This window comes from Rhinatrema bivittatum, chromosome 13, assembly GCF_901001135.1.
Source record: "Rhinatrema bivittatum chromosome 13, aRhiBiv1.1, whole genome shotgun sequence".
Lineage (NCBI taxonomy): Eukaryota > Metazoa > Chordata > Amphibia > Gymnophiona > Rhinatrematidae > Rhinatrema > Rhinatrema bivittatum.
The window spans coordinates 24,237,146-24,494,823 of record NC_042627.1 but is presented as its reverse complement, the minus strand read 5'-3'; the positions used below and the strand labels follow the sequence as shown (position 1 = coordinate 24,494,823).

Genomic DNA, 257,678 nt, shown 5'->3' with positions numbered 1-257,678 from the left:
GCCCCGCCCCTCCTTCCCAGAGCTGCCACCGGCATGCCGGCCTGGCCTCCGGTGGCAGCGGCGGCATCCCTCCCCCCTTCAGCCGCTGCCGGCCTGGCCTCCGGTGGTTGGCAGCCCGCGGCTGCAACCCTCCTCTTTTCTGCCACCGCCGGCCTGGGTCGGCAGCCGCGGCAGGGGCAGGCAGGGATGGGCGGATGCCACAGTGGCGTTCTGAGAGGAGCAGTTTTTGCCGCCTGAAAATTCTGCTGCCTGAAGCGGCCGCCTCACCCTGCCTCATTATAGAACCACCCCTGGAAGCGCTTTGAGAAGCTGGAGGCTGCGCCATTAAGTTTCTCACTGATGCCAAGTACCTGCAGAGCTTGTTAGCTTTTCCACCTCCTGGTCAGCTTCTCCTTGGCCCCATCTGGTTGGTTCTCCACCTGAAGTTCAGGACAAGGTGTGCTGCCCAACGATAGCCCACCAGAGCCAGCCTGTCGAAGTCCCTCTGGACTGCTCTCCTGTCCAAGTGTAAGGACCACCATCTCCAGCGCGTCCTGATCAGACTTAGGGGTACAGAACAGTGGGGTAAGATGCCTGGGAGTAGGTAGGACAGGGGTGAAAAGTCCAGTGGGGGACTAGAGTAGTGGGGAGCAAAGAGTGAGGCATGCGGGGTCAGGGGAGAAAGAGTCAAATGGTAGCAGTGGAAAGGAGGGTTTAAGGAGAGTAAAAAAGATAAGCATGAGATAAGCAATGAAATAATAAACAAACCTGACTTGCTGCCTGCTATTAGGTTTGTCACCTCAGCTGGAGAACACTGGCCAGAACTAGGAAATCAGAAGGTCTGAACAGAGCGTGGAAGGATCGTATCATGCTGCTGTTACTCGTCCCTCAGAGGGTGGGAAATAATCGGGTGACAGGTAGGTACTACTGAATGTACAGACAGCATGAGCAGCACGAAGACCAGGGGGCAAGTCTAAATCATCGACCCTTAGAGCTCAATGTAATAAGATGTAAGTAAAAAAATGTGCGCTGAATGCCAGGGCATGTTTGCTTTATGCACCTGCTAAAAACAATTACTTGCTTCCGACGCAGGAAGCTACTAGTACGAGAGTTTTGAAAACGCATGTAAACCTAGAAATGTGCACAAAAAATATTAATGGAGCCCAGAAATCACATTTAATGTGCACAAACATTGATCTAGGAGCACATACCAGGGGCGTAGCCAGAACTGAATTTTTGGGGGTTAACATGAGTCCTAGGCACTGCCAGTTCCGCAACCGCTTCCCTATCACTTATCTCACCTTATGTGGGTCTTCACAGCAGTGGCTACAAAATTCTTTTAATTTCTGGCAACACTCTATCTGCTGTCTCCTCACCCTTTCCCTGCCTCATTTATACCAACTGGTATTCTCCATCTGTGGTTAATGCAGCCGATTTATACAAGGGTTAATCTCTCAGGCTGCTGAAGAGCAATTATGTAACTCGACTTCCATCTAGTCCAGCATTCCTTACCTCTTAAGGGGCTGAGAGGAGGGAGGATAATTACCTGCCAGAGTAAACACAACTTTGATAGCCTCAAACCTTTACATGTCTAGCTCAAGGACAGTAGGGTTTCCTTGTTCAAGTTAGCCCATCTAAAGGCACAGGGGATCATGGTCTGGTATTGAGTTCAATGCCTCCAGGCTCTCTAACTGCTGCATTGTTAAGGGGCTGACTCGAATGGGACCTGATTCTGCTGCTAGAGGTGAAGTCCAGAGTTAAAAGTGAGGGGGCATGGGCCCTCAAGGTCATCCTGTGGCTTTGCTACTGCTAAAAACCATGCTTTATGTGCATAAAACATGATATAGGAGTATATAAACCATATTTTATGAGCATTAAACAACTGAAAAGACATGCTAGACATATGTAAAGTTAAAAAAGTGCTTCTTTTGGGGCACTTATTAGAACAATTGTCACCATTTATTGCATGTGCAGTTGCCTATTACAATGTAAGCTTTTTGAGGAAGGTACGTACAGTAGCACAGTTGTCACCATTGTGCAGTGCTCGTTGTATGTGCATCTTGGTATATAAGACCTGAGAAAAGCTGGCAGCAGAACTGTTGGCCAAGCAGGAGCCGCATGATAAAGGGCTGGCAGGCCTTACGCACTTAACAAATACGCAGAAGCATGTGTGCGTAGATTTAGGAGCATGTTTGGAGGCATTTTTAGCCAGATAAGTGCTGCTGAATATCCAGCTAAAAATAAATGGTTATCTTCACCGCTTTGAAAATCCACCCTCATGTGTCTTTCTGCAAAGGGCCTGAGGAGAGATCCTGGAGTATCACCCTTCCCTGAGCTGGGAACCTTTTCCAGCCCTGCTCACTATTACGCAGAGTATGAAGCAGGGACAATTGATGACCATGCTTTGAAGGGGTAATGTCAAAAGCATTAATGCATTGTAAAACATGACTTGATACACGTAAATGGGCTTTTTGAAAATTATCTGCAGGGGCGGTACATGTAACAGTATGTGTGGAAGTGATTTCGTGCGCACTTTTCCACATTCTGCAAAGAGATATTCCCAGGGGGTGGAGTTGGAGAAGAGAAATAATTTACACACGTAGTGCATATGTGTCCATGTGAACATCTACACTTGCTCCCTAGCAAACGTAAATGTGTGCACCATTGCCATGCAAAGGTACCCACAGTCCAGCTAATTTTCAAGATGACCTATGCGCCTGTCTGCTTTTAAAATTTGGGCTGAAGTCCACGTGTGCCCAGATTGGGCTCTTAGTGATCAAAGCATAACAGAAATGCTTCACCTGACCACAGCAACGCACTGCAAGCGGGGGGACAGAGCACTCTCCTTCTGCAACAGGTCCTCCTTTGTTCTGTAGTTGCTTCCAGCCTGTTCCACTCTTCATCTGCTCAGCTTGTTCCTTCCTTCATCTGCCCAGCCTGCTCCAGCCCTATCCATCCCTCTTCCTCTTTCTCAGACTGATATATGGTTCTGACCCTTGCCTGGACACTCGATACACCTGACTGCCTCCTGACTATGACCTTAGCCTGGCCTTGGACCAAGTCCCTTGTCTTCAGCAGAGACCCTCGTCTAAGTCCTGCCAGCCCCAGCACCCAAAGGCTCAACCTAAGGGGAAGATGTGCTAGTAAAGATGAAGCTCCAGACCGGTCTCTGCTTCGCCTGGATCCACCTGCTGGTGATGAGAACCTGCATGGCTCCTCCCTGCAGGTAGAGCCAATCTCAGTTCAAGGGTCCACAGTTACAACAGTTTGCTGAGGCTCTGGACTAGGCGGACTTGACCTCGTTCCAAGCCATCCTGGTATAGCTCACAGGCTGCAGGATAAACAGGGTGCCTTGGAGCTGTGGCCATGGTTCGCCTCTCTACCCGCCTGGACGCCTTGACTTCACCATCTGCACCTCTACCACTTGTACTGGTGCCATCACCACCACCAGAGCCCAGTTGGCCTCTGTCTCAGCTGCCAGCCCTGCCCCAATATGCAGGAGATCCCAATCGGTGTCAAGGATTTCACAATCAGTGCAGAATGCACTTCCAGCTGCAGGCTCTTCTTTTCCCTGACGACCAAGCCAAGACAACCTATCTTCTCTCTCTGCTGGATGGGGCTGTGCTAGCTTGGGCCTCTCCTCTCTGGGAGCGAGGGGACTCCATCCTACTTAACTACCAATGGTTCCTAGAACATTTCCGTTACATCTTCGAGGAGCCAGGTCAAGCAGCTTCAGATCTACTTCATCTTCACCAGGGCTCCCGCACCTTAGGTGAGAAAGCCGTTGAGTTCATAACCCTGGCCTCCAAACTTAATTGGTGAGAGGAAAGCTTGGTTGCCATCTTACTGGAAGGCCTCTTAGGTAAAATTAATAATGAGCCCGGGAGATCCCCACCTCGTTGGAGGCTCTCATTGCCCTAACTGGCAAGATAATCCGATGCCTGCAGGAAAGGGTCCGTGAGCTCCATCCAGCATGCAGAAGCGTCACCTTGGCACTATGGTTCCAATGCCTACTTTCACACATTACCGCCGTGCCCTCAGCCTCTCCAGCATTGGAAGAACTGATGCAATTGGGCTGCTGCTGCTTTGCCTCCAAAGAGAGGCTCTGTTGTAGGCAACAGGGCCTCTGCCTCTACTGCGTGGCTCGGGGTCATCTCCTGAGAGGCTGGGAAACACCTAGGGTCACTTGAGGAAATAACCCTAGGCCTCACTGTCCATGCTCCCCAACTTCTATTGCTGGTTTCTCTGGAACTGGGCCCAACTTGCTTCTCCATCCAGGCCTTCGTTGATTCTGGGACTGGGGGTAACTTCATTCTGCAGGACCTGCTCCACCAGCTACAAATACCCACTGTGCAGATGTCTCCTGCACTTATAATATCCTTGGTCTATGGGGACCCACTTCTGGGACAGGTTACCCAGACCACCATGCCTTTGACCTTATGCACGGGTCTCTTACACACATAAAAAAAATCAGTCTCCACATCATTCCCAGAGCTGTTAATCCCTTGATATTAGGTCTGCCATGGCTCCAACATCAACCTCAGTTTGATTGGTCCACCTTGGTGCTTGCCTGCTGGGGGCATGGATGCACAGACTCCTGCTTAGTATCTGTGGGATTGTCTTACTCAGTGACCATGGCTTCTGCATTTCCGGGACTTCCACCTTAATATGCAGAATACAAAGATGTCTTCTCTAAGAAGAGTGCTGAGACCCTGGCACCTCATTGTCCATATGACTGTGGCATGAAGTTTTTTCCCAGAGCTATACCCCGGCAAGGCCAGGTCTACCCTCTGTCTCTGCCCGAGACATTTGCCATGACATAAGATGTACACATGCCTAATGGGCATAGGAAGAAGCAGGAGGCAATGGCGTTCGGCATCCTCCCTGATGCGAGAGGGGTTGGTGGTGTCCAGGTGCCAGGAGTATCTTAGCGGATTCATGATATGTCTTGGAGCTTCCAGGATGTCCTTGGTCTGAAAAGAATGGGAGAGGGCATCTGCTTGTTGATGCAAGAAAATCTGTCCCGAGGTTTCATCCTGCCATTCTCTTCCCTGGCAGAGCTGGTTTCTTTTTTGCTGCAAAGAAAAATGGATCTCTCAGACTGTGCATAAATTACTGGGGTCTGAATGCTATTACCAAAAAGGACAGATACTCCCTGCCATTAATAACTGAACTCTTTGACCAACTGCAGGGTGCCATGATATTTACGAAACTGGACCTCTGGGGTGCGTACAAACTCATTCGCATCAAAGATCGGGATGAAGGAAGACTGCCTTTAACACACATGATGGGTACTATGAGTATTTGGTAATGCCCTTCGGGCTTTGAAATGCCCCTTCAGTCTTTCAGAAAATGGTCAATGAGATCTTCTGTGACCTGCTGTACACTTGCATGGTTGAATATCTGGACAACATACTGATTTTTTTCCCAGACTGTGAGCTCCCATTGTAGAGATGTTCGGACCATTCTTCAGCACCTCTGGGAAAATAACCTGTACACAAAATTGGAGAAATGTCTCATGAGCAAGAGGAACCCTTCCTCGGATATATAGTATCTCAAGACAGATTCCAGATGGACTTGACCAAGGTAAAAGCCGTCTTAGAGTGGCCTCATCTGTTTGGACTTCAAGCCTTGCAGAGGTTCCTAGGGTTTGCAAATTATTACTACCAGTTTATCCCTAGTTACTTCTCCTTGGTAGCCACCCTTACCACCTTTACCCACAATGGTGCCAACACTAAGGGTTGGCCACAAGAGGCTACCAAGACGTTTCAAAGACTAAAGGACGCGTCTTGCCACAGACTCTGTCTACGCCACCCGGACCGAAAATGGCCCTATTCTGGACGTAGATGTCTCTACTCTTGGGGGTAGGGACTGTCCTTAGCCAACACAGCTCTGAAGGTGCTCTTTGTCTATATTCTTTCTTCTCCATGAAATTCTCCTCAGCCAAGCACAACTACAGTATTGGAGATCGGGAACTCTTGACTGTCAAGTCAGCCCTAGAAGAATGGCATTTTTCTTGAGGGGGCTTAACACCATATCACCATATAAACGGACCACAAGAACCTTGAATATCTACATCAATCTTATCAGCTCAACCTGAGACAGGCTTGCTGGTCCTTGTTCTTTGCTCGTTTCAATTTTGAATTGCAATTCTGCCCTGTGCTAAAAAATCAACGAGCAGATGCCCTCTCCCATTCTTTTCAGACCAAGGACATCCTGGAAGCTCCAAGACATATCATCGATCCGCTAAGATACTCCTGGCCACAGTAGTTCTCATGCCTCCAGGAAACACAGTAGTACCTTCCAGATTGCATAAAAAAGTGTTAAAATGGGCCCATGATTCCCGTGTAGCAGGACACCCTGGATGGGTATGAAATCTCAAATTGCTTCAATGGCACTGCTGGTGGCCCCAAGTGAAGCAGGATGTTAAGGCCTACGTCAACTCATGTCCCACTTGGCATAGCAAAGAAACTTGCATGACCAATCCTAGGGCCTGTTACAAACATTGTCAACCCCCAAGGAACCCTGGACTCACTTGTCCACTGATTTTATTGTGGACCTCCCTCTCTCTAACAGCACCACTGTGGTATGGTTGTTAATTGAACATTTCTCCAAAATGGCGCACTTTGTCCCATTGCTCAGGCTTCCTTCAGCACCAGAATTGGCACGTCTCTTTACCCACTACATCTTCCACTTGCATGGCTTACCGCAACATATCTTATCAAATAGAGGGGGTTCAGTTTACCGACTGGTACTGGTGTTCCCTCTGCAAGAAATTTAGAATCACTCTTGACTACACAACTGCCTATCACCCACAGATCAATGGACAAGCAAAATGTACTAACCGGACCTTAAAACATTTCTTTTTTCCTACATTAATGAGCGTCAGGACAACTGAGCTGCTCTCCTGTCCTGGGCCGAATTTTCTCACAACAATCACATTAATGCAGCCACCAGCTCTTCCCCTTTCTGAATTGTTTATGGAAAACAATCCTGTCTACCACTGACTGTGACAGTTCCTTCACTCACAACTGATCTTTCAGCCCAAGAGTTACATGATCTGTATGATCAAGTCAATCAGCTAACTGAAAGGGCCACTACACAACCAAAGAGAACTGCCGAAGTTCGATGGAAGTCTGCTCTCCAGTTCAAGACAGTTGATAAAGTTTGGCTATGTACCAGACATTTAAGCCTGTGGCTTCCTTCCTTACAATTAGCTCGCACGTCATAGGTCTGTTCCTGGTGACACAACAAATTGGTCCTGTCACCTTCCAGTTGAATCTACCACCTACCTTAAAAATTCAAGTGTTCCACATTTCATTACTCAAACCACTAGTACCTTCCTGGCCCTCCAGAGCGCTGCCTGAACCCCAAGAGATTGTCTCTGAGGAAGACCAGCTAGATGAAGTCTAAGAGATCCTGAACTCCCACCAAAGAGTCAAAAAAATGGAGTACCTGATATCCTGGAAGAACTACGCCCAAAGGAAAATTCATAGGAGCCATCACCCACCATACAGGATCCCAATCTACTGAAGAACTTCCACCAGCTGTACCCAATGAAGCCCAAACCCAAAGCCTCAGGGAGGGGGCTTAAGAGGGAGGCATACTGTTATGTTTGATGGCTTGTGAAGACAGCCGATGAACCGTCACTCTCACATTCGCGGCTGGCATATTCTGGCCAGCCGCCGCTGCCCCCAATGCATCTGGACACCATCAACCCCTCTTGCATCAGGGAGGATGCGAACGCCATTGGCTCCTGCCTCTTCCTACGCCCATTAGGCATGCGTGCACCCTATGTCAGGCTTCTTAAAGGGACCACAAGAGGAAAGTTGCCATGTCCCCTACTGATGATGTCATTCTCATTACCCATAAAAGGGCAGCTCCCAGATGCACTCTGCCTCAGCAACAAGTCCTCCTACATTTGCAGTGTGCACTGCTTCTAGCCTGCTCTAGTCCTATCTGTCCCCCTTCCTCTCCCGCAGATGAATATACAGCTCTGACCTTTTTCTGGACTCTTGATACGCCTGATTGCTGTCTGCCTACAACCTTAGCCTGGCCTTGGACTACTTCCCTTGTCTTCAGCAGAGACCCTCGCCTAAGTCCTGCTGGCCCTGGCACCCAAAGGCTCAACCCAAGGGGAACGTGGGCTGGTAAAGGTGAAGCTCCAGACCAGTCTCTGCTTCGCCTGGATTCACCTGCTGGCGGTGAGAACCTGCAGGGCTCCTCTCTGCAGGCAGAGGCAATCTCATCCCAGTCCAAGGGTTCACAGATACAACATTGTGATATGGAACCAACACAATAATTATCCAGAGATGTGGTCCATGAGCTTTCAGGACAACATAAACCCTTTTTCAGCTGTGGTCATGGCATTTCATATGTAACAAGGTCTTTGGAGAATTCTGGTGTTGGTCCAATAAATGGTATCACAGTGTACAAAGAATCTGTTCTCCAGGACTAATACGACTCCTAGACCTCTGTACTGGGCAGAAGAGTGGGAAAGCTCTGGATAAAATCAGCCCCTCTAGGATCATGTGTCTTGATTTTGATTAATTTCCTGTTCGGTATATGTTATCACAGCCATAAGTGCATGATATCCAGGTGTTATTAGTATTATAACATGTGTATAGCATCACCCGTCATTCAATCTGCAGCTTCTGGACTATTAGTAGCCAAAATCAAATGACTGTTTGTTAGAGCTGGCAGACTTTCTCTTCTTATGACTTTAAAAATAAGAATAGTCATCTATTAACAAGCACCATTTTCCCTTAATATTTGCATTGAAAAGGTCACCAGCTTTTATGTTGCATTCAGTCAGCCTTTCAGTAACTGACCATTGTATATCTCTGGACATCCTGCTCTGAGAACACGCTGTTTCCTCTCGGTTCCTCCCAGAGTCCATCTCCTCCCAGCTCCTCAAGTTGTCTTCTGTCATCATCATCATCATCATCATTATCACCATCTCTCTCTGCTTCTCCAGTCACAGAGTCTATTTCCCACTCAGATACAGCTGTGCTGGGCGGGCTGGGATCACTCCACTGTGGGACCATGCAGAGAATACATATATTTGCTAAGTAAGAACTATTATGTGCATCTATATTACATCTAGTAACCAGACAAAATCAATATCTCATGTGCTTTATAATCAGAGCATTTCAGAAACAACTATCCATTCAATTTCTTCCAGAGTGGATCATTTTGCAACTGGCTTTATTATTACTGTATTGCATGGCAAGTTGCAAAGGAGGAAAACATTATTATTATCAGTCAATAGTGATTAACTAATCCAAGGCACAGGGTTTTAAAATAACTTGGTTAAGGGCACAGCCAGTGGCAGAGCTGAGATTAGAACCCAAGAGTCCTGGATCATAATTACATGCTCTGAGCATTAATTTATACTTGTTTAAAAAGTAATTTGTAATTGCTTTCAGGAGTGGTTTCAGCATCAGACTAGGGTTGCCAACTGGCTCCAGATTTTCAGGGCAAGTTGATCCAGTCCTGGTTTTACCCCACTGCATGCAGGAACTTGTAGTTTTGCTTTTCTTAGGGCATGCATAGGGAAATCAAAACTACAAACCCCTGCATGCAAAGGGGTAAAACCAGGACTGGATCAGCCTGTCCTGAAAAAACTGGAGCCAGTTGGCAACTCTAAGGGGTAGATTTTCAAAGGGTTACGCGCGTAAGATATGCACGTAACCCCCGAAAAGCTACCCCAAGCTGCCCCAGCACGTCGAGCCTATCTTGCATAAGCTCGGCGGTGCACGCAAGCCCTGGGATGCGCGTATGTCCCGGGGCTTGCATGTTATAAAATCGGGCGCAGATTTGTTTGCGCCGGGTTGCGCGAATGCGCAGGTTTTAAAATCTGCCCCTAAGTCAGACACCTAATTAACTGACATTTTTCCACAGAATACCAGTAATTCCCTTCTGTCAACACCATCTCCATGCTAAAGGAACACCAGATGACTTGGCAAAATTTGGAGAAAGGTAAAGCATTGAGAGTTAATAGCTGAGGGGATGGGTGGACGATATTCATATATTTTTCAAAGGGCAAAGAGATATTGGTGAACTCCGGAGTTACCTGTGTGGCTGCCTCTCTCCTGAGTTCCTCCTTCTTTCTCAGGATTTCTTCCAGCTCAGAGATGTAGGAAGCCTGCCTCCTCCTCTCAGCTTCCTGCAGAGACCTCTGCATTTCACAGTCCTGTTGGAAACTGGTCAGGCGATTCTGTACAAGCAAAAAAAGCAGTGAAGAACACAGTGCCAGGCCATGCTTTTCTCCGACCTTCACCTACCTTAACATACCTGCTGACTCTTTATCTAGAACATCCCATGCCTGGAGGAGGGTCCAGTGGACATGGTGATGGGTCTGCATTGGCCTTTCACCTCTCGAGTGTTAGGTTCAAAACTCAAAATCACACCACACCATATTCAATTGCAGAAACCAATCCAGGGGCAGTGGAATAACCTTTAGGTTAGGGGAGGGGGTAAAAAAAATACAACTTCTAGTACTGTTCCACTCCCAAGCTACTGATGCTATATGGGGGCAAAAGTTGGTCCAGCCATGGCTATAAAGCAATCATTGTACCCACAGCTCTTATGCACAGCATGGCACTCACACCAGGCATTTTCCTGTTCAAATGACTTTTATGGAAATGTTTTTGACCAATGTTACATCCAGAAAATAGCTCCATTTTAAGCAGAGACTGAACAATTTTTCAATTGCAAAGGTTGTGATTCAGGGAGGGGAGTGGCCTGACATAGCCGGGTGTGGTTGAGAGCTGCCTGGTTAGCTGCTGTGCCTCTAATCTCAATGCTGGGGCAGGGTGTGCAGCTGGATCTTCTCCTGCAGGACAGGGGGAAACATCTCCACAAAACATTTTATACACAGTGAGAAGCGCCATCCGCAGCACTTCTTAAAAGTCCCTCATATCTGCCGTCTGCTCAGAAAGATGCCAAAGGCACAGCACACTAAACTCACAGGGAACCACTTTAAAGAGAAGATCCAGATTCCCTGAGGGTGATCTTGCAAATCCTGATCCCGAGATAATCCAAAGAGTGAGCCTAGAAAGTTCTGGAAGCCCCAGAAGAGTACTGGTAGTACCTTGGCACTTTCTAGCTGGACTAGGAGGTGCTGACTCTCCAGCCCCTTCATCTCATTCTGCTTCAGCAGCTCTTTCAGCTTCTTGTCTTTACACTCCAGATCTGCAAGGATAAAGAATGGCAATGTGTACACATTTTTTAAATATTGTGTTGAATATCTAATAGTCAATACAGCGTGTGCGTAATGCATTTTATACAGTTTTTTTTTAATCGGCATAACCAAATCTAAAAAAGAAGGAGCAATGCCTGCAGTATCACATAACTTGCGACACAGTGTCTGACGTGATGTCTACAAAATTAAATATGCAGCCACTTCTGGTGTGTAATGCAACTGCTTGTGAGCCTGCATACTGCACTGGATTGGAAAAGGGACAAGAAAGATTCAGGAAAACAGAAATAAGACAGGAAGCGCGTGGCGGTCGCGTGACCTGCTCTGGATTATTATGGAGCTGAGATTTCAGGGACGGGGTGTTTTAGGAGGCAGAGTCTCAGAGGAAGCATTAAAGAAGCGCAGCGGCTCAACAAACGCGAAGACTTAGATACGAAACTGTCTTGACTCACATGAAGCCTGACAGGCCCAAGCCTTAGCTGAGACAGGAAACCTCCATCCAGCTTGGCACAAGTGAGCCTGACGGGCTGGCAGTCTGTTCTCATCCTGGTTCATTACAACCTGGGCGCTTCAGAACTACCTTCCTTACCTTGCTGGGCCTTCAGGAGTTTCTGGGTGAGCTGCTTGATATCCGTTTTAGCCTGCTCTATGGCTTTCTCCAGTTTTTTGCGGCTCCTGCAGAACATCATCACAAAGTGCTTTTCAGCCTCGGTTCAATACAAGCAGAGGCTTTATCAGGTGGCAGGGAAATCCGAATGTCTCTGCCTGTGCGTGCGCGTCCGTCCCTTCGTAACTTCGCAACCGCTGAACCGAGCTGCACCACACTTTGCGTGGAAGTAGGGTCTTGGGGATGTTTGACTTTTCCAATTTTTTAAAGCTAGTGAGTGATTTTTTTTTTTGGTGGGGGGCAGGGGTACAGAAGCGAGGGTAAAGCTGGCACTTTTCCTGTAAGAAATGCATGGGGGGTATGGTGGTCCTCTGGCACATCACACTTTCCACTGGGTTTCCTCTCCTGTTGCCTCCTTATAGCATCCGTGCACATACCACCCGAATATCCGGCTTACAGTGACATTACACCGAGGGGGGGGGTCTTCAGTGCACGGATAGTCAGAAAGTTGTGTTAAAAGGGCTGGGCACAGAAGAAAAGATCATCATAACAACATAGGCAGAGAGAAACACATCCACTCATTATTTATTAGTATCTATGCGTTGCTGGGCCACGCTTCTTCGGTTTTATTTTTCAATTAAAATTTTGATAATTCACTTATTCCAGCAGTGCTAGCAAATATTTTTTAAACTGATTCAGGTGATGGAAAACTCTACAGACAAGGCACTTTCCCCACAGGAGAGATTTAGCAGATAGTGATAATCCAGTTCATTAAAATTTGGAGGGGAAAATATGTACAAATTCCCCTGAGAGGAAGCAAATCATTCAGATCCTCACTTCCTAGTCTAGAGAAGCAGCGGTGCTTGCCTTCTCTGCAAAGGGAAAGGTTCAGTCAATGCTTTCACTTTCTAAGGGCCGCTGTCACTGCTGCTCCCTCTAGTGGTCAGAGTTTGTGGTGCGCCACTCCTGACATAGGAAGTCCCATCCCCTTCAGGTCAGTACAGGGTCAAAGGCACCCCCCAATTAGTTCATGCAACATACTTACGTACTTGTCATCCAAAGACTTTCTGTTAAAAAAAAAAAAACCAGTAAAATATAAATTAGCATCACTGACATAACTTCCAGAATTAAGTTATTATGTAAGAGTTAGAGCCTTTTCCTTTATGCACACTTGTTAGACAGCTAAAGCTTACTCAAGGCACACTCAGTAACGTGAAGCAGTTTTGGGTTGGTATTGGACAGTATTCCTGCATATCCTCTAGTTATGGGGGATGTTCAGCACCTGAGAGTCCTCCCCCCTGCATCTTAGTCCACAGCAAAATCAGCAGATTTCAAACAAAATGCTTGGAAATCTCCTATCAAGAAACCATGACTGTCTTTACCTGTTTGGTCCTTTCCCTCGGAGAAATCAGTGTACACAAATTTATTTCATCCATAATCACTGTGGATATTCTGAAAATCTGACTGATTATGGGGTCAATAATATAGGGTGGGAAATCACTAAGCACTTTTCCAGGCCATGACTCAGGAAAAATGAAGGCGTGGCATCTCTGCACAGGCTGACGACTGTCCGTTGTCTTCGTATCAGGGCAAAAAGGTGCTGTGGTAGACTTTGAGCCAGGGTCTGGTGCTCTGCACGAGGAGCCGCAGAGTAGCTTAAGCAGAGGGAGTAGGCTCAAACAGCTTTTACCCTGGTACAAGGCCCTGCCTATAAGGATTGGTCTTCACTGGTTCAAAAAGGATTGCTGGGAGCCACCACTGCGTTCTGGCAACTTGATGGCTGGAGCTCTGAGCTGAGCTTGATCTGAAGGGCCCCATGAGTGCTCAAACCTGTATATCTGTGTACTTATTCTTGTAAGCCGAAACGTACTGTGGAAGTCTTTTTTAAAGTATTGCAAGGTTCATTTTACTGTGACAAGTACACAGAAGATCGATGTAACTGGATAAAGGGCCACAGACTGGATCTTGGACTGTGTTTGTGTTATCCCTACGCTGTATAGTCTTAGCCTGCAGAAACTTAAGTCAGGTTGCTCTTCTGGTTCTACTTAAATGGCACTGAATAAACCCATACCTGTACTTTACAAACTGGAGTTGACTCCTAATCTGCAGGGAAGACCTCAGCCTGACCACTTGATGAGCATACATACATATCCAGCGAGCTAGTGACTACTGACTGAACATTAAGAAAGTAGATCGACGTGGGCAATGAAAACGAGTTACAGCCTCTCTCTGAGACAAAACACTGCACCTTTTTCCAGCAGTGCTGGGGGCCAGAGCCTTGCTCACGTAGCTGATTATCTCCTTGTTCAGCTCCACCAGACGGGACATTGCTGCCTCTGCAGAGATCAAGGCTGCTTTCACCTATCAGGGATGATCAGACCCATAAATAAAATATATATTTAAAAAAAAAAAGTTAGTCACATGACAATGCACAGGAAGAAAGATTAACCCTAGAAAAGTGCAGGCAGATGCATGAGCAACAGTGCAGGGTGAAGGGAAGAGAAAATGGGAGAAAGAATGGGAGAAAGAAAGACTATCAGGGTGCGGCTTACTAAATCTTTGTGAAAAGCCTCCACGAGGTTAGGGTACCTGGTCAGCCACATCATCCATATCCACGTGGAAGTCCTCCGTCTGGATGAAGCTCTCCTCCTCCAGCTTTGCATGGTAGGTGAAAAACTGAAGGAAAAAACGCCCACAGATTGCACAATGAACCTTTAATGAGAACTAATTATGGGCCAGGCCTGGCCATGGTCTTCGGTTTCAGTGGCTGGTGAGTGCCCCATTGCTCTGGTTTGGGCGGGACTTTCTAGACAGTTTTGAGACAATTTCCGTTTCCTTTAATCCCACGCTCTCTGGTACCCCCAGGGATCTATCAGTAGAGACAGCCCCCCCAGAACCTCATCAGGAGACAGTCCTGCCCTCCACCCAGCTCAGAAGTGCCCCCTTATTGGAACGAAAGTCTCTGGCTGCGGGGGACAGTGACAGCCATGGAAGTGCCCTCGATGGAAAACATGAGGGTAACGCGAGCTCTTCCACACAGTGGTCAAAGGCTTCCAAAAAGCCAAAGTCTTTGTACAAATCACAACAGCACGTTAAGGGACCAATTTATCCAAATGCAATAATGCGCATTGGTCGCACACTAAGCCTGCATTGAGATTGATGGGGCCAATTCACTCACAAAACACATTAAATGCATTTAAATAAGAACAACGGTCTTGTCCTATATTTTTGTTAATGCTCCGATTTCAGAACAGTAGTAAAACCTCATAGAGATTCATTTTCAAAAAGCCCGCATAGTTGTAATGAATGTGAGTGCTTCCAGTGTGTGTGTTTATGGTGTGAAAATTAGCATAAAATGCCTACGTACTCTGCCCCTGCTATTTTGTGCGGGTGGCAGAGAGAGGGATGGATAGTGTGTGTCCTTTTGAAGATGCCATCCACGTGCCAGTTTCCTCCCCTGCTCTAAACATGCCCAATCCAGGAACGCTTTCTTGTCAACCGGTCAAAAGTGTACGCACGCTGAAACACTGCACGTGCTTTTACCCAGGCTACAGAGGGCGATCTAGTTGTGTTAATTCATTTTACCATGGCTAGATTGCTCTGAGAATTGCCCTTCCAGAGGGCACATCCTTCTGAAAAAGCTCTGATAACAGAAGGAATCCTAACGGGGCACAGCTTACAAGATACCTGCAGGTAAATGTTATTGCTTACTTTCCAGTAGCTTTATATGAAGACCTCAGGGTGATCAGACTTTGCTTGGCAGGAGAGGTACACTGTGTGTGTGTGTGTGTGTGTGTGCGTATGTGTGTATGTGTATACTGTACCGTAAGTGCCATCATCCACATGGAGAAGAGGATAGGGACAAGTCACAGTCCCCACTGAAAATGACTGGGGCATGATCAACTTTTCAAAGGGCCAAAAAAAAGAAATCCCAACCCTAAATAAACTTAATTAATAAATACATTCTCTGTAGGATGTACTTCAGGGAACAAGATGCCCATCTTCTGGGGAGAGTTGTGGGTGCATGGAGAAGAATCAAGCAGCAGAGCATGAGTGGAAGGGAACTGCTAACGTAGGATTTGTGACCACAAAGGGGCAGACTGGGCGGAGCAAGTGGCTCCTTTCTGACGATATTGTCTATGTTTCTATGAAAATTAAATGTGGAGAAAATGCACTGAAGACTGCCATCAAATGCCATATGAGCCAAAGCTTGTGTTCCCCTGCTCCAAGTACACCCAAGCAAATTTAAAAATGCAATGCCCTGACCTCCTGCAGCTGAGAAAGGAGGGACTTTCGCTGCCCACAGGTCTCCTGGTACCCCACAATGAACACGGTCAGCTGCTGCTGGTACTGCTTCTTCTTGACCTTATCACTCAAGATGGAGTTCAGCTGGTCCTGGAGAGGAGTGAGAAGAGGAGAGATTTCAGGATGCACAGTCCTGGGGGTCTAACAACAAAATGAGATCTCAGGCTAACCAACTTGCCAAGGCCTATATGTTCCACTGGAATCCTCTACAACTACTCTGTGATTCCTGTCACCAAAGGACCACCAAAGGCTGAAGGCAAAGGGAGAACTTCGAGGTCTGCTGACTTCATTTAAGAAGAAAATCAGAAATGAATCCTTCAAAGTAGAGAAATGTTTCCAGCAAGTTTGAAGGCGGTTGGATGTAGCCATTAAGAGCTTGATGCCAATAAAGGGTTTCCCTATTTTGTATCTATGGGGAAAAAATCTTTTTAGTACATCAGTCCCTATATTAGACAAAGATCTATAATATGGTCTCCTTGTGGTACCATATATGTACTGCTCCGCCAATGACCCAGAACTGGTGGAATAACCTCCTCTGGGAGTGAGAAGGTCTGCACAATCCATTGGCTTCTTTTTAATCAGGGACAATTACCTTTCCCAATTTTTTCTTGCACTTTTGTAATAGGTCTCATTATAGTAATATATATATTGAATGTCACATGTATCGTAATGCCGCAATGAGCTACCATGGAACTGTGGCTAATGAAAAATAAATTTAAATTTAAAACATAGCAATATAGTAAATGATGGCAGAAAAAGATCAACTGCTCCATCCAACCTCCCCAGTTATTCCTGTCCTTGTTGCTAAGGGTCTCTCCCAGCTGCCAGCCACAGAGTGTGACCACCTGTAAGATATCTCTCCTTATCCAAGACAGTTTTTGTCATCTTCCTACATTGTACTGCACCTCCTTGAGCAGCTGAGCTTGCAAGATCTAGTTTACAACCAGAGCTTAAGAAATGCCACGCTGGGTCAGACCAAGCTCCATCGAGCCCAGCATTCTGTCTCTGACAGTGGCCGGTCCGGGTCGCAAGTACCCGGCAGATCCTCTAAAATACATCTATTTCCCGTCACTCACTCCCAGGGATAGCAGGAGCTTTTGTAATCTACTGACTAATAATGTTTTATGGACTTTCCCCCCAGGAACGTCTGCAAACCTCTTTTAAACACAGCAATGCTAGTCACCTTGACTGCGTCCTCTGGCAACTGATTCCACAGCTTGATTGTGCTGAGTAAAAAAGAACTTTCTACAATTTGTTCTAAATCTGCAGGCGGTTAGTTTCATGGTGTGTCCTCTTGTTTTATTTGAAAGGCTAAATATTCATCCTTTATTTACCCCCTCATTCATAACTTTATTCATTTCTGTGATGTGCCCTATCAACTGTCTTTGTTTCCAAGATGAAAAGCCCTAATATAGAAACATGATGGCAGAAAAAGAATGGTTGGCCCATCTAGCCTGCCCATCCACCCAATTCATTTAGCTTTATAATTTCCGTCGCTCCCTCAGAAATCCCTTGTATTTATCCCATGCTTTCTTGAAGTCAGATAACTGTTTTTGCTCCCCCACCTCCTCTGGGAGGCCGTTTCATGCATCCACAACCTTCTCTGTAAAGAAATATTTCCTAAGATTACTCCTGAGTCTACCCACTTTCAACCTCATCTCATGAACCCCTTGTTCTAGAGCTTCCTTTCCATTAAAAAAGACTCACTTTCTGAACTGAGAAGTATACGAACATGGAGAAGGAAATCCCCAGAAGCCTCTGCGTGTCTTTGGCCTGCCTGGGCTGAATGGACTCTGAGTGACTTACAGAATGTCCCTGGATATCTGTGGAGGCAGACAAGCTGGCACCAGACAGGTGATGTCTATTCATAGAGTCACCACAGGGGAGCTTCAGGCACTATTCTCAGGAGTTTGTAAATCCACACAGTTACAGACGTGTTGATTGTCTTGACCAGTAAGAGTTTACCAGAACAAAGAAAGTCATGGGAAATGGGCTACACATCCTGGGAAGCCAATCAGGGTAGTTAGCGATGATTTAATCATGCAGTTGACATCACAACTTATGTAAATGATCCTTTGGGCAGTCATGCAAGTCTCTGGAACCTTCTACCCTGTATTGAATGTTATCTATAAAGCAAGGATCACTTTCTGTATACGAGGAGATGCTGGTCAGATTGTAAGACGAAGGGCACCCAGTACCCAGCATCTCCCGAGAACACTTATATTGACTAATAAAAATACATTATACTTTTTACTGAGTCTAAGTGTTCTTGTGTCCCTGGCCATAAGCATAGAGTAAGCTTTAACATTTTTGGCACTCTGAACAAGGGACTTGATAGCTGTGGCTATCTATGAAATTTTGAAAAATTTTTTCCTTACATGTGGCTATCTATTGTGGGGTCTTGCATCTGATTCTGCAGGCAGGCTCAGATCCAACACTAATACTCGGACCAATCTTGTCCGAAGGCTGTACCCAGATAAAGATTTCTGGATGAAGTTTTGTAGTTTTGTTTATTGCATAGTGATACCTAGGAACAGAGGTTTCTGGGAAATCTTTTGAGATATTTATATGTCTCTTTCATATCTCCCTTATCTTGCCTTTCTTCTATAGTGAACATGTTTAGATCTTTAAGTCTATCCCCGTATGCTGAAGGAGCGGTCTCCAGAACTGTACATATTATTCCAAATGAGGTCTCACCAGGGGCAATATCACCTCCCTTTTTCTGCTGATCATTCTTCTTCCTTTGCAGCCAAGCATCTTTCTGGCTTTTGCTATTATTTTATCCATCTTAAGATCATCAGATACAATCACCCCCAGATCCTGCCCTTGCTTTGTGCTTAGAATTTCACCTCCAATTCTATACCTCTCCCTTGGGATTTTGCATCCTAAGTGCATTACTCTGCACTTTTCAGCATTAAATCTTAGCTTCCAGCTAAGATGCTTTGCTAGATCCCTCCTCATGTTTTCCACATGAGGAGGGATCCCTGAGGCACCCCACTAGTAACATCCCCCTCCTCAGAGAAAACTCCATTTACCACTCCCCCTTGTCAACTACTACGCTGCCAGTTTCTAACCCAGTCAGTCACTCTAGGTTCCATACCAAGGGCACTGAAGTTATTTAGAATTGTTCTATGAGGAATCATGTCAAAGGCCTTTCTGAAATCCAGGTACACTGCCAGGATGTCCCAATCAACATCAGATTAAAATCTCCTGTGAATACCCTCCATTAAATCTCTATCCATCTCCTCTGTCTGTGATGGAGGTCTGTATATTACACCAATATAAATAGATGTTCCATTCCCTCTTTCCAGATTAACCCACAGTGCCACCTCCTTACCTCATAAGCCCATCAATGCTTTGCTTTAATATAGTTTTTTTTCTATATAATGCCACACCTCCTCACTTCCTTCCTATCTGGTCCTTTCTGAATAGATTGTAACCTGGTATAACTACATCCCAGGCATGGTTTTCCATGTAGCCTCTCATCATAAGGGAGCTCTTCCTTTCCTTGTATCTTTTTTTGTTGCTCTCCTCTAAAACCTTTTTGAGTTCCATGTGGCTTTTTGGAGATGGGGCAACCAGAACTGCACATAGTAAAGATGCAGTTGCACCATGGCGCAATACAGAGGCAATATGATATTTTCCATATTTTATAAAGGACCAAAATTTGCACGTATTTTCACTTTTGCATGTACATATATGTGTAAAAAAGGGGTGCTCTAGGGTTCAACAGTTAATTCGCAAAAGTGGCTATTTTAAAAATACGTGCATATATTTTCTAACTTACTCGTGCATTTTTACACCTGCTAATTATCTGGCCCAAGTGATATTAAACATGTTGATTCTATACCATTAGCTTGGTAGGAGGTCTGTGTGAACTGAGCGGAGTTCAGACTGAAGAATCAGGAGGGCCTTGATGATCTGGAGAAGGATGGGCAAACTGGTGGACTAATTATTTAAACTGGTCATTTCACTCATGGACATATATTTTAAGATATACCGATTTATACATGTAAATCCTGACTCATGCGAGCAAGTTGTACTTTATTTTCACATGTAAAATATATGCACAAATATTTTTAAAATGGGTGGGCAAAGTATGCACATTCAACACACTGAAATATGTGGTTTCAGTACATTGCATGTGTTTGCACGTTGGCCTACATACACATGCATATTGTAGGGTAGAAATAAGTGTATTTTGTAAACTGCTACATATATCTAGCGTAGATCTATGTGCAGCCATATACACGTGTATTGCAGCTGCGCAGCGTTGTTTGAAAGTTATCCTCACATAATTCTGCATTGTGTACCTGTAGTTGGGATTATTTTTCCCTCTGTATATCACTTTGCACTTTTCCACATTAAATTTGATCTGCTATTCAATTGCCCCAGTTTCCCAATCTCACAAGGTCCTTCTGCAGTTCCTCACAATCTGCTGCTGTTTTAACAGCTTTAACTAATTTTGTGTCATCCTCAGATTTGAACACCTCACTCATCATTCCCTTTTCCAGATCATTTATGAATATGTTAAATAGCCCAGGTCCCAGTACTGATCCCTGTGGTACTGCACTAATGACCTTTCTGCTTTTGAAAAACTGACCATGTAGTCCTACCCTCTGTTTCCTCTCTTTTAACTAGTTACCAATCCACAATAAGATACTGCCTTCTATCCCATGACTTTTTAATTTCCTGAAGGGTCTCTCATGGGGGACTTTGTTAAATGCTTTCTAAAAATCTAAACACACTATATGAACCAGCTCACCTTTATTTATGTTTATTTGCATCTTTAAAAAATATTCTAAAAGCTTGGTTATTCAAGATTTCCCTTTGCTAAAACTATGTTGACTCTTTCCCATTAAGTCAAATCTATCAATATGGTCAGTGTTTTGTTTTTTTAAGAACAGCTTCTACCATTTTTCCCGGCACCGACGTCAAACTCAGTGGTCTATAGTTCTCAAGATCATCTCTGGAGCTCTTTTCAGTCTTAAGATATTGTGGCTGTTTTAAAAGATAGGTTACAGATTACCAGTAAGTTCTTTTATGACTCTAAGGTGGATGCCATCCAGTCCTGGTGATTTTTTATTCTTTAGATTGTCAATTTGATGTATTACATCCTTAATTATCACAGAGATTTCTTTTAACTGCTCAGAATCATCACCTTTGAAGAATGTTTCCAGTGTGAATATGTTCCCAACATTCTCTTCAGAAAAGAATTAGGCAAAGAATTCATTCAGCTTTTCTGCTGTTTCTGTGTCCTCCCTGAGCACCCCTTTTACCCCTTGGTCATCTAGCAGCCCAACTGACTCCCTCCCAAGCATTTTGCTTTGAATACACTTGAACAATGTTTTTAGTTTTTGCCTCTCTGGCAAGCTTCTTCTCAAATTCTTTCTTAGCCTGTCCTATTACATCTAACTTGCCAGTGCTTTACTATTTTCTTCATTTTGGTTCTTCTTTCCATTTTTTCAACAATACCATTTTAGCTTTAACTGCCTCTTTCACTTCACCATTAAACCATGCTGGCAGTCATTTGGTCTCCCTTTGACCTTTTTTAATGTATGAAATACATTTTATCTGGGTTTCCAAGATGGTATTTTTAAACAAAGTCCAAGCCTCCTGCAAATTTTTAATGTTTGCAACATGCCCTTTTAGTATTTTTTCTAATTAATTTCCTCGTTCTGGGGGAGTGCTGTGTGAGATCGAGTGCACTAAGTCTACCATCTTCAGTAAGCGCTGCCTGCCCAACTTAGCTGGGAAGACCTTCAGGTAGTGTTCCTTCCCCCTACTGACGTTGACGGTGACATCAGCAAGAGGAGCCAGGAAGCTCTTGCTCAGCTTCTGGTGTGGTTCGTGGCCCTATGGACAGCCATTTACAGAGACTGGGTGAGTTGCCACAGAGTGACTGTGATGGGGAATCTTTATCTGGGGCTTCCCTTAGTCCTGACATTAGCCGACCTCCCCATCCCCCCCAACAGGTGTGGCTTTCAGTGAGGAGAGCTCCTTTTATGACTACACTCCCCAGGAGGAAACAGGAAGGTCACAAGATTTGGGAAGAGCTAATGTGGGGGTCATGTCGTCTACAGATGCCTTACTGACCCCTGTTGTGATGCCCTCTTTGTCTAATCAGGCTCAATTGCCATCGATTATTCCCCCCCAAAGAGGTTGGAATAGGGGATATCCTGAGCCAATTAATGTGACATTAGACGTTTGGAGGTTGATAGTCAAACTAGATAACATCTTGACTCGAACAGACTCAAAGTTCTGTAAATTTACTACAGAACCCAGACCTATCTTGGAAGCACATGAAAAGCATGTGAAAGATCTTAAAAACTCTGTAACTGTCCTTAATTCACAAGTTTCCTCAATACAGAATACCGGATTGGCTCATATAAAGGACAGTTTAAGTTTACACAGCAATTTGGAGTCTACAGAGAATCAATTTAGGGCTAAGAATTTGCAATTTATGAAATTTCCTTATACAAGGTTATTGTCACCAACTGAACTACTTAAAAGATATCTTTCAGAGATCTTGGCTTTTGATATAGAAAAAATACTAGCTATTTCTAAAATATATTATGTGTCTAGACAAAGGAATATGGGTAATGATGTAGGTAATCTAGTTTCTCCTGTAGATAGCCCTGGAGTCTCTTCATTCTTAGAGGCTTCTATTCATATTATACCTACTAGGGCTACCATGGTTGTGTCATTCTGTGCTCAACAAGATAGGGATAGCATTTTCTCTAAGTATTTGAAAAATAGGGATTTTTCCCTTTCTGATCAAAAGATTTTGATATTTCCTGATGTTTCCTGAGCTACCCAGGTTTGTAGGAGATTTTTCTGTCTTTGAAAAATAAGGTCCTGTCCTTAGAGGCCTCTTTTTTCTTACAATTTCCTTGTAAATGTTTAATTACCTATCAGACTAATATGTTTGTTTTTTATGATACTTTACATCTGGAGACCTTCATAATTAATAAGAATGCAGAGCTGAGATTAGAGTCGTAACTGGTATGGGAGGATTAATAGGCTCAATAGGTAATTAATAGGCTCATAGGGGTATACTCCCCCTATGTTACTTGTATCATACTATGTCTTGTAGTATATTTCTGCTGTTGTTGCTTTGTGTATTATTTGTACAAGACTAGTTTTCCTTGTGTTTCAAAGTAAATAAATGAAAACTTAATAAAGTTATAATTCTAAACAAAATAACGTCCTCATTCTATTAGTTGCCCTTTTTAAAGTTATATGCTATTGCTGTAGTTTTACTTAATGTCCTCCCTCCAGTGATTATGTCAAATTTGATTGCATTATGATCGCTATTGCTTGGTGCAGGCCTTCTTTTTTTTCAGGGGGTATTTGTCAGTACTGAATACCAGCACCTTGTTCTTCCATCTGCTTGATTTATCCTGTAGACCCTTACCCCCCCCCCCCCCCACCCCAAAACCCAGCATGTATCTCTGCATTGAGTACCACCACCTTTTTTTTTTTTCCAGAAAAATAGCACTAGCTTAGCAGCCCCATCATAATTCTCCTTGCACCAGGTCATATGTTCCACTGAAGACTTGCTCTAAAGTAGTGTCCCCTCTTCTCAGTTCTAGGACCAGACGCTAGAACCTGTCCCCTCCTATTTCCTACCACAAGGTCTGACAATAATCCAATTAGTCACCAACACCAGCATGGCTGTTATCCAAACATCCAGCCCCCTAAGTTCCCAAAGCCTTTCCAAACAGCTCCCCATTACCACCAATTCACCACATTGATCTGGTCAACACAGGGAGTACATATCCTGCCAGAGAGACCTGGTTACATGAGGGCCTGCGTGTCGTCCAGGACTTCTAGTTTTTACTGTACTTGCAGCCTGCCAGACAGACCCAGCTGCAGGACCGTTGCCAGGCTAAATGATATCCCAGGCGGTCAGAGAGGATCCCCCCCCTCTGATTCTGCAGCCAACTGGCCAGTCCCTTTCCAATGATGAGGATGCAAGGGGGCTTACTTCCATGGTGGTTGTAGTAATAGCAGGAGCAGCACCCCCACAGCCTGGCATCCCATGCCCATCTTGCTCACCCCTTCCGGAAGCCTTGCCCACCTGCTAAATTCTGTCATCACAGCCTGCCAGACAGATGCCACTGTGTGAGTGACTGTGATTCTGCTAGGATTTCTAGTTATTACTGTACTTGTAGTCTGCTGCACAGACTCAAATGCTAATTAATTGTTGTGCGCTGTCCTTACTTTTTGGCAACTTAGGATTCTCACCACTTATCCCAACATGACTGTCATGAGAACTGGAGATTGTGCTAAGATCAACCAAATGCATTCCACTTTCTTAGAGGTGATAATGACAGCCTGGTGTTTCTTTGTGGCCCAGTTCTGAACTTTTTTTGTTTGTTTTTTTTAATCACAAACTGAACTGCTCCAAAACAAAATTTACTTTTCAGAAAAGATCAAAACTTTAATTTCTTCACTTTATATTTTTTTATTTCACGTTTTCACCCTTACCCTTTGACCTCCCAAACTGTATGCCCGGGTGGCCAGGGAACTGTTGGAAAGCCTTCACTGAGGCACCCCCCCAGTGCCACTCAATGACCCTCAGGGACTGCACGCGGGCTTAGCCAGTCCCAGTACATAAGGTGATCTAAACCCAGATCCTCTACACTGAAGCTCTGTGACCTCGGTCATAGGGTTGGATCCTATTTTCTTCAGTTTAAGTCATTCAAAATCAACACACAGTTATGTTTGTGTCAAGCCTCCATCAGGGTGCAAAACTATTTTTAAAGTTTTTTTTCCTGGGCATCACCATATTATCTTTCTTCTGTGGAACCAGGTGCTACTCCAGCTCCTTCCTGGGCTCAGCTTATGAGAAAGGTACTTGATGGCACAGTTGACCCCATGGAAGCCGATTATAATGTTGAGATCAGTGCACTAACCAGCAGTTCTGCACTTCAGTTCGTTATCCCGTTATCAGATGGAGGGACAGAAATGGAATGAGATGAGCTGGGAATTTTCATTCTTTTGCCAGTAACTTCCTCCAGCTCTTTTGGACCTTTGGCTCAATAAGAACCAGCCTCTATGGGGCTGTGCTGCTGTGAACCTTCATTCACAGTTACCCAGAGCTTTTTGCCCATTTTAATCCCCTCCCATCTAGCTCATAGCAACAGTCCCCTGGCAGACAGGCACAAACCACAGTACTGTCTGCAACCTGGCACAGTGGCACCCATAGCCCATCTGTAGGTGTTGCTGTGGCACTGAGGCCTCCACAGCATCCCCAACCCTAGCCAGCCCAAGGAGCAGGCTTGGGAATTGCAGCTACAGGGCAGTGCCCAATGCTGGTGTTGAGTCTTCAGACTGGCCCTGAATTCTAGATTTTTCATATGTACCTTGAGTTGGAAAGACTCTACTCAACTCACCACATCATCTACTATCTCCATGCCTGGTTGCTGCCCTTCCATCAACAGGCTAGTCTGTTCAAAGGCCTGGATCATCTGATAATAAAGCACACAAAGTCAACCAAATGATAGCTGTGAAAAGATCCCTGAAGAAATGCGTAAATGGGAGGACCCAATCCAGAGGTAGACAGTGTCATTTAAGGTCACAAGCCACTATGAGATATTAGATTACCACTTTGCCTGCTTTGTGGTGTGATGGCCATTGTACAGTGCATGAATTCACATCACCCAGCACTGTTCAGACATAGGGAGGATAATTCCCAAAGCTATATCTATGGGTAAATCAGTGCCCTACCTGTGGAAATGGTCTTTTACTTGCCTGGCCAATGTGTGGGTTAACTTATATGTGTAGGTTTACCTGCAATGTGTAGAGGCACTTCTGAGGCGGGATTGGGTAGGGATTTGCACTTGCACACTTTTGTATTTTCATAAATACATGTATACGTTTTCCCAAAATGCAGACACATTAGCAAGTGTAATTTGTATGGGTAGAGTTGGTGAGATTGTTTTCTAAAGAAAAGTACACGGGCACTTTCCCTTTGATAACTGACTTCAGTTTTATACGAGCTGTTACAAAATTACCCCCATAGTGGGATATGATGTTCTTTGATTTCGGGCACTTCTGACCCCTCCTTACAGCTTAGGCACCCGTGGGCCTATCTGGGTGTGGGGGTAATTCTAGACTTATTCTCACAAGGTACTGGTTCATTCTGAAACAGATGCTAAAGCAAGAATGACGACTCGTCCACATGGAAATGACACCCTTCGTTTAGAACAGGCAGTGCTTTTCCATCCAGAGAAACCCGAACTCACATGATGTGGGTTGGACTGAAGGGAGAGCAAATGTCCACCATGCTCAGTAGAGATGTGTCAACATTTTCATACCTAAAAGCAGGGTATGAAAACTAGAGGATTTATCCCTTGTGAACCATTTGTGGAAAACACTCGTCCCAAACTCATAGTAACAAGTTATAAATTAACATATGATTCTGAGTTATTTTTCCCCAAGAATTCACCATAATTCTCAGCTTTCCCATTTTTTCATTAAAAATAGCTTGAACCAGATTTTGACTGTTTGCACCAAAGACGTTGCATAAATCATTAAATGCTAGGAAGAAGGCATTCACGAAACAGCAAATACCAAAATCTCATAATATATTTATACAGTAACACAATAAATGATGGCAGATAAAGACCAAATGATTCTCATTCCAAGAAATGCTTACTCAATGCTCAGCTTTCTTCCATTACCTCTGGTGATCCAGCAGAAAGCAAATTAGAAAGCCACATATACAGAAAGAATCGCATGTACCCTCCTAGTATTTGCCTTGTAATGACAAGGCATCCGTTCTATTACTCATGAAAAGTAATGCTTTGGCTGCTGCACGTTATAAAAAAGCACAGTACAGTAACATTAGCTTGCTTCCCAATCTAGAGAGAAGCAAAAATTGCAGTCCAGTTGTATTCTGGGTAATTTTACATAAATACTTTTGTTCCAGATAGAATTTTCTTTTTGTTTGCTTGTTTTGACTTACCTGGTCGACCCTTTTGCTGATTTTATCCAGTTCCTCCTTGGTCTGTGCAGCCCTCCGCGCCATCCTGGAGTGCTTGTTGGCTGCAATCACTGCTAGTGCAGGTTCGTCCCCACGATGGCTGCTGTCTAGATTGGTCTCCATAGCCAACTGCTTGTCCAGGAAGATGGCTGGTCAATCAGTGAGAGTCCAACCGTCTTCGAACGCACTGGAATCCAGAAGAAGGTAAGAAAGAAAGTCCCAAAATACAATTCACATCTGTAACCAGTACTGAAACACAATAGAAAAAAATAATACATTCCTGAAACCAAATCTGATGATCAGCTTAAATCCACGGATTGCCACTTTTTCCTGCTTTGACTATACCCTGAGAATTATTAATCTCTTTTTCCACCAGATTCTTGCCCAGTTTTCTTTTAAAGTTAATTTAGTGCTGTAGCCATGACTGCTTCTGTTGGCAAAATTCTCCATTCCCTGGTTAAAGACTCCCTTCTGATGGCAGTAACAACTATTTCCCCTCAACTGGAGAGGATGCCTACTTGTTTTAATTGTTGCTCTTGGGATAAAAAGGATGCCTATGAGATCCCTATAGGGTTCAGAGTGTTATCAAATTCTTAGTGACCCATGCGCATTATCGTACACTTGTCCAAATCAAATCCTCTCTGCCAGTTTGCCTATATCCTTCTGTAAAAAGCCACTGAGTCCTGTATTGAAAAAGCGAAACTTGATCAAGGTCTTATTCAACTACTGTACAAAGATCCTGTGACCATACATCTGAATGGGCACTATTTTAATATTTGATCCAGTACTTCATAAATGAAAAGCGCTTGATTATTCCCGGATCTTCTGCTCAGCTCTAGCTTAGAAAAGGGATAAAAAGCAAAAAGGTAAATGTAATTGCCTCTAAAACTGATTCCACCAAAGTCATTCCTCTGCCATCTGGAGGAAACCCAAACCGTGGGCAGTAGGCACTCCCAGGCTTTCTTGGCTCCATCAGACAGGAGACCCACACCCCTCAGACCACTGCTTAGCCATCGTGCACCCTGTGGCGCGCACACTGCTTACAGGGGGCTATGCAGAGACGAACAAACTGCCAGCTGCCGTCTTACCTCTCTTTCTCTCCCTGCACAGTCGGTCACGGAAGAAAGGTGCAGGACAATACAGCTGGGGAGCTTTTCCAGGCTACTGCCTGCAATGATGGTTACTATCAACAGGTGTTTAGTAACTGAGCTGCTTTGTAACTCTTTCTCTTCCTCACTGGTAAGGACACTCCTTAAAAGCTCAAGCTAAGGAAACTCTAAACCAGGTCTTCCCAAACGTTTAGCCAAAATGAACCCCATTTTGGCACTTGAAAATTCACAGGACCTTAGAGATTGATCACAACAAATTAGCAGGGGTGCGCCCCCTTTAAACTACTCTCATCTTCCCTGCACTCCAGCTGACTCCCTCCTTCAACTCCCACCCCATCCAGAGAACCTCCTTCTCTTACTCTACTCCCCTCCTCTCAGCCTCCATCCCTTCTGCTGATTCCCTCTTACATCACCCATTCCTCTCACCTCCCCAGCCCAGCCCTTTCCCTCTCCTCCCCTGTCCGCAGCTCTCTTCACATCCTCCCAGCTCATCTCCTCCTTACCCTCAGTTGGTCATTCCCTCCCTCTGTTGTGTCCGTCGGTTCCCGACGCCCTCTCTCCGCCCTCCTTACCTCTTTGGCCCCTCCCTCTTCTCCCGCGGGAAGATTGGCTGCCGCGGCGTCCTTCTGCCGAAGTCCTCCGGTGTCCCCGGACCGGCTAGACGCTACAACCCGCCATGTTTCCTGGAGGCCTAGGGGCACGCGCGCGGCCCCGACTGAAGTACCGGCAATGGCGCGAACCTCAGGGCATGAACCCTGAGATGACGTCACCCGCGACGGATATATAAGGTCTTAGAATTTGCTAACAGATCGAGTTAGCAAGGGTTACTCTACCTAAGCTACTCTGCCTCCTCGGACTTACCAGGGGTATCCGCTCCTCTGGGGCCTCGCTCTCTCCTTTGTTTTTCAGGTGACGGTCTGGAACCGGTACTCGCTCCTCGAGGGCCCTCGTTCCCAGACTTGCTCCAAATTCTCTTCTGCCTGGAAATCATCACTGCCAACTACATCAGTGAGTTACCATCGCTCTCTCAGAGCTTTCCCTGGAACCAGATACTCGCTCCTCGAGGGCCTACTTCATTCCAGCTTCTGGGCTTCTATGAGACAGTGTGTGAGTGTTACCATCAGGTTCGGTACATGAACTCTGCATTCCCTGCCTACTCACTCACTATATTTCAGTTTCTCTACAGCTCAGCCATCCAGGGATCGCTATTCCAGTATCTGAGGGACTACAGCCCAGCCGGGCATTCCAGCTCACTACTGCCACCTCTGGTGGTTCAGTATACTGTCTAATAAAAGAACTAGTGTGTGTCTGTCTCCATACTCTGAGCCTGACCGGTGGTTCCTCTCGGGATCTTCCCCCGGGGGCGTGGTCATCTGCCACTGGTCCAAGGATCCATCCACAACTCTCCTAAATAACAACAGATTGCTAACTCCTATCACCCTCTCACCCCATTCCCTCTCCACTCTCACCCTCCATCCCCTCTGTCTCATCTCCTACAACCCAACTCTCCCACCCCCAGCAGATCCCCTTTCACCTTCCGTATTCAATCTTCTGTCATTCCTCCTTTCTCACACGCCATAGCCAATCCCTTTCCACCTGAGCCAGCCTTTAAACCCTTCCATCAAACATCCCCGCCTCCAAACAGCCCCCTGACCAAGCTCAGCAGCAACATTTTCCTTTGGTTAACTGGGCCAAAGGTAGCTGACAATTGGTGGGAAGAGAGGGCAGGGAGGTGACAGAGGCAATATTTTTCTCTTGGATAGGTTAAGTGGTGATTGAGGAGAAAGGAGCAGTGGCAATCTCCACCAGCCCATGCACAATCAACCCTTCCCTCTCCTAAGTTGTCCCAAGCCTGACGGTGATCTGCAAGCAGCAGCAGCATAAAGTCAGCACAGAGTCTGTGAGCCAGTGGAAGTTTACAGGACATGCAGTGGCCCCAGTGTCTCCTTGCACAAGGCTTCCTGTTACCACAGAAACTCATGCAAGGGCAGGGCTTCTGCAAGGCCTGTGAGTGCATAGTGGCTCCCAGGCCCCACGCTAACTTCCACTACTAATGCTGCTGCTACTTCTGGTGCATGAAGAGCGCAACCATTTGAGGCACTTGACCTATTTTGGGTCCTGACCCACAATTTGGGAAGCCCTATTGTAAATTTTAGCTTGTTTGGACTAACTACTATCTATGCAGGGCTGGATATCCCATTAGGCAAAGTAGGCAGCTTCCCGAAGTGTCTGGAGGGTAGGTCTGAGGTGAGGGTATCAGGTTGGTGCTCAGAACTCTAAAAGGGGATTGCTGAGAACAAAATAATTGATGGATACTTGGCTGTGCTGCTGGATCTGGTGAGTTTCATGATGCTTGATGTGACGTGACGTATTGGATACTTGGAACTAAATGTGAGTGCTGAGCGTACTTTGCTTGACCCTATGCATGACTACCTGAATTGGATGACCTTGGAATTGGATGAGGTTGTATCTGTTTGCGGATTGATATGAAGCTACCTGCAACTGGTACTGAACTTTTCTCTTGTAACACATAGGGGATCTGGCATTTGAGATGATGACACCCTGTGGTGAAGTGAACCTGCATATCTGTGTTGTTATCCCTGTGCTTAAATGATCTTAAGTTTAAAACCTAAAGGACTGGGATTTCAGTGCCCTCCGGCTACGCGCCTGGCACACAGGGAATGCAGATGGCTTCTTTCAGGCTCCCCTGTTTCTGGGAACTTACAGAGGGAGGCAGTGCTCCAGATGTGGCACTGATAGAAGACGAACTGTACAGAGACACATGTGCCCACAATTCACTGCTAACAGAGGCGGGGGCTGGAGGTGTTTCCGGGGCACTGTTAAACTTTGTGTGCATGCTGCTGAATACTGGGCAGAGCAAGTTGTGTACGGAAACGGATTTTCTACTTTCTGAAACTGATTTAGAACCGAAATACCATGGTATGGTCAGGGGAATCTGTTCTCTTTTCTGTAATGATGTTTTGTTACATGAATTTTCTGTGTACTATATGCTGGTTGTATAAATATATAAAGCTACAAAAAATGATATGTATGGGCGTCTGGTCAGAAAAATACCTGCCCTAAAGTTAGCCGGATAAAGTTCTGGGCATAACCTTATACAGAAATATTCAGTGGCAGACTTACGCGCACATTTCCCACCAAATATTCAAATGCAGTTCCATGCATAACTTGGGTCCCAACCCCAGCTGTTGCTTTTGATTTTTCAGAGTAACTTTTATCTGGCTAAACACTTACCGGGCTAACTCAAATATATCAAATAATCAAAAGCTGCGGGATTTTTGAAGCCTGCAGTTTCTTCAGCTAAGTCCCAGCAAAATCTTTCAATATGGACCTCTGTAAGTTTATGTGGGTAATGATGCCTGGGTCTAAATGAAAAGTGATCTCTCTGAACGTGAGTGGGATAAATCACACAATTAAAAAGCACATTTTCAATTATGTGTAAGAATCCTTATGAAGTGCTATTACAAAACATGCATCTTTCTTAGAAGAAATCTCTATATTTCAGAGGGGATGACCAAGGCCACATTCAGGGGTGTGCGAACTATATGGCCATGTAGAGCATGGAGATTTTAGAGGCGCTGTCAACCACAGGACTCCTGGAGGTGGGGAACCCCAACCACAGACGTCCGAGCACCACTGCTTTAGGGGCTCTGTGCAGCTTTAAGGGATCCTGTGAACTGCAGTGCTCCAGAGAGGGTAATTTTCACACTGTTTGTATAGGGTGCTGATGGCCATGGGGGTAAATCAAGGAATGTGCCTTTTCGGCAGTAGTGGATAAGAAAAAATTAAATGGCTGTTTTGTTTAAAATATCCTCAAGCCTTAAACTGATTTCTCACATATCAGATACTGAAAGGAAGTGGGTGTTGCATCTCAGGGCACAGAAAAAATACTTTTTATAAGTATATTTGCCCCAATAGTGATTCCCTGGAATTCATTCAAAGTTTTGCAATTCATATGTCCTCTTCAGTGGATTTACCTGCTATTATAAGAGAGGACTTCATCTAACCATTAGATCTGGTGTTAGACAGGTATGCTAAATAAAAAAAAGGTTAACACACACATTTCTAAAGGTAAGTAAATCACTGATGAGGGAGAGGAATATTTTATATGAGTTGAATCTGACTTTGTGTTATAAGTTATGTCATGAGGTGACATTTTGTTATGGGCTATACTGTAAATTTGGTGTTTTATCAAGAAGTGTTTATTAGCTTTTATTTATGCACTGTATTATTTTACTTTATGTTTTTATATTTTATTTTTTGATACTTAGACTGGATCTTATTTGTATGGGATTGTATTTTATTGACTTTTGATTTCTAAATTTATGTATATTGCTTTGGTTTACAATCTTGTATGAAACACAATTCATTAAGTAATAAATTGAAATTGAGAAGAAGGGAAGGCTTTTAGACCTTTGAGAATCTTACCTCCTACATATAGAGATTTTATGTTTTTCTCCTTTCCTTATCAAACATATATTACAACATGCTTACCCCTTCACTAGTGCAGGCAGAGATCTCTGAACATACTGGAATTTTTTTCCCAATCCAATTTGGCATTTTAACTCTAGGCTTCTGGAGGATCTGGGTTGGTAGATAAAGTTGATATGGCAATGGTGGAATATTTTCGCTTGGGGGTAAATTCGGAACAGTGCACATAAATTTAAAGCCAATTACCCATGGACTTGACGCCGATTTCCAAAGGGCAAGTATGCACGTACGTTCCTTTTAGAAAATGATCCCACTTCAGCTACCCGCACACATTTACACCTGTTAATTATTTGGGGGGAAAAACCATATGCATGCACTTCTGAAAATGCAAACGTATGCATGCAAATACAGACCTCCCTGACCCCAGGACACCTCTGCTCAGGGCGAACACAGGCCATACGAGAGGAAGTTTACCTGTATATGGGTGAGCAAGTCTACAAAAGCCCCATTTCCATAGCCTCAGCACTGTTTTACCTGCAGAAATGGTTTTGAAAATTTCCTTCCCAAGGATTTGTGTGAGGTTTTTCCCACCGTTAAATGGAGCACTTTTGAAGCAACCCTTACGGGGGAGTGGCTATAAACTTTAGTGTTGGAAAGAATAAGCTAAGGAAGCAGGAACTCCATGATTTGGAAAGTGAATGTTACACCCACCAGCTGCGGCCATCCGCGGCCAGCACAGCTCACCCCGTGTCTTAGTTTGTTCCTTGCACTGCGGCCGCGCTCCACCGAGCCTCCGAGACTCCATGTGGCGTCCTCCGGGATGCCGCCAACCAGCGTTCCGACTTGGGCCCTCCCTAGGAGCGCCGCCAGCCCTCCTTTTAAAGGGCCTATGGCGGGAACTTCAGGGCCGTCCCCGGCTGATGACATCAGACCCCCGGAATATTTTACGGACGGTCTCTCTCCTCCACTGGCCGACTTGGCAACGAGTCTCTTGGTTCCTACTTTGGTGCTTCGGCCTTAGCACACCGGACCTGTTGTTCCTGCTCTATGGGTTCCTGCCTTGCTTCCCGCTCTATGGAATTCGGCTTCTACACCACGCTCCTCAGGGTCTGCCTCAGCGCTTCTACATCACGGGATCCTGCTACTGTGCTGCCGCTCCTCAGGGTCTGCCTCAGTGCTTCTACACCACGGGACCCTGTCTCTGCGCTCCCACTCCTCAGGGTCTGCCTCAGCGCTTCTACATCACGGGATCCTGCTACTGTGCTGCCGCTCCTCAGGGTCTGCCTCAGTGCTTCTACACCACGGGACCCTGTCTCTGCGCTCCCACTCCTTGGGGCCTGCCTCAGTGCTTCTACACCACGGGACCCTGTCTCTGTGTTCCCGCTCCTCGGGGTCTGCCTCAGTGCTTCTACACCACGGGACCCTGTCTCTGTGTTCCCGCTCCTCGGGGTCTACCTCAGCTCTTCTACCTCACGGGATCCTGCTACGGTGCTGCCGCTTCTTGGGGCCTGCCTCAGTGCTTCTACACCACGGGACCCTGTCTCTGCGCTCCCGCTCCTCGGGGTCTACCTCAGCGCTTCTACATCACGGGATCCTGCTACTGTGCTGCCGCTCCTCAGGGTCTGCCTCAGTGCTTCTACACCACGGGACCCTGTCTCTGCGCTCCCACTCCTTGGGGCCTGCCTCAGTGCTTCTACACCACGGGACCCTGTCTCTGTGTTCCCGCTCCTCGGGGTCTGCCTCAGTGCTTCTACACCACGGGACCCTGTCTCTGTGTTCCTGCTCCTCGGAGTCTACCTCAGCTCTTCTACCTCACAGGATCCTGCTACGGTGCTGCCGCTTCTTGGGGCCTGCCTCAGCGCTTCTACACCACGGGACCCTGTCTCTGCGCTCCCGCTCCTCAGGGCCTGCCTCAGCGCTTCCACATCATGGGACCCTGCCTCTGCGCTCCCGTTCCTCGGGGTCTGCCTCAGCGCTTCTTCATCGCAAGATCCTGCTACAGCGTCTCCGCTCCACAGAACCTGTTTCAGCGCTCGGGTCCACAGGTTCCTGCTCCTGCACTCCTGTTCCACGGGTCCTGTCCCACGTGATCCTGCTGTAGTGCCCCAGGGAACTGCTGCAGCACCTCTTTTCTCGGCGCCTGCTCCTCTTTCTCCTTGAGGGCCCCACGACCTCGGACTGGACTCTCCTCGCTTCTTGTCGCCTGCCCTCAACCTCGGACTGGACCTGACCTCCCTGATTCTCCCTGTCTTCATCCGGCTGACTCTCCGGGACCAGCCCCGCAGAGGCCCATGTATGACCAGCTGGCCCTGGCACCCAAGGGTTCAACCTGCGGGGAACGTGGGCTGGTACTGGTGAAGTTCCTGTTAGCCTCTGCTCCCGGCCAGCCTCGCCTCCCGACGGTGGGGACCTGCGGGGCTCAACCCCGCAGGTAGCACCAACCTCACCTTGGGTCAAGGGTCCACATTTCCTAAGAGTGAAATCAAACACATAGAAAACCAAGACATCACCAGAAAAGATATTATATTGTTGCAACTTCGGAAGCTGAAATCCAAATATATCTTCTGTAGTCAAAAAGCAGACATGTCAGTCTAATTATAGAAAGCTAGGTCTTATGCAGAGAGTAATAAAAGCGGTCAAAGTGCAATATTTAAAAGCAAAAAGGAATAAGGACAGAATTCAAACTGTACAATCAACACAAAATAAGTTAATTTATGAGCATAATAAGATTGCCTAACAATTTATGGGCTATTCCAATCTGTCTTGAACTGACTATGCGTAATAATGAGCATATTATTATTTATTATTTAAATATATGACTCATCTTTTCTCTGTGCACAGGCAAGGATCAAATAGATTTTAAAATCAAAACTGTGGAAAAAATAAATATCATATAATATAAAACATACAATGAAATAATGAATAGCATATAAATATCACAATTATAGTAAGAAATAAAGCATAACAAAAAGAAAAATTTAAATAACTGTAAATGACCAAAAAAAACTACTTACAAAGGCATCCCTAAAAGATACTAATCACAATAAATAAAAACTGTGGGAGAAGAGCCATGCCTTAAATGCCTGAACCCTTGCTAATCACCAGATAGGTGAGTCTCTCACACAGCAGTCACAGGGCAGAGCTCGCTTGCAAGTCCGAACCAGCTTCGCTGGAGATGGCGATGGGACACACAAAACAAGCTGCCTGTACTAATCTTAAAGCTCCAGCTGGCACATACAAAATTAAATGGTCTGTCAAACATCTCGGTCTTTAAACTATGCCTGATTGCGCACAGGGAGCCAATGTAATCTTTAAGAACTGGAATAATGTGGTCAGTAAATTAAATATCTAGTGGAAAGGCAAGAGAAATCCAAATAAATAAATAAAAGGCAGGCAGCAGCATTTTGCATCCATTAAAGTTTATTAATATATATATATTTTTTTTTTAAATAAACCCCCAAACAAAGAATTACAGTAGTTGCGTGAAGATTTGATGACTGCATGAATTATAGTTGCTCAATCTGTAGTCTCAATGAAGGGGCATAGTTGATGTACACATTGAAGTTGTACAAATAAACTCCCTGTCGTGACTGAGATTGGGGCCTCCATCTGTAGACTTGAAGCCTAATCTACATACGATATATTTACAGGGAAGAATCACACCCTTAAGCAACAGAAGGATGTTCAAACTTTTAGGTCTTGTTCTACCTACTGAAAGGATTTTTGCTTTTGGTAGGTTAACCTTTAATTCAGGGGGTTCCCAAACTTTTCAAGAGAAGGGCCATGCAGGACATTTCAAATAACCGAGATGGCCCGAGGGGGTCCATGGCAGGTTCTCCTCCGAGGAGAAGGGAGGGAGCCCCCTTGGGTTTCTTTGCTGAGAAGGGGTTGGGGAGAAATCAAGTCTGGCTATTCTGGTGGTTTGGCATGATGGGGAAAGGGGAAGACGGCAGTAGGGTTCCAGGGATGTGACAGATAGTCAGTAATGATATTTCTAGATTTCTCCAAAATTGGCAACCCTTCCCCATCCCTACCAAACCTGCCCCAATATCTGCATGCCTTGGGAAGTGGGGGCAGGAAGGGTAGAGGGTGGGATGAGATGTTTGTGTGTGTGGTGCACTCTCTCTCACTCACTTACCCTGCCTTGCACTCTTGCTCCCTGTCTACTTCCTATTTCTTCTTCATTACTTTCCCCCCACCCCTTCTCTCACCAGATTTGTAGTACAAGTAAAACAATACACTATAGAGAGAGACACTCAGACTTTTTATTTTCTTGATTTATATGCTGTCTTTTGACACCTCATTCAGGTACTGTAGGTATTTCCCTATCTCCAGAGGACTTACAATCTGAGAGAGAGAAACACACTAACTCTCTCTCTCCTGTCCTCCCCCATCTCAGGGCCCTCCTCCAATCCTTCTCCAGCCTAAAAATGCCCAAAACGAAATTTGCGAAAAAATCACAATTTGCGTTATGGGCATATCGCACAGCTTAAAGCTAATGAAAAAGGTGTAGTTATTTTTGGCATTAAAACTGCGATATGGCACGAAGCCAGCCCACTTTTCCAAACATCCCGCCCCCAACTCCTCCCCTTTTAAAAATTAGCATCACACCATGCATTATGATGCTTTTCGCATGCATTAAGGCATTTTTCGCATGCAAAAATGCCTTAACGCATGCAAAAAGCACCATAACTCGAGTTGGAAAATAACCCCCTAAGTTTGAATCTGAGGCAATGAAGGGAAAAGTGACTACAGTGGAAGATTACCCTTGGACCGAAGTGAAGTTGGCGTTACCCAAAGAGAGGGGACCTGCAGGTCCTCACCATCGGCGGGCAGAGCTGGCTGGAGCAGAGGCTCAACAGGAATTTCACTAATACCTGCCCTTGTTCCCTTTAGGTTGAGCCCTTGGGTGCCGGCTGGACTTAGGTGTGGACCTCTGGGAAAAGATGAATCTGTCGTAGAAGGTGTTGTAGGCCAGCAGGAATGAAACGGAGTCAGTCTAAGCAGACTGCCCCTGACCTCAGCAGACTGGAGCAGGCTGAGGTCAGGGGCAGGCGGAGTTTGTGCATTGTTGAGGTGTGGGTCGAGTTCTGGGCAAGCAGAGTTCACGCAAGATGATGAGCAGGCAGTAGTCACAAGGCAGAGGAAGGCAAGCAGTGTTGAGAAGCAGTCCAAAATCAAGCCAGGAAATCAATTGAAGACAAAGCCAAGAATTCAAAGCAAAATCAATCCAAGGGGATGAGGCAAGGCGAACAACAGGACGGGACACTGAGGGCAGAGTAGGGACAACAAGACAGGAACTCAGGAGAAATCCAGACCGAAGAAGGACCAGGAACAAACACAGGAACTACAGACACAGAGTGGAGCCAAGAACACGAAGACTAGATGTAGGATCAAGGTCAGCAACAGGAACCAGGAATGCAGAGGCAAACATCTATTCCGAGGAGTTTGACCTATTGCTGAGGCATCTGAGGCAGGTCAGAGCAGGACTTAAATAGGGGAAAGTCTGTGATATCATCTGAGTGCGCTGTGGGCCCTTTAAATTTGCCTGAACTGCATGCATGCACTCCTAAGGATGCCCCGCTCAGCTGAGCAGCATCCCTAGCACGGAGTATCAGGCCTGCGGGGCAGCCTCCTGTGCCTTCGCTTGGGACCCAGCATGGCGTCAGTGGGCCAGACCCATAACCGGTCAAACACAACTTATTTGGCCAAGGTCACAAGGCGTGGCAGTGGGATTTGAACGCTGGCTGCCCTGGTTTGCAGCCCACTGCTCTAACCACTAGGTTCCTCCTCCACTACTTAATAGCTGGGTAATAATAATGATGTCTTCCCTCTGCATCTCCATGCCCCCTCCTCAGCTTTCCCTGGCAGCCCAATAGCTTGATACCGCCAAAGCCTTCCTCCCCATGACCTGTTCCAACTTCCAAGGTGGCCAAAAACACCTTATAGCTGTGCCTCAGGCTCTTTCCCTGTCTTTGGCTCAAGTGGCTCCACCTGCACAAGCAGCGTTAATAGCAGCCACTCAGTGATGGCCTTGCGTTGGCACGCCCTACCCACACCACTCTAGTGTGCTGCACTTCTGACTCCAACTATCCGAACTGGTGAGAGTGGTGGTCCTGTTGCCAACATTGCAGACCAAATCAAGTTCCTTCCGTCATCATTGCTGTTGGCCGTATCAAGCTCCTTCTGCTGTTGCGGCTGGGGGGTTTGAACTCCAGCCAAGGACCGCTTCCAAGCCTTGGGCCAAAGTTTGGGGAGCCCTGCTTTAATTTAGTAGTTTGCATCCAATTACTGATTTAATCTCGTAACAGCCTCATTGTGATTTGAACCCAGAAAGATATGTAATTGGATGCATAAGAGTGACAGTATACATCGAACGGCTGTATAACATTCCAGCAAAAGGTGCATATAAACACTGGAGAGTAACATGGAAGAAGAGAGGCTTGTGGGACCCCCACCTGCTAGAGGCCAAGAAAAAGAAAACAAGTCCCATTGCTGCATTCTGAGATCTGCCAGTTAAAACAGAGTGGGACCACTGTGGGACAGACCTTTCAGTGCAAAATGTTATGACCTATTGCATCAATAGCTGCTTTTAGGTCCAGAAGAATGAGCAGCAAGTCTTGTCCTTTTTTTCTCTCTCAGTAAAGATCATCAGTTAATGATAGTAAAACTCTTTCCATCCATAAACAGGCCAGAGGCCTGACCAAAAGGAGGTCATGCATTTCTTAATACACTGGCTCCGCTCCAGTTACATCTGCAGGGAAAAAATAAATTAGAATATAAAATTACAGAGAAAGAAATTCAGGAAGCCATGATATCTGACTCCTAATAAGTCACCAGGACTGGATAGTGATGGTTTTACAAAGGACATTTATTTTAAGAACATACGAAATGCTTTGCTGAGTCAGACATAGGGTCCATCGAGCCCAGCATCCTGTCTGACAGTGGCCAATCCGGTTATCTGATTTAGCGAGATAAGTAGCATTTTAAGGTTCATCCGGCTAAGTAGACCTTTTCTTTTTTAGACTTATCCAGCTATCTTACACAGCCAGATAAGTTTGAAAAGCACTATGCGACGGACATATAGCACTTTTCAGACTTATCCAGCTTGCCCACTACTTAGCTGAATAAATCAGAACTTATCTGGATAACTGCCGCTACTTATCGGAATAAGTCCGAACTTACACGGCTCACGGGTTTAAGATATGCAAGTTTATGTGTATAGGTATACATATTTTATAACTTACAGATATTGTTTGTGTGCATGTTATAAAACCCTGTAGCAACTTTGCACACACCAATATACATGCATATATGGGGATATATGAGCAGCTTTGAAAGTTATCATCTTTGCATGCACACTAAGTTTTAATGCTGTTCATGATTGTCTCCCATACCTTTATCACCATCTGTAAACACAAACCCCACCCCCAGGCCCCAATTTAACCTGTATTTACATCTTTCAAACCAGGCACTGAGGTTGTAATTCAGGTTACTATTTACTTGTATATTCATGCAACATCATCCTGAATGTACAAGTAAATTGTATATTCTTATTGAACTGACAATATATTTGTGATTAGGTCTCAAAAGCTAATCACAAATATATTGTCAGTTTAATAATAAGACATCACCTACAAATTGTTTGTTGACCTTTACTTCTATTGAATTTCCAAAGCATGAATTTGAGATTATGTGAAAACTCAGGCAGCAGATTCAAGGAATGCGATTTTACTACCATTCATACAGGCTGAAGTGTTGTCTCCTACACAGAACACTTGAGGCCAGTTAACAGAGCTGTACAGCATTGAAAGCAGCTCTACTTTAAGTCTAAAGAAACCAACTAAATGCTTCCTTTGTCATGGGTCAGTTGGACTTCACTACTTTCTGCTCCCAGTATGGAGTCTAATCAAAAGCCTGTGTTTCCTGCCTAGACCCTAGCTTTGAACCTGTTTTTCACAATAGTTTCAGAAGCCAGCAGCATCAATGGCTCTGTTTCAAAAGGGAAATGATTAATTCTGTTTTTTTTATTTGTTTCTTTAGAACGGTTGAGTCTCTTTGTAAGATTTGCTTGTGTCTCTTGTAGCCCAAGAAACAGAAGCTAAAACAAACAGGAACCTGAAGTTAAGGAAGTAAGTTGTAAAGCAGGTGACTATTTCACCTTATAGGTGTAAAAGAAAATTAACTTGCCCGAGTCAGTGCCTGTAGGTTAGTGGCGGCCAGGTACCATCCAAAAGGGCCACAGGGGCATCAGTGCCAGATTGTTGGGACAGCATTACTAATACTGAAAGCTGTGTAGATTACAAAGCAGTGGTAAGACAAGGGGGCTGGGAGGAAAAGGCAAGACAACACCATGTTTTCCATCTACCACTAAGCCACTGCATGCAAAAGTCTCTGTTGGAAGTCCCAGCCATCACACAACAGCAATACGCATTGGCCATTGATTGCAGGGTTCCAGGTCACCCAGCTGAGGACTGTTGCCACACTGACTGGGCTAAGTGAAGGCTCATTGCACTGGCTCTCAGTCCCCATGCTGACTGAGCTACAAGCCCAAAGGATCAGCGTCCAGGGAGCAGTGTGTTGGATCACATATGGGAATTCGTGGGCTCGGCTATCCAGGAGATAAGATCAGTTTTTAAAACTAAAACATGGGGGAAAACCCAACAGTTCCACAACAGGGAGAACCTTCAAAAGGATGCTGGCAATCTTGAAAAAAAATTTTTTTTCCTGTTATTTCCCCTTAAAAAGATAATTATCAAGGAACAGAAACCCTCCATTTGATTGATATTAATGGTTTAATTTCCAAATGTATAACTGTGGAAATTCAATGATTTTTTCTTTTTATAAATAACCATGTATTCTGTATACAAATAATATGATTGTGTCTATTATTTGAAAAGTTATAAATAAAGAATTAAAAAAATAAAAAAAGGATGCTGGCAAACCAAGTTAGAATTTCCTGATAGAGAGGGAGTTGTAGAAGTTGACACCCCCCAATATATTTAAATACAGAGCACACAGATAAAAATAACTCCTGACTGTATCACCTGATTATAAGTAGGTTGTGGGTACTTATAAAAATACAAATAAAACTACTTTAATATATATGTGTGCAGATACCAGAAGTCTGACAAATAAGACTGAAGAGTTAGAATTGACAGTGCTAAAGGAAGGCAGACATAATACGTATCTCAGAGACCTGATGAAAAGAGGATAACCAAAAGAACACTGTGATACCAGGGTACAAATTATATGAACATGATAGGGCAAATAACATTGGTGGAAGGGTGGCACTATATATTAAACATGGCATAGAGTCAAACAGGATAAAAGTTTTGCAGGAAACAAACTGCAATCTGGAATCCTTATGGATACAAAATTCCAAGAGCAAAGGGACCACTATAGCAGTGGGGATATTTTTATGTCCACCTGGCCAGGATGAGGAAACAAGACTGCAAAATGCTACTAGAGATTAGATTGGTTAGTAAAATGGGCAAAACAATAATAATTTTAATTAACAGAGTATTGATTAAATGTCACCTCAGGACACGCAAGGGAGATAAAATTCCTAGATGCCATCAATGACTGCTTCATGCATGCAGCAGTTGGTCATGGAACCGATAACAACTATATTAGATCTAGTTCTCAATGAAACATAGGACCTGGTGCAAGAGATAAAGGTGATGCATCCACTTGGCAAAAGTGATCATATATATATATATATCTATATATATATAGATATATATAGAGAGAGAGAGAGCGAGAGAGAGAGGCTTATATTGTCAGTCGTTTCGGTCACACTGTCATATCTGTCTGTAGCCAGAACAGTGGAAAGTGCAATGTGTAAGGACAATATACTCTGTCTGCAAAGCACTGTCGCGAACACAGACAAAGGCACACACAAAAGCAGACACACACACACAGGCACATGTGCTTACACTCATAGATGCCAAAAGGGCATCATTCAAAATATGGAAAGCAAACCCAAATAAGGAAAATAGAGAAGTGCATAAGCACTGGCAAGCTGGATGTAAAAAAAATAATTAAGCAGGCTAAGAGAGAATTTGAAAAGAAGCTTGCCATAGAGCTAAAGACAAGTATACAACTTTTTCAAGTACATTAAAATAAAAAAAGCCTATAAGGGATTCTGTTGGGCCACTACATGACCAAGGGGTAAAATGATGGTTTGATAAGATCTAGCAAATCACTGGGACCAGATGGCATTCACACGAGTTCTGAAAGAACTAAAAATAAAATAATTGTGATAGCAATTTTTTTAAAAGGGCCCCACCAGAACTTGCCAACCTCCTGGGAGTAAATCTCTACAGAAAACTACATATTCCTCTTTTTTTTTTTAAACCTACTTTCCAGACTGCAGGTTTTGCACCTCTACCATCTGCTAGAAACAGAGAAATACTAAGGGACTGCAGGTGCCTCACCAGATCATATGGCAATGTCAACAAAACTTTCTGTCTCCATTTGTTGGAAGGGAGGCAAAACCCAAGAGTCTAGACTGATCTGGGTTTGTACAGGGAAACAAGTTATTAGCCAGGCAGACTTGGAAAGCCAGCACGTATGCCTGGGAGTGAGATATAAGAAATAGATTAACTACTGGGGATTGGCCAGGACCGGGCCTGGCCACTGTCCGAGACAGGATGCTGAGCTCAATGGACCTTGCTCTGTCCAGCATGGCAATTATGTTATATGTGCAGGCTGATTGCGAATCAAATGAGAAAAAAACCCCAAACCAGATGTGGATAAGGTGCAATACCCTTCACGTGTTCAAACGTCTATGGCTGGCGGCTGGGATTGATCCTTGGAAGCATACACCATAACAGAGGCAGATTGGACTGGCCAATTTGCCTTTATCTGTGAACATTTACTGTTACTATGTTTCATTTTTTCATGTCATACACTTTCATACAAGTTTGTTTTATACATTGTCAAAACACAAAGCATTTAATAGACGTATGTGCTAAATCTCAATAAAGAAACTAATTTACGGTCGCTGCAGGAGCCCCTCACACGCGATAGGTTCTACACATTACAGTCACATTCTTCCACTAGCATTTCACTACAAACTGCTGCTGTACTCTAAATCCCTATTCTAAATAAACCTCCCATTGTCAATTCTTTTTGCAGGAAGCACCACTGATGCCATTATTTTCTTATGGGGATTCTCCACTCTTTTTGCCACAAAATGATCCATTTCTGATAGAATCATTTTTCATTCCACATTAGCCTCGCAGTTTTGAGAAGCCTGGTTACGGACATCATGACACTTAATCGCACGTACATCAGTTCACACGCCATTCTTAAGAGCTGTTGATGTTGTAGCCTGTGCTAGGCAATAAGCTTGCTTCTATATTAAGGACATGAATACCAGTCCTAACAATATTATTTACCTATCAGATATAACAGCAATCATTTCCATACACTTACATAAATTAGATCCCAGTGAAGTAGGGATGGTCTTTGCACACACAAAATGGATTTTTTTCAGAGATATTTGTAACATATCCAAAGAAAAACCACTTCCCTGAATCCTGGGAACTCTATAGACTTTTAGCTGTGTGCATTCCGTCAGCCGTTCAGGAACTTAACCAGTACATTTAGTTGACAGCTGGCGTTTCCATGCAGCTTTCATTTCTAGTAAGATGTTATTTAGATTCTCAAGTACAGTCGGTATGTGCATTTCATAAAGTCAGGGTAGATACGTGGGTAAAATTACTACAATTCCTCTGCCATTTTGGATGTATTTATTACCATTTCTAGAACCTTCTATCACAAAAATATTCCTCATTACATTCAGTCCTTTCTAATGTTGAGCATGCCCAGCCCTATGACGACTTAGTCTGGTTTTGCTTTTCATACTTGGGGCTGCTGCTGCCTTCATTAGAAGCCTTAGGGGTGTTATCAATTAGGACTGACTTGCATTAGAAAACAGAATGCTCCCAACCAGACAATTCTTGGCCAGATTCAGCGGCAATTAACTGCCAGTAAAAGTCTGCCAAATCCTACTGCTGGTTTTTGAATTCCACTAACAGTCAATTACCCTTGCCATATCATAAAATAGCTTCAACTTTGGTAAGTGCCTACTTGGAATGGACAATTATTTCAATACCGTCTACCCCCCCCCAGTGCAGTACTGTGGCTTCAAATGGGCCACAGCTAGTGTCTAGTTTCATAATGTAGGATCAGAAACTGCATCAGATGCACTGCTCTCCAGGCACAAGTTAGGAACACTGTAGAGGTGTCAGCTTTTGACATCATGTAAGCATTGATAACCTTGAACTGGGAACAGAAAAAAAAAATGGAATCTCACTTTAAGGCCAACATTACATAATCCAATGAGCTTTCATCAACGTTGCCAGAAACTTTGGGACCAGTACACAATGAGCAGTTTATTATAGGGGCTCTGACGGCAAGTTTCTAGCCACACACAAAAAAGGTGCAGGTATCAGCAATCAAACATCCTGCACTTTGTCCTGGGTGACCAGGCTGCAACATCTGCAGGCAGTACGCAATATGCAGCTAGAAATAAAAAAAGGCAGCATGTCTTTTTGTCTCCTTAAGTTTATTGAAGCATGGTACAGAGATGACTTTAAACAGCTCCTCTGGGTGTTTTAAAGTTCATTCCCACAGTTGGTTGGGTGACCTGCAGGTTGGACAGACTGCCAAAGTCCTGAAATGCCACACACACACACACACACAAAAAAAAAGAAGGGGTTAAATCAGTGAGGTTACACACATCAGTTTGTCATCAATCAAGTCTGATAAAATGGCAATAGCCAACTCAGAATAGTACTTATAAATCCAAGTCATTCAGGATGGGTGCTAATTAAGCTTCTATTTCTTTTAAAGGAATATTTGGGGTCCTCCCATGGCTCAGACTGTAGTCCTAAGTACAGAAGAGCAGCAGACTTAAGTCATCAAAGATGCATCCAACACCACTGCTACGGCAGCCCCCGTCTGTGAAAGAGCAGCACTGAGAAAAGGTCTCGAAGGAGCCTTTCTTCCGGCACTGGAGCCAACAAGAGTACAAATGCAACCCAGGCATGTTGCTACAGACATTTAAATGAAGGGAGAAGGAAGGATATGCCACATTTATTTTCAAATTTAGTTGTGAAAGGTGAGTCTGAGACACCCATTTTCTATTTTAAGCATATTTTGGATCCTATTAATCCTGTTTGACTCTGAAAAGTCTATGGAGTGAAAACCAGAAGCTAAGTCTCACTGCTATAAATGTTAGGTGGGTTCAAAATAACCCTTTTGGGGCAGTATGTAGGGGTTCTTGGTAGCTGAAAAGCCACGTCTGAATTCCTACACCAGGCACTACTGGCTACGCTGCCTGTAAGAGCAAAGCAGCATCAGCAGTGGCAGGAACACCACAAGGCACTGATATTTTTCTAGTTGCCACAAGGTGGTGCAATTTAGCAACATTCTATTTTGCTACTGATAAGAAAGCCAGTGTCTTGGACTTTTATTGGTTGGACAGTACAAATTCCAGAGTGACCCAACCCAGAATTTGACAGAAATCTCAGTCTTGGCTGGTACTGCAGAAGAACCAGATCTGTGCCAAGCCCTTGCCTGACAGCCTCTCCTGAATCTCCCCAGGCATTACAAAAGTACAGTGAAAATTGTCCATTTAGCATTAACTGTATGAATCAGTTATTTTAGCTGTTGCTGTTTGGAAATTAAGTGTTTTCTTTTCACTGTTCTTCCTATTTTTTAATAAACTTTAGTTTGTTAGCTCTGCCTTGTGACCGACAGTCCCAACATTTTTTGTATTTGGTCTGTAGGTGCATGTCTAGGAACTGTATGGCCTTTAGTTTATGTGGGAATCTCAGCATCCCCAGAAACTATCAGAGGTTAAATTTCAAGCAGGGTATTTGCCCAGAGGCATGCCGGAACACAGCTGGTGGGTGGGAGACTGACAATGTAATGGCATATGTGCTGGCGGGCCTGAACAGTGCTTCGAAGAACCCTCCAAGTGTCAACAGGGTCAATCCTGAGTGGGTATTAAGGGTAATATTAAGACATTATGTGACATACATCATCTAACTTCTAGCCACCAAATGTAGAAAGATTGTAACAGAATGCTGAAGGATCAAAGGACAAAAAACGTCTGGGGGGAAAAAAAAAAAAAAAGTAAAAAGTACAAACCACATTCCCCCAGCTGTCTAGAGTAATTTCCACTTTCTCAGCCTTGGAATGAATTTTTTGGGGGTTATTTTATGCATGCTATGGCAACCCCCCTCCCCCACACAAATTCGGAGGGGAAAAAGACAAAAGTTCAGAAGCCTGAAAACTACAAAATTTGCAGCTTTTCCAGTAAGTGTGCTCCTCATCAAATGAAGAGCTGAAAAACCATTAATGCGGGCTTAGAACACCCAGGATAGGTCTCAGGACCAATGATACTACACTTACCAGCAGTTTCAGCATCTCCTTGGTGTCTGGGTCAACTTCAATGATCTCCTGGTCCAGAGCAGAGACCTGCATACAAAGAAAAGGGAGTGAAAAAAAAGCAAATCTTTCTCTATCTAGGTGCCTGAGCCCAAGGAGGTAGAGCTGCAGTTGGAGCACCACTGCTGTGGATCCACATCACGGAACAGACTTGGGAGGGGGGGGGGGGGGGGGCAGTGTGAAATACTGGAGGCAAGAGTAAAGAAAATCAAAATAAAAATGAACAAATGTGTAAGAAAAATAAAATCAGAAAGATCTAAATAATTCTCCCGCACCTCAACCCTAGATGTTCTAAACAAACAATTTTCCACCCATCTAGATATTTCACAAAACTCGGTGAAAGCAGCTTGTAAATGCCATGCATTAGCCTAAAAAAATATTCAAATAAAATTAAGTCTCGCTCGGTCAACGGCAGAACTCAAGGCACTGGAAGATAAACCTATAATTGATCTTCCACCATGACATACTGCAGGATGCTTAGAAAATTGGGCTCTTTGTTAATTATGAATGGTTCGATGGTAGAACGGGAGAAACCTTTATTAACTCCCCCCCCCCCCTCAAAAAAAAACAACTCACTGTCCACCAGATTGACATGTTTGAAAGCTACAGGGTTTGGCAGTGATGGAGGCTGGACTCTGCAAACACGGGAAAAGCTTTCAAAGCCTTCTCTCCCTGCAGTATCAATGACCAAGCCACAGGCAGGACTATGATCACTTTCGAATGCAGGGTCATCTGTTAAAATAGTAACTTAATAGTAATCACAGTAAATTGTCCCAAAGACAAGTAGGAATATGCTTGTTATGGCGGTTACTACCCCGAATCAATTAAGCATGATACTTCACTTGGAATACATATCCAGCGCAGCTCACTGCTGCTTCGACAGGGGGGAATGAAGTAAAGAGGATTTATATTCAGACAACCAACAAGGACTGAATTGCAAAGGCAGGGTAAACAAACGTGGGAGTAGCTTGCTTATTATGGCGGTTACTACCCCAAACCAATTAGCTAGATACTTCACTTAGATGCAGCTCCAGCACTGCTGTCAGCATCGACGGTGGGGGTAGAAGGGAATTGGAACCAAAAAGTTGCCAATAAGGGCCCTGACCTCAGCGGTCAGAGTAACAAATAAGTATGAAAAAAATAGGTGTGAAAGCTTGCTGGGCAGACTGGATGGGCCGTTTGGTCTTCTTCTGCTGTCACTTCTATATGTACATAGCAGGCAAATCCCTTTGGCACTCTTTTCTCTTCAAACAATTTTATAGAATTTCAGTACAAATATACAAGCAAACTGCTTTACAATAAATATGAAAATACTTGCAGAAAACAAAAAGTATATATTCTCTAAGCCCACAATGATGGAGAGATTGCATCAGAAAAGCAGAAAAAGCACATAAGAAATAAGAAAAAAAGCATTAACTGAAAGTGAACCAAAATGATCCTAAATGGCTAACACAGCCAATATCAGACATATTCTGGAGTAGAGGCAGGCAAATCAGCAAATCCCACCATCCAGAAAAAAAAGTTTCAGCAGACTGAATTCAGAAAGAACATCTTAATCATACATTTAGCAAGATTTCTAAGAAAAATATCCTGCCCGCCACACATTTGAAGGAAGGATTTTCTTCTTGTGTTTTGTTTAGAGATCAGAAATATCCAAACCTTCTGATCTGTAAAGAAAGCCCCTCCATTACTAAAGAATCATCTCATAATAAGATTATCATCATCTCAGAAGCACATGAGATCAGCAACGTAGCACAATCCTTTCCATCCTCACTTGACTGTTCTAGAAAATCGGTCACATTCAAACTTCCAGAGGAAACAGAAGTATCCAAAACAGTCTCTTCTTTTTGTCTTAAATGGCAAGTAAAATGGTTAGATACTCTAGAAAAACAGAAAACCGAGATTTCAGCTCCTTAATCTTCATATCGTGGCCAGAAACAGAATTTTCAAATGCAGAGATTTGCCATTTAACAGTTTCCAGGGACCATTCAAAACCCTCCACCTTTTCATTCACAGTTAATGCAAGCTTTATAGTCCAAGCAAACATCCTCCGGAGATATCTGAAGGTTTCACCAAGGCTGATATCCACAAGCGTTGGGAGTCTTCATGGAAGGACAGACATTTCTTCCCATCCTTCTAGCAGAAGTGGTGCTATCCTCCCACGGGACCTCACCAGTGCCCCTTCTTCTGGGGAAACCGCAGGCTTCACTATATAGCTCCTTCGGGGCACAGACATCTACCCCATGCACCACGGTGCCAAGTGCTCCACACAGTGCCCTACCGCTTCCAAAACATCTGGCGCCAAGGGAAATATGCAGCTCTCGGGACTTAGGAGTAACTTCAGCCTCTGGCCAGTCTGGAAAAGTCTCTCCTCCATTATCAGCAACAAGGGAACTGCCCAGGACTGCAAGCTCCAAAACTCCACCTGAAAGTTGTGGGATAGTTCTCCGAGCAGGAGGCCTCTTAAAATCGGCCCTTCCTTTTCATCATGATACAAAGGTCAAAGAACAGAAACGCCATCAAAATTTTAGGAGAGTACCACCTGATGAGTATCTCTCTCAAGTCAGCCCCATCTTGGATCCCTTGGCATCTCTTTTCTACCTCAACAGTACGTGCAGGCCTGAGAACATCCTGGCAGCGGGTTGCTTAAAACTCGGGCCCTGGCATGCAACAGAAGAGATGCTGAAGTGGCGACCAGTGGCAGAGCCCGGCCTGTGCGGACCGAATGGCTGTTGTCGGCGTGCCAAGGACAAGAGGCTGGCCGAGAAGGGAAAGGAAGAAGACTGCTTGAAAGCAGGGTCAGGAAGGAAATGGTGGGAGAGCAAAGGAAATCAATAAGTTAAATGAAAAGAAAGAAATGGAGTAAAGGAAAAAAAAAAAAGACAAAGTCAAGAGCACAATAGCAAAAAGTAACATTTCCCTGGCTTCTAAAATGTTTTAGCTGGTACCTAAGTTTTTTTTTTAAATATTTTTCCACCTCTGGGTCAGGATAATTCTGAGGTCAGGGCTTCATAAACGTTCACTGTACTTTAAGCTTAGAGAGGGTGCGTTTATAACCATGCAGGTTGGGGTAACGCCTGAGGAGACCTTTCATGCGCAGACTTTACCCCGAATTTTCAAAGCAAACTTATAAGATAAGGCAGCTTTGAAAATGCGCACACAACTGGTGTGATACCTGCACAAGCTCACCCACACACTTTTTTTTTCTTTTAATTTAAAAAGTACACGCTTAAGTTCTAACTCTGTCCTCCCACAATACCTCTCTCCAGTTTGCGTAGAAGTGCTCCAGTATCCAGTCGGGTGTATTCTTTCATGCTCACCGAGCCCTGGGCTATTTTAGCACACCCATTTATCCACAGAAAACAAAGAGGTCGATTTTAAAAGCATTGCTCGCGCAAAAACGCCCATACGTACATGTATACAGGCTGCACGCAAGCAACGCCGATTTTTAACACTGCGATTTACGCACATTTATACCCGTGCCAAAAATAAGGGGGTGGAAAAAGGCATTCTGGGACGGGGCCCATGCTTACACATGTAACTCCTATTTTAAAACTTGACGCCGCAATGTATCTTTAATGCTGCTCTTAAGATTAGGAGCACACTTACGCGCGGCAGGCGTATTTTAAATCATATGCACACTAGTTCGTACATGATTTAAAATTCCAGCATATATGGGTGCACGCGCACTAATTGGCTTATAAGATTTTATGAGTGTAAATGGTTTTGAAATGTCAGCCCCAAACGCCCAGCAGAGAAATCACAGGCAGTCACCTCTGGGACGTAGTTATCCCGTCTCTCTCTCTCCTCCTCCTGCAGTTTGATGGAGATGCCTCTGACTGGGCCCCTCTGGATACGTTTCATCAGATGGGTGACATAGCTGTACGAGACACAAACAGCTTACACTATAATAGTTATCTTCATGTCCGGCACAAATTACCTTCTCCTAATTTACTAAAATCCCATAAAATGCTATGCTCGTCAACAGCTCTAAAGTTACAGTCTCTTGCTTTTCGCAATTACACGGCAAATGGGACCTTCAGAAGTTTTTAATGAAACAAGAGTGAAGAGAAAGTCTTCCATTTCTCAGTGTTTGAAAGTTACAGGGTTTGGCAAGGACGGAGACTGGACCCTGCAAACACGGGAAACACTTCCAAAGTTTTTTCTCCCTGCAGTATCAATGACCAGGCCACGGGCAGAACCATGATCACTTTCGAATGCAGGTTCAGGAGGAGCCCAGTCTATAGCAACACACTTGTGTACTTCTGCTCGGCTTTCCATATTCACCAGTAAAACCAGTTCTTTTATGATTGGAAGCTGCTTGTTTTCCTTCTGAACAGAAGACATTAAATTTATCCTTATATCTAGGCACTATGTTAGGCTGCTCAGCACTGCAGCAACACACAGAATTAAACATGATAGCTAGGAAGCTCTTGATTTTCCCTGCAATATATTCTAATTGGTGTCACACATTCTATACTACCCCTTTAAACCCAGAGAGGGCCAGAGAAGGCCCAACACTGGGCCAACCAGTGCCCCAGGCAGTCTGGAGAGCAGAGTGGGTCATGGGTCCCCTCCGATGAAGCAGCTACAATCTAGTGGTCACATAAGGGCTGAGGAGAGCTCCTGCTGTTGCAGCTGCAGTATGTAGCATTGATGCACCATCCCCGATACAGCACAATGGCACTCCCTGAGCCTGGTGCCTTGGGTAGTCACCCACCTCATCTGCCTCTGCTGACGGCTCTGGGGCCAGATGTACTAAACAGTTTTCCCAGAGACACAAAAATCAGAAAAAAAAACCCCTAAACACTTTAGTACACAGGCCCCGTAGTGTTTTTGACCAACATGCAGGCTCCTCCTACCCCCAGTGGAGCCTGTGCTGTTACAGCATTACAGGCACTGAAGGCAAGTGCTGAATTGTGCTCTTGGGAAGCTACTGTTTCAGGAGTGCAATAAGCTGCTTTAATGCAAACAGTGTGTGTTACTCTGTTTACAAAATGTACCAAAAAGTCATTTCACAAGTGTTTCAACTGGGTTGCAGCAAGTGAAATCTATGCAGTGTGAGCTAATCACATACAAGCAGACATTACTCAAGTTGAAAGACTTTACATTTATTGATGAGACTAATACCTGTAATGAGAAGCAAAGCTAGAGTGACTGAATTTTATCACTAGAATTCCAGAGATAAATTGCTACTTTACTACAGCAAATATTTCTGGCAGACAGAAAAGCTAAACTAGACAGAAAATAAAACTTTCGTGGATTAGCAAAACACAAGTGTACTCAGTTTCCCGATAACAGCTTCAAAGGGTTACTGAGGTTAAAGTGTTCTAGTTGGAATATAATGTAAACTCTTTGGCTTTAAATTCTGAATGGGGAAAAAAAAAGAGGCTGATAGTCACCATTAATTCCTTGCTTCGCAGTTTTTGGTCTTATGGCTATACTAAGGTCCTTACAAAGGCTATGCCTGGCCAGCTGGTGGTGCAGTGGCAGGTGCTGGGCCTGGTTCAATTCCCAAATCAGATCTTCTGTACCCTGGAGCAGCCAGAGATGCTGTGGATGCAGCATTCACAGGCATGAGATGGGGACAAGGTTCCCAGCCTCAGGACCGTTGCTATAAAGACCAGATTAAAAACAGTGTCTATTTAAATGGAGGGGGAAAAAAAATAAAAAACACTGGACAGTTGTGAATGAAGGCTCATGGCATCAGGATCCCAGCCCCGTTTCCCAGTGAGTTGAGACAGGATGAACTGCTGGGCCAAAAACACTATTGAAGGCAAACCAGCTCCAACAATGACAAGCAGCAAAACTGTGTGGCACCTTTCTCTCTCTCAAAGGGAGATGGATGATTTCATAACTGCTTGCTGGGAACCTCTGAAAGCCATGGCTATACAAATAACACAACTTTTATCAGTGATGCACACAAGAGTTGATGTAATAAGCCGTGCTGACCCTAACTCCTATTTTAGCACGGGTTTTCGGCACCGACCTAACCCCAGCATGTAATGGGGAAAACCCATGCTAAAACAGGAGTTAAAAGCTACTGCAAGGTTAGTGCGCCTCATGATAATTGTAGAGTAATAAGCTTTTTAGCTATTAACCTGCAATGAAAGGAGGCATACTAGTGGGGAGACTATGATGTAAAAAATTTGCTAGGCAAAGTTAATTCCTGGTCAGAGGCAGGAGTTAAACTTCCCACAGTAAAGAGGAGGGCATAAAACCCCACTCGGGCTGGTGGAATCCTCCCTTCTCTCCCAAACAGGCTAAACCTCCTCTCTCTAACATTAAAAAATTAGTCAGGCTGGCGCAGAACTCCTCCAACCTCCCCCTCCCCAAATCCATCTAAACTGCCTGGAGCCCTCCAAACTTCTTCTAGCTGGAGAAGACCTCACCCCCTACAGCAGAGCTGCTCCTTCACTGTCAGCTGTCAGTGAAAGGACCAATCCCCTTTCAGAAGGCTTTCCTTTCAGAATTCTGAGAGAGGATTGGTCCTTTCATTGACAGCTGACAGTGAAAGGACCAATCCCCTTTCAGAAGGCTTTCCTTTCAGAATTCTGAGAGAGGATTGGTCCTTTCATTGACAGCTGGACAGTGGAGGGAACAATCAGACGCCAGTGAGGGAGCAGCTATGCCGAAGATGGCAAACTCTGGGGTAGGGGAATTTGGAGGGTTCCAGGCAGTTTAGATGGTTAGGAGGGGGTTCAGGAGAATTATGCTCTGGCCCAGCTACATTTTTTGGGGGGTTTTTAAGTTGAGAGGGAGGGGTTGGAGGATTTGCCTGGCCAGCCCGACCTGCACCGGCCACACTGGGCCAAAAGTAGGAGGAAGGCAGAGACGTTACAAATTGGAGTTTGGGATTTTTTTTTTGCCAGGGTTTTGAAGTAATAACGTGCAAAAATGACCATTGGGAAAGGAAGTTTAGCATTTTTTTTAAACTCCTGGACTATTTGCATGTCAGATTCCTGCATCCCCTAGGGATCACTTACTTCAACACATGCATTAAGTAAAACCTGCACTAAAATATAACTCCCATAAACAGGAAATTATTATTTTTTTTATTTAATAGCTTTTTTTTAATTTAATAGCTTTTTTATACCTATATTTGTGGGTACATCATAACGGTTTACATATAACTGAAGGAAAATACAAAAAACAGGGAAGGGGGAGAGGGAGAGGGAGCAGCGAGGAAAATAATAAGAAAAGGTGATAGAAGGATGAAGAAGGACAGGAAAAACTAATATAGGAACAGTACCTAGGAGTAAAACAAAGTAAAAAATTACATGAAATAGCCAGTAAGCACAATATACAATCTTGCAAAATATACAATAAAAAACATGGCAAGGGGACTTGTAAGAGGAAGGGGGGGAGGTAAGGAAAGGGTTACAGGGGCAGAGCAAAGACGAATAAGAACAGGCAGGGAAGGAAAAGTATGGAAGGAAGTACAAAAGACAGGGACAGGGAGGGAGGAACATGGGGGGGGGGGGGGGGGGGGGGGGGGGGGGGAGAAAAGCGAGGAACTACTTTGAAGCTGGAGGAGCGAAAGAAAAGAAGACAGAGGAGAAACTGAAGAAGGAGAAGTACCTTGCGGACAAAAAATATGACATGGTACAGAAACTTGCGAATAACCAATATAAACACTGACATGGTACAGGAACTAGCAAATAAACAATAATCAATCTTGAAAACAATGAGATATAGTATGGCAGATAAACTAGCGAATAAACTAATGAGAATCAGCCAATGCCCATTGGCCTAACAGGTGCATCAGTCTAAGTCTTCCTTACCCAGCAATCTTGTTCCGCAGTTTCTTACTGGGAATGATGGCAATTTCCTCACACACTCGCTTGTTGGTGTGGAAGTCATTGCCTAGCCGGGTATAATACTTCTCGATGATGACCCGCGCGGCCTTTTTCACAGTCTTTGTCCTTACACGGCCCTAAAAATGGCAGAAAGAAAGAAATAGGAGTATCCAGAACTCAAATGTCTGACAAAGGTATCACAAGTGCAACAGAAAAAAAAAGTAAACACTAAATTCCAAAGACATTTTCTATAATGGGTACAACTGGCAAAAGCATGTTTTCCATATAAAACAATTCTAACAACCTATTTAACAGATTCTCTTACACAAAAGTTACATACTTTAAACACATACAAATCACCCCACTTCTTATACATCTCACAATTTAGCAATTAAAAATCCTCCACGCTGTATATCTCCTCCTCTAGAAAACCCCATACCACCACTCAAAAAAAAATAAATCCAAAGGTTTTTCTTTAGGTAGACAGAGACAACTGCAGAACAACCCAAAGCCAAGTCTGAAAGAGAGACGACTCCAGGAAGGCCTTTCTAGCTCTGACAGGTCTCTAACATCTCATCAATGCTCATTATCTAATCTGTTTGCTTCACTTCTTAAAATGCTATACCTTCTGTAGCATTAAATAAAAAAAAAAAAACCCAACAGTGGACTTTCTAGGAATGTAAGTTTTAGGTTGATTTTATTCTTGTTTGATTTTTATATCGCACCTTTCAGGCATTTCTACATGGATTACATTCAGATACTAGAGATATTTTTCTTACAAATTTTTACTACCTATTTATCATGAGTCAGTAAAAACCACACTATTGTCAGAACAGTGGCTCCTGAGGATCTTGGTAGACAGAGATCAGTCTCCAGAATCCTCAAGAAATGCCACTCTGACAAGACGTAAAAGGTAGGAAAAAAAATGCCACAACCTAGATAATGCACTTTTATTATGAACCCAACATATTTAACTTTGACAGTAACAGAGAAATGCATCCATCAAAATTTAATTCAGACTAAGTATTCCTATAACAGAGGATAGTTTTATTTTCAAACAACAACAAAATTCCACTTAGTCTAGTTCAAGTTACCTATACTAGCAAACAAACAACTTCGGGCACCTACAGTCTCAACATCCACAGGACTCTTTCTACAAACAAAAACACCGGAAAGTTTGCTGACAGAAAACTACCCTCGCCTCCCACACCTGGCTCAGGGATACCCTAAAACTGCAGAGCTGACTCCCGAGGCCTGCCTTTGGACAGCATGGGAATGAACTAGACTGCACCGAGGAAATAAACAAACAATCCTGAGCAGGACAGGGCCCATCCGGAATTTGATATGGAGGTGAGCACAACCCCCCCCCCCCCCCCATGCCTTGCAACAGAGTAAACGGGCCCTCCCTACCCAAAACGAGACCGAATTTCACACACGAGGAGCTCAGCCCCTGTGCAAACGACGCCGGCCTGAAATAACCTTTTACGGGCGGCCCAAGACCTCCAGTCTCCCCCGCCTCTCCGAGGATCCAGCGCCCCAGGCCGCTTCCCTCCATCTCTCTCCCGCAGCCCAGCCTTAACTAAATAACGCCGTAACCTGACCCTCCCGCACCCCCCACATGCGGCCGAGGAGCGCCCTCGGGGTGATAGCGAAATCGGAGACCGAGCGCCGCGTCGACACCAGCGATAACTAAACAGGATGGCACCAGATTAGAGGGAGGAGAAAACCAAGCAGGAAACCCACCATGTTGGACAAGGCTGTTAGAAGAGGGCAAAGGATTCTGGGAGAGGCGATATAAAGCTGCGTCCGGAGTGGCGCTGGCGGCGAGCAGAACGAGAGCTGGTGCAGTCCTTTCCAACAAGGACATCTAGTGGCTGGGAGGGCGAATGCTTTTTCTTAAACGCATAGATATGACTGTAGTTACGATCCATCTACTCTGCCCAAATTAATAGCTGGTGCAGTCTTATAGAGACGCCAGCTGCTCTCTAGTTTCTCTTTCACTTGCAAAAAGGATTAAAAATTTAAACCCAAACAAAAATTAGAAGGCTAAAAAAAACTGTCAACACGTGAGAACTTAATTCCAATTGCAATTTTAGTTTAACTTTATACAAGAAGCAAAAAAAAGATTTTTCATATCAACCTGTTATCACCATAAAAGTGGACGAATCATGATCAGTTAGCTTGTCTTATTAGTGTGTGTGTGTGTGGGGGGGGGTTGTCTTAGAAAGGTGGCCATACACAGATACAGAGCCATCCTGGAAAGGGAGCAGAGAGGAGGAAGAATGGATTGAAAATGGGGATGACTGCCAGAAGCTCTATCTTTTGGGGTGGGCACCCTACCTCTGTGGTAACCCTGCTCCCTGCAGCCATCTGCAGAACTTGGTCACAGTGCAATTTTCCTCCAATGGGCCTGAGGCATAAGAAAACAGTTCTGGCACCTGCTTATGTTTCTGCTGCTGTTGTCATGGCATAGGAAAAGCAGGTGGGGAGAGAGGGTAGAAAGCACCCATGGGGGAGATGGGAGGTAGAAAACAGCATCTCCTCCAGTATTCACCCTCTCTTCACCTGCTCTGACACTTAAATTCTGAATCCCAGGAGCACAGAGACCTCCGGGCCTGCTGCTGTCTACTTCAGCAAGTTCAGCCCCTCCCCTCCTCTCCTAAGGCAAAGTTACTGACAGGAGACAGGCTGGATTAGGAAGCAGAGAGCTGTTCCTCGTTGTGCAAGATTCAGTGCACTGGCCAATGAAATTGGGACATGAGCCATATGTACCCATCCTGCCGCTGTGGAAACACAAGGCTCATGCTATAACTGTCATTCAGCAGAGAGCAGCCTTCTGCTTCCTCCCCTTCCAGGCAGCTGCAGGGAACAGGAGGAGAGGGAATGAGGGTAGGGGGACAGAGCAGAGAAAACAACTACACAGCACCTTCATCTATCCCCTCTCTTCCTGTCATTTCCTGGGGGCTGATGCAAAGAAATAAAGGTGCTGGCACTCAGAACCAACCAAAATAAAGGCCCTGCTTATAATCACAATAAAATCAATTTTGAAAAAGAGGAGGGGGAAACTATAAAAAAAAAAGTGACTAGGGTACTGACAATATCATTCATGATTAATTCACAATTTAATTCATTTATAGGGTAACTAGAGACCCAGTGTGGGATTCAGTCCTCCAGTGCTGTCTCCCCCCCCGCCTCTGTCAAGCCAAGTGCTCTCTCCCTTTGCATTGTGATGTCCCAATGCGGATGTGGTATTATGACAGGTGCTGAGGGAATACAAAGGACTCAGCAACCTGGATCCTGCAACATTGCAGAGGAGGATGGGGAGCAGGGAACATCTTAGGTGGCTGTAAGACTGCAGGACATGAAGGAAGAGAAGGTCAGGCAGGAGGAAGGGGAAAAGGCCAGGCAGAAAGGCTAAGGATGGAAGATGGGAGGGTAAATATCAAGCAGAAAGGAGGGAGAAAGGCCAGGTAGGAGGAAGCACTGAAGATGGAAAGAAAAAGACCAGGCATGAGGGGAGAAGGCGAGGAAGGGGAAAGGACAGGGAGGAGGAGGAGAGCAAGGACTGGTGATGGAGGGGGAAAAAGTGAGGCAGGAAGGAGGGTAGAAGGTCCCATGAGATGGTTGGCTGAGAAACATTAGGCGGAAAGGAGGGGGGTAGCAGGGTGACAGCAAAATTAAAACTAAACTGAAAATTCTCAAGCCTTTCGGACATCTCCATTGCTTTTTCTTCTCTCTCGTCTCCTGTTCCGGCATCTCCAAATCTTCCCCTGCTAACCTGAACCTTCAATTGCTTCCCCTCGTGTTCTCCATTTCTTATCTGGTTTACCCCCTTCACCAGAAATCTCCTTTTTACACAATTATCCACATCCCTTCTTCTCTTCTCGCCTCCCCTTCTGTCTCTCCCTCCCAGCCTCAGCACCAAATGGAATGTAAATGCCTCCATTTCAGCCAGACCAGCCTGTATCTTCCTGAATGTATGATCGCTCTTCTAACGGCTGAACTCGCTCCATGTCACACGTGACAGCATGGTTTGTATTTTTTTTTTTTTGTCTTTCTGTCCTCTGTGATAAATGCTTGTTCATTTGGGAGATCAGCATTCCTATACATGAAAAGATATTGATGATACCAGACCAAATCAGATTAATATATGAAACAAAAATTCATAGTTTAGGTGTTCTCTGTGTTTTGAGACACATGCTTATAAGGTTACAACTCCTTTGAAACCACCCATAATCCATTGTAAAATAATCTAATCTTCCTCCCAAGAGTAATGGAACACAGGTTAGTTCATTAATTCTAGCAGCCAGCAAGAGTAACAAGTTAATATCCAGGCTTAGAAAAAAATTGTAATGTTCTTAAATGATTTTGAAACTTGTACAGTATTTATTTATTTTATTTATTTATTTATTCGTTTTTATATACCGAAGTTTAGCTAGAGGCCTTCACTCCGGTTTACATTTGAAACAACGAGTTACATGTGTAGTATTAGCATTCTTTTTATCCTTGAAATAAAACTTCATATCTAATGTTTCATAATAAAAGCAGGAAATGGTTCTTAAACTTTAACAATGTTGTCACAAATGTAGATGTAAAAGAAAGCTTCTATTGTAATTTCTGTATCAGCTGGTGAGAACATCTGTGGTGCAGAGTTAATCGAAAGTAGCTGCTGTTCAAATTAACTTTTTTTTTTGTAGTACACGGTATCTCTCTTTTTTTTTTTTCCATAGAGCAGTAGTACTCAAACTGTCCTTAAGTCCTCTCCCCCCTCAGGTTATCAGGATATCGCGAATGAAGATGCACAAGATAATTACATGCACATACACTTCATACATATTCATTCGCGATAGCCTGAAAACCCAATGGGCTAGGCAGAGAATAGGGATGGGAGGCAAGGACTAGTTTGATCATCGCAGGCATAGATTGCACTGATGGGCTGGTATGAGACTCGGAAGCATCCCCTTCACACTGTCCACCTGAGCTGGAGACAAGCATTCCAAGGGAGCATGCCATACTTACACAGCCACTAGAGGAGGGCAGTGAATTTGGGCGTCTACCTATGTGATAGCCCTCTTTATTCAGATTGGATTTCCCGACGTGTCCCCAAGAAGCACACTGAAGAATCAGTCAGAGATCGCAGCTAGGTCCTGTGAAAAAGGTAAGTTACAATCTTCAGAACCTACCTGAAACTTGAGGAATCCTCAGAAACTTGTGGAACACTTTTAATGCTATCAGTAAGCTGAAACATTACATATTTCAGGGACTTCTCAACAGAATTTGCAGGCTGAGCATCGTGTAGAGATGCATGTCATTTGTGACCAACATGAGACTCATGTGACCTCCATGCATGGTGCCCACAATGCAATGCAGGGCACCTGTAAGGGGCACGGAATGATAGGCATACTTGAAAGCCAATGGCGATCTGGTGGCACATTCGCCAACCATATAAGCAGCGAGTTCCAGACTGGGTGCTCCCGTAAAGCTGGCAAGCTATCAGAAAGCAAAAAAAAGCAAAGTACACTAACAATGAAAAGATATTTTACTCTCACCTCAGTATCTCCGTTCTAAGCAAAACATTTAAGAAAGAGATGAATTCTTGTACATGCTGTTTATGATGTGCTGCGAATGACATCCTTTATGGTGAAATAAAATGTTTTGCACTGATCAGAGGGAGAGACAGCATTAGAAAGCATTTCTTAGATCATACAGATATGATGCCGTACTTCTATTTATTTACCGAGGTCAAGGAATCGGTCATTAATTCTACAATGTTTCTTTTTTTCCATATAGAGTTCTAGAGCAACAAGCTCCACCCAAGAAGCAGAAAAAGGTAAGGAATCCTTTCCCATATTTAAACTAAAATTTTTAGAACCATTTTAGAGAAAACCCTTTACATTAGAATTTTATAATCTGCATCCATTAAGGCCAACGTCAGTCCTCAAGAGCCTCAAAACAAGCCTGGTTTTCAGGATAGCCACAATGAATATGCATCAGATAAACTTGTATGCACTTCCTCCGTAGCATGCACATTTTCTCTCATGCACATTTGTTGTGGATATCTTGAAAACCTGACTGCTCTACAGTGAACGGCGCAACAGGAAATTAAAATAGTTAAGAAAAGGTCACTTATTGTCATGTCTGTACTTCAAGATCTAATTCATAATTTTATGTCTTCTTGGGTAAGTAAGTCTGGGCTTTTCCTACTCTCCTGGGGGGGGAAGAGTCCAGGCTCCTCCACTCTGCCTGGTTATTAAACTAGGGTTTGATTTAGTCTTCCTGGGTGGGTATCAAAATTCCTGGGGCTGAGATTCAGGTTTCTTAGAGAGACTCACTTGCTGAGGGTTTTGTGGTCTTCTCTGAGACTAGAGCTAAGATTCAGGCTGTCCCCAGAGTCCCTAAGGGAGATATAAGAGCTCTCAGAAACCCCTAATGAGATATGAAGGCTCTGACCAGACTCTTGGATGGAGAGACTTGTACTGTTCTCAAATTCATTAGCTGAGGTGCTTGTGCTCCTCTTGGATGCTCGCGAGGGTGTCCATGCTCCTCTCTGATATCTGAGTTGGAAAACTTGTGCTAATTTTAGATGCCTTAGTCGAGAGATTCAAGCTCCTTTCATTTACCTTGCTTGACAGATCAATGACCCTTTCATGCTCATTTATGAAGATATCAGGACTGGTCACAGTTTCTTTAGGTAAGGGCAGTAAATTATTTTCGGAATTTCTATTAGTTTTCTTAAAGCCTGAGATCTTTTTCTTTTGAGGCAGAATTTCTCTTATAACACTTCCTGGGGATGATGTCACATCTCTCTCATCTATTCCAGTGGCAGAAGCTTCTGTACTCTTGGTTGGTAGTCTGGAGGATGATACAATATTTCTGGTCGAATCACTTGATGCAATCCCATTAGTGTTTGCTGATCTTGTGGGTAAAGTTGCAGAAGACTTTGCAGATCCATCAAATGAGATCACATCACTCCTCGCCAGCTCTTTGGAGGATAGAACATTACTCATGACTTGGAGCTGTGAGGAAGTCCTGATGCTCTTGGTTGGCCTTCTTGAGTAGTTCATGCTGTTTGCACCAAACCCTGTGGAGAAGATCACATTAATTCTTTCATCCAGGATCTTTAGTCATTCTGTGCTTACCTCTAGGGTCACCCTCTAAGAAAATTTGATCTTGATGGAACTGTTAGACAATGTTGGGATATCTGTTACCTAAAAATGGGGACCATAGAGAATATCTTCTATACCAAGCTTTGAATAAGGCCATCAGGTATGAAGAAGAGTCAGCAGGTAAGGTAAGGTAAGGATAATCAGTGCCAATTTTCTTCTTGGTCACCGACCCAGAAACCTTTATGAATGATTGCATAGGCCAGCATTTTTCAAATGTAGGGTCATGCCCCTTTCAACCCCTGCAGTTCTACAAAGATAGTCTGGACCTGTGGCATGCCAAAGCCATGAGCCACAGCTGAACATCTCCATTTTCACACCCTGGCAGCAGCGACTTTGATCAGGGAAACACCCGTGGACTTGACTTGGCTCTGCAGGGCTCGCCAAATTTCAACAGGCAGAACCTGTTCTTGCACCCTTCTGTGAAAAGCATGAGTGAAGAAGAGCAAGGAGACCATCAGAGAGACTAAAAGGTGAATGGAGAGAGAGAGAGGGTGGAGTGAGAAGGGGGTAGTGCTAAAAGTGAACATGAAGTGAGAAAATAAGCAAATGGAGTGGTGGGGAAGACAGCAGGAGCAATGGGAAACTGGAGAAGTAAGAGAGTGAGCAGTGGGGGCTGAGAGGATGAGAATAAGCAATTGAGGCTGAGGAGGTAAGACTGAGCCAAAGGGGTTGGGCAGTGTGTTGGGGGGAGGAGGAGAAAGCACTGTGAGCAAGAGAATTTGTCAAAAGCATGAATCTGATAGGAGGGCAGCACTTTCATCTTTTGATCCAGATTGGCAGGAGACCAGGAACACCGGCCTACCCATCACACATTGTGTAAGTGAAGCAACCTGATCTCTCTAACCATATTTATGATATGTGTATACTTTATATTTTTAGTTACTTGTAAACCATTTAAAATTAGGCAGGGATGTTGTTACTTGATGGGAGATGGTTGTGAAAACTCAAAGCAGAAAATATTGTTTGGGCCACATGTTTTGACTTCTACCGGGTCCAGAGAAAATAATTTTGAAAACCATTAGCTTAGCCTCCCCAGGCCTCATATGTTCTGCTAATAAACAGTGGCAAATCCACCTTTCGAGATTACAAAAAAAAAAAGTCCTCAGATTACATATGAAGGGGCAGTAAGAAAAAGTCTTCAGCCACTGTCAACCAAGAACCTGGACCTGACCCCACCCCCTTTTTTTTTAAAGAAAATTACCACCGAGGAGAACTGATATTAACATTACTCACTTTGATATCCCTCAGATGAGGTCCCATGGCTCAGGCCATTCCTCATGGATGAGAACTCATTGTCTGTGGATTCTTTTCTGTCCTCCGGGATCTTCATTTTGTTACTTGCCTGGACAGAAAATAAAATATATCAGCAAGGCGACTACACTAGAACCACCTCCACAGCTAATCAGGACATCTGCCACCCAAAAAGAAACTCCTTAAGAATGAAGTTTCCTTTTAACTAATTTTAATGCTCATTGCGGGGGGGGGGGGGGGGGTTGGGGGTTAAGTGGATGAACTGCACATGGCATCAGTTGGAGCAATTTGGTGCTCACAAAGCTTGACATAAGACAGTTAAAAAAAAAAAAAAAAAAAAAAAAGAAGGGCTTTAAAATGAAGCCCACTTTCTCTCCCAATGCAGTAAACTAATGGCTTGTAAATAGACTGATTTAAAAAAATATAAAATACTAAACTAAAGGTGCACACTTAACGAGAGTAAAGTTAAAAAGTGCACCAACTTGACTATCGTTTAACTTCACTGGACAGAGGCGGAAGTTAAATTTAATTCACACATCTAACCATTGAATTAAAAAAATTGGAGGCACTGATCCAGTCCGGCATCCCTGAGCCAGAGATCATCTGTCTGGGACAAGAAAGCCGCCAAACCCCCACCTATTCATTAACTTACCATCCCACCCACCCTACAGGCCACCCTATACTCATCTTTACTGTGGAATGGGTCCTCTTGTCTTATCCACCTGCCATGTTTTAAATGGCAGGTGTGGAGGTCCCAAACCTGAGGTTTGGGTGGGTGTTTTCTTTAACTTGCATTTACTTCATATAGAAGTAAATGGAACTTCAAACTATGGCTCTGAAAAGCAGGAGAATAAGATTCTAGTGATTTACTGCTCTCCTTACTTTGTGAAACTCAGTGCCCCGTGGATAGCGAGCAATGTTCTTCTGGATCTGCTCCACCTTCTCCCAGGCTGGCTCCCATCTTTCCCTTCTGTACTCGGAGTCACTCTTTACAATCCGTCCCAGGAGTTTTTGGTTCTCCTTTGAGATCTGTGCTAGGTCACGCCGGCGTTTGTCACCATTCAGGCTGGTGTGAGGGAGAAAGTCGACAGGAATCACCAGTATTGTGTCTCTGTTTACTTTTGGGGATGCTAATTTGCAATAAGGAACTAATCTAATTCAGAATTTCAAGTGTGAAATTTCCAGGATCACACCAATGGTCCCCCCAAACAATTTTCCTGATTTTACTAGGGCTCTGAGGTCATATTTCCAGACGTATTCTCATTTCTGTGCTAGTGGGAAAGAACGTTTGAAAATAGGACACCAAATTTTGAACATTTTTATATGCACCAATGTAATGCGAAACTTGCCTGTTAAGAGCAGAGAGAGAATTCTAGACAGCAGGAGGTCCTTATTCAGAGACATTTAGCTGGATAACTCACAAATTATCCAGCTAAATGCAGACTTTTGAATATTTCCCCCACTTATTCAGCTAAAAATTAGCCAGATAACTTGAGAGTATTCTGGGGGCATTTTGAGGAGAAGTTAAATTTGCTGGTTAAGTTAGATGGCTAACTCTGATATTCAGCAAATTCTGGTCATGCGTAGAGCTGTCTTAAAAACTTAGCTGGATAAACTTTATCTGGCTACATTCAGTAGTGCGCCTTCACTACTGAATATTGCTCCAAAGTTAGCTGGATACGTTTATTTGGCTAACTTTGCAATCTGTCCAAAATCTGAACATGGACCTCTAGGTATATTGCATTAACTTTATGCACACACTGTGGGCCGGATTTTAAATGCCCTGCGCGCGTAAATCCAGCCGGATTTATGCGCGCAGGGCCCTCGCGCGCCTATTTTGCATAGGCCACCGGCGCGCGCACAGCCCCGGGACACGCGTAAGTCCCATGGAGGGGGCGTGTCCAGGGCGGGACCGGGGTCAGGGGGCGGTTCGGGGTGGGACCGGGGGCGTGGCGCTTGCCCGGGGGCGTGGTCGAGGCCTCCGAACCAGCCCCCGGGTCGGGTGATGGCTCGCCAGCCGCCCGCTGGCGCTCGCAGATTTACGCCTGCTTGTCCCAAACCAAACTGATTCCATTCTGGCTTCAAGTACAAAAAAAATGTTAGGAGTTTAGCACTGATTTTCAGAAGTAGGTACCTAATTTATTGGCCTAAATCTAGGCAAATAAATGGCAGTCCTAAGTTTAGGTGCCTAATTATTAGCCACCTAAATTTATATGAATATTTATCTGAAAGGAACCTAATTTAGAGGCCTAAATTTAGGAGCTCAGCTTTTTTTTAATATCTGCCCCATATAGTTTTGCATCCGCAAAAGCCCTAAAGCTAATGGGAGCAGAGCTACCGGGAAGAAGGGGATGCAACCAGTGCTAAGCACCTCTCCTAAAAGCATGGCTGTCTTTCTATTCCAACCATGCAGGTAGGCAACAGGATTACAGTTGTCTTCTGACCTGGGCTTTTTCATCTCCCACTGCTGATAGTTTGCATAGTTAAGAGGAGTGAATCTTTATGCAATGAATTTTTAAAAATCTGCCACAGGACACTAGGGGCTCTGATCATAGGGATGGGGTAATATTGGAAAGGATTGGGGAGGATATTATGTACCACACACACACACACACAGTGGGTGATGTGAGACTATTGTTTGGTATATTGACACTTCATTTCTTTTTCTGTAGCTACTAACGATAGTTTAAAGTTATAGAATATGTAGCATCATGATTGTATCTCAATCTGTCTTCCTGCGCAGTGATATGAGGAGAAACCTAGTTGCATGGCTGCGTTTGTGCTTAGCTGTACCTGCGCTCACTGTAGGTGTTCCAGTTGTCCACTCGTCCTTTGGACCTCATGATGTCTGTCAGTTTGGAGGCGAGAATCTGGTTATCCCGCTCCATGGCCACGCAGCGCTCCTTCTGTAACTGTAGGAGAGAAAATTCTATGAGGTGAATTTTAAAAGCCGGGCGCGTGCCAAAAATCGGGAGATGTGTGCGCAGACCTAGGACACACGCTTGCTCGTCCACCCAATTTTAAAAGCCACTTACATGTGCGCACCTCTCCTGCTCTGCGAGTATCTCATTTGGAATGAAAAAGGGGCGTGGGCATTCGGGGGCAGAGCCAAGAGATGTGCCCGCAAGTACTTGTATGCCTGAGCGTGTGCCCAGGTCTAGTGCCACGCAAGTTCACTTCTGCTATGGAGGAGGTGCAAGTTAAAAAAAAAAAAAAAAAAAAGCATCCCTGAAGGGTTTAAGGCATCTGGGGGGAGTGCAGGCTAAAGAACCAGGGAGCTTTGGAGGACCTAACTGGTGATGGCATGAATGCACGCCTGCTACAAAATTCTCCCAGTGTGCGGCTAAATCCTGACTTTGCATGGCTGTGTGTGCCCACTTGCAAAATTAAGAACACACATGTGCACCTAGCCTATTTTATAAAATGTTATACTGTATGTGCGCTTAAGCTATAAAATTGCCAGGTCTCTGGCTGCATGCCAACAGACACGTGTACACGTGCCTGTGTGACAGTTATCGTCAGCAGAGTTCCCCCTCCCTCCCCTTTTTAAATTTTCTTCTCCAGTCAAGCTCAACCAAAAACCTCCTCTGGCACTGGGAGCAGATGAGCAGGGCTTGCATTGCTGGCCCCGAGGCCTGATAACGGATCCATTGACGGGACGCTGCACCATCCAGCCCGACCATCTGCTGGAGGCAGAAAATACTGGATTCCAGCTGCTTGGCACCACACTTAAGTAGTGGCTATGATATCAGAGGGAAAACACTGCCTTCATCTGCTGCTAGGGGGAAAACAACCCCCTTGTTAAGGGCTGGACTGGTGTAGCAGGACAAGGCGGAAATCATTAAAGTGAACGTGGGAAATCTGCTTATCCCTGGGGTAAGCAGAATGGAATCTGTCAACCTTTTGGGATCCTGTCAGGTACTTGTGACCTGGATTAGCTGCTGCTGGAAACAGCTACTGGACTTGATGGACCTTTAGTCTGACCCAGTATGGCAAATCTTATGTTCTTATGAATGTAGGAAATGTACTCTTCTCAGTCGCAGTAGTTTATGTACTATTTGTAGGATGAATATTTTAAAGCAGGACTTTCTAAACAGTTTCCAGTCTAACATTTTATAAGGATCCCATGTCAGAAATGGAATACAACCATAGGTATGGAAACTGAAAAGGGTGCCCAAGTGGGGGGAAATAGATTTCCATAATCTGAATCTTTTGGAAATTAACTTTGCTTTAATTCAGCCCAAGACTTATTTTTAGTGCAGTCTATATTAACCCTTGTTTTTTTCTCAACACCCCACAATCTTCTTGAGCAACTGTTGTGTAAACTTCAAAGCTCTCCAGAACAGTACTGTCCAAACATCTAACCTGGTATGGACAATGGACAGACTTGAGTCTGTCAAGGTAGTGTATCTTGAGGCATGGTTGAAGTAAAGCATCAAACCGATACTCTCTAGTGGCCTTATCCAAGCTATAGAGGAATGGCCCTTGAGACTCAACTCCTCTAGTACTTTCCTGGGACTTGCCAAAGCAGCCCCAAAACACAGACTGTGCCTTCACAGGGAGAGCCTTTGCATCTTCTACATTTGAGAAAAGGGCCATTTTTAGACTAGCATGAGTAGTACAACTGCATTGGGTCCAATGGCAGTTGCATCTGCAAAAGCTAATGGGAGCAGAGCGACCGGGAAGAAGGGGATGCAACTAGTGCTAAGCACCTCTCCTAAAAGCATGGCTGTCTTTCTATTCCAACCATGCAGGTAGGCAACAGGATCACAGTAGTCTTCTGACCTGCTTTTCCATCTCCCACTGCTGATTGGGTGAATAGAATACAGAGTAACCTAGTGGTTACAGCAGCAGGGCAGCTAGGATACAAAGCCTGCTACTGCTCCTTGTGAATTTGGGCAAGTCATTTAACTTTCCATTGTACTTTAATGCATTTTGATTTTTATTTTTTTAAATAGCAAACCCCCTTGTAAAAATCTTCACACTTTGTACATTTTTCACATTCTGATTTACTACAGCTTTTCTCTGTCTATAGGAAAGAAAAATGCTTAATAAATGATGCCCTTAGATTGTAAGCTTTCTGGGGACAGGAAAAAGCCTATTGTTCCCGAATGTAACTCATTTTGAGCTACCAATGTAACAGCATGAGCTAAATCAAAAAATAAGAATGAACCAATAAATCTCAGGATATCTGCTGCTGCCAAGAGGTGACATGAGAAAAAGCGTGGCAGGGGGAAGAGGAAGGAGGAGTTGAGAGTAAGGGGTGGGGAAGGGGAAAGGTGGGAGAAGGTGTGTGAGAAGTGAGAGCAAGGAAGTGGGAGTATGGGGATGTGAGAGATAATAGGAGGGAGGGACATTCTAGGTGTGGTCATGAAATGTAGGGCTATGCTTCAGCCTTAAGATGCCTCCAACTGAGCACTGTCGAAAAAGTTGTGTGACCAGCTGATTCCATGGACACATGGATACAGATGCTACTACCCAGCATTGGAAAGCTGCTATAGGTCACAGTAGGAAAATGAAGGACTTCCTATTTTTAATTTTTATGAATACGTTATTTTTCTTAATGTAAAAACGTTCATGCTACAAGTATTCTGACAGCCAGTTATAGGATTTTATGCTGGTGTTTTATCAATTATTTCTCCCATATTTACCTTGCATACTGCTCTCTTTTTCCATAATTTGCTCTAATTAGGGAATAGAAGCACTCCCTTCCCACTAGCACTTCCTGCTAGAGGGGCCCAAATAATTACTCTGTGCTTCACAAAATATCTAGGATTTGGCCAAAAATTAAGATGGACCACAAGCGGATTATGATACATTACAGGAGGACCTTGCAAGATGGCAGATGAAATTTAATGTGGACAAGTGCAAGGTGTTGCATATAGGGAAAAATAACCCTTGCTGTAGTTACACGATGTTAGGTTCCATATTAGGAGCTACCACCCAGGATAAAGATCTAGGCATCATAGTGGATAATACTTTAAAATCGTTGGCTCAGTGTGCTGCAGCAGTCAAAAAAGCAAATAGAATGTTAAGAATTATTAGGAAGGGAATGGTTAATAAAATGGAAAATGTCATAATGCCTCTATATCACTCCATGGTGAGACCGCACCTGGAATACTGTGTACAATTCTGATTGCTGCATCTCAAAAAAGATATAGTTGCGATGGAGAAGGTACGGAGAAGGGCAACCAAAATGATAAAGGGGATGGAACAGCTCCCCTATGAGGAAAGGCTGAAGAGGTTAGGGCTGTTCAGCTTGGAGAAGAGACTGCTGAGGGGGGATATGAGAGAGGTCTTTAAGATCTTGAGAGGTCTTGAACGGGTAGATGTGAATCAGTTATTTACACTTTCGAATAATAGAAGGACTAGGGGGCATTCCATGAAGTTAGCAAGTAGCACATTTAAGACTAATCGGAGAAAATTCTTTTTCACTCAATGCACAATAAAGCTCTGGAATTTGTTGCCAGAGGATGTGGTTAGTGCAGTTATTGTAGCTGGGTTCAAAAAAGGTTTGGATAAGTTCTTGGAGAAGTCCATTAACGGCTATTAATCAAATTTACTTAGGGAATAGCCACTGCTATTCATTGCATCAGTGGCATGGGATCTTCTTAGTGTTTGGGTAATTGCCAGGTTCTTGTGGCCTGGTTTGGCCTCTGTTGGAAACAGGATGCTGGGCTTGATGGACCCTTGGTCTGACCCAGCATGGCAATTTCTTATGTTCTTATATGAATTTTTGTATCCATTATTTTTTAAATTTGGAACCACACTCTGTGGTACTCCACAGCACCACCATGAATTTCATAACGCTCAGGTTCCAAAGCCAGATCTTCAGCCTTAGCAATGGCATCTACATTAGTCTAATTTTATTTTACTTCACACTGTCTGCAGCCTGTTCAGTAAATATATTTACCTCAAAGTATTAAGAGAAAACCTTTATGTGGGTATAGATATGTAGAAAATTATTTTAGGGAGTTATTTATAGTTTTCTGGAAGAGCACTGTAGCGAAGATAGGGTTAATAGTGGATCAATGCAAACACTAATAAAGGTGTGTGTGTGTGTGTGTGTAGCTTAAGTATAGGGATTGTTAAGGCATGAACATATAGCATAATGTTTTTTTTCTTTTCTCTTCCTCACTAACAGGAGAAAGGAACACAGCTCAGTAACAGATAAGAGAAAGGAACACAGTGTCAGGTAAAGTGAAGACCAGTGCTTAGAATCAGACAGTACCAGGATCTCTAATAAGCTATTGCTTAATGAGCTATAGCTTGCCATAAATCTTGTCAAATTTTGAGTGCAAATTAAACCAATTGCACTTACAAAAAACCTGGATTAAAGCCGGAGAATGAAAGTATAAGAGAAACTGCAATTGACAATATTCTTTAGATGATCCATGGAGTAGCAGTGCCAGCTACTTTGTGGGCCTGTGTCCCTCAATCTTTTCCCAGATTCAGTGACTCACATCATTGGGAGACTTGTGAGGGAGGTATCTTATCTCCCTATCTTCTTTGTGTGGATCTTTATCTTTTATTATTGTAATGCTATTTGCTTTTCACTGATTCATGTAATATTGCTGTGATGGTGTGATATTTGGCTTTGCTGATTATACTATTTGTTTTACCATATTTAGTAAACTCAGATTTGCTTTTATAAAAGATTGTGTGTGTTCTATGGCATAATATAACACCAAGACATTTCCTTCACATATTTCAACGGAATCAGAGTTTTGAAACCAAATCCCATTGCTTAATTATATTATACACGCATTAATATATTATACACGCATTAATACCGGATGGTATATTTTATTTAAATGAAAAACTCTGAAAAAATACAAAAAAGAAAAAATAACCTGATCAAGGGTGGACTTAAGACCTATGATTAAAGATGATCCCCTAAGCGGCTTTACAAAGAGCAGAAATGCCCAAAGAGACAGCGGGATGTTATGAAGGTCTATAAAATGTGTGTATAATATATTTAGCAATGGGATTCAGTTTCAAAACTCTGATTCCGTTGAAATATGTGAAGAAAATGTTTTGTTGACGTTAATTCTTATAATACTTTACAATACTTGTTAATATAAAAAATAAGAGTAATATACAATATAATATAACACAATTCAGGCAACCACTTAAAGGGTGCTCAGGCAAAAATGAAGTTACCCCATAGAGACCATCTGATTTGAAGATGTGAGAATGTTTGTACCTGAATCTTTTTTAGGTTGACCTGGAGGTGACTGTGAGGCATGGGTCCTTTAGTGTCCACTATAGGAGTAGCTGTTGCTACCTGCAAGCAGGAAACAAATACATAAGCAAAACTAAGACTACTGCATATTCTGGTTATAAAGTGATAAAATATATGCATTATTTAATGCATTTTAAATTGTAATTTACTTTGAGCACTTCATTTGGATGGAGATGAAAAACAAACCCAAAATAAATAAATATGACTACTTCTGGAAAGGAAATAGTTGTATTTAACATATACAAAGGGCTCAGCATAATTAGCAGTAATTGCCAAATTTCCTGGGAAATTTAGGAGTTTAAAACAAATACATATCACTTAACATGACTAAGGGCCTTATCTTCTAAGGCTATCTCAGGCTTGTGCTAACAGCACAAGCCTGCGATAGCTAGCGAAGGTAGCGCATGCCTGCGCTACCTACATCGGGGCGGAGTTGGACCCGGAAGAGGAGGAGTCGGGGCGTCACCGGGGCTGACTCTGCGAGGACGGAGCGGACAGCGAAAAGGTAAGGGCCTTTTCGCTGCCTATTTCTTGTCCAATAGCTACACCTTCTATGGTGTAGTTATTGGGTGTGATGCCGGCAGCGATCGCACCTCAGAGGTGCGATCGCTGCCGGCTAGCACAGGACCGCCCCCCCGTTTCGGCCCCCCGCCCCTCATTACCGCTTTTTTCTAAAGTACCGCAGGCCTGCAATACTTTAGAAAATGAGGCTCTTAGTTTGTGTGTTTTCACATTTTATTGTAGAATTCTTGACATTTTAACACCACTTTTTATTAACAAGGGAAGGTGTGACCTGAGGTTGCCATATCAAACAGTCTTGTGTACTCGACCTCATGGGTTTGGAAGCCAGCTCTACCATTACCAGTGTAGCTTTGGGTAAATTACTGTCTCATGTATTTCAATTTGTAAAACTGCATGTATTATATTATGTTAGCTTTATTTATATGCTGCCCTTATGCAGGGCACCTCTCAACAAAACATACATAGTAGTACCAGAATAGATACAGCATAATAAAATAAAAGGAACATAAACCAATACAATGGAAAAAAAACAAAAAAAAAAAAAATATTGGAACAAATTAACAACTACTTCATAAAATACACAAACAAAATACAAGTAGAGATTCAGGAAAAAAATCAGAATAAAACAGGTAAGCTAAAATGGAAGATAAAAATATCCCTTAATAATAGAATACCTCTTTAAAGAAGCTTTTAAAAACCTTTCTTTTTGAAGTCTTCAAACAAGTTACAGACCTCAGCCACTCAGCTAAGCTATTCCAAAGCTCTGGGCTCACAATTGAAAAGGGTTGCATCTCTAGTAGCTAAGGATAGCATTCTTTTCTCAGCCTTTGTGAAGTTAGTACATACAATCCTGATGCCAAAAAATTAGCTATGAGGATCTCCATCCCAGAGGTAACTGAAGTGCACCACCTGTCAAGCACAGACAGATCGGACTTTGTGAGGAATCTTCTGTCCTGTGCTCCTCTAATCTTCATTTAGTAGGTCTGGGCTGAGTAATTCCCCATACTGTACCTTCCACTTGTGTTCTTGATATTCTGCTCTGTCCCATTTCTCTTGCAGGTACTTGTTGGTCGTTGGTAAGATGGGTTGGTACGCTCGGTGCATGCTGTTAGATAACTGGAAATAGAGTTTAGATAGTACCCAAGTTTAGCAGAGGAGAAAAGAGTGGGAGCAAAAACAAGAGATGAAACTGATGCTCTGTTGCCAGAGACAGTATGTAAACTGAAGCTGATTTTTTTTCCATCAGGGATCTTAATCTCCTACCTCTTTTCAACTCATTAAAAAATAAAGTGAAACAGTAGAGGGTTTCTTCATTGACACTGGCTACTGTTAGTTGCTGCTGCCTGGTAATTAACAGCTAGCTTTGAGAGTGCTAATATTCATAAATGTCTTGAGAAAGCTGAGCATATGTGTTCCCACAGGGAGAGAGATATTCATTGTCATCCTTTGTGGATTTAGCTCAGAATACAAACTTCATGACATGGTACTGGCAAAAGTGCAGGTACTTGAAGAAAGGGTTGGGAACCCTTGTATTAGTACATAATTAGAAGTAAAGATAATGAATTAGAAAATCACTTGTAATCATGATGAATCACTTATGTCTGGGAACATATTGTAACAAATCTCACCCTGCTAAGATTAAAACCAGAAAATCTCCCGTTTTGAAAACAATATTCCTGATTGTGTGCTCTGTGCCCAACATACACAAAGCAATTAATAAAAGCAATTAATAAAGTTAATCTTTATTAATTGCTGTGGATGTAGTCTCATGTCACAAAATGGGACAACGAGGAAGCCAACAACAACAGCTTCTTCAATAGTGGATAAAGCCATAGAAACACGAATAAAGAAAACATTTAGCACTTGGAGAGAAGTGGATTACAGGACTTGAGACAACATTGTTTTTATAAAGGAAATTAGGGATGTGAATCGTTTTTTGACGATTTAAAATATCGTCCGATATATTTTAAATCGTCAAAAATCGTTAGAGGCGATATTTAATAGGAATTCCCCCGATTTATCGTCAAAAATTGTAAATCGGGGGAAGAGGGAGGGGAAGGGGGAGGGCGGGAAAACCGGCACACTAAAACAACCCTAAATCCCACCCCGACCCTTTAAAATAAATCCCCCACCCTCCCGAACCCCCCTTCAAATGCCTTAAATTACCTGGGGTCCAGTGGGGGGGGGGGGTGTCTCGGTGTGATCTTTTACTCTCGGGCCTCCGGTGCGTTGTAGAAATTTTGTTTTTTGTCCCCCGACGTCAGGAGCGTAGGAGATTGCTCCCGGACCCCCGCTGGACCCCCAGGGACTTTTGGCCAGCTTGGGGGGGCCTCCTGACCCCCACAAGCTGGCCAAAAGTCCCTGGGGGTCCAGCGGGGGTCCGGGAGCGATCTCCTACGCTCCTGACGTCGTTTTGCCGTACAAAATGGCGCCGGCCATACGCTGGCCGGCGCCATTTTGTACGGCAAAACGATTTGAGTGCAGGAGGTTGCTCCCAGACCCCCGCTGGACTTTTGGCAAGTCTTGTGGGGGTCAGGAGGCCCCCCCAAGCTGGCCAAAAGTCCCCGGGGGGTCCAGCGGGGGTCCGGGAGCGATCTCCTATGCTCCTGACGTCGGGGGACAAAGGTAGCCGGCGCAAAGGTAGCGCCGGCGCCATTTCTACAATGCACCAGAGGCCCGAGAGTAAAAGATCACACCGGGACCCCCCCCTCTGGACCCCAGGTAATTTAAGGCATTTTGGGGGTGTTCGGGAGGGTGGGGGATTTATTTTAAAGGGTCGGGGTGGGTTTTAGGGATGTTTTAGTGTGCCGGTTTTCCCGCCCTCCCCCGATTTACGATTTTCACGATATTTAAAAAAACAAAACCGCGACGATCCGATTCCCTCCCCCCCCCCAGCCGAAATCGATCGTTAAGACGATCGATCACACGATTCACATCTCTAAAGGAAATGTCCTGTCCAACAACTTGATTGTGTTCTTTACCAGGATGATGAAAGTAGCGGATCAAGGATGTAGATGTTGCCTAGCTAGACAAGTTTTGATACTGTTCCACCTCAAAGAGGCTGATGCAGCATCGGCGCATGTTAAATGGGTGTTCATGATTGAGCGCCCACTCCCTTAAGGCGCACCAATCCACCTCTCCCGGGTGCCTGATTTAATATTTAAATTGGGTGCTGTGGTAAAAAGGAGGCGCTAGGGGAAGTTGTACAGTCCAGTGCCTCCTCCACAGCGGGCACCTAAGAGAGGTGGCTGTCAGCTGGTAAGGAAAACGGATGCGCAATTTTATGAGCATCCATTTTCCTAACCTGTGTATTACCACAGGTTAGGAAAATAGATGCTCGTTAATTGAGAATCCCTTTCCCTAACCTGATTGCTGGCAAACTTCTTTTTTTTTTTTTTATTATTCTATTTCAGTTCCTCTGACTTAATATCGCAATGATATTGTCAGAGGAACTGGAAAAAGGAACAGAAAAGCAGCATTTTCTGCTTTTGTTATTTTTTTTTAGGCTCCTCAAGAATTGACACCTGCTCTGGGCAGGCGTTAAGTTTTGCAGATTGAAATGTGCATGTTGGGCACACTTTTTTTTTTACATCAGGGGAAATAGGTAATAACCTCATCAACATGAATTTACTTGTGATGAACGCTATTACCTACACACTCAATTGGATATGCGTTTTGGACACGCTAACCCCCATTTTGCATTGAGGGTTATGGACTTGCAGCCAATCATGTGTGGAGCTGTGTGCTGTAGCCGGTGCATAGTATTGCATCGACCTGAAAGATTGGTAAGCAAATTAGATTGTATAGGAGGACAGAAAGCTGTGACCTGGTGCAATAAACAATTAGCCACAATAATCAGGAGCAAAGGAACTGTTCAGACAGATCTAGATGTAATAGTTTTAGATGACCTGAAGGTTGCCTGTCACTGTAATAAAGCATTGGGGCATAAGCACAGGTATTATCAATAGTAAAAGAGAAGGTGACTTTGTCTTTGTATCAGCCACTAGCGAGGCTCTATCCTGAATACTGTGGAGGCCATACCCTCATAAGGACATTGAGAGGATGGAAGCAGTTCAGAAAAGGGTTACTAAAATGATACAGGGTCTGCAACACACACTCTACACAGAGGCTTAAGACACTGAAAATGTATTTGCTAGGGTAAAGCTGAGATATGATGCAAACTTTCATATGTTTATCAGCCTTCAGTAGAGTATAGGAAATTGTCATACATAGAAATATCCAAGGATAAAAAGGTCATGATATGTAAGTTGGAAGGAATGCAGATCAGGAAATACTTCTTTACCGAGTGGGTGGTGGATCCCTGGAATGCTCCAGAACTTAGCACCTATCTTTTCAGCCTGTTTTAAAAATTTGAAATGCACTAGTTTAAATCTGTCACTGCTTAGAGGAGCTGTCCAGACCATGGTGCTGAATAGCTGGTTCAGTTGTGATAACAAAAGTGTATTTTTGAGTGGTAATAGTTTGGTAAAACCACTCCTATCATTCCATCGAAATGTGTTTTAATGAACCCCTTAAGTTTACTGTTTTTTTTCCGCTTTTACACAGCAAATAACATGCTTAAACCTATTACAGAGTGTGAATTGGGTAGTTCCCAACTCTGCTATATAGAGAGAAAAGCAGATTGCATGGCCTGCTTTACACAGACCATGTGCCCTTTACACATTGGATTAAGAGATCAGATTTAGGTTATCAGATTTTGGAGTATCTAGGAAAATCTATTGCTGGTTCCAATCATCCCTGAAGAATTGCTTTCAGCAATTGACACTTGATAGTAGTTTTTCTTCATGGTTAACATGCCACAGGGTTTTGCATTGTCAGCCATTCTTTAATATTTATATGAGACATACAGTATGTCACTTGTTAGCTAACATGGATCTCAACCATAAGTTATATGCTGATATTCAATTTGAATTCCCTATGGGTGATTCAAATGAACATGCAATGTTAAAAATAAAAACAAAAGAGGAGAAGGAGAGCGGAACAGCTTGTTTGGGGGCAGAAGAGACGCCAGCCTTACCTGAACTTATTTCAATTCTTTGATTCCGGGAGGGTAAGAGACTCGGAGCCCTACCGAACACCAATTTCTTTGGTCTGACGTCATCAGCGGGGGACTATAAGATCGCCCCACTCACGGCGCGCAGTCGACGTGGCGCGTGTCGCCCAAGCCGCGCGCACCTGAGGGGCACGCGGCTTTGCCCCAGAAAGCTGGAATTTGGAACTTTAAGTAAGTAAAATTTATATTAGAATTATTTAAGCTCTCCTTCTCCTTCACTTGGAAACAGTATCCAACTGGGAACTTTTGAAGGAATTGAAAAGGTCTCTCTGCTTACGCTATTACTTGAAAGTAATTAATGCCTCATACCAAGAGGAAAGAAAGATTGAGGGAGATGGCAGCACCTACTCCCCCGATATCCCCGACTCAAGGGAAAATTGAGAGCTTTTTCAAAATTGCTCCTGGAGTAGCTCCTGAGGCAAGCGCTGCATGTCAACCAGAGGAGCCTGGGGATGACATGCTTGCTTCACCAATATCATTAAGCCCAGGAGCTCCGATAACTCCATCCCCACCCTGTCAGGAATTACAACAAGAGACCAGTACTCCATCTGTCTCACCCATACAGGGGGGTTTGAATGGGCAACTCAGCTTACACTCGGGTGTATTGGAAGCTGAGTTGAAAGACTCTACTATATTATCCCCTATAAAGAAGTTAGAGAAACCTTCTGTTATAACTCTGGACTCAGTCTGGACTGCAATTGTGACTCTTGAAAGTGCTATTTCAAAATTGACGAATATTACTTTGCAGATGAATAATCGAATTGTAATTAATGAAGAAGTAGCTAAGAAGCATGATGAGAAACTGTTAGAGATGGAACAGAAAGTAATTCAGATACAAAAAATTCAAACAAATTTGATTCAGGGGGATAAGGTACAAAATAGAAATTTAGAAAAACTGGAGAATGAGGTGAGGTACTTAAATTTAAGGGTGATTAATTTTTCCTTGAATAGATTTACAACGCTGCATGATCAGTTTAAAAAATACATGTTTGATATATTAAAAATACCTAAAGATGCCTCTCCCCCTATCTCAAAGATTTACTTTACAAAGTCAACTAATTTATTAGAGGGACAAACATCTCTGATAGATGTATCTAACCTGCTGGAGACTTCAACTGATGAAGTTATAGAGAAAAAAGCAACTGTTCTCGTCAAATTTGTTTTCCCCTCAGATAGGGATACAGTCTTGAGACTGTTTCTTAGAAATAGAATGAAAAATTTCTTGAATATCAAATTTGGATTTTTCCAGATGTTACTAGGGTAACTCAGGTAAGACGGAAGCAGTTCCTTGAAATGAAAGCCCAGGCTGATCAATTGGGAGCCCAAATGTTGATAAGATATCCGTGTAAGTGTTTAATTCGTCATGAAAATAATACTTATATATATTTTGAACCAGAAGATTTGAAAACCTTTTTGGATGCAAAAAAGATGATGGGGAATAAGTAGAGAGTTTTGAGTTATCAATATAGAAAGTAGGAGGCAATACCTTCAATTATACTTGGAAAAATTTCCTAGATTGCTCTTTTCTAAGATTGGTTGGATATCTGTTAGATTTTCTTTGAATGTAGGATATCTGCTGTTGTAAAAACAATATATGATAGAGAATGTATAATCAATATGGTACACGACAGTAGATATCCGAATTTGTTAGTGGCAGTATATGTCATGATATTGTATAAATTAATAAAAAATAAATAAATAAATAAATAAATTAAAAAAAAACAATAGCTAAAAATATTGGGACTTGGTTATTGGAAAATAATCTGGCATTGAACATCAATAAAGATAGAAGTCTTCTTGATAGATGTTTGAAAATAATCTTCCTGAGACAATTTAAATTGAAGGTCATAGATTTCTTATTACTACCCCATTATGAGACTTGCGTGGAATTTTCTATTCATCATCTTTCAAGCCACATCCAGAATATATATATATATTTTTTAAATAAACTACATAGCATGCACATTTAAGACTATCTATAATGGATTTTTAGACTGTAATTCAAGCAAACATGTTAAATGACCTGGATTATTTATTTATGAACATTTGATACTCCACTTTGTGCCAGGTTTGGTCTCAAAGTGGATTACAGAAATTAAGAAAAACAGATAACATGTTTAATGATTACATTTATTAATCACTCAAAATAAAATTTCAAAATATTACATTTCACACCACCACCTTAATAACAATCATTTGCTTAAGCTCAGCCAACACACAGCATAAGCAACTCATAGCAACCAAAATGCACCCTGCTCCTAGAGAAAAGCCTGCCTAAAGAGGAACATTTTCAATAATCCTCTAAATGTCTTTAAGCACTCACTTAAATGTAAATCTACTGGAAAAGAATTCTACAAAGTGGGGCTGCCACAGCAAAGGCATACTCTCTAGTTAGAGAGAGAGGCGAGCACATTTGGCAGAGTGAAGCATGTCTCTTTGTACCAACCTTCATGCTTATTAAGATCCTATCAGTTTCAAAAGTGTTAGATCATGGACAAGATCCTGAATTGATTAAACACTGTCATGCCCAATTTTATACGCTTCTCACTGGCGCAAAGGAAGCCAATGTAGGTCCATAAGTGTTGAAGTAATATGTTCATTGCACTTCGTTCCAGTAAGAAGACGTGCAGTGGCATTCAATAGTAATGAATGTGGTTGTATAGAAGTATCTGGAAGTCCATGATAGACTATTCCAATACTCAATGGGCTAGATTTTAAAAGCCCTGCGCGCGTAAATCCTCCCGGATTTACGCTCGCAGGGCACTTGCGAGCCGGCGTGCGCAAAGCCCCGGGACACGCGCAAGTCCTGTGGCTTCGTAAAAGGGGCGGGAGGGGGCATGTCCAGGGTCAGGGGGCAGGCCAGGAGGGTGGTCCCGAGTCCCCCGGCACCGCGGCCTATGCCGGGGATGCAAAGCGGCACGCACAAGTTACGCCGGCTTCAAGCAGGCATAACTTGCCCAACAAAGGGGGGTGTGTGTGTGTGTGTGTGAGGGGGGGGGGGGGGCGCGGAGGGAACGGAGGCAGGCTGCGCGGCTCAGTGCGCGCAGGCTGCCAATTTTGCGCAGCCTTGCGCACACCGACCCTGGCTTTTATAAGATACGCGCGGCTATGCGCGAATCTTATAAAATCCAGCATACTTTTGTTCGCGCCGGTTGTGCGCACTTTTTAAAGATCTACCTCTATGTGGGGAAAAATAGAAATCAGCTTGATGTAAGAGATGCTTTAAACTGCTCACTCCTTAGAAAAGCCCATTTTGATAACGGCGTTAATATGCAGAGAAATGAAAAAAATTGGAGTTTAACCAGATCCCAGACTTTTAATGCAGTCATTAATGGAAAAAGACCTTTTGTTGATAACAATTGAGGCCTTTTGACTGATTGAACAAGGACTCTGAATAAGCAGAAATGTAGTTTTGGACATATTGAAAGCTAACTTTTGATGAAGCCATTGTGTGATGGGTGAAAAGCAGATCTGAAGTTGTCCAATAGTATCCTGCCATGTTGCCTGAAAGTGGATAAAAAATTATACGTCAGCAAAAATTTCATAACCATTGCAAAGGCTTGCAGATGTGAGAGGAATGCCAGTTTTGATAGATGACCATCGTGGATATTCATTTTTAATCTTGAACTGCTGTGTAGATTGCAAAAAGAGGAGGTAAACAGTTTAAAATTAGATCTGCTATGCCACATTCTTGCAGTCAGTGGAGAAGAATCATCTGTCAAACACCGATGAAATGTCAAGTGACAACAATATAGCACTGAATATTATCTAAACCTCTTTTGATGGTCAGTTAATGAAAGTAAAAGTTCAGTACTCAGAGCATCTAAAACCAAATTGGTGTGGGTCAACAACTTCTCTGCTTTTAGTGGAAATTGGTTATTGTAATTCAGTTCTGCTAGGCCTTTCTGCTTCCACATTGTAAGCCCTGCAAATCACCCACAATGCAGCATGCATGCATCATGGTTGGTGCTACTAGAGCACAGCCCATCATCTCAATTTTAGAATCAGTACATTATCTTTCAGTGGTATAACGTGAAAATTGTGTTAATTTTTTTTTTGTTTTAAGTACTTCATTCTTTGGTCCCTATTTGTATGAGTGTCTTTGAAAGTTTATATTCCTGCACATTTCAAATAGATAGTGCCTGTATATTTCTCTCCCCCCCCCTCCCCAAGATCTTAATACAGTAGCACTTGCATGAGACTAAATAGTGAATGTTTGGTGGAAGGAGCAATGACCCTTCCTGCTGTTATTCAGTCTGAGATGTACATAAAGTCATTTAGGAAAAAGATTAAAAAAAAAAAATACCCCCCCCCCCCCCAAAACACCTTAAATTTAAACAAGGTTTTTGGTGGGGAGTACACAGAACTACCTAGGAAAAAAAAACCCCAACTAGCATCCCCTTCTCAAAAAGGCTTTGATGGTGGGGTGGCAGCTTTCATAGACTGCACTCCCAGTACAGTGTGGAAATATAATGAAAACATTCCAAATGTGTGTGTTAGTTTGTATTATGTTTTACTAAGAACATCTGATAGGCAAGTTATAAAATAAAGCAGCAAATTTTAAGAACAGACCCTTTCCTTACAATTCTGGATTCTCCAAAATGGTCTTCCTCACACTGTCCATAGAGGAAGAGTGTTCGCCTGGATCCATTGGCATGTCTTGTACTATAGAGTTAGACCTAACTGGTATGGCCATGTTCCTCCTTATTCATACCCATGTGGCCCTGGCAGAAAAAGGCTGCTGGATCTGCATGGGCAGGAAGGAGTATCTGCCCACAGGCAGAAAAGGAGGAGTATGATAAGGCAACTGCAGATCCCCTCATACGACAGCACAAGAAGAGCAGCTGAGGGCCTATAGAGACACGAGAGCAAGCCTGCGTGGGAGTGAAACAGCATGAGAGTGGAGGCCCACCGCATTTGAAGGGGGGGGGGGGGAAGGGAAGACAGAACAAAATGGAAGGAAATACTATAAAAGGAATTGGGAACAAACAGTTAGGGAACATCTTATTTTTCTAATGTGGTGGTCCTAAGCTTTTTTTTTTCTTCAAAACAGTAAAAAAAAAAAAAAAAAGTTTAGTTTTTAGTGATTAGTCTGTTACTTTGGGAATGTATATTACATATTGGAGAAATTACTTACTTGATAATTTCATTTTCCTTAGTGTCAACAGATGGACTCAGGACCAATGGGTATAGTGTACTCCTGATAGCAGTTGGAGACGGATCAGATTTCAATCTGACGTCACCACCAGTACATATACCCCCTGCATGAAGTGCAGCTTTTTAGTATTCTCCAAAAAAGCATTGTGGATATGCGTGACTGACTAATTTGACTTGAATAACTTCATAACTTGGTTAAACTTTATAACTTGATCTGGTTGAATTGGCTATAGCTGGAGACCGCCAGTGCCCTCAACCGGAAAGCGTCGACACCTGGTAGGATGGGTGTCTAAAGTGAAGGAAAATATGGCTTACCCTTATATCATTCGAAATTCCATGAGTAACAGCAGCCAAGGGTGGGATGCCGAGTCTGTCTACACTAAGGAAAACGAAGTTAGCAGGTAAGTAATTTCTCCATCAACCTCATCCTTAACACCAACAAAACCAAAATCCTCCTAATAGCCCCAGACAACTGCATTCCACTTAACCCCCCCCCCCCCAATTTCTTCTCAACTCCCCATCACATCTATCGCCCACACAACGCATGTAAGAGACCTTGGTGTGCTACTAGACAACCAACTCAACCTAAGCAAATTCGTAAACACCACCAAGGAATGCTTCTTTAAATTGCAAGTATTAAAAAAATTAAAATCACTACTGCACTTCCGAGATTTCCACCTGGTACTACAATCTATCATCCTCCCGAAACTGGATTACTGCAACTCACTCCTTCTGGGCCTACCCACCAGCACAATCAAACCACTTCAGATGGTCCAGAACGCGACGGCCAGGATCCTCACAAACACCAATAAAAGGGAACACATCACCCCTATCCTACAGAACCTTCACTGGCTGCCAATTAAATTCAGGATACTCTTTAAAGCCCTCATGATGATCCATAAGGCCTTACACAACATCTCCCCCCCTCAACCTAACCTTCCAACTTCAGCAGCACACTACCATGAGACCCATAAGAAGATCGTACAAGGATATGCTACAAACCCAGCCGGCCAAAACCTCACTTAGGAAACGCACCCTTTCCACAGCTGGTCCCTCACTTTGGAACTCGCTCCCTCCGGACCTCCGCTAAGAACCCTGCCTTTTGGTATTCAAAAAGAAGCTAAAGACTTGGCTATTTAGCCAAGCGTTCCCCGAGAGCTAAGAGCAGATGAATCAAGCTTTACAGACGCTGGTCCACCAATCTCACTGTAAATATGTTTTGAATTTGTATATGTTTTGAATTGTACTTTATTTTGCTAATCATGTTTTGAATTGCATTCCACTGGTTCTCTGTAAGTTTCAGTTTCAACCTTGTTCTAATGTATCCGCCCCCAAGGCGACAGTTCAGTTCTCTGTAAACCGGTGCGATATGTATTCTATACAGAAACATCGGTATATAAAAAAAAAAATGTAGCAGATGGACTCAGGACCAATGGGATGTATAAAAGCTACTCCCGAACCGGGTGGGAGGCTGCCCGTGACCCACTTCGTATTGCTCTTGCAAAGGCCGTGTCCTCCCGAGCCTGAACATCCAGGCGGTAGAACCTGGAGAAGGTGTGGATAGAGGACCATGTCGCCGCCCTGCAAATCTTGGCAGGTGACAACATTCTGGTTTCTGCCCAGGACACTGCCTGGGCTCTAGTAGAATGGGCCTTGACTTGTAGAGGCAGCGGCTTGCCTGCTTCTATGTAGACTTCCTTGATCCAGCAAGCTATGGTTGCCCGCGAGGCCACTTCCCCTTGTCTCTTCATGCTGTGAAGAACGAATAGGTGGTCCGTTCTTTGTATGGGTTCCGACGTTTCCAGGTATCTGGATAGGAGTCTGCCGATGTTGAGGTGGTGAAGACTACGAGCTTCTTCCGAATTCTTAAACTCATCCGGCGATGGTAGCGAGATGGTTTGGTTAAGATGGAAGTGTGACACCACTTTGGGAAGGAACCGTGCGTAGCTGAATGGTTCCTGGGGTGAGCCTGAGGAACGGCTCACGGCAGGACAGTGCTTGTAGTTCTGAAATGCGGCAGGCTGAACAAACTGCCAGCAGGAATGCCGTCTTCAAAGTTAATAGTCGGAGAGACAGTCTGCAGAGGGGCCTGAAGGAGGCTCCTGCTAGAAAATCCAGGACCAGGTTGAAATTCCAAAGAGGTACCGGCTACTTTAGGGGTGGGCAGATGTGTTTGAGCGTGGTATGATGTCGTGGTCTTCGCACCAGGCTTCAAATACTCTCCAAATCCTTATGTACATTAAAGATGTGGAGAACTTGCGTGCTCAGAGTAGGGTGTCGACTACAACCCCCCCCCCCCCTCGAGTATCCGCTCTCTCAGGCAAGCCCTCTCAATAGCCAGGCCATAAGAGAGAATAGAGTTGGATCCTCGTGGAGGATCAGCCCTTGTTGAAGTAGGTTTCTGTGTGGAGGCGGCGGCGGCAGCGGCAGCAGGGGGGTCCCTGCCAGTAGTATTCTCATGTCTGCATACCACGGTCTTCTTGGCCAGTCCAGGGCCACCAGAAGTACGTCCCCTGTGTAGCTGTATCTTGTGAATGATTGCGCCCAATAGGGGCCACAGCGGGAAGGTGTATAATAGAGTCCCCTGTGGCCAGGTCTGTACCAGGGCATCAATCCCCTACTGTCTTGGGTGGAAGTAAATCTCCAGGAGATCTCGGCCGTTCACATTGCCAGGAAAGACAACATCACGGCAGACTACCTCAGCAGAGAAAGTCTAGACCCAGGAGAATGGAAGCTGTCGACTGCTGCATTCCAAATGATAGTGATAGCTGAAATACCTGGGTACTTGGACCTTCCCGTAAACCAGTCCAATGCCCATGTCTGGTGTTCTCCATGGTTCACTTTCATTTGGATTGCTGCGGTTGACAGCTTCCATTCTCCTGGGTCTAAACTTTCTCTGCTGAGGTAGTCCACTGTGATGTTGTCTTTCCCGGCAATGTGGATGGCTGAGATCTCCTGGAGATTTACTTCCGCCCACGACATTAGGGGGTCTATTTCCAGAGATACCTGTTGGCTTCTGGTTCCCCCCTGAAGGTTGATGTAAGCCACTATTGTGGCATTGTCTGACATTACTCTGACCGCTTTGTCCCAAAGTCTGAATGAACCGTAGGCAGGCTAGTCTGACCTCCCGCGCTTCTAGGTGGTTGATGTTCCATGGCCCTTGGGCGGTTAGCTCCTCGCAGTGTGCTCCCCATCCTCATAGGCTGGCGTATGTGGTGAGCAGGGTCCAGGTTGGTGAAGATAGTCTTGTGTCCTGGCTCAGGTGGCTGAGCTGCAGCCACCATCGTAGGTGGGTCTGAACTCTGCCCAGGAGTGGTAGATGTGCGGCGTAGTTCTGAGACAGTGGATTTCATCGTGATAGAAGTGAGTGCTGTAGGGGTCTCATGTGAGACCACGCCCATGGCACTACTTCCAGTGTGGATGCCATCAGATCAAGGACTTGCAGGTAATCCCATGCTGTGGGGCAAGGTTTGCTCAGCAGGATTTGTAACTGGTTCCTCAGTTTTGATCACCTTATGGGAGTCAGGCTGACCTTGTCTTTGGTGTCGAATCGGACTCCTAGGTATTCTAGAGACTGTGAAGGCTGCAGACAACTTTTGTTTGTGTTGACCACCCATCCGAGACTCTCCAGTAGAGTTTTAACACTGTTGGTTGCTCGGTGACTTTCCTCTGGAGATTTAGCCCTGATCAGCCAATCATCTAGGTAAGGGTGTACGAGGATTCCTTCCTTCTTCAGTGCTGCCGCCACCACCACTATGATCTTGGTGAACATCTGGGGTGCTGTGGCTAACCTGAAGGGTAGTGCCCGGAACAGGTAGTGACGGTCCTGGATTTTGAAGTGTAGGAAGCGCTGATGTTCCTGATGGATCGGGATGTGTAGGTAGGCTTCCGAAAGATCCAGGGATGTGAGAAACTCTCCCGGTTTTAAATCGCCCTTATTACAGAGCATAGGGTTTCCATGCAGAAGCGGGGAATCCTCAGGTGGCGGTTGACAGACGAAGTCCAGGATGGGCCTGAACATCCCCTCTTTCTTGAGGATGATAAAATAAATGGAATAATGCCCAGTATTTATTTCTTGTGGGGGTATTGGGGTTATGGCCTCAAGGGCCAGTAGTCTGGACAGTGTAGCTTCCACCACCCTCTTGAAGGGGTCATGGCAGGGGGATTCCACGAACTTGTCCAGAGAGGTTCGTAGGAAATCCAGGTAATACCCCTCTCAAGTGATGGTTAGGACCCACTTGTCTGAAGTTCGAGCCATCTGTGGTAGAATAGGGCTAGTCTGCCCCCTATGACTTCTTCCCTTGGATGGGTCGGCTGAATCTCATTGTGGGATGCGGCTGGGGCCTGGACCTGAGCTGGTTCCCCTTTTGTTGTGCTTGTTCCGAAAGGACTGGCTCCTGCCTGTAAGGTGGGGCGCTTGATAATTATGTCTGTATGTGTTGAAGCACTGTGAACCTCTGCCCCAGGAGGACCGGGGGAAGGGTCGCTAGTTTTTCTTATTCCTGTCCTCCTGTAGTCGCGGCAATGGGGACTTGCCCCATTTGTTAGCCAGATTCTCTAGTTTGCTGCCGAACAGGAGGGATCCTTTGAAGGGCATCCTTGTGAGTCACGTTTTGGCAGATGCGTTGGCCGACCAGCTTTGGAGCCAGAGTTGCCTCCTGGCTGCCACAGCTGATGACACTCCTCCGGCAGCTGTGTGCACCAGATCGGAAGCAGCATCCGCAAGGAATGATACTGCTGGTTCCATGGCTTCCCCAGGGTTGTTGCTCCTGGTCTGTGATAGACAGGCATGTGTCACCACAGTGCAGCAGGCCACTATTTGTAGGGACATAGTGGAGACGTCAAAGGACTGTTTAAGGATGGATTCCAGACATCAGTCATGAGCATCTTTGAGCGCTGCACCTCCCTCCACTGGGATAGTAGTGTGCTTCGAGACCATGCAGACCATGGCATCCACTTTTGGGCATGTCAGAAGGTCTTTGGCTGCCGGGTCCAGGGGTACATGGCTGCCATAGCTCGTCCCCCTTTGAATGTGGACTCTGGAGCACTCCATTCCAGGTCAGTTAGCTGCTGGATGGCTTGTAACAAAGGGAAATGGCAAGAGGTCTGGCGGAGTCCCTCTAGCAGGGGATTTGTATTAGGCTCCCCCAAAGCACTTGTGCCCGGCGTAGCAAGCTCCTTCAGGTTGTGGGTGACCAGGTCTGGGAGCTCATCCTTGGTGAAGAAGTGTCTCATGGTTCGGTGAGACTCTGTTCCCGGGGGGCAGTTCCCCCTCTTCTAGGGGCTCTGGTTACTCTTCAGAGTTGTCTGTGTCCCTGTAGGTGGGGCTTCTGGGCGGTGGAAACATTTGTCTGGGCCTAGAGGGGCTAGGGGCATAAAGGTCTTCTGGTGGAGGCTCCGTCTACATGTGAACGAAGGTGTGTAAGCCTTTGAAGAATTCCACCCATGAGATAGACGCTGGGTCCAAGCTAGGGAGTGCTGTGTCCCTGGGGGTCCCCGTTTGAGGGGGTGTCCTGCTGGAATTTGCTAGGTCCGGGGTACTCATTGAGGTGCTAGTACTCGGCCCTGGGTGGGACTGGATCTCCAAGGGCCTCCTCGCACAGGGCGTTGGCCTCTTCATTTTGTGCGGCTCTGATGTGGCATGCTGGGCAGAGGCCTTGAGCCTTGATCTCAGTTTCCGGTGGTGCCATGGATATAGGCGCGTAAATCCTTATGCGCTCCGGTGCGTCTAATATGTGCGTGCAGGCAGGTGTGCGCCCAGCGCGCATATATCTTATGCGCACAGCCCTTGTGTGTGTAACTTTATGTGCACATGTATTTTGTGCACCTAGCTAGCCTTGTGCGCCCAGATTGAGACGGTGGACAGAGCGGCGAATAGGGCCAAAATGGCGACAGCGACCAGCGCGGAGGGTCTCCACATGGGAGGAACCCTTGGATCTAACTGGGGCCTGGCCCTGCTAGGGCAGATCAACCCTGCAACACTGGTCCCAGCCGGCAACCTGTGAGACTCCTCGAACCTCTGAGTCTATGAAGATTTCTACCTTACCTTTGGTGCTTCCCGGTTTCATCCCGGGCAGTCTCCGGCTGTGGGGGGAGAGGGTAAATACATTCACTGCCGCACTCGAGGATGCACCCACTGCCTCTCAGCCGCGCCCAAGATCAGGGGCTAGGTCCCCACCACGGATCAGCCACCAAACCGAGGCTTACCTCCGGACCACGGAAATCACCTCGAACTCAACTGGGGGAGGGACCAGAGGGTATCACCGCAGGAGTAGAAGTAGATTTTCTTCTGAATTTGGGTTTTCTCTGTTGAATTTGTTCTAACACTATGAGAGCGTGCAGGTAGTCCCTAACTGCTATGGAGACGGAAAATACTGAAGAGCTGCACTTCCTGCAGGGGTATATGTACTAGGGCTGAAGTCAGATTGAAATCTGATCCGTCTCCAGCTGCTATCAGGAGTACACTATACCCACTGGTCCTGAGTCCATCTGCTACATACTAGGAAATTGTATTTTGTTCTTTCTTCCGTATTCCTCTAGTCAGGATCTGGTTTCTTGGGGTATTTTAATTTTGTGTGCATGTTTATTTCTAATGTGTAGTCTTATTCTGGATTAGGTAAGGGTCCATCTGTATTCCTTACATTTAACTGGAGGTGCAGTATTTCTGCTGGCATGTAGTTTCTGTATGATGTAGCAGTCTAGCTTGTTCTGTTAATCGCAATAGGTAGGATAGTAGTTTTCTAGAGCATGGTATATTTGCATTACTGCAGTATCATAGATAAGGCTGCTGCTGGGTGAGAAGTAACACCAACCCCTACAAGAGAGAACACCTAGAACTTTGCCAGACCATCTCAGTACTCAATTTGGTAGTGAAGGGTTTGCCGTTAAGGAGACAAGTATGAGGGTGGAAGAGAACTGAGTGAGTGTGCAGAGTGAAAGGAACGAGAATAAGAAAGAATATGCAAGGGTGGGTACATGTGTATGAGAGTTTGCATGCATGTGTGCTGCTACAACTGTTCTCTCTAAGGAGTGGATTGCTACAAGTATAAAACTGATAGGCTTTTTGCAAAGTAAGTAGTTCACTTCTCACAGGGTAATGTAACAAAAAATTGTTGATCACAAGCAAAAAACATTTGCACACAGCAACCCAAGCCTTAGCAGGAACAGTAGATAGAACTGGTAGAAAGATGCACAATTTTCAGTTTGCTGGTCATTAAACTTGGGTACTGGAAATAAGCTGGCCAATATTTTCTAGTGCATAAAGCTTCTGGTGCATGATACTTAAGAATCTGCCTCTAGAAGGTCAGAGCATGATGCTTGAGCTACTGCTACAAAGTTTTGCATGAATGGACAATACCTACATCAGATATATTAAAGCAATACATTCTACACTAGCTCAGCAAGCTATGCTAATTGAAGAAACAGTATTAGCTCACCTTTGCTGTAATAAGTCAAGCCAGTAGCCCTAGTGGTCCTCAAGAAAGATTTTCAGATATAGATAAAAGGTCTTTTATTGAGCCAATGTGAAATGTCCATGGGACCATTTTCCTATCATTGTTGTAAACATGGCAGCTATTAAAATTTCCTCCTCCCTAGTCCTTTAGTGTGGTCTTAAAATTTTTGCTTTAAACAAAAAAGCCTGATTTTGATAAGGTTTACCATAAAATTTAACCACAAGGAAAAGTTTAATCTAAATTTAGTTGTAGAGAAGTTACACAAATGCAGTGATTGTCAGCAAATATTTTAAGTGACCAAATAATTCTTGCAATAGTAATTTTAAAGACAAGGTAGGAAGCAAGTTTGTCAGCAAGAATGCTATTAGGTCACTTTTTCGACAGAATGAATACATCTTAAAAGGACTCTTTTCCCCTTTACTCAAATAAAGCTGCACTTTAAATTATTGCATTCACTCATAAGCCTGCTGGTACAAGGCTGGTCAGTTTAAAAAAGTTCTAAACATTCTTAGCTCCCAAGTAATGAATTTATACTGCAATTTCTACCAAGAGAAGATTTCATATAAAAAGACTGGATCACAGATTGAGCTGCCAGGCAACAGTGTAAAATAGTTGTTAAAAGAGGCATGAAAAAGTTGTCTATTAGCACAAGAGCAGCACAGTACTGCTGTCCCATTATTGCTACTTGTGCAAAATCACTTTACCCTCCATTGCAAAATTAGATTGTAAAACCCTCTGAAGATTGGGAAATATCTATAGTATCTGAATGTAATCCCACTTCAAAGCAGATTAAAAAAAAAAAAAAAGGATGGATAACCAAGCCCCAACAACTGCAATTCAGAACAGGACAAGACAGGCTTCATGGCTCACATGGTTTTTTGCCATTTTTCATCTTTGTCGAGTTGGTGATATTGTTCTTTTACCTCTTTCAGTTGCTCCAAAGCCACAGCACAGTACTTAAAGGCTTATACTGTTTTTCCTGTTAAATTTTTGGCAGTGTAATACTTCAACCTGTACTTTCCTCATTCAGTTAGCAGAGATTACACCATCACTCCCAACTATTCCCCACAATTCCTTGGGTGACCTTGCTCACGTCCAACATCGTAAGTGCTAGCATGCGCTGGCTGCTGTTATGAAAACAAGGCTGAACTATACAATTGGATTGGCAAAGCGTGTGTGCAGGAGCGCTCCCCTCCCCCACCACAAGCTTTTACCTGTGTTTTCTTACAGCTGGGCTTTTTTTTTCCTTTTTAAACTCTTGCATCTGAAAGAAAATTATTTTCGTTTTCCCACAAAAGGGTCCTGTTGTGCTGTCTGTCCATTTTACTTTTTTCAGGCATTTCCAAGAGCTTCCTACAGCCAGAGCAAGACTGAGCTAGTCATGGCATACTGCTCAGAGGTTTCACCCAGCTCTGCTAGTTCAAGTGCACACAAGAGACGAGGTGCCAGATCGAGGGGGTCAGATCAAGGATATATTGAGAGCCCAGCATCCTGATAGTGGCTAATCTAGATCTCTAATAAGTATCCAGCAGATGCCAAAATGTTGCCCACTCCCAAGGATAAGCAATGGCTTGCCAAATCTACCAGGCAAATAAATTGTTTATGAACTTTTCTTCCAGGACTTCAACCAATTTAAGTTCAGCTATGCTAGATTTTGTGACTACGTGCCATAGATTAATTGTGCATAGAGTGGAAAAAATATTTCCAATTTGTTTTACTTCTGCTACCCATTAGTGCTAGCGCTAGGAGCCACTCCAGGAAACAAAAAGTTCCCTTTAACTATTCTACCCCACACACGATTTTATAAATCCGCATCATATCCTTTAACCTTCTTTCATAAGGGAGCAGTTCCATTCCTTTTGTTTTTGCTGCCTCTGTACTTTTTGTAGCTCTTTTTTGAAATGGGTACAACCAGATTCCTGCTTGTCCTTTGTTTTGCAGGTTTCTACATGCACTATAAATTTAATAAAAAAAGTTAGCATTTCCCTATAAATGTTTAGGGAACAAGAGGAGCTATATCTTTTTCACTCCTGAGCAGTTACAAAGTTTTCTGGAACAACTTCATCTCCAGTGTCTAACAGTTAAAAAAGGGAAAATATGGATGCAGGTTCTATACTTTCAACCTTTTGATTGTAAAAATTGTAGTAGTCTCCCATGTTTTCCATATCCTGCATATTCCTCTCATTGACATGAATGGTTTAGATAATATTCCTTATTTTCAACAGTGGTTTAACTATTATGTTTAAATGTAAATTACTGGTTATCAAACCATGTATTCATTTCTTTGTAAATCATATGATGTGTGATTAGAAAATTATAAAGTTTAAAAAAAAAAAAAGAGTTAGCATTTTGGTCTAGTGCCAGTTTTCTGAAGTACCCAAAATCTTGTTGCACGCTCTTCACTCCTTCCTTGGGTCCTACCTGTAAGGGCAGATTCCTTAAAAAAACCCAATGTTTAAGCCCAACTAAGGTTTGAGTAATGCATCAAATTTTCAGCAACTGATGTTGAAGTCACATGTTCTATTATCTTCCTGCAGAATGGAAAATCTGGAACCCTTCTTTCATTGCAATCCATAAATAGCAAGCTCATTTGATGCAAAGTTAAAAACTTTAAGTTTAAGATCAATTGATCTCATTCTCTGGAAAGAGTCAAGATGTGCAATGAAATAGGAACTTCTAATATAAAATGAGTCACTTAAGAGTTTTTTTTTCTCTCCCCACCTCCACACAATTTAGCAGTTTGTATGTGTTTGTTTGCTGAGATCTTGACTATCCATCCTGATAGCTCATGAATTTGTCTTGCAACCATGGGACAATCAATTATTCATACTAAAACATTCATATGAATGTGTCTATTGCCTGAGGAAGCCTGCATCCCCCTCTTCTCTGAAACTTAAGTAGTCAGAGAAATTTTAGTAGTCTTCCTCCTAAACACATTTTTGTGTGCATTGCAGTGTTATAGTCAAGACTGGTCTTGAGGGAACTTGGCACAGGGAAAAACCATTTGCTATTCTACACCAGAATATTTTTGGGCAATGTCATCTGTATATGGGCCTCTGGGCTTTTTCCATGAAAGGATCTGGCTGAAGTCTGAGATTTAGTGAGGTGCTACACACCTGCCAACATGTTACCAAAAACAGATCCTAGGGCACATGGTAGCCAACATCAGTCCTCAAAAGCAAAAGAGGTCTCATTGTCAGGCTTTCCACAATATGCAAATATATATTGCATATTCACTATGGACAGCCTGAATACCAGACCTGTTTTTGGCTCTCAAGACCTGAACTGGCCACCCCAGGGGAAGGGTCCCCTAACATGCCAGAAAAGGAAAATGAGTTCTTACCTGTTAGGTGGAGAGACTAAAACTGAAAGGATATCCTATGAGGACAGAGCCTATCCTGTAACCCTTCAGTATAACCATTGTCAAAGCAGAAAAATAGAACCCAAATAGGATCAAGCAAGTAACCATAAAGCTCAATAGAGCAACTGTAGAACAATGTAATAAACATGGTATGCCTATACACTCTTGCATATACTTGGTATTCAAACGACCAAGGCTTCCGGTGTAATTGCTCAGTATTCTTGCACAAAAATGTACTAGAATCTGCAAGCCTGCAAGAAACAAGCTTTGAGAGGACATAAGACAGGGAAGGGCATCTGGACTGATGCGTGGTACTACAGGAATGAAAATTAACAGGTAAGAACTAATTTCTCTTTCCCTGTACGTACCTGGATCAGTCCAGACTGTGGGATGTACCAAAGCTTCCCTAAACCTGGTGGGACCGAGACAGTCCCGCTCGAAGCACAAAGGAACAGAAAACCGGAGCGTGCACATCCAGATGGTAGTGTCTAGCAAAAGTATGGAAGGACGTCCAAGTGGTGGCCCTGCAAATTTCCTGCAGAGAAACAGGTTGACTCTCCACCCAAGAAGTAGCCTGAGAGTGCAGAGAATGAGCCTTCAGGCCCTCGGGAACCGGTCAACCTCGGCAAAGATAGGCCAAAGAGATCGCTTCTTTCAACCACTGCTCAATAGTGGTCTTAGAAGCCAGCTTACCCCAGTTGGGACCACACCAAAGGACAAAGATGGTCCGAAACATGAAAGTCGTTGGTAACCTGGAGATAGCAAAGCAGGAACCGTTTGACATCTAGTTGACTGAGATTGCCCCCAGGCATACCCGCAATCTCCTCTGGGGAAAACGCAGGGAGTTCTACCGACTGGTTGACGTGGAAGGTGGAAACAACTTTTGGCAAGAAAGAAGGAACTGTCTTGAGAGAGACCCCTGAATTGGAAAAACACAAGGGCCCCCCCGACAGGACAACACCTGAATCTCGGAGATCTGCCGAGCGGAGGAGATAGAGACCAGAGACAGTTTTTAGCGTGAGGTCCTTTAGCGTAGCGTGATGAAGAGGTTCGAATGGAGCCGCGCAGAGAGCCCGAAGGACCAGATTAAGACTCCACGATGGGCACGTGGCACGAGAAGGGATGGGTGGAGATGTTAACCCCCCTCAGAAACCGAATCACGTCCGGATGGCCCGCTAGGGAATGACCTTCCACCCGACCCAGGAGAGAGCAGAGTGCAGAGACCTGTATGCGCAGAGAACTGAAGGAGAGGCCCTTCTGAAGAAAAGAAAGAACCACGGAGACCGGGGCGGAGTGCGCTGGGATACCCGACTCCACACAAACTCAAAAACTTTCCAGATGGGTATGTAGGCCAGGGAAGTCAGTTTCCGGGCCCATAGCAAGGTGGAGATGACCTCCTCCTTAACCCTTACGCCTCAGGCGTTGCTGTTCAAAAGGCAGGCCGCTAGACAGAAGCGATCAGCCTGGTCCAAAAATACAGGCCCTTGAAGTAGACGAGGTAGAGGAGCAAGACGCAGGGGTCTGACCGTCGCCAGGTTGATGAGATCTGCGAACCACGGTTCCCTGGTGGAGTTAGATTCTGAGAACTTTTCCCACCAGGAGCCACGGGGGGGGGGGGGGGAGAACATGTACAGGAGGACATCCACTGGCCAAGGAAGAGCCGGAGCATCCATAACCTCTGAGCCATGCTCCCTCCAGCAGCTGAAGAACCGATGGGCCTTGGAATTGTGCAGGGTTGCCTTGAGGTCTAGGTGGGGGGGACCCCACCTGTCCACTATCAGAGCCATGGCCCTATCAGAGAGTTCCCACTCCCCCGGATCGAGCGATTGACGGCTGAGGAAATCGGCTTGGACATTTTCCTTGCCTGCGATGTGGTAGGCCGCCAGGCACTGCAGATGCTGTTCTGGCCACTGTGGTAGAGTTGGACAGGTCTCTTACCGCCTTGCTGCAGAGCAGGGGGGGGGGGGGGGGAGGAACTCCTGAAGGGCCAGGCGTACCGCCAGGGTCTCTAACCGATTGATGTGCCAGCAAGACTTGAGTCTGTGACCAGGTTCCCTGGAAGAGACAAACCGCACTCCAGCCCGACAGACTGGTGTCCGTGGTTACTATTGTCCACTGTGGCACTTGGAGAGGCATCCCCTGGAGGAGATGAGGGAGCGACAGCCACCACTGCAAGTCGTCGACTGTAGAGTCCAATAACGGAAGGACCATGTGAAACTGTTAGACACCGGCTGCCAGCAGGATAGCAAAGCTTTCTGTAACGGACGCATATGAGCAAAAGCCCAGGGGACGAGGTTGATGGTGGAAGCCATGGATCCCAAAACCTGCAGGTAGTCCCAGGCCGTCGGGGAAGGTAGAGCAATCAGATTCTGGATCTGCTTGATCAGCTTGAGAGCGTGCACACGCGGTAAGAAAACCTTGCCTACTCGGGTGTCTAAGTGGGCTCCCAGGAACTCTAACTACTGGGAGGGCTGAAGGTTGCTCTTGGAGAAATTCACTATCCACCCGAGGGAAGTGAAGAGAATACGCGATTCACCGCCTGTTGACAGGAAGCTGCCGACTTGGCCCTGAGCTGCCAGTTGTCCAGATAGGGATGGACAAGGATTCCTTCCTGGCACAGAGCCGCCGGCAACCATCACCATGACCTTGGTGAAGGTGCAAGGCGTGGTCATGAGACTGAAGGTTAGCACCCAAAACTGGAAGTCCTGGTTGAGAACATGGAAGCGAAGATACTTCTGGTAGTCGCGGTAAATCGGAATATGGAAGTATGCCTCTGTGAGATCAAGAGAAGCGAGAAATTCTCCAGGGCGAACCGCCAAGACCGCTCGCAGGGTTTCCATGTAGAAATGAGGAATTTTGAGGGTGCGATTGTCCCTCTTGAGGTCCAGTATCTGGCAATAGGACCAGTCCTCCTTGGGGACAACGAAGTAAATTGAATACTGGCCAGCGCCAAGCTCCCTCTCCGGGACCGGAACCACCGCGCCCAGATCCAGGAGTCTGGTGAGGGTTTGTTCCACTGCATCCCTCTTGGACTGCCTGCATGGAGAGAAGAGAAAAAGATCCGGAAGGTCGTGAACAATCTTGAAGGCATACCCGTCTGATAATGTCGAGGACCCACTGATCAGACGTGATTGACCCATTCCTCGTAAAACAGGGAGAGGCGGCCACCGAGGTAGGGGACCAAGGAATGAGTCAGCTGAACTTCATTGTGTGGCAGGCTTGGGGGTGGAGCGTGCAGGCTGGCTCTCACGAAAGAGCTGAGACCAAGACTGAGCTCGAGAAGAAAAACCCGAGGAACCACCCCGCCTGCGGAGTATAATGACACTGACCCCGGAAGCGAGAACGGGAGGGTGTGTAAGACCGGGTAGGTTTAGGACAGTCCTCCGGGAGTTTATGGACCTTGTTGTCCACCAAGGAGTCCATAAGCTTCTCAAGGTCCTCAAAGAGCATCTTACCTTTGAACGGCAACATGCCTAAGTGGGCTTTGGAAGACTGATCGGCCAACCAATTGTGTAGCCAGAGGAGCCTCCGGGCAGACACCGCTGAAGCCATGCCGGAGGAAGACTATCCCTGGGCTAAATTTGCTTGTCCTGCCGAGGAGGGACCTTCCTCACCCGGCAGGCAAGCAGAGCAGAGGCCCCATCATGAAAACCACGAAGAGGGCTGCCCACAAGAGAGGCAGGCTGCCTGCCGCGGCATAGCAGAACTGCTACTGAAGAAAAAAAAAAAAGGTTTGATTGACAGCCTGCAGGCCCGGAGTGAAGCAGGAGGGAAACCTGCTGACTCCTGCCTGTCTGGCTGCCGGTTCAAGGCCTGCTAAGACCAGAAAAGAAAAAAAAAAATACTGGTCTACTGCTGCAAATAAGTTAGAGGTAGGCGGATACCTGTAACTTATATTCAAACTTTAATTTTTTTTTTACTGAGCACAGCAGTCTTGTTCTAAACCCTCTCGGCAGCCAGCTTGGGGGCGGGGGGGGGGGGGGGGGGGGGGGGGGGGGGGGGAAACGAGACCCGGAGAGACTGTCCCCATACCTGGAAGCGGATATGGGCTCAGGCTATGCAGCGCACAAAGGCAAAGCCCTGCTGAGCCCAGCAAGAGCTGGGAGACTGATCCATCTCCCTCACAGAAGAAAGAAAAAAGTTACTAAGGGCAGAAAGTTTTTTGTTTTTTTTTAAATAGGAAAAGACAACTACAAATAAGTACTTGCTTGAGCCTAAGGAAAAGAAGAAGGAAAGGTTGACTAGCCTAAAGCAGAGAACCGAAGGGTGAGCTGCTGCACCTGTTGGAGACAGAAATACTGAAGGGTTACAGGATAGGCTCTGTCCTCATATAGGATATCCTTTCAGTTTTAGTCTGTCTCCACCTGCTGGAAAGGAGGCTCAACCCACAGTCTGGACTGATCTGGGTACGTACAGGGAAAGTGGGGGCCATCTCTGGAAAGCATAGAAAACACCACCATATAAAATGCACAAGGCTAGGACATGTGTTGTATTACTCTAGATATGCGCTTCCCCCAACCTGTGGAAATCTAAAGAATTACTGTACTTCAGCTGGCTAGGATACAGCAATCTACAAAGTTACCCAAAAAGGCCTGAACCAAAAGATGAACTAGTTAGAATCACTGAAGCGGCAATGAAAGATGGTCTTAAGATCCAGACGAGCAAGCATTTAAGCCATGTGTCCCCAGTAAGTCTTAAATGAGGACAGAAGAGTGGTCATTCTCCTCAGGATGCATCATGCAGGTAGTGCAAAGGCTGTGTCCCCTCACCCCCAAGGAGTCAAATGACTGAAATAGATCCTTGATGCACATGAGCTGCTCCTTACAAAGCCCAAAATCTTGTGTTCTGCCATGACAGCACATTCTGGGTATATGATTACTCCCCCACCCCCAATATCAGTTTCATTATAAGGACAGACACACAACAGGTAGTGATACTGCTTCAACATTTTTTTTTATTATGTGCCAAAAAAATATATTGTACACCACAGCTTACTCCACATCTGTAGGTAAGTGCAGTCGTCTTGCCTGCATACTACAATGAGGTAGAGACTTCACACAGCTTCACAAAAAAAGAAACCCACAAGAGCAGCTGGGATACATAACAAGGCATTTCAGCTCAGCAGGAAGAAAAAAAAAAAAGGTTTAACAAGACACTGGCTCTTTGGCACACAGCTTCCAATTGGGGGGAAAAAAGGATAAAACATCAAGGTTTGAAATGCCAGCAGCATCTGACTGCTGCATTACAGGCTGCATTGTTTGACAAAAAAATAATAGGTTAATTAGTCCTCTGCAGGAGCAAGGACTCCCTTCAGCCTTCAATCTACCCCTAGCAAAGGGCAGAAGCCCTTTTTTTTCAACTTAGATTATTCAAAAAAAATAGAGTTTAAGTCTTGTGACTGTGATTAAAAACCTCAACCCCTTCCCCCCCATAAGTGCAAATTAAAAAAGTGCAACAAAAACTTTAAAACTATGTACAGCAGCTCCAATGTCGTTTATCCGGTCCAGTTTCAAATCCAAAAATCCTGTTCTCTGGTTGCAAAGATCTCGATTTCACAACTTTTTTTTTTTCTCTTTCTAAACCAGCAGCCCCCAGACACAAAATAAGTTGCAATAATGTTAAAAGCTGCCAGGAAATAAAGGGAAAGTCTGTTTTTTTTCCAAATGACTTAAAAACCATCTTAAGAGTGTAAAAAAGGAACTGGTAAAAACCTTACGAGCGTAAAATGTGTGAACTATGATTTGGTTTAAATGAAGAGCAAAGTCTCCCTTTTAGTTGTTACAGTAAAAAACACCAGCTGAACACTCAGTTTATGCCGTTCAGATGGGGGTTAAATAAATTTGAAAGGCACTGTATGGCAAGTGCAAAAAATGGTGTCAATGAAACCTGCTGCATTATTACCATTTGAATTGCAAGGAATGTAAAAAAGCGCCTTATAATAAATAAAAGGAAAGAAAATACCTTAGGTGAAGGACTCAATACCAACACCTGCAGAACACATGGCCCTTTCTTTTTGCTTCTCCTCAGCAAAAAAAGCCACAAAAAAACAAAACAGATTCAGGGACCAAAGTCTGGGAACTGCAAGAACTGTTCTGGGGAGGGTCCCCCCTCAAAACCCCCCCCTCCAACAAAATTCACTGTGCATTAGTGCGAAACCCCCCTCCCCCATAACACAGACCAGCAAGTGCAAAAGGTGAACTTTTTTTTTTTTTTTTTTTGAAACAATTTCCTTAGTCCTTATGCGCGCTTCCAGTCTGGGCACTGCACTGCCGAGCGTGCCCACTTCTCCCCTGTTTGGCAGGTTAAATAAAAGCTTCTCCCTGCAGACTGCTGCGGCCGCTGCATCTTTTAGCTGGAGTCCCGGCTCTTCTGGTTGCGCATGAGCGGGCGGTGATGACGCAGGATCTCCATGGAGTGCTGCCAGTGCCAGCAGGAGCGACAGAAGTATTTGAAGCATACCTGGGGAAGGTGGGAGTGAAGAGGTGTTAGAAATAGAGCGACATGTCACAAACAAAAAAAAAAAAACAAAAAAAAACTCTAGCAGCCATGGCGTGCAGGGACGGGACAGCTTGCAGTCATTAAGAAGGCGTTATCAAAACGAAATTCAGTCACACTGTGCCTCTAACGTGCTTCACAGCAATAAAAAAAAAGTGGAAGCTTTTAAAAATCTGGATTGCAGCCACAATTTCTAGGAGCCTCAGCAAAAATAAGCTTAATTTTGATTTTTCTTTGTCTTACTCTGTTTTGAAAAAATGTTCTCTTCATTTTAGTTTTGTACTTAAGAAGCTAGAGGATAAGGAAAGATATTTGGAAAAAAACCTCTCCACATCAACTGTGTGAAGCATGCGGCAGCTCCAGGTGCCAATTTTTAGGTTCCAGGGAATTTTATACAACTGAGCAGGTATTCTGTATTTTGAGAATATTAGCATAAACATGTATCCTCAATACTTTCAAGAGTTCCCCTTTCTTATCCCAGTATCTTTGGCATACTGTGCAAACAGTTCTATACATGTCAACAAAAACACACATGTGCAACCGCACTTTTAAACAAGACACCCATGCAGGAACATGACGTAAAGCACTAGCATAGTCATTCACAAAAATGAAAGGAAAGCGGGGTAGTGAAACAGAAGTTTATGTTGAATATATGGCATCCTACCTCACACAAGGCTATGCTTCAGTAGCTAAAGCATAGCCTAACGTTAGTTCCCTTTTGCTAAATATTAGCCTTTCCTGGGCTCTTGAGGCAGACTTGTGTCTGGTGGCATTATAAACATGGAGAGGGAGTCTGCCTTCACTGCCTCATTGCAACTTAACATTCTGCAACACCTCCAATCACTTTAAAAACCCTTTTTTGGACCCCAAAGTAAAATATGAGCACAGCAAGCAGGGCAGCCCTGTGACACTGGAGTTCCAGTGAATCAGAGCTACCTGCAGCACTCTTCTGGAAACAGTTTAAATTGGACTGAACGTTACAAATTTTGGAAACAAATGAGACTTCTAGGCTGTTTTTGTCTCCTTACCAAATAGATTGAGCATCTCTTCCTACTTACACCATTTGTTCTACCCTTCTGCCTCCCAACGCTGGGAATAGCTCTGTTCTGGGTAACAGGAGACGTTTAGTTTTATCCGTTAATTTCCTTTTGTTGAGTTGTGTCAGACCAGTCCAGACTCCTAGGTTTATTCCCCACCCATACCAGCAGATGAGGCAGAGAACCAAATCAACTGTTCAGCAATACGCTGCTCATAACCTGGTGCAATAACCAGTCAGTAATCTCAGAGCCAAGTGGTAAGAGGAAACCTTGAAAACTAGCAAAAATAGGTTAAAAGCAGCTCTCAAATAGGAAGACTGAGGAAAGTATCACTTGGAGCCCCCACTAAAAAGGCAATTGGATGAGGCTCAGCTCAAGAAGTTACTTAATTTCCTTTCCATTAGTCCTGCTATACCAGCCCAGTCCTATACAGGTGTGTTCTCCCCAACCAGCAGATGGAGGCAGAGAACAGATTTCTTCCTATGACATCTACTACTTGGGAGTGATGCAGAACAGCAGGAATTTGGTATACCCTTGTTAAAGCAATGGATTAGACCCCCTCAACTGAGCCACAAGATAAATCTCCAAATTGAACCTGAGAAGAAATGCCCCCCCCCCCCCGCAACTTTCAACCTAATTGAGTAGAAGGAAAAAACAGTAAAAACCAAAGCAGGTAGCAGACAGAAGAAAACCTAGTCCCAGAAATGAGAAGGCCTTGCTTCCCAGGAGGGTTCTGGCATAGCAAAAACCAATGGAAAGGACATTAACAGGTAAGAAACTTTCTCCTTCCACTTTGTCCTGCTACACCAGTCCAGTCCTATACAGCTGGGAAGTTCCAAAGCCCTACCTATTTGGGTGGGAAGAAGTAAAGGCCACCTTGAGTACCTCTGCTCCAAATGCAGAGTCCTCTCTGACTAGAACATCCAGCTGGTAATGCTTCATAAAGTATGCAAAGTCAACCATGTGGCTGGCTTACAAATGTCTGCAGATAAGAGCACTTACACCTCTGCCCAAGAGGATGACTGCACTCTGGCTTGCTGGATAAAAGACTACTATTGTCTTGGCATATATCCTGAGAGATAGAATACCTCCAGAGTAGGTTTGAGTAAAATTCCAAAGTAGCTTTAGATGCTGCCTCACCTTTACACACTCTCAAAAAGGACAAATTGTTTATCTGACTTGCAAAAGGCATGCATCACCTCCAGATACCCAATAATCTCTGAACATCCAAACACCGAAAAGACTGAATCGCCCATAAACATGTGAAAAAAAAGCTGACAGACGCTGCCTGAATTTGGAAGGTGTAACTGATCTTAAGAAAAGGTACCGACAGAAAGAGACAACATCTGCAGAAAGGAGTCACAATATGCCAGTAACTCAAAAATAAGCCTAGATGGCAACCAAAACGGCTGCCTTCAAAGACAGATCCTTCAAGGATGCCCGTTTCAGTGGTTCAAGACAGGGCAGGGCCCTGACCACCAAGTTAAGGTCCCAGGAAGGTACAAGTGAGCGAAAGCGAGGTCTTACTCTTGACACCTAAGAAACCATCCAGGTGAGCTGCTATAGCCATGACCCCCCAGCTTTCCTCAGAAACATGAAACAGCTGTCACTTCAGGCCAGACCCTTATCTAGCCCCCCTCTTGGGGGGGGATAACAGCTAAAATAGAAGGAACTGTGGCCCACCAGCAGAACTTGGGCATTTTGAGAGTCTTAAGTCTAACACACATGCTAGACACAAATGTAGGTAAAAGTGGTGTAAGATTCTTGCCTTTATAACAGGATGGAAACTGAGGAAGAATCATTTCTTGCTCAAGAGCCAGGCTGTAAGAAAAATGGAGCCAGGTCATCAATAACTGGTTCTTGAATCAGACCATGAGTCACTGGGAGATACAAGGGATAGTCCATCTGATCACCAACCGCAATGCTGCAACTCTACTGAGACAGAGGGACCCTGCGTGGATGTGTGGTATAGGACATGTTCAGTATGCCAAGTCAAAGTTCTAGAAACTTTGCTATAAAAAAGTTTTCTTGTGTCAGGGCTCCATTTGATGTTACCCATGTGTGAGGATTATCATCCTGCTTATCCCCTGAGAAATTGAATGCAGTGTTGTAACTTCAACAGGGTTTCATGGACCACCATTTGTTTGGCTAGAGGGGATCAAGGGGAGACCATGAAAAGATTGCATATGGGCTGCTGTAGATCCAGAGCTTACCTGGAGTGATTTCTAGCAAACACTGATCTGAAGTTATGCAAATCTACTCCCCATAAAACCCCAGTCTGTTCCTTCCTGGTACAGGAGTGCACAAACAAAGCCTGGGGTTGATCTTAGGATTGAAGTGGCAATCCCTCCAGCAATCATGGGCCACTGAACATCCAAGGGTGGTTTAGGAAGAGGGCAGAAAGGCTAAGATGAGAAGAACTGTACCCTCAAGATGGCCACCATTCCCAAAATTACATCCATCTCTGGACTGGCCTGGGCTCATCCTGTCACCAACAGTGGGGAACCAAAAATTCCCCGCACCTTCAACTCAAGGTTTTGGAATATTTAAATAATTAACTGTCCCAACTCCAAATATTCTGTTATAAATATTTTATTAATTTGTATCTTTTACTTTGAATCCAAAGGATTAAAATTTAAGTTAGTTAAGGAAAAGGTGGAATGTTTCATAAAGTTTCATAACATTACTACCATGTAATGTATCAGATTGTTTAATCATGAACTCTCCACCTCCACCTTATTTGTTATGTTTTTTGTGCACATATGTGGACGATGACACTCATCTAAGATAAGTCTTGTTTCTTTTCATTTATGAAGATTGTGATATAAAATATTGACATTTAGTTTAAACAAGCCGGTTCAATTCAGTGAACAGATTACAGTGAATTTGAGCAACAGTTATAAAATTGGAATTTAAAATATTCAAAGGTATTTAATTTTAATTCACATATGCACACAAAAACACAAAAATAAGGATGAGGTGGAGAGTTCATTATTAAACAATCTGATACATTACATGGTATTAATGTTATGAAACATTCCACCTTTTCCTTAAACATTAACTTTTAAATTTTAATCCTTTGGATTCAAAGTAATAAAATAGAAAAATCTTCATTGATTGAATTAAGATACCAACAGTGGGGAGGCATCAGAACTGCACTACTTGATCACACATGGGTCTACAGGAGTTGGGTGTGCCATGCTGCCACTGGCCTCTGTAGCCTTCATATCTCCTTTGCTTTGGCATACTTGAAACCACACACTACACTGCCAGCAAGAGAATCTGCCGATAGCTGCATTCAGATTTTTTTTTTTAAACACACTGTTCTAAGCCTTTAACTGGAGTAACTGTCTCCAAACAGGTTGATTTTGCACATACCTTGCCAGGAATGAGCTTCACTCAAACCAGGATTATGTGGAACATTATCTCAAATTCCCTGCTAGTGCCCTTCATAATACACACATTGTGTCAAAGAACTTCCTTCTGGCGTTCATAAGGTGTTACACAGGATTTTTTCTCTTTTTTTTTTTTAAGACACTTCCAAATGCATCTAATCAGGCTAGTTGCCCCAAATACAATTAAGACTATTTCTGTATCTTTGTGCAACATTTTCTTGGTCTCCAATTGCACCATGTGATACTTGATCTTTTCTCCATACAATCCACAAAATAGCCAGTTGGTATAGCAATGCTGTTGTCCTATCACAATAACCGTTTGTCAATCTTTATCATTGGAATGATAATGTATCAGGTGATCATTTTTCGTTCTTTACAATTCTCTCAAGATCATGTTACCAGTGCTTTTCTGGTACAGTGATATTTACACAATTTCCAGTGGATGAGAAGTGCCACCTTATGTCTTGCTGAATAGAGGTCTGACATGCAGCCACAAGGTATGTACGTTTCTAATTCTGTTTTACAAAATCTGCACTTTTCTACACTGGTTACAAGCTACTTTGTAATTCACTATCCTATGCTGTAGTTATCACTCATTTTCAGGTCTAACCTAGTCTCTCAACCATTCCCGAGTGATGCTGATCTATGTGAGGTTTCTACAATAAACCTATTTCCCACAGGCTGGCAGTCTGATCCTCTGGCTTCTCACCAGATGGTCAGAGCACATGGACACCTCTTCCAATCTGTGTTCCAAGGGGAGAGAAGATCAACTAAAGCGCCATCACCCATTTAGGCCAGAGCTCAACTGACTGCCACTCATGAGCTTTACATACAAAACTGCACCAGGTCACATTGCTACCATCTACAGGAGGCAGAGAATTACTGGCCGATTTGGTTAATGCAACAGGTATGTCAGTGAATAGTTTTGGTTCTTTGCCTCTATCTGCTGGCAGGGAGGGGGGGGGGGGGGGAAGAGGAGAATAAACCCAGGAATCAGGACTGGTCTTGCTGGATAAGAAAGGACATCCCTAGTACCAAAGACAGTATAATTGTTGACCAGTCTTGGGGGCAAAGGATGTTTGGGGTAAGAATATCCAGCTTTCCACATTCTGGGAATTATTGGGACAACCATCTAGCCCATAAAGCAGTGCCTCCCAACCCTCTCCTGGAGCTACATCTAGCAAGTCAAGTTTTCAGGATATCCATAACAAAAGTGTGCACGAGAGATTTGCATACACTGGAGACCCAGGGAATGCAAATATCATGCATATTTGCTGTAGCTATCCTGAAAACCTATAACTGGTCATGTGTGCCTCCAGGAGAGGCCCGAGAAGCTGCAAAAAGACTAGTCCAGTGTATGCCTTGGCATCCCCCCTGCTATTTCTGAAGTGTCCTGAACTGGGTGGGATCACTTGACCTGAATATGCCTGGTGGTCGTTTATTAAGTTACCGGGACAGGTTTTTAGGACCTTTTGGGCTAGAAATGGTTCTGTTTACCTGGTCTCTGCAGAAGAAAGGACCTGGCTGAGCACTGCACACCTGGCAAACAGAATCTTCCAGGTATGGATCGATCTGAACCTGTGACAGTAGAGAATGATTACTAAGATAAGATGCAAAGATTCTTTCAACGCATAACATTTGTAAGAATCACTGCTCCAATACTTAAAGGTTTAGCCACCAATAATTTGAACTGTTGCTGCTATAAAATGGATATGCTTGGTACCCAAACAAACAGTTTTAAGTGCAGTTGACTCTGGGACAGAAGTCAGACTATATCTTCACATATGTTTCTAAGAGAGATGTGGACTGGAGGGTATTACTCTTCAACTGCAGTGTGCATGTAAGGCATACCAAAATTAGAGCAAATCATTAATTTAAATTATCTATATATAAAAAAAAAACCCAACAACTTTATCACCATCCTTAGTTTTCCCTAGGTCTTAGGTGTGGAATGGAGCCTCAGAGACTTTAGCACCTTCCTCAATTTTTTGGAAACTGGAGAAGCCTCACTGGTGGCAGCAGGAGGGAACATTATTCCCTTTCTGCTACTCATCCCTACAATGTTGCCATGATCCCCTCATTCACCTTCCCTATGCCTGATTTAAAAAAAAAAAAAAAAAAAAAAAAAAGAAAAATAATCGTAGCCTTGCAGCATGGGATGCTTCCTCCCACCCGGCTGCCAGCAGCTGAATGACTTCATCAGGTGCCGACAGCCGAGGAAGCAGCCGCCTGTGCTGCAAGACTGCAATCTTCTGAATGTTTGAAACATGGAGGGTGAGTGAGGAAACTGCACCAGTGCCAGCAGGGAGGAAGTCATGCACTGGGCTGCCTGTGGTGGGTGAGAAGGTAGGGGGTGGGTGGGGAGAACAAGACTGCTGGGGACCAACTTCTGGGGGCTGATAAGCAAGACTGCAGGGGGATGGGTATATGAGAGCCAGAGAGCCTGTGTGAGGAAAGATTATGTATGTGAGAGCCCCTGTATATGTGTGAGAGAGCGTGATGAGCATGATAACATGAGAGAGATTGAGGATAAAGTTTGAGTGGCCCCCTTCTAATCCATGACAATTTCTGGGTGACTGGAAATAAAAAATCCCAGATATGGAGTGGCAGATTTTTTTTTTTTTAATTCTTATATTTCAAAACAGCAGACATATCTAACAAAACTATTTGTGTTTTGGGACATTATAAACATTTTCATGAGATTTTAAGTTACTGGATGTTCTCATTAGCTGTTTTGAAATATTTTAGTATGATTTTTACTATAATTGATGTTTTAATTTTCTTGATCTTATTGGTCTATGTGACCAAGATTAGGGATTCTGTTAGTATAGGGTTCTATACTTGCTTTAAAACCTGTTGTAATATTTGCAATGCTGCTCTTTCCTGGGTAGGGTTGTTTGAGGCTTGGGAATTAGTGTTTTGATATAACAGGTTTGTTTCTTGGGGTAAAAAAAAAACTTTGCTTGGCAAGCTGTGATAGTACTTATAGCTCCAGCAAAAGCTATCCAAAAATACTGTACATGAGCTGAAAATGTAGGATCCATCTTTAGATGTGAATGTCTGATCTGTCATCTGCAGAAGGGGCCTATGTAATTAAAAAAAAAAAAGTTTGTACACTATTTTTAGCTCCATGTTCAGTAATATGTTACTAATTACCCTGCATTTATTTGTAATTTATGACAAATTATACTTAGTATATATTTCTGTATTTAAATGGCACACTATTTGTCTGCAAGTAGATTTTTAAGTTTTAAAATTATATATGCGGGGGTGCTGAAGGAAGTATCTACTCTGGGTGTCAAGAACTTTGGGAATGTCACTGCCACCCTGCCCCCTTCAGAACCAAACGGACCTCCCCATCTCTACTCCATGCTCTCACCCCTCCTTTTCCTTCAGTCTCCCTGCTCCTCCCACCCCCCCCCTCCCAAGAAAAATGACAAAGGTTCAGCAGCCCCAATACAACACCATATGTGGGTGCTGCCAAGCTCTCTGTTTTTCTTGAGAGGGATTATACAACATAACCCTCACTTCTCATGAGAACAACTGGGTTCTCCTTAGTCTGGGAGGAAATGCATGCCTTTTCCAGTGCTCCACTGCATGCAGAGTCTGGCTTCTTGAGGTTATGGTTCTATTTTTTTTTGTTTTTAATTTGCAATTGCTTATTTTGTATTAGACAACTATCATTCTGAGTGTGTAACTAAGGGGGAACTTATGTAGTTTCTGTATGGGGATATGTAAGGTCTTGTTCGCTGTTTCCCCAACAGGAGTTCTACTGGTGCTCTAGGGGCTGGTGTAATATTTGCAGTGCTGCCAGGTCACAGGCAGAGTCGTTGCTTTTGGGAGTTTTGAGAGTTAGGTAGCAAACCTGCTGTACTACAGCAGCACTCCCCACCCCTCAGATTTTGTATTATTTCACAATGTGCTTGGTAATTGAGGACATTTTGTTGCTTAGACAAGCATTTTTTTCTATGGTGGAGTGTAGGAGAAGACCTCCTACTCTGCCCCCATTGTTAAAAGGTGCTGGTCTGATGAGAGTCACTTAGAACTGACATTTCTATTAGTAATGCTGTTTTTCTCATTTTCTCTCTCAATTGTGTCTGGTCTAGTAGCCAGCATTTAATTGGTCTGGTAATGAGTAATTACTCTGATTAATACAAAGAATATATGTAAAACAGAATAATTAACAGCAAATGTAAACTAAAAGCTTGCAGGGGAATGTGGGTGGAACTTGGGGAGGAGTTTGGTTGGTCCTGTCCTAGGTTTGTTCCAGTTTTATAATTTTCACACTCCTGGAACAAAATAAGCAGCTATGCCTACTACCTATATTTTAAGAGGTCTTGAGTCTGTGCTTTGGTTCAGACTTAGATTTTATCAATGTAATGCATACATGGGTGTTATGAGGCATGGCATACACCATTCTCTTCCTAATAATTCCTAACACTGTTTGCTTTTTTGACCACCACAGCACACTGAGCCAACATTGCAATGTATTCTTTCGTGGGTGGTAGCTCCTAATGTGGAACCTAACATTGTGTAACTACAGTATGGGTTATTTTTCTCTATATGCAACACCTTGCACTTGTCCAAGTTGAAATTTCATCTGCCATTTGGATGCTCAATCTTCCAGTCTCATAAGGTCTTCCTGCAATTTATCACAATCCGCTTTTGATTTAACTACTCTGAATAATTTTGCATCTGCAAATTTGATTACCTCACTCATTCCTTTCCAGATCATTTTTAATATATTGAAACGCACAGGTCCGAGTACAGATCCCTGAGGCACTCCACAATTTACCTCTCCACTGTTTGACTTTTAACCACTTTGCAATCCACAAAAGGATCTCCTCCTATCCCATGATTTTAGTTCTCTTAAAAGCCTCTCATGAGTGACTGTCAAATGCCTTCTGAAAATCCAAATACACATCTACTGGTTCACCTTTGCCCACGTTTATTCACCCCTTCATAAAAATGTAGGAGATTTGTGAGGCAAGACAAAAGATAACGTTTGATATGTGTGATTTTTTTTTACATACATAATTTTATGTAGAAAAACTTTAGGCTTTGTTAAAAATAAAAATCTAAGTTTTATTATTTTGGGTACAAAATGGTTCATTAGTGTTTTTTTGTTAATTGATAATTTATTGAACACTTTAGTTTTTGCCTCTCAGGCCAAGGCAAAAAAAAAAAAGTTTCTACATTAATGTTTCTCGATGCTGACATGTAACTGAGGGTTTTTTTTCCTACAGAAGAACTTTTATTTGGATAAATTTATATGAAATTTAGTATAAATAATTTCAGTACAAAAATAAAGATAAATAAAAATACTTATGATATATTCCTTTTTTGTATACATCATATAGCAACTTGTTAGAACAAAATATATGAATTGCAACTAGAAAGCAGAGGAAAGCACTTCTAAGTGAACCTTTACGTGTTCTGTAAAAAGCAGGGACACTGCAATACGTTACTGCTGCATCAGACCCTGAAGCACTTACTTTCAAGAACTGAGCTGGAACAATCCTGCTCTACAGAGCAGGGCCCACATGGATCCTTTGATGTCTTGCTAAAAATGACACCCTCTCACTCACCCTCCCCCCCCCCAACCCCATGCCCTTACCTTCTTGGTAAACTTGGCAGTTTTTATTTCCACAAAGGCTGCACCAACTGCCTTCAGGTAACTGCGCTGGTTATTGAACGTAACCCTCCCAGAGCCTGCAAGTTTAAAAAAGAAAAACAAATTACATACAAACAGTGCACAACACTCAGCATCCTTTCAGAATACTTTAAAATAGCAGTATTGTACACTTGCTCAATTATAGCCAAAAGATCACTCAACAGTAAGTTTTGTAATATGAGTGAACACCTACAAGGCTGGCTAACAGACAAAGCTTGTAATCATGCCTTGATATCTTGTTTTCCTGATTAGTTAAGGAGCAGTCATTCTTCTAGCACAGCTGTAGCCAGAAAGGAATACCTAAATTTAAGGGACATTTCAGAAAAGAATAAACCTGCAGGAGCAGATAAGAATCTAGGTGTGCTTGGAGGCACTGCTTTATGGCAGTTTTTTTGTTTTATAAAAATGGGCTTTTTACTTCTCAGCTAAAGTTAAGATCCCCAAAGTATTTAAAGCTTCATAAGAGCAGAAAGGTAGATATAAATCAGGTGCTGTGAATCCTATACTGACATACTGATACAAGTAAGAATGTGCCATCAGCTAAGAAGGAGGTATGCTATGATTATAGGTGGTGTACCTATATAAAAAATGAAGCTTGGCCCAGTACAGACTAAGTATGATTGAGCAATGGGCTGCAAACCAAGGACGCCATGGTTCAAATCCCACTGCCACTCCTTGGGAGCTTGAGTAAGTTATTTCACCATCCATTGCCTCAGGTACAAACTTAAAATTGAAAACTCTGGGGACAGGGAAATGCCTGAAGCTAAACTGCTTACCTGCAACATGTGCTCTCAATAGAAAGGTGAAATCAACTTAGAAGGGAAGTGGGTGGGATTGTGTGGCTGAAGTTCAGCTTGCTCTTGCTATAAAGCCTGAAGAGACTCATGCAGCTGCACAAGAGAGTCGGTCCACACAAGTAGGTGGTGTCATGTGACATGTTGAGAAGCTCTCTAAAGCTCGATTTAGCATGCTATCTGCAGAGAACACCTGTTACAGGTAAGCAATTTAGCTTTCTGTGGACAAGCAGGATAAGCTCAGTCACACAAAAGTTGTGCTGCAAATGATTAGTTTCGTTGCAATGATCCATTAACATTGGACTGCAGAAGAGGGTTGATCTGGAGGAATTAGGACCAATTTATAGGCTAGAAACTAGATAAGCATTTCATCTAAACTGAAGATTTAGTCCTGCTTGATTGTAGTACAAAAAGTTCTTAAACCCAAAAAAACCAAAGACAAACCCTGTATTAAGAAAAAAAAAAAAACAAAAACTTCTGAAGACCATGACCTGTCTTTTGCAGACAGAAAAGCTCTTCTGCAGTCCAATGTAGAAAGAGCCTGCTAACCCTTATGGGGGTGTGGGTCTTGGAAACAATGTTGCTAACTATTTTAAAAGAAATGGAGTGACCTCTCTGAGAAATCTAGTTTTCATAGCTAACTGAATGTAAAAATGAGTATGGCGATTTGTGCTTGTAAAGCAACTACTTTGAGCAGATAAAGAAACCCAGAGACATTTCCATGAAAGAATTCACTTCTGTTGCTGCCAAGGGCTCAATCAGTGGCTTCATAAGCTGAGCGAAGAATACATGGAGATCAAGGTACAAGAGATCTTGAGGTTTCAGAGGAGACCTTTCATAATTTGGCAACCGTAGTCTGGTGGAAAATAGTAACTCCTTCCCAAGGCAAACTCCCACTCCACTTAGATTTAATTTGGAAAGGCCTAGTAGATATTGCTTATCAACATCCAAGCTATCATCCAAAGTGAAGGCTGGCATGTACTAGACTTCCATTAAATTGCATGAGGGAGGGAACATCTGAAACCTTTTAGTGGTTAAATAGCTAGGCATTTGAGCCAGGGAACTTCAAGTTGATATCAAAATAGTTTGTCTGCCCTCTCTTCAGTTTTTGAACAGTTCTTGATACGAGTTAAATTTAAGACTATGCAGAGACTGCCTAGATACATGAATAAAGTCTCACATTAGTAATTAGAGAAGAACTGAAGACCAATACATCTTTCCAAGATTCAGACAAGGTAACACTGCTGCCAGATCATTTTGATCTTAAAAACTGCAGTGGCTGTTCACTCCTTAGTTTATAGAATACTGGAGGTGATACCCCCCCCCCCCCCCCCCATTATTGAGCAATATTTATCTATTGAGCAGGAGGAAGTTACTGAACAGGAGCCATCTGATTCTGGGAACAGAACTGGCATTTTAAGAGGCAAGGACTTCTTAGCAGAGGTTTTATTAGAGCATTTCCATTTTTTTTTTTAAGATTACTTGACACTGAAGAAAAAAAATCCATTAGCATCAAGAAGATTTGAGCGCCAATGAGGCACTGCTGCCTATTCAAGGTAATGGTGCTTGCTTACTGTCTTGTGCCAAAGAGACAGTACCAACTTCCACCCCATGTGCCTCAAGAGGTCTCACTGTTTTTTTTTAATTAAAGAGTGCAGCTTGCTTCCCTCTTTACTGGCGTGGGAATGGTGCTGTGTCTAGACTGTGCCAAGTCATGACTCAGAGCAAAGATTGCACTCATCTTAGGTAAAATGCCCTCTGCAGATGTAGATCCTTCTCACTGAAGGAAGTAGATAGTGATTCTGAAGACTCAGCAGGTATGAGTTTTGGATCTTATGACCCCTTAGGGGGGGTGTGTGTGCACATGCACAAGACATGCAAGTGCAATGGGCCCATAGCATCTGGCATAGTGATTAGGAAGTCTTAAGATATCTTAGGGTTCTACCCAGGACATCTCGGTGCCTGGTTTTGAATGCAACTTTTGTAAGATACTTAAGCAATGTAACAATTCTGAAAGGTTAAAAAAAGACTAGCTAAAAAGTTAAAAAAAAAAAAAAAAAGGAAAAATAGGTGAATGGCTGACAAAAATACAAGGTAGTTGCACATACATTTGCAAGAGTGGAAAGAAAAGATTGTGTTGTAGTCAGCTGCACTGGAAGGTCCTGCTCATGCTCAGAGAAATCCAAGTCTGCTCAGAGCTTTTTTGTGTCCACAGTCTGATATTCACTCATTTTTGTGGCTGAGCTTATCCTGCTTGTCCACAGAGAACAGACTGATCACTATTGATCAGAGCAAACCAGACTTCAGTCAGCAATCTTGGGGAAGGGAAGGTGGGGCAAAAAGCTAACTGAGCACACTGTCCCCCCTCCAAAAAAGATACATTGGAAGGACCCCCCCCCCAAATAATAAGCACAGAAGGGAAAGAAAAAAACAAGTTTAATTTGGAAACCACATCTAGTAATGCTGCTTTAAGTCACCATACCTCCAAATGGGAGTTCTGGTCTGCTTTACTTACCAATTGGATACTTGTGCTTGTCTGTGTCAATGCCGGCATAGACCACACCACCAAATAGGTCATTCATAATGGATGCCAGGGCCTCAGCATTCAGCATCCCATGTAGTGCCCCCACAAACACAGTCTTGCTCGGGTCAAGTCTCTGAGATGGGCTTCTCACAAAGTTGCTGTCTGCCAGAACCCAGGGAATCACCTGTACCTGGGGATACAGACACAGGCGAGTCAGTCTTGGTGCAAAGTATGCACGGCTAGAGGACTATCTGAGAGGGTAACATGTAGTTGAACAAAACAGGGTTAGTGGTTAAGGCCGGTTATGTGACATCTGGAGAATAAGGTAGTCTTTTATGGACAATTCTTTTGAGCTTTATTGCCAGCTCCATATGGAAAATATGTAGGTGTTAAAATCCTGAAATATGGCAACCAGGATATGCAAATCTGTGTGCTTTTTGGCCAGAAGACTAAAGGAAAATTAGTTCTTACCTGATAATTTTCGTTCCTGTAGTACCACGGATCAGTCCAGACCATGGGTTAAGCCCCCATTCCAGCAGGTGGAGACAGACCAAAGTTCTAAGGGTAGCCCATAAGGACGGAACCCACCCTGGAACCCTCAGTATAACCATTGTCAAAGCAGAAAGTACAAGATCAAGCAAGTAACAGGATAACTAGTAATTTAATTTAAACCAACAAAACAGAAACAATTGAATGAACTGTGTAACTAAACGCTCTTGTATATCTACCCCGATCATCGTAGTGATGCTTCCAGTGCCTATCAGTAAATTCCAGGAAGATGCAGGGATCAAAAAAATCATATAGGAAGGAAAAATTCCAAAAATGACAGGAAGAAAATTAGAGTGGACAGAAGAATGGGTGGGCATCTGGACTGATCCGTGGTACTACAGGAATGAAAATTCAGGTAAGAACTCATTTTCCTTTCCCTGTATGTACCCGGATCAGTCCAGACCATGGGATGTGCCAAAGCTTCCCTACAAAGGGTGGGACCCAAACAGTCCCGCTCGAAGCACTTGCCGACCAAAGGAACCAAAAACTGGAGCCTGAACACAGAGACGGTAGTGACGAGCAAAGGTATGAAGGGATTTCCATGTAGCCGCCCTACATATCTGTGGAGACGCCGAAAGAGACTCCGCCCAAGAAGTCGCTTGAGAACGTAAAGAGCTTTTAGGCCCTCAGGAACTGTTCAGCCCTTGCAAATGTAGGCCGAAGAAATCGCCTCCTTCAACCAGCGAGCAATCGTAGCCTTAGAAGCTTGCTTCCCTGTTGGGTCCACTCCACAGGACAAAAAGATGATCGGAAACCCGAAAATCATTAGTTACCTCAAGATAATGCAATAAGACTTGTTTGACAGAGACTATGAAGATCACTATTACCAGACGCCCCAATATCCTCTGGCGAAAAAGGAGGAAGTTCCATGGACTGGTTAACATGAAGACAAGACAACCTTAGGTAAGAAAGAAGGGATGTCTTGAGAAGGACGCCTGAGTCCGAGAAACGCAAGAAAGTCTCTACAGGAAAGCTTGAAGCTCAGATACCCTCCTGGCGGAGCAAATAGCAGCCAAGACGACAGTCTTGAGAGTGGCTCGAATGGAGCCGAACAAAGAGCTCGAAGAACAAATAGACCAGACAGGCGGTTTCAAGTGTTTAGCGCCCCTAAGAAAATGAACATCCGGATGAGAGGAGACTGCCCGACCTTTGATGGTGCCCAGGAGGGAACCAAGAGCCGAAACCTGAACTCTAAGGGAGCTAACCGAAAGACCCTTGGAGAGACCACGCTGAAGAAAAGTGAGAATCACCGCAACCGAAGGCGAACGTGCCAAAACACCCAACTCCTCGCAGACGTTTTCAAACACCTTCCAGACTCTGACGTCGGTAAGAGATGTTGACTGTTTGCGAGCCCTGAGGAGTGTGGCAATACCTTCATCCCTATATCCTCTGCGTCTCAAACGTCTCCGTTCAAAAGCCATGCTGCTAGACAGAAGCGATCTGCCTGATCGAAAAATACGGGACCCTGCCGCAGAAGATGGGACAGGTGACCGAGACGAAGAGGTCCGTCCGCAGTGAGATTCCCCAGATCTGAGAACCATGGCCATTGGGGCCATTCGGGGGCCACGAGAATGACCGGTCCGTGATAAAGTTCTATCCTCCGTAGAACCTTCCCCACTAGTGGCCAAGGTGGGAACACGTAGAGAAGTATGGAGGGCCAGCGCATCCACCCCTTCTGAACAATGCTCCCTCCACCGGATGAAGAACCGTGAAGCCTTGGCGTTGGAAAGCGTCGCCATGAGGTCCAGGTGAGGGGGACCCCACCTGTGCACGATTAGGTCCATCACCTCGTCTGACAACTCCCACTCGCCGGGGTCGAAATGCTGTCAACTGAGAAAGTCGGCTTGAATATTCTCCTTGCCGCCAGGCAATCCAAGTGCCTCTCTGCCCAGAGAAAAAGCTTGCTGGCCTCTAACGCCATTAGACGACTTCGAGTCCCCCCCCACCCTGTCGATTTATGTAAGCCACTGTGGTGGAGTTCTGATAGAACCTGGACAGCTTTGTGTCGAATCAGAGGAAGAAATAATTTGAGAGCCAGGCAAACTGCTCGGGCTTCTAAAAGATTGGTGTGCCACAGAGACTGGGAGAGGGAGCAGAAACCTTGAGTCGTTTGAGATTGGCCCCCCAACCGGAGAGGCTGGCATCTGTCGTCACAATGACCCAAGAGGGAGTCAGAAGAGGCATCCCCTTGAGAAGGTGTGCCGGGGAGAACCACCATTGTATACTGGCAATGGTAGAGTCAGAGAGGGAGAATCTCTTGGTACAGTTTGGACATCTGTTTCCAATGGGATAACAATGCTTTCTGTAAAGTATGCATGTGAGCAAACGCCAAGGGGACAAGATCAATTGTGGAAGCCATGGTCCCTAAAACTTGCAGGTAATCCGACACCGTGGGAAGTGGCAGAGAGACGAAAGTGTTCAACTGATTGATCAGGTTGAGAGTCCGCGAGTCCGAAAGAAAAACTCCCGACCCAAGTATTGAAGGGGGCTCCCAGGAATTCCAGCTCTTGTGAGGGCCGAAGACTGCTTTTGGAGTAGTTTATTATCCAGCCGAGGGATGCGAGTAGGGCTAAAACTGTTTATCGTGAACGTGCAGAGGGCAGTGGACTTGCCCCTCACCAACCAATCGTTTAGATAAGGATGGACTAAGATTCCTTCTTGTCGGAGAGCTGCAACGACTACCATGATCTTTGTGAAGGTGCAGGGAGCGGTGGCGAGACCGAAGGAAAGTGCCCGAAACTGGAAGTGCTGGTCTAGGATCTGGAAGCAAAGGAATCTGATGTTCCCGGATTGGGATGTGAATCTAAGCCTCTGTCAGATTGAGGGAAGCGAGGAACTCCCCAGGACGGACTGCCGCAATCACCGCATGCAGGGTTTCCATCTTGAAATGGGGAATCTTGTGGGCCCGATTGACCCTTTTGAGATCCAGGATGGGGTGAAAAGAATCGTCCTTTGGGAACAATGAAGTAAATTGATTACTGGCCGGTGCCCTGTTCTTGCAGTGGTACCGGAAGGATCGCCCCCAACTCCTGAAGTCTCAAGAGGGTGTGACAGACCGCAGGCCACTTGGAACGGGCACAAGGGGACATGCTATATAGATCCTGCAGGTCCCTGGCAAACTAACACGTAGCCGTGTTCTATCACCTCGAGGACCCAGAGATCGGAAGTGATTTTGGCCCACTCCTTGAGAAACAGAGAAAGATGCCCACCTAAGTTTTGTTCGGAGGAATGGACCGGCCGAATCTCATTGGGGAGCTGACTTAGTGGTCTTGTGTTGCTGATGGCCATCCTGGAAACCTCGAAAGGAATGGGACCAAGACTGGGACCTGGACACCCCCCCCCCCCCCGGGGAAGGAGCCACGAGACCTATTGCTGTAACAGCGGTTTCCCCTGATACGAGTGCGAGTCGGGAAGAAAGACCAACTGTTTGGGACTGTCCTCTGGTAGCTTGTGGTCCTTGTTCTCACCCAAGGATTTGATAAGCTTCTCTAGGTCCTCACCAAAAAGCAACTTGCCCTTGAAAGGAAGAGTGCCCAACTGAGCTTTCAAAGAAGCATCAGCTGACCAATTACGTAGCCAGAGAAGACGTCTGGCCGAGACCGCAGAAACCATAGCCTTCGCTTGGACACAAAGCAAGTCAGAGGGCATCCGCACCATAGGCTATAGCGCCCTCCAAACGCTCAGCTTGCTCTGCCTCTGCAAACGGGAAGTCCTGGGTGCTGAGTAACTGTTGCATCCACCTAAGGCTTGCCCGCTGCATGAGACTGCTGCAAATAGTCACCTGGACTCAGAGTGCTAAAACCTAAAAAATGTGTTTCAAATAAAATTCAAGCTTACGGTCTTGCACATCCTGTAATGCAGTAGCGCCCAGGGATGGTGGTACGTTTCATCTCTGCAGTGACAGAAGAATCTACTTTAGGAATCTTTAACATGTCCAGACAGTCCTCAGGTAACTGGTATAGCTTATCCATGGCCCTACCAACTCGAAGCCCCGCCTCTGGGGATTCCCATTCCCTGAGAAGCAGGCAGTGCACTGGATGAAACTGGAAAGTACGCGGTAATGCCCTGAGCCCGCCAGGACCGGGTCCGCGTTTGGTGTCAATCGCTGCCACCACAGAATCATCTGGTGGGGCATCAATTCCCAATTCTTGGAGAACGAAAGGAATAAGGGGCTCCAGTTCCTCCTGCTGAAATAAGCACAGGTCACAGGGGTTGTCTCCCTCCAGCGGGGGGGCTTGGGGGGCACTCGGGACCACACGAACCCAAACCGGGCCCGGAACCACATCAGGTGACGGCACAGGCAAAGGAGGAGGGTTCGAAGGAAGGGGGGAGGTCTACCTCCCTCTGTAAGCTGGCCAAGATTCATGCAATAAAAAGGACAAATTCTGATGAAAAACGGGTCCGGGTCCGGGTCAAACCCCCCCCCCCCCCCCAGAGCGAACTGAGCTCAAATCGGGGGGGGGGGGGGGGGGGGGGAATTGGTCCCCAGCTCCTGGAGAAGCAGGAAGTGTTTCATCAGAAACCCCCAAAATGACTGCCGCTGACGCGCGTTCCCGAGACGGGTCGGCTTAGAAACATGACGGGGAGCCCTTCCCCGAGGGCTAAAAGCTGGCAGTCCGGAAGAGGAGCCTTCACCCCCCCGAAATACACCTGGAGCATATCCCTTCATGGAGAGTCGGGAGGCAGACTCTCCACAAGCTAAATAAAAAAGGTGGCCGCGGCATTGAGCAGGAAAACTGCTGTAAAGCTAATTGAAAACAGCTGAGCAGGAGGAGATGGGCGGGAGATTGAACCCTGCTCCCTCCTCACAAAATCAAACTGCTGCCTTTTTTTTTTTTTAATTTAAACAAAGACAAGTAAAAAATATATTCTGTGAAAGCTTGGGAAAACAAAAACAGTTTATTCACATTAATAATTCATTGCATTCACAGAGGCAGGGGTATAATCATCCGCCCTGAAGCTCCACCGATGTATGGGCATCTCGGGGCATGGCAGCAGATACAAAACGTGGGGAGAGGGACTGGCACCACCAGTATCACCCACACTAGGTCACTGGGAAGGGAACCTAGGCTGACAAATCAAGGGGCAAAGCCCCCCTAGGAACTCCAAGAGCGAGGGAGACAGAACTGTCTGCCCTGACAGAAAAAAAATCTCATTATTTTAAATTTAAAAAGTAAGAAGTAAATTAAAAAAAAAAAAAAAAAAAAGTACCTGTGTGAGCTTGCCCCAGAGAAAGAAGAGGAAAGAAAACAGAGGGCAAGCTAAACAGGGAACCAAAGTGAGAGCTGTTCCACCTGCTGGAGACAGACAAATACTGAGGGTTCCAGGGTGGGTTCCGTCCTTATATGGGCATGCCCCAGAACTCTGGTCTGTCTCCACCTGCTGAACGGGGGCTTAACCCATGGTCTGGACTGATTCGGCTACGTACAGGGAACACAAATACTCTTACTATCCTTATTAGATCTGCTGTGGGTACAAAAGAACTGACTTGGGATAATTTATGGTGAGCATATGCAGGCAACAGAGTTCATTTTTATAGCATTTGTATGGCAGATGCTCAACAGAAAGTTGGAAAAAAGTATTTTAAAAAATCTACACTTGAACAGAATTATTTTTGTCTGCAATAAGGGAACTGCTGCAGTAGGTGTTTGGTCCATGACTTTGGGTATCCATGGTTACTTAAAATTGGTTTTGAATTCTCACCAAAAATGTATAATCATCTCAACTGAGGATATTTTAAGAGCAATCCTGCTGTGGAAATAGGGGACAGACCATAGGAAGCTGCCCATTAGCTCCCATGCCATGACAGATAAGCACTGCCTCAAGGTTTGCTTCAAAAAGGGAAGCCAGGAAGAAGTTATCTACAAAAGCATGATCCAATAATTCATGAACAGAAAACAAACAAAAAAAAAGTATCTTAGGGCCAGAGTTTATTTGCAAGTTTCTGAAGTCTTCAGTAAACAATTAAAATGGCACCTATGGGCCCAGTTGATTTCTGTCCAGTCACAAGGAGGGATCTCTGCCTGATAGCACTAACTTTAACCTCCCTTGCAGTTGCTGTAGCAGCACCATGGAGAGTCCTGGTGCCCATTTCATGGCCCTGACTACGCTACACCTGCCCAAGAAATGCCAGCCGCATGGGGCAAGGAGTAATCCAGAGAACCTTTACAATTGTACCAATGAATTTCACCAGCTCTGTTTAATCTGCTCCCTGCAGCTATGCACAGCTGACACTGCCTAAATGACTTATTTATTTAATGGCTTTTATATACAGATGAACGTTGGGAACATCTCTTGTACTTTAAGAGAGTCTCCTGCTGCAGCAGTAAGCACAACCCTTTCTTGGCAACAAGAAGATTGAGGGAAGCAGAAGTGGGCAGTACAAGTGCGAAGACTCAAAACAGAAGTCAATCTGAAGGCTACTGAATGCTGCTGGTCTAATTCATGCCCCCAGAAGGCAGTGCTGGAAGGAGTGAATTAGAAGCAAGTGCCTGTTCAACGACTGGGAAAGGGGGCAATGGCAGGTGCTTAAGTAGCATACAAGGGATTTAAAAAAAAAAAAAAGATGTCTGACAAGGCACAACACGCGTCAAGCGGACGATTTAGGATTTTTCACAAAACTGGCCGCTAAGCAGACTGACCTCTTTGCAGCGCATCCGGCGACTCGACATCTTGAAGTAGTGTTCACTCAGGCCATCTTGGCTCAGCAAGTCTTGAGTGCAAGCCTGGAGAAGAGCACGTACAGACTTCTCTGTTTCAAACACCAGATAGACATATCCTGTTGGGGAAGGAAAAGAAAGTGACGCCACAGAAAAGGAAGAACTGCACATAGCACCAGCCTACCAGCAAGGGGAACTAGGACTTTGTCTGGGCTAACAATATCCCAAACTGCATTAGGACTTCAGGACTAGTGGTCTTTTCTTCTACAATCACACCACAAACCCTAGTGTGAAAATGATTTAAATTAAAAAAAAGAGAAAAAAAAGAAGAGCCAGCCATATGGAGCTCACACCTTCCCCCCAGTCACCAAAAGTTGGACAAGACTGCTTCGGAGAGCTACAGGGCACCCCTGGCAAGCATGGCAACATGATCTGTCACTGCATCACAATGGCGATGCTATTTTAAAAGAAGAAAAGGAAATAGATGACAGATCTATAACATGTTAAGCTTGGGTGTTTTTCACCTCAAGTTAGCATGACCACTACAAGCTTGCAACTGCTCCCCCTTGCAGCTTTTAACTTATATTGTGACATTTTGTCAATCTAAATGCTTACTGCAAGGGAAAAAGCTTATTGCTTCAGCTCAAGTTATCAGAACAAACCCAGCTTAATAAAATCTGATTTAGTGTTTTCACATTTTGAAGCCTTGCGATAAGTCAACTGAAGTTATACGAAAAATCCGCCTAGAAAGCAAAGCATGCCAGAGATTGCAATAGAAAAATTAAAGTTTAAAAAAATGTGAGTTACCCTTTACCAGTGCTGTATGCCATCAAGTTAAACCACCATAGGAAGTGCACCTCTCCCACATCCCTCAGTGCTGTAAATCAAGAAAAATTCCTACCATGTCTGCATTACCTTTCGGCATATTACCTTTGGGAGGACAGCGAGGGTGTTTACCATCCTTACCCGGCCACTCTACACTAAGTGAGCCAAACACACGGAATGTGTTGATCAGTCCAGCTACAGAAGGGGGAAAACCAAACACAAACAAAAAAAAAAATGTTCAGAACAGAGAAGCATCTTTTGTAAGATTCATCCAAGAGTTTGGAACACTCCAAAAGTGAGATTTAACTAAAATGTTAATCCGTAAAGGTACAACTTGCAGAGAATCCAGGCAATCTACTATCTTAGTAGAGCATGGTAAAATTTACACTGCTAATTTCCATTCGAGTCTAGACAAACAGGTTATGCTCCCTTACAAGTAGACTAGGCAAAGAGCGACTACCTTGCTGATGTCACTGTGTAGGATCTCATGTTGAAAACCTGCTGGTATGTATCTAAGTTATAAAAATGCCTCCCCCGGCACTTAGAGAAATAATCCCCCAGAACTTTGAAGACCACCTAACAAAGAAGCCAAACATGACTGAAATGCAGACTAAACTTATGGCTTTAGCCAATAACCCCACTTAATAGAGAAGATATAGGAGGAACAGGAGTAAACCAACTGGCAACCTGGGAGTGTCTTAGAATGGTCTGGCTGGACTAAAGGGAAAAAAAAAACAAGTTAGTAAGTAGAATCCACCTTATCCAGAGAAATGGGATGTGCCAAAACCATCCCTAAGAATGGATAGGATACTGCTAGCCCTGCTCTCAAAGTGCCTGGTCCTGGAGTTCCACAAACAAGTCTGGTTTTCAGGATATCCTGGTGAATATGCATGAGATGTTTGGGGTAGGCAGTGCTGGTCTATAAAATCCAAACAGTAATGCAAGGAAGCCCAAATAGCTGCTCTGCAAATTGTTATAGGTGAAAGCTGAAAAGACACCCAGAAAGCATTCTTAAGCCCTGTTCAGATAAGCACTAGGACCCCTAGGGAGTGGTAATCCAGGGAAGGTACACTGAACAGAGTTCCTTAACAGCTACCTATCAATGCCACTCCATTTTTTTCACCCACTAAAAAAAGTGAACTGTACCATTTCCTGAAGCATTCGTCACCTTCAAATAGCTCAGAATAACTGCTTTCATCCAGTCCATGAATTTCTTTAAACTATGCCACTGAAGAATTTTTCCTGAAAGCTGGCAGAATATCTTGTCTATCCAGAATTGCAAAAACTACCTTAGGAAGAAAAGGAACCATGCTGATAGAGGGAGCTGATTTTGAAGTTTTCATGGTGGGGGTGTCAAGAGGGCCTAGAGTTCTCAAAATCCTTCTTGCCAAACTTTCACCAGAGATGCTGGTCTTCAACGTGAGATCCTTCAGACATACCACCCTGAAAAGTAGTCACTGTCCAGGCTTCTAGAACCAAATGACTTCTAGGCCAGCATGTTTGACACCTTTCCATGAACTAAGACACATCCAGACAAGCTACTTGATATAAATCTGAAAACAAAACAAAAAACAAACTGTAGCAGGCAATTGGATCTGGGCCCACAAAAAAAAAAAAGTTGTCACAGATGCCTTCTACAGACCACTATTAGAGCACAGATCCTCAAGAATTCAAGACACCCCCACAAACCAGACACATGTATCTCTTGTGAGACCTAAGTGTGGTTACCACCTTGTCAAGACTGACCTATTAATGGCCAAGCAGCAAAACAATGACGAAAAATTGAGTTGGGTCTTCTAAAGCCTCTGGTGCTGCATTAGTGGTTCTCCCTTTAGGATCGTAATGAAATCTGCAAACCAAGGCCACCTGGGCCAGTCCAAAGCCACTAACACTGTTTCTCACTCGCTCTTTTGTGACATCTGAACCATTGAGTGTCCACAGAGGAAATGCATATAGGAAGTGACCTTGTACTAGTCAGGGATGTGACAAGGCCTCTAGACACCAGTTCCTCAGCTGCAGAAGAGTGGGGTATCCGTCTACCTTAGCCTTTGTTACTATTAGATCCATAACCAGCATTCCCCACCAGTCAGAAGGCAGCCTGAGAAAGCTCCCATTCCTCTGTGTTAGATATTAGGTATCAAGAAGTCTGCCTGAATGTTTTCCCATTCCTGCAATACAGGTAGCCAAAAGCACCTGCAAGCACTCTTCTGTCCCGAAATTGAGAAGATGTTTCCTCGGCCACCTGAACTCCTGGCAATTTACATGGTGCTACTACTGTTGCACTGTCTGAATGAATCCAGATAGTATGTCCCTGGATGATCAAGAAACCCTGATCTCCAAATGATTTATGGACCAACTGGTCTCCAGATGACTCAAGTTCCCTGAACTATCCAATCCTGGGAGTGTATGCCAATCACAGAGGCTAGCACTGGTGGTCACTTATCTATGATAGGGTCTCTAGATCTACCCTGCATCCAGAATCTTAACCACCAGATGAGGAGGTACCAGGTAATACTTGTGACTGAGGCACTCACCAGAATAGGCAAGATTTATGTAGAGGCTACATACATATGCACTCTTACCCAGTTAACCAGACCAGGGGCACTGCAAATGAACCTAAGAAAAACCAGATGCAGATGGTATTTTCAAGTATCCCTGATGCAGATAATCTTGGAAAACTGAGCCAGTATGGGTTTGAAAGACATTTAATTGCTTTGCTTGTCACACAGATTTCAGTAAAGTTACAATCTATTATGCACTAAAGACATGCCATATATGCATTCAGTGCTTTGACTGTCACCTTCATAGCATTTACTTGTGTTGTCAGCTGTACTTTGAAAGGATTAGTCAATATATCTGCTCCAGGTAATGATTTTCTGAAACCCAAGAGGGATATATAGTCTTCCTCAAACCTGGCAACGGAGGTTAACTCTCCCTATATAGGGTCCCATGACAATCTGCCAGTATGTGTCTCCAGCAGATGGTAGGTTAGCTTAATGCATACTTTTGGAATCCTGTCTTGGCCTGTAAAGGCATGAAATTTGTACCAAAGATAGCATGTACCATTATAGGCAGACTAAATATTTAACAAAAAGTTGTTTCCTTCATGCATAGAAACTGAGCTGATCAGCTACTTTAAACCCTGCTGAGCTTCAGAGCTGTACTCTACCCAGATGTAGAACAGATCTCAAACATTGGACTTTGAATGTCTCATGATTACAGTATTTTGGTTTTCACTTGCTATCACTAGAAAGAACTGTGACCAATGATTATACTTTGAGATGTCCAGTTATCCCCATGTTAAACCATGTTACTTGATCCAAGTTTGCTCATCCTTGTTTTAATGTAATGCATTCTTTTGCACAGGTTTTTTGTTATAATGTAAACCGAAGTGATTTGTAACATGTTACAAGAATATCGGTATATAAGAGTCCTAAATAAATCAATCCACATAAGTCTGTATATTGTGGAACCTGGTATATAAAGCAAGAAATATATCAATTGCAAAATCTCAGGTTGTGTTAGTATATTGGTATAGCCACCCTATTATAGGGGCAACATCAGCAAACTAGTTGGTCTCTGCTGGTAAGCAACAGCTTGAGTATCTGGACTGGTCTGGGAGGACTAAAAGGAAGAGTCAATATACTCTACACAGCAGCGGTTCTCAACCTGTGGGTCGCGACCCCGGCGGGGGTCGAACGACCAAAACGCAGGGGTCGCCTAAAGCAGGTCCCCAACCACTGGTCCGCGGACCAGTACCGGGCCGTTGGGGTTTTTTGCCGGTCCGTGGCGCCGTGGCTGCTGCGGGGAGGCGGGGCGCAGGGCCGGCGGAAGCACTAGGCGAACTAGGCGGTCGCCTAGGGCGCCAGCTTCCCGGGGGCGGCACTGCCCCGGTAAAATTGAGAGAGCCGCGCTTTCAAGCATGTGAGTCCTTTGCTGTCAGCCCGGGCGGAACGCGGCAGGACAGCTGGAGTCAGCGGCACCGGGCGTGCTCTCTTCTTCCCGCCCCCCCCCCCCGCGGTCCGGAAGAGGAAGTGGTGAGCATCGGGTGCCTGCGCGGGAAGAAGAGACCACGCCAGTGTGGTCTCTTCTTCCGCGCAAGCACCCGATGCTCACCACTTCCTCTTCCGGGCCGGGGGGGGGGGGAGAAGAGAGCACACTGGGCACGACTGGAGTCAGCCGGGTGCCTGCGCGAGAGTCATCGGGTGCCTGCCTCAGCGGCACCGGCGTGCTCTCTTCTTCCCGCGGCCCGGAAGAGGAAGTGGAGAGCATCGGGTGCCTGCGCGGGAAGAAGAGGCCACGCTAGTGTCCGACGGGAAGAAGACTGCAGCGCGGCTCGGAGGAAAATGGAGTTTCAACCGCGGCCGATGGGACTCCGCCTCCGCGAGGGCTGAAAATGAAGAGGTTAGCGTTGGGAGGAGGCTGCTGCCGCCACGAGTTCCCGGGGTGGGGGAGAGAGATAGTGAATGAGCGAGCAAGCATGTGTTTGAGATCCTGTGTGTGTGAGTGAGAGATTGCATGTATGTGAATGATTGAGAGCCTGTGTATGTGAAAGAGAGTATGTCTGTGATTGAGAGCCTGTATATGTGAAAGAGTATGTCTGTGATTGAGAGCCTGCCTGTGAGAGAGAGAGCATGAATGTAAGTTTACCATTGGGAACCTGTATGTGTAAGTTTGTGTGAAAGAGTGTGTGTATGATTGAGATCCTTTGTGTGTGAGAGAAATCATGTGTATGTATGATTAAGAGCCTGTGTGTATAAGTAAGAGAGAGATCATGTGTGTCTGTGTCTGATTGACAGCTGGTTTAGGTGATGGAGCATGTGAGTATGTGATTGACAGCCTGTGTTTAAATGAGAGAGAGATCATGTGTGTCTGTGTGATTGAGAGCTGATTTAGGTGAGGGAGCATGTGAGTATGTGATTGAGAGCCTGTGTGTAAATGAGAGAAAGAGAGGACATGTTTGTAAGCATGTGAATGAGAGTCTGTGTGAGAGAAAAAGACAGCATGTATTTATGTGATTGAAAGCCTGTGTGTGTGTAAGCGTGAAAAGATAGACAGCATGTGTGTAAATGTGTAATTAAGAGCCTATATAAGTGAGAGAGAAAAAACATGTGTATATGTGAGTACTGAGAGCATGTGTGTATAGGTGTGTCTTTGAGAGCCAGTGTGAGAGAGAGCGCTGGAATATGACAGAGGAGAAAGTTCCAAGCAAACCACCCCACCTCCTGCTAATTCAGAACAATCTCAGGACACCTGGATATCAAAATGTTCCCAGGTATGCAGAGCAAAAAAATTTTTGTATCCTTATTATTTTTCATTACTGGGTCTTTGTGTCTGCTATTTTTAAATATTTTGTTGGTATCTGGAAATGTTTTATATGAGTTTTTAATTATTGGATATTCCACTCATCAGCTGTTTCGAAATATGTTCTTTTTGTTAGTACAGTTTTACTGCTGATGATTTTATATTTCTTGATTTGTTTTATAAGGATGGGTGATGTTTCTTTTTTCCTTTGTTACACTGCATACAGAGACTCTGGCTTGTTGCAGTTTCCAATTCAGTTTTTTCTGCATGCTTCTTGTTATGCGTTTTGGTCTCTTTATTCTATGTTAGGTGAGGGACAGCACGTGATTCAGGTGAGGTTTTCTGCTGGCGTGTTGTTTCTGTGTAGGACTCTATAGCAGCCTGACTTGGTCCGTTTTCCTAATAGGAGATGTATTGGTGTCTTAAGGCCTGGTGTAATATTTTCAGAGACTTATTGTACTTTAAAAGTGTGATCTTACATAAAATGCACACATTTACTTGTATTTAGTTTTAAACATATTGTATGGCTCTCATGGAATTACATTTTAAAATATGTGGCGTTTATGGCTCTCAGCCAAAAAGGTTCCTGACCCCTGGTATAGAGCTTAGCCACTACTGCTGCTTCTGGTGTGTACTACAGCCTGCATGGAAGAAGAGTAAGAGAGCTGCTGGAGGGGGTAAGTAAAGATGGCTTTTTAAGTTCATTTTTCTTGATTGACTGCCATTTTAATTTAATATTATGTGATGTGTCTGCTTTTTTTGTTTGAGCAACAAGTATAGCTTTGGTTTATGTTTATTTTATATATTTGTATTTATTTATTTATAAAAGAGTTTCTATACCGTCGATAAGAAAATCATCTCAATGGTTTACATGGCATAAAAATGTCAAATAAGTGTTCTGTTATAAATACAGACTTCGTTATTTTCATTAATGCACAATGTAAGTTAATTGTGTGTGGAGGCAGGGGGGCGGCATAGCTGACGTTTCGCCTAGGGCGCCTAATACCCTTGCACCGGCCCTGGCGGGGCGAAGCTGGCGACCTGCCTTCTCCAACCCAAAAGGGAAGAGACATGGCCCAAAAAGCTAGCGCGTCGCAGTGATGTATGTTGCTGGAGCCACGCAGGCAGGAAGGAGGTGTATCAGCCACTGCAGGTGCTCCTCCTACTTCCTTCCTGCCCGCCCTGCCCCGGAAGACAAATGTTGCCGGAGCCGCACGGGGAGGAAGGAGGAGGCACGTCAGCCGCGTGGGTAGAAGAGGCGCTTCAGCCACATGCAGAAGAGGAGCAGCGGGGCCGGGAAGACTAGGGCCACTGCAGAGCCCATCCTGTGGCAACCCGTAAAGAAGAGGCCCAGAGGTGAGAGAGAGGTGTGTGCGAGTATGAGATGAGTTGAGAGACTGTGTGTGTTTGCAGAGACAGCATGTGAGAGCCTCTGTGTGTGTGAAGAGACAGCATGTAAGAGTGAGAGCCTGTGCTTGAGCAAGGCAGCATGTGGGGGTGTGAGAGAGCCTGTGTGTGAGACTTAGACAGCCTGTGCCAGTGAGAGCCTGTGTATGTGTGTGTGAGAGAGAAATGCATGTGAGAATGAGAACCTGACTGTGTGTTTGAGGGAAGAAGACAGGTGGAGAGAAAAGAAATAGAAAAAAAGGCAATATAAAAGGAAATGGCAAAAAATTAGAAAGGGAAGCAGATGTAAAAAAAAAAAAAAAATTACTTTTTACTGATTGGTACATGTAATCTTTGGAATGTGCAAGAGTAGCACTTTCTCTATGGCGGATCTCACAATGTAAGAGATCAACATGGAGGAAGTGGAAACCCACGGGGCCTGCACAGAGGAGGCAGCAGAATGGGCTTCAGTGCCAATAGCAGCAATCAGTGCCTCCCCAATAGCCACGTGGCAGCAGTGGCAGTAATTAGATTAATTGTTTGACTCAGCTGGAGGTGACAAAGTATGAAGTGGGATGTGAAATCAGCTTGATCTGGTGGAGAATTAGGATTGCTGTTACACATGAACTGTATTTGGCAAACATAAAGGGAGCCAGGATAATCAATTGATGCCTGCAGCTGAGGACTGATTCATTATGACTCATGTAGAAATTAGTGCATTTTCCAGATTAGTCTGCATAACACAATTCTCAACATTCAGCATTATTTCTGCTGCATAGAGTTTTATCTGAGAGGCTCTGAGGTTGTGAGGGAGCCAGTAAGAGTTAGAGCATGAGTGTGTATGAGAAAATCCAGGGGAGTAAGAGTGTGGGGGGGGGGGGGGAAGAGAGTGTATCAGTGTCTGTGAGAGTGAGAGGTTATGGTGGGTATAAGAGCATGAATGTGTAAGTATGTGACAGTGTATGTGTAAGAGAGAATGGACATGTGAGTGTATGTGTGAGAGGATAACCTCCTAATCCTCGACAATATCAGGGTGACTGGAAATCAAGAGCTCCCATGTATGGACAGCAGGGGCTTTTTAAAATCCTTATTAGTTTTAATTATTGTGTGTTATTTGATATATGTGCTGTTTTGAAATATTATTGGTGTTTGGGAAATTATAAAAATGTATATGATTTTAATAGAAATTCTATTTATCAGTAATTTTAAAATATTCTTTTATTAGTATGGTTTTACTATTATAACTGATGCTTTATGTTTCTTAATTTTATTGTTTTATGAGGAATGGTGGTTCTGTTTATAAATGTCATAATAAATAAGTATGCACTAAAATCCAACCCCATCCATAACCCCGCCCCCATATGACCAAAGCCCCACCCTCACCCCGCCCTCACGGGGCGAGGGGTCACCGCAACATGGGGAACTGTATTTCGGGGTCACGGCATTAGAAAGGTTGAGAACCACTGCTCTACAGCAACCTAAAAACTAGTGTCTTGGCATGTTTGGGAGGCCAAAGCTAATAAGAAGTGGAGACTGAGTGGTATGCAAATAGGTATGAACCACAAAAGATAGTATAGTGCTATAAGAGTTCATGGAATCTTATCTTGAACTCAATAATTGAGACTTAAATAGATGAAGGATATGTTGATTTAATTCTTAAAGGTTGCTTGCAGACAAATCTTTCAGTCCCCCGTCACGGACAGTGTTTCGCCACAAGGGCTGCGTGGGGGAAGGACAAAAAGCCCAAGAGGGAGGCCTACATCCCACAAAGGCCCAAGTTTGGACCAGACGAGCCAAGTAGAGCTTGTACAACAATTTTAATTTTTTTTAAATTTAAGTGGATCCTTGCTGTGCAATGTGTGAAGAAAATGTAGTCTGGTCAACATCTGAGGCACTTACAGGATACAGTGATAGGCCAATCTCAACTGTAGATACCTGAATGTAACAACTTTAGCTACCAATAAGAGGGCATGAGCCAAATAAGACTAAAAATCGCTGACTAAGGATCCACAATGTAACCACCTTCCATGCAAGTTCTAGTAAAAATGTTTGGTTTGAAAGTCTTGGGGAAAAAAAGAGCAGACATCCATAATTTACATTTGTTATGACCTGCTTATTGTAGCTAAATATTTCTGAGCTTTATCGCCACACAGAAAACCAACACACAATATATGTTAAACATTAATGTACAGTATTTAGCCAAAGGCTAGCCGAAATAAATGGCACTTCAACTTCATGTGAAATATAAGCCTCTCCCCCTTCAGAATGGACAGTAGTTTGGTCAAAAGAATGTACAATTTCTCCCCATACACACTTTTGCACTGAAATTTATACCTAGTGTAGTTTATCTATTACACTGCACGGCCCCAAGAAGGGACTGTTAGACCTAAAAGCCTACATCCTTTAATATCTGTAGCCTTGCAAATATACTTTCTAACTCAGTGTTTCCCAACCCTCTCCTGGAGGCACACCTAGCAGGTCAGGTTTTCAGGATTGCCGCAATAAATATGCATGAGATTGATTTGCATACCCTGGGTCTCCAATGTATGCAAATCTCTCTCATGCATATTCATTATGGATATTCTGAAAACCTGACTGGTTAGGTGTGCCTCCAGGAGAGGGTTGGGAAACACTGTTCTAACTCATGAGTTTTGGTGCATTCTACATGCATATTCCAATCTTTCTGAACCCCTGTCCCCAAACATTTTGGATTAACAAAAAAAACCAACCACACAAGTATTTAATATGAATACTTTCACTTCCCTGCTGTGCCAAAAGCTGCCTTGGAAACAGCCAGTTATAAAGTGAGGCATTTCAATCAGTCAATCCAAGTACATATAGATAGTGCTTTACAACCTCTAAGGAAGAATTTCTCTTTCATTGTTTGGGAGCCTGCTAGCAAGTACACTACAGCATAACTTCCATCTCCAAGACAGCCAATCGGGAATGTGAGGTTTTGAGATGCTCTCCATGGGCCAAGGGTACTTTCCATGCAGGAATAAGTTTCATGGGACAACCCCTACTGTCCAAACCTGGTTAGCTTTTCAGCTTGGTTGAGTTACTGGATTGAAGAGACTTCAAGATTTAGATCCTTAGGAGGAGCATTTGGTTCACCTCTTAGCAGTGATGTAACTTAACAGGCCAAAAATGTTTGGTTTTGCTCCCTTCCTCCCCACCCCATTTTTGCTGCTTACAGCCCCCCCTTCCTCCCCCCAATACATACTTACTTTCTGTAATGTCCCAAGGAACGCCTCCCAGGAACACCTTGCAAGAGTAGACTGGATTTTTGTAGTTGCGTGGAGGAAGCTGCCCACTCCAGGTGCAAGTTGCCTCATTCACAGCTTAAGAAATTACAACACTAGATTAGCAGTTGCAAATGCAAGCGTAGAACCAATGTTTTCAGCCCAAGTATGCACATTCTTTCTAAAGGAGTACTGCCAAGCATTACCTCCTGTAAGTAAATGCCAAAGACCAGTACAGAGTTCCTCCTGGTTATTATACAAAGCCATCTCTCAAAGTGACCAGTTGTAAAGTTATGGTGTCAGCCATAACATTGTTTTCAGTACATGCATTCCTAGTTTCCACTGCTTTTACCAATGGTTTTCCAACTGTCTCCTGGAGGCACACCTAATCAGGTTTTTAGGATATCCATAATGTAAATGCATGAGAGTTTGTCATATCTTGGGTCTCCAATATATGCAATCTATTGTGGCAATACTGAAGACTTGACTAGCTAGGTGTGCCTGCAGGAGATGGTTGGGAAACAGTGGCCTATACAAATAGGAAAGAAAAAACATGCAAATTACGTAATTAAGCCAGGGGGGGGGGGGGGGGGGAGAGTCTTCACTTGATTTCAGGTACAAGTCATTAGTTTTATGTATTCCACAGACACTAAGGCAGTATTAAACTATTAGTGTAACAGATTTTTCAAACAGTTCCCAAACCCTTCAACTTAATTATTATTCAGATATAAAGGACAGCTATGACAAGAACCTAAAAAAAAAAAAAAAAGGTTTATATTGGACAGTGTTATAGATGTACCTGCAGCTTGTCTATGAAGCCTAGCTTCTCGTTCAATGCTAAACGGATCTTCTGGTGAATCCAGCAGGTCCCAGGAAGGCCACACTGATGCTCCAGGCCACCGTTTTGACACATTGACAGGTGAGGGAGTTGCTGCAGCAAGTGCAGACTGATCTTGGTCCAGTCGTGATCCGACACCCATCTTTAAGGCGTCCCGTGATCCACTGCCACCAAGTGGCAGGAAAGGCAAAGGAGGGGAGATACGCAAGCTTGACTGCAGGGATTTAAAAAAAAAAAAAAAAAGTCACAACTTGCTAAAACTAAATCTATTATAAAAAGTTCCTTAATGAATGTGATCACCTATTAGACCTAATCATGTTCATTGGATGTTTGCATAGCCAAGATTCCAGCAAATGGCTGTTCAGAGAAAATTAGCCCATGTTAAATATCAGCTATTCCTTCTGCATAGGTTATCATGCTCTGTGATTTGATGTTATATTAGACTTGTTTAATCTTACATTCAGGGAGGACACTGCTCAGCTATTAAAGAGATCTTTACCATTTTGTACCAAACATATTTGAAATGCAGCAGCTTGGCTAAATGGACAAGCCTGGTTTGTTGGAAGATGGTGCTTTTTTTTTGTTTTTTTAATTCTTTATTTATAACTTTATGTTTCAAAATAAAGTACATACATGTATATAATTCCCAAAATTCTTTTGAGACATTTTTTTAGGAAACATGTTTCATACAATGTAAATCCCAACAAATTTTACATAATAGAACATAATCAGTTTAACTAGAATCCAATTACTAAACTATTTGAGGAGCTAAACCAAGCAAGACTTATACAACAAAATCAAAAAGATTAATTTCCATAACACAGAAGTTCCAAAACTAAATATATTATCCCAAACTTATTCTTGGTTCTGGGCTCCCCCTTCCTTATGGTTTTTATGCACCTCCAGATAGAGAGAGAATATTGAAATTATTTATGATCAGGTCCTCTTTATATTTAGGACAAAAGGTTTGGTGTTATCCTGACGTCTCTAAAGAGACGCAGTTGAGGAGAAAAAGGTTTATCACTGGCGAATATGGCTAGAACATTTGGTATCCAGGTTATAATTAGATTACCATGTAAATGTATTATGTGGGTAAAAGGAGTTAAATATATATATTATGAACCAGAGCACTTAGAAAAGTTTCTGGAGGAGCATAAAAACCATAAGGAAGAAGGGGGAGCCCAGAACCAGGAAGATTGTGCATTTTAGGGTAGGGCTTCCCCAACCAGTGTGCCTTCAGACCTGATCATGTCTTGTGTGCTATGGAGGAAGGGGGCATGCCCAGTAGGGGCCAGTCAAAGTTCTGGAAACTGAGAAGTGTTCAGTGATTAGGCTCCATCCTGTGATGTCACCCATATGTGAGGGCTAACATCCTACTTGTCCTGTGAGAAACTAGTGTTACAAAGTCTAAGCTGTTTGGCATGTTTGGGCACAGGATCAGAACCACCTCCATCTGCTGGAGACAAAATACTGAGGCAAATAGTGGATTAGACACCAGATGTTGTCCGAAAATTCTTTATTTGAATGGAGACACAAAATTCATACTTTTGCCCGACTCAGGCCGAGTTTCGCCCCACCGGGGCTGCCTCAGGGGTGTGAAAAACGTCAAACTCTGCTCAGCAGCAGAGACCGGGAGTGAAGTGCTGTTTGCAGAAGCATTGCTGACAGTAATTGACTGTACATCGGATGAGAAATACACTACTGAGATTTTTTCATAACTGGAGTGTTGAAGCCCCTGAGGCAGCGGTTTTTGAACCGTGAAAACTCGGCCTGAGTCGGGCGATTTTTGAACACGTCTCTGCTTAATAAACATTTGGAAAAAGATCAGGCATCTATTGTTTGTGTTTATCCTTACGGCTATCATAGATCGCCTACCTAAACGCCTACCTCTGCTCATTGCATCCTGCAATGAGCAGAGTTTGACGTTTTTCACACCCCTGAGGCAGCCCCGGTGGGGCGAAACTCGGCCTGAGTCGGGCAAAAGTATGAATTTTGTGTCTCCATTCAAATAAAGAATTTTCGGACAACATCTGGTGTCTAATCCACTATTTGCCTACACGGCGTTCTTAGATCACCTACCCTCTTGCTTCAGACAAAATACTGAGGAGCAGCAGGTGGCACACCAGGTTAAGAGGCAGTGCCTTTCAAACTGTCTCCATCTGCTGGAAGGGAGGCAAAACCCAGCTGTCTGGACTGATCTGGGTACATAAAGGGAAACTCGTTTTACATAGTCTAAGCTATTTGGCATGTTCAGGCACCAGACCGTGCATGTAGGTCAAATATGTACACTGTATACCGAACACATGGAAAAGATCAATTTTTTAGATCATACCAGATGCACTGCCTTTTCCGACTGCAGCTAGAGTCAGGTCAAAATATGGAAGTTAAAGTTCATAATAAAGAGGTAATTAACTTAAGTACAGGTCTGTTTCAATACAGATCCGACAGCCAAGCTAGAGTTATGCTTAAAACTTTACTTACTATTAAGTCAGAGAGTTGATCAGATCCAGAGCTGAATCCACTAGTGTCCGAGTCGGAGGGACTGCTTGATCGGGAATCCAGGATTGAGCGGCTGTCCAGGCGGGAACTCCTCAGCAGTGGTGGGGGAAATTTTTCCACCAAGTCAGAGCCAATGGGGTCCAGAGGAAGGAAACCCAACGGTGGTTTTCCAAGAACGTTTCCTAAGGGGCTATTGAGCATACTGAGAACTAGAGACAAGGTTTAAAGGAAGAAAAAAAAAAAAAAGTCCAGGCATTCATTTGAGCCTTCAGTACTTCAATTCTTATAGTAACTAACATAACCAAGAAATTGCATCGAAAACATCCAAAACTCATCCCTCTGCAGAAATCAAAAGCTAAGTTTCTATGCAGATTTCAATAGAACTGAATCTAGACTGAACTACATTTGTTAAAATAAGAGATAAAATCTAAGACTTTTTTTTTTTTTTTTTAAAGTGCAACTATTAGCAAACATAGGGGTGTGGGCCAATCAGATGACCTTTAGCATTCATGATTGCTAGAATATGTAGCAAGCACTTGCTATTTCTTGGTTTTCTGCATTCCCAATGACAGTAAGTATGATCAAACCAACTTTTGCGATGCTAAACAATTCTAGACTGGGAGAGGAATTTGATAACATTTGAAATGAATGCACATTCTCTGTAAAATAAGGAAAAAAAAAAAAAAGAGTGTTTCTGGCACATTTCAAATAAGCCAAATTTCTAAAATAAAACCCTACACCTCACAAGTTAGTCTGTCAATAATAGTGCACAAATTTAAATGAAAAAATGCAAACTAAAGCCTGAATAAAAATACTGCCCCTCTTCCTAGAAAAGCTCCTCCCTGCTTTGCACAACCCTAGAATTTGAATGATCAGTCTACCCCTTGGGAACAATTTCTGTTTTAACATTAAGTTGCAGGTGGCCATGTAGGTCCATCCCCAGTTTCCTATGGACACTTCTGCAGACATGCAAAGCACATACTGCCAAACCCATAAGAAAAAGTTAAAGTTTAATCAGTTGAGTTTTAACATAAAATGAATGATCAAAGTTGCATTTACAGACCTCAGCAAGTGAGTTTAAACAGACGTTCGTATTCTGGACAGCAGGGAGTTAGAAATAGGTAAATCAGAGAGCATTTATGGAGTCCAGCATTTGAGCTTTTAACTAATTGAGTCAGAACACATCCTGCAGCATTCTAGTAGCACCTCACTGAACAGACTCACCTTAAAACATGATGGCACTGTATGTGATGTTAGATATGCTTCAAGGGTAACTGCAGTTACTGTGGCACAAACTGTACTTTTATTCTATAGTGGTTACCCTTTCACAACATGAAAGCAAGGGATATTTAATGAACCCCTGACAAACTGCACATTTGGAACAAAAAAGGGCTAGGCAATCTGTGACTTGATCTTAATATATATGTACACCACTGACTCAAACACTTGTTCTGTAATTTAATCTTTATGGCAGTCTGTTTCTTGCAAGTTTTACATAGATTCCACCTCATCCTGGTGATCCAACTACTGCAGCTTGTTAGAAGCTGGTGCATCAGAATCTAGCCAAAATATGCAACTTGGTAAAGTGAACAAAAACCAGGAAAGGTCTTTAACTGAAATATTTCAAGATAAATCAGTCTAGTAAATAAGGATGGTATGGAGTTAATGGTCAGGACCAAAGAAACAGAAGCCTGCAGACAGTTAGGAAACTTATAAATTAGATCAAGATTATAAAAAAAAAAAATGTAATTCAAGCTGAAACTGCATCAAGAGGGTCTATAGCCAAGGGTAATCCCTCAAAGTCTTCTAAAAAAAAAATCCCATTTTTCTACTTTTTATTTGATCCTCAAGCTGCTGTCTCTCCTCAGGTCTGTCCAATGGCTCTATTCTGGAGCTGTACCCAGGTGTGTTGATATACTATTGCAACCTATAGCATGCTGAATTACAGACTGCTCATTTAAGTTTATTAATCGATCCCTGAAGTTAAACTGAACAGGAATGGATTATGTTCAATATTACAGCTTTGTATGATTCCATAAGAAGCCATAATCATTGCTGGACAGCAATTTATATGCTACCAGATGGACAAAGTAAGTATCATTCATTAAATATGAATTTTTTAAACTGATAGGACGACTGATGTTATGCCGGTGCCCTCTATAAAGCTTATTGATACACAGGCAGTGGTTTACAATAAATAAAATATAGCATAATTCATACAATTACAATTTAAGGATAAAATCAAAATAACCATAACATGTTTTGAAGCAGTGTACACACTGCAGTTTTAGACCAGCAATTAAGGTTTAGAGCAGCGGTTCCCAACCCTGTTCTGGGACCCTTCAGCCAGTCAGGTTTTCAGGATATCCACAATGAATATGCATGACAGAAAATTTGCATGTTATGGAGTTGTCACGCATATTCATTATGGATATCCTAAAAACCAACTGGCTGGAGGGTCCCCAGGACAGGGTTGGGAACCACTGGTTTAGAGTGATATGAAATATTTGGAGAGTTTCAATGTAGCTCAGTTTTGACTGGCAAAATATACAAGAACAAAACATTTTACCCTGTAAGTGGGACTACAGCAAGGTGCACTTCCAATACAGAAAATCCAGAATATAATAATTACAATCTAGAGCAGGTCCACTGATTGAGAGCTTAAGCTAAGTTTTCATCCTTCATTATGAAGAAATATTCTGGTAGGTCAGTTTATGTTTAGGAAAATTACACCAAGTGGGAGAATACAAAACCTTCAGATGTGTACATTTTTATATAAAGATTCTGCTACAAATAGTGAAGAAAGCTTTTACATGAACACTGTATGCTAATCAGGATAATTTACATCAAGTAAATAAAACAGAACTGGAAAAATTAGTATGTGTGCTACCCTTACCCACACAAAAATACTAATATAACTAACCAATGATGTAACTCAAAGTCCAATTTAGTTTGCCATGTTTTACATTTCAAAGTGAGTAGGAATCTTCACCAGAATCTAGTAATTACCAACTCTTCAGTCTTGTAAAACAGTTTACCTGTAACAGGTATGCCAAGGACAGCAGGAAGTCAGCCCTCAGCCATGGATGACTGATGGCTTCCAGCAAGGAAAGCAGATTGCAGAGTTTCTAGGTAGCTTGAGCATACCCCACTGGGCACATACAGCATGCTATCCGCCAAAAAATATAACAAGTCCTCCTTCAGTATCTCCCATGAACACCAAGTGAAGTAATCTAAATTGTTTAGAAAAGGACCATATTGGGCAACCCAGTGTTTGTGCCCTGTATTTTAACCACAGGTCCTGATCCTCTTAAAAAAAAAAAAAAAAAGTGCTTTTATAGCATTCAATTCTTTTCTAATTCATCTGACTCGGGTCAGCTTATTCTAAAGATCATGAAGACTGTAGAGCAGCTTTCTCAAACAGTTAACATCAAGGCATTGGTGAACAAGGATATTTATTTATTTTTAGATATATATATATATATATATATATATATACATATACACACACACACACACATATATATGTTTTCCCATACTCCATATCCTTGTTCACCAATGCCTGCATATATTGGCTGAAACAGAACTGATAGGATGCTATGTGGGCACAGAGTACAGCTTCCTGAAAAGCTTTCAAGGAAAAATCTTTTCAAGGGAACCAAGGAATGGGTTATACACCTCTTAGCTTTGAGAGCCAGTGTGACTGGTCTGGCAGGTGCTGCATCTCAAATCCTGGAGCCTAAATCACAACCACCTCACTGGAGCCAGAGGCCTTTCCCACATCCTCATCTGCACTTCCTGAAAAGTCAGAGGCAGGACCTGCCATGATATCTTTAGGGGCTCCACAAATTGGACAATGTCCAACATTTTTATTCTAGACTCCTCCTGCAGCATAAATGGAATGTTATCTTCCATTCTCTGAACAAAGCCAGAGAGGATTCTTCTGAAGCAACCTTCTGGGAGAAGGGACTAGGAGCAAGTTACCATTTGAGCAGCAACATTTATTCCCTTCTGGGAACTAGCATTTGTGACATTCTGCCAGGCACCAGCAGGAATTCCCATATCAGCTGAACATTCGTCTGCAGGGGCACCAATGCCCTGCCATCTTCCCATCCAAGGTCCCCTGGATTTTCTTATCCTGCTCAAGAACTACAGATGCTCACATGATCAGGGAGGCCACATCTTCCTGATACCAGATTGTTGGTGGCAGATACCTGAACACCTTTTGGGACCGATTAGATTTCTGGAATTGCACTGTGGATAAGCCCTTCCACACAGGAATCCCTTGGAGACTTAAAGGCTACTGCCCCCCACCACTGCGCATCAATGGAGACAAATGCCAATAGACTGCAGAGCTCTGCAATGCCAGAACCAGAGGTCGAACCCTTCACTTTTCAGGTGGAAGGAGTGTAATGGTCTGTCCCTCTGGTTCTGCCTGGTGCTTGATTCCGAGATGGCACAATACCCTGTTTCAGTCCTGGGTCCTTTGGCCCATCGGTATCTGCCTTGAAGTTAGATTTATAAATCCTGAAATGTTTTTCCATGAGTTAAAGCTGGGAATGATGCTCTTTAGTGGGTCTAATACCCAGAGGTCTCCCCTCTGCACGGCTATCAGCCTCCAAGCAAAGACATGAGGATCCTTGGGACAAGAACCTCACATGGAGGGCACTTGTCAAAGCTGCTGGACCTCTTTAGGAGCAAATACAATACAGTGAAAAACTAAGAAAATAAAGAAAAAAAGTGGACTTGTTTCTAGGCACCGGCATCTATGTAAGGAGGTAACAAGACTGAAAAAACCTTCCAAGGTGACAAAACAAGGCTATGGGGCCCGGTAAAGGACAATTCTTGCATTTTCAGGAAGCAGGTGTTACCTAAAAGGCAAGAAAGCCTGCAGCTTATGGGCTGTTGAGGAGAGAGACCGAGGATATCCTCATATGGACATGCTGCACATGCCTAGTAAGGCATGCTCAAAGTTTCTAGAAATTTTGAAATCAGAAGTTCTATGCTAGGCTCCATCTGATGTCACCTGTGTGAGAGGACTGCCATCCTGCTTGTTCTCAGAATAGGAGTGACCCAGGTTATTATAAATGAGAATAAGTGTTGACCTTTCAATAGATTTAGCGAATGTTAATTCATCCCTGCTGTAATACAGAAAGATATGCAATTCAATGCCCTTTTCTTTTTACATAAAGACAAAAGCTGAAAACAAACATGGATTGAGCCTTGTTGCATAAGAACAAGCAAAGAAATTATGCATCAATTTTTAAACACTGGCAGGGGCATCCTGCTTGAGTATTTATAGTAGAGAGTTGTACAGGAGGAAATATTTCAAATTGATATGCAAGGAGCCATGTGTTTTTTTGGTGGCAGACATTACAGCCACATGGCTTCCATCAGCAATTAGAATAGCAAGTGTTAGAGGAATATAAATTTCTGACAATCCCAAATCCCTAGAGGGCCTGAACACAATGCATGCTGGTTCCCTATTGGTGGGAAAGGATCACATGATTAAATAAGTACATCAGCTCACAGTTATGAATATTTACAAGGCATGCAGAAGGTACAAGTCTAGTAAGGAAAAATGGTGTATTTGAATTTAACACATACTTGAGTAGTATATAATTTTAACTCTTACTAGACGTTGTAGCCATTTACAAAAAAAGATACTTAAATGCAAGTTTTCAGTTTTGACCAACTGTATTCGGTTTGGCCATATGCCAGTTAAGTTAGTCTGAGTGTATGTCAACTCAAGATTCCTCCTTGAGAAAGTAGACTGCAGCAAAATAGTGGGCCATGTCAGAGAAATACATGTTTATAGCAGCAGCAATAGCTGAGTAAAGGAATAATTTAAGTTAGAAATGCCTCTCCCAAATTAAGTACCAGAGAAAGGCATTTTCATGATTATAGCATAAGCAGAGACAAAAAGAGTCCAAATAAATTCATCCCTATCAGTGATACAAAGTTAGTGATTATAGTGGAAAGGTAGACAAGATAGTGTATTAAAGCTACTGAATGTTACTGTACACACTTTTTTTTTTAACTAAGCAATGATTTCATAAAGCTAGTTCTTGAAATGAGAAACATGGGCTTTAAGAAGTTAACATATGTAATAACCTACATAACTTACTATTTCACATGTATAAGGTTTTATTTACCAAGGACCTTTCTTTGACGTTTATAGGCTTTTCCGGAAAAGAGGGGAGATAGGGGGGAATGGCCCACATGATCTTGCTTAGAAATGTTACATAGGAATGTAAGCTGTACCTCTTAGGAAACTAAGAACCACATCCTTCATTACAGATTACTAGCCACTGTATTATCACATTGAGCTACTCTGCAGCAGGCGGTTCAACTCAATCTCAACTAGCTGAGGATTTTCAGGCTAGTTTCAAACAAATGGCTGCAGGCCCATGGGGGGCTTTCCAGCATCTTCGCCCCTAGAAAAAAAGACAAGTGGGCAATGCACAGGAACTGGGCTTGAACCCACATATCCATACTGCAGTCATGGCTGCATGTTCACTCCACTCACAAGGAAGAATGAAGACAGGATCTACCACCAACTTTGAAATCACACTAGAGGAGAAAAGCTGTAGTAGTTACTCCAACCTCCCAGGATTGCTGTTGGGAAGACCAAAGCTGCCACTGAAACCACTGATCAAAGGGATGGTGCAGGTAACTGTTCCCTTCTGGGATGTAGTAAGATACTGTGCAAGGGGAATGGGCTGAGGGCAGGATGTTGGGAGAGGTCAAGAGATTAAATATTTAAATGAGCCACAGCAATTTTTTTTTTTTTTACTTTCCTGGTTTCTGGCCACCAAAATAAAACTCCCAATATTTATCCAGAAAAAAAAAAGCTCTCTCCACCGATTTTCTATTTTTGTAACATTGAAACTCCCAGAGAAAAAAATTGAAGGTCCCTAATCACAGGTCATGTTATTGGTAAAGGTTTCAAATAGCAACAAATCATTGCATCGGCCATGTTAGCAAGTGTATGAAGAAATCAGAGTCACTTAAAACAGGAGCAAGAAGTATCCAAAAATACCTTATTGGAGGTGAAGAACTAGCAGTCAAAATAGGAAGGACCACTGTGTCTGATGACCTTAAGGTAACTAGTCCATTTAAAATTAGTTGGGAAAGCAGACTGTATTATCCGAATAAATCACAATAGTTTATAACGCAATAGAGAAAAAGATTCAAAAGCAGCAGAATTATTTTTTGTGCAGAACCTCCATCATAAGACCTGGTCCCTACTTAAGCTATTCTGGCACTTATGGCTCAAACTCCTTCCCCCCTTTTAATTTTACCCCCCCCCCCCCCCAGCTTCCACTCAGGTCAATCCCTCAATTTGCTTTCCTTCTCCCCCTTCCCTTCCTCCAGACAACCCTCAGCCTGCTCTCTGGCCCACCCCCAGATTGACAGCAATTCTCTCCAATTCACTCCTCATCCCCCAGCAAGATCCACTTCAGGCTTGATTCTCTCCCCAGCAAGATACCCAGCTTTCTCTGTATTTATTTTATTTATTATTTTTTGTATACTGTCATTCGATGTAGCCATCACAGTTAAACCACAAGACATGCAATTTCTAGTACAAATAAAACAGTGCATAGTAAAAATAAAATAAGATAGCATTCATGTGCCTCAGGGATCTGTATTTGGACCCTTACTTTTCAATTATTTATAAATGATCTGGAAAGAAATGAGTGAGAATCAAATTTGCAGATACAAAATTGTTCAGAGTAGTTAAATCACAAGCAGATTGTGATAAATTGCAGGAAGACCTTGTGAGACTGGAAAATTGGGCATTGAAATGGCAGATTAAATTTAATGTGGATAAGTGCAAGATGATACATATTGGGAAAAATAACCCATGCTATAATTACATAATGTTGGGTTCCATATTAGGAGCTACCACCCAAGAAAGATCTAGGCGTCATAGTGGATAACACATTGAAATCGTCAGCTCAGTGTGCTGCAGCAGTCAAAAAAGTAAACAGAATGTTGGGAATTATTAGAAAGGGAATGGTGAATAAAACAGAAAATGTCATAATGCCTCTGTATCGCTCCATGGTGAGACTGCACCTTGAATACCGTGTACAATTCTGATCGCTGCATTAAAAAAAAAAAAAGAAGATAGTTTGATGGAGAAGGGCGACCAAAATAAGGGGAAATGGAACAGCTCCCCTATGAGGAAAGACTAAAAAGAGGTTAGGACTTTTCGGCTTGGAGAAGAGACAACTGAGGGGGAATATGATAGAGGTGTTTAAAATCATGAGGTCTAGAACAGGTGGATGTGAATCTGTTATTTACTCTTTCAGATAAAGACTAGGGGGCACTCCATGAAGTCAGCATGTGGCACATTTTTTTTTTTTTTTTTTTTTAATTATATTTTATTACACTTTTCAAATTTTACAACAACAAATATATTCTTTGCCATCTTGCAATATGAGTGCTAATACAATAAGGAAACATCTCAATGTGCATACATTGAAACTAGAATTCTCTATACAAAAAGAAAAACCCTCTATCTTTAAGCACTGATTCATTATAGAGGTAATAATAGGGGGGGGGGGGGGGGAGTAACAGAAATCACTGAGGAGTTCTCATATAAGAAATACAACAAATAATAATCATTCGAGTGGCAGCTTCTTAAATATTAATCCGTCATGATGTTACTACTGTTACTGGGTTTCTAGCACTTAAGAAATCTCTAAGTTGAGGTATATCAAAGAAAATATATGTAGAGCCATGCCAACCTACAACACATTTACAGGGATATTTTACAATGAAGCTTGCACCCAAGGCCAAAACCTCAGGCTTCATCTGAAGAAAAGCCTTGCGGCGTAATTGTGTGGCTTTGGCAAGGTCTGGAAATATCCTTACCAGGCCACCACAAAAAGAAACTCTCAAGTTCTTGTAATAGGTGCGCATGATCAAATTTATATCTTCTTCAGAAAATAGAGTTACAAGAAGTGTCTCTCTCCTCGTTACCTCCACTTCCGAAGCTTCCAAGTATTGTGTCAGGTTTGCTAAGTTATCCAAAATATTATTTCTGGTATTATCCTGTTTTTGAGACAGATGTATCACTTTTTTTATTACAGGAATCTTCTCCTGAGGGATTTTCAGGAAATCTCCCAGGTATTTCTTAAGAGTTACTAGACATAGTTTGTCTTTAACCACTGGGAAATTAAGTATCCGTATATTCAGATGTCTGATAGAGTTTTCTAATGACTCCATTTTACGTAATGTAGCTAGTCTTTCTCTTGAAAAGGCAGCAGTTACCTCTTTCAGTTCTTTAACCTCCGTTTCTACTTTTTGGATAACAGTTCCTTGTTCTTGTAAAATTTGCTGGTGGTCATGTGCTACTAAATCAAGTTTGGCTGAAACTCCCTGTAACTTTAGAGACTGCTCTTGTAGCTTAAAATCCATTCCAGCTATAAGCTCCCAAATGGAGTCTAGGGTTACAATTGCTGGTTTTTCAATCCTACATGCTTTCAGACTCACCCCGCTAGCTCCTAGGGTCGTATCAGTCCTCACCACTGCGTCATCCACGCCTTCTCTCCTTCCTTCTCCTCCATTCTGGCTTTTAGGGGTAGAAGTCGTCGCATCCCATGGAATCACACCTTCGGCTCCCCCCGACTGGGTCGCTTCACCCGCATTTCTTCGGGGCTCTCCAGTAGCTCCCGGGGATTCCGGGGAGGAAGCTTGCAGCAATTGTTTCGACGTCGGCGGGCTCAATGATATTTCTCCCGGCGAAAATGGCTCTCCTCCAGTCACTCCGCCAGCGGGAGTTGCAGCCCGTCCTGTTGAAGTAGCGAACTCTCTGATTAATCTCTGGTCCGAAGGTAGAGTGGATTCGGTGGGGTATACTCGCACTCTACCTTTCCTTTTGTGGGGCATAATTCGAGGTAAAACCAAAGTTTCAACAGAAGAAAATCTGGAATCAGCCGGAGCCTCAGAGAGACGCTGCCACTCGATCGGCCATCTTCAGCATGTGGCACATTTAAAACTAATTGGAGAAAGTTCTTTTTCACTCAACCTACAATTAAACTCTGGAATTTATTGCCAGGGGATGTGGTTAGTGTAGCTGGGTTTAAAAAAGGATTGGATAAGTTCTTGGAGGAGAAGTCTATTGCCTGCTATTAAGTTGACTTAGAAAAATAGCCACTGCTATTACTAGTAACATGGAATAGACTTAGTTTTTGGGTACTTGCCAGGTTCTTATGGCCTGGATTGGCCACTGTTGGAAACAGGATGCTGGGCTTGATGGACCCTTGGTCTGACCCAGCATGTTCTTACAATTAAACACAAGGAAAAAATAAATATTAAGAACATAGAAAAAAAAATCTTATGTTACTGCAGGGTAGGTAGAGGGTGCAAGGATTATTACAAACCTTGGTATGCCTTAGCAAATAGCCAGGTGTTTAGCTTCTTAAATTTTTTAGACTATTGTAGTCTTAATTTGGTGGGAAGTGCATTCCGTGCAATTTTGCTTGCCAGTCCAAAGTTATGTTTGCAAACTTGTGCGAGTTGTGCAGAACGTACTGATGGAATTGTTAATAGGCCTTTATTGGCTGATCATAAGTTTTGTTGGGGAACATGAAGTTTAATTGCACAAGGCTTGAAATCCCTGCCACAGCTCTACTCCCCAGCACGATTCCCCTTTAGTTTTCTGTCTGACCTGCCCTCTCCCCCTTCCTTTTAAGCAAGACCTTCCTGCTCTCTACCATCTCAAGCATTCTACCTTTAGGTCCAGCTCAACCACACCCCACTGCTTACTCCCTCTGTTCAGGCAGTGGAGACCAAGGTTGACACTGCAGGCTCATCTCTTCTGGCCTGTATATGCCAGTGAAGATGCCCTCTTCCCATCCATGTAGGAGCCATGGTAGACTGGCCTCCCTCTGACAGGCATGAGACTGCAATATCCTTTCCTCTTCCAGCCCACACATGCTGCTGCTTCATAGTCCTCTGCATTTATTCTGCAGAATTGTGCACAGAACACGTGCCTTGGGGGAATGCTGAACAAAGGTCTGTGCTGTACAAGTCCCAGGAGTAATAGCATAAATAGGTACCTAAATGTGTTACTGAAGGAATTTGCTATTACCACCCCCCAAATGCAGGGAAATACTGAAAGCTTGCGTTAAGCCAGTGTAAGAAAACTCCAGTAAGAGGTAGAATAAAGTTTCCAGGGCTTGTGTTATTCTGTGGCAGAAGTTGGGAGTTCTGGTGCCAGGACGAATGGATTTATGCACAGAATGTTGTGCAATTTTAATGTACATTTTCAGATTAATATGCTTTTTTTTTTTTAACTGTGCATTTGCTTACTACACTGGGAAGTATCTTTAGTATGTTACAACTGTGCACTGAAATTTGTTGCATAATTTACATCAGTCCCACTAGCAGAAAAGTGTATTACCACCTCTACATGTCTATAGCAAGTTTTGTTCCAGACAGTATGCTCTTGAAGTAAAATTTTCAAAAATTACAACTCATTTTTTCTCTGCATTTTTTTTGTAAATTAAAATGCTGAACGATTCTGCTTTGATAAGTTTTCAATCCCTTCAGGCTAGTACTTGGTAGAAGCATCTTTTGCTGCAATTCAGCTTTAAGTTTCTACCAGCTTTGCACACTGTTTAGGAGTTATTTGTCCATTCTTCCTGGCAGATTTGCTCCAGGATGTTTAGATGATGCTTGTGGACTGCAATTTTCAAATAGTGTCAGATTAGATTGAATTGAGATCTGGGCTTTGATTTAGCCATTATAGAACATTTGTTGTTCAAATACTCCTGTGTAGCTTTGGCCTTGTGCTTGGGATCATTCTCCCACAGTTTATTTATTTATAGCAGGTTATCTTGCAGAATCTCCCTGTATTTTGCACCATCCAGTCTCAAGTTTAACAAGATGCCCAGTCCCTGGTGATGAAGAACATCCCTACAACATGTTGCCACCCCCATACTTTACTGCTGGGATGGAGTTTCCCCAAGGAATGGGTAGTGTTAGGGATGTGCCACATGCAGTATTTTGAGTTTTGGCCAAAAAGCTCCATTTGTGTCACAAAACTTTATCCCATGTTTTAGCTGGGTCACTGATGCTTTCTGGCAAACTCCAGGCATGCTTTGATATGGTTTTTCTTCAGTATGGCTTCTTTCTAGCCACTATCCCATGAGGGCCAGTTGTATACAGAGCTCTTGATATGGCCGACTAGTGTACCTCCATTCCAGTCTCAGCCACTGAACTCTGTAGCTCCTTCAAAGTAGTTGTTGGCCCCTCTGTGGCTTCCCTCATGTCTCGAGTTTTAAGGGACAGCCTTGTCTAGGCAGTGTCTGGGTAGTATGATGCGGCTTCCATTTCCTTACAATGGATCTGACAGTTCTCACTGGGATATCCAAGCACTTGGATATTTTGTGCATTTTATAACTTTTAAACTATTTTACAGAGGCTTGTACATAAGCCAATGCCAGTGTTACCATAGGCAACATTTTACAGCACATCTGTGGGCACAGGATGAACAGCAAAAGAAACAAAACCTCACAACCAGTTTGCATAATTGTGTGCCCCCCCCCCCATCCCTATAAGCCCAAATTCATAGATTTAACATTTTCAATAAGGCACCCATATGCTATCATAGATAGGACTTGAGAAAAGGTTAATTTTCTCAAACCACCACTGTCATGCATCTGCTTATGCCAATGCAAGATAAGCAGCTCCAACTCCCTGTGAGAAGCTATCAACCTGGCCACATGAATTAAAATCAATAAAAAAAAAATCTTGTTCCCACTAGGGCCACATCAGTCCAAAGCCCAAGGCAGTACACAACTGATATACCAGAATGTCCACAATACTTTACTCCATCCTCTAGAACATAAGAAAATGCCATACTGGGTCAGACCAAGGGTCCATCAAGCCCAGCATCCTGTTTCCAACTAGGACATGGCTCCACCATACAAGTATAAGACCCCTTCTACCCACATCCCTTCCAACAGAAGATATAGAATGTTTCTGATGGGGAGACCAAGATGGCTGCCGACCAAAGAGTATGCACAGACGCTCTGAATTCCTCAACTCTTGCTTCCTACAACAAAATGCCACATACCAAAAGGAAAGCTAAGCTCCGGCAAATACCGGCATCTTCACCCGTATCAGAATTACAGCAACCACGGATAGAGTCGTTTTTTGCGTCACCCTTACTCCAAGCACTGGAGGGTGAAGCCGCTTCAGCTACCGGCATGGAGCGAATTTCGGAGCGACTGGCAGAAGAGACATCGTTGAGCCCTGGTGCGCAGACTGTTCGTTCCAGAGCCACCATTCAAGACTTTGGAGGAGGATTCTGATTTGTTGGTATCGCCATTTTTACTGTCTGGAGGTAATGCTGGAGAAAAGAACAGAGGCCCCGAGAAGGGATGCCATTTTGACGCTGCCTTCGGAGAGTCCCTTTATACGGGACTCCATGGCAGAAACCCCCATGGAACTAGGAGCAAAGGAATACAAGGTATGCCCAATGCCTCAGCCATTGTTAAATAAATTGTCTGTGATAACATTAGACTCTACATGGAATGCCCTGTTTTCTTTAGAGAAAGCTATATTATCCCTAACGCAAATAATGAAGGACACTAATGTTAAGATGCAAGCTATGGAATCTCAAGTGGCTAATTTAGATGCTAAAATTAATGTTTTGGAAACCAGAGTTTCTACTGTAGAAATTGCTCAGAGTAATTTGATACAATTAGATAATCCATGTAAAGAAATTGGAAGATTTGGAGAACTCCTTAAGGATTTTGAATCTAAGTTTTGAATTTCCCTTACTTGCATTTGGTATCTCTTTAGGAGTTCTCATTCAAGTTCTTAAAATGCCAGATAAAGCATTACAAAAATTTATCTGCCTTCATTTAAGGATGAAATACCTGGGAATCCTCCTCAAGACGTGTATTTAAATATCACATACTTGTGATCTGGTGTAATAAAGCTGCACCTGTACTGATTCCAACAAGTTGTTTGGCTGTACATGGTTTGTTCCTTATTGGGAGAGGGTATGCATGGTCCTATGGAAATGGATACCCATATTGTGCTCATTTTGCATTTAAAAATTAGTTTCGTTTTAGTGCAGCAGACCTAGTGTGCTTATTGACAAATCCAACCCTGATTGCTTCATGTTAGGGCCCTGGCTCTCCTGCAGCTATGGGAAAGGCTGCAAATTCTAGCCCTTTGCATGGAATTCTCTACAGATGTGCCAGGGGACACTAGGTGCTAGAACCTTGTAAATAGGTAGTGGCTGCTACACTTTTCCTACCCTTACTCTTAACACCTGCACCAATCCCAGTTTCCTTAAAATCAGAGTAAAGCAGCAGAAATACAAAGCCTCAGGCTGCTTCCTATTCATGTGCAAGCCTAGGAACAGAGCTGGTATGGGGAGTGGCATGAGAAAAAAAAATCTTCTGGAAGACTGGTATGAGCAAGTTTGTCTTCTCCCATAATCCAGAACTCCCCTATTACCCCCCCTCCCCCCAATAAGATCCCTTCTCTATCTCCTTCAGAGATCCTCCCCCTAGCCTGTGAGGTACAGGATAATGAGATCAGGGGGATGTATATGGAAAGGTTGCAAGTGATCATCTCTTCTAATACCTGGCTTCCTTTCTTAGGGCTCCATTTTCTACCTCTCCTGTATGAGATCTCTTGTTTGTCCTCTTGAGATCCTTTAGCCCCTCAGCACTCACTAAAATTCCTTTTCATCTAATTAAAAAGAGGGCCATAAATTGGATACAGGTGTCAGGGGGGGGGGGGGGGGGGAACGACACACCCCATACTATTTGGACTCTTCCATTCTTTGATTGTAAAAGATGCAAAGATATACAATCACAATTGCCACAACCGAGATATGCTGCAGGAAACTGGCTACACTGCCTAAAAAACCTAGAATGTGAATCCCCTGGAGTAGGGGACCTACCTATTGTACTTCACCTTGATCTTGTGGCTGAAAAGGAAATTAGAGCTCAAATACTATCTTGAGACCAAGTGTCAAAAAAGGGTTGTACAAATGGTATTTTTCCTTGGACTGTGAAACCCCTAGAATAATCTTGTTCTACCTCAGAGGAACATTCCCCCAGAAGAAATGAGTGTATTGCACATGGCTGTGGAGAGCTGGATATGGAACCCCACTGCTTGCACTGTAAGGATTGTTGCAGTGCATCTGCAGGGAACATTCTGACCAGCCAACTGTTTGCAAGGTCAATGTTCAATACAGGACTGCATTTTTACATGTGTTGGAACAAGCTTAACCCTAGCAACTCTTCAAAAAAAGAAAAACAAAAATGTTTGGTGCAACACTATACATCTCCAACAGTTTTTGCTATTCTATGGTTATGAGCTACACTAGCCCTGATACAACCAAAGCTAGAGGCAAAAAAGGCAAAGAGCATTAACTAAACCAGTGACTAGTAGCAAATGAAAATAATATTTAAAGTTCTTAAAAAAAATTGCACCTCTGTCCCTGTAAATATGGGCAGGCAATTTTCAATGGACTGGGTAGTGTCTTTAGCCCACATATATTTCACCAAGTTTCAAAGGATAAAACCTGTGCACATGCACAAAACGTGTATCTGCATGCCTTGCATCTGTCTGCATGGGTGGCCGAGCAAAGGCACAATATATTTAGCATTTCTATATTGCACAGAGATCCACTTGTTCAGGGTGCAAACACCACTCAAATACAAAACATGATGCAACAAAACTTGCACTAAATTAAAATAGGTACATTTAAATAAGACAAGCCCACTATCAAGGCAGATTAGTGAAACGCAGATCTTCATAAAAACATAGGCATTATGTTCTTCCTGAAGAGACTTTAGTCTTAGTCCATATTTTAGGCAATGCTCTAACTTACCACTGTACATAATTGTATCACCAATAAACTACAATCAGAATCTCAACAAAAAAACTTGACAGTTCAACCAATAAATATGGGTGATCACTGTATAATAAAAAGCCAAGGACCACAATTTTAAACTGTGTTCACTTGAAAGGGAGCAAATGAAAGTTATACAAAATAGATATGTTCATTGTTTTACATCTGTCAAATCCTTGCTGTAGAGCTCTGATAGGAAGACCAAAATACAAGTTACAATAGTCCATTTGCCCAAAATGTACTGATTGCAATACAGACCTGAATAATTTCTTGGTCAGATGTTTCAATAGCAATATTTTGAAGCCTACAAAACCCCATATTCAGTACCTGCTTGTATTTGAAATAAAGAAAAGTGTTACAGTTCTGTTCTAGAAAAAAAAAGCACATCCCCCCTCCCTAGTAGTGACAAGTGCTATTTAAAGCTACACAAAAGGACTTTGGTTTAAGTTCTGGGTCAGGCAGGATGTGGCAGTAATGTTCATGTGCACAGGAGTTACATTTAGCTAGCAAAAAAAGGGAAAGGCAACGGAGCCAGGTTCTTTTAGCAGAAAGAAGGGACTGAATGTTCTCTGCAGCAGCACCAAATTTATAGAACTCCCTCCCACAAGAGCTGCATCTGAAAACCTGCACAAAAAAAAAAAAATCACTTAAGTTAATGTTTAATGTTAAGACCCTATTTTGCTTAGGCAGGCTCTCACAAGATCCAGTGACACTGTATAGACTTATATTTACCTTTCAATATGTTATGAGTGTAAATTATGTAATATTTGTTTGTTCTTCTGTTCACCACCTAGGTATAGGATATATAAGTTTTAATACAAAAAAAAAAAATCAAGGGATATTAAAGCAAGCTCAGCTGTTTTGGAACTATCGCTCTAACGTCAGAAGAAATGTATTAACTAAATGAACTTAAGTAGTAAGTTATTTGCCAACCTTTATTTCTGTGCATTCGCGTGAACACAGCCAGCTACCATCTCCTGGTCAACTAATCTTTGAAGCCTGGAGAAGGGCAGGTATTTTATTTACAATTCGTTGGAAGTTCCAGGTCAGTTTTTCCCTACCCATTGACTTAAGATTGAGATACTGTTTTAAGGAAACCAGGGTTCAAATCCCACTGCTGCTCCTTGTGACCTTTAGCAAGTCGATTCACCCTCCATTGTCTCAAGTACAAATGAAGACTGGGAGCCCTCTGGGGACAGGGAAATACCTGCAGTACCTGAAAAGCAGAATATAAATAAAATCAAAACCGTATCTTGCATCTAGCAGGATAAAGCAGAGTTGCTTATCCGCAATAGGTGTTCTCCAAGGACAGCAGGATGTTAGTCCTAACATAGGTGACATCAGATGGAGCCCAGCACGGGAAGCTGACTGACATTGAGCATGCCCAGCCTGTTGCTATACATGTGTCCACGCTTGTCCCTCTTCAGTCTTCGAGTTCGCAAAAATAAAATGTCAAACCAAAAAACCCAACTCCGCAGGGAGGCAGGTGGGTTTCGTGAGGACTAACATCCTGCTGTCCTTGGAGAATACCCGTTACAGGTAAGCAACTCTTTCTCCAAGGACAAGCTAGATGTAATCCTCACATGGATGAATATGTAGCTACAGGCTGCTCCTAACATATACAGCCTTTAAACAGGTGCAAGTGTGCACAGAGTTGCCAAAGCCTGTACCCAAAGAAAGAGCCCAAGGTAGAAGAGTTGGGTTTTTAAGGCTGAAACATTATGGAGGACCAACAGACCAAAATGAATGTCGTGTCATCCATCTTTGTCCAGACAATGAGAGGCAAATGTGTGGTGTGAACTCCCCCAAGTCGCTGCCTTTCATATCTGGTGCACTGGTACCACATGCAAGTGAGCCACTGAAAAACTGACATGGCTTGGACTGAATGAGCCTTGATGTGGCCCCTCTAGTTGCAAATCCCACTTGTGTAGCAGAAAGAAATAAGTCTGCTAACCAATGAGAAAAGTGTTTGGACACCGTGACCCCCAATCTGTTCCTATCAAAGGAGACAGTTGAGTGGATTTGCAGTGAGGTGCTGTTTGTTCCAGATAAAAAGCCAGGGCCCTCTTACAATCCAGAATGTGCAGGGCATGCTCACCCTGGTGAGCATGTGGTCTTGGAAAAAGGTAGGGAAGACAATGGTTGAAATGGAATTCCGTGACCATCTTTAGGAGGAACTTCAAGTGTTTATGCAAGACCTTGACAATTTTTTTTATAAAGGGGAATAAGACACTAAAGCCTGAAACTCACTGACCCTACATGCTGAAGTAACTGCTATCAAGGTTGTGACCTTTCAGGATAGGTTCTTCAAATCGCAAGATCCCAGGGGCTCAAACTGTGCTCTCATGAGATGGGCAAAGACCACATTGAGGTCCCAGGAGACCACTGGGGGCCACAGAAGCTTAAGCTGCAATAAACCCTGCATGTGGATGGGTGGAAATGGAGGCCCCATACATCCCCTGATATTCCCCAATGGCACCAAGATGAACCCTCACCAAAGTGGTCTTCAAGCCAGCCTCAGAAAGGTGCAATAGGTAGTCCAAAAGCTTTGGTGTGGGACATGAAAATGGGTTCAAACCATGCCCATCACACCAAACCAAGAACTTAAGACCTCCTTGTGGATGGTCTCCTGGACTCTTAACAGAACCAGAGACATGCTGTCTGAAAGGCCCAGGATATGTACAGTCACCTGGTCAACATCCAAGTCGGGAGGGATAACACTGAGGTTGGAGTGGTGCAGCCTGCCCTGATCCTGAGTGTTCAGGTCTGGGGCAGGCCACTTCCCACAGAAGTGGGAACCAAATCTGGCACAGCCAAAAGAGGATCAATCAGGATCATGGAGATTCAGTCCTGTTGGAGTTTTTGAAGTGGCAGACCAGTGGCAGGGGAGGGTAAGCATACAGGAGGCCAGTGCCCCAATGCCCGTGAAAAGGCATCTGACACTGATCCCTGCCTGCTCAGACCAGGGAGCAGAGCCAATCCACTTTCCTATTCTCTGGGGAAGCAAACAGATCTGGGGTTCCCCACAGGCAAGAGAAGCCTGTTTGTAACCTCCAGACCCAAGGACCATTTGTAGGCTCAGGAGGCCTGACTCAACAAGTCTGCTAGGTTTTGTCTGTCCCTGGGAGGTACACAGCTCAGAGAAAGATACACCTCTTGAATGGCCCAGGACCAAACCTGCATGGCCTCTTGGCAGAGGTACAATCCCATCCCCCCTTGCTTATTTAAATGTCACACCACCACTTGATTGTCTGAACTAGGACTACTTTGTTGGTTAAGTGCTCCCGGAATGCCCATAGGGCGTAACAGATCATCCACAGCTCCAGGAAGTTTGTCTGGAAACACTACTCTGCATGGACCAATGGCCTTGGGTATTGAGGTCTGCAACATGGGTTCCCCAACCTGTGAGACATCTGTGGTGAGGATGATCTGGGGCTGAGGTACCCAGAAAGGCATCACTTTCTCCAGCTTGGGTAGGTTCTCCCACAACACAAGAGATCGCCAAAGCAGAGTGGTGACTAAGATGAGAGCTCGAAGATCCTGGGTGCCTTGGCACCACTGTGAGAGCAATGTCCACTGCACCTTGCACATGTGTAGTCGTGCAAATGGTGTGGCTTGAACTGTCACTGCCATGTGCCTCTAAAGGGGCAGAAACTGGTGCTGAAATGTGAAGGCAGGAGAAAAAATTACCCTCACTAGGGAAATGAGGTTATCGCTCTGTCCCATGGCAGGAAGGCCTTCCTCTGGCCCAAACTGAACCTTAGCTAGAGATGGGATTTATAGTAATTTGTTAGAAATCCCAGGTCCTCCAGAACATGTATGGTTGCCTGTTGGGAACTTAAAGCCCCCATGGAGTCACTCTTGATGAGCCAATCGTCAAGGCAGGGGAAAGCTGTGTACCCCCTTGCTTTCTGAGGTAAGCCTCCACCACCACCAGGCATTTTGTGAAGACATGGCGTGCCTACACCAGGCTGAAAGGCAGCACCCAATGCTGATAGATTCAATGTAGAAGGGGAGCACTAAGATACTTCAGACCTGCAGGAGAAATAGGAATATAAGCATATGCATCCGAGAGAGGAGTAGAGCCAGTCCCCAGCTCTGAGAAGAGGGATCCAAGTTCCCAAAGAGACCAACAAATTTTTATCTGACAAGAAAACTGTTTAATGCCCTCAGATCTAGAATGGGGTGAAGTCCTCTGGTTTTCTTGGGAATCAGGAAATACCTGGAGTAGAACCAGTAGCCCTGTTGGCCTGGTGGTACTGATTCAACTGTGTGAGCCATTAAGAGGGTAGAGAGCTCTACTCGTAGTTGTTGCTGGTTCTCTGAACATCTGAGGACACAGGAGAATGAGGAGTCCATTGGAAATGTAGCCTGTACCTCCTGCTACATGGAGAAGACCCACTGGTCTGAGGTGACTGAAATCCACTGGTCAGGAAAGAGCTGCATGTGGCCCCACTAGGAGCCACATGCAGCTCTTTCCTGACCTTGAGCCAGGTCTTTCCTGACCTTGAGCCAGGGCACCAACCCCCACTAGGGGTGGGGGTTGGTGCCCTGGCTCAAGCCCCCTTGCCACCAGTCAAAATCCCATGGCAGGGGCCAGTCAAGGAGCATGTGGCTGCCATGCCCTTTGTCTAGCTGTGGCCTTGCTCAGGATGCTGACAGATTATGCTTTCATGACGGGTAGAAAGGGCACCTTGTGAATTGCTTGGGAGGCTTCTTGCCTGAGGGCTGGGTGTCCAGAGTTGCTGGCTGAAGGGTTTTGTGAATCCTTCAGCTGTGCTACTGCCTCCTTAAATCTGGTCCCTGAAGAGATTGTCCCCTGTATAGGGGAGGTCTGCCAGATAAGCTGGAACTTTGGGACAGAGGTCAGAAGCACAAAGCCAGGCCATGTGACTAGCCCCAATGCAACCCTCATTGTGGTTTCAAACACATCATATGGACTGTCACACTCCAGGCCCTGTTGAACAACCTTCTGGAAATAGTCCTGAAACTGTTTTGAAGGTGTTCCAAAATGTTGGATCTATTTCTAGAGGCTTCTAGAGTATTGGCCCATATAAAAGTTGGCAGCCAGGATTGCCTGCTACCAACATTGAGTCCTGGAATATCCACAGCCCTGTGCTCACAAACCAGGGGAGCCAAAGCATGAGTCTTTGCCTTCAAGGCAGATTCCACCAACCTCCAACTGGTGTGGGAGTTGCTGTGTTCAAGACCTGTAGTGGGCTGGACAAGAGAGAGTGATCTTCCCTGAGCCAGACAAGCTCCTTAGAAGTATCATGTACTGGCACAGCCACCAATTCTTTTAGGAGCATCAATAAGTTATAGGATCTTTAACACTTCATGCCTAGAATCCTGCTCTCAAGAGATGTAAAGAGACTCCACCATGGCTTTTACAAAGCCAAACATCAGATCTTCTGGTGGAGAGGGTTCAGAAGGCAAGTCCTCTGATTCATCTGTGGAGGAAAATGCCTCTCCCTCCCAGGGATTGTAGGGGGGGGAATCCTCACTTGGGAAGCCCAGAGACACTTGAGGTGGAGCCCCCACAGACCTTAAAAACTTTGGTGGGACTGAAGTAGTATTTAATATTTTCAGAATTGATCTTGCAGATGGTTTTAGTAGTACTAATTTCTATAGCACTATATATTTAAGGTAGATAAGGTTTTCAGATACTAGTATCTGGGTTGGGGAGGGGCAGGGAAGTAGGTTGCTTCTAATTTTGTATTCTCTAGCAGAAGGTGTCTAAGAGCATGAGGTGTAGTGAGATACTTCGAACCTGAACTCCTATGGAAAAAAAAAAAAAGGTAGTCTCAAGCATCTGATACAAATGAAAGCCATATACACACACACACCAGGATGAAGGAATTAATCATGAGCGCTCCTTAGCGCACCCCAATATTACAATTGGTATCAAGGCAGTGGCCAAAGCAAGAGGAGTTCTAGGGTGCATGGGGAGATAGCCAGCAGAAAATAAGTGAATCTGCCTCTGTGCAGTCAGACCTCATCTTTCATACTATTTAATTTTGGAGGCTGTCCTTCCAAGTCTAGAAGCAATCCAAAGAGGCTATCACAAATGCAGTTTGCATCAAAGCTCTATAGAGAAGGACATGAATGTGCATAACTCAGAGGGCAGCAATGAATACACATTCAAATGCCTCAAGGGTATAAAAATGCACAGGTAGTAAACAGAGCACAAAATTCTAGAACAAGTCATGGGGGTTCAGAGGACAGACAGGAGTAGCAGTTAGGGGAAGAAAAACAAGTTAAGCATACAAGCTACTGCAAACAGACGGGAAAGTCTGAAATAAAGTAGTGTAACAAAGTAATTTGGACTAGATGGGTCCAACTGTCCTTGCTATCATTCTGATTTCCTGAAACTCACACGAAGGTGAATGTATAATACAAAGCAGCAGTAAGTAGTACAAATGCAGGAAGTCTAGAATGTTAGATCTTTTGGCAAGTAAATGTGGGAGAGATCTTAGATTAACATGTTTCACAACCTCCATCTCTTAGAACCTGCTTCAACTCATGTAAGAAAGGAGGGTTTCCGAGTAGTAGCATAATGGAAGCAGGTTTTGAAAACCTGGTTTAATTCTTAACCCTCCACCCCGGACTATCCATGGCAGGGAGCCCACAGACTGCAGATGGCTTTGTAATCTGTATTCTGGATCCATCCCGTAGGTACCACTTAATGATAAAAAAAAGAGAACTGTACCCCAAGCTCCCTCCCCACTCTCAGGGACCACTGGAGTAGTCCGTCTGGGCTACGATTCTTACGCCCGTTGAACAGTACCAGAACAAGGCTAGCTCAAAAGTTGAAGCCCTACATACAGCCACTCCTAGTACTGTCAATTCCTTCTGATCCCCCTTACCAGGTCCATTTGGGAGCAGTTTTCACACAGCTGAAGAGCACTAGGGAGAACAATGTGGTGGGTACAAGCTTGCAACTCAAAGGGAAAAAACAATTTGCACCCATGGGAGAAAACCTAACTGAAGAGTGCTATAAAACAGACACCTGCAGAGCAGCATGTTAACCCAGAGTTTCAATTATGCAAAAAGCACAGCAGAATTAGTATAGTTCTATACATGTATAGGACACGACTTCATTCTTAACTCAGATACCACCTTTTTGTTTTGACAATTCAAAAGAGGCAGTTTTAAAGTGAAGATAAAACTAATATTTACTTCTTGCAATACTGCTTGTGCTATAAAAAACCCCAAAAAACCACATCCAGCCATTCCAAGGAATTTGAGGTTTAAAAACCCAATTTGAGTGTGACATCTTGCAGCTGCCATGAGGAAAGCCTTCCTTGTACATCTAGTTTACTGTGCACGTGGGCAATGCAGCATATGACAATGCTACCAGGGCTGGATTTATATCATGTGCCCATAAGCAGGGACTGGGGGGGGGGGGGGGGGGGGGGGGAGGGGGGGAGGGGAATGACATGACATGAGCATCTTGAGTAACAGCTCTAAGATGTTTGGAATTGCCAACTCTGAGGCCTCTGTGCCTTCCCCTACTTACCTGAGCTCTCCCTAGCATTGGCAGCAGGGAGAACAGAACAGCAAGAGCAAATAAGCCAGCCTAGTGTGTAAGCCTAGCCTCACAGGTCCTGCACTGTTGTCCCCTCCTACAGGTTTCCTATTTGAGAAAGAAAACCATGTGATGAGCAGAGCTTATGAGTGCACTGCTCAGAGCTGGATTCACTTACATGCTGCCAAGGGTCCCTCTGAAATTTTAGTTCTATGTGGGAAATTTGGAGCCTGCCAGAAGGGTTTTGTGGGGGGGGTTAACTGCTAATGGAAGCAGACTACACCTCTAGGCACATACTGACTCCAGATAACTAAACCTGGACTACCATGCAAAAAAAACCCAAAAAAAACTCCCACTATCAGGATTCTTACTATTGATCCAGATCACATTTTGAAGAGTACATCAAGAAACAATATAAAATGAAGTTGTGTTGTAGGCCTATGCCACTGGGTATACTTGGGGTTGCCAAATGGCTCCAGGTTTTCAGGACAGGTTGACCCAGTCCTGGTTTTACCCCACTGCATGCTGAAACTTATTCTAATTTCCCTATTGCATTCCCTAAGGGAATGAAGACTATTAAGTACCTGAATGCAGAGACGTAAAACCAGGACTGGATCAATCTGTCCTGAAAACCTGGAGCCAGTTGCCAACCCTGGGCATATTAGTTTTGCAATAGAAAAGAAAAGTGGACAAGGACAGCCTATTTGTTTAATATCCTTTTAAATAACAGTTACACATTCACTGCAGGATCCAAGCTGACTCATGACCCATCATACAATTCCTGTCTGCTGAATAGTCAGACCATAATAATGTGGAACATGACACAGGAGAAATTCGAGTTTCAGCATGCTCCATATAGTTTAGTAGTATGGATCTTGCTGCAGTTTAGATGTTAGCAGGAGTTAGTCCCATCTTGGCTGCTACTTAGTGGGAGTTAAGAGTAACCTAATGGTTAGAGCAATGGGCAGTACAGACAGACAGTATTCAAATCCTATTTCTCCCACAGACACGCCTTGTGACCTTGAGCAAGTCACCATCTTCCACTGCCCCATTACCATTTATAAGCTCTTTTAAGCAGGGACTTCTACCTAAGCAATGCTTTAAAAAAAAAAAAATGCAGCCACCTGCTGGCCAGATACAGAACACAGCTACCACACTTCAGATAGAGCAGGCTATGCATTTTGAAATTAAATCTGAACTAGTCTCTGAAAGGAACCTTGTTCTGTATCCCAGGGAAGGACTTGCCATAACAGCTAGGGTTAGATAAGGTTATCTGTTGACTTGAGAATCAAGTAGTTAAATCCCAGAAGCCTGTAAATGGAAGTTCATGAGGGCCAGTGCTGAAGGAAAAAAAAAAAAATTGTAAACTGTAATTTCTCAAAGTAGCTTAATGCAGCATGGAGCCTTTGGATCCTTAATTTGCAAAAAAAAAAAAAAAAAAAAAAAAAATTTAAAAGAAAATTGAGATCACTTACCTTAAAGAGGTAAAAAATCTAAGGGCTGTGTACCACAATCGCAGCTTTTGACTAGTAAATCAAAGACTCCTCCCTGCTGTAGTGCTGTAATGCAGTCTTTTTATTCCTGCTTGCTCTTACAGCAAGCACCCGGCAACAGTCTTCAGAATCTGTACCGGATTTAAAGCTCTCGCAAAGTGGCTAACAGCTTTCTCTGTCTGCGGCAGACGTGCCCATCACGTTGGATGCAGCCAGCATCTATTTTAGGACAGGTTTTTTTTTTTTTTTTTTTAAACTTTCTGCCCCTTCACTCTGCCGGCTCCCCTGTGGATTTTTTTTTTTTTTTGCAGAGTCACTGCTGGAAACTTCCGATTGCCAGCAGCACAGCGAAGCTCTGCTCAGAAACCAAGGATCCGGATATGCTCATCCGTTAACCCTGCCTGTGTTGACAGTTTGTAACCACTACCAAATGCCTCTGCAGTCTGGGTTAAAGTGGCAAGTAAGAGGCAGCTGGCAACAGGTTAAGTGGTAGGTACAAAAGGCAGCAGTAACATTCAAGAAGTTTCTGCTAATAAGACCATTATCAGACTGATTTAGCATAGGAAATTTTGATCTTTTCTTTTAAAGGAGACATGTGGATATGAATTGGTGAACTACCGTACAAAGCTGGTATAGCAAGATTCACTCTGGTTTTATAATATGCCCTAAGAACAGTACAGTAAAATAAATCAATGTAAGACGGACTTGTGCCTAACTAATGGTCTCCCAATCAAATCAGCGGAACCCCTAACATTACACTCCTAGTTTCATGGCACAAACTTTAAGTCTATTTCCTAGAATATTTGCTATGTTGTAAATTGCAGGAAAAAAAAAAAAGCAGGTAGCAGAAGCAGCAGTTTTGCTTAAAGTTTTCAATAGTGTTGAAATTTCCAAAAGTTCAGATGGGTGTCAAAATTAAGGGCAGAATTACCAAGTTTATAGAACATACACCTGAATATCTCTTGGCTAGAAGGAAGTTTGCTGTGGAGCATTTTATAAAAAAAAAAAAAAAGATACCTTTCTGTGTATTCTGGGCTAAGCCCCTATTGTACCTTGAATTTAGCCTAGAACATGATTACAATGCAAAAATCATAGAACACTATGATATGAACTCTATTACATCCATAGACGGGGACAGTCAATAGTCTTGCTATTGAGTTCTCCAATACCTTGAGTCAATTTGCTTGGCAAAGCCAAAGAGAAAATTGTATCTATTGCTCATGCCTCCATTATGGCCTACAGTTCTAAAAAAAAAAAAAAAAAAAAAAAAAAATGAATAAAAGCTCATGGAATATAGTTTAAGTGGTAGAAGCAGCTATGTGGAAATGCAGGCTTCAGTTGAAACCTTATCAAGGAGAATTCCAAAAAAACTGTTTCCCCTCTCCCCCCCCAAAAGTCAATTAGCTTAAAAAGGGATACAGTTAAATGAGAACTTGGGTTAGTCAAATTAACACCATCTAGCTAGAAATTGCTGCTACTAGGCAAAGACTTCAACTATTTACTTAGTCCAAGGCTCTAAGCCAGGGGTGCCAACACCAGTTCTTGAGCGCAACAGGCCTGGTTTTCAGGATATCCACAATGAATATGCGTGAAAAATTTGTATACAATGGAGGGAGGGCATGCAAACCTCTCGTGTTCAGGATCTGGAGGAGACTGGTAACCAATGTACAATGAAAATCTTTATATCCCAAAATTAGCCTTGCAGTTGTATTTAGAATCTGTTGTAGATTATGGTTTTCAAAAAGTGCAACCTACAAACTGCAGCTTCTACTGTTGACATCACCAGTACATGGAAAATTTTGCTATCCAACAAGTTTAAGCTTAAAATGGAATGTAATTTGAATCAAGTTTCTGGGTGACCACAGATGTGAAAGTCTAAATGAGGGTCTATACCACCATTACCCAGACTTTACATAAGAATCTGCCACAATACCTTTTTGATCAGAAAGTCAAGATTGGTTTACCCTGAACCACTGATCCAAAAAGGTTCAGTCTTTAAAAAAGGTCCATTGCAGTATCTCTTGGATCCATTAGAGGTTAAGATCTACTGCATTTTTATATGTTCAAAGGAATAGACCTGAAGATAAAGAAAGTGAATTCAAATTCAGCAGGGGTGTACAGGTTTATATATATTACATGACCAGGGCAAAAAAGTCACCCCCCCTCTGCAGGATACCATAGTCTTGTGGATTGGAGAGCCATCTCCTACAATTCAGAATGCAACAGCAATTCAGAGCCAGTGGCTGAGGCCTCCTGACACCATAGCCCTGGCATTTGAGGATCTCATGGCTAACTGCTGAAAGCAGCTGAAATATCTAGAAGATCAGAGACTACTACTTTCTCAGATAGTCTACCACAGAGGTCAGTCCATACTGAAGCTTCTACAAAGCCTGGATGAATGAGTCTAGGCAGGTAGTCCCAATAAAAATTAAGCTGTGTCGATACTGCTATTGACAAAAATAGGTCAGACCAGCCAATAAGTTGCCAACAATTTGAGTTGAAAGGCTTTCAGTAGTGGCTTAATGATTGTAATGGGCAAACAAGTACCTGGTTTGGCCTGCCCAATGTAGGCTCCAGGTTGGGCCACATGCAACCTTGTATAGTTAGTGGCTGGGAAGGGAATATGGGAGAATTGTGAAGGTTTTCTTCCTTCTGAATGGAACTTTCAAAATATGCAGTGGTGCAGTTATAGCTCTACTGGGAAGGAAAGCATCAGATAAGTAGTAATTTCTCCTTTTCTTTAGTTTACAAAGGTGAATCCAAAACTAGTGGGTTATGCATCTTTACCAGATTAGATTGAGCAAAGCTGACAGTATACAACCCTGCAGTGTCATCAGCCCACCAGTATTCTCTGCAAAAAAAAAAAAAAAAAGTCAACTGTTGACAAGACTTAACAGATAACCAGCAGGAAGACACCAAGCTTCGAGTCTAACACTAATCCAAGGACAGGATTAATACTTACGAGTGCTCCCTGGAACACAGGACCACCATAGCACAACCATTTGTCAGCCAAGGGTGGGAAGTTAATTTCCTTAATACAGACAGGGGAATCAGGTAAGTAGTTTTAGTATACAGATAGGCGACACTAAAGCCAGTGGGATGTACTAAAGCTACTCTTGAACAGGGTAGGGGGCTGCCCACAGTCTAGCCAAAAACCACACAAGTAAAGGCTGCATCCTCCTGGGCCTACACTGGGTGCAGCAAGTGCCTGAAACTGAGTGTGGCATCCCACAACTACAAACAGCAGGAAGCACGGATGCTCTAGTCTGATGGGAATGTGAAGATATGCCTTTGACAGATCCAAGAGGGTCAGGAATTTGACTGCACAGCCAATATCCAGCACAGTGTTTCCATGCAAAAATACTTCACTCACAGATGACTGTTTATGCTTTTGATGTCCAGGATGGGATTAAAGGAGCCCTCCTTTGGCACAAAGAAATAAAAGGAATATCACCCTGTATTTTGAGACAGGCACCACAGCCTTCAGACTGAGGAGCCTTGTCAATCTCCACTGCTTGCTGCATCTGCCAAGTGGCAGGGAGCAGCATGAACACATCCCGATGAATACTGCAGAAATCCATTGCTTATTAAGCCTTGCATCAGTTCCAGGACCCAATGATCCAATGTGATTGACCCTGATGGAAGAGAGACAACCCCCTCAACTCCTGTTCCTGGGACGGGTTGGCAAACTTTCATTGGGAATGTCAACCACCCAAGCCTGTGCCTTGTTTGGGCTGTCTGGGACAAAAGAACTAAAACCCACTGAAGAGTTGATTCCTCTAAAAGGTCACTTCTCTATAGGGTTGAAGACACCAGGATTCTCTAGCATGACCTCTCGCAAGGGAGCACTGCACCTGTCTTATCTTCTGGCAAATGAGGAACTGAAGAGTCTCCTCACTTACTGGCAAGTGAGTTGGAGAAACAGGCCAAACAAGAGCGATCCATGAAAAGCCAATTTGGTGAGATTAGCCTTGGAGGTCACATCAGCTGACCAATTTCTCAACCATAACTGGTGCCTGGACACCACAAATCAGAGCCACCGCCTCTGACCAGAGTATGGACCAAATCACAACCCACATCAGCCAAAAGGCAGTAGCTGGTTCCATAACTAACCTGGGATTTACTCCAAAGTCAACCTCCTGGGAGAGACGCAAACAAGAGCAAGCCACCAAGGAACAAGAAGCAATTGCAAGGACGTTGAGACTACCCTTAAGCAGGTGTTTGAAGCTATGGCAATCATGAACATCCTTCAAGGCTGCTCCTCCCTTCCTCAGGAATAGTGGTCCGCTTGGAGACTGCACAAACCAGTGCATCTACCTTTGGAAAAAAAACATAAGTGCTCTCATCACTGGGTCCAGGCCTTCCAAAATAGACCCCCTTTGAAATTAGCCTCTAGGGCACCCCACTCAAGATCAATCTAATGGCTTCCACCACAGGAAAATAAGAGGCTTTACACAAGGAAACGAAAATGGGATTTTTCTTCGGCTCAGAAATCTGATAATCCCCAGGAACTCCAAGCATAGTCAAGGTCTGGGAAATCAAGGCTGGCAGTTCATCTGTGAAAGAATTGCAACAGATCTATACAGTTCCAATCCAGGGGGGGGGGGGGGGAATTTCCCCATCCGAGAGGCAGGATCAGTGTCATCCATGGCTTCCAGATCGCCAGCCGGGGGTGGTTACTCCAGTGTGGAGCCGAAAAGACCAGGCAAGGTTCCAACCTGTGCCTCTGCTCCAGGAGCATGGGACAGAACAGGACTGCACCTGAAGAAATTGTAATCCCTGGAAAAAAAAAAATTCTAGCCATGAAGAAAAAAACAAAACAAAAACTAGAAGCATCCAGACCGGGAGGTATCTGAAGTTCTCACTGAGCTACCATCCTCTGCTGAGAAGCCAGTTAGGGGGGGGGAGGCCCTCCTGAGACATCTTTACACAGACCCACCTCCAACTGGGAAGAACCAGGCTTAGCAAAAAGCCAAGGAAAATGAGTTATCCTCAGCCTTCAAACAGTACTGGCACAATTCAGTGGGCACTCCTGAATATGACAAGCAGTCCAAAAGAGATGCTTAGGCACAGGTGCCATAATTACCAACAAGGCACTGAGTGGTGGCTGGAGGCATGCATCTACCTGGTGTCACACACATGCTTAATTATGTGCCCAAGAGGTTATGCATCCAATATTTATGCATGTACACCTAGGTGCTCACACAGATGAGCAATGGGAAAGCACAATGCTAGAATTGTGGTGACAAATGCATGGCCACTAGGCAGTATTTAATGTGGACTGAGGATAAGACTTTACTATGCTCCCAAAAACTGGGTGAACAAACAAGCCTGAAGGCAGCCTAATAAAGCATGAGAAAAGCAGTTGCTGTCTACCACAGTGTGCAGCAAAAGCCTTGGGAGTGCAGCCTAGCCTAGCTAGCTGCTCAACCCGCCACAGAGCAGAACCAATGTCTGAACAGAGTGCAGAGCATGGAGACAGGAGGGAGGAGGAAGCCGTGCAAGTAAAACCTCCTGCTAAGTTGTTTTTTTTTTTAAACTTAGCAGAGCTCAGTCTTACCTGGTTGATCAGAGACTGTATCAGGCTGCAGGGGAAGAGGACATTTGCCATCACTGCCAAGCTCTGCTTCTAGTGCCTGCTGCCTTTCATCTGCTTGAGCAGCTAAGCCCATCCTGGAAGACCAGATATTGGACCAAGGCACACCAGAGGGACCATGGAAATCATCAAGAAATCTTAACTGGGGAGAGACTATTTGGTATCACCGCAGGAAAGCAGGGCAGTAATCCATAAAATTGAAGCTAGTCCCTGTGGGGAAATGCACATCCACCATCTGCTGGAGACAGAATACTGGCAGGCTGAGGTCACTGAAGAGGTATATAGATAAGTCAACTTGCTATGTCTCCATCTGCTGGTAGGAGTGCATAATCCACTTGTTCTGGATTCATCTGACTGGAAGCTAAGAAACATGATTCTTTAGGGGCCAATTCTAAGTTGAGAAGTGCATTTGATCTCCAGGATCTACTAGATTTAATGGAAAGCTGGAACAATTACTGAAATTGTATTTGCAATATATTCCATCAGACCTTAGAGCACAGTGTGCAAACCAAACAAAGAGTATAATAATTGAGATTAAGATGATCAAGCCAGATTTTTAAATAGACTTAAGGTCCAGAGGTAGAGAATTCTTCAAGTGGTATGCAGAAGACTCAATGTCAGTAGTCAGATGTAGCTGGGGTGAATATTTACTGCTGCAAATTTGACCAGACCTCTGTGGTAGGAGTTTGTTTTGAGGGTACAGACTACAAAAAAAAAAAAAAAAAAGCTGAAAGCCACTTACTTCAATCTGATGGCACTCACCTGTGAAATAAGCTCATGCTACCATTTCAGCTGTGGTTCTAAAAGCAGATCTGGCATTACAAAGCAACAGTATTTATAAATCCAATCCACAGTAATCTTATGAGCTCCAACAGTATTAATAGCAATCCAAATTACAACCCTTGATGTACATTCTTGGAAGAGCCTGACCAGTTTATAAAATGTATTTTTTTTAATACATGTATAGCTGTGTACCGAGTTCCTACTTTCATGAGCTGACTGGTAGACAAAGTTTAATAAAGTCCAGAAAAGGCCAAAAAAGGTTCTAGCATAAGGGCTCTGATTTCCTTTCAGTACCCAGTCTGCAAAAATAGTTACCAGCAGTCCCTAGAAGGCAAGTCTAGAATGGACCCCTCAGGCGGCCAATTCTGATTACTGCATCTTAGGGGCATTTATTGAGTTCAGCCAAAAGAAAAAAAAAATAGATAGCTTAACTGAGGTAGGAGCTTATTTGATGCAACAGCCGTTTCGAGTTATAAGACTGCTAAGGAACACACCTTCAGAGACAAGAAAGCACAAAGCTTAGACAAGGACCCCAAAAACAAACAAAAGGCACCTGGCACGGTTTTGCAGTGGTTATATTTGTAGGTGCTGCACGTCCACAAAAAGCAAATGTTGCTTACCTGATGTAACAGGTGTTCTCACAGGACAGCAGGATGTTAGTCCTCACAAATGGGTGACATCGAGGATGGAGCCCACCACGGAAAACTTCTGTCAAAGTTTAAACAGAACTTTGACTGGCCCCTACTGGGCATGCCCAGCAAGGCACTGACCCCGCAGCCAGCAGGGGTCTCCCTTCAGTCTGATTTTCAAAGCTACAGGCAGTGCCTAGAAAGTAAAAACAAAACGAACCCAACACCGCGGGGTGGCGGGCGGGTTTCGTGAGGACTAACATCCTGCTGTCCTGTGAGAACACCTGTTACATCAGGTAAGCAACATTTGCTTTCTCACAGGACAAGCAGGATGGTTGTCCTCACAAATGGGTGAGTACCGAGCTGAGGATGTCCTGACTTGCACCAAATGCACCCAACGACGTGCAACAGGCAGTACAAGTGGGGTGGAATTTGGGAAAGGGCATCCGCACCCTACCGGGAAGGTGGAAGGGTGTTGGTACATCAGGTTGGAAAAAGGTTACGCAAGACAGATTGGCCGAAGATGGAGTCCTGTCTTCCAGCTTTGTCCAAACAATAGTGGGCTGCAAAGGTATGGAGAGAACTCCAGGTTGCAGCCCTGCAGATGTCAGGAAGCGGCACCGATCGAAGGTGTGCCACTGACGTAGCCATGGCCCTCACAGAGTGTGCTTTGACACGGTCTTGGAAAGGAATGCCAGCCTGCTCATAGCAGAAAGAAATGCAGTCCGCCAACCAGGAGGAAAGAGCCTGCTTACCCACAGGTTGTCCTAACTTGTTAGGATGGAAAGAGACGAATAATTGAGTGCTCTTCCTGTGAGAAACTGTACGGTCTAGGTAAAAGGCTAGAGCTCGTTTACAGTCTAGGGTATGCAGGGTCTGTTCTCCAGAGTTGGAGTGGGGCCTGGGAAAAAAGATAGGTAGTATGATGGATTGATTGATATGAAACTCAGAAACTACCTTAGGTAAAAATTTAGGGTGAGTGCGGAGTACCGCCCGGTCCTGCAGGAGTTTAGTGTAAGGCGGATAGGTAACTAGGGCCTGTAATTCACTAACCCTGCGAGCTGAAGTGATAGCCAAAAGGAATAACACTTTCCATGTGAGATACTTTAACTCACAGGAGTGCAGAGGTTCGAAAGGAGGTTTCATTAGACGACCAAGAACCAGATTAAGGTCCCAGGATGGGGCCGGAGGCCGTAAGGGTGGCTTCAGATGGAGCAAGCCTTTAAGAAAACGTGTTACTAGGGGTTGTACTGAAATAGGGACACCCTGTACACCTTTATGGAAGGCGGCTACCGCACTGACATGCATCCTAATGGAAGAGGTTTTAAGACCTGATTCAGAGAGATGCCATAAATAGTCCAAGAATTTGGAAATTGGACAGGAAAGGGGATCAAGGGACTGAGAAGTGCACCATGATGTGTACCTTTTCCATTTGTATGAGTAAGACTTTCTTGTGGAAGGCTTTCGTGAAGCTATCAGGACTCGAGAAACGGAATCTGAAAGGTTGAAAGGCTGAAGGACTAACCTTTCAACATCCATGCCGTCAGGGACAAGGCTTGGAGGTTGGGATGGAGGAGGCATCCGTCGTTTTGAGTGAGCAGATGCGGGTCCTTTCCCAGAGGAATGTGCCTGCGGATGGAGAGATCCTGGAGTATTGGAAACCATACTTGGCGTGGCCAGTAAGGTGCTATCAGGATCATGGTTCCTCCGTCCTGGCGTAGCTTCACGAGAGTCTTTGACACAAGAGGAAGTGGGGGGAATGCGTAGAGCAGACCGGTTGTCCACTTGAGGGAGAATGCATCCCTCGGCCGAGAGTTCTGGCTCCGAATGAGAGAGCAGTAATCGTCCACTTTGTGGTTCTGAGGGGACGCAAAGAGGTCTATGCGGGGAGAACCCCACTTGTGAAACAGAGAGGTCGCTATCAGAGGATCGAGTGACCACTCGTGCGGTCGGAAGACACGGCTCAGCCGGTCTGCCAATACATTGTCTACTCCCGGCAGGTAAGTGGCCCTGAGGTACATAGAGTGGGAGAGGGCTTCCGCCCAGATCTGCGCAGCTTCCTGACACAGAAGGAAGGAGCCTGTGCCTCCCTGCTTGTTTATGTACCACATGGCCACTTGGTTGTCCGTCTGGATTAAGATTATCTGATGAAAGAGATGATCTTTGAAAGTGCGGAGCGCATAGCGGATTGCTCGAAGTTCCAGGAAATTGATCTGGTGTTCGGCTTCCTCGTTTGACCATAACCCTTGGGTTTGAAAATTGTCCACATGGGCCCCCCAACCGATGTGGGAAGCGTCGGTGGTTAGGATAACTTGCGGATCCGGTGGAAGAAAGGGTAAGCCCTGAAGGAGGTTGACCTGAGTCGTCCACCAAGTTAAGGATAGGCGCAGCGCTTGTGTGACTGTGATTATGGAGGACAGAGGCTGAAAAGCTTGAATCCATTGTTGTCGTAGAGTCCATTGTGTTACCCTCATGGCTAGTCTGGTCATGGGAGTGACTTGAACCGAGGATGCCATGTGTCCTAGGAGAACTAGGAATTGGCGAGCTGTGGCAGTGTCTTGAGACTGGAGCTGGTGAGCTAGGGACATGAGAGTTTGGACCCGTTGTAGCGGAAGGTAGGCCTTTGCCTGTAAGGTGTCCAAGTCTGCCCCAATGAAAGATAAGGTTTGAGATGGGACGAAGCAAGATTTCTCGTAATTGACAAGAAACCCTAAGGAAAGGAGTGTGTTGATTGTCAATTGTAGGGAGGACCGGGCAATCTGAGGGGTGGAGGCCCTGATCAGCCAGTCGTCCAGATAGGGGTATACGTGGACACCTTCCTTCCTGAGGAATGCTGCTACAACTACGAGGCATTTGGTGAAGACCCGTGGAGCAGATGCCAGACCGAAAGGCAGTACTCGGTATTGATAATGGTCGCGGCCTACGAGAAACCGCAGATATTTGCGATGGGATTGTGTTATCGCAATATGGGTATAAGCTTCCTTGAGGTCGAGGGAGCATAGCCAATCCCCTTTCTGCAGCAGAGGGAGTAACGTGCCCAGGGTTACCATCTTGAATTTTTCTTTTTGAAGGTACTTGTTGAGGGCTCGAAGGTCTAAAATTGGACGTAGCCCTCCTGATTTCTTTGGAATTAGGAAGTATCTGGAATAGAATCCCTTGCCTCGTTGAGAGGGAGGAACGAGTTCTATAGCATTTGATTGCAGAAGAAGAGAAACTTCCTGTTGTAATTGAGCCAAATGGCTGGATAGACTCCACGCTTGAAGCGGCGGGGAGTCTGCCGGAAGAGTTATGAAATTGAGGTGGTAACCCTGTGCGATAATCGCCAGCACCCACTGGTCTGAGGTAATCCGTATCCAATGCTGTAGAAAGTGGCACAGACGACCCCCTACAGGGATGTGGGGGAGTGGGATATGGCATGTGCTCCGAGTCGGGAAGTCAAAGGCCTGCCGCAGGCCCGGGGGGTGGGGCTACAGCAGGTCTTTGTTTCCGAGGTTGGCGTGGCTGAGGTCTGGTGGAGGATCGAGCCGGACGAGGCCTAGTCGACGGAGGGTAATAACGACGTGGCCGAAAGAATGACTTTTTGGAGTCCTTCTTAGGTGGTGGTTTGGAGGATACCTCAGATGGAACAGACGAAAGTTGTTTCAACGTCTCGTGGTGATCCTTCAATTCCGCCACAATTTGTTGAATCTGTTCTCCGAACAGATTATCCCCTAAGCAGGGTAAATCGGCTAGACGATCCTGAACCTCTGGGCGAAGGTTGGATGATTTTAACCAAGCCCAACGTCTGGCTGAGATGGCAGTAGCTGAGATTTTCGTGGAAGCATCGAAGATATCGTAGGCCGTTCGGATCTCGTGCTTCCCAGCTTCAAATCCTTTGTGAAGGAGGGCTTGAAGCTGTGGCTGGTATTGGTCCGGTAAGGTGTCAGCGTAGTCCTGCATTTGTTTAAGGATAGCTCTGTTGTACTGAGTCATATAAAGTTGGTATGAAGCTATACGAGATATCAACATAGCCCCATGATACACTTTCCTTCCCACACTATCAAGAAATTGGTTGTCCTTGATAGGGGGAGTGGAAGAGTGTGGCTTTAAACGCTTGGCTTTCTTTTGCGCAGACTCAACTACAACAGAGCGATGATCCAGTTGAGACTTCTGAAATCCTGGTGCTGACTGAACGAGGTAGGTTGAGTCAGCTTTTTTATTGACTGGTGACACAGATGAAGGTGATTCCCAGTTTTTCTTTAAAAGATCCAGAAATACTTGGTGAATGGGGATGGAAGCGATGATCTTGGGGGCATCCAGAAATTGGAGCAGCTCCATCATTTGGTGCCTGTCATCGGTCTCAGATTGCAGCTGAAAAGGCACAACTTCTGACATCTCCTTTACAAAATTTATAAAGGAGAGATCTTCAGGAGGAGATCGTTTTCTACTCTCTGTAGGAGATGGTGGGGATGGTAAATCTGTATCTGAAGATGAATCATCACCCCAGGTATCATAAGGATCATGTAAGGTTTGCTGTCCTGAAGGACCTGGTAGAGGATCCAAAGGCATCGATGGAACCGGTGCTGCAAGCGGAACAGTGAACGGCATCGAGGGCTTCGGGGCCACCGATGGAATCGGTGCCGATCTTGGAATCGATGGAGCCGAAGGATAAATCGGTGGAAAGGTATGTGAAGGCACCGATGGAACGACACCGGACGGAGGAATCCGGAACGGTGTTTCTCCTGTCGATGAATGTCCTTCCGGAGATGATGGTGTAGTCGGTGCTAATGAAATCACCGATGGAAGGGCGCGCATAAGTGCCTCCATACGATTTAGTATCGGTGCCAACGCTTCCACTATAGGCTCGGTGGTCGGTTCCATCCTCGGTGGCAGAGTCGGTGCTGAGGTCGGTGCCTGAGGCGGTGCCGGAATCGGTGCCGGAGGCGGTGCCGGTGGAGGCTGGAATCTTCGCATCGCATTCTCGATGGCCTCCTGGACCAGCCGGTCCAGTTCTGCCCGGAGACCAGGGGTAAGCATACCCGGCTCGACGGGAGAGGGAGGCTGAGGCAGGGCCGGAGGGACCACCGTAACCGGTGGGATCACGGCCCCCGCACCCCGGGAGGGTGAGGGTTTCCTCGGTGCCTGCGAACGAGACGTGGACGGTGCCAGGTCCGACCGAGGCTTTTTCTTCGGTGGCTCGGCCTGTTCAGAGGTCGATGGTTGCGGATCCTCGACGGGCCGAGACTTGTGCCGTCGATGGCGATGCTTATCCTTCTGATCTCCTCGGTCATCCGGGGAGGGGACAGGAGTCGACGGCCGAGAAGTCATCGATGGTGGACGGTCACCGGCGGGTTGGCGATGGTGGTGCAACTTCGACGGTGCCGGTTCCGATGACGTCGATGCTATCGATGGCGTTGGGGTGGGTGCATGGAAGAGGAGCCCCATCTTCTCCATCCTGGCCTTGCGACCCTTAGGTGTTATTAAGGCACATTTGGTGCAAGTCAGGACATCATGCTCACTACCCAAACATAAAACACAAACCCTATGGGGGTCAGTGATGGACATAGTCCGGGTACAATCCGGACATCGACGGAACCCCGTCGCCATGGCTTAAGGCCAAATTTAGGCGCGGGCTCAGTAAGTTCCCACAGGCCTCAAGGGCCAAAATCGACGGCCGCCGATTAAAAAAGGGAAAAAACTTACCGGTTTCCGCGAAAGTGACAAAAATTTGTCGAAGGGAGACCCCTGAGGGGCAAATTTTCTTCGGATAGAAAAATACCGAATTCCTGTCAGGAACGTGGTAAGAGAGCTCCTTTCACCGCGTGGCAACTGCTGCGCGGAAAAAAGAAGACTGAAGGGAGACCCCTGCTGGCTGCGGGGTCAGTGCCTTGCTGGGCATGCCCAGTAGGGGCCAGTCAAAGTTCTGTTTAAACTTTGACAGAAGTTTTCCGTGGTGGGCTCCATCCTCGATGTCACCCATTTGTGAGGACAACCATCCTGCTTTCCTGTGAGAAACTTTGCAACACTTTGAGAACAGACCTGTACTTTCCCTTTGAAAATCTTACAAACTGCAGCAATAGGAAAAATCTTTCAGAAAACGTGAGGTATCCAACATACAAATAGTTTTGAAAATACTGTTGCCTGATACTATTTTTCCCCCACATAAGGCAGCACTTGATCACTGCACACATGGTATTGAAAGCCATTTACCAGGGTAAATAGGTTCTGAAAAATGCCCTTGATCTTACATATACATTCATATAAAAAATACATACAACACACAAATAGGCTTGCCTTCAATGTGTGCCTCCACCATAGCAGTTATATAGTCAGAGAAAGCAAGACAGCAAATTTCCATTTCTGTCATGAAAAAAATCACAACAGGCTCTGCACCTGTATATATTCTATGTATACTAGTACCTAAAGTCTCAATCCTTGGGAATAAACATCACTACAAAAAGTGAGAAATTCTGGGTGTTTAAATTTAATGTTCATTCCAATTCATATTTTATTCCATTAACTTTGTGCTAATCAAAACACCATAATTACAACACCCCTAGTCATGGTGAAATGCAAGAAAAATAATCCTATTCAACTGCATCATCCATCATGATTAAAGCACTTTTCCAGTTGTGCACCCCTTTCAGTAGACACTGAAAAGCAAAATCTACATCATGTTCTTCACAAGTGGAAGTACTCACACACTTTACACATTAGAGGCAGCTGATGCAAAAAAGTCCGTATTCATACTTATGCACTACTAAAGTTGATTATGAAAGATCACCCTCACAAGAGGGCACACAGAATAAGAACATAAGAAAATGCCATACTGGGTCAGACCAAGGGTCCATCAAGCCCAGCATCCTGTTTCCAACAGTGGCCAATCCAGGCCATAAGAACCTGGCAAGTACCCAAAAACTAAGTCTATTCCTTGTAACCATTGCTAATGGCACTGGCTATTCTAAGTGAACTTAATAGCAGGTAATGGACTTCTCCAAGAACTTATCCAATCTTTTTTTAAACACAGCTATACTAACTGCACTAACCACATCCTCTGGCAACAAATTCCAGAGTCTAATTTTGCGTTGAGTAAAAAAGAACTTTCTCCGATTAGTTTTAAATGTGCCCCATGCTAACTTCATGGAGTGCCCCCTAGTCTCTACTATCCGAAAGAGTAAATAACCAATTCACATCTACCCGTTCTAGACCTCTCATGATTTTAAACACCTCTATCATATCCCCCCTCAGAATGGGCATTTCCTATGGAATGGAACCAATTAGGGAAAATACATCCCTGGCCATCTTCAGGATACAGAGTGGAAAAGCGTATACAGTAGCCATGTGCTTCCCCAATGTCAGTGTGCCACAGATGGCTAAATTCACCTGAGCTTTTTTCCCAGGACACTGGCAAAGAAAAAATAAAATGCTTCTCATGCAATTGCATGCAGGGGGGGGGGGGGGGGCGTAATTATAACAGTTTTTATGTTATCACAGTCAGGACTGCCTTCTTCCTAGATGTGAACTAGATATGGTTTGTGTCTCACACAGAACTTGATTGACAAATACCATTTCCACCTAGGAGGTGGAAGAAACACATGAAGTCATCACTATTGGGGCGAATACATACAAGCTACACTGCTCTCCCTTTGTCAATACTTTCTGCAGTCACACAGTACTGAAAAGGCATGTCACTGAATTGTACAGGAGGCACTCAAACATATCCAGCCCTCTTTCCTTCAACAGGAATACACCAGGAACAATCAAGTTACAATGGTCTGACCGACACACTGGGCCTCTCCAGACAATTGCTCAGTGGACAGTGTCAAGCCCAGGATGTGGTCAGCCAAACCAGAGACGTGTTCAAGACCCTGTTTATATACAGATGCAGGGATGTTATGTCCCTGGGGGGTGGGGGGGGGGGGGGGGTGGGGGAACAGGCCACCAGTTAATTTTGTTCAGGGTTTTACAAAGTAAAAGCTCCCCTCACATCTGGGGATGAGGAAGGGCCTCCAGACAGACTGTTTAAGTTCAAACCACAATGCTATAGTCAAAATAGTCAACTATACCTACCCCAACACTTCCCCAGTACAAAATGTATGTCTAGTCTCCAATGCCACGAGCCATTCAGTCACTAAAACGATTCTGGTCGGTCTACATAAGCTTGTCGGGGGGGGGGGGGGGGGGGGGGAAGGAGGAAGGGTGTCACCCTAGCATCTTTGGAGTAAAATCCTAAGCCAACACAAACCCAAGTTTAGATTGGCAAGTGCCTTCTCCCGAACAGTATACATGACAGTCCAATTACATTTTAAATTATATAGAAAAAATTAAAGATTTAGAATTTTAAGAATTGTGAGCAGAATTTCCCTAGAATCTCACTGTAAGTGTCCCTTCTACTTTCCCCCTACTCCCCTGGCCACTTTGCCCTCTCAGACACCCTCCCCCCCCCCCCCAGGTTCAACCTCTTCTATCTCCACTCCCAGAGTTTGACCCTATTCTCAGTACTGCCCCTCAACACAGGCTCCCTTTCTCTAGTGCACACACACACACACATCCCCTCTTTCAGGGTCCCTTCTCTTGCATGCATGCACACCCACAAACTCCCTCTCTCACACATACACCCTCCACAGGCTACCTATGTCTCACTCCTTCACACAGGCTCACACAGACAATCCCTTCAGAGGCTAGCACCCTCGCATACACACGATCCCTTTTTCATCCACACCAGCTCCCAATCTCACACCTTCACAGTCTCCTCCATATATGCTCCCTTTCTGGCATCCACACACATTCATGCTCACTGGGGCCTTCATCTTTGCCACCAATGGTGCACTCTGTTAGTGGCGTGCCTGGGTCTCCTCTGCCATTTTCTGCACTCCACAGTAGTGCAGAATTCCCCCAGGAATACAGTGTTATTCTGTTAGATATGGGAATTTGTTTTGGCTAATTCTACCTGCAAAATATTGAGCCACCAAGAGAACAGTCTCAGTCCTGTGTTGCTCTCTGCTGCAGCTACAGAAGCACCCCCCCCCCCCCAAGAAGCCTTAGACCATTTTGAGCAGTTTCTGGGTTAATGGCAAGAGAACCAAAAAGTTTATCCCCTACTAAAATACAGCTGAGGTTCCCTACAATCCCTGCAAGAGTTCTACATAATGCTCATTTAAGTTTAGTGAGCCTACACCCAGGAACAGTACATTTCCTTCATATACTCTGCTCCTTGGTCCCTGTGTCACCAGTCCCTAGTAAAATACTGGAACCCAGTAGCTGCCTGGTGGAATTGCAATTTCCATTAAAGCTCCAGCAACTATGAGCAATCTGCTTCCTTTCACTGGTTGTTATTCAGGTCTCATTTGATATAAGTCATAACAGTTTAAAATTAGTACTGTGCACAAAGCAGAATTTTTAGTTCATTTGACAGTTAAGTGTTTAACTGCTTTTATCAAGTCATATCCAACTTTCTAATATAGTGTTTCACAATATAGTTGTTTACTTACACACACCGGTGACCTGTCCGTTACATCCACCCATAATAGCGTTAAACTCAGAAAGGAAGAATGTTTCACACCATATATTGAATCCCAAGGTATAAGCAAAATTTGTTTTGCTATGAAAATATTTAGAACTGGAATCTTGTCCAGTAAGGCTCGTGGTTTCTACAAGTAGTCTGGTTATACCTCTTGGGAGCTTGACACTGGGGTCAGATATATCAGTGAACATTTGCTTCCCTGTGTACCGAAGAATTTAAAGCACGGTATGAGAATAGTGTGCAGAACAGAGGCATGCGTGAGGATTTTTGTTCAAGCAGGCCTAGACTACAGACACATGTGGCTCAAAATTTCTTCATACTAAGCAGTTTCGGCTATCAGTTCAATGTTTTGCCTTCTCATAGGACTATTCCTACACATACATCTAGGCATCTTCCAACCCACTGGGCCTAATGAACACAAACATGGAAATAGTCTAGTAATAACTTTGCATAAACAATCTATATGCAAATATCTTATAAATATTTTATTATGGCTAGCCAGGAAAGTACACTTGTGGAACTAGAGCAGTGGTTCTCAACCCAGTCCTTTGACACACCCAGCCAAGTTTTCAAGATATCCACAATGAATATGCATTAGGTAGCTTTACATGCACTGCCTCTTCTATATGCAAATATGTTTCATGTATATTCATTGTGGAAATCCTGAAAACCTGACTGGCTAAGTGCATCCTGAGGCCTGGGCTGGGAAACCCTACACTTGACTAGTCTGCCACAGCCACCCCAAAATGCAGGTATAATTAAAGCAGAGGTCCTGTTTTCAGGACTGCCACAATATGCATAAAATCCATGTTTAAGGCTAACCAGAATTATGTAGTGCAGGCAAAAATTCTGGTTTTAGAGTATACTGCAAAGACTTTGTCCATTAATGGAACTGCTGTTCCCATATTTAAACAAACTAAGGGAGATTTACCTCTGCATTCCTTGCAAGGTACGAGATTTCTGTCATGTACAGTTCAGAGAGAAATCACTTGATTGATGTGAAAGGCCAAACTGACCTTTGGAAGAAAGGATGGCACTGATCAAAAAACCACTGCATCAGATGAAGACACCGGGAAGGGGTCCTAACAGGAGGACCTGAAGTTTGAGACCTGTTCTCAGACATGTTGCCACCAAAGCAGCCATCTGAAGGCTTTGCCGTTCAGAGGTCTGCTTTAACAGCTCAAAAGGGACCAGTTAGAAAGAACTCTCAAAGCCAGATTAAGGTCCCACGGGGGAGCAATGGGCTGGAAAGGTGGTGGTCTTAGCCACTCAACACCCCCTCAAGAAGAGGACATACCAGTGATCAGAGGAACCCTCTATGGTCCCCCAGTAACAAACAATAGTTGCCAGTTCAGAGCTAGTCCTTTAAGTCCTGAAGAAAAGTCAAGATGCAGGAAGCTATAGCCTGCCAAGGGATTCCAACCTAGCATGACAACTGTTCAAACAGATGTGGATGCAAGACAAGGTAGACCATTTCCGGGACTTCGAGTGGAGATCACCGTGGAAGAATACCTCTTCTTACGGAGCCATCTATGCTCAAGATGGAGTCTAAGAATGAGCTGGATCCTCCATGACCACAGGCCTCAACCAAAAGGACCCATCACAAGGGCCATATCACATGAAACAGAAGTAGATCTGCATACCAAGGCCTGCGTGGCCAATCTGGCATAACTAGAGCTGCCCAGTTGCTCACCAATTCTATCCATTGTAGTAGCCTGCTTACAAGCACCCATGGAGGGAAGGCATACAGATGCTCCCCCTCCAGCCATGGCTACGTTTCAGCATTGATCCCACTGAGCCCTATTCCTGGTACAAACTTAAGACTCTACTTACCTTTGCATGCCACTGGATTGCCATCAGATCCAGCTCAGACAGCCCTATTTGACAAATCATATGAAAGGCATCTGTGCTCAATTGCCATTCCCCAGGATCTAAATTTTGGCTGGGGAAAGTCTGCCTGAACATCCTCCTGACAGGAGGCTAAAAGGTGCCTCTCTGCCCTCAGGAAAAGGAGGCATATTTCCAGCAAAACCATGACTCCTGGTTCCTCCTAGTAGACTTATAATGCTACCATGGTGGAGTTAGTGGGAAAACTTGAATGGCCCTCCCAAGTTAGAGGAAGTAAGGAGATTTAGACAAAAATTATACTAGTTTCCAGCTGGCTGATGGACCTTTAGTCTCCTCCAGAGACCAACAGAGCAGAGTTTGCCAATGAGTTCCTTCAGCTGGAGAGGCTCATGCTGTGATGACCAGGATCCAAGCCAGCAGAGCCAGGCTGACTCCTTGCAACAAGTTGGAGGGCTCTAACAAAAGCAGCAACTGACCTCAGGGGAGCATCAAACTCCATAGTCCTGAGATTTCTGGGACTACAGAGCCAGAAGACACCTGGAGTGGCAACATGTGAACCCTAGCTCATGGTACCAAATCCAGAGTTGATGCCATTAGTCAGAGTACTTGCAGGTAATCCCATGCTGTGGGGGAGGGGGAAAAAAAAAAGTCAGCAAATCCAGAAAACTCTGCACCTGCTTGAGTATTTTGCACACCCACTCATTTTTTAGAAATAATTGGTTCCCCAGCCCATGTCAAACTGTATCCCCAAGTACTCTAGAAACTGTGTGGACCATAGTAAAGTTTTATATACTTTATTACTCAGCCCAAGTCTTCTAAAAAAAAAAAAAAACCACAAAAAACACCCAAACCACAAGTCACTCACCACTGCCTTGTAAGACAGCACTTGAATTAACCGGTCAGAGATATGGGTGGACAGCGATTCCCTTGGGCCACTGCCATTACAACCATCACTTTGGTGAAGAACTGTGGCGCAGCTGCAAGACTGAATAGCAAGGCTCTGAACAGGAAGTGTTCCTGCAGCACACAAAGATATCAATGATCCTCATCCAGAATGGGAATATGCAGATAGGCTTCTGACAGGTCTGAGCATAGGAACTGTAGCCAAAATGGACTGCAATGTCTCCATGTGAAAATGTGATTTACTTCACACCTTTGAGATATTGAATAGGATGAAAGGATCCATTGTGGGGGGGGGGGGGGGGGGGGGGGGGCGTGCAGGGGACCACAAAAAGTGGAGCAACATCCCTGGCCCTGCTCTGATGGAGGTATGGGCCCCAGTGCTAAGAGTTAGAGCTTCAGCAGGGTCTGGTTGGGGGGGGGGGGGGGGGGGGGGGGGGACCGGACCACCTCTAAGCAGTGGCTGTGATGTGGCAGTAGAAGTCTGTATAGTCTGCCTCCATCTGCTGGTAAGGGGAGATAACCCACTTGGCATAGCAGGACAAGATGGAAGCTTGATTTGTTCTTTTGAGCAATCTGGAATATATCTATTTAACCCTTAATCAGGGGATGAAAGCACCTGGGAGTCACGGTGCATTAAAATAAGCTTAGCACCATCCCATAACAGAAAAAATACTGACCAGGCTATGCAGAAGGTATTCTAAGAAAGGAGAAAAAGCACTGCTGATAGATGTCAGTACCAAAGTGGTTAGTCTGTGGACTGTAGGGAAAGCAAAGAAAGTATCACATGGTGCAGAGACCAAAAAAGTAGCAGAAAAATGCAGAAAGTCCCAATAGGTAAAGGTTGGGTCAGCTTCTGTTCACTTTGAAACAGTGACCAAGAGGACCTAAACATTTTCATTCAATTATATATCATATAGCCCTGAAAGCATAGGAAAGACACTAGTTCCAGCTGCCAGGATTTGGGGTGGAGGGGGGCCCTCCCCGAGTTTGTGCCAGTTCCACAGAGGTCTTTGGATTAATGAATCTTAAGACTGGAATATAAAAAGTTTATTTGCACACATTTGCAATAATCAGAATTGCAGCCCACATTCTCCAGTGAATTGAGAATGCTGCTTCCCTGGAGAAAAAAAGTTCAGCCACTCAGCAATTTCAGAACTTTACAAGGTAAATAAGCCCTTCTGATCTTAATTCCCTGAACAGCAATGTTAACAGGTCAAGGCTGCTGATCAACATAGCCCTTGTATTCTATTACTTAAGCAAAGAGAATTTGAATAAGTTTAATTTACTTCAAGATATCTGCAGCCTTTGATGCTTCTCTAGAAGAGGACAAAATGTTTAGAGTTATTTCTGAGCATACAAAATTACAAACTTCCCAGGGCATCAATGGGGTAGGTGACTAGTGCTTGATGGCTGAAATCTCACTTGTTACAATAAAGTAAGAAGCCTGCTGCATCTTCAGACAAGGTGCAAAATATGAAGATGTTTTTGTAGTATAAATATAGCTATATCCTGTTTTGATAAGCCTCGAACTTTAAACCTGCATCTTTTGAATGTTATGAGCTACTCTTTAGGCCTTTGTACCAGCAAGAAAAAAAAACCAAAAAAAAAACCAGACAAGTGTAAGAAAAAAAGCCACAAACAAAAATCACAACTACTAAAATACCCAGCATCTCAATGTTACTACAGGGTGAGCGTTTCTGCACCGAGAGAAATTCAGAGTTCAAGTATGCAAGAGCTGATCATTTTTCCATTTATTTTGAGTTTTTCTTTATCGGCATTAGCGACTGGATTTTCATCGCATTGCAATAATCTAACTTAGAGAAGATTGATTGCAGGACTGTTCTGTAGTCGTGAGAGTGGAAAAAGTGGTTTTATTCTTTTTAGGACGTTAAGTTTGTGAAAGCAGTCCTTGGTAGTTTGACTAATAAATGATTTTAGGTTTAGCCGGTTATCGATGATAGCTCCTAGGTCTCTTACTTGTGATGTTTGAAAGCTGGCTGGTGGATTAGTGGAGATGTTACTGTTTTCAGGGGAAATTAGAAAGTTTGGTTTTTGAAGAATTTAGGATTAGGTTTAGACTGGAGAGGCCGATTTCTAGAAGGCACTTTTCCCAGAATTCTAGAGTTTTTATGCAGGATTCTTTGATGGGGATAACAATCTGAACGTCATCTGTGTATAAAAAGTGTTTGAGGTTCAGTTTGGTTAACAGTTGGCAGAGGGGGAGAAGGTAAATGTTAAAGAGCGTGGGTGAGAGGGAGGAGCCCTGCAGAACTCCTAGAGAGGAAGGGTAATGCTGAGATTCTTTGTGTATTTTGACTTTGTAGCCTCTGTTCCCCAGGAATGATTTGAACCAGGCTAGTGCTGTGCCTGTTATTCCAATGTTTGCTAATTGATTTAGAAGGAGGGAGTGGTTAACAGTATCAAAGGCAGCAGAGAAGTCCAGAAGGATCAGCAAGTAGGCCCATGATGAGGTGATCTGTCAGGGATATGAGTAGTGATTCAGTACTTAAAGATTTTCAGAATCCATATTGGGTAGGGAATAATATTTTGTGTTTGAGATAGTTAACTCCAGATTGTCAGACTAATTTTTCCATTACCTTAGCTATGAATGGGAGGTTGGAGATTGGACAAAAGTTGGTAGGATCTTTGGGATTTAAATTCGGCTTTAAGAGCGGTTTGATGGAGGCAATTTTCAGGTCGTCTGGATAGATTCCTTGGGCTAAAGAGCAATTGATAATGTCTATCAGAGCTTTGGAGATGGTGTCTGGTATTAGCAGAAGTAGTTTGGATGGGATATGGTCAAATGGATGTGACGAGGGTTTCATTTCTTCAATACTGTTTGGATCTCTGAGGTAGTGAATGGTTCAATGGATTGTAGAGAGATGTCTGTTTGGATGGAGATATGTGCTGGATGGCGCTACAGTATTAGCCTTCAGCTGTGTTAGACGGTTGGAGATTTTTTTTTACTGAAGAAAAGGGCCAACTCCTCTGCTTTTTCATGCGCTTGGTTGAGTGGAATGTCAGGTGTATTGATTTGTGTTAGATTTGAAACGTAAGCAAAAAGGGCTTTTGAATCGAAAATAAGGTGATTGATCTTGTGAGCGTAGAAATCCCTTTTTGTTTTTAATGTTGAGCTCTTGTATTGGTGGAGGGCGAGTTTGTAAGCAGAGAGGGAGGTCGGTGATGGTGCTTTACGCCATTTGTTTTCTCTGTCGAAAAGAGTGTTTGAGTATCTTCGTTAAACAAGATTGTCTTTTTGAGGCATTATGTTTGAGTTTTTTTGTTGCCAGTGGACAGTTTGTTTGCAGCAGATTCTGTAATATTGGACCAGGAGTGGAGGGCTAAGTTAGGAGTAGATATGTTTACGAGAGGGAGTGCTAGGACAAGGTGTTTGTGTAGTTCATTGGATGAGCAAAGTTTCCTGTAAGTAAATTGAGGTTGAGGGACGTGTTTATTGCTTGTTTGTGCTAGCGAAAGTGTGGTAGAGATTAAAGCATGGTCTGACCAGGGGACTGGTTTGCATACAGGTAGTGCTGAGTGAGATGATCTCATTTTTGTAAACTCAGCCAAGGTGTGCCCTGCTCTATGGGTAGGTTTGTTGATTATCTGCTTGAATCCCATGGCAGACATGGCGTTTAGGAATGTTTCGCAGTTGGTTGATAGAATGGGGTCAACATGTAAATTAAAGTCTCCCAGTATTATAGCTGGGGACTCCAGATTTAGGTGTGTCACTATTAGTTCTAGAATGGGAGAGGCATCGGAGTCCAGAAAGCCTGGGGGGGGGGGGGGGGGCATAGACTAGAAGGATTTGCAGAAGGTCTGATTTGAAAAGGCCAGTTTCAATTTTTGTAGGTGAGTTAATTGGGTATTGTGTAAGTCTCAGCTCTTTCTTTGCTGCAAGGAGAATACCTCCACCCCTTTTTTTCTGTCGGGGAATGGAGAAGAAATTGTAAGTTTGAGTTAGGAGTTGGTTTATTAGTGCAGGGTCCGTATGTTTAAGCCATGTTTCAGTTATGGTGCATAGGTCCGGATTTGTGTCAAGAAGGTCATTGAGTATTAGCGTTTTCTTGGTAATTGATTGGGCGTTGAATAAAATCAGGGAGAATAGAGCTAGGCCTAGAGTCTGTGTAAAAGGGGAAATCATGATGGGGATGAGGGATTTGTAGGTGAGTGGATGGGAAATCAAGATAGGTTTTCTTGTGAGTACGGTCCTGTGATGGAGAATTGGTATTGGAAGACAGATAGGCATTGAGGCCTGATGTAACCGGTGAGCTGGTTATTAGGACACAGACTTAATTTCTGGGATGAGGTTGATGAGAGTTTGAGGCTGGTAGAAAGAGTGCTGTAGATTGGTTGGAATGAGTGCTGGATGAAGATTGGATGAGTGCTGGAGACTGGTAGGAGGAATGCTGTAGGTGGAATTAGGTGAGTGCTGGAGGTTGGATTGATGGGAGCAGTGGTGTGAAAGGTAATTAGCACTCTGAGGGCAGGAGCACATCTGGTAGCCTCTAGGGGTGAAGTCCTGACCCGGGACTCACAAAAACGGTTCGGAATAAGAGATAGAGCTACTAGCTTTCTGTGGCAAGAAAGTCAGTATAGGGACTGCACATGCGCGGCTGCACTAAGGGCACACCCAGAAAGTTGTCTTACTGCGAAAGGGATGGGCCCTGGACCTGGGAAACTCCCAAGGGGTGCACTAAGGGGCAGGTCCCTTGGACGCACGCTGCCAGATCTTAAATTTAAGGGCTTCAACGTGCCTTCTGATAGGCCTAAAGCCTCTCGGGGGCGTGGTTAACTCACCACATGGCGTCGGAGGCTTCCCTTCAGTGTCGGGCCTTCCTCTTTTTTTTCTTTTGATTTATTGGTTTGGAGCTCCCGCTTGAGTCTCCTCTGCACGGCTCACCGAGGAAGGCGAGTGGGCTCTTGCCCCGAATGGGCATTTGACTATGGCTGTTCAACTTTAAGTTATCCATCAGATGGAGATTTTTTATTTTTGGTTTTCCTGACATGTTAATTGTATTAGAATGGAAAAATGGGTAGGGGGAGGAAAAAAAAATCTGACAGTGAGGTTACTTACTGGTGAAGAGGGTTCTCTGTAGACAGCAGGATGAATTAGCTTCAATACCTGGATGTCATCCAACAGCACTAACTGAACCCCTAAATCAGTAAATCTTTGCTATTGAGCATGTGAAAGTTCCTACACACACAGCCTTGTGTCCCCCTCAGTTGATTGTAGAGTGTAGCTTTAGCTAGGCTGTAGAGGGAGGGAGTATCTTCAAAGGATACTAATGAAGCATTAGAGTTGGGGGATGCCAGAGGTTTCACAAAATAAGAGTAGCCCAAGTGCCTGTAATTAAAGACTCACCTGAGTTAAGATTCCAGTTTATCCCCGACAACTGAAAAGCAGAATGTAAACACAAACAAAAAACACTTTGAAATGTTTGTATGCTAATGCCAAGAGTCTAAGTAGTAAGATGGGAGAATTAGAGTGTACAGCAGTGAATGACGACAGATTTAATTGACATATCAGAGACATGGTGCAAAGAGGATAACCAATGGGATAGTGCTATACTGAGGTACAAGTTATATCGCAGTGACAGAGGAGCATCTTGGTGGCAGAGTGGCACTATATGTCCAGAATGGCATAGAGTCCAACAGGATAAAGATCCTGTATGAGACTAAATGGGTAGAAATCCCTTGAGTTGGGGAAAGAGAATAGTGAGAAGAGTATACTACCACATCTTTGCCAAGTGGACAGACTGAAATGCTAAGAGAAGTTAGGGAAGCTAACCAAATTGGTAGTGCAGTAATAATGGGAGATTTCAATTACCCCAATATTGACTGGGTAAGTGAAACATCAGGGTATGCTAGAGAGAAAGTTCCTGGATGGAATAAAAAAAAAAAAAAGTCTTATGGTGCAATTGGTTCAGGAACCAACGAGAGAGGGAGCATTTTTTGATCTAATTCTCAGTGGTGTGCAGGATTTGGTGAGAGGTAACTGTAGTGGGGCTGCCTGGAAATGTTGATCGTATGATCAAATTTGAATTAGCGACTGGAAGGGGGACAGTATGTAAATCCTTTGCTCTAGTGCTAAACTTTCAAAAGGGAAACTTTGATAATGTGAGAAACAGTGAGAATGATGCTGCACCTTTCAGTTATTTCTCCAGTTTTGGTCCTCCCACACCTAAACTCTCATTCCCTTGGATAATGTATGGGATATCTTCTCTACCATGGAATAGTCCTTACATTCCGTTACTACAACTATAAGTTTTTCTGCACAAATTCAAGTACAAGAGAGACTGTCTATGGGTCATCCAGAGCAGGTTAAGTTGAACTGGATATGGGGAAACTATCCATAGTGGAATGTACTTTGGTCCAAGAAAACAAAAAACCCCTACACAATTGTAGGTTAGAGACTTTGAAGATCTCAATGAGTCTTCCAAATCTTCGAGTACTCATTTTCCATTATTGCAATGATTTCTTCCTCAGAATGAGTTTTGAGAGAAGTTCTGGGGATTAATCATGATCTGCTTTGCCTATGGTTCATGGAGTTTTCACCTCTCTGGACTGCTAGCCACTTCAGGCAGACGTGCTGGACAGGAAGTTTCTAATCAGCTAGTTTGGAGTATTTTTGTGCAAGACATTTCCTTTAAGGGCTGAAAGATTCAAATTTTTCTTGATTTTTAGGGCTACTCAAGTGCATAGAAGGGATGCATCAGGAAGTAGTGGCCTTGGGGGCTGGTTTCTTTGTTTTCCATGTAAGTGTGATTACATTTTTTTTTTTCTTGAACAAAGACTGATCTGTGCATCTCTGTACGTTTATTAATGCTTGAACCTCCAATAGTGGATATGAGAGAGGTGGGAGTTTATATAATGTAGAGCTAGCCAAAAATTAATAGGAGCAGCAGCAAAGTAGTCTTCTGTTTTTCTAAAATTTCTTACTTTTTGTAATCTCTCTCCTAGTTCTGGGTCCTCTGTTTTGTCTTGACTGTGTTTTTTTCCTTCACATTTCATGTTTGTCAAATGCTATTTCTGCATCAAGTTCTCTTGTAACCATTTTGTAAAATAAAAACACCGAGGCTGTGTTTGAGATAGAGAAGACAGGCTGCTTGGAGAGAAGTTTGGGGGCAGAGTTCATGGCCAAATTTAGAAATTCCTGGCAGGTTCCAAAGCCAGAACAGAGCTACTTTGTCTATTTGGATCAGAATTTTCCCTGAAGGCAGTGCAAAAGACAACCTGTAGCTCTACAAGACTGATCTGAAACAGACATTCCAGCACCAACCAGATACGTTGGGTTCGGAAGGAGCCTCTACGAGTGTCCCACCCTCTAGTGGACGTAGTCTGTTGCCAGCATTATCTGGTAAAGCAGAAGAGCACCTATCTCCAGGACCTTTGGATCTAGCCACAAACAAAAAACCCTCATCTCCAAATTAACCACCCACAGGGTGTGACAAAGGCTGAAGCAGTTGATTGTATATTATCCCTATCATTGCCGCCATACCTGAAACTGGATCTCAGGCCAGGACATTCTCCTACTGTAAGATCTGGATTAAAGGTGTGAAAAGCAGAATCAGATTTGATGGGAAGAAGCTTTTACCCTCCAGAGAATCTATCCATGCCCTGATTGCCAAGTTAAACCAAATCACGCTAAGCTGATTGTCTATCACATTCAGTTTCTAGGATTCATAATCTTCTGCAGAAGTCCCAACATCCTTGTTTGGAAGGATCTATCACTAGCCAGTTATCCAGGCAGGAAAAGAAGAAGTTTCCTGGTGACAAAAAAGTATAACCATTGCTGCTAGGCAGTTTGAAGAACAGCTCCCTTATGAGGAAAGGCTAAAGAGGTTAGGGCTGTTCAGCTTGGAGAAGAGACGGCTGAGGGGGGATATGATAGAGGTGCTTAAAATCATGAGAGGTCTAGAATGGGTAAAAGTGAATTGGTTATTTACTCTTTCAGATAATAGGAGGACTAGGGGCATTCCATGAAGTTAGCATATAGCACATTTAAAACTAAATCAGAGAAAGTTTTTCTTCACTCAACGCACAATTAAACTCTGGAATTTGTTGCCAGAGGATGTGGTTAGTGCAATTAGTGCAGCTGGGTTTTAAAAAAGGATTGGATAAGTTCTTGGAGGAGAAGGCCATTACCTGCTATTTTTTCTAACTGCTATTACTAGCATGGGATAGACTTAGTTTTTGGGTTCAGGTTCTTATGGCCTGAATTGGAAACCGGATGTTGGGCTTTGTGGACCCTTGGTCTGACCCACTATGGCATGTTCTTATGAACCTTGGGCTACCAAGAGCCCAAAGGGGAACAACCTTGAATTGGTAGTGAGGAATCCACCATGAATATAAGGCATTTCCAATGAGCTTGATGGATAAGTATGAAATCATATGCTTCTCATATATGGGGCATACATCCAGTCTCCTGCTTGAATGAAGGACAGGATGGTATGAGTTCGTTTTAAATTCTTCCTACAACAGGTTCTTGTTCAGTCTTTGTAAGGCCAGGATGTGTCAATTCAGAATTCAGGGAAGGAATATAGAAATAGTAGGAATAGATCCCCTTGCTAAGATATTTGGGAAGGGACATAGTCTTATTGCCTATTGACTGAGAAGAGACACCACCTTAAGTCTCAGCTGGGTGGAGAGACAGCTCCAGACTAAGAGGCTAATATAGATTAGGCTTTCAGATGGGATAAATGCAAATGGTAATCTGATTCCGAAAATTAGATTTTCCTCCACTTCAACTGGAAGGGCTGTAGCCTAAAGGAGAGTCATCAAAACTAGGCCCAGGTATCCCCCTCAGATTTACTTAGCATTACAAGAGTGTGCACTTCTTTCCTGTGGCGTAATTGTAGGGTGAGAATAGCCCTACAGAAACTGATGATCCTGGTGTCTCGGGGGGGTTCCCTAATAGTTATACAATATGGCATGTGCACTGAGCTCTGTAGGGGACTGGATCTGTGGCAGTAATTGCTTTTTGGATATGCAGCTCAACCATCAGTTGGCGAGCCCTGTTGATTTACGATTTGTGCTCCATGCAGGCTCCAAAGAGCTTCCTGTGCACGTGAACACTAATCCTGGTGAAATGTGCCAGGTATGGATGGCGCTACCATGACAGATGTCCTTAATACCCATATGTGGTAACCCTAAATTCATACCAGGCCGAGAGGGGAAGTTTTACCTCAATTTGGCTCATCAGGGACCATCTACTTTCAGAGTGACTCACAGATGCAAAAAATATATATCCCTTTCTCAAATGCCATGAACTATTTGGGCTGCGCCCTCAATTTCTTTTGTTACCCTCCAAGTTGCTAGTTTTATTGACAAACACTATGGATCAACAACTGCCAGCCTGTTCCAAAGATTAATGGCCTTATTTCGTGGGAGGAAGCAATCCTTGGCCAAAATTTATAAATTGCTGCAAGAGGCAGTACCCTATGGAGGACTGAGGGTCTTATCTGAGTCTGGAATCAGGAACTGGGTGCCACTATAGTTGAAGACCTATCAGAAGTGTTACATACCTTTTACAAAGCTATAGCAGTCTGCTGGCATGAGGGAGCAATATCTGCAGATCATGCATAGAATCAATTTCTCCTCTCGATAGTGGAATTATTCCCTCCCCAAAATGTCTCAAATGTCCAGAAGCACAGGCTCCATTAACCCATGGATTATGGGAATGCCCCCCCCCATACAAGATAAATGGGAATTTCTGTGTAACAATCCAACATGAGTGTCATAGCTGGTTAAAATGTTTTGGTTGGTTGAAAAAAGCATGGGCATGTTATATCTGGCTGACCTCTCAAGTAGAGGTCTGCGTATGAGAAGATTCTGCTGCAGCAGCACAGGTTGAACATGACACTGCTGAAATGGTGGAAGGAGTGTTTTAAAAGCTAAAAAAAGTAGCTTTCGTCAGCTCCTCCAATTAAGGCTGAATGATTGCATGTTACCTCCTTAAGCTGAGTAACTGTTTCCCCTGACCTTCTCTCCCCCCCCCCCCCTCCCCAAAAAAAAAGTCCCCTGAACACAGGATGTCTGCCAACTTGATATGAACAGCCTCATGCAAACTGCTGGCTCTCAACCAGGCCATCCAGCATGCTCCAATGGCTGCTGCAGTATTGAACTATCCATACAGTGGGGGGAGCTGGCAACGAGCACATGGGAGCTCCTATACATAAAGCTTTATTGCCCTAGCGAGAGATGGATCCATTCATTAAGTGTTGTCTAATGTCATCCACATATCATGGTTAATTCAGCCCTGCTTGTCAACTAAAAAAACCCCACAAAACCTGAAGATGAAGGTTCTTACTTTTAGGCTCTTTTTATGCTGTCTATATGATGGGAGAGAAGTACTTAAGCTTTTCTGGCAAAGCTAAGCATGCCATTCACAGGTAAAGTGCTACAGAAGTGATTATGCAGTCTTACATACCAAGACAGTCATGAAGCTTCAATGTTAAAGTAAGCTGCAAGGACACTACCATTATGTACGAAGGTAACGTCAACCTGAAGAAAGTGCCTTCTGACCTACACCACACAACTGAAGTTTCCTTAACCATCAAAAAGGTAGGAGTGGACCAGTTTTATGGCCTCAGAGCAAAATATGGGCACTTTCCACCTCTTAATCCTTTAGTCAAAGATTCATCTGTTTCCACTCATTTAACTCTTTGCTACTTCTAGAATGCATGACTTGAGGGTTCTTATAGAAGACAGGAAGGCCCTTCATTTAAGAGCTCCCCTTCTTTCTGGATGACAGAGGCCAGAATGGTTAAAAACAGAGAAGAGTGACATTTCTGAACTATACACACACAAAATGTTATTGCTATAAAGTTTGGCAACATCTTATTACTGCACAAAGTTAGTACTGCCAATGGCAGGTTTATGATGAGTTAAAATTCTCTGCTTCATTCAAGGACTTAAATTTTGCAACAGACTTTTTTTTTTTCCTGCAAATCATACATGATTCCTTGTTTCTAGCCCCTCCCCCATGCTTCCTAGACAGGTTATGTAACAGGTGGTGTTCTCCAGGCAGCTGTTTAAGGTTTATACTTAACTAGTTCTGGTAGGAAATGCATTGCAGTATGTTTAGAAGCATCGAGGATCAACCCAGGCAGCAAAAATTAGCATGCACATTACATATTTTCAGAAGGGTATTATGCAACACATGTAAGGTTAATAAGAATGTGTGTTGTAATTATTCACCCTTGCACACTTAAGACAGTACAGAAATAGGTTCTAACACTCCACAGTTAGTAGAGGATAGGGAAGAATATGGAAGGGGAGGCACCCCATGGCTGCCTCAACCTTCATCTTACCAGATGGGGTGCTGGTCTGTGCTGCACTTTCAGAGTCCTGGGTGCTCCATGGTCTGTCCCACCCAGTCATGCTCAGGGACTGCAGCCCAAGGCACAGGTCGTTTGTGTCTGGAAGGCCACGAGGAGAGTCTTGCACGGAGGTAGGGAAAAGCATCCTGCTTGCAACAGCTCCTTCAGTGTCCAAGTCTGCTTAGACCAGATACAGAATTAAAAAAAAAAAAAGAAAGTTCAAGCGTCACGCCCAGAGTCCCATCAAGCCGAAGCCACTGCTATTCAGCCAATATGCTCCCTCCAACAGTAAAAAGTGCCATATAGTCAGAAGGCAAGAACACCCTTCCTATCCTAACTGCATTACTGACAAAGCTAGCATGTGATCAAGCTGCTGATGCTCCTACATTCTGCTGCCGGTGACATCACTTAGCCAAGCAACAGAATAATTTTTATTTTTTTTTTACACAGAAAAGACAAAACACTTCAAAAACCTGCACCATCACTCCCTTAAAAAAAAAAAAAAGCCATATAACAAGAAATTGGAAATAAATGAATAGCTAGGTGAATCTGTGCCAGCATGCAATGCAGGAACAGCAGAGCCAACAGGATCTGTATAGCGATAACTGGAGTTACAGCAGCAGCAGCCGACAGAAAGGCTGATCAGACACTTAGTTTTAGTTCTACCCAGCCCTCCCATGCCCCTCCTCCAATCCAAAAAACCACACTTTAGGTCTGGATTGCCTCCAGCTGCTGGCTCCAGCCCCTGATTCAGCAACCCGACAGCTTCACAATTCTGCTAGCATAATCTATTTGCTTCAAACTTGGCCACTGTGCCTCACTGATTCTGCATTGTTTACCAATGAGTAATATGGATAACCTTCAAAAAAACAATCCTGAACTGTGGGAGAAGGGCATCATGTTGCAGGCCAGTCTGAAACAGAAGACTGCACAGAGAAGGATTACACAGCAGGCTTATTTATGGAAGTTGCTAGTCTCAGGCATCCTGGATCCTTGAAGAGGAAGCTGGGCCCAGAACAAGACCTTATTTACTACAAAGTAACAAGACTAAAAAAACCCCACACAAACTGTTTGGCTAACTGTGTAGAAACTAGGCCCAGGACTTGGTAATATTTAAAGATCCATAATCATATGAACCCACTCTGCTGTAAGAACATAAATTGGTAATTGTTCCATGACCCCAGACAGGCTTATGAACTCGATTGCAAGTTTTGGGTACTGCCATGCAAAGGACATGGGTTCGGTTATGGCCATGGCTGTTCTCCAGGATACTAGAAAGGCTGCCTAGGTAGCCTATACAGCACCTGGAGGTGGTGATAAAGGGGAGATTCAGCCACTGCTCCAGCTAGGAGCCAAGCTTGTCCACATTAATAGGGTTGCTGGAGGGAACTATTTTGAGACCCCTGTCATGGGTGGAGGTATATTTAAAAAGGAATTGCAGAATAAGTTCTGGCACCATAGCCCAAAGGGGGCAGATTCAACTGAACAGGAAACCAGAAGCAGGAGGAAACTATGGCAAGAGTTCCATTATGATGTATAGAACCAAATAAACTGCAAGACAGCCAAAGTAATAAAGCTAATTGCTCAACTGTGTAGCTTTGCTAACGTATCATACTATTTATCTAACATTTTTATATACCGCAATTCATGTAGCAGAGTTACATATCATTTTGGTTTACATTAGAACATTGAACAGGCATGTAAGATGCAATTACAACTAGACAAGAGAAACTAGGAATAAAGTAACTGGGGAATAACGTGCAATGAATAGACAAGTAATAGAAGTCTGTCGTAGAGATTAAATTAATCTGGTTAAAGATTTAGGGTCAGGGGTCGGGAACCTTTTTGGCTGAGAGCCATGAACGCCACATATTTTAAAATGTAATTCCGTAAGAGCCATACTAACTACAACCCCCCCCCCCCCCCCCCCCCCCCCCCCCCAGAGCTGCCAAAAGTCCCTGGTGGTCCAGCGGGGGTCCAGGGCTCGCAGACAAATCTTTAATAAAAATATAAAATCTAACAAAAATCCCCCACCCTCCTGACCCCACCCCCACCCCAAGACCTGCCTAAAGTCCCTGGTGGTCCAGCGGGGGTCTGGGAGCGATCTCCTGGACTTGGGCTGTCGGCTGCCAGTAGTCAAAATGGCACCGACGGCCCTTTGCCCTCACTATGTCACTGGGGTCGACCAATGGCGGCGGGTAGCCCCTGTGACATAGTAAGGGCAAAGGGCAGTCTACGCCATTTGATTACTGGCAGCCGACAGCCCAAGTCCATGAGATTGCTCCTGGACCCCTGCTGGACCACCAGGGACTTTTGGCAGGTCTTGGGGGGAGGGGGGGTGTAGTAAATTAATTTTGGAGGTCTTGGGGGGGGGTAGTCAGGAGGGTGGGGGATTTTGTTAGATTTTTACTTTATTAAAGATTTGTCTGCGAGCCAGATGCAGCCATCAAGAGAGCCATATCTGGCTCCCGAGCCATAGGTTCCTGATCTAGGTGTATATTGGCATGAATTAAAAAACTAGAACATAAGACCCCGTGAACCTTAGTTTGCTAGTCATTTGATTTAGGTTGCACTCAATTCAGACAGAAACCCATGGTAGTGGTGGAAACCATTCACCCCCACCTTGTGGCCCAAAAAAGCCTGTCCAGCCTCTCTAGCTCTTCCTTTCAAAGAAAAAAAAAAAGTTGCCATGATGATAGGGTTCAATCTTTGAGCAAGTCTTACATTTCAAAATGTGAAGGGTTTAAAAAAACTAGTTAGGTCTTCATAGCCCATCTTGGGGGGGGGGGGGGGGGTAATTTTGTGGTTAAAAAAGCACAAAAGAAACCTAGTGGTCAGTTCAGAGTGCACACATAAGGGTTTGTCTAGCTCCAGGTTAAGGAGAGGATTGTTAGATAGGTACCACTAGCCACCCCCATCTTCCCCACCAACGTAGTTGCAAATGAGTGCTTATGGTACTGTAGCCCCAGCAAAGACTGAGGGGTGTTGGGGAGTGTCTCTCCACCTCCTTCAGGACCATCCCATAAGTACTAACAGCCACTAGTCTAATGCACACAACCAGAAATGTCTGCCTAGCTCTGCAGCTACTTCACATCCCCCACAAGTTAAACAGAATGGCAAACAAAGCATAGGGAACATGTCAGATGCACACCTAGGAAAAGTGGCCAAGAGAAAGCAATAGGCAATGTTAAAAGCTACTGCTGCTTTAGCAGGGACAATATGCTTTGCTTCAGTTTGGCTGGGAATTCCCCCCTCCCCCACTACAAAAACAAAAAAAAGTTGTCCCACCTCACGGGGAGGAGTTAAAATTCAGAGGAGCCAAAGATACAAAAAACAAAAGACTAAGAATTGTAAGCATTGTTAGTCTTGCACCACTGTGTAATGGCAATTTGTTCTAGAAAGGTGTGGGGGGAGTAGAGTTGCTTACCTGTAACAGGTGTTAGGACAGCAGGTTGTCAAGTCCTCATATGTGGAGGACGGATGGAGCTTCTTCACTGGGGATATACAACCCTGACAATGGTCACCATACCCCACTTCAGTCTATGATAAAAGCTAAGACTTTGGGAGAAAATGCCAAGGGTTTTGTGAGGACCACCCCCCTGCTGTCTTCCGAATGCCTGCTACAGATAAGCAACTTTGCTCAAGGACAAGGAAAGCAGTCCTCACATGTAGGGAAGCCTTAGCTATACTAACTCCAGAGGAAGAGGGGAAAGTAACTAGGACAGTGCCAACAGAAGAAAAAAAATGGCTTGCTTGTTCCAATCGTATTTATTTTATGGGGGAAGCCTGGAACCAGAACAGGCCCTAAGAGGGATGAGCTGGGTTTTGTAGGATATACCTGCCAAACTTACTGTTGGGTCAGTAGTTCCCATCCAAATAGCATTATTTCACATTAACACTCCATTTTGTAGCCTTGCCGATCTCCAGGTATGGTGTCCTCAGGTGGGCTACTGACAAAGCCTAGACAACTCCCCCAGGTTCAGGCCTGCCTGAGCATAACAGGAAAAGATGCATCTGCTAGCCAGGTAGAAAGTAGAGTTAGTCCTCACATGCGAGGACATCAGATGGAGCCTGGCATTGAAAGCTTGTCAGTTCCTACAAATGTTGACTGGTATACTGAGCATGCTATTGCACATCCACGTGTGATCCCCTGCAGTCTTGAAACAACTCATGAGGAAAAAATAAATAAATACATACAAGGAGAACCCAACTCCACAGGGTGGTAGGCAGGTTTCCTGAGGACTAACATCCTGCTGTACCTAGAACACCTGTTATAGTAAGAAACTCTTATGACAAGCAGGATGTTAGTCCTCACTTGTGAGTGAATACCAAGCTAAGGCTGCTCCTGGATACAATGATCAACAGCCCCTAACTGGGTGCTAACAGGGCACAAGAAACTATGGTGCTGTTGGTAACAGAGGAGGGCAGCCTGAACTCTTAACCATGGGCCCTAGGTAGGGAGAATTGGGTTTAAGCCTGGAAGAGATCGAAGGACAGATTGGCTGAAGCTACTGTCATGCCAGCCATCCTTGTCCAAGCAGTAGTAGGCAGCAACTGTGTGTAAGGAACTCCATGTGCCAGCCCTGCAGATTTCAGCAACGGGAACTGCCTGCAAGTGGGCTTCCAATGCCACCACAGCTCACAGAATAAGCCTCGACAGCCTCCGAACTGAAGGCCCACCTGTGCATAGCAGGAGAAGCAATCCGCCAGCCAGTTGGATAGAGTTTGCTTTGCCTACTGCAACTCCCAATCTATTTTTGAAAGATATGAAAAGTTGTGTGGGCTGCTGAGCAAAAAGTTAAGGCTCTCTTGCAATCCAAACTGTGCAGTGTCCATGCGCCCTGGTGAGAATGAGGCCTTGGAAAGGTGGACAGAATGAGTTGAAAACCCATCAACACCCTAGGCAGGAACTTAGGATGTGTACATAGAACCACCCTATCATGAAAATTTCATGTATGGCAGATATGTAACCAAAGCCTGAAGCTCAACAACCTTGTGTGCCAAAGTGCCTGCCACCAGGAAGAGAACCTTCCAGATCACAGGAGTGCTCTAAAGGATCTCACATGAGCCACACCAATACCACGTTGAGGTCCCAAGACACTATAGGAGGCCAGGGGGGCTTCAGCTGAAAGACCCTGCATAAAAGTCACCCTAAGAGCTGCACAGAGATGGACATACCAGCAACAGCCTGATGGTAAGCACTGATGGCTGTAGCCTGACGAATTGGTTTTAAACCCAGTCTACAAGAGGTACCACAAATAGCCCAGCAGCTTCAGAGTGGGACAGATGAATAGACCCCTTGCACCAGATGGAGACATCTTCCACTTCAGTCTGTAAGACTTCCTGGTGGAAGGCTTGCTAGAAGCAACCAGCACCCAAGGCACATTAGAGAGGTCCAGGGACCACAGAACTAGCCTTTCAACATCTTGGCCATCAAAGCTAACAACCTGAGGTTTGGATGGTGCAGCCTGCCCTGATCCTGTGTAGTCAGATCAGGGAGGTCTTGTAGGAGCTGGAACCAGACCTGTCTTGGTCAACAGGATCATGGTCCCCCTCGTCCTGCTGGAACTTCAAGAGAGAGTCATCACCAGCAGAAGCAGAGGGCATGCATACAGAAGACCCTTGTCCCATGGTGGGCAAAAGGCATCTGAATCAGGTAGTCCGTCTGTCCTGAACAGGGAGCAGAATGTCTCACGTTACTGTTGCAGGGGAGGCAGATGTCCATGTCCAGGGTTCTCCACAGGTGGAAGATCTGGTCCACTGTTTGATCCAGCACCCATTCATGCAGGCGGAACACTACTCTGGTGGTCCGCAATTACATTCTGTCACTACTAGATACACTGCTTGTAGAAGCAATCCTTGTGATCGAGCCAGGCCCATGTCTGTACTGCCTCCTGACAGAATGAACCAGTGCCCCCCCTGTTTATGTACCACATTGCCACCTGATTGCCTGGATCAGGATTGCTTTTGTAGGACAAGTGATCCCAAAATGCCTGAAAAGTATAACTTTTGTGCTTTGGGTATTGAAATTTTTTACTTGACCAATGACCTTTGGTACAGAGGCTGTCCACATGTGCCCCCCCCCCCAATCCAGGGGGGGATGCATTGATGGTCAGTATGACCTGGGGTGGGGGAATTTGAATGGGACCCCTGCTCCAGATTGGACCAGTTCAGTCCTCTCACCAGGGACGCAGGAGAAGTGGCATAATGCAAATATGTGCATTGAAAGTCCTGGGTCGCCTGTGTCCACAGAGACCCCAATGTCCACTGTACATGCACACAGACTGGCCAAGGGGGTAATGTGGACAGATGCTGCCATGTGACAGATGTAGCAGAAGGTGAGCTGAAACCTGCCAGTGTTGGCAGACCAAACTTGCAAGGAACAATAGGGTGAATGCTTGATCATGGGGGAGGAATGCCCTGGCTTGCATTATGTCCAGTCTGGCCCCGATGAATTCTAGGTATTGCATTGGGATGAGATGGGACTTGGGGTAATTGATAAACCCAGAGTCTGCAGCACTGCAAAGGTCAGATTGGTCAACAGTGCCACTCAGCAGGGTGTACTATGCACTCAGCCAGCCAGTCGAGGTAGGGTGACTGTACCCCATGACAGCAGAGGTGTGCTCCCACCACTGCCATGCACTTGGTGAAAAATGAGGGGCTGATGAAAGACCAAATGGCACTGCCCATAAATTTGAGATACTTCCTGTGACTAGGGAAGTTCTTAATGCAGGTATAGGAGTCTTAAGTTGAGGGAGCACAGCCAGCCTCCTTTTTGCAGAGTGGGATCAGGATATGCCCAAGGAGACCATCTTGAACTTTTCTTTGAAGAAACTTGTTCAAGGCTCTGAGGTAGGGAAGAGGCCCCCTGTTCTCTTTGGTATCAGAAAATACCTAGAGTAGAACAACCCCCCTCCCCCGTCTTCGACTCAGGAACAGGCTTGACCGTGCCGGCTGTTAGAAGGGCAGAAAGCTCTGTCAAAAGTATTTCCTGATGAGCAGACAAGGCCCCCAATGGATATGGGGAGGGATAAAAAAAAAGTCTATGGGGACATCCTTGAAGTTTAGTCTGTACCCTTGGTGGAAGATTGAGAGAAGATAACTCACTGGTCTGAGGTAATGTGGGGCCCATGTTCCACAAGATACAGCTTGCTCCCAACTGGGAGGGCAAGGCACCAAGGATAAGGTAGTCTGGCTCATGCTCCTCTACTCCCACTCACAACCCTGTAGCAGGGCTCTGCTGTCTAGAGCAATCCCAGGAAGCCACACAACATGCATGCCTTTGAAGCAGGAAAGAAATATTTCCTCTGGCGATAGGACTTCCTAGAGCCCTGTCGCAAGGATTTTTTGCCTGACTGCGGCTCAGAGGTACTGGCAGAAAGGTGCTAAAGGGTATCATGGTGGTCCTTCAGCTAGGCCACTGTGTCCCCGACCTTATCCCTGAAGAGATTTTCCTCCATGCAGGGCAGATCTTCCAGCTTCTCCTGGACAAAGGTCGGAGGCATGAGCCAAGCCATCCTTTGGGTGCCAATGCCCACTGTGGCCATCATCTCAAACACATTGTAGGTGGATCTCACCTTGTGTTTACCTGCCTCCAGACCTTACTGTACCACTGCTGAGAAGTGGTCTTGCTGTTGAGGAAGGCACTCCTGACAGTTCCTGGACTTGCTTCCACAAGTTCTGGTTGTACTGGGTCATTATACAGTTGGTAGGAGGCAATATGGATAATGAGCACAGGCCATCCTACCCAGAGTATCCAACACCAGATGCTCTCAACCTGGAGGAGCAGAGACATGGGGGCAGAAGCACTTGACTGAGGGCAGACTCCACGCCTCAAATCAATGCATATTGTATTAAACTGCATCAGTCTTCTGACTGATTAGAGGAAGGTCATGGGGTGTTCCCAGTCCATTACACTTTCAAGGAGCAGCTACTCAGGATCTGGGATCCTCACTATTTCCTTTGGGGCATCACAAACTAGAAGACTTCCAGCAATTTGTGCTAGGCATCCTCAAGTGAGGAGCTGAAATGGGATGGCATCTGCCATCACACGAACAAAGCCCATAAAGGAAAGGTCTTCTGGGGAGACCACACCTCTTGTCCGGTGGAGATGGTTCCAAAGAAAGGTCACCCGAGTCATCTGAAGAGGACTGAGCTATTATCCTCCCACAGCTCATAGAGGAAGGAGAAGACTGAGGGGTTTATAAAGCAATGCTTGTTTGGGAATTCCTGTGCATGCTCAATAGAGCAAAAGCTCCAAGTTGTGCCCTGAGATGTCACCCATGTATCATGACTAATTCAGTCCTGTTTGGTTGCCCGAGAACTCAGTCTACATTAAAAGATGTTCTGATCTCTAACATTAGATCCTCTCCCTTAGAGGGGATTTTACACTCGACTCATGTAGAGCAGACCAGCGACTTCAGGCTGAACAGGATGAAGTGTCCAGTTGAGGATAGATACTTTGATTCAAAGAAAAAAAAAAAAAAAAAAAAGAGAAATTTTAGATTCCACATGAATCCTAAAAACAAGTCAATGTAGTGGACATGTGCTACTGAGATACAAGCTTAAAATATCCAATGTGTAGCTGAGTGTTAAGTAGAACAGCTGATTCTATCTATTCTGAATGTGGGTGGTGCAGACTTGAGTAATGGATAGCAGTTCCTATGCCATTCAGATGGCACCAAAAGGCCTTACAATTGTACCTCAAGGTTGCAGCTTGAGGAATCCAGTGTGGCATTCAGAAGTCACTAATTATTAACAGTGACATCTTAGCTGAAAGATGCAAGACCTGTACATACTGTCTAGGTTATCAAGATTTTAAAGGAGACAAAGGGAAGAATTTTACATGCATTTGAAGCACAGGTACTCAAGAAACAGACAGCTTTGAGTTGGTCAGACTTGTTTTGTTTATACTCCAAGCTTCATTTAGATGTTACAGCTTTCCTAGACTTTTTAATTTAAAAAAGGCTTAACAGATTTTTGTTTTTATGAAACAAACAAGTAGTGGATATCCTAAAAATCCTACTTTTTCCACAAAAAATGGTAAGGTTACTTTGAAAAAAAAAGTGGAGTTCAAGAAATCTCATTTCATCAACTCTTCCTGCTGAAGACAGCAACCAAGAAAAATGCAGTGAAATGATTAGTGGAACTTAACTGCAGAGCAAAAAAAGTTTAAAATTAGATTTCGATTTCAATACTACACAGTAAGTGGCACAGAACCAAAGTCTTGCTTAGTGGACTTAGATCTAATTCCACATTGGACAAAAAAAAAAAAAAAAAAGATAGATGTTCTAGAATTGAGATAAAATTTAAGCTATTAAAGTCTTTGATAATTTGAAGACTAAAAGATGACAAACTGTTTAAGTATCCTCTGGAGTATTTAACCGGATGAAGTTTGGAATTCTGAGACTGAGAATGATTGTATAATTCAACACATTTCTCCTACAGAGGAATTTTTTTTACTCCCCTAAACTGTTAGGCAATTGCTCACTACTGGTGGCAACAGTTGAGCATGCTCTTAATGTGACTTTGGTGCAGAGAACATTTGCTCGTTTTCTGTAGAAGAAAGTCTCCAATATCTAATGCAAGAATCCAGAGGTAAAATAAGAAAAGCTTACCTTCTACAATCTTGTCTAACTGCGGTCCAAGTAACTGTTCACCCTCAAATGAATATTAAGATGGTGGATGTCAAGTCAGCTGATTGTGCAACAGTTGCAGCTTGTATACAACATCTGCCAGTTTCTGAACCCAGCAAGTCAATTCCATCTACTGTGTATACTGAATATATACTTCCTGAAAGTGGCCTATTTAACTCATACCCTCTTACAGATGTCTGTACAATGATCCACTGCATCCTTTAATACAGAGGATGTCTACGAAGGATTTTAGCAGTGCTAGAGTGTGCGCGCAACAGGAGCCTTGGACCATTTCCATATTTGAAGAAGTTTTACACTTTCAGTCAGGTAACCTCGTCAGATGTACCTTTTCACCCTCTCTACAGCTAAGTGGTTAGATTTCCTCAGGCTTGCTGAGGTGTGTACTCTTGTCATCTTTAAGACTAAAGATCATGGCAAAATATTTGTCCTTAAAAAAAAAAAAAAAAAAGGGAGATCATTAAATTAAGCCCATGTATCAGATTAGATTTTCCAAATTAGAAGGAAATTTGAGGCATCTAGGAAGAAGCACCAGAAGCACATAACTGCCCTGCAGAAAGGTTAGCCGGAGGTTTTATTCTCCCAGCTAGATAGCTGTGAGATGGGACACTAGGCTTTCCAACCACCTCACGAAAAGGAAGTTTTTTGTTTTATAAACGAAAGATACAGACCAAGTCCAGTTATCAAGAATGCTTCCTAAAATGGACCCAGAGTTGCTCAGTCACATTAGGAACAGGCTACACCTACTTAAGTTTGCCAAGGTCACTTTGCCTGCTCCTCTTTCTACCCCCACCACTTCCTCCTGGCCATTTAATATCCTTTTCTTCTAAAGGACTGGCAATGCCCAGGGCTGTGAGGCTTTACAGTCTTCCTCCATATGGGCTCCCTTTGCTTTTACTCAAGAAAACACATGCTCCCTACTTTACTCCCCTCCTCCCCTCTCTGATGCCTGTCTGGAAGTCCCTGCTTTCCCCTCTCCTTGAACTGCATCCTAGATGTTCTAGTCTCAAGACACACCAACCACTCAATGACAGCATCAAGGCTGGGAGTTGTAGAGTAAGTCACTGCAGATTTAATGACCTATTTCCCCTTCCACCCATATACCCCATTTTTTTTTTTGCCAAATAAAAGACTTAAATCTCCTCAGTAGTCCATTAAAAAAAAAAATAAAGCTGCCTCTGCAGTTAGGAAAATTTGCATTGGAAAGAAGCTGCTACCAATGGAGTCTAAGAAGCAGTTTCCTGGCTTCCTTAGAGCTGCTTGAGTCTCTAGTTTTCACAGGCTATCATCTTCATGTCTGAAGTTCTGTGAGTAAACTAGGTTTGTCACCTGATATGAAAGCAAAACTGGGCAATTGTCTTGATGTAGCTCGAGTCCACAGGTGGAAAGGGGCAAGTCAAATACAAATGGGACCAAGCATATCCAAGTCTCAGCTTAGAGTGACCTGTACATAATCCACAATGCAGACCCAAGTGAAGTTTCAGAGTTAACCAGCATTCCATTTCTGGATAAGCAAGAAACTTGCATATTACAGCAAATCTCATCTCTTGCAAGCTTTACTAGATGAACTCCCTTACAGATTAAATTTATATAGGAGATGAATTGCAAGGAGTATCTACATTCACACTAAACAGTCCTATATAGACAGGCAATCGAAGTTAACTGTGCCAATTAGAGATCACCTGGAAAGTGGTCACATCGTCCTTTAGTGATAGGTGTTGTGCATACACCAGTAAAGTCAAGGGAATTGTCCAATATAGCATTTATTCTGCGGAATATGTCAGCATTGCTGCAGGTAGACAAAGCAGGGGTTTCAGAGCTGTTCCAGCAGTCTTTGGTCCTCCCAATATCTTCTTTCTATTCAAGGAGGGGAAAAAAAAAAAAGAAAAGAAATGGAGTACCAGTCTCACTCTTTTGCGACTACTTTTGATTTTTAACATTGTGTAAACTGTTATGATATATATCTTAATGACTGTATATAAAATGTGATAAAATAAATGCAGTAACTATTTAACTTTTTTATACCGAAGTTCAGGTAACAGAATTACTTATCACTCCGGTTTACATTATAACAAGTAGAGTCCCAAGCAGGGCCAGTTCTATGGTTTAGAATGCTATTAGATGGACAGTGTAATGCTCGTTTAGAACCCCCCATTAGAAAGTTGTTTTAAGTCCCAACAAGCAAATTGCATTAGTATTAAATGCTTCAGGAAGTCCATTTACACCCCCCCCCCCCCCCGTACAGACAGCCACAACTTTTTTTTATATGTAGAGTGGCCAGAAGATGAAGGACCTTCAGTAACTAGACAGCACTGCAACAGTTCTTTGAACTACATGTCTAAGACACTTCACGTAAGCAGCCAGTCCATGGAACTGAAGGACTGAAACAGGATGCTCTCTGGTATTAAACAACCATGGGGGGGGGGGGGGGGGGGGGGGGTAGGGATTCCCTCATTTATGTAATGGAACATTGCCTTGAATTGTTAAGAATATTAAAAATCACACAAACAAAAGGCAGGATGTGCTGGGGCACAGTCCAATGTGAAGAACATAGACAATGGAGAAATTACTTACCTGATAATTTTGTTTTCCTTAGTGTAGACAGATGGACTGTTCACTGGAGACACCCTCCCTCCCATTGCCCATAAAGACAGGACTCAGGACCAATGGGTATAGTGTACTCCTGTTAGTAGCTGGAGACGGATCAGATTTCAATCTGACGTCAGCTCCTAGTATATATACCCCTGCAGGAAGTGCAGCTCTTCAGTATTCTCCTTGAAAAGCATTGTGGATATATGTGGATTACCTTGTTAATTTATTGTACGCATAGTTTCTGTTCTATGTAAAGGCACTGCTGAATAGTTACAAGTTATATGTAAACCGATGATGTGCAAAACGGTTGTCTGTATATAAAAACTCCAAATAAGTGTGACTGATTAACTAAATAACTTCATAACTTGTTAGAACGTTTAAAACTTGATCTGGTTGATTGACTATAGCTAGAGACCGCCAGAGTACTCAACTGGAAAGCGTAGACACCCAGCAGGGTGGATGCCCTAGGTAGATGAAAACATGGCTTACCCTTGATTCATTGACAAAAAAAACATGTATAACGGCAGCCAAGGGTGGGATGCTGAGTCCATCTGTCTACACTAAGGAAAATGAAATTATCAGGTAATTTCTCCATTTCCTAGTGTGTAGCAGATGGACTCAGGGACCAATGGGATGTATAAAAGCTACTCCTGAACCGGGTGGGAGGCTGCCCGTGGTCCACTTAGAATTGCCCTTGCAAATGCAGTGTCCTCCTGAGCCTGCACATCCAGACAGTAGAATCTGGAGAAGGAATGGATGGAAGACCACATTGCTGCCCTGCAGATCTCGGTAGGTGACAGCATTCTAGTTTCTGCCCAGGATACTGCCTGGGCTCGGGTAGAATGGGCCTTGACCTGTAGAGGTGGTGGTTTTCCAGCTTCTATGTAGACCGCCTTGATGACTTCTTTGATCCAGCGGGCAATGGTTGCCTGTGAAACCACTTCTCCTTGCCTCTTTCTGCTGTGAAGGACGAAAAGGTGGTCCGTCATTTCCAGGTATCTGGATAGGAATCTGCCAATGTTGAGGAGGCGTAGACTACGGGCTTCTTCCGAATTCAAGCCATCCACTGTTGGTAGTGAGATGGTTTGGTTAAGGTGGAAGTGTGAGACCACTTTGGGGAGGAAGGAGGGCACCGTGCGTAGTTGGATGGACCCTGGGGTGAGTCTGAAGAATGGCTCACGGCAGGACAGTGCTTGTAGTTTCAAGATGCAGCGGGCCGAACACACGGCCAGCAAGAACACAGTCTTTAAAGGTTAACAGACAGAGGGACAGGCCTTGGAGGGGTCTGAAGGCAGATCCTGCTAGGAACTCCCAAGAAGAGGTTGAGGTTCCATAGAGGTACTGGCCACTTTAGTGGTGGGTGGATGTGTGATACATCTGGGTGCGAGGCTATGCTGTTGCCCTCGCTCCCAGAGCCGTAGCATGACAATGCTGCCACTGGTACCTTGATGGAGTTGAGGGACAGACCCTTCTGTAGTCCATTCTGTAAGAATTCCAGGATCATGGCTCGACTGTGGCCCTCGCACCAGGCCTCAAAAACTGTCCAGATCCTTATGTACGTTAGAGATGTGGAGACCTTGCGTGCTCAGAGGAGAGTATCTATTACCGCCCCGAGTATCTGCTCTCTCAGGCGGGCCCTCTCAATGGCCAGACTAAGAGAATTGAGCTGGGTCCTCGTGAAGGATTGGACCTTGTTGTAGTAGGTCTGTGTGGGGGCAGGGGTAGTGTATTCCCTGCCAGTAGTCTTCTCATGTCTGCATACCAGGGTCTTCTTGGCCAATCTGGAGCCGCCAGAAGAACTAGTCCCCTGTGTTGCTGTATCTTGTGTATGATTGCGCCCAGCAAGGGCAACGGCGGGAAGGCGTATAGCAGAATCCCCCAGTGGCCAGGTCTGTACCAGGGCATCAATCTCCTGGGACTGAAGTATCTGGGTACTTGGACCTTCTAGCAAGCAGATCCATGTCTGGGGGTCCCCCACTGATCCACTATCATCTGGAAGGCTGTGGACGACAGCACGCGAGCCGTTCAGACTCACCCCAGGATCCATCCAACTACGCACGGTGCCCTCCTTCCTCCCCAAAGTGGTTTAGACTTTCCCTGCTGAGGAAGTCTGCCGTGATGTTGTCTTTCCTGGCGATGTGGACGGCAGAGATCTCCTGGAGATTTTCTTCCGCCCACGCCATCAGGAGGTCTATTTCTAGGGACACCCGTTTGCTTCTGGTTCTGCCTTGTCTGTTGATGTAGGCCACAGTTGTGGCGTTGTCCGACATCACCCTGACCGCTTTTGTCTGAGTCTGTGGGCGAACCGCAGGCAGGCTAGTCTGACTGCCCGCGCTTCTAGGCGGTTGATGTTCCATCCCACCTCTTCTGCGTTCCACTGTCCTGGGTGGTTAACTCTTTGCAGTGCGCTCCCCCATCCATGTAGACTGGCATTTGTGGTGAGCAGGGTCCAGGTTGGGGGAGGATAGTCTTGATCCCCGGCTCATGTGGCTGGTCTGCAGCCACCACTGTAGTTGGGTCTGGATTCTGCCCAGGAGAGGTAGATGTACAGTGTAGTTCTGGGACTGTGGGCTCCACTGTGATAGAAGTGAGTGTTGTAGGGGCCTCATGTGGGCTTGCGCCCATGGCACCACTTCCAGTGTGGATGCCATCAGCCCGAGGACTTGCAGGTAGTCCCATGCTGTGGAACGAGGAACGCTCAGCAAGGTCTGCAGCCAGTTCCACAGTTTTGATCTCCTTGTGGGGGTCAAGCTGACCTTGTCTTCCTTGGTGTTGAATTGGACTCCTAGGTATTCCAGCAACTGAGGGCTGTAGAGAGCTTTTTGTTGACCACCCATCCTAGGCTTTCCAGTAGTGTTATGACTTTGCTTGGTGGCTTTCTTCTGGTGACACTGCCCTGATCAGCCAATCGTCTAGGTAAGGGTGAATGAGGATTCCTTCCTTCCTCAGTGTTGCCGCCACCACTACTACCTTGTTTCCCCGAAAATAAGACAGTGTCTTATATTAATTTTTGCTACCAAAGATGCACTAGGCCTTATTTTCAGGGGATGTCTTATTTTTCCATGAAGAAAAATTCACATATTGTTGAACAAAAAATGAACATTTATCATATTCTGAATAGTTGTCTGGTTATGCTGGTTTGTGATGACAACTGTGAATCCTGCAGGGTAAAAAAATCACAGCTGCATGCTCTGCTGTTCTGTGTGACGGGCATGCTCCCAAATAAAAACTTTGCTAGGTCTTACTTTCGGGGGAGGTCTTATATTTAGCAATTCAGCAAAACCTCTACTAGGTCTTATTTTCGGGGAAACAGGGTATTACCTTGGTGAACATCTGGGGTGCTGTGGCTAACCTGAAGGGTAGTGCCCAGAACTGATAGTGACGATCTAGGACCTTGAAGTGTAGGTAGCACTGGTGTTCCCAATGAATTGGAATGTGTAAGTAGGCCTCCGAAAGATCCAGGGATGTGAGGAACTCTCCTGGTTGTATTGCATGTATGATGGATCGTAGTGTTTTCATGCAGAAGCAGGGGATCCTTAGGTGGCAGTTGACCGACTTTAGGTCCAGGATAGGCCTGAATGTACACTCTTTCTTGGGTACGACGAAGTAGATTGAGTAATGTCCAGTATTCATTTCCCATGTAGGCACTGGGGTTATGGCCTCGAGGGCCAGAAGTCTGGATAGAGTAGCTTCCACGAACCTGTCTGGAAGGGTTTGAAGGAAATCCAGGTAGTACCCCTCCCGGATGATGGCTAGGACCCACTTGTCCGAAGTTAGACTCATCTGCGGTAGAATAGGACTAATCTGCCCCCTATGGCTTCTTCCCTTGGATGGGTTGGCTGATTCTCATTGTGGGGTGCAGCTGGGGGCCTGTCCCTGAGCTGGTTCCCCTCTTGTTGTGCTTGTTCTGAAAGGACTGGTTCCTGCCCTTAGGGCGGGGTGCTTGATAGTTGCTCTTGTAAGGGTTGAAGTGCTGCGAGCTTCTGCCCCTGGCGGACCTATGGAAGGGACACTGGTTTCTTTAGTCTTGTCTTCTGCCAGGTGTGGTAATGGGGAGTCACCCCATTTGTTGGCCAGTTTCTCTAGTTCGCTGCTTAACAGGAGGGATCCTTTGAAGGGCATCCTCGTGAGGCGTGTCTTGGAAGAGGCGTCAGCCGACCAACTTCAAAGCCAGAGTTGTCTCCTGGCCGCCACTGTGGACGACACTCCTCTGGCTGCTGTGTGCACTAGTTTGGAGGCAGTGTCAGTGAGGAATGATACTGCTGGTTCCATGTCTTCTCCCGGAGTGTTGTTCCTGGCTTGTGATAAGCAGGCACGTGTCACCATGGTGCAGCAGGCCACAATCTGCAGGGACATGGCTGCAACTTCAAATGACTGTTTTAGGATGGCTTCCAGTAAGAGAGGAAAATGGCGAGACGTCTGGCGAAGGCCCTCCAGCAGGGGGTTCGTTCTAGGTTCCACTGAGGTGCCTTGGCCCGGGATAGCAAGTTCCATTAGACATTGGGATACAAGGTCCGGGAGCTCATCCTTTGTGAAGAAAAAGTCTCATAGTTCGGTGAGACTCTGTCCCCGAGGGAAGTTCCCCCTCCTCCAGGGGCTCTACTTCCTTTTCAGAGAAATCCACATCCCCATAGGTGGGGCTTCTGGGTGGTGGGAGCCTGTGCCTAGGGCCTCGAGGGTCCTCCAGTGGAGCATGTGGCTGATCAGCCAGAGGTTCAGTTTTCATCTTGACAAAGGCATGAATCCCCTTGAATGACTCCACCCAAGATATCGATGCTGGGTCTAAGTTGAGGGGCGCATGTTCTCTGGGGGTCCCTGACTGTGGGGTGGACCCACTGGGGCCTGCTAGGTCCAGGGTACCCCCTGAGGAGCTAGCACTGGGCCTGACCTGGATCTCCCAGGGCTTCCTCACAGTGCGCACAGGGAGTCTGCCTCCTCGTTCTGTGCGGCTCTGATGTGGCATGCAGGGCAGAGGCCTTGTGCTTTTATTCCTGTTTCTGGAGGTGCCATGTCTGGACGCATAAGCTCGTGTGCTCCAGTGCGCCTGAGATGTGTGCGTAGATATGCGCCTGGCTCTGTGCATGCAACTTATGCACACAAGGATTTTTGTGCGTTTAGATCGAACGGTGGGCGGCGAGGCAAATAGGGCCAAGATGGAGATGGCAAGCATGCGGGTAATATGGTGACCTCCTCAGAGGGTCTCCACGTGGGCAGACCCTTGGAAATAGCTGGGGCCTGGCCCTGCTAGGGCGAATCAACCCGGTGGCACTGGTTCCGATCAGTGACCTGTGCTCCTCTTTGACTGGATTCAAACAGAAGATTTCCACCTTGTCTTTGGTGCTTCCCGGTTTCGTTCGTTCCGGGTGGTCTCTGGCTGTGGGGGGGGAGAGGGCAAATACCTTCACCGCTGCGCTTGAGGGGTGCACCCGCTGCCTCTCAGCCGCGCCTGAGGATTGGGGGCTAGGTCCTCGCCGTTGATTCGGCTGCCGGACCGAGGCTCACCTCAGAGGGACCACGGAAATCTCAACTGGGGGAGGGACCTGAGGGTATCACCGCAGGAGAGTGGGGCTCGTCTTCAGGTAGGTTTTCCCCTTTAATTTTGGTTCAAACGCTGCGAGAGTGTGCAGATAGTCCCCTAACTGCTATGGAGATGGAAAATACTGAAGAGCTGCACTTCCTGCAGGGGTATATGTACTAGGAGCTGACGTCAGATTGAAATCTGATCCGTCTCCAACTGCTAACAGGAGTACACTATACCCATTGGTCCTGAGTCCATCTGCTACACACTAGGAAAAGATATACTTGACCAGTAAGGCTGTTTCCCATGTTCCACAACTGGACAGAAGTAGTCTGGGCCTTATTCAATGCTGACAGTCTACTGCCCATAGACTTACTAGAAGCTAATGTTGAGGTTGTAGCCACCCTGGATGCCTAAATAGAGTGCTTTTTCTGACAAACTAGCATCTCCAGTGACATTTTGCACTTGTGGCAAAGGCTCGATATCCTAAAAAGTTAGGACATTGAATTATAGGCCATAAAACAGTCCTATCAGTCCATTTTAGATTAGAATGTATCCTGGCCAAGTGGCTATCACTTCTTGCCCTTGAGATTGTCAGGTCTGCCTATAAATAGACAATGTCAAGCAGTAAAGTTTGCAACTATTTCAGACAATTGTTCCCTTTCCTCCTGCCAGGCAGTACAGGGGCAAGTCAGTCTAGGACACCAAATTGACTGTCCCCATGCTTGTTACCTCATGATGGCTATGCTTCTGGAGCCTTGGAGGTCCAAGGTGGGAGAAGAGAAACTGTTGGAAAGAATACAGTGTAGTGTCTTGTTGGACCAATCAAGACAAAAGCAAAAGTATTCATGCCATACAGCTTCAATGAGCAGTGTAATGGGAAACATTTTTAAAATTAAATAAATTTAGGAATAACTGAGTGGCACTGAAGAATCTGTAAGTGGCTGAAAAGGGGGGGTGGGGGGGGGGGGGGGGGGGGGGGGAGGAAAAAAAAAAAAAAAAAAAAAAAAAAAAAAAAAAAGAGGTTCATCCATGCAATATAAAACAGTGTTTGCACCTTAAGGCAAATTTCTCACCTAGTCTTTAGGGATAGTTATTTGGATCACTCAGAAAATAAAGACCAGCAAGACTTACTCCTTCCATGTACAGGAAGTTCAGACAAAGTATTAGTTAGGATAATGCACTTAAGCTTAGCATTTACATATAGTGGCTCATACTGCTGCAGGTCAAAGGCCACAGCAAGACACTTGCTTCTGGCTAGGAGGGCCTGGTGTCACAATGGTTAACTGAACCCCAGTCACTAGTTTTATCTTTCAACATGGATGCTTGTGTGGCATGCATTCTCATGTCCACAAACAAATAAGCCCAACAAAAACTGAACTCCATAGACCAATCTCGTGGCAAGTGGTCCTTGTTTACCTACTCCTGTTTCCATCTAAGTTTCTGAATATAAACCAAGTTTTCCTCCCATCGCAGTATGGAACTGTGTAGAAGGGGGGGGGGGGGGGGGGGGGGGGGGGGGGGGGGGGGGGGGGGGGGGGGGGACGGGACACGGGCTTAAATGCCTTGTTACTTGTATGATTTTGAACATTTGGAGCTTCCTCAAAGTATACTTGATCACAAAAGCCAGATATGCTAAAACTTCTCTAAACTATATCCAGCAGATGTTTACCTGTCCTGAATACATACCACTGAGTTTATATTCAGCAAGCCACAAGTCTGCTTAGTTTGCCAAGTGAGACCAAGAAAGGGGACTGGATCAACTGCCATAAAACAAGTTTTCTGAATAGTTTGAGTTAAGCTAACTGTTTTCCATAGATAGCAGGCTGATGTCATAAGAAAATTATTCCTTACCTGCTAATTTTCGTTCCTGTAGTACCATGGATCATTCCAGACTGTGGGTTATGTTCTCTGTCCAGCAGATGGAGTTAGAACCAAAAATTCCCAGGGGAGGACCTATATAGCCACACCTCCCTTGCCTCAATCCTCAGTAACTGGACTAGCAAAGCCAAGACGAGAAGAGACAGAACCAGAGGGATCAATTAATCTCAAAAATAGAGAAAAACACAGCTGTAAGTGACAGCAAGTAACTTGTACTCAAACTGAGAACTTGCAAACAGCACTGTGTTCAAAGACACAGCTCGCAATAACTAGAGATACAGAGTGAAAATAGGAAAGCAGGGATGGCCCACAAAGAACCCCCAAAACCAGGGAGGGGTCTGGAATGATCCATGGTACTACAGGAACGAAAATTAGCAAGTAAGGAATAATTCTTTTCCCTGTACGTACCAGGATCATTCCAGACGGTGGGATGTACCAAAGCTTCCCCATCATGGGTGGGTCGCGGACAGCCCTGCCCGTATGACCCTGTCTCCAAGCTGACCGTGAGACGGCGTGCGAATGTCTAGACTATGTCTTGCGAAAGTGTGGAGAGACTTCCATGTGGCCGCCCTACAAATTTCTTGAGAAGAAACTGCAGAACTTTCCGCCCACGACGTCGCTTGAGCGCGTAGAGAATGCGCCTTAACAGCTAAAGGTGGAGACTTACCCACTCCGATGTATGCGGCTATAATCGCTCCTTTCAGCCAGCGAGCAATTGATTGTTTGGATGCCATGCAACCCTTCCTGGGTCCCAACCAAAGGACAAACAAATGATCGGAGAGTCGAAATTCATTAGTGACCTCCAAATAATGTATTAAAGAACGTCGGACATCCAACCGACACAGGTCAGAAGAATCAGAGGATACAAATGACGGAAGCTCTATCGATTGGTTGAGATGGAAAGTCGAGACCACCTTCGGCAGAAAAGATGGAATTGTCCACAGGGATACTCCCCCTGGCGTGAAACGAAGGTATGGCTCCCGACATGATAGAGCTTGTAGTTCAGAGATCAGACGTGCTGAGCTGATCGCCACCAGGAAAATGGTCTTAAGGGTGACATCCTTGAGTGTGGCCAAACTCAGAGGCTCAAAAGGCGGTGCACATAGAGCCCGGAGTACCAAATAGAGATTCCATGAAGGACAAGGCGGTCTAATGGGAGGTTTCAAGTGTTTTACCCCCTTTAGAAAATGTAGAATATCCGGATGTGAGGCCAGGAGCTCCCTGTCATTACTCCGCAGGAAAGCTCCCAAAGCCGCTACCTGAACACGAAGAGAATTATAGGCCAGGCCCAAATCCAGACCCGGCTGTAGGAAGGAAAGCACATGCGCTACTGAGGCCTGCGTTGGCAGAATCGTCTGACTCACACCATTCCTCAAAAACCTTCCATACTCTGACATAGGTAACGGACGTGGAAGTCTTCCTAGCTTTCAGGAGCGTCGAGATGACAGACTCTGGATATCCGCGCCTTCTTAATTGGCGCCTCTCAAAAGCCAGGCCGCAAGACAAAAGCAATCTGCCTTCTGAAAAATATTGGCCCTTGGCGAAGGAGACGTGATAGGTGACTGAGTCGAAGCGGGCCTTCCAAGATTTGGATCCCTGCTCTGTAAAAATGCCTTGTGCATTAAAACGACGAATTATGGCGAAAAAGCAGAAGTGCTGATGAAGGGGGGGGGGCCCCCCCCCCCCCCCGAGGTGTCGTCCCCTTGCCTGCCCTGGTCCGTTGCGCTCAGAAACCCCATACTGTGAGAGGAAACCTGGAGCGGAGCGTCGACGTCCTCCTCAGAGAGAGCTGCCTCCGAGTCAGCTAACAAAATGGCCGCCGTTCCCGCGCTGAGGGGAAACGGGGCATGCTGCTTCCTGCCGGCGCGGTCTGACTCTCCTCCAAGCTGCCCACCAGGTAAGCTATACTCCCCCTCAGGAAAAGCCGAAGAAAATCCCTCTGAGGGCTGCTGAACCCCTTGCCGAGCTCCGGAGCCGTTAGGCGATCTCTGCATCGCGGCGGGAGGGCGGGGTGGCTGCGGCACGCGGCAACAACTGAAACGGCGAAGCAATAGAGCTATCCGGCCTCATTGTCCCCAAGAGACTGTCGGGGAAAGCGCCGTTCAGACGGTAAGCAGCTCCGGGGAATGTCATCGCAGAGCGGGACTCCAATCACTCCCCGAAGGGGAAAAGTACAAAACTCCGGGGCTAGGGGGGAGCGGTCGACACTACCAACTTCACCCCTCACAAATTCCTGTTCCTCCCAACGACTGTAAATAAAATAAAAACACTTACCACACTGTAGCCGGGCAAGGAAGAGGAACAAAGAGAAAAATAAAGTGACAGGCAAAAAACACAGCCTGTCAGCAAGTTCCTGACTGGAAAACAGTGTCTCTCTGAACTGAGTGGTCCTGTCAGAACACTACAGAACCTATCCCTTAGAAGAAAACCTTTATATAATATTATTTAATTGATCCTCAAAGAGAAAATAAAACTAGAAAAGTGCTGGGGAACACCGTGTCCCCTGCTCAATCTGCTGGAGTTAGAACTATACTGAGGATTGAGGCAAGGGAGGCGTGGCTATATAGGTCCTCCCCTGGGAATTTTTGGTTCTAACTCCATCTGCTGGACAGGGAACATAACAGACCATCTGGAATAATCCTGGTACGTACAGGGAACTGGCAGATATAGAGCTTTGAGCTCCAAACATGTACTGAGTTCCCACACTGTGTTGCCTTGTAAGCCTCCTCAAGTCACTAACAGCTAAATTTGTGTAGTCTATTCTCCAGGAAGGTGGACAGATGTTACATGGAAGAAACACCATTTACAGTAAGCAAACATTTTTGTTAAGCAGGCTAAATTAGCCCATTACAAGTAGGGTGTCCAAAGCTTAAGATTGCAGCAGAGATCACTTATAGTAGGCAACCCAGACACTAACATGGAGAGTAGACAATAGCAAGAACATGTTACAAGATTGCTTGTCCAAATCCCAGTATAAAATGGTATCAAGAGAATGGGACCTAAGACCACGTCACAGCTTTGCACATAAACCGAATGGATACTTTGAAATAAGCAATAGAGGAAGCTATAGCTAGTACCTGATGAGCCTGGACTGAGTCTGCAAGCTGAGGTCTTGATACAACTGGCTATCCAACCACAAAAGTTTTCTTGGTAACCACTATACCAAGTCAGGATCATATAAGATGAAGCCTGACTAGCTTGACAAGGAGATTAAGTATAGCATCTGTAAATATGTCAAGACCTTTTTGCAATCCAGAGTATGGCTGGCTTCCTTCCCACCCCCATCATGTGCATTTTATTTATTTATTTATTTTTAGTTTTTATAAACCGACGTTCCTGTATAAAATACATATCACACCGGTGTACAGTGAAGTAAAAAACTGTCGCCACGTGGGCGGCTTACATTATAACAAATAACAATTAACCTTTAAATAACATTATAAATACATTTAACATTTTTAACAGATAACAAAGATTAGAGGAGAGATTACAGTAAACCATCGGGGTTGATTAAGATTCAATGATGCTCTTCAAGGACTATGGGCAACAAGTGAGTCTGGTCAAAGGCTAAACTGAAATAGTATTAGCTCAACCTGCTCTTAGTTCTCCGGGAAAGCTTGTGTGAAGAACCAAGTCTTTAGTTTCTTTTTGAATGTATTATGGCAGGATTCAAGGCGAAGGTCTGTAGGGAGTGAATTCCAGAGTGTGGGGCCCGCTGTGGATATTGCGCGTTTCCTTAGAGCGGTTTTTGCCGGCTGGGTGGTTAGCAGGTTCTTGTATGCGCTTCTGGTCGGTTTCTTGGAAGTATGTAGTTGGAGTTGGTAGGTTAAGTTGAGAGGCGCGATGTTGTGAAGGGCTTTGTGTATCATCATAATGGTTTTGAAGTGAATCCTATATTTAATCGGTAGCCAATGGAGCTGCTGAAGGATGGGGGTGATATGTTCCCTTTTTTTGGTGTTTGAGAGAATTCTGGCCGTGGCGTTCATTACCATCTGGAGTGGTTTGGTGGTGCAGGCGGGAAGTCCCAGAAGGAGAGAATTGCAGTAGTCCAGTTTTGGGAGTATGATGGCCTGTAGGACCAGGCGGAAGTCTCTGTAGTTTAGTAGTGGTTTTAGTTTCTTTACTCAGTAGTTTAGTAGTTACTCTGTAGTTTAGTAGTTTAGTAGTTTACTCTGTAGTTTAGTAGTGGTTTTAGTTTCTTTACTCTTTGTTACTCAGGCATGCAGCCTGAGTAACAAAGGTAGGAAATATAAAACAGACTAACATGGAGAGCTGAGACCATCTTTGGGTGGGTTCAGAGAGCCACCCTGCTGTGATAAAAAATGCAAACTTGAGTGTAGTAATGAGAACCTGAGTTTTCCAATCTTCTCAGGGATGACTGCAACTGAAGTATTTCCCAAGTCAGTCACTAAAAGTTTACTCCAGTGGTTTAAAGTGAGGCTTCATTAATTGAGAGAGCTACATTGATACAGAAACCACCTGGTCCATGGGTTCTCAGGGTCTGATGTGCTGAGTTTTCATAAAAGATAAGTGGATGCATGGAGACTGAGGGACAACAAAGTGTGGTTAGCTGTGATGGCACAGATGTACTCACATCTGAATTAAATGACGTATTGCAAGAGTTGGAGGCTCATGTAAAAAAGGGGACTAGCATCATGGTGTTGGCACCAGATGGAAACTTGTCCATTTAGAAAAAAAAAAAGGTAGTGTTTCCTACAGAAACACTTCAGAATAAACTAAACTATTATAGATAGATATAATTAGAAGAAAGTTAGCATTTGCGTAAATGTTACAGTAAAACCATGGACAGCTATGTAATGTCAAGTTTCCCTTTGATGACTTTAGGAGAGGATGCTTAATTTCAGTCTCTGGTTAGACCAGTTAAGAGGCAGCAAATGTGTAAAAAAAAAGTTATGGTTTAAAAGCTTAGTATCTTTCATAACACTTATGTTGATGAGTAGAGAGTTCTAGAGAACAGAGCCAGATAGAAGACAGGCATTTACATGATTCTAATAGTATTGCTGACTTCGGGAATAGAATGTCATGTGGGTATTGGCTGGAGGAAAGGAGTGCATGAACAGGGCTATGAGTATAATGTAGAACTGATCCAGAGTGAAGATACAATATTCAGGAGATTATGGTTTTTTTTTTATATTGAATGCACCAGTAAACCAGTCACCAATGTCATAGTGTCCCTGTTAATAACCAAGCTGGAGTTTTGTATTACTTTAAGATGTAAACCAAGTGTTGCTTATCTATAACATGTGTTCACAGGACAGCAGGATGTTAGTCCTCACATGGGTATCACACTTGTCAAAGTTTCTAGAACTGACTGGAACCTACTGGGCATGCCCAGCATGGCACTAAATCTGCAGCCAGCAGGGGTCCTGCTTCAGTCTTGTTTAAAGCTATAGGAAGTGCCAAAAAATAAAATAAAAAAACATAACGAACCCAACACCGCAGGGTGGCGGGTGGGTTTCGTGAGGACTAACATCCTGCTGTCCTGTGAGAACACCTGTTACAGGTAAGCAACATTTGCTTTCTCACAGGTCAAGCAGGATGGTAGTCCTCACATATGGGTGAGTACAGAGCTGTCCAAGTATGCACCAAGTGTACCCAAAGACACGCAACAGGCACAACAACTGGGGTGGAATTTGTTAAAGGGCATCCTGAACCCTAATGGGCAGGCGAAAGGGTGTTGGTACATCAAGTTGCAAAAACGTTGTGCAAGACAGATTGGCCGAACATGGAAATCTTGTCGTCCAGCCTTGTCTAAGTGATAGTGGGCTGTAAAAGGTATGGAGAGAATTCCAGGTAGCAGCCCTACAAATCAGAAGCGGCACCGAATGTAGGTGCACTACTGAAGTTGCCATGGCCCTGACTGCGTGCTTTCACATGGTCTTGAAGGGGAATGTCTGCTTGCTGATAGCAAGAGGATATGCAGTCCACTAACCAGGAGGAGAAAGATTGCTTACCTACAGGCTGCCCCAATTTGATGGAATGGAAACAAATTGAGTGCTTTTCCTGTGGGCAGCTGTATGGTCTAGGTATAATGCTAGAGCCTGTTTACAGTCAAGGGTATGCAGAGCCTGTTCTCCTGGATTAGAATGGGGCCTGGGAAAGAAGGTGGGTAGTATAATGGATTGACTGATATGAAACTAATACTACCTTAGGTAAAAAGGTAGGGTTAGTGTGGAATACTACCTGGTCGTGCAGAAGTTTAGTGTAAGGCGGATAGGTAACTAGGGCTTGTAACTCACCAACTCTTCGAGTGGATGTGATTGCCAAAAGAAAAATCACTTTCCATGTGAGATAGCAAAGATCACAGGATTGGAGAGGCTCGAATGGTGGTTTCATGAGCCGACCCAAAACTAGATTGAGGTCCCAAGAAGGGGCTGGAGGGCACAGTGGAGACTTGAGGTGGAGCAAGCCCTTCAGAAAATGTGTTATAAGGGGTTGTACTGAATAGGAACATCTGACACCTTTATGGAAGGCAGCCACTGCACTGACATGCATTCTGATGGAGGAAGTTTATAGACCGGATTCTGACAAGTGCCAGAGATAGTCTAGAAACGTCATGGTGGAACAGGTCAAGGGACTGAGAGGAACACCATGATTTAAACCTGTTCCATTTATAAAGATAAGATTTTCTTGCAGAAGGCTTCCGTGAAGCAATCAGGACACGGAAACTGGCTCTGAAAGGTTAAGTGGTTGAAGAATTAGCCTCTCAACATCCAGGCAGTCAGGGACAAAGCCTGAAGATTGGGGTGGCGTAGGCACCCGTTCTGAGTGATCAGAAGCATGTCCTTTCCCAAGGGAATGTGCCTGCAAATGGAGAGGTCCTAAAGGATTGGAAACCACACTTGGCGTGGCCAGTGAGGTGTCATCAAGATCACGTGTCCCTTGTCCTGGTGTAGCTTCATGAGAGTCTGAGAGAAGTGGAAGTGGAGGGAATGCATATAGGAGACCAGTCGCCCATGAGAGGGAGAAGGCATCTCTTGGTTGTGAGAGAGAGCAAAACGTTCTCTACTTTGCGGTTTTGAGGTGATGCAAAGTGTTGGAATATTGAATCTGCCACTGGGGGTCGAGGGACCTTGTGCGGTTGAAAGGTGTGACTCAGCTTGTCTGCCAACACATTGTCCACTCCCGGCAAGTAGGTGGCCTTGAGGTACATAAGGGTGGGAGAGGACCTAGTTGGACAGGCAATCTCTAATAACCCTGAGAGCATATCTGATTGCTTGTAGCTCCAGGAAATTTGTGTTTGGCTTCCTCTAGAGACCAAGCTCTTTGAGTTTGCAAATTGGCAACATGTGCTCCTGAACTGAGGTTGGAAGCATTGGTGGTGAGTTATTTGAGGATTTGGCACCTGGAAGGGCAGGCCTTTGAGGAGATTGATCTGATTTTTCCACCAAGCCAGACTGGCAGAGTGGGTTGGTGATGTGGACAATGGTAGATAGTGGTTGGACGGATTGAGTCCATTGTGACCTTAGTCCACTGCATGACTCATGGCCAAGCGGGCCATTGGGGTAACCTGTACCGAGGACCCCATGTGTCCCAGCAGGATGAGGAAGTGACGTGCAGTCAAGCGGTGTTGACACTGTAGCTGGTGTGTGAGAGAAATGAGAGTGTGCTGTTGAGGCAGAAAAGCCTTTGCTTGAAAGGTTTCCAAGACTGTCCCTATGAAGGACAAAGTTTGAGATGGGACTAAGCAGATTGTGTAATTGATGAGAAATCCTAGCAAAAACAGAGTGTGTAAGGTATGTTGTAGGGATGACAGAGCAGCTTGCTGAGTAGGAGCCCTGATCAACCAATCGTCTAGATAGGGGTAGATGTGAACACCTTGGGTCCTGAGGAAGGCTGCTACTACCATGAGGCACTTGGTAAAGACTCTAGGTGCAGTTGCCAGGCTGAATGGTAGCATTCTGTACTGATAGTACCTGGGGCCTACCAGGAATCTGTGATGAGATGGGAGTTACCACAATGTGCGTGTACGTGTCCTGGAGGTCTAGAGAGCAGAGCCAGTCTCCTCTTTGCAGAAGAACATAAGAAATTGCCATGCTGTGTCAGACCAAGGGTCCATCAAGCCCAGCATCCTGTTTCCAACAGAGGCCAAACCAGGCCACAAGAACCTGGCAATTACCCAAACACTAAGAAGATCCCATGCCACTGATGCAATTAATAGCAGTGGCTATTCCCCAAGTAAATTTGATTAATAGCTGTTAATGGACTTCTCCAAGAGGAAGGAGGGAACCCAGGGTTACCTTCGAACTTCTTGTTTGAGGAATTTGAGGGCACGCAGATCCAGAATTGGACGAATGCTGCCTGATTTTTTGGGTATTAGAAATTACAGGGAATAGAATCCTAGGCCCTGTTGGGAGTAGGGCACTGGTTCTATTGCTTTGGACTGGAGGAAGGAGACCTCCTGTTCCAGGAGTGGTTGGATGTTCCCCATGTCTACAGATGTGGGAAATCCAGTGGGATAGAAAGTTCAGGTGATAACCCTGAGAGATTATGGCACGGACCCACCGGTCCGAGGTGATGTGCCATTTCATCAACATGTGGTGCACAATCGACCTCCCACTGGTATCTGTGGCAGTGGAAGCTGGCTGCTGCTCTCTATGCAGGAGTCAAAAGCTGGAAGCAGGGCCCAGCTGAGGAGCTTCTTGCTGTTTTTGCTTATGAGGTTGACTAGACTGAGCCTTCTGGAAAGGTCTTGTAGAATGACTTCTAGATGGTGGTGGATAGGACTTCTTTGGACAGAAGAATGACTTTTTGGTGTCCTTCCTGAATGGTTGTTTAGAGGAATACTCAGGAGGCATTAGAGAGTTGGTGAAGGGTCTCATGATGCTCTGAGTTCCACCACCATCCGCTAGATCTGTTCAAACAGATTGTCTCCTATGCAAGGCAGATGCCCTGGAAGTGGTGTTGAAGATATAAGAGGACCTTATTTCATGTTTCTCTGCTTCAAAACCTTGGTGAACCAGGGTTTGTAGCTGTTACTGGAATTGCTCAGGCAGGGACTCTGCAAAATCCTATATCTGCTTGATTAAGACCCTATATTGGGTTATAGAGCTAGTAAGAGGCTTTCGGTGTTGATGCTTCTCTCTACGATCCCGAGGAGGATTAGAGGTAGTCTATGGCTGGGAAGTAGATGCCGGATGGTCACTATCCGGTGCCCAATGCTGGTGCGAAGTGGATGGTGCCAGTTCGGACGACGAAGCAATAGACTGCATCTGAGTTTAACGGAAGAGAAGTTCCATTTTCTCCATTCTGGCTTTGTGACCTTTTGGTGTCATTAAGGCACATTTGGTGCAAGTCAGGACATCATGCTTGCACCTGAGGTACATTGCACAGACCCTATGGGGGGTCTGTTATGGATATGGTGAGAGTACAGTCAGGGCACTGACAGAACCCCACCATGACCTTTGAAAAATTGAGCTGTGGTGCGGTCGACAACCAGTAGTCTGCAAGGGCCAAACTTGACAGAAGTGACTGAAAATGGGTAAGGGACTTATCCGAGTACTGCGGAAGCAAAAATTCGAAAGGGGGACCCATGTGGGGTATAAACGTTTAGTAATTCTGTGAGGAAGATTCCCGTCAGGAATCTCTGTGGAGCTCCTTAATCTGTATGGCTACTGTTGTGTGGAAAAAAAAAAAAAAAAAAGACTGAAGGGGGACCCCTGCTGGCTGCAGGTTTAGTGCCATAGTTCTAGAAACTTTGACAAAAGGGTTCCATGATTGGGCTCCATATGCGAGGACTACCATCCTGCTTGTCCTGTGAGAAAGTATTCTGTGGTAAGCCAGAGTAAAAAAAGAGGCAGCATTGAAGCATGTAGAATAGAGATAGTTAGCTGGATACAGAAGGTTTCAATGTACAAACAAAACAAAAAAAAAACCAAACAAAAACTACAGATTGTACTTGCAGTATCAGTCTTAGGTGGAGGATTACTTCTAAATCACTAACCTTGTAATAGCAAAATGATGTTCCAAAACAAAACAGGAAGACTTAAGTAGGGACATAGCCAACCAAGGATTACTTCTGTTTTCATGATGTTTAATAGCTTATTGACATGCCATTTTCTGACGGCAAACATGGACAATGTGAACTGTGTAGTAAAGGGATCAGGGACCATGACTACTAATGGAAGAGACTGAACATCAGTATAAAGTTGTAAGACAGACCTAATTCGGCAAGCAGAGGTAAGAAACACTGCAGATAGCAGCAGAGATGAAACAGCCATTGTTCCCCTGTCAAGGTTACTGGGAACAATAGGCCAGAATTTCCATCAATTTTGAAAGAACATTGTGAGCTAGAGTATCAAAAGCAGCTGTGATGTGAGAGTCAACATATCTGGTGAAACAAGACAGGCCTGGAGACCCCATTAAATGGTCAATGGTGCTCTTACAAAATTACCTACAGAATATTGTCAATTGCTATTTTCTTATACTCTTTTTCTAACTCTAATCCAGGGTTTGCAAGTTTAGTTTTAATTAGAACTGTTTCATCAAGATTTTGGTCTTGGCTGTAGCTTGTTAGACAACATCTTGTGCTTTACTCCAAGGATTTAAGAACTGGCCTTATTGTTAGAAAAAGAGTTGTCCCTAGTTATCTTTATGTTACTAAGCAGACTAGAGGGGGGGGGGGGGAGGGGAAAAAGCCAAACAGTATGTTACATTTCTGTGTCTTAATCATTATGCTTAAAACATGCGCATATTATATAGATCCACATTTATTGGCAATTGCTTTGTTCCACCTGCATATCAGTCTTCTGGGAAATTAAAATAACTCCCTGTTTGCTGCTTGCTACAAGTGTTCTTTGGTTTGAGGTTAGCAGAAGAACATCTTCTGAGACTAGGACTGGTTCCTGCATTGCAATACAGTAATCTGTCGGTGGTATTCTGGAACAAAGGGATCTGGTGTTTTAATTTAAGACAGTCTGCTGCCACCTTTGGGGGTGTTGGTTGTCTAACCAATGGAGGAGATAAGGGTACTCTTACTAGCCATACAAGAACTGCAGATTTTTGTATATAGTTTTCCTCTGGTTCAGAATCTCCCAATGATTCCTGGGACCTATTTGATATATATTTTATTTCTTTGTAGACTTTTATATCATTGTTTGGAACAGATTTTGAGCTCCTTCTGGGCTTCAGGGTCAAAAGATCAGCAACATTGTGGCCTGCATTGGGTATGAATGTCAAGGAGGCACTTGTAGAATCAAGCAGCATTGAGTAGGTCAGCACAGCTTGCATTGGTGCATAATGCATAGCAGCAGTGGCTCCATGCATCCACCTATGCTATGTTAATGCACCATGCTGGAAGAAGGTAGCAAAGAGATGGCTTGATTCTGCCTGCACCAAATGCACCTAGATTCTTCTTTCAATGCAGATAAGCGGCATCACTCCCTTCAGCTAGGCCTATGCGTTTAGTGTTTGGGCAGCTGACATTCTGCAGCTAGACTCTGAAGGAGTGGGAGTTTTGGGACAACTGACTCAAAGCTTTCCAGTTGGAAAAAAGCTGCACAGCAAGAGAAAGACTTATTCAGTTCTTCCATGCACATGGCCCCAGAGCACCCACATGGGGGGGGGGGGGGGGTGTTAAATTCACTCACCAACTATGGCCCAACATTCTGTGCAAGGAAGGTTATTGGAGAATATGCATACAGCAGACCCTTGCCCCAGGCTTGTTTGCTGTCCATACTGTACAAAAAAAAAAAAAGTTACCTTCCTGTTCCAAGAGGACAGGAATAGACTTATGTCTGGGCTCTCCTACAGATGGAAGATCCGATTTGCTATCTCCTGGTACAAGGACCACTCATGGGATCTGAGGGCACAACTCAGCCTGACTGCCACCACATTCTCTGTACCTGCCAGATAAAAACGTTGCCCTGGCTATCATCCCGTGGGATTGGGTCCATTACCAAATATGGACCTGCTTCTAGACAGGAGGTATGATCCTGTACTTCCCTGCTTGTTGACATACCACATCACTAGTTTTGTTTGGAGCGGAACCATTTTATTAGACAGCCAATCTCTGAAAGTCCACAGCATGTAACTGATCGCCTGGAGCTCCAGGAAGTTTTGGCAACAGCTTTCTTGGTCTGATCAGAGGCCCTGGGTGTGGAGCCCCCCAGCCCAGGGTAGATATATCCATGGTTAGGACAACTCTGGAAAGTGATCCCCATTCCAGATTGGAGCATGACTGCTACCAGGACAGAGTCCCAGAGAGACGGGGTGACTGATGCAAACCTGGAGGCTCTGCATGACCTGGCGCCACTGTGACCTCAAGATCTATTGGGCTCTCTGCATGTGTAAGTGTGCCATGGGAGTGACATGGCCAGTTACAGTCACATGGCCCAACCACCTCAACATGTGCCATGCTGACACCTGTTGGCAGAGTTGCATGATTTAAAGTTAGAGAAGATAACCTTATCCAGCTGAAAGGCAAAATAGAGGGTTGTTTTTTTTTTTTTGTTTTTTTTAAAGGGAGGGAATAAGAACATGCCATACTGGGTCAGACCAAGCCCAGCATCCTGTTTCCAACAGTGGCCAATCCAGGCCATAAGAACCTGGCAAGTACCCAAAAACTAAGTCTATCCCATGTTACTGGTGCTAGTAATAGCAGTGGCTATTTTCTAAGTCAACTTAATAGCAAGTAATGGACTTCTCCTCCAAGAACTTATCCAATCCTTTTTTAAACCCAGCTACACTAACCACATCCCCTGGCAACAAATTCCAGAGTTTAATTGTGCATTGAGTGAAAAAAAAAACTGATTAGTTTTAAGTGTACCACATGCTAACTTCATGGAGTGCCCCCTAGTCCTATTTCCTGAAAGAATAAATAACCAACTCATCTACCTGTTCTAGACCTCTCATGATTTTAAACACCTCTATCATATCCCCCTTCAGCCGTCTTCTCCAACTGAAGAGTCCTAACCTCTTGTCTTTCTTCATAGGGGAGCTGTTCCATCCCCTTTATCAGTCACCCTTCTCTGACTTTCTTCATCACAACTCTCTTTTTTGAAATGCAGTGACCAGAATTTTACACAGTATTCAAGGTGCAGTCTCACCATGGAGCGAGAGGCATTATGACATTTTGTTTTATTCACCATTCCCTTTCTAATAATTCCCAACATTGCTTTTTTTTTTGACTGCTACAGCACACTGAACTGATTTCAATGTGTATCCACTATGATGTCTAGATCTTTCTTGGGTGGTAGCTCCCAATATGGAACCTAACATTGTGTAACTATAGCATGGGTTATTTTTCCCTATATGCATCACCTTGCACATCCACATTAAATTTCATCTGCCATTTGGCTGCCCAATTTTCCAGTCTCACAAAGTCTTCCTGCAATTTATCACAATCTGCTTGTGATTTAACTACTCTGAACAATTTTGTGTCATCTGCAAATTTGATTCTCACTTGTCGTATTTCTTTCCAGATCATTTATAAATATTGAAAAGGGTCCCAATACAGATCCCCGAGGCACTCTACTGCCCACTCCCTTCCACTGAGAAAATTGTCCATTTAATCCTACTGTTTCCTTTTAGCCAGTTTGTAATCCATGAAAGGACATCACCACCTATCCCATGACTTTTTACTTTTCCTAGAAGCCTCTCATGAGGAAATTTGTCAAACACCTTCTGAAAATCCAAATACACATCTACTGGTTCATCTTTATCCACATTTTATTAACTCCTTCAAAAAAGGAAAGCAGATTTATGAGGCAAGACTTGCCTTGGGTAAAGCCATGCTGACTTTGTTCCATTAAACCTGTCTTTCTATATGTTCTGTGATTTTGATGTTCAGAACACTTTCCACTATTTTTCCTGGCACTGAAGTCAGGCTAACTGGTCTGTAGTTTCCCAGATTGCCCCTGGAGCCCTTTTTAAATATTGGTGTTACATTAGCTATCCTCCAGTCTTCAGGTACAATGGATGATAGGTTACAAATGTTTGCTAATAGGTCTGAAATTTCATTTTTTTAGTTCCTTCAGAACTCTGGGGTGTATACCATCCGGTCCAGGTGATTTACTACTCTTCAGTTTGTCAATCAGGCCTACCACATCTAGGTTCACTGGGATTTGGTTCAGTCCATCTGAATCATTACTCAAAATCCTTCTCCAGTACAGGTACCTCCAACATCTTCTTCAGTAAACACCGAAGCAAAGAAATTGTTTAATCTTTCCGCAGTGGCCTTATCTTCTGTAAGTGCCCCTTTAACCCCTCGATCTAATGGTCCAACTGACTCACAGGCTTTCTGCTTCAGATATATTTTAAAAAGTTTACTGTGAGTTTTTGCCTCTACAGCCAGCTTATTTTCAAGTTCTTAGCCTGTCTTATCAATGTCATGTTTAAACTTGTCAATGCTTATGCATTATCCTATTTTCTTCTGTTGCATCCTTCTTCCAATTTTTGAATGAAGATCTTTTGGCTAAAATAGCTTTTCACCTCACCTTTTAACCATGCTGGTAATTGTTTTGCCTGCCTTCCACCTTTAATGTGTGGAATACGTCTGGACTGTGCTTCTAGGATTTTATTTATTTATTTTAAAACAATGCACACACCTCTTGCACACTTTACCTTTGTAGCTGCTCCTTTGTTTTTTTCCCCAACTATTTTTTACATTTTATCAAAGTTTCCCTTTTGAAAATTTAGCACAAGAGCCGTGGATTTGCTTACTGTCCCCCTTCAAGTCAATTCAAATTTGATCATATGACACCACTGCCAAGCAGCCCTACCACCAAGTCCTGTGCTCCACTGAGAATTAGATCTAAAATTGCTCCCCCTCTCGTAGATTCCTGAACCAATTGCTCCATAGAACTCGTTTATTCCATCCAGGAACTTTTTCTCCAGCATGTCCCGATGATACTTACCCAGTCAATATTGGGGTAACTGAAATCTTCCATTATAACCGCACTACCAATTTGGTTAGCTTCCCTAAATTTCTCTTATTTCACTGTCCATCTCACCATCTTGGCCAGGGGGACTGTAGTATACACCTATCACTATAGTCTTCCAACACAAGGGATTTCTACCCATAAAGATTTGTTTGTGCATTTAGTCTCAAGCAGGATGTTTATCCTGTTATGACTATGCCATCCTGGACATAAAGCGCTAGACCGCCTCCCAGGTACTCCTCTCATTGCGATATAATTTGTACCCTAGTATAGTACTGTCCCATTGGTTATCCTCCTTCCACCATGTCTGACATGCCAATTAAGTCTATGCCATCATTCACTGCTATACATTCTAGTTCTCCCATCTTACTTCTTAGGCTTCTGGCATTATCATACAGACATTTCAAAATTTGTTTTGTTTGTATTTTCATTCTGCTTTTTAATTGATAGGGATAAGTTAGAATTTAATTCAGGTGAGTTTTTAAGACACTTGGGACTACTTTTATTATTGGAACCTCACTGTCTGGATGCTCTAATTCTAATAAGTCATTAGTACCCTTTGAAGATACCTCCCTCCGAACCATGCGCTGCTGAACAACTGTCTGCTTTCCCATTTGTTCTAGATTTTGGGCTAAGAGACTTAAAGCCAGGGTGGTACATGATCAGTCCTTAATTTTAAGAATTTGCTTAAGTGTCATGTCAGACAGTGATGGTATCAGGTCTCCATTTATCCAGTTTTATCAAAATTTGTATTCCAAACAGGAGGATATTTCCCAGGTCGATATAATTCCTGCCAGATAAGCATCTAATTTGCCCAGTATTTGCCATATTCAGCAAGAGCACCTTTAAGTTTCAGAATTTTAGGTCACCCAGGCTATCGAGGAGTTTAAGATTGGGAAATCCCCAGGAATAGATGGGCTTTCAGCAGGTTTTTATAAGAAACTTAAGTTCTGTGGTGGTGCATCCTCCGATGGTGGCTTTTAATAGTTTGTTAGGGAAAGGACATAGCAGATATGCAAACTAGGTGGGAATCATTATCAAAACCAGGTAGGGATAATACTTTGTGGTTCATACACTCATCTCCCTCCTAAATCTGGATTTAAAAGTTTTATCCAAAAGTTCTTACTACTCATTTAAGTACTACTGCATGTAGCTTGATACACCTGGGTTCATGCCAGGGAGGCTAGCAGAATGTGAGAAGGGTGATCAACTTAAATCTGGTTGGCACAAGAATCTAAGATCCCTTTAGCTCTGTTCACAGGGGACACTGAAAAGGTTCATTGGAGTATGTGTTTTCAGTGTAGGACCAAATGTGGTTGGGTAGTAACTTCACTTTGAATAACCCCCCCCCCCCCCATTAGTTCTAATACAAGCACTGGGATTGCTATGAAAAAAAAAAAGTTTCCTAATCCAAAGGCCTTTTTGATAGGCTGGGACATGAGATGGGGCTGCCCAGTCTCTGCCCTTTACTTGTAACCTCTGGTTTACATTTGACAATCCAGGGCAGTACAAGGAGTTAGGGTGGGAATCAGGAGTATAAGCTTTCAATGTTTGCTGATGACTATAATTGCTTACCCTGAAAATTCCCTAACATCTTTGGTAGATGAACTGTCCAGATTCAGTAAAGTCTCTGGTTAACAAGTTAAATGCAGACAAGTCTGAATTCCTGAATGTTACCCTGCCGGAGGGAAGGGCCAAGGAGATAAAATGGAGGTTTCCTTTCAAAAATCACATGTGAATTGAAATATCTGGGGGTGCAGGTGGAAGTCTTAAGGTTCTTTCAAAAGAAAGATGACAGGGTCTGGAAGAAGATCTTGGGATATAGACTCAAGATGAATGTTATGCCTAGGCAGTTTTCTTTTCTAGACCCTGCCTATTGCTGTTCCAGCCAATTATATTAAGAGGTCTTGCAGAGTACATTTTGCTTTATACTGAGGCAACACCCTCCCAGGGTTAGTAGTAAGGTACTCTTCTTACCTGAAGATTTGGGGGTGGGGGGGGGGTGGTTGGGCATCTCTGCTTGCTTTGGTATTATGTAGCTTTGCAGCTGCATGCAGTCTGATTGGCATAAGGGAGGAATTGGGAAACATTAGGTGGTACTGGAAACATTTGCTTCAAGGAGTCTCTCCAGCATCTTTAATTTGGTTGCCTCAAAGCTAGGGTACTGCCCTGTTCTTTCATCACCTATAGCACTCACCCTTAGGGTGTGGGACAGAGTGCTTTTATAGATCACCTCTTTCAATTTTGATTTCCCACCTGGGAACTCTAAAGCAGTGGTCCCCCAACCCTGTCCTGGGGGCCCACCAGCCAGTCGGGTTTTTAGGATATTCACAATGAATATGCATGCCCTGCCTCCATAACATGCAAACTTTCTCTCATGCATATTCATTGTGGATATCCTAAAAACCCGACTGGCTGGTGGGCCCCCAGGACAGGGTTGGGGGACCACTGCTCTAAAGCTCTTACAAGGTGATGGTAGGAGAGAGAGAGGTTGCTCTAGGCTGGAGCACTTATAGCTTGAGGGGGAGGGAGTTTTCAGATGCAGTGTGCAATTTTGGATTATCCCCTCCGATTATTTTTTATGCAAGCGCAACATGTTATCTCACAAAAGGAAGTTAGGGCAGATTTAAGTCAGGAAAAGTCTGAGGGTTTGAGATAAAGGCAGGGGTCATTATGAAGGGAATTTCTAGAATATACATTTATTTATTTATAACTTTTTTTATACCGAAGTTCAGGTAACAGAATTACTTATCACTCCGGTTTACATTATAACAAGTAGAAAACAATGACAACATATGTCTTACAATGAACAAGGGAGTGAACAACTTGGATAATATAACATAACATAACTAGGAACAGTAGCAGTATGCACTATTAGAGTGAAACTAGCACATGGGGAGGGAGGTTTGCTAATGGGGGGGGGGAGGGGAAGGACATGGCAGGTTTAAGCAGTCCCAAGTTCTTCTCAGATATCTCCCCCATTACAATGCAAAGGTCCAATCCACTTCCTCTAGGGCTGGCATGAAGGTCTCTTTCCTACAAAATCTGGATTTACCAGCTCCATCCTGTTGCCCAGGATTCTGCTCTTTCACCTAGTAGGTTCCCATTTCAAGACCTCACAGAGCCTCTTTGCTCTTACACCAGTAGAGTATATTACAGGATCCTGCCCATAAGAACATGCCATACTGGGTCAGACCAAGGGTCCATCAAGCCCAGCATCCTGTTTCAACAGTGGCCAATCCAGGCCATAAGAACCTGGCAAGTACCCAAAAACTAAGTCTATTCCATGTTACTGTTGCTAGTAATAGCAGTGGCTATTTTCTAAGTCAACTTAATTAATAGCAGGTAATGGACTTCTCCTCCAATAACTTATCCAATCCTTTTCTAAACCCAGCTATACTAACTGCACTAACCACATCCTCTGGCAAGAAATTCCAGAGTTTAATTGTGCATTGAGTGAAAAAGAACTTTCTCCGATTAGTTTTAAATGTGCCCCATGCTAACTTCATGGAGTGAAGACTAGCTTTCTATTATCTGAAAGAGTAAACAACCGATTCACATCTACCCGTTCTAGACCTCTCACAATTTTAAACATCTCTATCGTATCCCCCCCTCAGTCGTCTCTTCTCCAGGCTGAAAAGTCCCAACCTCTATAGTCCCTCCCCACAAAGGAGCTGTTCCATTCCCCTTATTTTGGTTGCCCTTCTCTGCACCTTCTCCATCGCAATTATATCTTTTTTGAGATGCGGTGACCAGAATTGTACACAGTATTCAAGGTGCGGTCTCACCATGGAGCGATACAGAGGTATTGTGACATTTTCCGTTTTATTCACAATTCCCTTCCTAATAATTCCTAATATTCTGTTTGCTTTTTTGACTGCCGCAGCACATTGAACTGACTTTCAATTTATTATCCACTATGATGCCTAGATCTCTTTCCTGGGTGGTAGCTCCTAACATGGAACCTCATATTTTAAATGAGTTTGATCGTATCCCCCACATACTGCTCTTTTATCAAACAGTTCTATTTCTGCATTGATTGCTGAACAAAGTTATAAGATGCTATGTTACATCCTAATATGGGAGATCTACATTGGAGGGGGTGCAGTCCATCTGGTACTTTCCTACATATGTGGTGGGATAGTGTTAAGACTGTGCTTTTTTGGGGATTCAGTGTACAATTGATATTTGAAACTGGGGGAGAACAAAGCCCTAAAGATCTTGTTTTAACTATACCATATACAGATTCTGTACATGCAAGGATGTTCTTGTAGCTCCAAAATACTAACTGCTAGAGGGGAGATTGCATTCTTTTGGAAAAAAAAGGGGGACACACCATCTTTACAAAAATATCCAGTGACTGGCTAAGGTATTTTATTTTAGTAAAAAAAAATGTACTACTGTCTGGCATAAACCAAGTGGACAAATCTGATAGCTTGCCATTGAATACAGTGCTGGTGCACTTTAAGTCTAATTATTCTGGGGTGTTATGAGGGGGGGTCCTGCTCCTCAGGGGTATTGGATTTCAGTCATGATTAAGACATAATTTGCTGTACAAGTTTTTGGAGGTGGTAATTGATTTGTACATCACTTGGTTTGGATTGCAACTGGTTGTGAGCCATCTGTTATGTGACTGGAATGATATATATTCCTCTGTACAATGTATAGGATGGTATTTGTTGCATTGTGATGTATTTTCTCGTGTTACAAATACCAATAAAATTTAAATTAAAAAAAAAGTAAGAGCTCAATCAACTGCAAGGCTCACTGCTCTACAGCAGAGACTGAAGAGGGACCCTGCATGGACGTGTGATATAGGGCATGCTCAGTGTGCATAGTCAAAGTTTCTAGAAACTGACAAATTTTCTGCACTGAGTTCCATCTGATGTCACCCATGTGTGAGGACTACCATCCTGCTTGTCCTTTTGAGAGGCTCACTGTTCAAAAGAAAAAAAAGCCTCTGAATCCACCAAGCATGTAACTAAAGTTGAGGAAAAGAATCCATAGATTTTTTTTCCAAATAAGTCTCAGATTCAAGACATCCAGAGTATGTAATGAGGGGGCAGGATGCAGTTTTTAGCCTTAAGGAGATTGCATCTTATTGCTAAGACTTGCTACGTGTTCTCTGGAACCTTCAAAATTTCCGAAGTATTTATCTGTAAAGGAGATTATACTAATTTCTTGTCTAGGTTAGTCATATTCTTAGAGCTGACCATGTTCTCTAAAGAAGCCATCTTATTTTAAAGGGCCAAATGACCCTTTCATAATGTCCCAGTGTTATCCTGTAAAGAAGTCTTTAATTGAAGTTCCTCAATTTTAAATACACTAGCAAGATTTAGTTATGTTGCCACATATTGTCCCAAGTTTAGATGAGAGCATTCCCATTGTTTCTCAGATGGAATGTTTAATTACCCCCCAGTATAAAAGGTACTGAAAGCTCTAGAACACAACTATGGGATTCTTTATCTAAGTGAAACACCATTGCCACCTCCTCTTCCTGCTAACAGCCTGGACATGACTGTAGCACCCAGTGAGATGACTGCTGTGATTCTGTCAGAGGCATCTGAGCTCAGCCTGCTATAGGGTTCCAGCTGAGCTGGGGGGGTAGACAGCCAACCAAGGAGCCCAGCACCAAACGTTTGCAAAGCAAAGCTAAGGACACCAGAGATTTCCCTATGGTTTATCAGTAAAACCATCACAACGGTGTGTAAAAGATTTGGTTATGTTGCTAGATATCGTCCCAAGTTTATATTTGCCCAGGGGGGGTGCCTTAAAGAAATGATACTCTGCACAGAAGAAAGATTTACAGCCATCTTAGTCTTCTAATCTAATTTTAGAGTGAACCATTTTCTGTCCACTTGTGTATCTATTTTGCCCAATTGTCTGAAGTTCTAATAGCCTTCTCCTAGCAAATATTAAAATGTTAGCTTTATGACACTAAACTTTCAAATTTGCTTACATTTTTATTATAATGGGGATGCTCAAAATGCTTTAAAAAAAAAAGTTGTGTGATGTAGGAAATAGAACATGCAACACTAGACCCTGTGCTCTGCTTATGGCAGCCACACTGCATGTCCACACAATTGAAGCCTGATGCTTTGGGCATTCAGACTCACCAACTCTGGAGCAGGGGCCTAAGCAATCCCTTGTGTATACAATATAATGGCCACTTGGCAGACAGGGGTATCAATTCAGAAGTCTGTATGTAATGTTCATGACTTCTTATAAGCTCTTCCACAAAAAACCCACACCCAAACCACACACTTAAAGGAACACTAAAGGATAAGTCATCCTACCTTCCAAGCTCAAGACAGAATTCTGGTTGGGAGCAAACATGAGTGCACCTCCATCATGGTTATGTATTTTGTTGCTTTCAAAGCAGGCTGCCATCTCCTCCAGCAAAACAGATTTCAAAGTTGAAGACTTTGAAATAGATTGAAAAAAAGCAAGCTGGATCTGCTAGAGCTCAGTTTTAGAAGAGACTGGCAATATGGAAGAGTGTGTTTTCAGCTTTGCAAGGATTATGCAGCAAATATACAGAACTGAAGAAACATGACATGATTTTAAAAAAAATAAAAAGCCTGCTTCTGCAAGCTAGGTCAAACTGCAGCATAATGCATGCTGAAGCAGCATTACACAACTCTGAACAAGCATCATCCACTGCAGGGTTCAGGCACAGCTTTGGAGGAATGCTTTCCAACATTTGCTGGATACACACAGGCCAATACAGAAAAAGTGTGGGATCACTAGGGGGCGTCGAAGGGAGAGGATGTGATTTCTTCTCCCTCTGTCCCAGACCTATTGAATCTGACCCCATCCACCCCCTGATTGATGCCAGATTGGGAGGCCACTGGACCTGAGCTTAGTATTGGTGGGCATGTCATCTCGTGTGGCCTGCAAGGACAAAGAAAAGGGGAAGGAACGTCGAAAGCCTGCCGCCTCTCCAGGCATGGCCGCAGTGAGTGATAGTAACAGCCCCCCCGCTACACCCATCGCAGACATTAAGTGCCCGGTCCTAGAGGTCCTGGGACCAGAGCTTCAGAATATTTCAGCTAAAATAACTGAACTCTTGGCAAATTTGAGAGCAGATTTGGGGAGATAGAAGCCAGAGTTTGAGACGCAAGATGGCCTCAGTACAGTGCAATCCGAGATCAGTAGGCTGCAGAAAGCAATAGCAAGACAAACAGCCCGAATTGAAGATTTTGAAAATAGATATCGCAGGTCAAACTTGCATTTTATCAGGCTGCCTGAAACAATTGAAGAAAAATATTTTTAGCTCCGAAGCTAGAGGCCTGGCTGGAAAACGAACTGGCTCTCTCCTGTACACATGGACGGCTGTGCATTGAGAGGGCTCACTGTCTGGGGCCTCACAACTAGGCCCCGAGTGGTGGTGGCGAAGATCTTCAATTATGTGCATAAACGAGAGATATCGCAGGCTGCCCAGAGTAAAAGAACTTACTTTTGAAAACACCAGGATTCTGATCTTCCAGGACTTTTCTGCGGCTGTCTCAGCGCAGAGGTGACTTATGGCCCCGATTTGCACTCAGCTGATTGCGCAGGGGACTCTGCCGGGAAAACTAGTGTGGCCAAAGCTGCGAGTGGCGCTGCCGACGGGAGTAAAGTGGTTTGAATCGGCTGAGGAAGCCTGGCGTTTGTTGACCGATGGAGGCACTGACTGCAACTCCTTCTACTGGCATGGTGCAAGATTAATGAGGTCGACCACGTGGTAGTCACATGGGGGCCTTTCGTTGAATTCCCTCATGGCGCAGACAGATCTCAGTTTTCTCGGCAGTCGTGGAGGCGGCGGTTTTCTTTTCTTCCAACTCCTGAGGGGTACGCCCGGAGAAAGCGAACTTAGCTAAAATATACTTTTGGGACCCGGTTTTCTTCCATGCTGTTTTGGCGTGCCGCTCATCCAGCGGATGATGTTAGCGAAGTGAGAAGAGAGTCACGGCATACTTTGATAACAGAGCTATTCTTGGACAAGCCTAAGTTTCCTTCTCTTTGTTTCTTTGCGTGGTAATGTTATTGCTACTCCTGCATGGGGGCGCCTTAGTGCTTCTACATTGGCCGAGCAATCTGCTTCCCGGGTTGTTCTATAATTAAGTGGCCTGAAGTATTGAGCCATGTTCTGATGCAGGCAATCCCCCCCTGAACTCGCATCCTTAAAGGAGGAATTAAGTTGGGAAAGAGCCCTGTTATTTTATTATTGCTTCTGGGAGTGGTTGGGACATAGTACGTGGGAGATCTGGTCTGAGCACCACTGACTGTTACCGGGGCCAGGATATTACATGTTTCGTTGGGACCGTAGTAATCTGTTAGTCTTGTATGGGTGTTTTTTTAAATGGAGGGGGGAGACCTGCTATAACTAATTTTTATATAGCGGGTAGGGGTGGGCCAGGGCAAGTGATCTCGATCCTTTATTAGGACCAATGATTTTGAAAGGGCTGGGGGTTCCTCAAGGAGTCTTTGTAATCTGCATATTAAGTGTGATAATGTGTCCAGTGGTCAGCTCACAGTGGTGGAGGGGGGAGAAGTCCTTGGTGTGCAGTGGGGGATCCCGGCTGGGAGGATCTCTGCTGCAGTAAGTTTACTAGGTTTTATTGCAAAACTCTGTATATTACTTAATCTCTAATTCCAGTACTAATGTGATCACGTGGAATGTCTGGAATTCACTCACCTATTAAAACGGTCAAAAATCTTGTCTGTTGAAACGGCGGAAAGCTCATATAGCGTTCCTGCAAGAAACACATTTGTCTGACGTAGAACATTTAAAATTGGGATGTCTCTGGGGGAGCACCATACATTACGCCTCTGGCACTACAAAAATCGGCTGGCGTGGCAGTTTTGCTCCAGTGTAATCTGCCCTTCACTCTACATAAGGAAATTAGAGATCTCATTTTGATTGCTGAACTCTTTCATACTAAAGGTGGTCCCTTTGTAATGTATATGCTCCTAATACTTATTCTCCTAGTTTCTATAAAAGAACTATAATCAGCATTTGCTTCCCTATTTGGGGGATCTTATTGTAGGTGGGGATTTTAAATCGACTCGCAATCCTGCTTTAGATAAGTCTCCTCCTGCCCCTTTGTCTTCGGGATGTGGGCGAGGTCCGGCTTTCTTAGAAAAGGCATTACAGCTGATGGATGTGTGGAGAGTTCTTCACCCGGGTGAAAAGGATTTTACCCATGTCTCAACTCGATTACTTTTTAACCAGTATCCATGGTTTCGCTCAAATTAGGGTGGTTGAAATTGCGGATATAGTGATTTCCGATCATGCCCCAGTTAGATTAGAGGTAGAATTGAATTTGTGTCTAACTCCTTTTTGTGGAAATTCCCTTATTACTTGGCCATGGATGAGAAGTTTAAGCAATACCTCTACTGGGGTTGGGCAGATTATGAGGCTTCTAATAGGCAGCACGCTTCCTCCGACACTATTGGTATACAGTGAAAGCTGTACTTAGGGGGGATCTCATTTCATTTATGTCGCATAGGAAAAAAAAACAATGAATCAGGCTTTTGCGATTAACTTCTCAGCTTACACAGGCACGTGCAGCACGGAACACTAAAGAGGCAAGAATTTATTACCAGACTACAAGGGGAGGTGAACGCGTTATTACATCAGCGAGCCTGTAAAAGTGTCCTATATTATCAATGTAAGTTATTTCAGCAAAGTAACAAGTCCAGCAAGCTACTGGCGAATCTGGTGAAATCAGCCCATGGTTCATGTTATATCCCTACCTTACATTCCTCTTCTGGCCGAGTATTGACAGATCGTAAGGAAATACTCCAATGCTTTCGAGATTACTATGGCTCCCTTTACACTGCTGAAGGCTGGAACCCTGAAGCCTGCGAGCAATTCTGTTCTAAATTCCAACTACCGCAGCTCACAGTGGAGCAAAGAGATTTGAATAAGCCGATCTCGGTGGAAGAAGTTTGGAAATTCGTGGCGCTAAATGGTTTAAAGCCCCGATGGTTATGGAGCGGAATTTTATCAATGTTTGTTGGACCAAGTAGCAAATCCATTGGTGCAGGCCTTCTCAATGCTAGCCTCGGGCTCTTTTCCCAAACATTCAAACCGAGCACATATTACTCTCATTCAAAAACCAGGGAAGGATCCTCTTACCAGATTCATATCGGCCTATTTCTCTTCTAAATTTTGATCACAAGCTTTTAGCTAAACTAATGGCAGATCGGTTGGCAGAGGTTCTTCCCCATTTGATTGGAGTGGATCAAGTGGGATTTATCCAGAAACGTTATGCTCTAACTACTATTCGGAAAATTTTAGCAGCTATGACCATGTCTCAGAGGTCCCTTTTCTGGCCATTAGCTTTGACGCAGAGAAGGCTTTTGACAGGGTTGAGTGGTCGTATTTGCTTCATATACTTCAGAGGATGGGGTTTGAAGGCTTAATTTTAAGTGTGATTTGTCTTTTATATTCAAACCCGGAAGCGATTATTCTAGCCAATGGCTCACATTCTGAAGTTCTCTCTATTTCTCGAGGTACGCGACAAGGTTGCCCACTATCCCCCTTACTATTCATTCTACACTGAGCCTTTACTCTTAGCTATACAACTTACTAAGGAAATACGGGGTGTCTGTTTTTGTTCCACTTTATTCAAGTATGCAGCGTTCGTGGATGATATCTTGGTCTTCCTTACTGATCCGGTCTCTTCTTTACGATGCCTTTTACAGCTTATATGGACATTTGGGACGTTTTCAGGTTTACGTCTTAACCTGGGGAAATCAAAGGCCCCAGCTTGTCCGGTAGAGTTACAACAGGAATGGGGGAGGATTTTCCCTTACAGTGGGCAGTGGACTCTTTTACGTACCTAGGTCTTGTTATTTCTCGGGACTTAACTAGGCTTTATGCTCTTAATGTTTATCCTCTGTTACAGAAGACCCGAGAGTTTGCAGGCATGGTCTGCCTTCCCTCTCTCGTTGGGGGGCAGGGTTCAGTTGTTTAAGATAATTTTGCCTAGGTGGCTATACCTTTTTCAAAATCTATCCCTCATTTTGCACCGGGAGGAATTGTCACAGCTGGATAGGTGCCAGCGGCGGGTTTTCTGGTGTAACGGAAAGGTTAGGATCCCATTGGTATGGATGCGCATGCCTTGGGGGAGGGGTGGAATGGGAGTACTGGATCTTGCTCTTTATAATTTGGCTTGCAATCTTAGATTAATTAGGGACTGGATATTTGACTCCTCAAATTTTCTGCACCTGATCGTGGACAAAGCATTGGAAAATCCCAATGCTCTTATGTCTTACAAGCAGCCGCTCTTAGGTTAAATCCATTTCTAGTAAACAATGTTCTCTTCAAAACTCTTCGCCAAACATGGTTTAAACTCATGCGTTTGTCAAAGCTGGATCGCACTTGTGTTTCTTCTGCCGATTCAAGGGAACCTGGAATTTACTCCGGGTTCGCAAACTAGGTTTTTTCAAAGATTGGGTCAATTGGGCATTACACACTTGGGTCATGTGTTTAATAAAGAGGGCCAACTAATGCAATTCAAGGAAGTACAGGCAGCTTATGATCTCTCTGATAAAGAGGTGTTTCCATGTTTACAACTTCTCTACAAGTGTCGGCCTTTCAGAAGATTGTAACAAATCTAGCATTGAAACAAGTATCACCTCCATCTCTTTCCTTACACTATAGATTGCTTAAACAATTAACATTCCTGGATACCAGTGCTATCCTGGTGGAACGGTGGAATCGGGAAGGAGTGTTTCTGCTAACTCCGGCCATCATTAATGCTTGTTTCCAGCGTATCTCAACAGCCAATACGTATTATTGCAAAATGCAGTATAAATTTCTTCGTCATGGGTATGTATCTGCACAAGATGCCTTTAATTCCAAAATAGCATCTGCGCCAAATTGCCAACGATGCGGATTTCAATTGGGGACCTTGTCCAAAGATACAATCTTTCTGGCATAAGGTGGCTCAATACTTAGGACTCGTATTAGAGTTACATATTCCCCACTCCTATTATTGGCTATTGTTTGGCTGCATTTCGCCCTTGCGGGTGAGAGTTTTGGGATCCCGATTATTCATTCAGAAAGCCTGCCTAGTGGTGAAAAAGATCATACTTGCCTCTTGGAGAGAACCTACTAGACCCTCTTATTGGGCCTGGCGTAATTGTCTACATCACATGATGCAGATGGAAGCATCCTCTGTGAGACTTTCACCAAGACAGAAGAAGAAATTTTTGTCTATCTGGGACTTATATCTACAGCCTCTTCCTCAGCAGGTATGAAGTTTGATCATTAATGAGTGAAAAAAAAAGTTTGTGTGACTTCCCATGATCTCCATTTACTGACATTGATTTGAAGTTGGTGGAGATGCACTGGACATATGACTGTTAGTCTCCTTGGGGAGTGGGTGGGGGGAGTTAGGACAGTTGAAATATGTTGTATTCACTCGTTTGTTATTTACATCTTGTATGCCTGGAGATAACTCAAACCTGTTGTCTTCAGGGCATTGTAATGTTTTATGGAAAATAAAAACTGAACATCAAAAAGTGCGGGAGAGCCAGCGAGCGCCTGCTCTCCCGACCCGTGCACAGGCCATTCTCCTGTGCATTCAATTTAGGATTGGCCCGCATGCAAATGAGGGCCTGCAGTAAAAAGAGGCGCTAGGGACACTAGTGTGTCCCTAGCACCTCCTTTTTGACAGGAGCGGTGGCTGTCAGTGGGTTTGACAGCCGACGCTCAATTTAACCGGCGTCGGTTCTCAAACCTGCCGACAGCCACAGGTTCGGAAAATGGAAGCTGACATAACTGAGCATCCTCTTCCACCCTGCAGGCTTTTTTTTTTTTTTAACTTTTGGGGGCCTCCGACTTAATATCATAGTGATATTAAGTCTGAGGATGTACAGAAGAGCAGATTTTTCTGCTTCTCTGTACACTTCCCTGGTGCTGGATGAAATTAACACCTGCAGCTTGGCTGCACATTTTACTTTCTGAATCGCGTGAGAATAACTAAGAGACCCATCAACATGCATTTGCATGTTATGGGTGCTATTAGTTTCAAGGGGGGAGGTTGGCTGCACATTTTTGCAATATTACCCCTTACTGTATAAGGGGTAAAAATAGTGTGTTGAAAATGCCCAGCCAAATGTGAGCTAATAGTGTGCTCCGCTGGAGTGCACTGTACTGTATCGGCCTGACTGAGGTGGCAGGTAGAGGTATGTATTGAGTGGAAGAGTTGCTTTGTGGTTAGAGCAACAGGCTAAAAATCAGGGTTCAAATACTGATTATGCTTTTGTGACCTTAAGTTTTCACCCTCAGTTGCAAGCCCTTGGGGACAAGGAAATATGTACTGTACTTGAATGCAACTTGCCTTGATCTACTAATGAAGACAAGAGCCAGAGCTATAAAAAAAAAAAAAGTTAAGGCATTTACAGTTTAGAAAACTTTGGCATCATCCTTGGCCTATAGCAACACAGGCAGATGGAAAAATAACATAGCTGGCAAAGGATAGGCAGCTTTTGGTCCTGCAATGTTGCAACTTGGTTTTCAGGACATCTGCAATGAAAACCCCATGACATTTGCATATAATGAAAGTAGTGCATACAAATATGCCTTATGAATATTAATTGCTGAGATCCAAAAAAAACCTGGAGATACTGTGGCACCTTAGGACCAGAGCTACCCAGCTTTAGACTAAACTACTGGAAGGATGAAGGTGGGTGTACTTAGTAAGCATGCCAACTTGTTTTCCCATACAAAGCAATAGTGGGTTTTGGAAGCCAAATTTGGTGAATGTTTTTTGGAAAGTAACATTGTTCCTCAATTCTACAATTTTTTTCTGCTTCCCAACATACAAAAAGGTATAAGTTACAGTAAGACTTGGAAAGAATTAGAACTGAGGAGTACAAGTCTCAGAACACTGCTGAACTTGTGCAATCTGTAAGAAAAACGTTAAGACTGCAGGACAATTCCCAGAGTAAAATGCCTATAACAGTGCCTCATATGTTGGACTAACAGGAAGAATTATGGGAAACAATGGACCAAAAATAATTAAGATAAATACTAGGAGTGTGCAGAATTTTTTTTGCCTAGAACTGGGCTTATGCAATACAGTTTCCATGCTTTGCTACACACAGTTTTGTTTGATCTTTCCTTCCATGCATGGATGTTTTGTTTGCTTTTAGGGTAATCTGTCCCTTCCTACACAGCCCCATGGCAAAAACATGGGCCGTGTCAGAAGACTCCAGGGTTCTACAAATACTGAAGGTGAAGCAATTCCAGTCAATAAAGATTTTGACTTTAGCACCTTGATTTCGGTTCCCATTGGTGTATGCAAGGCTCTGGAGGAAAGCATTACTGCAGGAACTGTTCAAACTTTGTTTATCTTTACCGTGCGGCCACCCAACAGAGGGGCTACTCCGTGCTCATGGAGTCAGTTTTCTAATAACGTGGAAGTTTACATGAGTGGTACACATTAGCTTTCCCATATTTTCCTTTTCAAGTGAAGTAGCCTTCTTATAGGATGTTAAACACATAACCAGCACTCCTGTGCTGCTTCCATTTCTAAGTGACCTTTGAGCTAATTTAAGCTGGCATAAAACAAGCCAATCAGCGTCTTAGATCCAAATGCACCTTTGGCTCCCCCTGCTTTGGCATGTGCAGAGCCCCATAAGAGTTTTGGGTGGCCATTATGTCAGGGATTCCCCTAAGGAAGCTGCATGCAGCAAAACAAGGGCCTTGTCAGGACATTTGACATCATACCTAGGAGAACACCATTTTAGTTAGAAATCCTTAAACTGTTTTTGAACAAACAAGTTGTTCATACTTAAAAAGTATACAGAGCAAACTACTACAGTGTTAAGTAATGCTTTGTTGAGCTGGTTTTCACAAAATATTGATTTTTGACATAGAAACATTCATAATGTCCAGGCAGCTCTCTTCAGAAGACATCTGATATCAACTGGCACACACTCTTGCGTCACTAAGAAGCTTGCAGCCAGAACTCCACCCGAGGTTCTCCCTCAAGGGACCTCTTTGCTGACAATATCTTTACTGGACAGGAGTGATCCCTGCTTATTCCTGCCATGTAATTGCTACTTTTGCAAACCGTATTGGCAGACTGAGGCTGATGCCATTGTACATTTGCCATACAAAGTGGTGGCATCCTAGGCAACACCATTTTGTATGGTGAATCTCTCATGTTTCCAATGAATGCACATCCCCAGTAGATACCCAACCATAAGCAGTTGTGTTCTTTGCTCTGAAGATCCATTTTCTTTGCATGTAGAATAAAATCATGTCTACTAAATTTCAGCAAGTTTTGTGGTACTCACTTTTCCCCCCAAAAAGATTGCGCCAACTTGGCTCTCTTTTTAAAATTAGGGAGAAATCTGACCTCAACTCAACTGTGCCTCAGAACCTAGTGAGGAAGTGACAAACTGATTCCTAAAGCTGCTCTGGAACATGTTCAGAATATGTAACAATTTGTTCACATGACAGTGAAGCTTTTTTTTTTTTTTTTTTAATTAAAAAGCTTCCTGTAATTGATCTTTTACTAATGAGGAATTCTAGATTTATGCCAGGCCAGTCTAGCTGGGAAGAGCCATATATAATATTCATGCTTAGCTAGTTGCTATAGTTTGTTAAGATGCCACAAAAAATGTGGGGTTTTTTACAAGTTTAGTTAAGTTATTGTTAACACTCCTGGCCATATGCTATTTCAGATGAAAACCTGCAGAGATTTTACAATCACACCAGAGGCAATCAGCAATAAGCTAGCTGACTCTCCACAAGCTTAGAAAGCACAATGGAATAGCAGTTCAGCCTTTCTATAGAGGAAAAGGCTGAGGACCCCTTTCCCCCCTCCGAAGACGTTTAACTTATTATTGGGCAGATACAGTACAGTGCACTCCAGGTTTGGCTGCACGTTTGATGTGCTAGCTTTACCCCTTATTCAGTATGGGGTAATAGCACGTCAAACACGTGTCCAACCCCTCCAAAACTAATAGCGCCCGCAACATGCAAATGCATGTTGATTGCCCTATTAGTTATTCCTGCGCGATCCAGAAAGCAAAATGTGCAGGGAAGCCACACATTTTACTTTAAAAAATTAATGCCTGCCCAAAGGCTGGCGTTAATTTCTGCTAGCGCCGGGGAAGTGTACAGAAAGCAGAAAAAAAAAACTGCTTTTCTGTACACCCTCCGACTTAAATATGGCGACATTAAATCAGAGGCCCCAAAATTTAAAAAAAAAAATGTTAAAGTCGGCCCGCAGGTCGGAAGACGGACGCTCAATTATGCCGGTGTCTGTTTTCTGAACCTGTGGCCGTCAGGTTTGAGAACAGATGCTGGCAAAATTGAGAGAGTCAGCTGTCAAACCCGCCGACAGCCGCCGCTCCTGTCAAAAAAAGGCACTAAGGCGCCTCTTTACTGCAGGCCCTCATTTGCATACTAAATCACGCGCACAGGAGAGTGGCCTGTGCGTACGTCGGGAGAGCAGGCGCTCGCCTCGGAGCACTGGCTCTCCTGCGGGTTTTACTGTATCGGCCTGTATGAAAGCTATAAATAAGCTGCATAGGTTTGTTTCATTTCAAAATAACTACGTGTGCAAGTACACACCTGCTGCTAGAAGAGATCCACTCACTTGGATACACATATGGGGGAGGGGTGAAGCATGCTTACTCCTAAGCTTACGTATTAATGTGCATTTTCTAATGCACTTCCTTTGTGAAAATGGCCTATGATCTTATCAGTACTTGCATAAGAGACAAACCCCCAATCCTCAGCTTCCTGCTAGCTACTAGAGTCTTTGGAGGATACCCCCCTTTAATCAAGGTAGGAAATTGGAATTGGCATTCATCCACAAGACTACCTTGGGAGAGTTGCTGCACTCATTTAACCTATAGTCTGCCTTCTCTGCAGAAACTCCTTCCCTTTCATTCCTTAAAGCGATGTTTATCTCTAGGTAATTCCCAGAAGGAATAGTGCCAGCTGTTAGAACATCTTTACCAAACAGGAGTCTGCAGCATTCAGTAAATTTTACTAGAACGAGCCTTTGATCAAGTACGGGGCTTAACCGATTCTGACTGGATCAGAACAAGCTGAACAGATAAGATACCAAGCTGATGTCAAGGGAAAAAAATGTTTATAATATCCAGTTCTCACATGAGAAAACTAGGACGTGGTTAGAAATATTGGAATTTTGTTAAATGGTTTAGTGCATGTGATACTCTTGTACATGCTAATTGTCAGGTCTCATCTTGGATTGTGCTCTATAAAAGTAATACAGCAAGTGCAGTACTAGGTATCTTTCATACTTAATAGTAACTGTTCCACAGCCTCAAAAGACCTTTGCCTAATGCACTACAGATAAGTAGTGTGGTCTTGCACACCTAAAGTTTGAGCATCTCAGATTCACAAAAAAAAAAAAAGGAGAAAAGTGGGAAAAACCCCCAAACCAACCACTGTTTAGATTCATGTCAAGAGACCTTATTCATTTTGGGAAGTATTAAAACAAGCGATATAATATTATATATATATATATATATATATATATAAACTAAAATTTAATTTTGATCAAAAACAAAGGGTGCACAGCCAAGGGGGTGGGGGTGGGGGGGGGGGTGGGGGGGGGGTGTGTGTGTGTGTGTGTGTGTGTGTGTGTGTGTGTGTAATTAAAAAAAAAACCCCCAGAGCATGAAACCCAGGTTTGGTGATTACATAGGATAGAAGGTTTTTATTTTTACTTTTGTGAAAAATCCAGTGGCAGATTATATATATATAAAATCCAGTGGCAGATATATATATATATATATATATATAATCTGCCACTGGATTTTTCACAAATGCAAAAATAAAAACCTTCTATCCTATGTAATCACCAAACCTGGGTTTCATCCTCTGGGCTTTTTTTTTTTTTGTTTTTTTAATTACACACACACACACACACACACACACACACCACTACCAGTAGAAGCTATAGGAAAGCAAAGCACTGCAACAGGTCCTTGGCTGTGCACCCTTTGTTTTTGATCAAAATTAAATTTTTGTTTGCTCTATTTAAAGATAAATAGTCCACATACTATAACTTAAGAACTCTGTTTTCAGTAAAAAGGCTTCACGTAAGTACATGCAAATGTAGACTATAAAAGTTTTGTCTGGATGTCCCACCACCTTAAGGAGCTCTTATCTTGCCCCGGCTCAGCTCACTTCCCCCCTATTTTTGTGGGGGGACAGTCATCCTCCCAGTCCCCTTAGTCTATAACATAGGAGTCATCTTAAGACTTTTCTCCTTCCCTGCACATATCCAGAACTCTGCTAGAATATGCCAAAATCCATCCCTTCCTTTCTAAACCCATACCCTCTCAACTCCTCCTGCATAAGACTATTGCGACCTGCTCCTCAGTCTCCCAGCAAGCCATCTCTCTCCATTACAATCTATCCTAAATTTAGCCGTGTGACATGCTACATTCACATTACCCCTCTTCTGAAGTCACTGCATTGGCTCCCTAGCCGCTCCCACATACAGGCCAAGCTTCTCTCTCACATACAAATGCCTTTACTCTGCAGCAGCTCACTACCTCTCCTCTAAACCCCTCCTCATACACGCCACTCAGATGAGTGCCCTTCCCTACCACCAATTCCTGGCTTCATGCTTTCCACCTAGCTGTGCCATGTGCTAGGAAGTTTTCCTGAACTGGTGGGCATTACCCTCTCACTGTATTTAAAACCCATGTAAAGACAACTTTTTTAGGTTGCTTTTAAACCTTAGGCCTTATTGTCTACTTTTAGCCTCGTTAACCATTGTTTTACTTTATGAAATGCTCCAGGTCTCTTGTGCTGTATCTTTGTCTTATTAGACTAAGCTCTATTGAGCAGGGACTGACTTGTGTGTCTGTATAGCATTATAGAAGTGTTTAGTAGTAAAGGGGAAGTTGCCAGCTGTATAGCTGACGGGCAAAACTGAGCTCTTCCCCCTCCCTCCCCATCAGGCCGATACAGTACAGTGCGCTCCGGTGGAGCACACTTAACCGGCATTTGACGTGCTAGCTTTACCCCTTTATTCAGTAAGGGGTAATAGCGTGTCGAGAACATGCATCCAACACCCCCCCCCCCCAGGACTATTAGCGCTCGCAACATGCAAACGCATGCTGATGGCCCTATTAGTCATTCCCTTGTGATACAGCAAGTAAAATGTGCAGCCAAGCCACACATTTTACTTTAAGAAATTAACGCCTACCTAAAGGTAGGCGTTAATTTCTGCCGGCGCCAGAGAAGTGCACAGAAAAGCAGTAAAAAAGCTGCTTCTCTGTGCACTGACTTAATATCATGGCAATATTAAATCGGAGGTCCCAAAAAGTTAAAAAAAAAATAAATTTTTTAATGGGCCCGCAGCTTGAAAATCGGACGCTCAATTCTGCCGGCGTCCGGTTTCCGAACCAGTGGCTGTCAGAAGGTTTAAGAACAGATGCCGGCAAAATTGAGCGGCGGGTGTCAAACTCGCCGACAGCCACTGCTGCTGTCCAAAAAGAAGCGCTAGGGATGCTCTAGTGTCCCTAGCTCCTCTTTACCATGGGCCCTAATTTAAATAAATTAACTTACTGAAGCGCACGCACAGGAGAGTGGCCTGTGTGCACGCGTGCCCGAGAGTGGGCGCTCGCCCGCTATTTTTACTGTTGGCCCAAACGTTTTCCAGCTCTGTCCCTCTGTATTGCCCAATCCATTCTCACCACCACATATGGAAATAGAGTTCTGCCCCTCATGAATAGTCAATCCACTATCACCACACAGTACACCCAAACCTCAATTACATATTTCCTACACTTTGCAGTATTTCACTGTCCTCAGACATTTTTGTTTTATATATGAAAAGAGGTATTGCTTGTCACTAAAGTGATTTATATGCTACTGAAGAGTGGAAATTAGATTACAACTGATCTGTAAGATGTAAATTATGCTTATAGCTCTTCAGTCAAAGTCAGCAATATAAAAAAGACACCCACTGTCACACCACATCTCCCAATTTGTTCATTAGAGTTGAATGCCCCCTACTCTCTTTCCTACAGTTGGATTTCAATCGTGGCCTTTCACCCTAGAGCAAGTACTACTACGTACAAGCCCCAAGCTTAGCTTGCAACATTGGGAGGGGGAATCAAATGGACACTACAGCCTACATATAAGTAAGCTAGTTACTATACTAAAAAAAAAAAAAAGGGGGGGGGGGAATTTTGCACCATTAATTATACTGGAGATCCGAGCACCGAAGCGATATATGTAGATTTTTTTTTTTTTTTTTAAAGCAGCCCGAAAATACAGGTTAACTAGGAGGGCCCCGAGACCTAAACAGCATAGTCAAACCATGTACGCACTGAATCAGCCTACTCTAAAACCAGGCGTGCACTAAGCTATTTAGTATAAGAAACAGCCACCGGTGCCCCTAGGGACTTCAAAAAGCCTCCTGGCCCAGTCAAAATTACACTGGTGAGATCAAAACTAAATGCAAGTGACGTTACAAAGATCACTCATTTACCACCGTGATTTATAATAATTACAGCTACAACTAGCAAGCCATGTTCACAACTTACTAGGTGAAAGTGTACAGGACACGGCTGCAGAGGACAGCTAACAAGCATGGCTACAAACCAAAATATCCAGGGCGGTACCAGCTATAGTAAAGTCTGCCTGATAATTAAAAATGGTAGTTTCCTCCTCTATTAAACCCTGCACAATAAATGCAACTAGAAATCCACGTTTTAAACAGGCCCAGTAACTCCGAATGAATGCAACTGCAAGCCACAGTTAAAGAAGCGCATGAGTTAGCAGATGCGAGGCCTTACGACGCACGGCGAGGAAGAGGCCATGTTCGGACCCCCATCAAAGTTTTGATTTGCCATAGAAAGGGGGACGTATGTACAGCCGCAGTTTTACGTTAAAAATTCGAGTTACAACAGTATATTCCAAACCATGACGAGGTAGTTTATATCCCAGCCACACACACACAAAAAAAAAAAGGGGGTTCGTTATCTGTACAAAACGTCTTGGTAGCTAATATACCTACAATTTTACCTGGCACCACGTACGCAATAAGCCACACAGCTCTAGCAAATCCGGGCTACTGGGCCTGGGACCCACCACAAGCGCTTTATCAGGAAGTCCCATCGCTTTCACGGCTCGGCAGCACCTACGCACCGCGCTAAGGAGTCCAACTTGAGGCGTGCAGAGTGAGCCAAAAAAACCCGAGTTAGGGGGAAGAGGGGAGCGCGAGGAGCACTCTGCAAGGGGGGGGGGGGGGGGGCTGCGCACGAGGCCTGTAGCGTGCAGACCTAGCACGAGGCAGCCATTCCCGCCGTCGCGTCACCGTACGCGCTGGGTGTTAGCCGCAAGGGACCTGCGCCTCCTTTCCTCCCATGTGGTGAAAACACCCCAAACTCAAAGCGGTTTTTTTTTTTCCAACGCATGGAAGCTTTATGGTTTCACTGGGGGGTTTTTTTTGTGCATTCTGAATACACTACAACGGGCTATACAATTTGCCCATTTACGATCTGTACTTTAATACCTTCAATGCTATGTTTAGCAGACAAAGCACGCCACTATTCCCTAGAGCACCCAAAACAAAGGAAGCTATGATTATCTTGCACGTGATGTCACAATTTTAAAGTTGTAGTATAGAACCGCGTAATGTGAACAAACTGAAGTAAAACGTTTTGTTAAAAACGGTTAAGTTAGACTAAGCCAATTTAAAAGAGAAAGCAATAGACAGTTTGGTGTTCTTTCCAAAGCCATGCCACCGATTTCTGCAAGTTCCATTGGGGGAGAAAGGAGAAGATACGAATTTTTTTTTTTATCGATATAAACATATTACATCCAAAACCTTGTTAACATTCTTTTACACAAGGATTAAAACAACGAAAAGCACCTTCCGATGCGCATCAACGCGTTATAAGCCTATTATACAGCTACCAACCCTCGTTATGCGGCTACTCGCGCTTAAGAATAAAAGCGGGGCGGGGGAGCAAGCAAAACAATAACTTACCAGTGGGAAAGCCATGCTAAAAATAAAGCCGCTGTTACCTAACTCAGAAAGGTTTGACTTTGGGGGGGGGGGGGGAGATTTAGAAGGGGGACCGTCCTAAACTTAGCAGGCTGAAACCGAGATGCTTTCTGCAACGGTCGAGCGCGTCAATGCGCGGGGATTTATGGGCTGGGGCTGCAGGACTCCCGGGGCGCCCACCGACACGGTTAATGCACAACACCTGAGGCTGCGTGCAGGGGCCGCGCCACAGCGCACGGCCCCTGCGGAAATGCACGGCGGCCGACTGACTTAGCGCTCTCCCCCCGCAAACTTGCCTGGGCTGGCCTTCCTGGTAAATTTAAGCGCCCCCCCCCCCCCGCCTCTCCATTCTAGGAAATGGGTATGAAATAACCAAAAAGTCAACAGCCCTACATACAGAAGGGACGTCCACTCCCCACAGCGTTTTGGGTATAAAGAGGCAGAAATGATTATTATTAATGCCCAACAGATTCGTTTATTCATAATATCGGGACCTATGCAGCACTGTACAGTGGTGGTTCAGATAGCATAGGTTCCTGCCCCAAAGAGCATGCAAGCTAATATAAATATCACTTTAAACTAAACTGATATCTTCTATTTTTTCAGGTACTTCTAAGTATGAAAATATTATAGTGTCCATTTAATCTGCCTAATTTCAGATTTTGGTTTTCCCCTAACTATTTCTGAAGCAGGAATCTTCATTGCTTTATAAATCATACATTAATCATTCAATCCTCTAATGTGTAAGAATCATATAACAATCATAACTGACATATAAAAACTCAAAGTACACAGTACTAAAGAAGGGACTTGCATGGTTTCTATAGCTTATTTAGGACATCTTTGGATAATTCTTATATTGGGCCAATCATAGGTATTACAACTTGCACAAGTTGTTTCTGACTAGTGGATTCTTGTCCTTGAAAGTTTAGACTTCAATGCATCATTTAGTCTATAAGGTGCCACCAGCTTTTATGCTGTTTTTATAGCTTGCACAATAGCCACTTTTTCCAAGGATCAAAATAACTACTACAACTATGATACAAAAAAAAAATCTATATAATTGTGTGCATTTAAAACAGCTGAATGTATCTGATATTCTTTTTCTCATATTTCAGAAATAGATTAGTGCAGAAACTGTGCTTACCAATCTAATAATTAATTTAAATTTATTCTCAAATAGGAATTTTGCTCTAACAGAGTTACTTTTCTTCTCTATTAATATTCTCCCTTTCCAGAGGTGCTACTGCTCTCTTTATCTTAGCTGCTTAGAGATCAGCATCATTGTCACTTGTGCTGCACAGCTAAGGACTTCACCTGACCTGGGACCTGATGTATTAAGGTTTGCTCAGCAGAGTGCACATTTTTTCGTTCTCCCAACAGTTTCTCTCCATGCAGCAAAGAGTTTAGTGTGCATAGAACTGTACCCACTGTGTAGCCCCCTCACATGGAAATCCCATGCATATGAAGGAAATAGCTATTACCTCCCAATGCAGAGATGTGTGATGGCTTAACTCATGCTTTCTTAGTGCTGGAAATGTTACTGCTGATCTGAGGTGGAGTAAAGTTCCCAGCACTGACATTAGTCTATGGACAGAAGCAAGCATTTTGGTACCAGGACCTGTAGATGGTGTTTTATGTTCTGAAAACATGTTTTGTGCACAAAAAGCATGTTTTCTGTGCATAAATTATGTTCTTATCTGCACCAAACCTTTTGTTTGCACACTTTTTCAGGTTTGTGCACATTTTTTAACTCCCAGGGTATTCGCATACCATTAATTTACTGCATAGGGAGTTTTAAAAAAAATGAGCTTGTGCCTCAAGAAAATGTGCATTGAATTTTAGCATACATCAGCCCCCTGGTTAGGGAACTAAATGATTCAGTTGTCATAGTATTACAGAGCCTTTTATGTCTGAGTCACTAGTTCAAATCTAGCTCCAGTTGGATGAGCCTTAAAAAAAGGAGGCCTATATGAAAGGATTTGATTACTGTTCAAAATCTATAACATAGGGAGGGAAATAAATGTGCTCCGTTTGCTGTCCCAGGCCCCCCAATAAACACATCAACAGTTTGGCTTTAAATTAGGCTGCACTTTATTAACTAACTAACCCAAGCCCTTACAATCAACTTTAACTATAACAAACATGCCCCTCCCCCATACCCCCTTCCCCCTCCTTTTCTTTTGGCCTCCACCACCTTGTCCCCAGTGGTGGAGCTGCCCCTCCCCCCTTTCCCGCTTGCTCCGCCTCAAACTAGCGAGAGCAAGCTCTGTCGTGAACCTTAGCCCCGTGGTTCTCCGGCCATCCTGTGTAGCAGCCCCCCCCCCCAACTACACGAGGCACTCCTCCCCCTCCCCCAACCAATTCCACCCCCCCCCCAGCATTCCAACATAACATGGGCTCGAGTTTTCCGCCACAAATGCGATAAATACAGCACCCCATACATATTTTGTAGGGATGTGAATCGTTTTTTGACGATTTAAAAAAATCGTCCGATATTTTTTAAATCGTCAAAAATCGGTACAGTGGGCGATACAATAGAAATTTTCACGATTTATCGTGAAAAATCGTTACTCCCATTAGTGTCCACTAATGGGAGTTATTTGGGGGGAGGGCGGGAAAACTGGCACACCAAAACAACCCCTAAACCCACCCCAACCCTATACAACTAATCCCTTACCTTCCCCCACCCCCCGAACCCCCCCAAAACTTTTTACGAGTACCTGGTGGTCCAGTGGGGGCGTGGGGACCGATCTCCCACCCTCGGGCCATCGGCACCATTTTGGCTGCCACTCAAAAATGGTGCCGATGGCCCGATTAAAAAAAACCCCACCCGACCCTTTAAAGATGACCCCTTAGCTTCTCCCACCCTCCCGATCCCCCCAAAACATTTTAAAATTACCTGGTGGTCTAGTGGTGGTCCCGGGAGCGATCTCCCGTTCTCGGGCCGTCGGCTGCCAATCATAAAAATGGCGCCGATGGCCCTTTGCCCTTACCATGTGACAGGGTATCCATGTCATTGGCAGGCCCCTGTCACATGGTAGGAGCACTGGCTGGCCGGCGCCATCTTTAAAGATCTTTAAAACGTTTTGGGGGGGTTCGGGGGCTGGGGGAAGGTAAGGGGTCAATTTTAAAGGGTCGGGCCTCACTAAAAAAAAAATTAACGATGTGAATCGGATTCCGATTCACATCTCCAGCGATCAGATTTTTTTCTCCCTCCAGCCGAACCCGATCGTTAAGACGATCGGGCACACGATTCACATCTCTAATATTTTGACCCTTCCAACGACATCAACAAGGGCGGGCGGGCGGGCGGGACAACAACTCACGTGCTCCTTCCTTCAGGTCTGCCCGATCGATCTGGCAAGCAGCCTGACCCCGCGTCAATATGCATCCAGCCAATGGGAAGGCAGCATTCAAACTTGTGCTCCTTAATGGCCAAAACCCAATCCCCCACCTGTGCTATACTACTCTTCTTTTTCCCGCCTTCCTCAGCTCTCTCCTTCCCCCCCCACCTCTGCCCTTCTACACTTCGCGCGTTTTCTCCCATGTTATACCCCCGGCGCAGGATGAACCTGCCCCACTTGTCTTTTCTCATCACAGCCCTTATCAAATTCCTATCAAACTGTGAATTTTGTGGCCTACCTTATCACTGATTTGTGATAAAAACTTGAGAAGAGAACAGTTCTCTGTCCGCCGATGTGCTACCTTGACAAGTGTAAAAAAAATAAATAAATAATACACCAACTCTTACTGAAGCAGCATCAAAGCTCTGAGCAATGCAACAAAGAAGAGCCGAGGTTCTTTATGGTTTTTTTTTTTTAGAATGATTAGAGAATTCCCCATGACAGAATCTATAAGTATTCTCTTTATATATATTTTTTTTCTGTCTTTATCTGTCTCCGGAAGGTTCTGCATATTATGGGGATATTTAAAAACTCCAACATGACATAAGCAGAGTAAGCAGTAATGGGCCCTCCTGGTGGCTGAATGGACCTGGGTCCAATTTCGATGTCAGGTTCTGCTTCCCAGGCCGGCCAAGGCTGGGATGTTATAGAGGCAACATTGAATGGGAGAGAAAGACCCAGTCACTGTCCAATAGCAGTTCCATTGGGTTGGACTTAGGTTCTACAATAGCCAAACTCCAGAAGGACCAACAGTTTGGGGCTGCCAGCTGAGGACTGTTGCTGAAATGTTTGTGCTGATTTGGGGTGGGGGAAGAGGATATAAAATACCTGGGTAATTGCAAATGAAGGCTCGTGGCCCCATAGTCCAATGTAGGCTGGTTCCAGTTGATCTGGAAGGAAACTGCTGGGCAAAACTCTTCCCCCCCCAGAAAAAGCTGTAGTTTGCAGGCAAGAAGATTGTTGCTTGCAGAGCGATTAACACTAAAAGTGTTAATGCCAAAAGCATATGCCAAAGCATATCAGAACCAGAATGCCCAAAAGGGGGAAAAACAGAGGGGCATTTACTAGTGCACATGTTTTTTGTTCTTTCTTTTAAGATTTCCTTTATTTATTTATTTATAATTTTTCTATACCGACATTCTTCCATTAAAATGTAAATCATACCGGTTTACATAAAACAGAAAAAGCAGGAAAAAATATTTCCATAGTCAAATACAGAGAACATTTATAATAAAATTGTTAACAAAGGCATAAGGTAGGAACTTGAAAAAAAGGTTATTAACAGAAAACGTAAAAGAAAAAATATTAAATGAAGCACAAAGAGTTTCACGAAGGGGTGCACAAAGGGGAGAGCCCTTTGTGCGCGCGGTGCCTGATGGTGAGGCGCTTTTCAACCGCCGCCGGAGCTCACAGTGACGTCAGGGGAGGGGCATGGTCATGGTTTTATATACCGTCATTCGGAAACGTCAAAATAACGCCATCATAACGGTTTACAAAATAAGGTTACAGGGATAAGGGGGGGGGGGGGGGTTAAACAAGGGATGCAAAGTATAAACTGTTATTAAGCATAGGGATAAGATGTGTAAGGATTTAGTTCAGTTTTTTGTTTCATTTCTTATTTATGAAAACCTAGATGTGATGAATTTCATTTATTTATTCATGAGGTTGGATTGGATGGCGATGATGTTGTGTTGTTCATTGGGTGAGTTGGTATGCTTTGTTGAACAACCACGTTTTTAACTCCTTTTTGAAGGTTTTTAGGTTTTAGGAATTGCCTGTCACTTAGGTGATATACAGTAGGGATGTGAATCATTTTTTGACGATTTTAAAAAATCGTCAGATATTTTTTAAATTGTCAAAAATCGTTAGAGTTGCGATACAATAGAAATTCCCCCGATTTATCGTGAAAAATCGTAAATCGGGGGAGGGCGGGAAAACCGGCACACCAAAACAACCCCTAAACCCACCCCGACCCTTTAAAACAAATCCCCTACCCTCCCGAACCCCCCCAAAATGTTTTAAATTACCTGGTGGTCCAGTGGGGGGGTCCCAGCGCAATCTCCCGCTCTCAGGCCATCGGTGCCATTTTGGCTGCCACTAATATAAATGGCGCCGATGGCCCGATAAAAAAAACCCCACCCGACCCTTTAAAATGATCCCCTTAGCCTCCCCCACCCTCCTGATCCCCCCCCCAAACCTTTTAAAATTACCTGGTGGTCCAGCGGGGGCGCGGGGAGCGATCTCCCGCTCTCGGGCCATCGGCTGCCACTAATAAAAATGGCGCCGATGGCCCTTTGCCCTTACCATGTGACAGGGTATCCGTGCCATTGGCCGGCCCCTGTCACATGGTAGGAGCACTGGATGGCCGGCGCTGGACCCCCAGGGACTTTTGGCCAGCTTGGGGGGGCCTCCTGACCCCCACAAGACTTGCCAAAAGTCCAGCGGGGGTCTGGGAGCGACCTCCTGCACTCTGGCCATATTGCCAGTATTCAAAATGGCGCCCATGCTACCTTTGCCCTCACTATGTCACAGGGGCCGACCGTGACTTTTGGTAAGTCTTTTGGGGGTCAGGAGGCCCCCCCCAAGCTGGCCAAAAGTCCCTGGGGGTCCAGCGGGGGTCCGGGAGCGATCTCCTGCACTCAGGCCATATTGCCAGTATTCAAAATGGCGCCAGCGCTACCTTTGCCCTGTCACATTTTAAGGGCAAAGGGCCATTGGCGCCATTTTTATTAACGCAGCTGATGGCCTAAGAGCGAGAGATCGCTCCCCATGCTCCCGCTGGACCACCAGGTAATTTTAAAACCTTTTTTGGGGGTTCAGGAGGGTGGGGAGGGTTTTTTGATTATCGGATTGGGCGCAGCCGATAATCAAAACTCAAATCGGGCTGGGCGATAAAAATTTTAAGATTTGGATCGGAACCGGAACCGATCAGATTCCGGTTCCGATTCACATCTCTAATATACAGTACTTCCAGGCATGCATTGTGCTTGGCACTGATTGGCAGAAGCCTATGAATCTAGGCAAAGGAAGATGCTCAGTCTGTAATTGCTAGAAGGGAGATAAAAATGAGAAGCTGTCCCTAGTGCAAATGTTCTGCCACCATCAGATGTCTGCATCAGGGAACCCATAAACCCTAGCAAATGAAAGCTCCACCAAACCAGGAATGTTCATGAAGAGTACATTCTTCTGTATTTCATACAATGGTCAAAGTGTTTCAATCAGAGATGCTTGCATTTTCATCTTTGTGGCTTTCTGTTGAATGGTTCATAATTCTAAAAGATATATCAAGACACACAGCCCTATACATATACAAACTAAACTATCTTGTTGGTACAACAGGAAATGGAATATTGCATTCAAATGTGATCTTTTCACAACTAAACTAAACACAAAAACGAAATTTTTTACCAAAAAAAAAAAAAGTCATAAAAGGCAAAAGGGGTAAAATGGTCCACACATTTGATTTTGATTTCCTGCTGAAAACCACATAGAATTGCTTCTAGACCTCTTTTTGACTCCAATCCTGAGTCATGAGCTGAGGTTGGTGCACTCTTAGTCTCTTGGCTGAAATGGAGAACCTGGACAATAGGGGGGATTTAACATCCTGCCACCCAACCAGTTGGATCAAGGCCAAACCAGGAAGGTTTAACATGTAAAAAAATAATGAGCTAGTGAAAAAGTGCAGTAGAGATATTTAGAAGTCCCAAAACACACTGAAGCCAATATTCATACAAGTAGCTATCGGCTAACTTATCCAGCTAAAGTCAAGGATATTCAGCGGATAAATGTCCTGCTGAGTATACTTAGATAAAGTTATCAGACTAAAGTTTACTGAGTAGCTTTCAAACTTAACTGGCTGTGTTTGAATCCTCTTACATGTCCCTAGATAATTTTAACCTTAACTGGCTAAATTCAAACTAACAAAGTATAGAAATATGATGGCAGAAAAAGACCATACAGCTACCCAACTCTACAATGCCCACCACTCCCTCAGAGATTTCCTGTGATTGTCCAAGGTTTTCTTGACACTGTCCTTGTTTCCATCACCTCCACTGGGAGGCTGTTCCATGCATCCACTCCCCTTTCTCAGTCTACCCCCTTTTGCCCTCCTCATATTTATTTATTTATTTGTGCAATTTGTGCAATTTTTATATACCGTTGCCCAGAACAAAGAGTTCTATCTTAACGGTTTACATAATAAATTAACTTAAGACAGTTAAGAAAACAGAAATAAATACAAAATCAATAAAATAAAATAAATAGAGTTATTTAAAAAACTAAAATAGCATAAGTAAAGTTAGAAATAAAAAACCATAAAAGCTGCTATAGATTCATAAAAACTCTTGGGTATTATCTCTGTATGCTTCTAAAAAACGAGGTAGAATAATCTCCACTGCTGTGCAAACTTATAATAAATCGCAAATTTTCATAAATTGGAAGGTAACCGCATCAGCAAGCCTGACGACGGCAGTGCAAATCACTTGCCGCCCGGACTACTCGTCACTTGCGGTGTATAAGAATTGAAAGTTGTGTACGACAACAGTCTTGAAAGTGGTATTTAGAAACTATCGTAGAATATCAGCTGATCCCTCGAAGTATGCTTCAGAAAATCCCCGACAGCGGCCGGTGTTTCGCGATACTGCGATCGCTTCTTCAGGAGAACTTTTATAATTAATTAAAGCGGGTGCTTCTATACGGACGAAAGCGTCTCAAGCATAATAATAAACGGGACAGCTTGAGACGCTTTCGTCCGTATAGAAGCACCCGCTTTAATTAATTATAAAAGTTCTCCTGAAGAAGCGATCGCAGTATCGCGAAACACCGGCCGCTGTCGGGGATTTTCTGAAGCATACTTCGAGGGATCAGCTGATATTCTACGATAGTTTCTAAATACCACTTTCAAGACTGTTGTCGTACACAACTTTCAATTCTTATACACCGCAAGTGACGAGTAGTCCGGCGGCAAGTGATTTGCACTGCCGCCGTCAGGCTTGCTGATGCGGTTACCTTCCAATTTATGAAAATTTGCGATTTATTATAAGTTTGCACAGCAGTGGAGATTATTCTACCTCGTCTTTTTTGACATTTGGTTTTGATTGATAAGACGAGTGCCGCAGTTCTTTGTTATATTGCTTCTAAAAAACACCATGTTTTAAGATCTTTTTTGAACTTCTTTAGATTATCTTGCATTCTCAAATTTGGTGGCAGACTATTCCAAAGCTTCGGTCCGGCTACTGAAATGGCTCTTTCTCTGACTTCGCTCAGGTGTGCTGATCTGACTGTAGGTATTGATAACAAGCCTTTGTTAGATGATCTTAGATCGCGTTGAGGTAAATGTAATTTAATAGTTGTATTCAGCCAATCCATATTGTCTCCGTAAATGATTTTATAAAGCATACAGAGAGTCTTGTTCCAGAGTCTTGTTCCAGAGTCTACTTTCCACCGAAAGAGATCACTTCCTGTGCATTGATACTTCGGAGGTATTTAAATCTATCATATCTTTCCTATCTCGTCTTTCTTCTAGAGTGTACATTTATTTATTTATTTTATTTATTTATGGATTTTTATATACCGGGGCACGTAAGTAGCATCACCTCAGTTTACATTCAAACATTAATTCAGCATAATGCTTTACAATATAACATAATAACAGAAAGAATACAAGACCATGTCTAACTTTGTATTACAAGAATAAGTATCAAAATATGAGTGTCTGTGGATATAACTAGAAAGAATGGAAAAGGAATCAGTTCATTAATAGTAGGCTTTTTTGAATAACCAGGTACATATTTAGATATTTAAATCTGTCCCCATATGCTTTACAATTGAGATCATGGACCATTTTAGTAGCCACCCTCTGGATCATCTCCATCCTGTTTATATCCTCTTCAAATGGGACTGGACACAGTATTCTAAATGAGGTCTCATCAGGGACTAATAACGGGACTGTATTACCCCTCTTTTTCTGCTGACCATTTCTCTCCCTATGCACCTATAGAGTCTCTCATAGGTCTCCATCAGGTATCCTTAGCTCAGGCTTTGGGTAGGGAGTGAGGAGGGACCATACTATTACTAACCAGCGCCTCCTACAAGGATGCTGAGAGTGGTGTCTCCAACCTGCTTAATGGTATGGCACTTTGTTAGATTTTGAGGAAGGAGGAGTGTTCTGTTTTGTGGAGTTCCCCAGACTCCGAATCTAGGCTCCACTATCTGATACCCAGAAGGGTAGAGGCACATTCCTATTCAGCACCCAACCAGTCTGGAAGGGGTTGTTTCATAGTTGCTTGGAGAGGATCTCTGTTCCTGCCTCTGTTTCTCCCTCTGCCTGGAGGAGGTCAGGGAACAGACCTGTGGTTCCCATCCTACAACACGTGGAGGGGCAGCAGTTTGTTTTTTTTTTTGTCTCAAGAGAAGATTGCCTAGTTGTGGCAAAGGGTTTGGTTTCCTTTGGGAAGAAATTTTGCCCACCATTCCTGCCCAGGAGAAGGAGTTTAGGATTTTATCTGATTTTTGCAGTTGGGATCTTCAAAGTGAAAGAGCCATTTCAGACACCAGAGGGGAAACAGGAGACTCTGGTACCCTGCTAGGAGCCTGGCTTCCAGCACATGGAAGGAAAGGCTCCTGGTGCCTGCCACCCTGAGGGACAATCACTGAGAGGAGCAGGACTGAGATTGTGGATAACTTATGGATGTGTAGAAGATCCAGTGAGTGGCTGCCATATGAAGATTTTGGATAGCAAATTTTTTTTCAGGAACTCCCCAGCCCAGTGCCCAGTGTGTTATTGGTTCAGATACATTACAGCAATTCAATGATCTGTGAGTACACCTGTGGAGAGATAGAGAGTGGGTTTTCCTCCTATAGCCTTGGGCTCCAGACGTTCAGCCTCTCCCCACCCTGAGACTGAAGGGACTTGATACTGTGTACAGAAACACGTCCCCTGCATATTTCAGACAACACACTGAAGTAGGGGGCTACACCCCCAAGCATTTTTCTGGCTTTTGACTTCACCTTATCCACCTGTTTCTTAGCATTCACACCAGTGGGTTTTGCACCTCTACCAGCAGATGGAGATGGAGTAAAGCTGAGTCATGGTATATATTCTCCTGCACCGACATCAGCCCACCAGATTTCTCCATCTCCAGCACATGGTGGACGCTCAGCTCCCTACTGGGGATTGCTCAAAAAATACAAATTTTATAAGGAGAAAAGAAGAAGGAAATTAATTCGCCCCGCTCTCCTGTGGTGATATGTTATGGTCCACACCTCAGCTGAGTTTTCCTGAGGTGATATCTGTGGATCCCTCCCTCAGTAGAGTGCCTCGATCCAGTAGCTGGTTTTCCAGAGTCGACTGAGCTGTAGAGAGATAAATAGCTGAGAAGCTAGCAGGTATAGGAAGCCGAGCGTGGTGGTGAAGGCCTTTGCCCTCTCCCCCCCCCCCCCCCCCGCAGCCAGAGACTGACTCTGTACTCGGCTGGGACGGGCTGAGCTCAGGTAAAGAGTAAGTATATAAAAAAAAAAAAAGAAAGAGAAAGAAGGGAAGTTAATTTTAGGAATTCCATTCCTCTTCTGGTCTCCGAGCTTGGCGCACCGATCTAATGTCCGTTCCCGTCTCCAGGGGAGCTTGGGGAGTTGTAGTAGCTTAGCGAGTGGAGCAGCCTTTTTGGCTAGGCCCCACTCTCAGGCTTTGCTTACTTGCTGTGTGGTAGGCTGTGGTGACCTTTGCACGCTTTTCTGCGCACAAGTCTGCCACGAAATAGTGTCTGACATCGGTTCGTGCTTGCGCGCCCGGGTGGGAACTCAGGGGGGCGCCTACCTAGACTGCGTATTGGGTGCCTACATTTTG

The 257,678-nt window shown here is 44.2% G+C and overlaps 3 protein-coding genes, 1 long non-coding RNA gene and 2 other non-coding genes across 9 annotated transcripts; 1 reads left to right on the top strand and 5 right to left on the bottom strand.

The window, feature by feature from the left end:
- Positions 1-10,080: 10,080 nt before the first annotated feature.
- On the bottom strand, positions 10,081-27,361 carry LOC115075367. The gene is made up of 8 exons (XM_029575686.1): positions 27,070-27,361; positions 25,496-25,570; positions 16,056-16,184; positions 14,379-14,465; positions 14,038-14,150; positions 12,839-12,856; positions 11,772-11,857; positions 10,081-11,175 (listed from the first exon to the last, which is right to left on the bottom strand). The coding sequence occupies exons 1-8, from the start codon at positions 27,208-27,210 to the stop codon at positions 10,898-10,900; spliced, it is 927 nt and encodes a 308-aa protein (XP_029431546.1). The 5' UTR covers positions 27,211-27,361; the 3' UTR covers positions 10,081-10,897.
- A 17,843-nt stretch (positions 27,362-45,204) lies between these two features.
- Positions 45,205-56,803, bottom strand: RPS17 (ribosomal protein S17). The gene is made up of 5 exons (XM_029574950.1): positions 56,657-56,803; positions 54,899-55,050; positions 50,889-50,994; positions 47,079-47,144; positions 45,205-45,333 (listed from the first exon to the last, which is right to left on the bottom strand). Exons 1-5 carry the CDS (start codon positions 56,657-56,659, stop codon positions 45,253-45,255), a joined length of 408 nt encoding a protein of 135 aa, XP_029430810.1. The 5' UTR covers positions 56,660-56,803; the 3' UTR covers positions 45,205-45,252.
- On the bottom strand, positions 47,708-47,842 carry LOC115075536. The gene has a single exon (XR_003852552.1). It is a non-coding gene; the product is annotated as a small nucleolar RNA SNORA71 (small nucleolar RNA).
- On the bottom strand, positions 51,205-51,339 carry LOC115075537. The gene has a single exon (XR_003852553.1). It is a non-coding gene; the product is annotated as a small nucleolar RNA SNORA71 (small nucleolar RNA).
- A 1,407-nt stretch (positions 56,804-58,210) lies between the features above and the next one.
- Positions 58,211-61,996, top strand: LOC115074673. The gene is made up of 5 exons (XR_003852311.1): positions 58,211-58,289; positions 58,827-58,944; positions 60,704-60,743; positions 61,546-61,604; positions 61,734-61,996. It is a non-coding gene; the product is annotated as an uncharacterized LOC115074673 (long non-coding RNA).
- A 36,081-nt stretch (positions 61,997-98,077) lies between these two features.
- CPEB1 (cytoplasmic polyadenylation element binding protein 1) lies at positions 98,078-246,558 on the bottom strand. 4 transcript variants are annotated; one of them, XM_029575167.1, is made up of 12 exons: positions 246,411-246,558; positions 201,201-201,375; positions 189,857-190,042; positions 134,347-134,573; positions 131,827-132,079; positions 131,013-131,126; positions 121,186-121,290; positions 120,253-120,389; positions 113,054-113,252; positions 109,688-109,782; positions 105,568-105,648; positions 98,078-99,602 (listed from the first exon to the last, which is right to left on the bottom strand). In XM_029575167.1, the coding sequence occupies exons 1-12, from the start codon at positions 246,423-246,425 to the stop codon at positions 99,492-99,494; spliced, it is 1,698 nt and encodes a 565-aa protein (XP_029431027.1). In that variant the 5' UTR covers positions 246,426-246,558; the 3' UTR covers positions 98,078-99,491. The 4 variants fall into 4 exon arrangements, with proteins under 4 accessions (XP_029431027.1, XP_029431026.1, XP_029431025.1 ...); XM_029575166.1 differs by lacking the exon at positions 246,411-246,558 and adding an exon at positions 245,444-245,575 and having other exon boundaries at positions 121,201-121,290; XM_029575165.1 differs by lacking the exon at positions 246,411-246,558 and adding an exon at positions 245,444-245,574.
- Between the last annotated feature and the right edge of the window lie 11,120 nt (positions 246,559-257,678).

Excerpts from the sequence above, each read along its gene's own strand:
- LOC115075367 (XM_029575686.1), bottom strand. The coding sequence starts at position 27,210 with ATGGAGACCAATCTAGACAGCAGCCATCGTGGGGACGAACCTGCACTA. Across the intron at positions 14,466-16,055 it reads TCCTTTCTCAGCTGCAGGAG|TTTTTCACCTACCATGCAAA; the intron begins GTCAGGGCATTG and ends TTTTTCCTTCAG. Across the intron at positions 14,151-14,378 it reads TGGATGATGTGGCTGACCAG|GTGAAAGCAGCCTTGATCTC; the intron begins GTACCCTAACCT and ends CATCCCTGATAG.
- CPEB1 (XM_029575165.1), bottom strand. The coding sequence starts at position 245,536 with ATGGGACTTCCTGATAAAGCGCTTGTGGTGGGTCCCAGGCCCAGTAGC. Across the intron at positions 201,376-245,443 it reads TATTGCGTACGTGGTGCCAG|AAAGAAGATATTGGGAGGAC; the intron begins GTAAAATTGTAG and ends CTCCTTGAATAG. Across the intron at positions 132,080-134,346 it reads ATCAACTCTCTGACTTAATA|TCAAGCTTGCGTATCTCCCC; the intron begins GTAAGTAAAGTT and ends AAATCCCTGCAG.
- RPS17 (XM_029574950.1), bottom strand. Across the intron at positions 50,995-54,898 it reads CTGCGGAACAAGATTGCTGG|CTATGTCACCCATCTGATGA; the intron begins GTAAGGAAGACT and ends TGTCTCGTACAG. Across the intron at positions 45,334-47,078 it reads AGGAGATGCTGAAACTGCTG|GACTTTGGCAGTCTGTCCAA; the intron begins GTAAGTGTAGTA and ends GTGGCATTTCAG.